The 288,358-nt window shown below is 30.3% G+C and overlaps 9 protein-coding genes and 2 long non-coding RNA genes across 31 annotated transcripts; 6 read left to right on the forward strand and 5 right to left on the reverse strand.

Annotated features, from left to right (window-relative positions):
* Positions 1-32,349: 32,349 nt before the first annotated feature.
* On the reverse strand, positions 32,350-42,424 carry LOC148235434 (lysophosphatidylserine lipase ABHD12). Of its 6 annotated transcripts, none has more exons than XM_088186985.1 (10): positions 42,261-42,384; positions 39,039-39,232; positions 37,715-37,830; positions 37,521-37,637; positions 37,303-37,449; positions 37,139-37,231; positions 36,922-37,071; positions 33,243-33,406; positions 32,894-33,183; positions 32,350-32,828 (listed from the first exon to the last, which is right to left on the reverse strand). In XM_088186985.1, exons 2-10 carry the CDS (start codon positions 39,119-39,121, stop codon positions 32,717-32,719), a joined length of 1,272 nt encoding a protein of 423 aa, XP_088043111.1. In that variant the 5' UTR covers positions 39,122-39,232; positions 42,261-42,384; the 3' UTR covers positions 32,350-32,716. The 6 variants fall into 6 exon arrangements, with proteins under 6 accessions (XP_088043111.1, XP_088043110.1, XP_088043112.1 ...); XM_088186984.1 differs by lacking the exon at positions 42,261-42,384 and adding an exon at positions 40,180-40,251; XM_088186986.1 differs by lacking the exons at positions 39,039-39,232; positions 42,261-42,384 and adding exons at positions 39,637-39,696; positions 40,180-40,227.
* LOC148235435 (uncharacterized) lies at positions 41,324-44,636 on the forward strand. Of its 2 annotated transcripts, none has more exons than XR_015809740.1 (2): positions 41,324-41,758; positions 42,295-44,636. It is a non-coding gene; the product is annotated as an uncharacterized LOC148235435 (long non-coding RNA). The 2 variants fall into 2 exon arrangements; XR_015809739.1 differs by lacking the exon at positions 41,324-41,758 and adding an exon at positions 41,766-42,223.
* A 1,508-nt stretch (positions 44,637-46,144) lies between these two features.
* Positions 46,145-120,588, reverse strand: LOC148235436 (deubiquitinase DESI2). Of its 3 annotated transcripts, none has more exons than XM_088186991.1 (7): positions 120,476-120,588; positions 48,720-48,862; positions 48,473-48,639; positions 47,759-47,848; positions 47,633-47,684; positions 47,460-47,548; positions 46,145-46,248 (listed from the first exon to the last, which is right to left on the reverse strand). In XM_088186991.1, exons 2-7 carry the CDS (start codon positions 48,810-48,812, stop codon positions 46,164-46,166), a joined length of 576 nt encoding a protein of 191 aa, XP_088043117.1. In that variant the 5' UTR covers positions 48,813-48,862; positions 120,476-120,588; the 3' UTR covers positions 46,145-46,163. The 3 variants fall into 3 exon arrangements, with proteins under 3 accessions (XP_088043117.1, XP_088043118.1, XP_088043116.1); XM_088186992.1 differs by lacking the exon at positions 120,476-120,588 and adding an exon at positions 98,744-98,842; XM_088186990.1 differs by lacking the exon at positions 120,476-120,588 and adding an exon at positions 55,873-55,961.
* Positions 63,730-79,495, forward strand: LOC148235437 (calpain-B-like). 4 transcript variants are annotated; one of them, XM_088186981.1, is made up of 17 exons: positions 63,730-63,891; positions 64,407-64,525; positions 64,601-64,669; positions 64,739-64,873; positions 64,937-65,105; positions 65,167-65,348; positions 65,407-65,520; positions 66,234-66,340; positions 66,407-66,695; positions 66,761-66,868; positions 67,342-67,384; positions 67,461-67,593; positions 76,159-76,286; positions 76,365-76,486; positions 76,784-76,857; positions 77,091-77,187; positions 77,571-79,495. In XM_088186981.1, the coding sequence occupies exons 1-16, from the start codon at positions 63,787-63,789 to the stop codon at positions 77,144-77,146; spliced, it is 1,953 nt and encodes a 650-aa protein (XP_088043107.1). In that variant the 5' UTR covers positions 63,730-63,786; the 3' UTR covers positions 77,147-77,187; positions 77,571-79,495. The 4 variants fall into 4 exon arrangements, with proteins under 4 accessions (XP_088043107.1, XP_088043106.1, XP_088043105.1 ...); XM_088186980.1 differs by having other exon boundaries at positions 77,091-79,495; XM_088186979.1 differs by lacking the exon at positions 77,091-77,187.
* On the forward strand, positions 80,354-96,336 carry LOC148235438 (calpain-B-like). 2 transcript variants are annotated; one of them, XM_088186975.1, is made up of 18 exons: positions 83,177-83,450; positions 83,992-84,123; positions 86,746-86,922; positions 87,732-87,850; positions 87,922-87,990; positions 88,060-88,194; positions 88,258-88,426; positions 88,487-88,668; positions 88,726-88,839; positions 89,867-89,973; positions 90,040-90,340; positions 90,406-90,513; positions 90,906-90,948; positions 91,025-91,157; positions 93,261-93,388; positions 93,467-93,588; positions 96,053-96,126; positions 96,242-96,336. In XM_088186975.1, the coding sequence occupies exons 2-18, from the start codon at positions 84,010-84,012 to the stop codon at positions 96,319-96,321; spliced, it is 2,175 nt and encodes a 724-aa protein (XP_088043101.1). In that variant the 5' UTR covers positions 83,177-83,450; positions 83,992-84,009; the 3' UTR covers positions 96,322-96,336. The 2 variants fall into 2 exon arrangements, with proteins under 2 accessions (XP_088043104.1, XP_088043101.1); XM_088186978.1 differs by lacking the exons at positions 83,177-83,450; positions 96,053-96,126; positions 96,242-96,336 and adding an exon at positions 80,354-81,027 and having other exon boundaries at positions 93,467-93,918.
* LOC148235439 (calpain-B-like) lies at positions 106,844-115,023 on the forward strand. Its single transcript, XM_088186078.1, has 17 exons — positions 106,844-106,939; positions 107,014-107,190; positions 108,067-108,185; positions 108,257-108,325; positions 108,395-108,529; positions 108,593-108,761; positions 108,826-109,007; positions 109,065-109,178; positions 110,949-111,055; positions 111,122-111,419; positions 111,484-111,591; positions 112,016-112,058; positions 112,135-112,267; positions 114,080-114,207; positions 114,286-114,407; positions 114,757-114,830; positions 114,944-115,023. Exons 1-17 carry the CDS (start codon positions 106,844-106,846, stop codon positions 115,021-115,023), a joined length of 2,154 nt encoding a protein of 717 aa, XP_088042204.1.
* Positions 120,589-122,748: 2,160 nt separating the features above from the next.
* On the forward strand, positions 122,749-163,822 carry CalpA (calpain A). Of its 9 annotated transcripts, none has more exons than XM_088186969.1 (19): positions 122,749-122,959; positions 125,754-126,089; positions 152,407-152,583; positions 153,461-153,579; positions 153,655-153,723; positions 153,793-153,927; positions 153,991-154,159; positions 154,221-154,402; positions 154,460-154,573; positions 155,059-155,165; positions 155,232-155,532; positions 155,598-155,705; positions 156,146-156,188; positions 156,265-156,400; positions 159,606-159,806; positions 161,331-161,458; positions 161,537-161,658; positions 162,286-162,359; positions 163,084-163,822. In XM_088186969.1, exons 2-19 carry the CDS (start codon positions 125,844-125,846, stop codon positions 163,170-163,172), a joined length of 2,520 nt encoding a protein of 839 aa, XP_088043095.1. In that variant the 5' UTR covers positions 122,749-122,959; positions 125,754-125,843; the 3' UTR covers positions 163,173-163,822. The 9 variants fall into 9 exon arrangements, with proteins under 9 accessions (XP_088043095.1, XP_088043097.1, XP_088043098.1 ...); XM_088186970.1 differs by lacking the exons at positions 122,749-122,959; positions 125,754-126,089 and adding exons at positions 130,069-130,221; positions 136,346-136,561; XM_088186974.1 differs by lacking the exons at positions 122,749-122,959; positions 125,754-126,089; positions 159,606-159,806 and adding exons at positions 130,070-130,221; positions 136,346-136,561; positions 162,619-162,715.
* An 887-nt stretch (positions 163,823-164,709) lies between these two features.
* On the reverse strand, positions 164,710-165,376 carry LOC148235441 (transcription and mRNA export factor ENY2-like). Its single transcript, XM_088186993.1, has 2 exons — positions 165,232-165,376; positions 164,710-165,105 (listed from the first exon to the last, which is right to left on the reverse strand). Exons 1-2 carry the CDS (start codon positions 165,285-165,287, stop codon positions 164,886-164,888), a joined length of 276 nt encoding a protein of 91 aa, XP_088043119.1. The 5' UTR covers positions 165,288-165,376; the 3' UTR covers positions 164,710-164,885.
* A 679-nt stretch (positions 165,377-166,055) lies between these two features.
* On the forward strand, positions 166,056-168,063 carry LOC148235442 (uncharacterized). Its single transcript, XM_088185679.1, has 2 exons — positions 166,056-166,155; positions 166,313-168,063. Exons 1-2 carry the CDS (start codon positions 166,140-166,142, stop codon positions 167,749-167,751), a joined length of 1,455 nt encoding a protein of 484 aa, XP_088041805.1. The 5' UTR covers positions 166,056-166,139; the 3' UTR covers positions 167,752-168,063.
* LOC148235443 (uncharacterized) lies at positions 166,388-170,581 on the reverse strand. Its single transcript, XR_015809528.1, has 2 exons — positions 170,211-170,581; positions 166,388-166,564 (listed from the first exon to the last, which is right to left on the reverse strand). It is a non-coding gene; the product is annotated as an uncharacterized LOC148235443 (long non-coding RNA).
* A 104,057-nt stretch (positions 170,582-274,638) lies between these two features.
* On the reverse strand, positions 274,639-276,115 carry LOC148235444 (uncharacterized). The gene has a single exon (XM_088185958.1). The coding sequence runs from the start codon at positions 275,732-275,734 to the stop codon at positions 274,823-274,825; it is 912 nt and encodes a 303-aa protein (XP_088042084.1). The 5' UTR covers positions 275,735-276,115; the 3' UTR covers positions 274,639-274,822.
* Positions 276,116-288,358: the final 12,243 nt, after the last annotated feature.

Here is a 288,358-nt window from a genome sequence, read left to right on the forward strand (position 1 = left end):
CGATATTATTAAGGGTAAATTGACTAAATCTATAAGTGTTAATTTTACAGAAAGAACAAATAACTGTACTATTAATATGTAGTTAAATAAGCTTAGTTACTCTTATACATATTAAAGTCTTGCTTATAGTAACAATATTACATAAACAATAAATATCTAATTTAATACTTGAATTTCACTAAAATATTCATAATGCTATGCTAATATATTTTAAGGAAGCATCCGTAAAATATAATGACAATATTATTTTATATATTTATAATTGTAAAACGTTTCAGATCGTTAAGAGTATTATTATTCAAGAAACTGTAGCTATTAAATAAGTTAAATTTACTCTATTTACATTAACACAGTCAGCTAGAGGAGCTATCCATTTCATCATTATTCATAACTGAGAATGAGCTGGCAAGTTCAGATAAACTGTTTTTTGAATAATCGCTGACGTACAGACAGAAGAGAAGCTATATTTAAATTACATAATATTTCATTATTAGTTGTATGTGAAAATAGTAGATAACCTATTTTTCTATATATATTTTATTGTAATGCGTTATATGTTAGCCCAATATGTTACAGTGAGGTTAAAACAATTAACATTGAAATCTGTTACATAAAATAGCACAGCTAAATTAGAAATGACAATCAGAATGACACGTGCAAATGTCACGTTTGAGAGTTCTTGTGACAGAAAGACACGTGTATTTTCGGTTTTATAGTATATATTACAGCTTATGATCAATAGACGCACCACTAACTTAATTTTATTTTAAATGTTTATTCGTTTGAATTAGAAAATTTAATCTGTAATGATTAATTAAAATTATAATTTTTAATAACCCCTAATTTTGATTAGGCCGAGATCCTTTAGGTATTATCTATCGATATAATCCATTGTTGAATGTTTTTATAAAATATAAAACACATGATTTTTTTATGTTATACATTAATATTTTTGAGCATTTAGTATGATACTTTATAAGTAATACTTTTAAAATAAATAAATGTGTTTTAAATATGTTTTAATGCTGAATAAAGTTGTTGTTTTTATATAAACGTTACATTAGAGAAATGCTCCTGGAGATGCTTAAAAAAATATTTAGCGAAACTGCAATTTAACGCAGAAAAAAATTTGTTATTATAAAAATAAACAATTTATGTTTTATAAATATATTAAAATTTGGGTTGAATTATATTATTTGTTAATAATAGAAATTAAATAAAGAAATAAACAAAAATATACAAAAATGTAAGAAATATTTTTGCTCAATATACAATATTATAGCAAAGGTCGTCTAATAATAAATATTTTCTTTAAAAAAAATATTTTCTTCCCACCTGACTCATTAATTATGGTAAATACAATTTATATGAATTTCCATTTTGATACACATCTTAAGAGACAGTCGTCCAAGATGTTTAATGATCTTCATTCAGGTGATTATTGCCGTGACACTTGTAAATCGCTATAGAAAGTGCAAGCGCCAAATATTAGATCTACGAAACTCGTTTTTAAAACTCTATAATATTGTATATGCAAGCTACTCAAATCAAGTACATAACTACTGTTCAAGGTTTTTTTTTAATAAATCGCATGAAATTATTGTGGAAAAAAAAATGTAAAACACTTTAAAATTCAATTTTCTAAAATAAATCAATAAAAATATCAAATTTACTAAATGTTTTCTTATAAATAAAAATCATTAACATTTAACTATATATCATTACTATATATTAAGATAATAAATTAGAGTACAAACTTATGTTAGATACTTATATATATATATATATATATATATATATATATATATATATATATATATATATATATTTCATCAACTTGCTAATTTAAATTATGAATAGTAAATAAATATTATTTTTAATAAATAATAAATATAGAAAATTAATATACATAAAAATATAAAATTTCCCTGTCTCTACTTTGTGTTAACTGTAGATTAGAACTCTGAATGAAACGGAACATAGTTCCAGTTTGTAATACAAGAAACATGATTTATGAAAGTCAGTTTTTAATATTTCTATTTTTGCCAAACGAATGGTAATGAAAGGTAATTAAATATATTATTAAGCCGCTGCAGTGGTGGTTTTTGAAATAATTTACGTAGCTATTTATATGTTATTGCTACAAATTATAAGAGGCTGGCAGACGAGGTCCTACCGGCCGTCGTACTCTTGTCGTAGTAGCCATAGAAATCGTGTAGTGCCCCCTAATTTCTGGCTAAATAAATAGCCCCTACACGATTATGGATTAAAATAAAACTTGTTCACAACCAGACTAAAGAATATCTAACACTGATAAATAATATATGGTAATAGAAAGTGGAAAGGTCTGTAAATATAGTATCAATCTTTTGTTGCAAACTGACTAATAATAGACCAATGCATTATGATAAAGTAAGCACAATCAACAACTACAAAATAATTTGTGAGGCGTTAGACTGAAATCGGCGGCATATATTATTTTAATTAAAAAATATTATTACAACTTATGATCAAAATCAGTCTAGAAAATGCAACTGTCAAAGTGAGTTGCATAAACATTTTAGAACAACATATAATTTTAAGGACTTGCCACACCATCGATCAAGCAATGAATAAGCGAGTTTATATAAGCACATCTCATTGCTTCTAGGAGGTAAAATATGCTAGCGATCATTTGTAGCATTTAAATTGTTTATGCGATCAATTGACGCGTCGGTCTGTAGCGATTAATTGCTGGCGGTGAATTGCTGTAGATAAATTAAAACCCAGCTCAATTTTAATTATTCATTATTATATTAAAAAATCTGGAAAAACCTAATCTGTGATGATCGATCGGAATTATAGTTATAAAATAATTACTAATTCTGATATACCAGATTTTATATGGGATTGGTCCATTACGCTGGTCATATAGTTATAATTGATTCTCTCTAATTAGGCATAACACATTTTGTTCGTGTGGAATACGAGATACAAAATTACACCGCCTCTTCCGAAGAGGATAGTGACATTCACTCTCGAATCAACGCGCGCATAATTTGCATAATCTCACGTCGCTTACGGCGTTTTGAATAACGACGAATAAAAATGTCGGTAATTTAGAACGCATTGTTGTCGGTCGGCCAAAGAAAAATGTGGAAGCCGCCGCTTAATTTGGTTATTCTGGTATAAATATCGTTTGAATAGCACATGAATATAAAAACATACAGTGGCACAGTGGCAAAAGCGAAATCTAACGAATCGAATTCTACAGGTTTTTTCTCCGTCGCTATAGTCTACAATCATATAAATAATAAATAAATTTGTATGTATATTTTTTCTGAAGGCACGCGTCGGCATATATCACTGATTAGAGTTAGAGATTCTGTAATGCAAAATGTTGAAATTTATTAACCTTTTGCACTCGCTTGGTTTTTAAATAAAAAATTGTAATATATATATATATATATATATATATATATATATATATATATATATATATATATATATATATATATATATATATATATATATATATATATAATTCAGGTTCTTAAATATAAGTAGCAAAAAAATGTAAACAAGTTCATTCTAGTAGAAACCTTATTGTAAAAAATAACTAGTATAAGCGATTTTATTATCAATTTTTTTACTGTAAAAATTATTTTTATAATCTAGAACCCAAAACAAAGCTTTAAATTAATTTTTAAGAATAACATGTAATAATGTATCTGCAATACTTTTTTCATTCATCAAAATTTCTCGAGAACACATGAAAAATTTGAGAAATCGGAATGTCTAATTATAGCATATATAAAATAGTATATTACTGCCGAATTTCCTGATTTAGATAATTAAAATAAAATTGAATTTAATACATTATTCACTTTTCCGCGAAAGAGTGTAGATAATATATCATTGAAAGAAAAGTTACTTGAGTTATTTTGATTTACGTTTTAAGAATCCTAATCTGTTTTTCGTATTTTATATTTGATGATATCCTTTTATATTATTGATCATTTCATTTTATGGTATCACTTTTGGAATGTCTAATAAAATTAAAAACATGATTCACAATTTCAATAACTTTCTAAAAAATTTGGGAAGCACTGATTCTACAGCTAGCATTTATATGCGATCGTCATCGAACGTATCGAAATTGTTTCCAAATTGTTGTCAAGCAGTGAATGAAAAGGCGTAATCACATAAATTATTCAAAGCGACACCTAAAAATACCAATCTAAAATAACCCTTATTCTTATTTCAGATAAAGATCAATATTTCATATCAACATTCAACATTGCACATCGGAATATGACACTTAAATCCGAATTACATAAAGCCCAAAATTGAACTGGGCGGTAAAAGATATTTAAAGTTTATCGCCACTTAATTTTGTCGTACTAATTTGAATACCTAATATTTTGATAGCGCCTTTACGGTCGTCGAATATGATCTTTATACAATGGGTATTCAAGGGTCAATTCTCGGCTAGGCCGAGGTGAGATTTCGGACCTTTGGGCTCCGCGGGTCTGACCCTTAATTTGTGCCGGCAATATTTCAAATTTTCATCCATGGCGTAAAGCTCTTTTGACTTCGGCCCGGATAAAGCTACTGTTTTTATTATTTTTCGGGTGCGTTTCGGCGACCCTTTATCGTCCACTTTCAAAGGTCGTTGCTACACTCGGGGTCCAATGTGACTCGAAGATCTCTCTGAGATGGGAGACCCCCTGCGCCCATATAATACGGTAGCGCGGTTTTCCTCTTTAAGATCATGGCACGGTGCCTAAAAATTAATAGCTCGTTAAATCATTCAGTGTCGCGGCTACCAGACACGCATTTGTAATGAGGCTAAAACCCGAAAATGATGTTAGGTTTTAACTGTTGTTCAAAAAGTTTTAGGACATGGAAGCATGAATAACTCATTCAAAGTGTTTTACATTTTTTTTTCTTAATACTACTTCCTATATTATTTCATTTTATTACTAAAATTTCATAGCTCAGATTGTCTCTACTTTACCTGAAAATACACCATAAAATGAGTTGGGTTTATAAGGTATATTTTATTACGGTACGACCTCGTAATATTGATTGATTAAAAAAGGTAAATATTGCACCATCAATACCATTATACTTAAAGAACGACTCTTGTTATATTTTTCACCTGACAAAGTAACATTCTGCATAAAATCAATGCTCCTGTATTGCTTTATCCAAACAGCTGATGAAAACATAACATTACTTAAACTATCGTGAGACTAAATCATATATTCAACGCTGTCTTTAGACTGAAATGTGTGCCTAAAATAGATAACAGCTAAATGAATTATGACACTAAAACAGACAGAAAAAATGGCATTTCATATTGGCTAATGCTGAATTTTTAAGTTATTAACAAAGTAGTTGAATACACTGCTTCTTAAGCAAGTCTTTAAAAAGAACACTCGACTATACAGAAATATTACTTGACGTCTCTTAATGTCTGATACATATGGCTTGATTTAAAAATTATAAAACGTCTAACTAGAGCTTATATAATAAAAAGATACTTTAAGAGGTAGACAATAATTAAAGATTTGATAAAAATTTGGCCGCTGACCACATTAAGAAAATCCTATTTTGAGTGTTTTTTAAGTTAGAAGGGTTATTTCATAAATTTAAAAAAAAATTGTAACATCAGATATTTGCATATAATATGAAGGTATATCAACTGAAACTTTTATTGAACCATTTTTCAGTCGATCAAAATATTTTTTTTAAATATCATACTAATTTAAAAAATATGCTTTAACTACCTGATTTCACGCTTAATAATTAAAGAGAAAAAAAACATCAAAACTTGCTTATAAAAATGCCAAATATTATATTCAACATCATAAAAAAACATGTTTGATACATTTCGATCTTGAGGTGTCAATTTTAACACTTGCGATAACAAGGTCGACCCAACACATCATATATTATATTTAAACGTATAACTAAAAAATGTTACGCATCACCGTAAAGGGTTAACTTCCAATTCCGGAAACAAACGTCTCATTAGCATTCATCCCGACCCAAATTATAATTAGGGTACGATGATGTCTATCTCCCCTTATCTTATCAAAACATCTTTCTTTAGATCATATTAAATAAAATATGTAAATATATTATATATCATATTTAATCTTTTGCACCCGTTTTTTTTCATTGAAAGTGTGTGGTTGTATGGGTACGATTTGGCAAGTGCGCTCTCGAGATCAAAGGGATGCTGTTGGAGCCCTTACAGGTGCGTAATTGAAGGTAGGCGGAATGACGTCATCTAGGACCCGTTGGTGACAACATTCAGAGGTTGAATATTTATAAGTGTCTCCCGGACCGGATTCCCTTTATGAATGCATTTCATTTTTTTATGGAAGGGATGTTCAGAAATTATGCCTCAAAATTTATCTAATAAATATTCGTTTCTATAGTACAAATAAATATTATCTAAATTGTGAACACTTTTAATCAACAAGTATTAAGCAATTCTACCAAAACTTTTACCAGTTTTTTTATAATATATACCTACATAAAAAATATTGATTAAAATGGTTCACTTTCCTTGTTTTTTTTGTGACTAAAGAAAACATGTACAAAGGTTTATTTTATATAATTGAATATGAATTTATTTTAAATAAATATAAAATACTTTTGCTTAAAATGTTTTAAAGTACAAGTATTATTAATTACAGTTGCTATAAAAAAGTAATTGCCGAAAGTGCCATAAAAACAGATATCTTTTTACAAATGAATGATAAAAAAATATATTTTATCTTTTTATTTTATTTTGTTGTACTACTGTATAATAAAAATAATGCTGTTGCATAATTTACAGACGATACCAGAGAGAGAGACGTTGTCCTGCGTTGACTTGGCAGGACTCATCCGTAAGCGTCGGCGTTTCAATACGCTCTTTGCTTGAAAATCTCATATTCGTTTTACGTCAACATTGGTGGAATAAATCTGTACATACGCAACATGCGACCGTATGTGGAATAAAGCAATTGGCGACCAACCAGTTGTGAGATCACAATTTGTGTTCCAAAGATTGTGTGCACTTGGGTCAGTCTCGCGATCAAATGAACTTATTAAACTATTGAAAAAAAGGTTTTTTTTTAACCGGGTAAATCGAGGGATAAGTGTAGTTTAAAAATGGTGTTTTTTATTTTATTTTTTAAATAAAATAAAATAAAAAAAACACGTATAGCAAGGCGGGTATTAAATAATAATAATTAAAACATAAATAGCCATAAATATAATTTTAGTAAAACGTTTCAATCAATTTTTCGTCAATGTTTTCATGATGATAGCACATACTTTTTAAAAGCAAAAGCTCACTTAATTCCTTTAGACAGTGAAAGCTAAAACTCATTATCGGTGTTTTTAAAAGACATTTTTATGGTACAAAAATAAACTGAAAGTTTTCAATATGATAACAATATTGACAATTGCACCTTAAAGGCAACAAAACAATACTGCCCTTTGATCTTACACGTACCGGTGTATCTCTCCAGACCTGCTGAGAGAGAAGGGGATAGAGGAGACAAGAAATTAGCATTTTGTAGTAAAAAGTACAAGGAAATCTCAAAAGCACAATAATCTCAAAATCCAGGAAATATTTAAAAATATAAAATGCTCTTAAAATAAAAATAAAATAACGTAAAAATCACTTCTGCTATTATTTTTTCCTAGAAGTAAATAGGGTGAAAAACTGATGCTACAACCTTTTTATTAAAATAAAGATTCGTTTATTGACTCAGACTTTGATTAATTAATAACTAATGAATATTGTAATAAGAAAGAAATTACATAACACAATCTTTAATCCAATGATAATTGAAAAATAATAAAAATGTTTGAGGAATGAATCTTAGGTAGATAAATTGTATAAAATCTTTATTTATAAATATAAATAAAAAAATTAACGCAACATTTTTTTTTCACTGATATTATACAAAAAATGGTTAAATATTCACGAATCAAAATCTCTAGTAAAATATAAATTGATGATAATTTATAATAGATATTTAATACTGTTTTTATAGTGTCATGTTCTCAATCATTTAATACATTTTCAATGGGAGAAATTAATATTGTAATCTAGTATAAAAATATTTTCATGTCTATATTTTTTTTATATTACATTGAACTACCCCCTAATATAAAAGGACCCGGTCTTATCCAGGTGGACCGGGGCCACATTTGTGTATGTGTATATTATTATATAGTTATTTATGCTTCTGTAGGAATTTCTAAGTTTTTTTATTCGATTCCGCCGCGTACGAGTCGAGGCGGTAAAAAAAGAAGTCGCGTATATGAATATGACGAAGAAGAAGAAGCAGATGAATAAAAAAAACTATAAAAAACAAATTTATTGGGTGCTGGTCGGACAGAGCACGGCTTCTGATTGTGGAAGGTAGCCGGCTCGGCGGCCAACAAAAGAAATACCAACTGCTCGCCGGTCGGTGAGCTTCTACTACGTGGACGTGCGGTAGTGTGTTGTGCGTGTGGGTGATATATGTGGATGGGTGATCCGGAAAAACGCGCTTTTTTTCATCTCGACAATGGACCGGAGAGGCTGGGCGGAAATTGAACCCGAGAGCTGTCTCGTAAAGGTCGACCGTGACCCTTCTTAAGGTCTGGACGTCGATTATTATGGATAGGCCCTTTGTAATTGATACAAATTCTGTTTATGTTGTTATTTATTGGTCTGAGAGAGGTGCTTATAATTCTGTTGAATGGTATAAGTCAAGAATTAGACTAATACCAAAAAATTGGCCTTGAGCATGAAACAATAATTTATGAAATTATACAGGTTAGCAAAAACGTGCATAATTAAAAAATCAATATATTTAGCACTACTTATTTTAAATTAATTTTATTTACACCGACATTTGTAAAATATTCACCTTATTAAAATACAAAAACTATTTACTTTAAATGTCAACTATGTTGTACTTTTAGCTAGAATATTATTATGAAAATATATACACCTAATATGTGAGATACTTTACTCTTTAGTAACATAATTTTATACTTTGAATTAAAAAGCACCCTAAACATAAGAAAACATTTAAAATATAAAACACCCTAATTAACCTAAGAATGTATTATTAACCGCTTATAATATAAGCATATTAAATTAAAGGTAATTGTGGTTCTTTAACTCGCAATCCTGTTCCCATTCTGAATACCACTTTCACTTAAACTTTCACCCATCTCCCTCCATTTTTAACCCAGCTTCTACGTTTGCAAAAAAAATATTAGTACATTATATATTTTTCTCCATTCCATTTACTTTATTTAATAAGCATATATCAACGACGTTCATTAATATGAAATAATATTAGATTACCTACCAACTGATTTACAGTTTTCAAGGTTTTAATAATCTAAACTATTATCTTGTCTTTTGATATACTTACACACCCTTAATTATATTGATAAAAAATTCTACCATAACCATTTTATTATTTTTTTACTGGCAAAAGTTCAACTCAATTGCATATGAATGGTATACATTATATTTCACTATATTAAATAGCCAAATATATTAAAAAATCAATTAAATGTATTTTTAACCCAGCTCTGATTATTTGAAAAACGCGATTCAGTTCTAAAAAACCGTGCGCTAACGAACAATTCAGACATATATAAAGAAAACTTGATTATTTTTTTAAGTAATGATCTTAGATGATTCCATTTTTACCCCCCAAAAGCAAGAGCAAAAATACATTTTCGCTCTCCCTTCTCTAATTTTTCAATATTCAGTTGTGATTGTAATTATAAAAATACCGTGCGCTAACGGTTAAAAATATTTAATAGGACTGCATTTTTTGCCCCATAAAATAATTCATTTTTAAAGATAAATTTTAGCTCACATGCCTAATAATAATTTTAAGATTAGATTATAAGTACAGTTGTAAAAATACCGTGCCCTAACGGTCAATTTAAATATATACTAGAAAAGGTTCACTAACTTTTTACAACAATTTTATAAGATTTATGCTTTATTAAATAATGCACTTTAGCTCCTATTCCTCCACCCAAGAACTATTTTAAATCTGGCTATGATTTTAGCTATGAAAAGACCGTACACTAACGGTCAATTTATAGAGCTATTTTGTATGAATCGATCTTATAAGACTACAGACCCTATAAAAGAATATAAATTTATATAAGGCTATAATTACAACTATAAAAATACCGTAGCATCGATTTTAGAAGATTGTATTTTTGTCTCATTATTTTGATTTCTAATTTTTGAAAATTAGATCCTAAGTTCTGTTGTAAAAAAAACGTGCACTAACGGTTAATTCAGACTAATATTAAAAAAATGTTGATCAACTTTTTAGCATCGATTATATAATATAAGACTGAATTTCTGATCCATAAATAATTAATTTTCCTTACATGCATTTTATTCCCTTCCTCTTTCATTCCACATCATTCAAAGATTAGAGCATAATTGCAGTAATGAAAATACCGTGCGCTAACAGTCAATTTTGACAGATAATAAAAATAAAATGTTTTTTAATAACAAAAAACTGTTTTTTGCTCCATATGAAAATGTATTTTTTAGCCCCCCTTCTTCATTTTTTGAATTACTTTAAAAAAAGATTATTATTTTAGTAACAAAAATACCGTGCACTAACGGTCAATTTCAACAGATATTTTACAATGTTGACAATTTTTTTAACAATCGAATTTATAATGAATTTTGTCCCCTAATAAAATGCATTTTTACTAAATGTATTTAGGCTTATACTAATATTACTATTATGAAAATACCGTGCACAAATGGTTAATTTAAACAGATAATGTTGGCTATTTTGTATGCATCGATTTTAGAAAACTATTTTCCCCCACATAAAAATACGTTTTTGATTTGCCCCTCCCCCCACTATTTTTTAACTATGATGGCAGTTATAAAAATATCATGCGCTAATGATCAATTCAGACAATTTCTAAAAAAGGTTGAATATTATCAAGCATCGATTTTATAAAATTGTTTTCTTTTCTCTTATCTTTAATTACTTGAAGATTAAATTGCGATTGAAATTGTGAAAAGACCGTACGCTAACGGTAAATTTAGATATATATTGGAAGAAGTTGACTTAGTTTTTAGTATCGATTTTAGAAGACTCTGCTACATAGAAAAATGCATTTTAATCAAATTTAAAGATCATGGCATGATTGCACTTATTAAAAGACCGTGCACAAACGGGCAATATAAAAAGGTAATAAAAAGTGATTTTAGAACACTGTATATTTGACATCCCTCCCGCTAAATTACTTTAATATTAAGCTATTATTGCAGTTATAAAAATACCGCACACTAACGGACAACCCATGTTGACGATTTTTTTAAATATGTATTTTATTAGTGAAATTTAGCTCATGATTTATGTTATGAATAAACCGTTGAAAAATATTTTTGCCATCGATTTAAAAAAAATGAATATCTGCTTTCTAGAAGAGAGTGTTTTTGTTTAATGCAATTAGGCTCACATCCCCTATAATTATTAAAAAATTAGGCAAGTATTGCAGTTGTGAAAAGATCGTGCGCTAAAGATCAATTCAAGCAGATATTTATGAACGTTGTTTGTTTTTAGCATCAATTTAAAATTAAAATTAATTTTGCTTTATAGATGAACAGCTTTTAAGAATTATATATAATTGCAGTTGTGTGTTAATTCAGTCAGATATTTAAAAAAAAATTTTACATGACCTCATTTTTGCTTCATAAAAGAACGCATTTTGGTTAAATACAATTTAATCCCCCCATCCATATAATCATTTGAAGATTCAGGCGTGATTACAGTTATTGAAAGATTGTGCGCTAACAGTCAATTTAGACAGAGAGTAAAATATTTTGGCTATTTTATATTTTTGTCCCATAGATGAATGAATTTTCGCCATTACATTTCAACATTACGGTTAAAAAAGGTTCACTATTTTTTTGCATCAATTTTATAGGAATGCATTTATTCATTTTTCTCCCAATTCCTTGAAGATTTTGTGTAATTTCAGTTATGAAAAGACTAGGAAGGTAGATAGAAATCCTTAAAAACATGGTGTTCATGAATCAATCAAAACTATAATATTCAATTGAAGCAAAATTGAGATGATTTCATGGATTATGCATTGCCATATTTACTAAATATTGAGTAATTGGTTAATTAATTTTTTAATTTGCTCTTTTGTATGATTTTATTTTTAAGAGCAACTTATTTGAAAGATATCTCCATAAAAATTATTGACCCATCATCCCCCAGGAGATTATACACCAATAAGTTTATAATCTTATTCAAGAATAAAACTTTTAAAAGAACTTCTAATCAATAAAACTTATGTTTCGATTTCATGGTTTCAATCACATAGAAAGAATATGATGTTTTACGAGATATCACAATATAAATAAGATCTAAATATCAAACACATCATAAACACGATTCCACATAATTCCAAGTTATATAACCACACACAAAGCAGCCATCAATCATCGATCGTGTGGCATTAAGAGATTAGTGTAGATTATATAGTAGCAAGGTCGCGCATTATCTCCATTGTTGAAGTCTTATAATACAATAAAAATAACTGTACACCTATAAAAATAACAAATTTCGCGAGCACTATCGACATTCAGTTGGATCGATATCTTCTATATAATTTTACAGATAGACTGTAGATAAGATCTTTGGAGCAGTGCACAGCTTCTCGGTCCAAGGCTCAGTCACGACTGGCGATTGACATATGAGAGGGCGTGCCGGTCGGAGGTCCGGCCTCCGATCCAATTTGATTGGTGGAAATGACCACTAAGCGATAGTGGGGGGGAAAATGCTGTTCAATGTTTCATTGTCAGTTTCTTCAGTTCAGTACTCTGAAGAAAATACATTTGTAGAATTCTGGAATTCATATTATTTTAATGTATAGCTTATATTATAAATATAATAAAAAAGCACGATTTTAAATTATTAACTCAATATCCATGAGATAAAGAAAGACGTATAATTTAAGATGATAAATCACAATTCACAGTAAAATTAATATTGCTTTAATCAATAATTTTGATCTTCAGACAAAATAAATAATATACATACGTTGGGATTCGTGTAAATTAAAATTTATTTAGAAATTCGATAGCTTTGCTTTCGATGTCTGGACTACAGTGAACGTTTACTAAAAGGAGATAATGCCGTTTCTTGGAGCCAAATTAAAATGCTTTACGAGAAAGATAAAAGCGTGCCTTATTCATTTTTAAGAGAAATTTCCTATATTCCCCAGTGGTATTGAGCCACGTCTCGGATCGTAGATATTAAGTCTGCAATTAGAGTGTACCGAGTACTTTTTTGGACATTTTTCAAAGCTGCACCCACAGAGTGAGGCCCTCGTTAAAGTCAGTCAGGACGTCAGGAGAGTCTAGGAGACGACGACACTCGCCGATAATAATCCTAGATAGCGTGTCGCCAAGAGTCTGTGGGAACGCTCGTTACCGGACGTTCCCACTGCGACGGCGCCGACACGATTTTATTGCTTTTGACGTGAATTTTTGACTTCTGAGAAGTGATAATTATTTTTGCTCCCACTTATTGATCAAAATTTTATTTGAAAATTTTCTCATATCAGTCCGTAATATAATAATATCGGCAAGGATAGTAATTATATTTTTTAAAATAGTGTAACATCGAAGTGCATACTATGGAGCAATACGCGAGATGCAGCATCTGTATGTACTTTATTTTGGACTTGACCTAATAAGCGTTTTTAAATATAATTAAAAAATATAACTTCACTGAGAAATAGACATTCACTGTAACATTTGTATTATACATCGCATGTAAATAAATAATGGTAAGTATATAAATACGTATGTAAAAGTACTCATATGATTTTACTAGCACCTGCCAAATAAATCATATTTTTACCGGTAAAAATAGATATCTACCGATGAAAATATATTTCGATATTATTTCACTGAAAAGACATTTTTTAAATAATTTCGGGATAGACTGTTTTATTTGTGGGATAATAAAAAAATATAGCTCTTTTCGCTAGTTAAAATATATATCTACTGGTTAAAATGTATTTGGACTACACTCAAAAATATATATTTACTGTAACATTTATATTTACATTTGCATGTAAATAAAAAATGATAAGAGTGTTAATGTAAATATTACTACATATGGAAAAGTTAAAATCATATAATTTTACTTGCATTCAAAAATACTTACATAAACATGTATTTTACTAGTCTAATATAATTTCACTGAAATGACATATTTTAGAAAATATTTTCGGGATAAATTCGGGACTGTTTTTTTAGATTTTCTCTAAAGGATAACCTGAGTATTTCTGGTTTAGAATCGGCTATTTTTAATGCATTTTTTAGCCAAATTCAAGGTGGGGCAAATGCCCCTTCCCTAAATGACGTCCCTGTACAAATAGTAAACATATGAGTTGCTTATTGGTTTGGACTGTCGCTATTTATATTAGAGTTGTGCAAATTATTCATTGCAAAATATTTTATTAATTGTTTCTTTAATGATTATATCGAAACATTATTATTTTAAGTGTTAAGTTAATAACTTTATTAGCGCTTTATATAATATATTTAATTTCTCACATTTAGTATGTGATTAATAAATTATTAATATATCTGTATGTCTTATAATAAATTGAGCAATTTTGACAATAACTGCTTTTCTAAATAATATTCACTACTTATATGATATATATTTTTATGAATTTAAAATACTATTGACACTGATATATTGTACTAAATATCAAAGATTTTCAAACTATGTATTGCAATAATTTGACAGAATACCCTAATGGTTATAATATCGAGCTTATGTTACATGAAACCTTTATATACCAATCCTGTTTCAACGGAAAATGATTTTCTACTATAAAAATTCTCATCCCTCCTCTGTCATCACTGATAAGGCAATTGACAGGTGAGTATAAATACATTGGATATCTTTGAGATTTATGCTTATATAAATGCTATTACTATATGGCAATTAATATCAAGATCGACGTGGAGGTCGGAGACCCATTTCAAAGCTGTTATATAAATGAATGGAACGAAATCTGTGTGATGTCTGATATTTTATACACAAAAAATATATATGTAGCAAAGCAACCCTTATCACTCGTACGTCACTCTGTCACCGCACAAACGGCTCGACCTTTGGCTTGTCAACCTACCCAAATGGATTTTTAAGATCATTCACAAGTTCCATTAATACTTGTGCAACGCCTTCGTGGGACGAATTTCACTCACTAATCCTAAAGTGTCACCTCAGATTTTTTACATTAGATTTAAAAAAATATATTTATTGAAATAAAAAATATATATTTAGCTACTGTTAGTTCAAATTTCTTGTTTAATATATATAAAAGGTTAGTTCTTGATTAAAAACCGGTTGTAAATCCTGGAGATAAAATCTAACGTTGGCGCTGATGATTAATGCGAAATTATTACTAATAAATCTGAATAGTCTAGAATTAGATCTATTATATTCAGATAAATACTAAAATTTTGCTCTAATATTAATAATATTAAATCAACTAACTTACATATGTATATATAAACATACATTTTAAATATATATGTATGTGTAGTATATCAAAATACAAATTATGAAAAGATTATGCGTTTCGAGGTCGTTTTTTTTTCACCCCAACCAAAAATTAATCCTCTTTCGAATGACTCAATTCTTTCATACTACACATATGTATAAAAAACTTTCATATTATACCCATTTTATATTATACTATGTATTTACATTAAATCTATTCATATTTCAATAAATCGTACTTTATTAGAATATCAATTATTTATCATAATTCAACCATTAAATTATTGGCGAAATTTGATCCATATAATTAATATGTAAAGTATATTTATTAAATGTGTAATGATAAATTATGATGACTTATGAAAGTATTTCACCGTTTAACGATTGGTATAATGGGTGAATCGCTTCGCAGAAATATATTTCGATTTTATTACTTCTCGGCTATGAAATTAGATTCGGTCGTAAATTAAGCAAAAGTATCGCTAAAAAAATAATAAATTAGAATCTATTTTTTTTAATAAATACGGTGTGTTTTTCATAACATATGTATCTTAGTGAATTAAACTTACTATTATATATTTTGTAATACCATACATCGAAACTACATTAATTGCAAATAAAACATAAAAATTTTAATTGAATTCTGGAACAAAAATAGGCCCAAATCAATTCGGCGATAGCTATGAGGAGCTGGAAAAAATATGTGGGATGGTGCTCATTTTTAAATATTGTATGGTATATCTTTACTAATATGTATATTAAAGAGTGTATATATATTTGAGTTGATGTATTGTAGATATACGTATGAATGTATATAAAATGTTATTTTTACATAACGGCCATAGGGACGCATTGGGGAAAGCTATAATGTCATGTCAGTCGGATTTGTAATAAAAAATGAATTAAATAAATACACTTTGTATGAACAACGGCATAACAGCTAATTCGAGATTGTGTACATTTTGGCAAAGAATGTGCAAATTGAGAATTCTGTATTTGAGCTATTAAAGTAAGGTCTAACGCTTTTAGGGCAAATTATTTTAGAATTAATATTGAATATCGAGGCTATGCATAACTTTTTTTTGTTTTTTACGCCGACAAAAACTTAGTTGAATGAACTATTATGTATATGTAACTTACGCAACTAATTTCAACGCAACAATTATGGGTGGTCCTGACAATTTTTAAACTAATTTTTTATTTAAAGTTTTAATGTCAAACGCTCGCTTAATACAATATTTATTTTAATACAATGTACAAATATTTTAAAATAGCATAGCGCCATATTTTTTGAGAATAAATTTAATTAAAACTTTAATTTCAATTTGCTCGCGCAGCGTTATAATTGTGGGGACCACACTTATATGAAGATGCTTTTGTTTGTGGAGGTTCTTATTCTTGATTACTCTGACCAAAATTAAGTATTTATTAATAAAGATAAACTAGGCAATAGTGCAATCACACAAAGGCTCTCGTTATGAGCATTGAACGAACATTCCTTTATTACGAAACAGTCATGGGAAACAATATATTACCGAAAGACAAATAGCACTGTAAGGTCAAAATATTCCCGTTACACAATCGTTGTTCTAAGAAGCAAGTGCAACGATTGTGGTGAGCAAGTGCTAGCGATCATTTGTAGGCTAGTAATTGTCAATAAACCAACTATTTGCTGGTGACTAATTGCTGGCGATAAATATTTTTAAACGAATGGATCATCACCCAAACCGCAGATAGTTCATAGCGATAACAATTATTTTATGTCGTGTCGATAAGTTTAATAATAATACTGGGAGCTACAATTACCGAGCGTTTTTAAAATAATTTAAACTACAAACTTTGAACTTGAAAGCTGAGAAAATACACGGAGTTTCATCAGTGACTTTGGCATCCATAGGATTTATCAAGGACAAGCAAAATAATAACATAAAATTGATCATCAAGATATTTATGGATGATACATAAAATGGAAATAGAAAAAACAATGTAAAATACAGACAGTATATTAAAATGTATATTTAATACAAATATTAATAATAATAATGTGATTATGTTTAATGAAATTAATTAGGAAAACGGTAATTGGGTTTTGACTTTGATTCAATTATAAATTCAAGCGAAATGGCATTACGAAATATTTTTTAGCTCATGACAAACAGCCAGTTCATAGGAGTTGATGATTAATGAACAGTGTTTTCTAATCACATTCTTGCGATAGATATCGTATTTTATATGAATGTATTATATGCTATGTATGATTTACAGATAAACAATATGAAGACATGTTTTTTGGAAGTTAAATGAATATTTTAAAACTCTATAATTATTGATAAAAAATACTGTAGTGTTGCCAAATCTTTTTAAGATTTATCAAAAGGTGTAATTTCAAGACGCCAGAATACACTGTACGAGAGTTTTTGGCTGTTTTAATCAATAAATATATTTAATAGTTTAATAATTTTATTTAATGTATTGCTTTAAATACATAAGATCAAGCTAGTTACTGTTTGACCAACGTAAGTTGATAGTAATTGCTGAAAAATCAGAGGCTTATTGGTAATGACATTTAAAACTCAAATAAAAAAATATTTCTAGCACTAATGTTTATTTTATTTCCAGTATCCAACTGATACCGAAACCATATATTTTTCACACAGGTTCTTATTTATTTCATTCGTAGTAGATTTTCGAACGTCACCCGCGAACAGGTGTCGGTCGAAAGGAAAAGGACGACATTTTATAATAATGACACATAATAAAAGTATTATTTATGCCGCTTATAAATTACGAATATGTGTGTGTATAAATCGATCCGATGCCGAAGCAAAAGGACCGGCCGGCGAGGGTGAATAAAAAAGGACCGGCATCGAATTAGTTATGTTGTATATTTTTTATTATTACATATCTATAATATTACGACTCTCTCAGCGCTTGACAATGACGCGACGCGCGTTTGAAAACGAGACCGAAAATATTTGGCCGGGGTATTTCCGTCGGCGACAATGGAGACTTCCGGCCGATTGTTGCCAGATGAGATAATTTATCGATTGCCACCCCCACGCGTGGTTCACACGGGGGAGGATTTTTTTTATTAGCGAGATAAATTATAATATTGGATTACTTATTACTTACATACAAAAATAGTATTTGAAAATATATCAGGTACATTAACTAAATGTTAGTAATGTTAATAAAAACATTTCTATGTAAAGAAGTCGACGAATCATTTTAAATTATACAATCGCATTAATTTATGGTAATTGAGCGGTGTCGCGTTTGACAAACGCTGATTGTGCGAAACAAATTTATAATAAAGCGAAGGGTCTTTGCTAAAAGTCGAGATACATTTACTATTTTTATATCACACGCGACTGTGAAATATATGCACTATAATGGACGTCAATGTCACGTGCGTGCCAACCCAGTCACGACTGGTCATCCTGGCCAACCACCATGACCGGTTTTGATAAAAAGTAGACATAATTTCAATATGATAAAAATGTATCGATGTAAATTGTAAACTTAAATCGCAATCTACAGTAAAAATTACAATACTCTGTTGGGCTTGTTATTTTAAAAATGCAAAATTTCAGAAGTGAAGTTTGCCATTTTCGTTATTCTGACTTTATTATATTCCTAGCTGCTGCAGACATCATCTTTTAAATATTTTATATTGGTTACCGAAAATATAAATACTTTTTTAAAAAACAATAATGTTTTAATACTTGCTTAAATAACGATTTGAAAAATATATTTAATAAAAAAGTATATTTTTGCAATTTAAATATATTTTTGATACCTACTTTTTTTTAAATAAGTTGATCTAGAAATTTGTGATCGACATTCCGTAAAATATCATGATAATTAGAAAATAGTGTAGTAGGTCTTTTTATCTTTTAATGTATTAATGTAAATAATCTACTGATGTTTTTCAATTTTTTGCTAGTATGCTTTGCTTTTTTCTACAGTGATTTTTTATATTTTTTATGGCTACTAGTGACGCGTAATTTATGTATAACATTTTTATAGAATTACAAAAATTATTTAAAATTCAATAAACTGTAAAATCACGCGTTAAGCATGTATTATAATATACGATTTTATTTTAGTCATGTTTTTATTAAATTAACATTAGTGTGAACTTCTATTATTTTTTTGATTGAATGACAAAAAATACATATAACTATTTTTTGTGGTTAAAATAGTCTTATTTTCCGATTTCGGAAAACTTATTTAGCGTTAATTTAGCCAATCTCAATTACTGCTTTTATGTTTATATTCACTCATATAATAAATATATGTGTATATAATACATATATATAGAATTGAAGGTTGCAGAGCGGTGCCGTAATTTATTCATTATGGTAATTCGATGTCACTGTTGGCTCCGTGACTAATATGCGGCAGCCTCTCTGGGTCAAGCACCTTACCAAACTGTGTGTTGCAACCAAAATCATGATTGCCCAATGTTTGATTTTTTTGAAAATGTACAACCATAGCTGAAAACGGACAGTCTCCTTTCGCTATGTACAATTTTGAAATCGTTAATTAAAAGCTGCTTTGATTTCAAGATTTAATTGATCGATAACTATAGAACGATATCAATACAATTTCTTTATAAAAATAATTTCAGTAAAGACATGCTAAAATGTCTGATTTTATATTTTTTTTAAAATACAGTTTGATAACCACTGCTTTAGCATATATATTACCAATTGATGTGTGAATTAATATTTAGCCGATTGCATTCGAATTGTCCATAATTCGATGTTCAGCGGTAGCCGTTTGTGAACATTTATTATTAATAGTTTAAAGGCCGCTCAACAACAAAAAATAGCATAAAATTTATTTTTAGTTTTTTGGAAATAACTTTAGCACAACATGTAAATAAAAAAAATGCTATATCCAATAAAACGATACGTATTTATCTTATCTAGAGAAGATTCTAAAAATATATATACTATATCGTTATATGTACCAGGGGGAAGAGATGGACGCAATCCAGGGCATTAGGGCCAAATAGCGGAAGGCAAACGAGTCGCACGTTGCAGCAGGACCACTGGTGCGGTTGGTAAACATGGACGTCATTTGGAGGGGAAGCAGGTGGGAGCATTTGCACCCCTCTTGAAATTGGGCAGAAAAATGTATGTCATTTAATTAAATACTATGAATTTTATTGAAATATAAATATTAAAAAAGCTGAAATGACGTCCCTGGGTCTAAACCAGAAATACTTGGGTTATACATCAAAGAAAATATAAAAAAAAAAACAGTATCGAATCAATCCCGAATATATACAAAAGTACACTTTTATTTTAGCTTTTATTTCTGTTTCAAAAACGTTTTTATTACTTTATTGAAAATAGTTTTAAATAACATTATGATTATTTTTTATTTGTTATAAGATCAAAAATTAAAAAAAAAATTAGTTCAATATGTTAATTAATGTTCTGAACATACTATTATATGTAATAAATGTTACTGATTTCATTATTTTACAAAACACAAAAAAAAATAACAAATACCACGAAGACTTTCAAAAGCTATCAATCACCACAACAACTCTTTAAACCATTTTTCATAAACTTTGAAACACTCTGAACCAATACGTTAATAATTTTGTAGGTTAATTTTGTAATTAATGGTTGGTCGTCCACTACTGGCCACCTGGAAGTTACGCTTTATCTAAGAGATGTACCGAAGGCGGAGCTAAAAGTACTTGACACTTGGTTACAGCACAACTTACAAACGAGCATCACTTAAGGTACGAACTCATTCTCTACAAACATACAGTGAGGACAGGTGTCTTACGGATTTTCAAGACTCAACTGAAAAATCAGAGACCAGAAAGACTCGATTTTCACAACTGCAAGGTCCTACGATGCTTCTAATACTGACAACTTCATATTTTTTATATATAATCTTACATTCGTACAATAAACTGTATATCAAACGGCTTTTTCGATGTTTAGCTGACATAACTCGTTCATAAATCCCGAAATAAAATATTTTGTACATCGAAAATGAAAAAAAAATCTAAATTTTGTTAAAATCAAGTATGTATTGCAACATATAGTGATACAATCTAGCTTAAAACGGCTTTTCGGCGAAATATATCATGGAATCCGTATTCGAAACAATTTACCGACATACAGACAGAACCTAACCTTTTATATAATATATAGAAAATATGATACAAGATATATAAATTGATCAGACTCAGTGAAAAGAATATATTTTGAATGGATTTCTTTCCAGTAGCCCACATTTTTTCTATCAATTGATAGCGTCATACTTTATTAGCCAAAAGAATGTCATTCCTTCTGTGGTCGGACATTATGGAATGCGACTAGACCAAAATATAATAATAACACAAGAGCGGCATCGCCTTTTCTCGAAAATGAACTCTTTAAAAACGTAAAACGGTCACATAAAACGGCCATAACTTATATTTTAACGACAAATTAAAATTTTATGACAATCATGACATTGAATTTGTGCGGTAGTGGTTTTCTCGTTTTTTACGTTTATTTAATATTTTAAAACAAAACCTTGTACTTCAGGTTCAGGGATTTACGCGTATTAATAATATTATTTTATCATAAATTATATAGTTGTATTCATATAAATTGTATTCCTACGTGAAAATAAACGCATTTTTTATATCATTTTTAATTAATTGCTTTTGATTGTCAAAAAAGAGAAGAAACTTTGAACGCGATGTTGCGTATTCGACAGTTGATTGACGCGTTGATGTATTGCCTAACATGCTCAAGTATAAAAAGGAGGGGGGAATAAAAAACTACACAAAAAATTCAACGCGAAATTATTTTTGTAAATAAATTATGTATTGTATGAAAATTGGCAAAAAAGTGCATTATTTAATTTCGTAAAATTTACGTACAAAGTGAAACCGATAACCTTTGATTTGGTCATGGTCGCAAAATTACTTGTCATGTCACGATGTGTGAAAAAATGCGGATGTTTGCGTTTGACGTTTTATGACGGAAGGAACTAAATTTAAACATAATTAGCTTTTTTGTGAAAAAGTACATGGCCGTATTTTTTTCTGTTATGTGTAGTTAAAAAAGGTGTGTTCTTAAATGCATGCACACTAATGAAATGTCAAAATGTCGAATGTGATGTATTTTTTCAATACATGTGACCATAACACCTAAAATTTCGTCCTGCTTTTATTTACATAAATTAATCGATTATAAAAAATGTTCTGTTTATAATATTGCTAGCTAGATTACATAATATACGCCTACAGCTATACATATATGTATTATATATTGAAAATATGAATTTTAAACATAGCATTGTACAACTAGATTTTTGCCACAAAGATAAGATCATTTTATTCACATTTGACTTTCTACCCTTTTAAAACTTTTACTTTAATAAAACACTAAAATTCATCTTTAATCGCATATTTTGGATCTACCTTTAAATTATGAATTTCGGTATTATAGTAGGTACTAATAATCCTTTGTATTATTTACACATTTTTTTTATTACAGTGATGTATAGAGTTCACCGTTACTATTTGTTATAGTAGTTTTATTCTTTTTTATGCTAATTGTGACACGCGGCGTAGCTACTTTATATTATATTTGACTAGGAATAAACATAATTATATTTTGCCACAAAGATTCAACAACCTAATTTATATATCGGAAATGTTAAAGCCACGCAAAGCGATTTTGTTTTTCCCTTAGAGAAATTTCTAGATATTTGACATATTATTTATTCAGATAACTTTTTTTAATTTTAGAAAATCAAACAATTTGTCATTGACAAATATTTTTTTTAAATAACAGTTTTCACCAATCACTGCGACGAATATTTTTCTAATTAATAACGGTTAGAATATTGGTATAAGTGTTAATAAAAAAAGTAACACACAAAATGTTCGATTAATTAAAACAGAAAATAATAATAAAAAAATGAGTAAAATCAAATGCAAAATCACGACTCTGACTCCGACTTCACTGCCCTGAAAAAAGTAATAAATAGAAACACTACTAAATAATATAGTGGTATTAAAAAAGTACAATTTAAACAGGTCTAGTGTGTGATTTTTTTTCTTGTGTTTATCCTTTAAAAAATATGCTAACAGGAAATGAAATATAGATGAGAATCACTTTATAATATGATCTACCTTACAATTTGTGTTACATTATTGAGTAACTGCTTAAAGACAATATATAAAGACAATATATTTATGCTAAAATAAAAAAAATATTCCCACTATGTCTGACTATATATTTTTTAACTCATGCTGCATTTACATCAATGTAAATCAATTTAGTAATACTACAATATTTTCCAACACACAAACTTATTTCCGACTTGACACTAGTACTAAAATTAGTTTTAAAACTTTCATTAGGTAAGGTTTGGGATTGAAAAACAAATGAACGTTTCGCAACTATCATATTGAGTTTCATAGACATATAAGAGCAGTTAAATTATATTTTTGACTTCACTAGCAAAAATATAACTTCACTGAAAAATACACATTCACGGTATTTATACATCGCATGTAAATAAATAATAATAAGTATGTAAATGTATATACTACTACGTATGGTAAAGTTTTAATCATATAATTTTACTAGCACCTGTCAGATTAATATATTTTCATTGGTAAAAATATATATCTACCAGTGAAAATGTACTCTGATATGATTTCACTGAAATTACATATTTTAAAAAATATTTTCGGAATAAATTCGAGACTGTTTTTTTTTAATTTTCTTTGAAGGATAACACAAAAATTTTTGGTTTAGAATCAGGGACGTCATTTTAGTTTCTTCAAGGGAGAGTGAGGGGGCAAATATTTGACAGTCAGTGGTTATTTTTTTCGATTTTATCATGATTTTATTAAATGACATGCATTTTTCTGACCAAATTCAGGGAGGCAAATGCCTTCCTTACCCCCCCCCCCTCTAAATAACGTGCCTGCAAGTGGCTCTCACAACTATCAATTGACGACCACCACCATTTACGTTGCTTTTTACACGTTTCACGCCAAGCAAATAAGCAGCATAAATTTGCTTCTGTTAAATAAATTATATTTTTGCTAATATCAACGAGGCAACACCGACCGTCGTTCTTCCGTCGAAGCCCTCTAAAAGAATCTCCTGCCCTACGCCGCCGTTAAATCAGTGTTACAAGAGTGCCAAGTGGCAAGTTTTGGCCATAATAAAATCAATACATATATAAATAGACTCCTACATATCAACCGGTGCATTCAATATAAATTCACTAAAATGCTAGTCAAAATATAATTTCATTGGAAATACATATTCACTGTGACACATACTCTATTCAGAAATCTCAGTCAGTAGAGCATTATCGCTTTCATTAAGCGTTATCTTTTAAATAAGAAAAAATTTATATATACAATACAATCGATGAAAAAACACGTATATATAATACAATCGATGTAGTCCTCACAACATTTTTTGAACAATTTTATGTGTAATGCGAAATTCAGTTTAAGGATTCTGAGACTTAAATTGTATCATTTTCGCCTCATCATAGATTTTTCATTTATTCAATTTAAAGGTCAACATGTAATAAATATGATGGATGGTATATTTTTTACGTGTGACTTATTGTTGTTAACTGATGTTGGTGTTTATTGCACCTCGTTAGAATGATTATAATATCTATTAAAAAAGCGTTATCTAACTCGGAATTTACTATTGATTTTAGAAATTATAGCATTTCACTTTATAGAACAACGGAATGCTATGTAATTTAAAAAACGTTAGAAACAGTTTTATCACACGGCAATCGTTCCAAAGATTAAATTTGTCGAACTCGTCCTTCTCGGAAGTAGTTAGACCTGCGACCCACTGCTTAGAAATCAGAGTCACTCGTTTTAAGTACGCAGTTGTTATCAAAATTATTGAAGAGTCCTACGCCCTAAGGACGAACAATCGATCCACTCCAACGGTGCCATTATTATTCATTATAACAAGTGTTCGATCGGACAGAAATAAAATAAAAATCATATTATTACACTACGACCATGAATAAGAAAGTAGCTTAAGTATTTAATAATGATACAGAAAGAAAAAAATGCAAGTGGATAAAATAAAATACTATCTTTATTGGTTGTAAATTTCAGTGTTTAATTATTTTTTACGACTCGGAAGCGATGCGTTAGGTTTTTTTTATACATAATATAATATAATGAAAACACATAAATTTAACGGCGTTTATATTAATACGTACGTCTGCTTACAAATGTCGGCTCAACAACGTTAATGAATACCGTTAATTAAATGATCATTGTTCGATGGTTCAATGTGAAGTGGTGTACAGCAGACATATTCAATATTTCCATTAATTGATGCTTCAACAAACTCATTAAAAGTATTGTTTTTTGAAGAGACTACATACTATTTTATACACGATAATATAACCAAACTCGCACCAAAGTAAGCTACGCGGAATAGCAAGATCTAGGAAGGACATGTCTTCCATTTCACGCCAAGAACAACACGTATTAATTGCACGAATTGTAATTTAAATTATTTAAATCAGTATCTTTAGAATAAATTCACAATATAATTTGTAAATTTTAAAAGGAAGAAAATATTTGCGTTTTGAAATTACAGACACAAAAACGAAACAGGAACTTCACAAAAATTTGCGACGCACACCTGTTTTTGAGATAAGCGTTAAACAATAATAAAGGGTGAGCCTTCTTACAACATTTTGTTTTGTTCAGCGAACGATTCTGCGCATTTCATTCATAGTATATATTTTTAATTAACGGGTTAAAATGATTTTTATTACTTTCACGGTATTTACTTTTGCTAATCGGATGGTTACTTGTGACAATTAAACACGGATTGAAAACTGTTTGCTTAGATCGTCAAATTAAGCATAACTATGCCATCATATTAAGTCGCCAACGACTTTTTCAAAAAAAAAATTTTTTTGTGAGAAATGTGATTATAATAAGTATATTATTTTTGGCGTAGTATTTTAAGATATTTACATTTTTTAATGTGTTTTGATGCAAATCAAGCAATGTGAATATATTACTGCATTCATAAATATTTATCGGGAATAATAAACTTAAAATTTCTACTGTTTTTAGAAATTCAAACAATTTAAAACTGCCCCTTTATGTTTTAGCCACATTTAATTATAATGTATAATAAAAGAAAAATTATTGATAAATTCAAGTATGTTATTTACTTTAACTAAAATGCTACTTTTTATAGATTATTGTAATTAAATAATATATAATTATATATTTACTAATTCACTAATTTGTTTTAATCACTAACACATATTTTTTAAATTCTGTTTTTCATATACTATTTTTGAAAAAATAAAGCTAAATATAAATTAGTATGAATTTTCGACTTTTTTATCTTTTATCTCGAGTTCGGGTTGGGCAAAATACACAATATTTATTATTTTGTAAAATTTTCACTAACTTTTTTTGGAGGAGGGCTCTGCACCTGATTCTTGCCTCGGATCCCGCGTTTCTTAGCGCCAGCTCTGGTTATATTTCATTTCTTTTAAGCAGGCTGCTAAAACGCTGATTATTTGAAAATGAAAAAGATATCATTAGTTTGTGAAAACTAATTCAAACGCGACGATTATGATATCTATTATACATAGCTTTTGCAGTATTCTTTTTATTCTACAGATCTCAAGCAATAGAAATCAATTGAATAGGCTAGGGCTCGGCAACCTATGACCCGCGGGTCACCAAGTGACCCATTTGATGATTTGAAGTGACCCATTTCAGTTCTGCAAATATAAATTTTTTAACGTGTTACGATGTCACGACTAGACCACATATATGGTTGTTAAGACCAAAAATATTCACCGACCCGAATAGTCTTTTTAATAGTCATATTTTAATTATTTTGACCCGCAGTCAAAAAAGGTTACCGAGGCCTGGACTAGGCAATTGTATCGTATAATAATACCATTTCGTAGGTTTTCAAAATAGCTAGCTTATGTTTACTTACTGGTTTCAATTTTCTATAAAATATAAGTCATCTTTCGGTGTGCTTAGTATGACTAGAGTTCTCAATTATTTATAGATTTCAACTGTTCGAATATTGAATAACAAATGATGAAATATTCGAATATATTCGTAATTTTAAAAGATAGTTATTGCTCAATAATATTTTTTTTAATTAATCATCAATTACATTTATAATCGTTAAGCACAATGTTGTGCGAATTACGTCAAAAGGAAAATGCTTAAATTATTATTATTTACTTTTTGATCAGGGAAGTCATTTAAGCTTTTTTGTACCAGTTTTGCACAATTTTTTCAACCTCGTCTGTTCTGTATCATAATGATTTTTAATCGAATTTCTTTTGCCATCATGAACGATTGGTCAGAACGAAGTTCGTTCTTAACATTTTTACGATCTTCTTTGAATATTTTTTGCTATCTAAATAATTATAAGCTTTGATTTAATTTATAAATATCTAGGTGGTAGATTTCTTGAATTGCAATATTTTTCTCTATAGCAAAGGGAACCGTACACAAACAGAGATAGCGCAGCACTGACTCAACCGATGGCATTGAAAAAGTCTGGATATTCAACAACGCACTCTATCCATATTCTCTCTATTTTCCTGAAATAAACACTGTTGTCAGAATCTGATTATTTTTATTATTTTATTAAAATAATATAAACTTAAAATTAACCATCAAACTTTAAGCCTCTGATCCCAATTATAAAGCCCATCCATACGGTCCTATCCATTGTTTAGATGTTTAGAATGAACGTTGCGGTCGTTTAGATTGAACGTACCGCTTACACACGAGACCGCAGCTTTTCCAAAACGGTAGTTGTAGTACATAGTCACCCCTACTGCGACAGATCGAACCGATAACCGACTTCCCCTTCGCTCCCTTTGTGCGATTACGTCTGTCGCTCGCTCTAATTAAATCAATTAACCCTACAAAATAATAATTAACGTCGCTGAATATTAATCTGATGACGATTGTCGCTCGCAATTAACCGTACCAATGAAAACTGTGCAGAGATTCAAAGGAAAAAGATTTTATCTTGGGTAGGAATTATTTAGACAGATTTTTATAATGAACCTATATAGTGAATTTAAGCTGTGATAAGTAATACTTTAACTAGAGTTTAAATTAAGCCATGTAGTTCAATATGTCAGTAATGATATAGAATCAGCTCCTGGAAGACCACGACGAGCATAATAAATTGAATCGAATGAAGCAAATATAAAACAAATTTTCCCAATAGGAGAGCGCAAAAAATAATTATCAATTCTCAGAAGTCAAAAATCCACGTCAAAAGAAATAAAATCGTGTCGGCACTACCGCACTTCGACGGCGCCGACACGATTTTATTGCTTTTGACGTGAATTTTTTACTTCGGTTGTAAGTTGTAATATTGTTATAAAAGTTTTAATATGAAAGCTAAATAACAGCATTTCCACTGCGGCACGATTTTATTGCTTTTGACGTGGATTCTAAACAGAGTACTTTGGTAATGTATGTCATATAAAGAAATAATGTGAAGCTTAATGAAATGTAAATATCAAAAAAACGACCACTGCCTGGCCAACTTTTGCCTCCCCCCCCCCCCTCGGCGTGAAGCAATGAAATGTGAAATGTTCCTCACTAAGACTTTTGAACTGGTCAAGTACTGAAACTTACTAGTAATTGTGTAGTGTAGAACATAAACCTTTTGGACGCCAATGTATGAACATGGTACTTAAAACATAATTATTAAATATAGAGTAAAATTAACTATTGGTCATCAAATTCAGTTTTAATGTTTAAAAAAAGAAAGTAATGTATCTGAAATTGCTTTTCTGAACTAGTTTAGACTACCACTTAAATTACATGCATTTTTCTGGTAAAATTCAAGGGGGGCAAATTCTCCCTCCCCCCAATAACGTCTTTGTGTACCTTTAAATAAATTAAAGTGCTTCGAAAACTGGCACAAAAATACTGGCACAATAAGACAAAATACCTATCATACGAACGAAATAAATTCCATATAGATTAAATCCATAATTGAAGATAAAGCATATGCGTAATGAGCACGCATAATACAATATGTGACGATACTAACAGAACTTTTTTATTTATGAAAAACAATGTCTCTTGATAAAACAGGAACATATATAATATAATCATCAAAATATGTGTTGTGTCAATCAAAATTGCGTATTTATATAGAGTATGCATCCATACAGGAGCTGATGTGTATATATTATATAAATGAATTTATAAAAAATTTACTTACAATTTATCCAATTCGAACTACTGCTGTGTAGAATGTGTAACCTTCACCCATTGTACATTTTAAATTTAAGCATTGATGAAAACTCAACAAAATATTATTCTGTATAATATTAAAGAATATTTGTTGATGGTGTTTAATATTTGTAATAGAAAAAAATATCATGAATATTTTATTGCATAATCTTAGTATTATAAACAATAACATATATAAATTTACATAATTATTTCTCCTTCAATTTATTTTCAGGCAATTCGATTTGATAGGATATATAATATATGTATATATCAATTTCATGACTTCCAAAGAATGAAAATGAACGGATCTAAAGATATTAAAAGGTTTTGAAACACACCTTATAATACTTCATTGAGTACTCTTCCTGAAACTTTTTTGTCTTAATTTTTTGCTCCATCTGAAGTCTTTTTTTTTTATTAGACATCATATATTTTAATCGTTTTTTTAATACCTTTGCTATGAGAAGATAAACAAAAAATATGTATTATATAATAATATTCAGTAATGCGTAATACATTTTTAACTTATTTTTGGAATAAAAAAGTTATATTTTTGGTATGACAACAGTTACAAAAAATTATATTTTTAATTTAGAGCGCAAAATTAAATTTAAAAACATAAATTAAATAATTTGCCATAGCAAAAGTATGGAAAATTAACTTCAATAAATAAAATCTACTATATTTAAAATTAGCCAAGTTGCAAACAAAGATTTATATGTCAAGTTAAATTTATTTCATATATGTTACAGTGAATGCGTATTATCAATGAAGTTATATTTTCACTAGTATAAATATAATTTCACTAACTCAGCCAGTTAAAATGTATTAAACAATTGATTTACAATTTAGCTGCTCAGTACAGTCAGTTCTCGAGTTACGACGGGGTTCCGTTCCACCACCTTGGTCATAACTCGAAAAGGTCGTAAGTCGAAAATCATACAAAAAATAATTAAAAACAATGCATACATGCGAAATACAAAAACCACTTTTATTGCTGACTTCAAGTTGTTAACTAAATACTTTTTAGCAAATATCTACGTAAATAATTTATTTATAAGAATTGATCTAGAGAATTTTTATCATCTGTGCTACTGATATCCATTGTTAATTCTTGAGATTTTTCAGCAAGTGCAGTGACAGTGCTTGTTTTTCTTAAAAAAACGTCCATGTTTGTTTGTACGGTTTGTTGTTTCTTTTCTCTATAAATTTCATAATAACACGCAAGTGCTTGCTGAATAAGGCCGTGTACCCTCGAAGATCTATCGATGTCTTTGTCCATATTTTCAATTTTTTTAATAGCATCATTGATTTGGCTAAAAGCTGCAGCCATGTCTTTTAACACAAATTTTTTTGGTGGTTCTTCGAGTTCATCTAATTCTTTTAGCTCCATTACATTTTTTTCTGCAACTCGTTGTTCCTCAATCTCAATCAAATCTTGGTTTGTGAGTTCCTCAACATCATTTTCCAAAAGATGAATTACATCTTCATTATGAACTTCCAGATTAAGTTGCTGAGCACATTTTACAATAATATTTGCTATCTCATCTATTTCCCCTTCTTTATTAAAATACATATTGTCATTATATCTTTTTAAGAGTTTGTTACGTATGCCGTTCATACAATTCGTCGTTACTTTGGACCATCCTTTTGAGATATTGTTTATTGCATGAAAGATGTTGTAATTTTTCCAAAATTCTCTCAATGTCTGATGTTTGTCTGTTCCTGCAATTGCTTGAGCAAAAGTGATTCTTAAATAATGGGCTTTGAAGTTAGCAATACCCCCTTGATCCATCGGCTGTAGAATTCTGGTGGTGTTTGGAGGTAAATAAACCACTTTTATATTTGGATGTGATTCCCCTAAGTGTGGAGGATGGCCTGGAGCATTGTCAAGAATCAATAAAATTTTAAAGGCTATGTCGTTTTCATCACAGTTCTTCTTTACTTCTGGAATGAAACAGTTATCAAACCAGTCTTGAAATTATGTATGACATAAAAAAAAAAATTTTTTTACAACTTTTTTTTTCGTCGTAACTCCGAATGGTCGTAAGTCGAGGTGGTCGTAACTCGAGAACTGCCTGTATCAGTAAGCGTTCACAAACGGATGATCTGGACATTGTAAGAAAAAAAAAATACTACAATATTTTAAATAAATTAAACCAAACCATAAAGTTAGTTTTGAAACTTTCATTAGAGCAAATGGATTTGGTTAATTTATTTGGGCTAGGTTTTGGTTTAAACTGCAACCGTCAAATTGAGTTTCAGACATTTACGAGCAGCATATAATTCACCAACGCCTTTCATCAGTTAAATTATATTTTCGCTAGTAGAAATGTATTCAGATATGATTTCACTGAAATGCCAATGAAAATATAACTTCACTGGTAATACACGTTCACTGTAACATATATAATATCATTTCATTACATTGGGGATTAAAATTAAATAAAAATAAAATAACAATTCATTTACTATATTTTCTAAATAATATATCTGTACATAAAAAAATTGAGCAACCATAACATTCTATCTAAACTAATATACTATCACAACTCAACACGCAATGAGTAAAGGCAATGTCAACAGCCACATTATTTTTATAAAAATTGCGTCAAAATGCTTGAAAAACATCGGATTATAAATACTATTAAAGCAAATACCCACTAACAAAATAACCCTATCCTATTTTTAAAATAACATAATAATAATATTTATAATGAGTTATTTTAGGCTTAAAGATCACATATTTTCACTCAAATTGTAGCTAAAACTTTAAAACAATATAATTTTAGCAAAAAGCCGTATTATAAAGGCATGTTCTAATTTATAGGAACTTGTTATTTAATACAATTTTCCTCTCTTCATTACTGATGAGCATCTCGTTTGTCTTTCTTAGATGTGGCGGCTTAAATGAACGATGGTTATCAACAAATTCACTGTAATAAATTAATAATATATGTAAATAAAATATTAATTAATTTAATAATTACTATGTAAATACCTTATAAGTTCTGATATAATCTTCGCTCTACAAATGTATTTATGACCCAAGCCTTCCGAAGAATTGAACGAAATCATCTCAACTTTTCCATATCCGGTAGGACGGAATTCATTAGCTGTTTCATATAATTTGACGCCGAGTTCGTAAGGTACAATTATATCGTCTTTAGCGTGCAAAATGAGAACAGGAGAAGATATATGAGTTATGTATTCGTCGGATTTGAACAACAGATTGCTGTCTTCTACTGCTCGAATCACCATCCAATCGAACCATGGCAACCAGCTATAAAACTGAAAATTGAATATGATATAAGTTGTGTTATTATTTTGTATATATTATATTAAATTACCTTTCCAAGAATGTGTAAGCTTAGTTCATCAGACATGTTGTTGAACGGACTCTCGAGTACGATTCCATTGGGCTGTCTCAAGTGTGCGCCTTTTATACTGTCGTAAAACGGAGACGAGATTTCCGTACCTAAGATGGCAAAGGCATGCATCGATATCCCAGTACCTACATACAAAATTATATATATGAATACTGTAAATAAAATCATAAAATAAGAAGACTATTAAGTCAAGTTCATGGATTTCTATCAAAACTATATATTCTTTATTAGTGAGTGTTCCTTATGAGAATAAGAATTGAGTCTTTTTTATTGTTGATTGATTTCAATACTTAATATATCCCTCAAGGATTAGTCAGTATTTATTTAATTTATTCAGCTAATATAGCTAATTTTTTATACAAGAAACAAATATAATTAAAATATTATTCCATTAAGGAAACCCGCTACATTGTTATTTTTGTGGATTGTCCTAGGAATATTATTATACAAATTCACACATCCGTACAATATTCTCCTGGTGGTACTCGTTTTTTTATACTTAACAATCCTTAAATTATCTCTATTTCTAGAATTAAATCTGACAACATTTTTTTATTGAATACTAATTAAAATACTCTGGTAACATATTATTTTCTAACTTATATATAAATACAAAAACATTCATCTTCAATCATACTTCTACAAGTAGTAAATCTATTTTTATTTAAAACTACTCTCATTGCCCTATTTTGTAATTTTTGCAACATCGTCTTATCTAATTTATTAAGAATATATATTATTGTTGCACAATAATTGAAGTGGAGCAATATAATAGTATTGTAGATTGTTTTTTTGTATTTATACTTTAAATATTTCTCATCCTATATAATATAACTATTATAATTACAATATTTTTTTAAATTAATTTTGTATCTACAATTACTCCTAAATATTTTATATTATCAACTATTTCTATAATAGAGTTATCTATAATTATTTTTATATTATTATCTAACACATCTTACTAATCATACATTTAATGTTATTTTTCTATTATACGTAATTCATTATTTAAATTATCTACGACCTCTTTAACATTATCACCTATGCAATAAATTAAAGTGTCGTCCATATGAACAAGATATGTATCATCAATAAGTCAAGTTGGGTTTGATTAATTTGTGTACGTTAGGTTTGGGTTTGAACATCATATGGACCTTTCGCAACTGTCAAATTGAGTTTCATAAACATTTTCAAGTAGCATTTAATTTCACTATCAGTTAAATTATATTTTCGCTAGTAAAAATATATATCTACTAGTGAAAATGTATTCGGACTTTACTAGTGAAAATATAAATTTACCAAAAAATACACAATCCCTGTAACATTTATACGTCGCATGTAAATAAATAATGATAAGTAGTTAAAAACATATATATCTACCGTGTAAATGTATTCCAATATGATTTCACTGAAATGATACATTTAAAAAAATATTTTTGGGATAGATTCAAGACTATTTTTTTTAAGGATAGCCCCAAAATTTCAGGTTTAGAATCATATGAAGTTTTTCCAGAAGGGGGGGGGGGGGGCAAAAGTTGGCCATTCAGTGGTTGTTTATTTTAATATGAATCAGAAAATTTCGCAAGAAAATTATGTCTTTTTTTCTTTAAAAATAAATTTGTATATTTTAAAATGTTTTATAACGGCTGCATAGGAAAGAGTGGGTCAGTGCAAAATGTTTTTGGGTAATTAAATAAAATACTGTGACCGGGAAGTAGTTAAATGACATGCATTTTTCTAGCCAAATTCAAGGAGGTAATATCCTTTAACTGGCGATAAATTCAGCACAACCACTAATACCCTACAGGAAAGAACGACAGAATTTTATTTTTACCAACAAAAAAAAAACTGGAGAGAAACTATGGAGTAGTATTAAAAATCTACATTCATTGTCCGACAAGGAATCCTTAAAGGAAGAACTAAAAGATAAAAGACATATTGTAAAAAAATATCTCCCAACCAAATAATAAAGATATATAAAAATAAAATTATTAATGAATACGGTTGTAAAAATTAAAGCTCCACACGTTAAAAAATAAATATCGCAATGTATGAAATGCCAAACATACAGTCGCACCAAATATTGTTGTAATCAATCACCAAGGTATGTCAAATGTGCAGAGATGCATTTAACTAGCAAATGTCAAAGGAAAGACAAAACTAACGAAACGAAACCACCCAGCAAATTATTGAGGTTGTCTTGTATATAAGCAACTCCAACAAAAATAGCATCCAAAACTTCGAACAAAACAAATACAATTAGAATCACTGACGCAAATACAACAGAGTCAACCGAGAATAAACCAATGTATGCACCGAATAACACAAGCGATCGAAATTTTAGAAAATAAAACAATGACTTATCCTAAGTAAAAAAAATTATGAAAGAGCTAATGCAACAACTGAGTAGTATGAGTAATGTTTTTAAAATTGAAAAATGGCCATCTTACTACATATTGCCATATGGAATGCCAACGGTTTATCGCAACACACACAAGAAATAATTATTTTTCTCGGACAACACAATATATACGTCTTTGTTACAGAAAAAACTTACGTCGAAATACCGGTATAATGCGTTTATTCCACGATACACTCAGACAGAACTGCACACGAAGGCACAGCAGTAATATTTAAAAAAATATTCAACATTACGAACATGAAATATTTCAAGAAGAATACCTTCAAGCGACTAACGTTAAAATTCAAGATCGTTACTCAGCATTAACGCTTTCCGCCGTGTATTGTCCCCCAAAATACAATATTAAAAAAGAAAACTATAAACCCTTTTTCAGCAAACTGGGAAATAAATTTATTGCTATAAGGGATTATAATGCCAAAAATTCTCTATGGAGAAATTAAGACTAATAAACAATAAAAGAATTGTACAAAGCAGCGGTGGAAAATAACTTGAGATGGATCTACACAGGACAACCAACATACTGGCCAACTCATCAGAAAAACTACCTGACTTAATTGACTTTTGCATTGTCAAAAGAATAGATTCAAAACGAATTCTATTTAAATTATGATTCGAGCTGTCATCAGATCCGATATTTGTAAAATTACAAACGAGTTTAATCCACAAACAACAAACTAAGACCTTACATAATCATAAAACTGATTGAGATTAGTTCAGAGAAAACTTTAACCAAATTATCGAATAGAATATTTCTTTGAAAAGCAATGATGAAGTAGAATAAGCAGTCAAACACTTAACAAAGACATTCCAAAGGCGTTGTCTTCCGACAAAACAATTGCAGTGCATGTAATATAATTAAAAAGAAGCTTCTGAGAATTTATGTTTAATTTTTTGTTTATATCACCTATATTATACACAATTATTATTATTTTATTTAAATACAATAAACAAAATACTTTTAGCGAAGTGTACCAAATATCCATTCTGAGAGTACGGTCATGCAAATGGCAAAGAAACATCTAACTAAAATTTTTATTTTTAAATTTAAAAAATATTATCAGGTACTTCATACAAATCTATTGATGATTCTCGCTTACTTTATCAATATATATTTTTTTTATATTATTATTTTATCACAAATTTTAATCATAGTAGCTGATTGGTTTTGAAAAAAAAAGTCAGAGGGCTAAAGGTTAATATGTTACTTTTTACTACCTAAAGAATGTCCCCATATGTAGATAGGAGTTGGCTCTTTAGCCAAAAAGTTGGGACCTTGAAATTTATCCAAGATCCACCGATAAACCATAAGTGTATCTTCGACAACGCCCAATTCAGTGATCTCACATTTTGATGAATCGCCATAACCTATAATGATAAAATTTATAAATAATTAAAATATATAATACACATAAAAACAATTGTATATAATTACTTCTATAGTCAAATGCAATGACGTGATAATCTAATTTTTGCAGTACTTCATACAATTCCCTTCTATGACTGATAGATCGGCTATTACTATTTCCTAAAATAAATATTAATAAATCATAACTATGATCGTATTCGAGTAATGAATGTATACGAAGAAAATCAAACCGTGGGCATAAAGTATCACCGGTCGATCGCCTTTCGACAGTATCGCATCGAAAATATCATCTTTGGACAGTTCTTTATTTTCATCGTCATACTTTTCGGAAAATGTGGTCCAATTCTGATATTTTTCGGGCAATATATGCCAAACTCCTAGAACGTAAGTTAAATTAATTAATTTATAAAGCATATAAATAAGTAACGTATCAATATAATAAACTTACCTAATTTTATGTCACGATTTGTTATATTTGATTTATAGTTGATGTATAAATTTCTAGCACCTTTCAATCCAAAATATTCCGGTTGACTCAAATATAAGATGTTAGTCGGAGTTTGAACTATAAATAGATAAATTTTACATATTATGATTATTTATTTACAACAAAGCTTCAATTATTGAAAAATAAATTCTTACCATAGTTCAAAAATATTATATTTTTTTGTATAAATGTAGAGTATTTGAAAAAAAGTGGAGAAATCACAAATATTATAAAGAAGATGATGAGTAGTATTAACGTGTTTAATAATATTCTGAAAAATTAATCATAACATTACAAAAACAAATACTTAAATTAAATATAAAAAAATAATCATAAAAAAGTGCAAATTAAAATCAAGCACAAATCAAAATTTAAAACAGTCAATCACGATTGAGGCGAGCCATATCAAATTTCGCATTATCCACTCATAGGAGAACATTAGTTTTGATCATCATATCGCATTCTATTAAACTAGCTTTGTTTTTTTTTTTTTTTAAATATAATTATTATTAACTATAAGTTATTAGGTATATCAGAGAGGAGATATTATCTTTTTAAAAATCATTTAAAATTTGTAAGACAATCGAACAATCAATCAAAGGCCTATGTAAAACAAGAAAAGTTAGTTTTATTCATATGCTAACTTAGGTTAACATCAAATTAGGTTATCAAAAATATGTTTAGAGTACTAAAGTTCTAAGTTCATACCATTAATGTACATTTTTATGGTAAATGTGATAAAATTATACTGATTTTTAAAATCAAATTTGCAGTAAGCTTTAAGTTTTAAGCTTTTACTTGCCAAGCCTTTTGAGATCACCATCTAAATATCGACGTATTACATAATAATAAAAATATATGATGGAAAAAATATAATTATCACCAAAAGCAATTACCCTATAGCCATTAAAAATAAATATGATTATTTATTCAATGATTGCGTCAGATCCGGCAATTCTCGCCAAAGTATCTAAAGCCGATGTATCGAATTTCGGTAATGTAAAGTGTTTAATACCTAATACATGCAGTTTTTTAGATTATTATAGGTACGGTCTTTATTAGGAGCGTACCGTGAGATACTTTCCCTTTCACTCACTCGCGTGTTACGTGACGAGAGTGAGAGATAATGGCGTGCGGAACGCATGTGACGCACATCCTTATCTCTCACTCACTCTCGCCACTTAACACACGAGCGAGCGAAAAGTACGCACCTGGTTTTTATATGAATATGGCAAGTTTTAATATGATTCACCTTAATCACTTAAGTAAGTACAATCGGGACTACTTTTAAATACACAATTGTGTACATTCTATTAAAATGAAGTGTTGTAATCATAAATAAAAATATAAATACTGATTTTTAATAAGCATTTAGTCCAATTTTACTTGATATATTTACTTGAAAGTCTTTTTTATAAAAAAAATCAGTATTTAAAACTAATATTAATACAATTGTGTTAGTGAATGTTGGATACTCACACATCAAACATCCATAACAAGATAAAAATGCTCGGCAAAAATGACAATTTCAGGATGAAATCAAAGCTCAACCAATTGGGCATCTTAATATATATGTTTTATATATATGCAAGCGTTAATTTTGATCGAAATCACACCACACAAGTCTCGAAACGCACTAAAGCTGACAACTCATTGCCAACGGAACAAAGCTGCTATATGAACAGAAAAATAAAACCCAAATTACAAAACAAAACTGGTTTTAGGTCAAATATTTACACAAACAAAACTCTAAGTGAAACTAGCTATTAGGCAACTATGAATGTGTTAGTCAATATTTAATTTATTAAAAAACAAACTGTTTAGTATTGTTAAAAAATACGTACTAAAACTAAATCTCAATGTATCTCATTGACGATATCTTATCATAAAAAAATAAAAAATATCTCAACAATGGGATACATATGAACTGATAATGGTTAGTATTATTTTTGTTACTACAGTGCGGCTTAAAAATATCAGATTAAAAAAAATACTATTGGATCGCAAAATATGAATTATCATTCTCTTCTAAAACAGCAATCAAAGCAAAAATTATTAGTTGCAATGCGACTGTCACCTTTTAATAATTCTTTTCTTAGAAAAGCGATTCATTGTTGGGTTAAAATAGTTGCTGAAACTAGAATTAATCCATAATTTAATATAAATACATATTCTGGTAAAAAAAAAATAGAATCAAGAAGTGTCTTAAAATAAAACATCAATTAAAGCAAGGTTAAGTATGAGTTTTTTTAGGTCAGCGAGTTATGAAACGTGCATACATATTTATAGAAGTATTTTTGAAATTTTTACACATTATACGTCCAACAATACCATACAAAAAATGTAATTTAATAATATTAATGCATAAAAAGAATTCAATCTATAAAAAATAAAATAATTTGTAATTAAATTACAGCTATTTAAATAATATGAAAAAATGTCTTTTTAATGTAAAATTTGTATAGAAATATTTTTTTTAATAGCACCAAAATGTACCACGTGTTCATCAAAGTAAAAATTATGATGTCAGGGTTTATTTAAAATGAGTAAAGTTTTATTATGCGTAAAATTAAGTACTTTAAGCAATGTAATGATAAAAAAAATCGACATTGACACTCACCAGCCAAAGGGCTAAACGTCACACAAGAACGAACATTTTTTATTTGGCCATAACGATTTATTTCTTGTTCATTTAAAAAAAATATTACATAATTTTAAAAGCTTTATAATGTGGTAAAACATTGATAAATAAATTACATATTGCTACTAAAATAGCACAATCTATTTTATGATATTTTTTTTGGTAAAATTACTTAAGAAAATATAATAATGAAATTTCCCCCTTAATAATATAGTCATTAACGCTTTCACCGTGGCTTATAGTTTTGCACGCCATTACATAATTTGTTAACATGTGGGGGGCAACTATTCATACTGTATATTTTTAAATATTATGGTTCAATAAATTCAAGTAATTTACAGCCTTAAATTATACTTAATAACCATATTATTAGGGTCAAAGGCTTATAAGCCTTTAGATGCCCAATGAGTACTGGCGATTTTATCGATGACTTTGATTATGAAAAAAATAAAAATTCGAACATTTCAATAATAACGTTTTGAAAAAAAAATATTTATATATGTAATATAAAGCTGCAAGTGACAAAGAGTGAATGCGAATGACCAATAGCTTAAAAAATATAATCTATTCGTAAATTGCGTCATTGGCACAGACAAAAATTTTATAAATGTTAGAAATGATAATAATAACAATAAAAAAGTTCTCAATAACATCTCGTAAGGCAAAGACGTGTCATACATTTCTAATGATGAAAGTCATATTTTTCCTGTCCGTCATAAACGTGCATGTATATTACCAAGTATCGATAAATATTATGTAATATTTTTTTCAAATTAAAATACATATCTATGAATAATATTTTGTAAAATTAATATACATTCATTTATGCTTAATATAATCAAGCAAAACGTCTTTTTTCCTATTATCTTATTTTTTTCATATATAATTATCAGACTTCTCCAATATAATAATTACATTATTAATGCGATAGCAAAATTTACTTTTCTCACCATTTGGTTGGAAGGGGAGGTGGGCGTATGCGAAATTATAATTTTGCAAATTATTTATATTATTTATATTTATCATAATCTACGTAATATCTTGTAAATGTTGAGAAACAACCATTTAGTTTACTAAAAATATTTAGACTTTTTCCTATCATCTTTAAAAAAATTAAAGAGTAAATTTAAATTTGAGTAGCGAGAAAAAAAATTATCTGCGTAAATAGAAAAAGTTATTTACGCAGATAATGTTATCAAAGTGCAATAATTTTGTAGGCAATTGTGAACTATAGCGAAAGATATTTACCTGGTCCGGTTTTATTTAAATTATTTATCACTATATTCATCCATGAGATTTAGAAAATAAAATCTGAGATGATGGATTGAAACTATAATTATATATTTGACAGAAATTAAAAAAACACTAGGGTCCATATGGAATTTGAACCCAGGTATTAGTCACCGAGTATATTGAAAGTAAACACAAGATTACGAGCGACAAGTGCAATGTTACTAATACGAGAATATAAGTAGGAAGCGCAAATTAGCCGTAAATTTAGTACAATATAAGCGCTACCTAGTTATAAATATTTCTAAAGAAAAAAATCTTCATATGGGTATTTTTCTCAACCCCTTCTTTCACTAAAACAGATATATTAATGTCTGTTTTTATTATGTATTTAGTATTTTATAGTAACCAGAGAATCTACTTTAATGTCTTCAAATTTAGACTATTCTAATAATATTGTAATTTTTAGACAGTATCCCCGAAGACAAAATAACTTGCTTCTTAAATAAATTTAACAATCTAAAAATCTATTTGTATCATATTGTATTATAACCAACAATACAAACGTTTTATTACTAATTCTTATGAAACAAAGAAAAAACATTGACTATATCTAAAACGAGATCCAAGATCTAAGAATAAAAATAAAATTATAAAAATTACTCAAAATCTTTAAAAATGTAATAAAAAAAATTTAGATTTTGTCAAATGCTTCTTAAGTAATACATTGCATAAATTTTACTGACTGCTATAACATGACCTCGTTGAAAGAGATTATACGGAATGTGATTATGTAGTCATAAGAATTAAATGCGTATTATCATACTTACATGTTTTTCCGCTTCATTCTAATTTTGCTCACAGCAGATCGTGCTACAACATCGTTGACAGAATAACTACGACTGCAAGAGGATACTCGTGCAATTAATCAAATTGTTATTTTACATGAAGATAACCTTTGAACGCGTTTTTTGCACGTACAAATACAACACAACAGATCTTACTATAATAGCACAATGACATAGCGAAATGAAACTAAAGTTTTCGAAAATTGTAACTGTATTAAATTCAGATAATAAATGTTAACACGTTAGACAAACATTGTATGTATACTATTATTATTCATATATATATTTATAATATTTTATCAATTATTGTTTCTATGAGAGTTACTATAAAAAACATGGGAAGAATAATTTGTACAAAAAACAATTTTTGTTTTCGTTATTTGGCTATATCCTTCGTTTTTAAATATATAAAAAATCTTACAGTAATACAAACTAAAAGTGATGCGCGATTAAAAAATAACTAAAATTAAAACAAAATTAAAATCAGTCGTAAAATTCAGTTTTGTGAACCTTTTCATTTTAAAATAAATCAAAACGCATCTCAATTGCGATTGTAACCGTATCGCTGCAAAATTACAACTAAAACGCACTTTAGCTGCCGAAGAAATAAACGTCACAAATGTTACAAGCACAATTTTAATTATAAAATAAGTTTACCCTTTTATAATAACAATAAAAATACGTTGACAATAACATTCAATAGTGTAACAATAAAACTTTTTTTCATGAAACAACTGACGAAATTGTAATTAATTTAATATCACCCTTCTTCCTCTAGCTTATAAATGATTTCGTTTTTAAATTACAATATATTAATAATTTACAATGATTTTTTTGGTGATGGTATATGGATGTCGCCTTAGTCGCTATCAACATTTTAAAATTACGTTATAAGTAAATATTTATTAAGACACGTTGAATTTTAGTTACAAAATACATGTATAAATATAAAACAATTTTTATTTATTTCACTTTTTTTATCATCGTAATTATAACGTTTAAACGAGTGCCAATCTTTACGTTACATATTTTACACAAGGAATATACAATATATTACAGGATTTATCGAGTCACGTAAAAACACAAAACACAAAAAATAATGGCACTCCGTAAATTTCAAAATCGATGAGCGTCTTTTACTTTATGAACAATGACTAGTTAACAATGCGGCAGGATACCATTTATTAATTTTCTTCCTTTTTTAAAACGTACGGTGACACACTTTGGAGTACAACTTACAAAAAAAAAGTATCGTACCAATTTTTTTACAACCTGCGTATCTTATAAATCGTTCCAAGTGAAACTATTTACAAAAAAATGATTTAAACTACTCGTATGGAAGTACTGGACGGTCAAGTTAAAGAAATCCTTATTTACAGTAATAGTATTACATATAAAATATATAAAAGGTTCACAAAAAATACTATAAGGCAACACATAACTTATTGAATTACTAGCGAATCATATTTATAAAAAAAAGTGATTATATAAATTGGCCTTATGTGCTTCGAAATAATCAATATTAAGACTATTAAGAAACTGATATCTTTCCAATGTCGTCATTATATTTACTAAGATAGCAATAGTTATTGATAATTTAGTTATACGTCCAAAAGTGCCATCTCATACATATTGCACTTCCTCTTCAAAAGTGACACAACTCATTTTTTAAATACAAAAAACAAAAAGTTGAGAAATATTTTAAAAACTATTAAAACGACATCTTAGAATGATATAATACGTCTTATTGAGATCTATGTGTTAAATTAACAAGCATATTTTGCCTTAGCGCGTTAATGGCAAAGTTAAATATTTTGGTCTTTTTAATTTAAAATTATAACATATTAAAAATGGTAACTTAAATTGATCTTTTTATACCTGAAAATAAATTAAAAAAGGGTAAACTCCAATGTCGGCTCTCAAAGTTGAACTGCAAGTTAAATTCTTTAAAATGTTTCATATTACATATACCATCTATAACTGTGTAACTTAAAAACTTTTTCTACAAATAGTTTTGATCACTCAATGAGAATGACCGATGACCGTGCAGCGAGAAATTTAGATTATTCCTTAAAAACTGACATTTCTCCTGAAGAAAATGACACAATTAATTTGGCCTCAAGTTTAGTATTAGTGTATATAATGTATACAAGAGCATAAATCTATAAGTCAAGACTTTTTTATAAATAAAATAAGTGATCATATTCACATTTTAGTTAAACTCGGCAGCTATTTTTGACTCGCAGCCAGAAATTTGAATATATTTTTGTAAGAAAAATAGATTTTTTACTTGAATCTAATTGGCCATGCAGTGAGAAATTTTACATTATTTTTAATTGTCTGTATTTGGAAGAATATATTTCTCACAAAAATCACCACAGTTTATTTGGTCGCACAGCGAATTTTTCCTCAAAAAAACTGTGATATCAGGAAGTTTATTTGGCTGAATATCAATTTATACAACTTTTTCTTTCCATTAAAACAAAATGATTTATTTGGCCGCACAGCGGGCAAAATACAACTTAACTTGAAAAAAATAATAAATATTTGGCCACGCAAGCAAAAAAAGTACGTATCTCTACAATGAAACGAGGTTTTAATGTAAAAAGTTGTGTCATTTTTGAAGAGAGATAGTGCAATACTATAATCACATTAATAAATATTAATAAAGCCCTTAAATTGCTATAAACCCTGGACATAAACGACTGCGAAAAATCCAGATAATAGTTACAAATCCATAGGATGTACGACACGGGTAGTGGCCGTTTTGTGTGTGTGAAATGAGAATGTTAAGTAACAAATAAATAATTGCATTCGAGACAATTCTGCACTACCCGCACAGTGCTTATTTGTTATGTGCGCTTATGACACCCACATAACAACAACAGTGTTTGTACAATTTATACATTTTACAATAGGGGATTCCAGAGGGGACACACGTGGACGTAACATCATAGGCCCATTTTTTTATACAGTTTTAAAAAAATATTCCAAAATGACGTAAACGATATCAGTCTGATTATCAACAGATACACACACGCACAAATACACACATACACACATTTCTGTACATGAATCAATTTTTAATTATGCGGTTATTTTAGTATATAATTTTAATTTACAATACCCTACATTTGGTACGTCCCGTGAACAAATCAACGCTCGGTTTCTAGAGACGAAAATTAAAAATAAACTCCTAAAAGCACCACCGTAAACTCTAATGGTGTTATAATATATAAACAAACATGAAAACTACTGACTCTCACTCTATATATATAAATACTAAATCAGAAAAATATTTAATTTTTTCAATATATAATATATAAACACAGCGGAACACTTCTATTCTAAAATTCCATCAATCTCAAATGTCAACATTGCGCAATTCCAATAGAAGTCCACTGCATTATTTATACGATATAATAAGTTATACTATAATATATTAAAAATGGTTAGAGGTATGATCGTAGTTTCAACATAATAAATGCCACAATTAAAATATGTACTACAAAGTGCACAAAACCAGGAACCTTGCATAGCTAATTACGTATTAAAATATATTTAAAAACTTATATCCGGCAAAACAATAAATTCTCTTTGGCTTATACGTGCGGTTCTCTAATTACGGATTCACATGTTATCTTTGATGCTCTAAGAGAAAATGAACACATTTAACAAATCCACAAGAACCGCCAGATCGAACGCGAGAATGTGAATGCCAAATGAAACAAGATACAAATTAAACTAAAGACTAATTAGGAAAATTAATAGGACAGCAAGCAAACCAGCAGTTCTACATATAGTAAACATATGTATGTAAAGCGTAAATTAATAAGAACTAAAGGTGCGAGTATTAAAAGAAATAATGTGGTGCAAATTTTATTTTCATTGCGACGAGTTTTCAGTGTTTTCGTCTGAGTTCCCCTGTGCTGCCAACGATTGCTGAAGGGCTACAGGCGTCAACCATTCCCTGGAATAAAAAAAATATAATATGTGATTAGAAAATAAAAGTAGCACATATATACATATTTTTTAACAACACTCCCTAAAATTGAACATCCACAAAAATACTAAAACTAGTTTTTACTTGCTGCTTTTATCGACATTGTGTTTTATTTTATTTTTTTATCTACCAGCAAATATTATTTTTTATGCTCCACTTGTGACATTACTACATAACATTACTACATAAAAATTATCATGGGAGAAGCATTTATTTTTCAATTAAATTCTCATGACTTATTTATTGCCACGGCGAAGACAAGGCAAATTAGAAATAGAAGTCACTTTAATGGCTATTTCGATCCTATGAGGCAGTCAAAATAAAAATATATTCAACATCTTCACAACCTTTCAACCACTTAAACGCCAGTGACTCACCGGTGACTCACTTGATTATTTTTTTAAGAAAATATTTATTTTAAACAAGTTAATTAATTATTTACAAATATTTACTTTTAATTAGTCAAGATTATTGTAATAGCTTTATTTATTTTTAGAAAAATATACTGACGTGTGAAGAGAAACAACAGGTGACAGGTGAAGGGTTAATTGATCTATATTTCTCAGCATCATAATAAGGCACCAACTGTGAGGATTAATTTGCGATGAATTAATCCGTTCAGTTTTGGAAAATTTAAAAACACAATTAAATAACTGGTAGCCTTTTCTACGTCACAATAATAAATATGCTACAACTGACATCATCCGTTAAATCGATGAATTGATTTCATTGACTTTTAAATTTATTGTCGCAAGTATTGCTTTTTTTGTAAGTTTTGGATATTTAAATAATTGATAAAAAAACATAAGGTATTAAAATTTCAAAAATATTAAAATTAGGTTTATTTCGAAACTACATTACCGATGAGAAGGTAAATAATTAGCTTCAATTAGATTAACAGCAACTTTTCTCAATATTCGTAAGGTAAAATTCAAGTGTCAATAATAAAAATTGCCTCATGAGAAATTGTGCGAAATTTGCTCGCCTTTAGTCGAATGATAATGTGCAAATATTTACTTCATACGGATAAATTATTCTAAAATATTTCGTATTAAACCAAAAATTCACAGAACATTTAAATTTAATTTTACCTAATTTTTGTGAATTAATTCATAGCTTTGTTTTAAGAAATTGAACTTTAAATATTTTAAAATACCTTGAAACATTTTGATATTTACCTTGGAAGACAGCGCTGTAGGAACGGCACACAGGAACTGAAGTAAGCTAAACGGTTAACCCACGGAGGTATATCATTGCCGCATAGTAACTATAAACAAAAATTTATTTATAAATAAATCAACATGATTTTGGAGGATAAGGTATATAATCGATTTAATAATAAATGCAATACCTGACACAAAGCACCTGAGAAGTGATTACAGTTGTTGTTCATAAGATGATATCTACACATAAAAAATAAGTATAACTACAATCGTCAAAACCAATAATTGAGTTTTGATAAAATCGTAAAACTGACTTGTCTCCTTTGAATTGTTTTCCGAGTTCAATGATAGCTGATCTGACTTCTTCTGTCGTGAAATCCGTCCATCCGACATTGATACTTTGTCTATCAATAATAAAATAAACATTATTTAGCAACCATCCATAAAACTAAGTTTATTTTTTATATACGTATATTTCAGTGAAATTATATTTTCACTAATATAAATTTAATTTCATTAACTGTTTCAGTAAAATCATATCCGAATACATTTTCACCAGTAGATACATATTTCTACTTGCAAAAATATATTCCAACTGATAGGCACTAGTGAAATTATATGCTGCTCAAATTGAGTTTGCTGTTCAAATGAAAGTTGAAAAATTATACTTAGATTTAGAACTTACAAGTTGAGTTTGGGTTTGAACAGCAATTGGACGTTTCGCAACTGTTACAATAAATGTGTATTTTCTGTGAAATTATTTTTTCACTAGCATAAATATAATTTCACTAACTAGACCAGTTAAAATGTATCAAACACTTAATTTAAAATTTCACTGGTCAATATCAGTGAACTTGTATTTAGAAAATTGTGAAAATGTATTCCGATATGATTTCACTGAAATGCCAGTGAAAATATAATTTCACCTGTAATACACATTCACTGTAACATGCATATATAAAATGCTTTGGCACGTTGCTATTTTTATGTTACAATTTACCGATACAATTTAAAGAAAACATTATAACCTGTATCGAAATTGATCGCCCAAGTCGGTCGGATCGCGGGGCGATATCGGAAATATTCCCGTGAAGGAAAACGGATGACCTCCATAGACAAACTCCTCGCCGTGCACCTCAACTCCACTGTGAAACACTCCTAGTCCTAAATTGGCCGTATACGAGTTCACCCAATACTGCAAATAGAATCATCAAAAATTCATCACCTTTTATTGATAGCATAAGTATAGAGGCACGGTAAATAATTAATCAATACCATATCGTAGACATTAAGTATTACTGGTTCGCGGCCTTCTTGTCTCTCATGCCTCCGATTGGCTGCTGACGTAGGCAAGCACGATGGAAACATAGTAATCGAGTGTCACCGTTCCTCGTTGTATTGGCAGCAGATTAAAAATACTGTAAAAATACAAATAGAACAGTGATAAGAAAATTAACAGTTAAAGATAAATTATTATTAAATGGGGTGAATCATCTGTTTTTTAATAGCACGGCTACTAAAAAATCGTTTGTTTTCGCAATCGCGTACGATTGTAAAAAAAGCTGCAAATCAAATATATGTTTTTGTATGATCATCGCCGGAACTGATAAAACGAAATTAACTCTATGATAAGAATGATAAGATAAATTTTAATTTAACTGGATAATACCCTATATTCGTATGAAAAATATTAATAAGTGTTCTTTAAATTTAATGATGCATTAGTAAAAAAAAATGTATTTTATATAACGTAAATTAAAAAACCGAAAAAAAATGTTTACAATGAATGAAAATTGATAATTTAACTGTGCAAATTAATCAAATAAACACGATAGTGGCATTCTTTTATATAATTATTTGCTGCCAATTAAAAATAATGACAAATTTGGACACTGGTTGTGTATAAAAGATGAGATTATTTAATGAAAAAGTTTACTAAAATGGGCCCTTTTTGTTATAGTATTTAAACCATCCATTACAATTTTACACGTTTTGTCTAAATTTTTAAGTAAAAAAAGATCATTAGATGCTATTAAATTTTGCCCTGCATTAGGTCGGTCGCCCTGAGGGGCGGTACCAGTATGTAAAGTATACAAGAAAGTATTAATTTGTAGTTCGTAGACGAGATTATTACCGTATCGCCTCTTTATATATATTATTATAATCCTTGGCTTGCTCTATGTATATTTTTAAAAATAGAGTGAAAACAAATATTAATCAGTATTTTTTTACAAAATAATCATTATTATTTTTATCAATATCATAAAGTGACGCAGCAATTTTATTGCATATGCAATATTTCGCCCAGATTACATTTGATTTTTTTATCACAAAGATTCACATGTAAAAATATACGCCAGTTTAAAATTAAGGATTCAACAATAAAAATACATATTATGAAAAACTAATGGAATATTGTAGCAAACCATAAAATAGACTATGACATTTTTAGAAACAATACTTTGGATGAAAGCTATAAATAGAAAAAAATAACAGAATTGTCGAGATCGCCCGTAATCATTCCATCGAAATTAGTTGTTAGATTCTTTCAAAGGGTCATAAAAGTAATAGATTTGTTTCCTTTGGTTTTACTAAAAATGAGATTTTTTCACATCTAAAAACTGCACTGAAACTGTTGGACCTCACTTTAACAAAAAAAAAGGTCAGTGCCAAATATCTACATTTCAGAGAATGACGACATCGGCAAATGTACCGATTTTGAATCTGTATTAGCAAAACAATTCCGAATCATCATCAAGCAATAGAAGAGACGTTTGACTTCCACTCATTTCTGAATGGTATATTATTCAATCATTACCGAACTATTGAAATCACTTTCATCAGAAGTCAGAACTGACCACAGAACCACTAGTTTAAATCCGTCTTGTAAATGAAAAGCAACTGCTTTTTATTCACAATATGAAATTGATTCATAAGAAGCCCAAATCAATCCACACTAAAGACGTTTTATCTTGACCCATTATTAATCTAACCAAAATAAAAAATTAAATCTAAATAATGATTTTTAATACTATGCTAACCGTAAATCAACTGACACTATCGAACGATGACAAAGTACTGTTTTGGTAACACTCAATACCTGACTTTAATATTATACATTATTAAATTTATTGAATTATCACCTTGAACATGATATAATACATGTATACATTTAGATACTAATACAATATATATACATTCATAAACCGTTCAAATTTAGTCATACAATACACAAATAGAAATAATCAATATACAGCACTAGATAAATAATTAAAATGCTCCAATACTATACAAAACGCTCTTTGATATAAACATCCTCAAATATAAATAGATTGGTATCCCAAACAAAATATGTATGAAATCATTGTTTTGATCATCTATTTCTGGACAACCTCATACATATTAAAATATTAAATTTGTAACTTGATATTTGATTCGAACTTAAATATTACCATATAGAAAAAATGAGATTATTGATCATACATATATATATAGGCAGAATAGATTTGTCTAAAGATTAGTGTTACTATTTTGTTTATAATTACAATATAATTTGTAATAATCGTTTAAAATCCTAGGTACAAATGAACATAAATTTCAAGGATATTCGTTTAAACGATAAATATGTTCTAAGGTACAGATCGAATACATACGAGCAATTATCAAGAATTTTGGAAGGCTTGTAACGCTCACACTAAATGTGTATACTTTACACAATGTTACACGATTTTATGTTTACTGAAATACTACCATATCATATGAAGGCACACTGTAAATGCAGCTAAGATAGATTTGTTCTCATAAAACCTACATATGTAATTGAAATATAACAATATAAATTCCTTCACTTTTCATTTATAGAAAAAATAATATTATAAGCAAAATTAATACTATTCATATTACCTATAATATTCAGTCACTGAATGAACTTGAGAAAATATTATGTAAATTATACAAATAGTATTTTACTATTCATAATCTAAATTGTAACTCTTGTAAGTCTACTTTTAAAACATTCGAAACTACTAAAATGATTTAATACATTGTTTTAAGTCGTCTTTTCAAACAAATTTTATACCTAAATTTTTAATTAGCAAACTTTTTGTATACTATATAATATTATAAGGAATCAACATACATATATTAATGGCAACTATATAAAATTGTATATGTTTAATAAAACATATATAAAGTAATAAACCACATTTTTGATTATACATTTTCTGTTTATCTTTTTGGTTGAATAGGAATTACAAATCTTGAAAGAACTCTGATAATATTTCTAACAATAGCAAAAGCAATAAGTTTTAGTCAATAATATTTAGAACTCTTGTGGTTAAAAAAAAAACAGAAATAAATTGATAAATATAATGTTTATTATTTTTAATGAAATATTTTATTATAATAATAAATAATAATAGTAATTCCTATTAAAAAGTTATTACGTTTTTTACTCTATATACTTTACTATATGTATGTATATGTTACTAACAAAAACATAACTTAGGGCAGCGATAGCCAACATTTTGAGTTCAATATGCCATAAAATAAATCTAAACCTTCTTTACTGTGGTGTAAATTGAGTGTACATATCATCATATAGTCTATTAATAAAATCAGGTGCTTTGTGTTTTGTGGTTTTCAACATAATTTTTTCATTATTATTTTTGTAAATAAATATTTGGTATGTTAATTTTTTGCATTTATATAAAATAATATTTAATACTTTGGTACTTACATTACAATAATTGATTCGACCTTGACCATTATTTTAATGATTAATTGGTAATAATATTTTTTTTCTAATTCACTAATTTTAATGCTTTTATAAATGTACACTGAGTGTACATCATGGGAACGCACATTTTGCACTGTTACAGAAAAGTTAAACAATAAATTGTATATGATCAAGTTTAACTATTAATTAAAAGCTGGAAATTGACAAAACAAAATTAATTAAAAAATTAAAATTGAATATACAAAAATGAAATCAGCAAAAATTTTACTTTGCGGCAATAAAATACAAAATCAACATTTTAGTTGTAATTTGTTTTTAAATTAGTTAAGATTAACAAGAAGTAAATAGTTAAAAATGCACTTCTTAATGAACAAAATTAATGTACAAAATTAAATGTCCAAAAAACTGGACTTTCTAAAAAAATATAGACATTCAGCTGGCTAATTTAGGAAGTACAAAAATTCTTAGATGTGAATATTAGTGCATTTTTATTTTTTCCAAGCTGAAAGCGAAGTAGTGGTTTCAGGTGAAGTGATTTGGCTCGGCCGTGTTTGTACTTATATACTCCTTGAGGATTAAGGTAAATTCATATCTCTTTTCCAATTTAGATGATTCGAGGCGGAAACAGACCGTTTGTTAGTGTCAGATAAAAATCTTGTTAGACGTAACGGCGATACGAAAATCGGTTAGATCTGCAACGATGTAATTCTGTGGAACATGGAGATCTAAGCATTTAGTGCCCAAATAGGAATGTGTTTGATATCATACCTGCGGCGGATATATCAAACACATTCCTATGTATTTGGCACTGACCATTCGGCTTGCTCAAGTGTTTATAAAACACCAACGAGAAAAAAATCCATGTAAATTATTTTATCGCAACTACCATGGGTGGTCCTGGCAAAAATTTGATCGTTTTTATAATGATGACGAAAAAAATCTTCGTTCTTAGATAATCTCAAAAAATAAAACAATTATTTCTATAAACTTTTAGTAAATCCTTGCGAATAATTTCATTGCAACTGTTACGGGTGGTCATAACAGTTATTAACCTAGATTTGAGTATACCAAGTTTTTTAATTTGTTTAATTGTGTATGTATTACACATTTATTTGTTTATTACCCCTGATAATAAACGAACATTCGAATAAAAATGAGCTCTATTATCAACTTCCACAGGCAATTGTAAATTATAATAAAGTGACGTCCTCTTCAAACATTTTATCTTCCTCGAACAAAAATTTCCAAAATGGCCTTTTTATTTTTAGTGTCCTACTTTGATATTTTCAAAATCTATTTACCTTAACTAAATATAATCGTAAAAGTGACACGTCGTTATGTATTAAAAGCATACATCGTGAAATTATACGGCTATTTTGATGATGATGAAAAAGTTGAGTGGCACTAAAATTTATAATGATAAAATTAATGTTGTCTGAAAATTTCTACTCTGTTCTGATTTCTAAATGTGCAATTAAACCGATGTGTAAGGAATGTAAATTATTAATATTACAGATAAAAATTAGCACTTTTTTCTATTAGGTTCTTTTATAACATATTGTTTTATTTTGTACATAGGTTCTATTTTGAACAGTGAACGGACTATTTCACTCAGGACGATCATGCCCACGAACATTGCTCTCCTGAAATATTACAACGGAACATTGCTCTCATTTTTTTTTAATTTGTTGCATATTCATCACGAGTATAAATTTTAAACTAAATTAGCATGTCAGAATTCAAACAAACGGCAATAAGGATCTATGGATTCAGAAAAAATATTTTAAATCGATGTTTCGCGTATTATATTGCAAAAACAATAAAAGTGGTGCTTTTTTACTGTGAGAATTTCTGGCACGATGCACATAACAAATGAGTGAAAAAATCGCGTTAGTATGAAGATGTTTACAATGATGAGTAAACATTATATTTGAAAATAATTATTAGTAAATTCTAAGGGATCAAAATGATATTTGGATTTTAAGAATAATACTAATATCATGAAAATGAGAGCTAATTTTTTTTGTTTTTTGTAATTTGTATAAATATAGATCGTATTTTTTAAAAATATTTTTAATAAATAAGTGCATTAAACTGTTTATCTAATATATTTTTTCATATATACATACATTGAAATATGTTTTATTAAGAACATAAAGTTCTTTATTTTTTATTTGTTTGCCGTCTGACTTGTAAAAGTTATAAGAACCATTAGTCTACCAAAACCGTAGTATATAATTAACATGCGTAAACATTAATAATTGTTAAAATAGATGTATTGATATAATATTAACATGTCTTGAAAAATCATTAAAATATTTATATTGTATCAAAAGATACATACATTTAAGTAAGAAATGTTAAATTCGCGCATATTTGAGATAAAGTGCCCATATTTGGCATACAGACGACACACAAATCTTCCGCCAATAAAGTGTTTACATCATAGCAGTCTTTTGAATGTATATTTTGATGAAATTCTGGCAAACAAACATTTATTCGAGACTAGCTTAGAAATTCCCTCAAGTTAAAAATATGCATCTAGGTTAATATTCAGTGAGAGCAATGTTCGTGGTCGCAATCGTCACCGAACATTTTGAACATATTGTGCAGAAACACACTGGTTTATCCACTTCATGCCTGAAATATTTATCAATTGTTGTTCAAAAAGCGATATTATTTTCTTCTCTCTTTTTAGGTAAATGACAAATATTTAAAAAAAAATTTTTTTTGAACATTTCATCAAAAAAACAAGTTTTTTTATATAATAATAATAAAATAAAACAATAGAAATAACGATTAATAATACATAATTGCATCTTTGCAAATCGCGCACATGTGCAGGACCCGTCCTTAAGCGGTTAAGAAAAACAATATGTTAATACTAAAATAAATAAAACGAGCAATCAAAGTTATCTATTTTACTAACAATGTTTTTGGCATTGATAATTTTTATACCTATATTGTATTAAATAGCAAGGTAATACTCTCATTTATATCGTGTGAGAGATTATTATATAATTATAGCTGATTTAAGCATCACAAAATAGGTTTTCTTAGATTTTCCTAATATCACGAATGAATATTGTGAAAAATAATCAAAATAAAATAGAGCTGGGTCATGTATAGTGACATTTATTGATTGTCAGCAGTAATAATAGTTTAAAATTAATAAAATAGATTTGAGTCAGGTGTCTGTCATATTGCAACAAAATGTTGACAATAGATAAATAATCGAACACAACAAAAATATCTTTTCACATAACAAAATAGAAGTATTTCATACTTAAATCATAAAAAAGTAAGAAAATGTGATCAAAACATTTGGATAATATAAAAAAATTAAAAATAGAATCCATACATAAATAATTGGAAGGATAGCAACACTCAAATTCCATTGTTTATTATATGAAAGAAAAACGGATTATTGTTCAACATTCCACTAGTACACCTTTGACATTTAACAAATTAGCCAAATTTGCCATCCGTTATAGTCGTCGGATACAACGAACGACTTTAGAAGTGATATTTGATCGTAGGTATCATAAATATAAGATAACCAAAGCTGAACAACATCCATCTCCGTTGTGGATTTTGGTCGAGGGCGGTTCGACGCGGGTCGACCGAAGATAAAAACGGCTCTGATAAGTTACGTTCGAAAGCTCCGCTAGGATAACCAGCAGCCGGTACCTGATAGCGGCAGCAGAGGAGGACAGAAGGTCGCCACGACGAGGCCGGCCGCCCTGGCTGTCGCCGCTCGAAGCGCACTGGCAACACTCAAACGTCAACATTCTTTGCAGCGGTTAACTTGCCCTTTATTATTTTTAGTAAATTCAATTAATCGCTTATAACACTGATTGATAAATTGTAATGATAATACATTTACTTCAATTCGATACATTTTAAATGAATAGTATTCAAAAAAATTATTCCCCTTTTAACACGTTATCTCTTTTATTTAAAAAAATCAATAAGCAAAATATTTATTTAAAAATATTAGCATTTTTATTAAAAAAAATTAGCAGCCTGTTTTTAAATTAAATATACTGATGACATATTACCATTGAGCATATAGATGGATTTGTTTATGTGTACGCATTTTAAGCATGATTTATGTGGCGTTTTTTTAAACATAAAAACAATATTTTGAGACAAACTGAGAAAAAAATTATCATTATCTCAAAAATATTAGTTTGTATTTGTGTTGAAAATAACAGTTTAAAGTACAATTTTGCATTGTTAATGCTATTTTTCACAAATGAATTGCATGTTTTAAATAAATATATAAGTCACACTCACAAATGTTTTAAGTCTTATAATTAGTACTTTGAAAAATTTCAGTCAAGCAAAAAGTATTTTATCTACATTATAAAAACAGTCGTTTTCCAGATTTATTACGACAAATGATAGGTGTAGAATATCTGAATGCGCGGACTAGTCATATGTAGCATTAATCGATGAATATGTGACAGTGTATGATTTTTAAAATCAGCGTAATACCCAAAGGGCAGCGACGTTATCTTGTGGGGAAAGAGGCATGTGGAGGGATTTTTCTCTCTTGAATTTGACTACAAAAATACAATATCACTTAATGAAATACTATAATTCTTGAACGACCACTGACTGGCCAGCGTTTGCCCCTCCTCCTGTAAAAATCTGAAATAACGTCCCTGTCAAAGGGTTAACTCGCTGAGGGCTAAACAACGACATATCGTTGTTTGGCTCAAGATTCTAATAAAAAAATGTTTTTAATAGAGTTCGGAACATTACCCACTCCATCCAAATGGTTGCTACAGACTGACAAAAACTCGCCAAACCTCAAATTTTACTGCCTGCAGCGTTAGCTACTACAAAAGGCATGCGAATATAGCGTCAACAATAGGCAAAGCGATATCCTCAACACAAACTGTAGGGGCGCATTTATATAGATGTAGGTTTTATTATAACCAAAACTTGGCGACACTCTGGTAACATCGACGACGGTGGCACGTTCTCTTGGTGGGTTTTGACGCAGAGACAACGGCGGTGATGTCTTGTTTGCCGTACATTCTAACATGTAACATTATATAGTTTTTAATAATTTTGGCTATAATTAATAAACATATAGACCCCACACAATAATATATAGACCACAATGCCTTCATATGCTGCGAGTACCTGGAAGAGAACAAAAAAATACTATACTACTGTAGCGGCTCAATCTGTGTCTAATTGCCACCCGTCACCATCTATCCGCATATTTTTAAAAGACTCTTTAAAAATTTTTTTAAACTTTTTATCCGACTTTTTAACCATGTTCCATAGTATTTATTTGTTCTCATTTAGATACTCGCAGTTTATGGACGCATTGTGGTCTATATATTATTGTGGGGGTATATTTATTTATTCATTATAGCCAAAACTAGGCCGCACTCTGGTAACACCTAGGGCCGCCGAGAACGAACCCGGGCCCTGGTAAAACAATACTTCCAGGCCCCACGGTAAAAATGGCAAATGGCATTACGTCCTGCCCATTATGACTATTTGTTTTTGTGAGATGTAAAAATACGTCATACCCGGTTAACAGCTTAAAAGATCGGTATACTGGCGCAAGGTGAGTAGCGCTTTTTCGCAACAATAATTCTATCACTTGCTGGCACTGTGTAAACGGTAAGGCGCCAGTGGACTGGAATGCCAGTCGTCGTGTGCCAGTGAACCACCAGTCAATTTCCAGCTGGCATGTCAGCAACTGGCAGCGTGTAAATCAGCCCATAGTGTGGTGGAAGAGGGAGTTGGCGCTGCCAGCTGCTGGCATGCCAGTGGCGCACTGGCTTCTCCAGTGACTGGCGTTAAGCGTTTACACGGTGCTAGTTGCTGGCATCCAGTGACTGGCAGCCTCGACTGGCGCGCCGACTGGCATCGTGTAAATCAGCCCTTAATGAAAAATACAAATGAGTTATTTTTTAGTACAAAATACATTTTACCCAAATATTCCATATTTTATTTGTTTTATAAGCATTTAGACTTAATTTGATAATTCAAATTAACTGACCTTCGCCAATGGAAAAGCGCTGTGTGGGGTGACCATAAATAAATTTGCTAACCGCAAACCGCTCCCTACTTTTTCACCACTTTATTTATATGAATAGAGTGAGAGACTAATTAATAAATTTTCTATGTGGTTTCATTACCAATTTAAGCGCTAGCTTAAATCAGTAATGTTCTTCTCATTCTCTTTAACATTTGAACTGCGAGGACAAACGGTCGGCGTGAACTTGTGTCCATAACCAGGTGTATTCAACCGTTAATATTATAATAATTTATTATCGTTTATTATTTTTTATTGGTATTTGTAATTTACAATTGTATCGTAAACAATTTACATAGTCGTAAATTTATTTACGTTTCTGCATTCATAGATTTTACCAGGGCTGTGGAATCATTTCAAAATTTACCGAATCTTGACTCCGATTTTTCCTTTTGTTCCTACTCCAATTCCGACAGAAAAGTTTTAAATTTATAGTAATAGAAATAATAGCAACGATTTTTAAATTAAGTTTAAAACAAATAAAGCTTTTAAGAATTGTCACGCTTACTATTTTGCTGCTATGATTTTTTAAATTAAAATAAGTATTATAAATAAAAACATAATATATTATTTTAACATTATTTATTAAAACAAAAGAGTTGGATTCAGTTGATTTTATGAATTGACATTCCACAGTCCAGGATTTTATAAATGAGCAGAAACATTTGTGTATTAACTAATTATCCGTGTAAAAGTGATAATTAGTTAATACAGAAATGATAAATTAATGAAATAATTTATTTGATTTTTTCCTTAATTTCATTCTAAGCTCTTAATCATAAATTATTTTCAAAATCGTATTATCTTAGCAATAAACATGGCAACGGTTATCAACACGAGGTATGGACATTTTATTATCTATTATCGTTATATGTAGATATTTTAAAATAGATTTTGACCTGAAAAATACGAACCTTAAATTTTTGCTTAAATTTGTAAAACTCAAAACTGGCTAAGCTACGTTGTTTAGGAATACATAAATATATTTAAAAAATAATGTCTGTATATATAACATATGTTAATATGATTTTAATATAAATATATTATGTTTTAAAAATAGTTTACAATTATATTAGTAATTTACATTGGTATAATATACTTACATTTTATATAATTAAACAAATTTTTACTTCATAATACAGAATTAAATGTAAAATATATTTGATAATCAAACAATAACCTATGTTCAGAATTTTCGGTGCGTGGAAATATCGTGTTCGCAATTTTTGTTTGTGCAATAATCCTGTCACCGAAAAATTTTTATTAATTCGATTTTAAATGTATGGTCACCCTACCCTTAACCCTTTGGATGCCGGGCATTTTTGGAAAAATGTTCCAGAACTGCCGGGACTTTTTATTAAATAATTAAAAAGTCAAAATGTGTATTTTAGTTTGTAAACATACGGTCGCACGTGCGACGCTGTCTGCAGCGAACTTGACCTAATTAATGATGAATATGCGATTGTGTGTTATTTTAGTTCGTATTTACGCTGTAATAAGAGTCATTATCGCATGACGTATTAAAAATTACGAGATGTGAGCGGCGGCGCTCCGACAGGAATCGATAACAATGGTATAAAACTTTTCGTAAATTAATAAAATATGATATTTTTAAATAATGGTTCAAGTAAAAATACCCTACAGACGGTTAAATTTATATATTTATATATATATATATATATATATATATATATATATATATATATATATATATATATATATATATATATATATATATATACATATATATATATATATATATATATATATATATATATATATATATATATATATATACATACAAATATACATATATATATAAATATATATATATATATATATATATATATATATATATATATATATATATATACATACATACACATATACATATATATATAAATATATATATATATATATATATATATATATATATATATATATATATATATATATATATATATATATATATATATATATATATATATATATATATATATATATATATATATATATATATATATATATATATAAATAAAAATAATAATGAAATTAAAAAAAAATAATGATTATAATATATTTATAACATATATTTGAAAAAATGTTATATACCCCTGAAGCAATTACCCTACAGACGGTTGAAAATGTATTGGATACTTCGATTTCGGAGCCGTCGGATCCGGCAGTTCTCGCTAGTGTAGCCAAAGCCGATATATCGGATTTCGGTAGCCAAAGGGTTAAAACAGCCCTAATTTAGTATTGGTAACGTTCTCCTATCGGTGTTGACAAATTCGCGGAAAACTGTATATGTATGAATGCATGCGTACACGCAACCTTATTTCCAACACAACGATGATGAGCGTTAACATCTTAGATGGACTATACATATGTATCAGGCGCGGGCGGTGAGCTACTTTCTCTCTCGATCGCTCGCATACTAAGTGACGAGAGTGAGTAAGAGATAAGAGCGTGCAGTCCGCATGCCCTTATCTCTCATTCACTCTCATCACTTAACACGCGAGCGATCGAAAGAAAAGTTTGTCACCGCCCGCCCCTTATATGTATGTATTTATATAACAACTCTTTTTATATTTATATTTTTCTTTAATGTAATACTAAATCAGAATATTTCGGGTAATTTTAAATTTATACTTATCTCGATGGTTGCTAGTAGCAATATAATATAGCCTGTAATATTCCAACTCAATTGTTAATAGCAACTAATTCAGTGATTTTAATAACGGTTTTCAATGCAGGTGATGCCAACCATGTTGCAAATATATATACTTTTTTATTTAAACAACTTATCGTATAAAAATATTCAATTGTTACCGCAGAGGGTATAAGTTATTGCTTATCGTATCATGCGCTGTTTTTTAATGGAACAAAACATTCTCCCATTTCTTGACCTTGGTGTTTTTCTCTTTCCAAAGTGGTTGTGTCGGTCTGAAGCAGCAATGGCCGAAGCCGCGACCGTGGCAGGTAACGGGTTCAACTTTAGGGGTCTGCTGCGGAGACTGGTGATGCGGTTCTCAGGCATCATTATCCAGGAGAGTGTCCAGTTAATCGGGGAAACTATACATGAGGTGACGTTCGTCAAGAATGAAGCGCCGCCGAGAGTTTTGCATAACATCAGCTCCTACAAAGTGGTATGCATGTCAATTGAAGAAAAGCACTTTTTACATTTAGTTAAGGTGACCAGACGTTCTTCTTGATGATTAATTGCCCTTCTTTAAATTTCGTGCCTTTTTTGCTCTTTATTGTCATTAATAAAAAAATTCTGAGCTCGTCTAGTAATTTCTCCTCTTTTATCACCATGAAAAATATAAAAATCGGAGATGACCTTTTAACTGAAATTTTAAAAATAAACTTTTTTTGACTCTAGCAACAATTGGACCGCAAACAAAAATTTTCGAGATATCTTTTCTTTAGTTAGTAATTTAATTTTGGTTAGTAATCTCCCGCAGTAATTTACCCTCATCGAACAAACATTTTCTAAATAGTATAGCATGATGGATTAATATATAAACTTTTAACCAATTGTAAACAATGGAAATGGTTATGAACTAGTATTGTGCATTTAATGTGTCTATTGCTAATGTACCTATGTACATTTTTATATAAAAAAAATGTTGCGGTTCCAGGGAGGACAGCGCCTAATAAGATAGTGCCTAGTGTTATGCCTGCACTTCACTCTCCGAAAGTAGGCGATGGTTGGCCAAGGACGGAGAATATAATGTGTTAATTCGGAGTTTCTTCGGTCGAGCTCGGTTCTCCCCGCTCTAAAATCTCTCGGAAGTTCTCCGAGGTTACCGCGAACGGGAGGTAAAGTGGGGGTAATTTAGGTCGACGTGGCCAGCCTCGAGCGCCTCCGAAAATTTTCGGCGAACGGATCGAAATCAAGAGATTGAAGGCGGAGCTGATTTTCGAGCGCGAGCGGTGAGATACTTCCCCTTTCGCTCTCTCGCGTGTTAAGTGACGAGAGTGAGAGAGATAATGATATGGTTTTTCGCAAACTGAGATAGAACGAGTATCTCGGTTCAATTTCAATATGGGCGTAGGCGTTCTTCACGATCGCTGCACTGTGTGGTATTTGCCCGATCTGGACGGCCAAAATGATTTCTCCACTTTAGATTCCATAAGTGCTCTTAGTCAAATATATGATTTTATAAGTGTTAAAAAACACATTATAGAAAAAAAACTTTTTTAAAAAAAAAACTAAAAAATTACCTTTTTTTTTATTTTTCATGAAATAATTCATGCAATTTTATTTTTAAAAGTATTTCTTTAATTGTAGGCCCGAGGAAGAGGAATTCCGTGTTGAACGGCCGTGCGTAGCGTAAAAAAAAATTTCGCCGCGTAGCGTAAAAAAAAATTGTATATGTCACAAATTTGCTGTTTTTTATTAAGAAAAAGTATTTGACTAGCATTTTATCATACTCGGTATCGTTTTTTTAAATATGTGTATATTTGGTGATTCTAAACAAATTTTTATTTTATTTTATTAGTACGCGATCCACAATTTGACGTTTACTGATTTTACCACGGTAACCATATTATTAAAAAATTACAATCATTACAAAACTGTATTTTAAATTTGACGTTAACACGTTACTTATTTAAAAAGTTATAATGGTTTAAAAGGTTTAGGTCCTAACTTTCGCGACTAAGCCCCGTCCCATTTTTAGGAATAATGCATTTTTAAGGTATGCAATGTGTTAAAAACCGCAAAAATCCGCAGTCAATTTTACATGTATCATAAAGAGAAAGACCTAAGCTATATATTGTATATAAAATCTCAATTCAGCAAATTGATTTTCCATACTTTTCCTTAAAAAATAATAGAAATTATTCATTAGTTGCACACTTGAACGTTTCCTGTTTATTATTTATTAGTGACAGTGAAGCCTCGATTCAACATAAAATGTCTTATTTACTAACATTGATCTATTCCGGTGCATTTCAATCATCCACCATCTCTTTTTTCTCCATTTGGTTTTAATTTTTTTTGTGCTTAAAACACGCACATAGTTATAATACGCGAGAGCACATAGAGCAGTGACAGCTGCCGCCTGTACGTCCTCCATGTCGGGAAGCGCGCACGCGTATGAAATTCCTGGTTGTGCGGACGCTATTCCGAAGACGGCAACCTTGGCCGACTTCAGTCGAACTTCGAAATTCCCGGCTGTGTGGACGCTATTCGGAAGTCGGCAACCTTGAGCGACTTCGGTCGAACTTCGGTTAGGACAACTTCCAGAAAGTGAAGTGCAGGCATTAAAACGGTAACATCGCCAATGAGCAGGTTTAAGCAAGCTACTGTTAGTGCAACATTGGGTCAAGTAGTCCGTTAAAACCATTGTTTAAAAGGGATGGTGAGAGGGTTTGCACAAGATTCGTTTGATAGTTCTGCTCCCTGTGGTTAGATCAAATTGATTGGAATGTAATATCTTTCGTGCTTTTTTCAGGTACAAGAGTGCGGATCTAATTATAAGAGCACGAAGGAAATTCAAGATTTTCAAGAACTGCGTTCACAGTGCATGGCCGATAAAAGGCTGTTTGAAGATCACGAATTTCCACCAGAGAACAGGAGCTTGTATTTCAGCAAAAAGCCCAACAAGAACTTTAAATGGCTCAGACCATCGGTAAGCCTATTTATATAATATATGTTTGTAAATTTAATTGCTTTGAAAATAAATATATTTTGGGTATTGCATCAATATTATTATTTTGTATAAAATACTAGAAATGATAAGATTTTTTTATACTTTTAAATATTGCAATCTTTTCATAAGCGATTCTGACTCATGGAATTTCATAAATCAATACATATTATATAATCGGTATTTAGATATTAATCCTAAAAGACTCCGAAACGAAAGGGTCAATCCATGTTTGAACTCCGATATATGTAGAAAATAAAAATCCACCTTAATCATTGAACTTTAAGCCATCCCGAATCCAATATGGATAAAATCATTCATTACTTTTAAATCTGGAAGATATTTTCTGTGAGTTCTGAGTTGAGAACTTCAATGAAAGATATTTTTAATATAGTGTTGATCCAATTATACAAATCTTCATTGTATGTTGATACTTCAATATTATTTCCATTGAAATTTTATCTATTGTAATGTCTTAAATAAAATAATGTTCATAGGAAATTGCTAGTAATCCTCAACTGTTCGTCGAAGGCTTTAGCAGATTTGACATCCAACAAGGAGAACTCGGTGATTGTTGGCTTTTAGCAGCCGCCGCCAATCTAACTCTCCATCAAAAGTAATTATTAATCCTCTTATAAATAATTAACTTCTATATATAATATGTAATAACAACTAAATTTTTTTTTTGTAGATTGTTTTTCCAGATCGTCCCCGATGATCAAAGTTTCGATGAAGATTACGCCGGCATCTTCCATTTCCGGTGATTAATCAAATCCAATTTATATACGTAATTTTGAGGCATGCCATAATAACAATGATCTTACCACAGATTCTGGCAGTATGGAAAGTGGGTTGATATCGTTATCGACGATCGTCTTCCGACGTACCGTGGAAAGCTCGTCTTCTTGCACTCGACCGAACAAAACGAATTCTGGAGTGCCTTATTAGAGAAAGCTTATGCTAAGTAAGCTTCTTCATATAAATGTATTAATTTTAATGAAAATGTAATACTATTAAATCTATTTAGACTTCACGGATCTTATGAGGCGCTCAAAGGTGGATCTACCTGTGAAGCTATGGAGGATTTTACTGGCGGAGTCACCGAGATGTACGAGATAAGAAAAGCACCTCCAAATCTTTTTGCTATATTATTGCAAGGATATCAACGTGGCTCCCTAATGGGATGCAGTATTAAGGTATTTTTTAAATTATTTACATTATTTATGATTGAAATTTTAATACATTGTTATTTCATAGCCTGATCGGAGTGTCTTGAAAGCTGAAACACCAGAAGGTTTGGTTAAAGGACATTCTTATAGTATCACTCGTGTGTGCTATGTCGATATTGAAACACCCGGATGCAGGTTAAAGACTCCGTTGTTGAGAGTGAGAAATCCGTGGGGTAATAAAGTCGAGTGGAACGGACCTTGGAGTGATAAGTAAGTTTTTTGCGAACTAATTGCTCTTTTACATTTTTTGAACTTAGGTTTATTATAGATCATCCGATTGGAGCTTCATATCTGAATCTAAAAAGAAAGAGCTTAGCTTGACTTTCGAAGAAGACGGTGAATTTTGGATGTCTCATAAAGATTTCATGAATCATTTCACAAGGTGAATATAAATATAAAATGAATATGATTTAGACTTAATGCTTAGCGCTTCCCGCTCTCCGCGCTATATCTCAAAACGGTCCATCATACGTAGTAATAAAGGTCACCGAACTTGTAGAAGATGTTATGCTCAACAAGTATTGTGAAACAATTTACAACCAAATTACGTTCAATGTATAGGAAGCGAGATATTTGAAGAAAAAGAAACGATTTTTCTGCCCTTTGACATCTAGCTGACGCTCGATCTTATGAAACTTTTCAGCCCGTCTTTAAAACCTTGAAACAAAGGCTTTCTATCTTTGATTCCAAGAATTATCCTTTATTTCGCCTTATTTGACTACACTAACGTACTGTTAACACAACTTCCAAACGCTAAATGAAATTTGCGACCAATTTTGAATGAAGTAACATTGTATAAATGTATTTTTAAATATTTATTATTCAGTATTTCTGATCTCCAATATAATTAGAAGATACTTGACGGTCGTAGTATATTGGTTTTACCTCAACCAGTTGCAAACAAAGATGCTCTAAAATTATTTTTGGAACGGTCTTATCGCTTCCGCTTCACTTCGATTTTGTGCGTTATTTATAATTTTTGAGAATTTTTTTTTCTAAAGCCGCTTTTCAAACCACTTCAAACATATATTATAGAAAGTAAACTTATATAATAAAATTTGGTATTTGAAAGTATATAATTTTATAAAAATATAGGGTTGAAATCTGCAACTTGATCCCTGGCTATTTGGATCCCGATGAGACTCCATCCGGCTACAGAAAGAAATGGGAGATGAACATTTTTGAAGGAGAATGGGTCAAAGGTAAGACTGAAAAGCATATAAAATATTTTACTTATATTGCATAAATAATAATTTCATTTATTTTAGGTGTAACTGCTGGAGGTTGCAGGAATAACTTGAACACGTTTTGGCAGAATCCACAATACACTCTCATTCTAACCGATCCTGATGAAGACGACGATCAAAAAGAGTGCACAGTTATTGTGGCTTTGATGCAGAAGAACAGAGGCTCCGTCGGTTTGAAGTGTGCGACTATCGGTTTCGTTTTATACAAGCAGAATCCAAACGGACCTAAGCCGATGCCAATGGATTTCTTCAAGGATAACGTTTCAGTAGCTAGAAGCCCGTTCAACAACTTGCGAGAAGTCAGCGGCCGGTAAGTTTATAGGTCTTATCTCAATAAACATCAAAGATCTTATGATAATTGATACATTATTTCAGTTTTAAACTACCTCCTGGCCAGTACTGCATTATTCCGAGTACATATAACTCTAACGAAGAACGCGAATTCGTGATGCGTGTGTTCACGGTGAAAATGTGCACTGTTGAGTAAGTGTTTAAAACTATTTTTTCTCAAAAACTACTAGTAACTTAACACAATTTTCTTTAACATGTAAATTTGTCTGGAGTATTCTCTTTAGATATTATTGATAGAATATTCTCGATTTTGAGCTCTATAAAAATTGATAGATCGGTCCTCTTTATATCCAAGAGTATTCTTCGCCAAAACCACGTCTCAAAGACTCGTTTTAATCACGAGTATTAAAAAAATAAAATATGATACAGTGATCACTTACGTGATTCTGATTAACATAATTTAAAGTTAATATATGTTGATCTATGTGCTTTTTTTATGCTAATTTCTAGTTGTAATATATTTTTTTCACACAGTGAAGTATTGCGGTTATAATATTACAATGAGAGTATTAAAAAAGTTGGAGATTTCAATTCAGTCGATAGATAATAAATAGATTTCGTTATATATTACATAGATCAACGTTAATAATCATTCTTTATTGCAGAGAGAACGACGAAAATATCGGAATGAGAGATATTGACGATAGGGTTCGTATATTTAACCATTCAAACCATGATACTATTGTACTTTTAAATTACTTACATTTATAACACATTGATTTAGGTTAAGAATGATAATCTTCAACTCCCAACAGAGTCTGAAGATCCAGTTAGGCAATTCTTCCTGAAGTTGGCCGGCGACGACGAAGAAATCGATATGAGGGAGCTAAAGGAAATCCTCGATCATTCGATTTGTGGTTAGTATTAACTTTTTTCTGTAATGTTATCTGTTTTTTTGTATCGTTTGTCTTACTCTCATGTCTGTCTGACTGAAGTTGTTTTTTGTTGTTTTGTTACTCGTTATCACATATAACTACTTAGTTTAAGTTTTAGAAAATAGTCTCACTTGGATGAAAGACTAGTTGCGATTTTCAATAAGTTGCATAGCTTCAATCTGTCGCTTACAAACCACACTTCTAATGAAAATCTTAAATCTTGATAATAAATACTACTTTGATTGAAGTAATATGACCACATGAAACTCAAACCATTACATTTTTGCTTGGTTGCAGTTTGCCATTACATAACTGTATTATTAATTATCTTATATATTTAGACATGCTTTAGGATTATTTTCAAGTCGTAATTAATTTAATGCACTAATGAATTAACGTTATTATTATATGTCTAATTATACTATAATTTAAAATGTAAAATATAATTTTGATTAATTTATAATTTTTGTTCAATCTATGATGCATCGTTGTATTTTTTTTAATTTTATTCAAATTGATTTAATGTTTTAGTTTCATGGTCACATTGCTAGGATTTTGTTGTATCAGAATTTTTATGTTTTCGCAAAATTGGCATAATTTCAAGATTTATTCATCGCTCATTTATTGCAAAGTATACAAGTATAACTTTATAGCGTCGTAAAATATGTAGTTTTTGTTAAATATATTAATAAATTAAAAGAATACTATCATCACTAAACGAGTCTATTAATAGATATATATAAGGATAAAAAGATAAATAAAGAAAAACCAGTATAAATTAGCAAAAGATGAGGACGCTAGCATATATTCACTTTTTTAACTTTTACACTACTTTTAGTACAACCGTTTACCATTTATTTATATTGGTTTTACTATAGCAGACGAGCATAACGTTGTAAGAATAATAAAAAAATAAAATCAAATACTATAGGGCAACTAGTTGATTATATGAATTAGCAAATAGTAGGAGAATTAGCATAAGTACATATTATATATCATATTATATATATATATATACATTAAAAAAAACATCACGCTTGGTTTGCAAATGGATTGCTTAATAAATTCTACTGGTAATTCTAAAGGAGACAATTAGTAACCCTTTAGCTGCCATGCTATGATATTTATACTGCGTTAAGATGGTCATTGTCACGTAATAGAGTGATAAACAGTTCAATGCATAAAATGGGAGAAATCTTAATTCTTTAGTAGCCGAAATCTGATAGATTGTATTTTGTTACTTCGACAAAAATAGCCGTATTTGAGGTTATCATAGAAAGAATAGTGAGAATACATTTTTTAATGGATGGATTAGGTCAACGCCGGCCCTTGGTTATTTAGCGCCCAAGGCAAGAACTAAGTTTTTGCCCCCTCCCCCTATTAATACTTTAATAAGTCATTCAGGGCCGGCCCGAGGGGCAGGCAGTACAGGCGATCGCCTGGGGCGCTAGATCTTGTGGGGCGCCGTGATACCAAATAAAGGCGCAATATTCACTTAAAATTATCAAACAATATTGTTAAAGAATATAATCTGATATTATTTTTTTGTATACACTACTGTGCATTCTTTAGATTATTTTATGCGTAAAAAATCACGTCGAAAATAAAACTACAAATTTTTAAATACCCACAATCGCAAAAAAGAGTATGGTGTCAAATTTAATATTAAATTACTTTAATTTGAATTATATTTTTGCGCTCATGTAATGAGTTATTAAAGTATTAATAGGGGGGGAGGGCGCAAATTTAGGTTTTGCCTGGGGCGCCAAATAACCTAGGGCCGGCCCTGAGTCATTACATGAGCTCAAAATTAATATTCAAATTAAAGTAATATAATATTATATTTGACACGATACTCTTTTTTGCAATTGTGGGTATTTAAGAATTTGTAGTTTTATTTTCGCCGCAATTTTTTACGCATGGAATAATCTAAAAAGTACACAGTAGGGTGTACCAAAAAAACTTATCTCCTTTATGAAACTCACAATGGGAAATGTCAAATGCCAAGTGAGAGTACAAAATGATATATTTGTGAATACTCAACAGCCTACGAAAGGGCGATGCTTTAGACGTCTAGACTTTCAATCAGACTAACAACTTGTAAAGAGCTACACACCATTTTAAGGGATGCCCCATTATTAAAGCAAGGCACACAGGCCCCCATATTATAAAAGGCGTCACAATTTTGATTTGAAAAATGTAAAAAAACTAACATGCCTAATAAACTGAGCAAATATAAATACTAAATTTATTTTTAGAAAAAATTTAAAATGTTAAAACCTACGGCAGTGATCGTGTCTTAAAAACAAATAATTGACAAAAATGTAACAAAAAATTTTTTTTTTTAATTTTTATTTTACTTTCATTTTTAATATAAAACATTTTTACTTTCTTTACTTTTTTCTCTAAAATATTTTTTACCAAAGATACAATTTTTTTTAATTTTTGAATAGCCACTATTTTGAAACAAAATGGTGGATATAGCTGGCTAATAAATATATTTGAGATGTTGACAAGGTCTATTTTTTGGCAAAAAAATTATGCTGATATAATAAAAGCAGTGGAAGTTATCGAGTCTTTAATTTTGAGTAAATTCCATATATAAACCTATTATTTTCAGGCAAAATGCATTTTTGTAAGGAATGGAGTTAGGTTGAGTTAGGTTATGCTACGATTTATCGTAGCATAACCCAACTATTGTAGCATAACCTAACATAGCCTAACTCAAAAGATTTTTGTTTAAGGGAAAATATAAATTTATGAACACGTGTTCTCAATTTTATACCTTTAGGTTCACAAGGAAGCGATCACCATTGCAGTGTAACGGGTGCAAGGTCCCGAGGCTGCATATTATGAGGGGATCAAATTTTAAAAGAAATTAAGCATTTATAAAAATTAATATTTAAAATTGTTTTTTTTAAATTGACCCATCTTTCTATGAATTTATTTACATATAGGGGCAGTAACAAGGGCGGTGCAACAAGGTGCAAAGTACCAAGGTTCCACAGTATAAGAAGCTGCAATTTAAATAGAAAACAATTCAAATTATTGATTTTTTTAAAGGTTCAAAAAATTTTTTTTTTATTTTTTTAATAAATTTTTTTTTAAATTTTTTCAATAAAAATTTTTTTTTAATTTTTTTAATAAAAAAAATATTTTATTTTTTTAATTTTTTTTAATACAATAATAATAAAAAAATATTGTAATAAATTTTTTTTTTGCATTTTTCATAAAAATTGATATTTTTTTTAATTGCAAATTCTTATACTGTATAACCTTGTTAACTTGCACTTGTTGCACCGCCCTTGTAACTGCCCTTATATGTAGATAAATTCATAGAAAGAAGTTGTAATTTAAAAAAAAAACAATTCAAATTAGGTTCAAAATTTTTTTTTAATTGGAGACCCTTATAATATGCAGCTTGGGTACCTTGTACCTGTTGCGCCGCCTCTATGTGTACCTGAAGGTATAAAATTGAGAACATGTGTACATACATTTTTATTTTCCCTTGAACAAAAATCTTTTGAGTTAAGCTATGTTAGGTTATGCTTCGATAGTTAGGTTTTTTTTTTTTCCGGAGGGGAGAAACCTTCAAAAGGCACCTCCGGCGTATTTTTCAGCCTTTGGTAGTGTGGGATTTTTACCCACTAAAACTCCCCCCCCCCTCTGCACCCGCCACCTTCCAGGTATATTGCTTTTACACATTAACTTCTGGAAGGCGACTGTTCTGAAGCCTTTTTTTTTTTGTGCTCCTATCTTTCAAGATTTAGGATTTTGTTTCATTATTCAATGAGCCCTTGTTCTTCGGTGGGGATAGCTCTTCGGCTTCTCTCATCTTCCTCTTTGGCGGTCATAACGCACGATATAAAGTATTGATAAGCTGACCACGCCTTTTTGTCACTCAGCGTGGAAGGGACCATGTTCTCTGGCGATATTTGTGTATCTATTGCTTCTTCCAGATCACGCCTCTTCTCGTTCCATGCTGAACAGCTAAAGATCGTGTGGGCAGCGTCGTCGATTTCAGTCGCGTCGCAATGGTGACACTCTGGTGTTGCTTCCTTACCTATCCTATGTAGGTAAGAACCGAAGCATCCGTGTCCCGTGAGTGTCTGTGTGAGGTGGTAGCTCAGCTCACCGTGATTTCTGTGGCTCCATGCCTTCAAATTCACGATGAGCATGCGCGTCCAGCGCCCTTTTTCTGATGCGTCCCACCGTTCCTGCCACTTGGCCATGGTCAGCTCTCTGGCTACTGCTTTTTCCCGCCCATTGTAGATTGCCTGTCGCTCAAAAGCAAGCAGGTCGATGGGCGGAATGCCGGATATCACCAGAATCGCATCCTCTGATACCGTGCGATATGCCGAAGCGACTCTCAACGCGCTTCTCCGTTGAACTCTGGCCAGCTTGAGCCTCGTTCTTTCCACCCTCATAGAGTTAGCCCATACGGGAGCTCCGTATAGAAGGGTGGAGTGGACCACTTCGTTATACAGTCGTCTTCTCTTCGACTTGGGTCCACCGACGTTCGGCATCAATCTGGCCAGTTCTCCGGCGACGCGTGCCGCCTTCGCCGCTGCCATTTCTACATGCGCCGTAAATCGCAACTTGTCGTCTATTTCTATTCCGAGATACCGCATAGTCCTAGTGAACGGTATTTCGAAGTCGTCGACGACGATTTTCGGGGGCGCCAGGTTCCTGCGCCTCGTGAAAAAGACGGCCTCCGTTTTGTGGACGGCAGGTTGTAGTCCCGCGCCGTCCATCCATCTTTTTACGTTTCGGAGAGCTTCCTCTCCTGCTAGGCGCATGTACTGGTCGGACTTTGCCGTGACCACGATGGCGACATAGGCATCCTCAGCAGCCCGTCGTACATGACGTTCCACAGCGCCGGTCTTAGTACGGACCCTTGTGGAACGCCTGCTGTGATTTTTCGCTGTGATTTTTTGCCCATGCAATCATACTCCAGTACCCTGTCGGAGAAATAGCTTTTTATCATTCGAACGAGGTAGGCTGGAATTCCGATCGTACTCGCTGCGTCAAGAGTCGTGCGCCAGCGTGCGGTATTAAACGCGTTTCGCACGTCTAGCGCAATGAGGACTACATTTTCACTCCTTTTGACGCTTCCTTGCCACGCTCTGCGTACGATGCTGACGATTTCTTTCGCAGCGTCGATGGTGGAACGTCCGGGGCGGAAGCCGAACTGATGCGGAGACAGACCTTTCTCCTCATCTTCAAGGCAGTGGTGTAGCCGCTGCAGGATCATCCTTTCCAGCAGCTTGCCTAGGCCGTCGAGCATGCAGAGTGGTCTGTACGCTGAAGGGCCCGGCGTCGTGGTGCTGCCTTTCGGGATGAGCACGAGCCGCTGTCGCTTCCAGGGCGATGCGAAGATGCCTTCAACCAGACATGCGTTGAAAGTTGTCAACAGCAACGCGGGATCTTTTTCTGCAATGTGCTTTATCACCGCATTGGGGACACAGTCTGGTCCAGGTGCTCTTACGCAATTGATGCGCTTAGCGGCTTTTTGTAGTTCTTCTTTCGAAAATGGGAGAAAATCTTCTTCAGATTCTGTCAGGCTGCTGCGTCTTTCGGTCGCTTGGTGTTGGGGGAAGAGCCCATCAACCACTGCCTTCGTGTTTTTTATGGTTGTTAAGGTAGTAGTCTACATATCGGTTTTTCAATTTTTTCCTTACAATTCTGTAAGGGGTTCCCCACGGGTCGGCGTCGACCGATTTGCACAGTTCAACCCAGCAGCGTGTCTTGCTCTGTTTGATGGCATGGCGCAGTGCTTTTTTGGCCTCTTTGTGGGCTTGCTGTTTTTCTACGTCTTCATGGTGCCTTTGTGCTTGCCGTCGGGAGGCTAAGCACGCGCGTCGTAGGTCGGCTATGGATTCGTTCCACCAGTAGGCCGGCCTTCTGTGCGCGGCGCCTCCGCGCCTTGTCGCAGCCTTCACGCAGAAGATGGTTCAGCGAGCGTATGACCGCTTCCGCTCCCACCCCGCTGCTGGCGGTCTGTAGCACTGTTTCGCGTCTGGCTTCGATTACCTGTTCCAAGGCAGTGCGGTCGAGCTTTCGCGAGCTCCAGCCTTCGGCCGCGCGCTGCGGTGTTTTATGGGCTCGTCGGCTATTTCAAAGCTCACGTACCGGTGGTCGCTGTGCGAGTAGATGTCCTCCACTTTCCAATTTAGGACTCTACCCGCCGTCGTTTCGTCAACGAAAGTAACGTCGATGACCGATCAACAATATTGAAATCAGAGGTTGTAAAGCCCGACACAAACCGTTTCTTTTAGAAATAAAGAAAACTCGAAGGTTAGAGTGCATTAAATGATACGAACTGGACCAGCTCAGTAGCTAACATTAAATAGGTCGAAGTGTAATTGGAAGACTCCAGGAAGGAAGTTGGAAAAAAATATGATTATGATTGTATGATGTTTAAAAACCTAACCTAACCGGTGAACGGTTGACGATGCTCGATTTATATAAAGTTGAAAAATATGAAACAGTGTACCTAGCCAGTTAATGACCGGTATATATAAAGCTTAGTCGTTTAATAGCGAACTTAATCTATGTAGAATCACCGTCGGTGTCTCCTCTCCATACTGTTGATCTTTCAACAGCCCGACTCCACTTCTTCCACCCTCTTGAATTCGCATTAAATATAAATAATATATACATGTTTTAATAGCTTTAAAGTGAATAGCTTAGGTCAGCGCTTCAGCGCGGTAAATAATATCAGATTATATTCTTTAACAATATATTTTGATAATTTTAAGTAAATATTGCGTCTTTATTTGGTATCACGGCGCCCCACAAAGTCTAGCGCTCCAGGCGATTACCTGTACTGCCTGCGCTTCGGGCCAGCCCTGGATTAGGTACATATTTTCATTATTTTTATTAATTTGGGTTTAATCTAGACTTAGACTTGCGACGCCAGGTTCGTGTAAAAATATTTGTCCTATAAGAGTGTCTTAGTCATCAGCAAATACTGCTATATATGAAGAACAATATTAAATGTCTAATATTTTATTTTACACACTAGATACGAATTGATCTAAAGTGTTAAAACCATTTACTCATTTAACCTCTTAATGATATTTCATACATAATGGGCGTGACGTAAAAAGTCGTCATTGAATTTTAAAAAGTGTTTTCAATAAGAGGAAGAATTTTGTCATTCCTTTTATTATATTATTACAACAGCCAGTGCGTGGCCATTTTGCGACATAAATCAGTACCTTATGTGTTATTTTTCTTAAGTTTAATCATAGCTAATTATTTGTTGACCATGCCTTAAAATTGAGAAAATAACCAAGAAAATATTCAAATTTTGTAAAATTCAGGTTTGCTTTTCGGTAGTAAATTTTCTCTAAATTCTGAGAAATTACTCTTAGATTTAAATTTTAACTAGACCACTTTTCAGCTGACGATTGCCATAAATAGTAAAAATACTAATTAAGTAATCTATGTATAAATTATTTTTGAAGTTTTAGATTTATCTCTATTTGATTCATATTTTTGATATTGTTGTATCCATGAATATTCTCAGAATTTAGGACAAATTATTAATTATTGTATGGTCATCAAATCGCTCATTTCGCATTTCCTCACTATCCTGTTGTCTCCTGCAATAGAACTTGAACCGCAAGCGGCCGATGGAGGAAGAGGAGGGCCGGGCCCCGGTGCACCGCAACAAGAGAGAGGGTTCCTAGACCAAATAGTTTGTGCCATATGCACGCCCATCTGCAAAGAGATCGGCATCAACTTGGACTCTCAGGATCAAACTGGACCCGAAGCCGTCCAACTGAACCAACCAGGTAGAAAGAGGAGACAAAGGTTCTGCGCTTCATCTCGGTCCTCATACTTTATATCATACACTACTTTCAGATGAAAAATTATCACACCAATAGATTGAGATTGTCAAAATGTTTTTGTAATAAATAATCTTAATACAAACAAATATATCTGTTACAGTAAATGCGTACTTTCCAGTGAAGTTATATTTTCACTAGCATAAATATTATTTCACTGTTTTAGTAAAATCATATCCGAATACATTTTCACTGCTTGATATATATTTCTACTAGTGAAAATAAAATTTTACTGATAGGCACTAGTGAAATCATATGCTGCTCTATAATGTCCACAAAACGCAATTTTGTATGTGTATATACAATGCATATATATTTTTTTAGATCCTTTATTGATCAATGTATACTTTAATTAAATGTTTCGGAAAGGTAATAATCGTTTTTTGGTGTACTTTTTTAAATAATTTATGAGACGACTATTACTCTGACACGTCTCCGAATCATTTATTTATAATCTATATATTTATGTATATTATATACAGATGGATCAAAAGATCATTTCACATTATTATATATTATACCATCAATAATTATATTTTTTGCTTTATTTTATGTATTATACAAATTGCATGCTAACCATTTATTCACATAGATATAAAGCATATTGACGATCTCTCATTGACATGTATGTCGCTTTTGCAATGTTGTCTACAGTATAATTAATGATTCCATCATATTCATTTTGTACTAGAAACTCACGCTCAAGAATTCTCTAAAGACGTGTGCTGTACAATGGTCGAAATGTTAGATAAAGACGGCTCAAGCATGCTTGGATTCGAAGAGTTCAAATCTCTCTGGCTGGACATTCGTAAATGGAAGGTTTGTGTAGTTTTTCAACAGCGCTATGACGTATTTTAATGAACTATGTTGCAATGCATGTTTTATATCAACTTTTAGGCAGTCTTCAAACTGTATGATCCAACCGGTACTGGTAGCATACCAGCCTCTAGCCTCCGCGGTGCTCTTAATTCATCAGGATATACACTCAATAGTCATATTCTGAATTTTTTGGCTCAAAGGTATGTGTGTTATATCTTATTTTATTTTATATTACAAGTGCACTTTCAAACAAAGTCAGAATGATACTTTATAAACTCTTAGCACTATATTTTTTAACTCTGTCAAAAAAACAAAGCCATATGTCACACGTGTTTACATATGATTAAACATTGGTCTAAGTCTTGAGGTCAAACAAAAAATGGCTCATAGTTTTCTAAATATTAAAAAAAATAAAAAATAAATATACATGTAAAAAAGAATATATAATAAGAGTTACACCAGTAAATATTCAACCTAATTAAAACTTTTTATTTCAGATATTGTTCTCGTGATGGTTTTATAGCTGTCGATGAATTTATCATGTGTGCTGTTTGCTTGAAGATTATAATCGGTAAATTAATATAAAACTTATTTTTAGTTATAGTATAGTTTTTCATATTGCTTAATTTTCGTTAGAGAAATATTTTCTATATTTTTATTGAATATAGCTTAAATGATATAATATAATAGATAAGTTAGATTTGGCTTTAACGTTAATATAACATGGCTTAATTTTGTACGTACGTTTTATAATTATTATTTCTTTCTATCCCACCTCAACAAACCCTCTTATCCAAATTGTAGAGAAGAAAGAACCACTGGAGAATCTCAAAAGAGGTTTGCAATACATGGATTCTTGAAGTGACGATGGAAACGACAAGTCATGAAATCACCATTACAAGTATTGAAACAATAGACAATCGATCACCGTCACTAATTGTTTAAATATGGCTAGCTTTCCACAATTAATATGAACGCTTGGCTTAATTCAATATTACAATTTGATGTCTATTGCAGCTTTCATCAAATTGAGAGAGATAATCCAATGTTCACGCCATCGTTGGATTATTTCACTAGATGAGAAAAAAGGGAACCTCATTTGTATAGCACCAATAAAATGTGTACTAATAAACTAATTCGAGTAACATATACCAAGCCAATAAATTCAATCATGCTCGATATATTAATTATGTGAAATTGATTGAATTTATATGATCGGGTATATTATTGTTCTGAAATAGATATTAATTTTATTATGTAATTTTCACTCATTTCATGACAAAGCGAATTCGCCCCGCTCTACAACTGCTGCATTCACCCTAGAAGATTGGTTGAAGAGAACTATCTATTCTTAATTTAAGTCGTATTAAAAATATTTTAAGATCTCAACAGTTTTTATTTTATGTTTAAATTTTCATGAATGCCTTAAAAATATTATCCTTGTATTGTATGTTGTTGTTAAGTGGTACGAATCGTTATTCTCAATGTATTGCAAATTGTGAGTTGAGGAGAAAAATATATATATATATATATATATATATAGTATATATGTATTACTCATTAATATATATAATTTAATAAATGTTATATTACAATTACTAATATATTAATTTTGAAAGTATTTGTATAAAAAAATATTTACAATGTCACTTTTTTTAAGCTTGTGTACTAAACATAGTGCCTATAGTCGTAGATTAATTGTGTTCATTTCACACAAACCTAATTTTCGTGATATATATAAATAATAATTAAAATGTTGTTATTTTTTTTACATATATCAATATTTTACAATGTTATTTTTATTGCATTTTTTTTACTATAATCGTATTTTACCGACCACAAAATTATAAATTGAATCTTTGTATGAATGTTAAAAAAATCTAACTGTTGGTTAAGATTACAATGTGGCTATTTGTGATGTGTATATTATTTTTATATTGAATAAGATGTACTTTAAAAGTTGAAAAAATATTTATATTTTCAATCCAAAATGCTTTTTTATTTATTACTAAATAAAGGGTTAATGATCGACATGATTAAGTCGATCGTTTGTAGATGTATCCCTGCTACTACCACAATAACAGTCGGGATTCTCGGTCGTTTGCTGCTTATCACCTCCGGAAGCTTCTCGAACCGGTTCTGGCTCAAAGTAGCAATGCTTTTCACTTCGGTTGATGGCCGAGCTGTTTTTTCGACAACTGCAAGTACCGATCCAACAGGATTGGTGACGTCGCCGGAGCGTTAAGGAACGCCTTCATTGTTCCAAAGGTCATGGCGCCAATATTGTCCAGTTGCAATGGCCATGGTTGAAATAATGATGGGAGTCGTGGCTTTGTACGGCAGCGGAGCGACGTGCAGAAGTGTGCATCCGCGGCAACGGCACAGAGCGGAGTAAACATATAATGTTGATTTAGGAGTAATACATCACAAATTAAGAAAGTATATTATATATGAGTGTAGTGTTTAAAATTAAGTCAATCGCATCAGCAATCCTTATGTGCATGTAGGTGGTTTTTGATCTTTTGCATTAGTTCTTTTTCACCGGATCCGGCACTAACGTTCTCGCGCTCGGTGTCACAGTATTCACTAAAATGTCGATGCTGACAGTGCCTCCCTCGTTCTCTTTGATGACTTCTCGGAACATCAGCTGCACTTGGTCCCTCCATCCGCAATCTACCAGTCTTCTGTGTAGCAGCTCTTTAAATCTAATAATGATAAAAATAAATAATTAAATCATCTGAAATAATTTAACATCTAATTATTAAATTCAAAATTATTTTTAGATTATGCAAAAACATATTCTTTAAATCAATTGAAAAATTCACAATGCCGCTTATTTGAACAAATTTGATAAAATTTAAGTTTCTCTATCTCCGGTAAGTATCAAGCGTTGATTGGCGACAGTATTGAGTGTCATTTTGACAAACTTTCAAAGCTGATGGTCGCAACACAGCAAACATCGACCACTAACCAGTTCCTTGTTTGTTAACATCAGATAAACTATACATAATTTTTGTTAATGTCAGTAAAAATCTTGTTTGAAGTAACGGCGATACGAAAATCGGTTAAATCTGCATTGATGTAATTCTGTGGAACGTGGAGATCTAAGCATTCAATACCTGTGGCGGAGATGTCAAACACGTTTTTATATATTTGGCACTAACCATTCAGCTTTGGTCAGGTCCTTTTTGCGAGTGCTTATAAAATACAGACAAGAAAAGAAAAATCCATGTGAATATTTTTATTGCAACTACCATGGGAAGTCTTGTCAGAAATTTGATCGTAAAAAAATTTTCGTTCTTAGATATTTTCAAAAAATAAAACAATTAATTATATAGGCTTTTAGCAAATTCTTGCTAATAATTTTATTACAACTGTCACGGGTGATCCTGACAGTTATACCAAGCTTTTAATCTGTTTAATTGTGTATGTATTACACATTTATTTGTTTATTGCCCCTGATAATAAACGAACACGCGAATAAAAATGAGCTTTATTATCAACTTTCACAGTCAATAGTGAATTACAATAAAGTGACGTCCTCCACAAAAAGTATGTATCTTTTTATTTTTAGTGTCCTCTTTTGATATTTTCAAAATTTGGTCACCTTATCGTAAAAGTGACACGTAATTATTATCGTAAAAGTGACACGTCGTTATGTATTGAGCATTCGACATGAAATTATATGCCCATTTTAATGATGATGAAAAAGTTGAGTGGTTAATTGAGATAGGTTAATTTAATTTTTAAGTTTTTTAAAATGCAGCTGAATTTGAATTGTTGTACAGTGCTATTTAGGTTATATTTTAATGGTAGTGTGCATAAACACATTGATTTAACCACTTCATGCCCGAAATATTTTCAAAAATTTTTCAAAAAACCGATATTATTTTCTTCTTTTTTTATGAAAATAACAAATATTTAGCAAAAAATATTATTTTAGAATATCTAATTGAAAAAACGCGTTTTTTTTATAATATAATAAAATTAAACAATTGGAATAATGTTAAACGTCATCTATAAAAATTAAAAATCCTGCACATGTGCAGGATCCGTCCTTAAGCGGTAAAAGAAACAATATGTTAATATTAAAATAACTAGTCAGTAAATAAATAAAACGAGTTAAAAAAAGTTATCTATTTTACCAACAATGTTTTTGGTATTGATAATTGTTATACCTATATTATATTAAATAGCACGATAATACTCTCAATTATATCATGTAAGAGATTATTATCAAAATAAAATAAAGCTAGATCATGCCTAGTGACATTTATTGATTGTAAGCAGTAATAATAGTTGAAAATGAATAAAATAGATTTGAGTCAGGTGTCTGTCATATTGCAACAAAAGGTTGGCAATAGATAAATAATCTAACACCTCAAAAATATCTTTTCATGTAACAAAATAAAAGTATTTCATACTTAATCATAAAATTTATGAAAATGTGATCAAAACATTTGGATAATATAAAATAATTTAAAAATAAAATCCATACATAAATTGGAAGGATAGCAACACCCAAATTCCATTGTTTAGTATTGGAACTGAAATATGACGAGGAGAGCAAAAATATATATAATGCAATAAAAATTTACGAGCGGAAAGGGTTATATGAAAGAAAAACCGATTTTTATTCAATATTCCACTAGTACACCTTTGATGTTTAACAAATTAGCCAAATTTGCCATCCGTTATAGTCGTCGGATACAACGAACGACTTTAGAAGTGATATTTGATCGTAGGTATAATAAATATAAGATAACCAAAGCTGAACAACATCCATCTCCGTTGTGGATTTTGGTCGAGGGCGGTTCGACGCGGGTCGGCCGAAGATAAAAACGGCTCTGATAGGTTACGTTCGAAAGCTTCGTCGCCACGACGAGGCCGGCCACCCTGGCTGCATCAGACTGTCGCCGCTGACGCAGAAGCGCACTGGCAACATTCAAACGTCAACATTCCTTGCAGCGATTTACAATTTCACGATCAATCGCAATCGATCAATCGTCACATGATTGACGGTTTCAAATGATGTGCGCTTGATGCTGCGTCAATCGCTATGACTCATTCGGTTTGTTGCGCCGTCGAAGGAAGTCAAATTTTTCTGATACATTCCCAGACTGATTTTAGTACCTGCCGATCCTTCAAGATGATTTTGGACGCATATATGACATTTCATGCAATTACTCTTGCAGTTTTACTCAGAAAAAATGAAAAAAATCAGACGTTATGTATTTGTATTTCATACGTCATATTTATGATAAATTAAATTTTCCCCGAAATATTATATAACGAAACATATCTTGTCATTTATTATCTAGATAAAGTTATTTTGCGAGTAGTTTATCTATATAGTTTTTAAAACTAGTCACGTTGTTTCTATTATATAATATTATTATATAATAGAAACTATTATATAATATTATTATATAATTTATCAATAAAAAATAAAGATTACTTTATATTAACAAATATTTGTATTTGATTATTTAATATTTATTTTATCTAATAAACTAACTAAGATTCTAAACATTTGAAACAAGAAATATAAACGAGATTTAATTCAAAGTGGTTTCATATAAGTATTATATTTACAAAAAATATTTATCGTCCGGCGGCAATAAAACCTTCGTATTTTATTTAAAACATTAAATGGTCATTATTTTAATAAAATAGTGTTTTATACGAATAGGCCGTATCAATAATAACTTATTCCACTCAGCAAAATACAGAATCTACAAAATATAAATAAAACTAACACATTTCCGAAAGAGAGAGAGAATAATTATTATATATATATATATATATATATATATATATATATATATATATATATATATTTATATATATATATATATATATATATAATATATATATATATATATATATATATATATATATATATATATATATATATATATATATAAATTGTAATTTACGCTAGAAAGAAAGATTGTGTACTATTCCACGTGGGTAATATAAAACTGTCAATGAATCGCTTGGGTTCAGAATTGAATGTTTAGTTCCTTGTCTTCTGAGAGTATTTATTAGCTATTATGTATTTGATTTCTTTGTATTTTTTAACGAAGGATATGACTTATCTATTGCCATTCAGAAGAAGAATAGTAAATATTATGTAAGCAAAAGACACTTCATGTTGTCTTAGTATAATAAAATTTGGAGAAAAGATACTTATTGTGTATTTGGTACCAGTGACCGGCGCGAGCAAAATTGTTATAGAGTTTAAAAAAAATAAAAAATATTATTTGGCTCTCATACATAAGTACAATGCAGCTAAACTTCGGTAATTACGTTATTATATGTTTTATTAAGTTTAATAGAGCGTCTCGAAATGTGTTAAGTAATATCTGTATTATCTTTACACGTGGCGGGGGTTAATTGTCAGGGGGGTTATTTGTCAAGGGGTTATTTGTTCGGGGGGGTTAATGTCCAGGAGGGTTTTAACGAGGGGTTATTGTCCAGGGGGTATATGTCCAGGAGATAGTATCCTAGAACCAGTTGACAGTATGCCAAAACGGGTTGCAGCTATAATTAAAGCTGGGCGCCAGTCAACCACACGCTGGAGTTTTTCTTTTTGGAGAGCGGGGGGACTACGCTTGAGGTTAAAACCCAAACCCTTAAAGGGATTGATCTCTCGGGCGGCCATCTGAGGTAGCAGCGCGAGGCACTACCTATGACGAACAAAGCATAGCAGAGTAACGCAAGCAAAGCCAAAGGGCTCAAAGGCCGAGGCTACAACTGAGGCAGCATATACACAGCACCCGTAAGATAGTGCTTAGTGTTGAACTACATAATTTCATCCGGAAAAAAACAAAGGATAAATCTAGAAAATCTTACTCACTTAATTTTAACGAAAGGAAGTATGCCTCATCCTTCTCTTTCATGTCAAATAGTTAAATTAAGGTGTTAAATAATTAACAGTTAATACTGTAGATATGTTAAGTAATAAGGTGTTTGATATTGAAAAAGATAATCAAAAGATAAATTTCTGATATTGAAAAAAATAATCTAAAAAAAATTATATATAAATGATAAGATGAAAAAATTTTATATTACTTTTTATACAAGTCTTAAACAGAGCACATCGCTAGCTACTCAAAAACTATTTTGTGACTGATCTTACTGAAACTACAGTCGAGTGGTGTAAGTTCATGATTGTTTTTGTACATCACATTACATATTTTCACAACCATTTCCTACAATATTTATTCCTCATTATTTTTCTTAGTCTTGCTTCATATCGTAGTATATTATCTTCAGTTTTACTATCATTATTATAGAAATATGATATCTTGATACATACGAGGTGTTGAGAATATCAGGGGCCAACTCTTCAAGTTTCAACACAAAACTATTAATGGCTTATAAAATGAGAAATAATCATATATTGCAAATACAATATAATTAATAGATATCAAATATTGGACACAGTTCAAAAGGTAAAAACATTTTTTCATCATTTTCGACATCACATCCACCTTAGTAATCACCATGAGAAAGATTTTATAAATAATATTGTGTATCTTCTGTTAAATTATTTAGTTCCTTTAGTTTCTGAAATTTTCGTTTTAATTGTTGTGCTTTATTATTTAGAATATTTTTATCTTTAGGGTCTATGGTGTAATATATATACACACCCATATGTACATATATTCTTGACCTTGGTTTTTGTCTCTTTTCAAAGTTGAAGTAAGCCGCGACCATGTCAGAAGGCTCAGAGAGTGCCCAGTTCGACGAGGAAACCATACACGAGGCGTTGGCTGTCAAGAATGAAATGCCGCCGAGGGTTTTAAATGACATCAGCTCCTACAAAGTGGTATGCATGTTAATTGAAGAAAAGCACTTTTTACATTTAGTTAAGGTGACCAGACGTCCTCCTTTGAGATGGATTGTCTTTCTCAAAATTTGTGTCCTTCTTATATCTTCCTCTTGCTCTTTGTTATCCTTGAACCAAAAATTCTGACCATCTGTAGTAATTTCTCCTCTTTTATCCTCATGAAAAATGTAAAAATCGGAGATGGCCTTTGAACTGAAATTTAAAAAATTACATTTTTTTAGCTCTATGCAACAATTTGACTTTAAACAAAAATTTTCGAGATATCTTTTCTTTAGTTTCTGCATCAATATCTTTATTTATCCTTCATGAAAAAATCCGAAATGATCTTATTTATTAGCTCCCTCAGTAGTTTATCATCTATATATATGCTTTTATTATTTTTAGCGTTATGCTATGATATTTTTAAAATCTGGTCACCTTAATTAGTCCATGTATCAAATCGGGAAATAATATACTTTGTCCAGAATTACGAGTTGGCTATATGGCAAGAAAAGGTGTTGGTACAATGCAGCGTCTGCAGTTTTGTAGTGTCTTAAAACGAATTAAATTAAAATATTTTCTGAGAATTGCTTCCCTTCACCATATACCAACCAATATGTTTGCCTTATAAAATAACGCTTATGACAATATCGAACAAATTTATTGCCAAGTAACCCAAAATATATCTTATCTTTCTTATGGACGGAGTATAATAATTGATGATAATATTTTCCTATGCATATTAATTTGAATTTTTATTTTAGTGTATAATCGTACAGCCATCAGTCTCCATTTTTACGAATGTGAATGTAGTGTGATCACTTTTTCATAGACCGATACTAAAATATTATCATAATTTATTAACAAAAACAGAACTCAGCAAATAATTGGTGCAAATTGTGCTTCTGGTATTCGAGGCGAAGTAGAAGATATTTATTTGACGAAAATATCACAAAACTCACTTACGTAAAAAAATACTCGAAGTCGTACGTGTGTATTTTATTTATTTGGTTTAGTGAAATCTAAATTTCGGAACGACCAAGAATATTATACAATAGCACAAAATGAAAAACTTAAAATATCTTTTTTCGTAAGTTTCGGGTCACATGTCTAGAATAATTACTTATTGAATAAACATTTTTGTACATATATTTCGTAATTATCCACTTTGGAAGTAAGGCTTTCACTAAACGATATATCGTAGATAGGGCTAAACAATAACGCGATTGGTTATAAATTAGCTTTATCTCCCATTCATCCAAACATTCTCGAAAGACCAATATAAAGGACGCGACACTTGGGTCACATTACCAATCACTCTTGCATTTATGACACGTACTCGTTTGGCAAATCGCTATTCGCTGACTTTGCCCGATAAGTTTACTGCCGTCATTTAGCAAATTATTTTTAAAAAGCATATTGGCCGGTTAAAGGAATCTCTTAATAGCAAGCTTATTCACGAACAATTTGGTTCCCGCGAACATCGTTCGACTACGCACCAACTTAAGAGACTAACAGAGCACATATCTGCCGATTTTAATATGAAAAAAGTTCTGGTCTTTTATTGCTAGACATGACCCATGAAGAGTGAACAAGGGCATAACATTGAATAGAAAGCGAACGTTAAATACCTAGTTATACACCTGGACTCTAGACTTAAATTCAACAAACATATAACAACTCCGGTCAAAAGGGCTTGGCGCCATTGCGGCTCTAAAATCAATATTTAATAGAAAAAGCGCGATTACAATAAAAAATAAAATTCTAGTCTATAGACAATTAATCAGACCTGTTTTAACTTACACATGTCCAGCGTGGAGTAACGCAAGTAATACTAATTTTAATAAACTTCGAGCTATCCAAAATAAAGCCATAAAAATAATTGGTAATACACCGTTTTACACTAACCATAAAAAACTCCAAACCAGATTTTTAACTCCTACCATTAAAGATTATTGTTATTACTAAACTGAAAAATACTATAAAAGTATCTCGCGAGATCATGCAAACCCAATAATAACAAGAATCAGTGATTAAAAAAAAAACTTAAATTTAAATACAAACATAAATTGCACATATTGCTTTTATGCAGTTAAGCCTACTGCTATGTCATTAGTTTTATGCTTACAGGATTATGTTTATTTAATTTTGTATGTATTATATTTTATATATTGTATATTTATGTAATTTTTTTCATTTCTCTTTTCTTTTTTAAATTTGTAAAAGGTTATATGTATTTTTCCTTAAATTTAATATACTTACGGATAGTTTATTATTTTATTGTATAACTTAACCAATTGTATACAATGGAAATGGTTATGAACCAGAATTGTGCATTTAATGTCTATTGCTATTGTACCTATGTAAATTTTTATATAAAAAAAATGTTGCGGGTCCAGGGAGGACAGCGCCTAGTAAGATAGTGCTTAGTGTTAAAACGGTAACGTTGCCAATGAGCAGATTTAAGCAAGCTACTGTTAATTACAACATTGGGTCAAGTAATAAGTGGAAACCATTGTTTAAAAGATATGGTGAGAAGGTTTATAGGGTTCGTTTGATAGTTTTGCTCCCTGTGGTTTGATCAAATTGATTAGGATGTAATATTTTTTGTGATTTTTTTAGCTCGGAGAGTGCGAATCTGGTTATAAGAGCACGGAGAATATTCAAGATTTTCAAGAGCTGCGTTCACAGTGCTTGGCCGAAGAAAGGCTGTTTGAAGATCCTGACTTCCCCTCAAATAACAGAAGCTTGTATTTCAGCAAAACGCCCGACAAGCACTTTGAATGGCTCAGACCATCGGTAAGCCTATTTATATAAGTATGTATGTAAATTTAATTGCTTTAAAAATAAATATATTTCGGATATTGGGTCAATATTATCTTGTATAGAATACTTAAAATGATAAGATAGTAATATTTTTTATAAATTTCAATATTGCAATCTTTTCATAAGCGAATTTGACTCATGGAATTACAAAATCAATACATATTATATATTCGTAGTTATCAAGAATTAAAAAATACGGTTCATGCATATATTTTTATGTTAACAATAAAAGGTATCAAGATTGTTTATTTTAATTTTAAAATAGTACAGCATTAAATATTGAAACTTTAAATATGTACGAATTTGTTTTTCAACACCATATCACAAATACATTGTTCCATAACATCTGTATTTTTAACCCTTTGTTTGACGAAATCCGATATATCGATCTAGAATTTTATTATTGAACAAAGTCACATATATTTTTAATGGACAGTCGAGTATTTACTTCAATTGAAAATAATAATTTTTTCTGAACATGAATATATATATTTTTATTATGTATCGGTATTTAGATAATAATCCTAAAAGGTTCGACTTGTAAATCGGTATTTAGATATTAATCCTAAAAGGCTCGGCAACCAAAGGGTTAAACCATGTTTCCATTGAATTTAAGCCATCCCGAATCTATCTTGAAGACATTTTCTGAGAACTTCAATGAAGGATATTTTTAATATAGTGTTGATCCAACTATACTAATCTTCATTATATGTTGATACTTCAATATTATTTCCATTGAAATTTTATCTATTCTAATGTCTTAAATAAAATAATGTTCATAGGAAATTGCTAGTAATCCTCAACTGTTCGTCGAAGGCTTCAGCAGATTTGATATCCAACAAGGAGAACTCGGTGACTGTTGGCTTTTAGCAGCCACCGCCAATCTAACTCTCCATCGAGAGTAATTATTAACTCCTTATAAATAATTAACTTCTACATAATATATAATAACAATCAAAACTTTTTTTGTAGATTGTTCAACCAGATCGTCCCCGATGATCAAAGTTTCGATGAAGATTACGCCGGCATTTTCCATTTCCGGTGATTATTCAAATCTAATTTATATACTTAATTTGGAGGCATGCCATAATAACGGTTATCTTACCACAGATTCTGGCAGTATGGAAAGTGGGTTGATGTCGTTATCGACGATCGTCTTCCGACGTACAGTGGAAGGCTCGTCTTCTTGCACTCGTCCAATAAAAACGAGTTCTGGAGTGCCTTATTCGAAAAAGCCTATGCCAAGTGAGCTTCTTCATATAAATGTATTAATTATTATCAACATGTATTAATATTGAATCTGTTTAGACTTCACGGATCTTATGAGGCGCTCGTAGGCGGAAATACCTGTGAAGCTATGGAGGATTTTACTGGCGGAGTCACCGAGATGTACGAGATGAGCAAAGCATCTCCAAATCTTTTTGCTATATTATTGCAAGGATATCAACGTGGCTCCCTAATGGGATGCAGTATTGATGTATTTTAAAAATAATTTACATTATTTAAATTGAAATTTTAATACATTATTATTTCACAGACTTGTCAGAGAAGCATGGAATCTCAAACACAACAAGGTTTGGTTAGAGGACACGCTTATAGTATCACTCGTGTGTGCTATGTCGATATTGAAACATCCGAATGCAGGGTAAAGACTCCGTTGTTGAGAGTGAGAAATCCGTGGGGTAATAAAGTCGAGTGGAACGGATCTTGGAGTGATCAGTAAGTTTTTTGCGAACTAATTGCTCTTATATATTTTTTAACTTATGTTTATTACAGATCATCCGAGTGGGGCTTAATACCTGAATCTGAAATGGAAGAGATTGGCTTGAATTTCGACGCAGATGGTGAATTTTGGATGTCTCATAATGATTTTCTGAAATATTTCTCAAGGTAAATATAAATATAAAATTAATATGATTTAGATTTAACCAAAAAAATCCATGGTTAGTCAAAAGAGTATAATTTCACCTAAAATTAACGGAAAATAAAAATATCACTTTTGAATTAAAAAAAAACCTTTTAAGCACTATGCTCCCTTCTTAATGAAGGCGTTTTAGTTTTGCTTAGTGAACAAGAAGTGAACGTCACACTTCCATTTTTACGCATATATATTCGCGCGTGCTAGAGCCGAGTCACAAGAATAAAGCAGTAGACGTCGCACGAAATACGATTGTGTGTTGTTTTTGTTTCTACCTTCTTAATGAATGAAAGATAGAAAGCTGAAATTTTGCACAGAACTTTATTTTGACGTTCTTAATACGGGCTGAAACGTCTTACGACTGTCCGCTAGCCAAGATATCAGAGGTCAAAGGTCACAAAAAAATCCGTTTTGTTTTTTTGCAAATATCTCGCTTCCTATGCATTACACGTCATTAAATGTTTTACAAAACTTGTAGAGAATAAAATTTTAAATATAGGTTCTTCTTATTAAAATAACCAGCAGTTATTTTAAACATTTATTATTCAGAATTTCTAATCCCTAACATACTTAAAGGGTACTCGATGGTCGTAGAATATTGGTTTTACCTCAACCAGGTGCAAACAAAGATGCCCTGAATTTTTTTTGGAACAGTCTTATCACTTTCGCTTCGCTTAGGAATTTATTCATCAATTTTGTGAGTTATTTATAATTCTTGAGAATTAATTCTCTTTATTAAATTTAAAATTAAATTTAATAATAACCATAATATTTTTAAACATGTGACATAAATAGGTGCCCTCTACATATTAACAAATCTTGAAGTGGCGCACAAAAATATTTTTCTTTTTTTAATTTAAATATAATCATAAAAAAAATGGTTAACCGAATCAAAAAAGCTACTTTTCAAACCCATTGGATCATATATTATAGAAAATAATATTATATAATATAAATTTGGTATGTGAAACTATAATATATAATTTTATTAAAATATAGGGTTGAAATCTGCAACTTAAACCCTGATTCATTGGATCTCGATGAGACTCCATCCGACTGTGACAAGAAATGGGAGACGAGCGTTTATGAAGGAAAATGGGTCAGAGGTAAGACTGAAAAGCCTATAAAATATTTTACTTACATTGCATAAATAATAATTTCATTTGTTTTAGGTGTAACTGCTGGAGGTTGCATTAATAACATGAACACGTTCTGGCAGAATCCACAATACACTCTCATTCTAACCGATCCTGATGAAGACGACGATGAAGATCTGTGCACAGTTATTGTGGCGTTAATGCAGAAGAACAGACGTGCGCAGCGCTCCGTCGGTTTGGAGTGCTTGACTATTGGTTACGCTTTATATAAGCAGAATCCAGAGGATCCTAAACCGCTGCCAATGGATTTCTTTAGGAATAACCCTTCAGTAGCTATGTGCCCGACATTCATCAACTCGCGACAAATCAGCTGTCGGTAAGTTTATAGATCTTATCTCGGTAAACCACAAAGATCTTATGATAATTGATACATTGTTTCAGTTTTAAACTACCTCCTGGCCAGTACTGCATTATTCCGAGTACATTTTACTCTAACGAAGAAGGCGAATTCTTGCTGCGTGTGTTCACAGAGAAAATGAGCACTGTTGAGTAAGTGTTTTAAAATTAATTTTGCTCAAAAACTAATAACTTAAAACATCCTCCATATCCTCCATTTTGAGCTCTTTAAAAATTGACAGATCGGTTCTCTTTGATATCCAAGAGTATCCCTCGCCAAAACCATGTCTCAAAGACTCGTTTTAATCACGAGTATTAAAGAAATAAAATGATACTGTGATCACTTATGTGATTCTGATTAATATAATTTGGAGTTAATTCAATATATGTTGATCTATGTGCTTTTTTTAATGCTAATTTCTAGTTGCAATATTTATATTTTTAGAGCATTAAAAAATTTAGATATTTCAATTCAGCTGAGAGATAATAAATAGATTTCGTTATATATTATATAGATCAAAATTAATAATCATTTTTTATTGTAGAGAGAACGACGAAGATATCGGAATGGGAGATATTGACGATAGGGTTCGTATATTTAACTATTCAAACCTTGGATATATTGTACTTTTAAATTATTTACAATTATATTACAATGATTTAGATCAAGGATGAGCTTCCTGAAATGCCATCAGAGCTTGAAGATCCAGTTAGGCAATTCTTCCTGAGCTTGGCCGGCGACGACGAAGAAGTCGATTTGTCGGAGCTAAATGAGATCCTTGATTATTCGACGCATGGTTATTATTAACTTTTTTTTATAATGTTACCTGTTTTTTTGCATCGTTTGACATACTTTCATGTCTGTCTCCTGACTGAAGTTGTTTTTTGTTGTTTTGTTGCTCGTTATATAGTTTCCATTTTAGATAATAATTCGGGTGAAAGACTGGTTGCGGATTTCAATAAGTTGCATAGCTTCAATCTGTCCTTTACATATCGCACTTCTATTGAAATTCTTGTCTTGATCACAAACACTAATTCGATTGAAATAATGTGACCACATGAAACTCAAACCATTAACAATTTTGCTTGGTTGTAGTTTGCCATTAAATAATTTTATTATAAATTATCTAATATATTTAGACATGCTTTAGGATTAGTTTCAAGTTGTAATTAATTTAATGCACTAATGAATTAACGTTATTATTATATTTCTAATTATACTATATTATAAAATGTAATACATAGTGTTGATTAATTTATAATTTTTGTTCAATCTAATTTGCATCATTATATTTTTTTTAATTTTAATTAAATTGATTTAATGTTTTAGTTTTATGGTCACGTTGCTAGGATTTTGTTGTACCAGAATTTTATGTTTTCGCAAAATTGGCATAATATCAAGATTTATGATGATTAGATTTTCTTTTACGCCTGGTTCATATGAGAATATTTGTTCCATAAGAGTGTCTCAGTCATCAGCAAATGCTGCTATCTATGAAGATCAATTTTAAATATCTAATATCTTATATTACACACTAGATACGAGTTGATCAAAAGTGTTTACTTAATTGAACTCTTAACTAATGATATTTAAATTTATTTTAAAGTGTTTTCACTTATATTATATCATCACAACAGCCAGTGCATGGCCGTTTTCTGACAAAACTAAAACTAATTAATTGGCTTTCCACCGATAATATGTTATTATATTTTATTCATTTTTTTTAACTATCATGTAACACTGACTAAATTAATGCCAATTTGCACAAAATAGTACCTTATAAGTGTTAATTATTATTCTTAAATTTGATCATAGTTAATTATGTGTTGACTATCCTTTAAAATTGAGAACATAACTAGACTGACTCCCATAACTGACCCTTAGGATCAAACTGGACTGAAGCTGTCCAACTGAACCAACCAGGTAGAAAGAGGAGACGAAGGTTCTGCGCATCATCTGGGTCCTCATACTTTATACATTACTTTCAGATGAATAATTATCACATCAATAGATGTTCAAATTTCCTTAATAATTAAAACTTCTCAAGTGTGAATCGTTAATAATGATCTATATCTATAATTTTGCTAAGTTACCATAATGTGAATTGTAATCGTTGTATATGCAGCACCGAGAGATTGTCAAAATATTTTGTTTTTTTTTAAAGCACAATGTTTAGTTACATAAATTAATGTACTAATGCACTACTAACAATATAAATTCACATAGTTCACTTTAGACATGAACTTGATTCCTACCCTTGCTATTGCCATGTAAGTTTAGACGATTACTCTTCCACACCTCATGTTTAATACAAACAAATATATCTGTTACAGTAAATGTGTGTTTTCCAGTAAACTTATATTTTCACTATTATAAATATAATTTTCACTGTTTCAGTGAAATCATATCTGAATACATTTTCACCGGTTGATATATATTTCTACTAGTGAAAATATAATTTTCAATTTTCTTTAAATGTCTATTGAAGCGTGTGTGTGTGGGTGTGTATATACATACATATATATTTTATTAGATCCTTTATTGTTTATTTAATGAAATATTTCGGAACGGTAATAATCGTCTATTGACACACATTTTTAAATAATTTATGAGATGACTATTACCGTGAGACATCTCCGAATCATTTATTTATAATTATATATATATGTATGTATAATATATACAGATAGACCAAAAGATACTTTCACATAAATATTTATTATACCATCAATAATTTTATTGTTTGATCTATTTTATATATTATACGAATTACATGCAAACCATTTAGTTTTATTCACATAGATTAAAAGCATATTGACGATCTCTCATTGACATGAATGTCGCTTTTGCAATGTTGTCTGCATAATTAATGATTTCATCCTAATTAATTTTGTACTAGAAACTCACGCTCAAGGATTCTCTGAAGATGCGTGCTCTATAATGGTCGCAATGTTAGATAAGGACGGCTCAGGCAAGCTTGGATTCGAAGAGTTCAAATCTCTTTGGTTGGACATTCATAAATGGATGGTTTGTATAGTTTTTCAACAGTGCTATGATGTATTTTAATGAACTGTGTTTCAATGTATGTTTTATATTAACTTTTAGGCCGTCTTCAATCTGTATGATCCAAGCGGTACTGGTAGCATACCAGCTTCTAGCCTCCGCGTTACTCTTAATTCATCAGGATATACACTCAATAATCATATTCTGAATTTTTTGGTTCAAAGGTATGTGTGTTATATATTATTTTATATTACATGTGCCTATTCAAACAAAGTCGGAATAATACTTAATAAACTCTTAAAGTTTTTTAACATTCTATCAGTGCTGAGCAACCTTTAATATAATAGCATATGTCAAATAATGACATGGGGAGAATAACCCCACATAAACCGATCTTTTACATCAAGAATATCTTGAAGAAAACTCCTTTGCGTGTCTAATAAAATGTATAAAAACTCTTGTCAAAAATTTTTTTATTTAGCACAGTCGAATTGAGCAGCAACTATGCCCCTAATTTTTTTGCTGTTCCCAAGAAATTTAAAAAATTTAAAAAATGTTTTTTATTTATAAAGGGAGAAGTACCGAAAAAGCGTTAAATTTTTCAATTCTGTAAAAAAAACAAAGCCATATGTTACACACGTTAACATATAAAATATGATTAAAACTTGGTCTAAGTCTTGAGGTCAAACAAAAAAATATCTCCAATTTTCCAAAAAAATACTAAAAATATATTAACATGATAACAGAAAATTATTATAAAATAATACAATAACAATTTTATAAATGTACATCATTAATCTACATCACTCAAGACACTTCACCATCCATTTCAATGTATTCCACCGTTATAGTCTGATTTTAAATATTTATAAAATAATGAATTGGCAGGATCTTGAAGGTATTTTGTTAACCTTAATAAATCAGAAGCTTTCAAAGGTGTAATTCCATCATATTCTTACAAAAAGTATATTGTAGTGAGAAGGTCAATATTTTTCGTAATTTTAAATCGATTCCAAGGCCCAGAAAAATTGTAATGCCATAGTTCCTCTCCTTTTAATGAATGATCAATTTTGTAAATCTGAATTTGCCTAAATTTGAAATGTATACCCATAGAAGCTATAAAATATGGTTTCAAAGTATTTTCATAGAATAAAAATGTTCAATATCTGTTTTTTCTAGAATGAAAGTTGTTGATGTTTTTCAAATAATTTTGTCCCAATTTTTGGTATAATATTTTGTTCCTTCAGGCAGGTAATGATTTAAAATCAAATGATAACTATTATTGTATAAATACTAAAGTAATGCTGATTTTTTCTAAAAAGGTATTAAAAATCACAACTGAATCATTCAGATGACGATCTGCAACTGATGTACTTTTTAAATTTAAAATTCAACTGGTCAGTTATTATTTGTACATATTGCACACTTTTTATTGAGTAATGTAATATATTAGTATCCCCTCGACATTTAAAAAAACGAAATTATGTTTATGAAAAAAAAAACATAGTATGCACACACAGACTAGAGAAAATCTGTTTTGTGTATGCACGTGATGCGTTTGCTCTTGTGTTTTTGAGGCGTTTTTGTAATATAAGCTGCTCAATTCTCCTGTGTAATAAATGGGTCGTTAAGGGTCTACATTTTCTAGAATTATACATACATATATCATCACATTTTATTTTCTTCTTAAAGTTAGGTAGAATTTTCAGAACTACCAATGTCCTGAACATTCTACAAATGTTCAAGACATTGGTAGTTCTTCATACAAAAGTGATATTTTTGCCTTCATTTTTTTTGGTGAGAATGGTGGTTTTGCAATTTTGTTTGTAACGCAACCTGTAGAGCAGGTCTCGGCAACCTTTTTTGGCTTCGGGTCAAAATAATTCAAAATGAGACTATTAAAAAGAATATTCGGGTCAGTGAATATTATTGGTCCTAACAACCATATATGTGGTCTAGTCGTGACATCGTAACACGTTAAAAAAAACGATATTTGCAGAACTGAAATAGGTCACTTCAAATCACCAAACGGGTCACTTGGTGACCCGCGGGTCATAGGTTGCCGAGCCCTGCTGTAGAGAATGCCTAGCTCTATCTATTTCGACAATAAAACAAATTTCGAAAAAAGTAGACGTTGCCACTTTTCATGCAAGGTCTTCGATTCTATTCTGATCCAAAGTTGATTTAAATTCTGACCATTTAATTTGTTGTCTAAAAAAATACACAGTAACGCAAGAAGCGCCTCATATGAGCTATTATATTTATGTTTGTAACAGAGGCGGTCGGTGAAATACTTTCCCTCTCGATCGCTCGCGTGTTAGTAACTAGAGTGAATGAAAGGTAAAGGCATGCACTGCATGCCTTTATCTCTCATTCACTTTAGTTACTTAGCACGCAAGCTATCAAGAGGGAAAGTATTTCACCGACCGCCTCTGGTATATATATACGAGCTATTTCGTCTCTGGAGAAATTCATTACAATAATTTTTCAATCGCGAAATCATAACTAGTATATAAACACGTCCGGGGGAAAATTGGTTCACACATGTAATAAACAAATCTTTTTTTTCAAAAATTAAAAAAAAAATTGTGTAATTTTAATTTTTAATTAATAACCTAACAATAACGTCAACATATATTAAGATTTACACTTGTAAATATGCAACATAATTAATCATTTTTATTTCAGATATGGTTTACAGGATAGATTTATAGCTTTCGATGATTTTATAATGTGTGCTGTTCGCTTGAAGATTATAATCGGTAAATGAATATAAAATTTATTTTTAGTTACAGTTTTATAGCTTTTCTTAAAATTAATTTAAAATTATTATTTCTTTCTATTCCACCTCAACAAATCCTCTTATCCAAATTGTAGAGAAGAACGAATCGCTTGAGAACCTCGAGAGAGATTTGGAAAACTGGGATTCTCGAAGTGATGACAGAGACGACGAGTGATGAAATCACCATTACAGGTATTGAAACAATAGATAATCAATCACCGTCACTAATTGTCTAAATAGGGCTAGCTTTCCTCGATTAATACGAACGATTAGCGCAATTCACTATTGCAATATGATGTCTATTGCAGCTTTCATCAAATTGAGAGAGATAATCCAATGTTCACGCCATCGTTGGATCATTTCACTAGATGAGAAAAAAGGGAACCTCATTTGCAAAACACAAATAAAATGTGTACTAATAAACTAATTCAAGTAACATATACCAAGCCATTAAATTCAATCATGATCGATATATTAATTAAGTGAAATTGATTGAATTTGTATGATCGGGTATATTGTTGTATTGAAATAAATATTAATTTTATCGTATAATTTTCAGACTCATTTCATGACTATACGAATTCGCCTCGCTCTACAAATGTTACATTCACTCTGGAAGATTGGCTGAGGAGAATTGTCTATTCCTAATTTAAAATCGTATTAAAAATATTATAAGGTCACAACAGTATTTAACTTTATGTTTAAATTTTCTTGAATTCCTTAAAAATGTTATCGTTGTATTGTATAATATTGTAAAGTGAAGTGAATCGTTATCGTCGATGTATTGTGAATTGAGGAGAAAAATACATACATGTATTATTCATTCATATAAATAAATTAATAAATGTTACATTACAATTACTAATTTATTAATTTTGAAAATATTTGTATAAAAAATTATTAACAATGTCACTCTTTTGAAGCTTATGTTCTAAAAGCTCAATTTGTTCAAATTTTTGGGGGAAAATGTTTCAAATAAACATAGTGCCTATATATTTATAGATTGTGTTCATTTCACACAAGCTTAATTTTTGTTATATGTATAAATATTAATTATAATGCCGTTATTTTTTTACATACATACAGTAGCGGCTACTTAAATAAGACACTTTTTACAAAATCATTTTTTGGCTCGTTAATGTATAATTACTGCATAACAAAATATGGGGTTCGAAAAAAATGGTCTAAAGCTCTAAGGCCAACGCAAATGATCTTGCGGGCCACTTTGGAAATGCATTATAGCTTCGCAGGCCACGTATAAAATTATATATCCCCATATTAGATTTAGATACACTATAGACATTATTTGGAGTGAAAAATTGTCTATAGTGTATTGGCCATTATAAAATAAATATATTTTGTAGTGAAGTGGGGGTAATTCTGTCGACTTGGCCAGCTTCGAGCACTTCCGAACCTTGTCAGCATTTGTTCCGAGTCAAAGGGACCAAAGTCGGAGCTACTCTTTCAAATGCGAGCGGTGAGATACTTCCCCTTTCGCTCTCTCGCGTGTTAAGTGACGAGAGTGAGAGAGATAATGGCATGGTGGTTTGCATACTGAGATAGAACTAGTAACTAAGTTCTATTTCATTTGTGGTCAATGTGGTCACAAGTGTAAACAATCTGTTTTTTAGAACTACTTCAGTCGGAGCCATGTATTTGGGACCCAAATAATAGAGGGCACAAAGACAAAAAAAGTTCCACGATGCCTGGGTGCAAATCCAATTAATAAATAAAATTCTGGTGGAGGAATTAAAGAATACGAAAGATTCCCCTTTTACCACTTACAGGAGCTATAATCGGAAAATAGCATCGTCGCTAAAATCTGGATCATATAGTTTTGATTTTTTAATGTTCAAAACACGCACATAGTTATAATACGCAAGAGCGCACAGCTGCCGCCTGTACGTCATCCATGCCAAGAAGCGCATGGATGACGTACACAAAACAAACCTGCAGCTTCAAGGTGCCACTAAAACACTAATTAGATGTAAAAATACTTTGTCCTTATTTATCGAAAAACTTGATCTTCTCCATTGTAACCTTCTGATGAGAGAATTTTATCAATTTCCCGAACTATTATCTATAAAGGAAGATATAATATCAGAAGAAATCGAAAGGTTTAGTTGCCATATCTGTGAACTTAAAATTGATATGAAAATAAGATTCAAAGACATATAATTGGATAATAATTCTATTCACCGCAAATTTGGATGAGGTCGATATAATTTATCGAGAAGAGTTATTGGAACTGAAATATGACGAGGAGAGCAAAAATATATATAATATAATAAAAAGTTACGAGCGGAAAGAGTTATATGAAAGAAAAACCGATTTTTGTTCAATATTCCACTAGTACAGCTTTGACATTTAACAAATTAGCCAAATTTGCCATCCGTTATAGTCGTCGGATACAACGAACGACTTTAGAAGTGATATTTGATCGTGGGTATAATAAATATAAGACAACCAAAGCTGAACAACATTCATCTCTGTTGTGGATTTTGGTCGAGGGCGGTTCGACGCGGGTCGGCCGAAGATAAAAACGGCTCTGATAGTTTACGTTCGAAAGCTCCGCCAGGATAACCAGCAGCCGGTACCTGATAGCGGCAGCAGAGGAGGACAGAAGATCACCACGACGAGGCCGGCCGCCCTGGCTGCACCAGACTGTCGCCGCTCGAAGCGCACTGGCAACACTCAAACGTCAACATTCTTTGCAGCGGATAACTTACCCTTTGTTATTTTTAGCAAATTCAATTACTCGCTTATAACACTGATTGGTAAATTGTAATGACAATACATTTACTTTAATTCGATACATTTTAAATAATTAGTATTCAAAAAAACTTATTCCCCTTTTAACATGTTAGCTCTTTTATTAGAAAAAATCAATAAGCAAAATATTTATTTAAAAATATTAGGATTTTTATTAAAAATATTAGCAGCCTGTTTTTAAATTAAATATACTGATGACATGTTACCATTGAGCATATAGATGGATTTGCTTATGTGTATGCATTTTAAGCATGATTTATGTGGCGTTTTTTTAAACATGAAAACAATATTTTGAGATAAGCTGAGAAAAAATTATCATTATCTCAAAAATATCAGTTTGTATTTGTGTTAAAAATAACAGCTTAAAATACAATTTTGCATTGTTAGTGCTATTTTTCACAAATGAATTGCATGTTTTAAATAAATATATAAGTCACAATCACAAATTTTTCAAGTCTTATAATTAGTACTTTGAAAAATTTCAGTCAAGCAAAAGTATTTTATCTACATTTTAAAAACACTTGTTTTCCAGATTTATTACGATAAATGATAGGTGTAGAGTATCGGATCGCGCGGACTAGTTATGTTTAGCATAAAACGATAAATATGTAATAGTGTATGATTTTTAAAATCAGCGTAATACTCAAAGGGCAGCAACGTTATCTTGTGGGGGAAGAGGCATGTGAAGGGATTATTCTCTCTTGAATTTGGCTACAAAATACATATCATTTAATGAAATACTATAATTATTGAACGACCACTGACTGGCCAGTGTATGCCCCTCCTCCTGTAAAAAAGTTGAAATGACTTCCCTGTCAAAGGGTTAACTCCTTGAGTGCTAAACAGCGACATATCTTTGTTTGGCTCAAGATCCTAATATAAAAATGTTTTTGATAGAGTTCGGAATATTACCCACTCCATCCAAATGGTTGCTACAAACTGACAAAAACCCGCCAAACCTCAAATTGTACTGCCTGCAGCGTTAGCTACTACAAAAGGCATGAGAATATAGCGTCAACAATAGGGAAAGCGATATCCTCAATACGAACTGTGGGGACTTACACGCACGCACGCACGCACGCACACACACACACACACACACACACACACACACACACACACACACACACACACACACACATATTATGTAGTTTTTAAAACTAGTCATGTTGTTTCTATTATATAATAGAAACTATTATATAATATTATTATATAATAGAAACTATTATATAATATTATTATATAATAGAAACTATTATATAATATTATTATATAATAGAAACTATTATATAATATTATTATATAATTTATGTAGTATAATATACATATATATAAAATATTATATAACGAAACATATCTTGTCAATTATTATCTAGATAAAGTTATTTTGCGAGAATTTTATCTATATAGTTTTTAAAACTAGTCATGTTGTTTCTATTATATAATATTATTATATAATAGAAACTATTATATAATATTATTATATAATTTATCAATAAAAAATAAAGATTACTTTATATTAACAAATATTTGTATTTGATTATTTAATATTTATTTTATCTAATAAACTAGCTAAGATTCTAAACATTTGAAACAAAAAATAGAAACGGGAGTAAATTCAAAGTGGTTTTATATAATTATTTGTAAAAAATATTTATCGTCCGGCGGCACACAGTAGCTGGACAAAAATCAGAATCAGACGTCTAGGATTTAAAATGGTCTCAAATTACAATTTAGAGATGTGGCAACAAATAAAACACAATTTTGTTAATCCTACTAAATTTATATGGATTTTAAGAAAGTTTTTATGTGAGCAAAATGTTTTATGCTGCTTTTCTTAGGCAGTTTTCGCAACAAAGAAATGTAGGGATCAGACGACATTAATAAATATTTAAATAAATCATAATTTGTGCGAACACGAGAAGTTTTTAATGTGTGACCTAATCTGACCTTCCTAAGTACTTTATTTTTGCCCTCTGAAGCCTCTTCAGACATTTGTCCTATTGGTATGACAGAATGTCTTATTATTTCTGCTCCGTGTATCAGGATCTTATGCAATGTAACTGGCATGTTATACCACGGGTATAGGATGAGATATAAGTCTCGTATTTCCAAACAATATTGCTTAAATTTGTCCGGGTCCATTTCATAGCCAGACGCTATTTCTGTAAGAATAGTACCGAGGCGATAAATTAAATTTTCTTTGATACCGGTGATACGAGCCGTTGCTTTAAAATCGTGAAAAACGCCATTGCGGTGTTCCTATCGTTGCTCGTACCAAAACCTGGCTAAACTTTGTCTACTATGAGACTGAATTCTTTGAAGTTACCCTTTATTTCATACTTATTCTTCTTAAAAATGTCTTTATTTTTCTCTGATCTGACTTGCCACTCAGCTATTTCCATTCGGTAAGTAATATGCAATAAGCATTCCATTGTGCGGATATAAGCATGCAGGCTAGATATTCCAAACCGGTACATATTTTCGTCAGGCTCTCTCACGGTTGTGGTCGAATTCATCTCCATGTGTGAATATTTTTGTACATCTGCGCAGTGAAATTGTTTGCAATAAATAAAGCGAACGCTTCTTCCGGGGTGTAAGGCCGTTGTTCTTTTTTCACGTTAATTCGTCATACCAATAATGAAACTTGGTTTCGGTGACTATTCGTGGAACATATTAAACACTAAATCTTAATTTAACTATTTTTCATGGGCACTTAAAAATAAGTCTAATCGTATCTGTTTACGAAGCCATTTCACACGAATCTTCTCACATTATTTTTTCAGAAAGGTCCATAAGGGCTTCTCCTGATCTTGTGTAAGGAGCAAATCAACAAATCTTGACTTTACAAACATAATAACTTTGTTTAATCTGCCTTTGGACGGGATAGAACGCCAAAAGTAAAATAATGACTTTCGTGAAATTTGGGCCCTTATAAAGAAACAAATTAAAAATCTTTAGAATCGCACATAATCGCACAATATAATAATGTTTTTAAAAAACTATAATGATGCGAGAATACGTTTAGAGCTTTGTCATGCCTTGACTCAACTTGACTACATACCTTAAGACCATCCAAAGTTAATTTTTTTTTTTTTTTTTTTGTTTTGAAAATGGTATATTTTAAGACAGTATTCCTACGTATTCACGAATATTTTGGTGGATTAAAATGCAATGATAGATTGATAATTACCTCTAGTTGAAGAATCCATCACTCAAAAGTACTTAAATCATACAAAACACAGTAAGACATGCACAAACGTCAATGTTCACTGCTGCACTGAGCGGCCAATCGCGGCTACCTAAATTCAAAACGGTAACTTTGCTAATTGTTATTGAAGGTATCGCGGCTCAAAAACTGTTTTGGGGTACGTTACCGGTTGTAGGGAACATTCAAGGGTATAGTAATATTAAAAAAAAAGCAATATCTGAACATTATAATTTTAGACTTTTTTCCGCCTAGATTAGTAAAATCGTATGCTGTGCGGCAATAAGAACTTCATATTTTATTTAAAACATTAAATGGTCATTATTTTAATAAAATAGTGTTTTATACGAATGGGCCGTGTCAATACTAATTTATTTCACTCAGCAAAAAACATAATCTTTAAAATATAAATAAAGCTAACACATTTACGAAAGAGAGAGAGAATAATTAATTAAATATATAAATCGTAATTTACGCTAGAAAGAAAAATTGTGTGTTATTCCACGTAGGTAATCTTAAACTGTGAATGAATCGCTTGGGTTCAGAATTGATTGTTTACTTCCTTGTCTCCTGAGAGTATTTATTAGCTATTATGTTTATGATTCATTTGTCTTTTTTAACGAAGGATATGACTTATCTATTGCCATTCAGAAGAAGAATAGTAAATATTATGTAAACAAAAGACATTTCATGTTGCTTTAGTAAAATAAAATTTGTAGAAAAGATACTTATTGTGTTGTACCAGTGAACAGCGTTAGCAAAATTGTTATAAGACTCTCTGTGGAGATAGACTTCCGTTAACTGTCTGCCCTTTAGTGTCGGAAAGTGCCTTACTATGTCATTTTCTCGATCCCGTTTGCCATTAGTTTATTTATACGATCTCGGTGGTAACATTATGACTAGAGAACTTCCACTAAAGATCTCGGAATCACTTTTGAGAGCAAGTGGAGGTTCTCTCTACACATACACGACGTCTGTGATAAATCTTCCAAAATGGTCGGCTTTGTTATTAAGAACGCCTTTCACTTTGACGTTCGTCAATTCGCGTTCTCTATGACACCTTAGTTCGTAGCATTCTTGAATCGGGATCTATAATTTAGCCGACTTGTCGACTCGCCTATGGCTGTGGCCATCTGACTCCTTAATACGCTGACATTACACATTGACATGTTTAATGTTAGCTTTTAGGAGTTGGTCTAGTTCGTATCATTTCATTTTAATATTTTATGATTTTTTGTTTTGTTTTATTATTTCTTTGGATATTATTTTAATTGTGTATATATACATTTTTTGTGTATTAGATAACACAATTATTGTTTTCGAGCATCGTGACGAATTGGGGTAACCTGTTAGGTCACGATGGTCTTAATTTTATCTAAATAAATAAATAAACCAGCTACTGACCGAAAAATAAAACAATACGAGATTCAATAAAATTAAACGAAATCCCTTTAATAATGAGTCACAACTACACTATTTATTTATCCTACTAAAAAAACATATATACCTTCAAGTGGATGATATTATAAATAATCTATAGCGTTTTCTTGAGGATGAATTTAAATTATGAAGCACGTTTAAAATCACTCAATCTTTCACTCACTTCGACTCTAGCATTGTGGTGTACATCCAATATTGACTTTACGGTTTGTAGCCTGTCAAGTAATCTTATAAAAAAGAATCGCAAAAAAATTGTTTTAATTCACTACATATTATATAATAAAGATAAATATAGAAAATATTATCATCGCTTAATTTTAACGAAAGAAATTAAATAATTTACAGTTAATACTATAGATATATGTTATGTAATAATGTTTTTGATATTGAAAAAGATAATCAAAAGATAAATTTCTGATATTGAAAAAAATAATCTATAAAAATTTATATATAAATGATAAAATGAGAATTTTTTATATCAGTTTGTATAAGTCTTAAACAGAGCACATCGCTAGCTACTCAAAAACTATTTTGTGACTGTTCTTATTGAAACTACGATAGAGTGGTGTAAGTTCATGATTGTTTTTGTATATCATATTACATATTACACAATCATTTCCTACAAAATTTATTCCTCATACATTTTTTAATCTTGCTTCATATCGTGATATATTAACTTCAGTTTTACTATAATAAATATAAAAATATGATAATCTGATACATACGAGGTGTTGAGAATATCAGGGGCCAACTCTTCAAGTTTTAACACAAAATTATTAATGGCTTATAAAATAAGAAATAATCATATATTGCAAATACAATATAATTAATAGATTTCAAATATTGGACACAGTTCAAAAAGTAAAAACATTTTTTTATCATTTTCGACATCACATCCACCTTAGTAATCACCATGAGAAAGATTCTATAAATAATATTGTGTATATTCTGTTAAATTATTTAGTCCTTTAGTTTCTGAATTCTTCGTTTTAATTGTTGTGCTTTATTATTTAGAATAATTTTATCTTTAGGGTCTCTGGTGTAATATATATACACACACATATGTACACATATTCTTGACCTTCGTGTTTGTCTTTTTCCAAAGTTGTAGTAAGCCGGAACCATGTCAGATAGCTCAGAGAGTGCCCAGTTCGACGAGGAAACCATACATGAGGCGTTGGTTGTCAAGAATGAAATGCCGCCGAGGGTTTTAAATGACATCAGCTCCTACAAAGTGGTATGCATGTCAATTGAAAAAAAGCACTTTTTACATTTAGTTAAGGTGACCAGACGTCCTCCTTTGAGATGGATTATCCTTCTCAAAATTTGTGTCCTCCTTTTATGTTCCTCTTGTTCTTTGAACCAAAAATTCTGACCATCTGTAGTAATTTCTCCTCTTTTATCCTCATGAAAAATATAAAAATCGGAGATGGCCTTTAATTTGAAATTTAAAAAATTACATTTTTTTAGCTCTACGCAACAATTTGACTTTAAACAAAAATTTTCGAGATATCTTTTCTTTAGTTTCTGCATGAATATCTTTATTTATCCTCCATAAAAAATCCAAAATGTTCTTGTTTTTTAGCTCCCTCAGTAGTTTATCATCCTCAAACAAAAATTTTCAATATGTCTTTTTTTATTTTTAGCCTTTTTCTATATTTTAAAAATCTGGTTACCTTAATTTATTCCATGTATCAAATCGGGAAATAATAAACTTTGTTCAGAATTACCAGTTGGCTACATGGCAAGAAAAGGTGTTGGTACAATGCAGCGTCTGCAGTTTTGTAGTGTCTTAGAACGAATTAAATTAAAATATTTTCTGAGAATTGCTTCCCTTCACCATATACCAACCAATATGTTTGCCTTATAAAATAACGCTTATGAGAATATCGAACAAATTTATTGCCAAGTAACCCAAAATATGTCTTATCTTTCTTATGAACGGAGTACAATAATTGATGATAATATTTTCCTATGCATATTAATTTGAATTTTTATTTTAGTGTATAATCGTACAGCCATCAATCTCCATTTTTATGAATGTGAATGTAGTGTGATCACTTTTTCATAGACCGATACTAAAATATTATCATCAATTAATAACAAAAACAGAACTCAGCAAATAATTGGTGCAAATTGTGTTTCTGGTATTCGAGGCGAAGTAGAAGATATTTATTTGACGAAAATATCACAAAACTCACTTACGTAAAAAAATACTCGAAGTCGTACGTGTGTATTTTATTTATTTATTTAGATTAAATTAAGACCATCGTACAGGTTACGATAAGATAACATTTCGGTATTATTGTAATCCTTAGTATTTATATCGAAGTCTACTTTTAAAAAAGGTGAAAATAGAAAATATTATAATTGAACAATTATTCTACGCGACACTTGGGTCACATTACTAATCACTCTTGCATTTATGACACGTACTCGTTTGGCAAACCGCTATTTGCTTAGCCGACTATGACCTGACAATGCAGATAACATACCAATTCACTTTTGCCCGATAAGTTTACTGCCGTCATTCAGCAAATTATTTTTAAAAAGCATATTAGCCGATTAAAGGAATCTCTTAATAGCAAGCTTATTCACGAACAATTTGGTTTCCGCGAACATCGTTCAACTACGCACCAAATTAAAAGACTAACAGAGCCCATATCTGCCGATTTTAATATGAAAAAAGTTCTGGTCTTTTGTTGCTAGACATGACCCATGAAGACCCATGAACAAGGGAATAACATTGAATAGAAAGCGAACGTTAAGTACCTGGTTATACACCTGGACTCTAGACTTAAAATTCAACAAACATATAACAACTCCGGTCAAAAGGGCTTGGAGCCATTGCGGCTCTAAAATCAATATTTAATAGAAAAAGCACGCTTACAATAAAAAATAAAATTCTAGTCTATAGACAATTAATCAGACCTGTTTTAACTTACACATGTCCAGTGTGGAAAAACGCGAGTAATACTATTTTAAATGAACTTCGAGTTATCACAAATAAAGGCATAAAAATAATTGATAATACACTATTTTATACTAACGTATATGTATTTTTCCTTAAATTTAGTATACTTACGGATAATTTATTATTTTATTGTATAACTTAACCAATTGTATACAATGGAAATGGTTATGAACCAAAATTGTGCATTTAATGTTTCTATTGCTAATGTACCTATGTAAATTTTTATATAAAAAAAATGTCGCGGGTCTAGGGAGGACAGCGCCCAGTAAGATAGTGCTTAGTGTTAAAACGGTAACATCGCTAATGAGCAGGTTTAAGCAAGCTACTGTTAATTACAATATCGTTTCAAGTAATACGTGGAAACCATTGTTTAAAAGATATGGTGAGAGGGTTTACAGAGTTCGCTTAATAGTTTTGCTCCCCGTGGTTTGATCAAATTGATTGGGATGTAATATCTTTTGTGCTTTTTTCAGCTCGGAGAGTGCGAATCTGGTTATAAAAGCACGAAGGAAATTCAAGATTTTCAAGAACTGCGTTCACAGTGCTTGGCCGAAGGAAAGCTGTTTGAAGATCACAACTTCCCACCAAACAACAGGAGCTTGTATTTCAACCAAAGTTCCAACAGGCACTTTGAATGGCTCAGACCATCGGTAAGCCTATTTATATATAATATTAATGTAAACTTAATTGCTTTTAAAATAAATATATTTTGGATATTGTATCAATATTAATATCTTCTGTAGAATACTTGAAATGATAAGATAGTAATATTTTTTATTGATTGCAATCTTATCATAAGCGAATTTGACTTATGGGATTACATAAATTAATACGTATTATATATTCGTAGTTATCAAGAATTAAAAAAATATGGTTCATACATATACATATATTTTTATGTTAACAATAAAAGGTGTCAAGATTGTTTATTTTAATTTTAAAATAGTACAGCATTAAATATTTAAACTTTAAATAGGTCGAATTTGTTTCAACACCATATCACAAATACATTGTTCCATAACATCTCTATTTTTAACCCTTTGTTTGACGAAATCCGATATATCGATCCGGATCCAACGTTATTATTGAACAAAGAATCACATATATTTTTAATGGACAGTAGAGTATTAGCTTCAAGTGAAAATAACATTTTTTTTTGAACATGAATATATATTTTTATTATGTATTGGTATTTAGATATTAATCCTAAAAGGCTCGGCAACCAAACGGTTAATTCATGTTCGAACTCCGATATATGTAGAAAATAAAAAATCCAATTATATAAATCTTGATTACCTTTATCATTGAACTTTAAGTTATCCCGAATCTAATTTAGATAAAATCATTTATAAGCTTTAAATCTGGAAGACATTTTCTGTGAGTTCTGAGTTGAGAACTTCAATGAAGGATATTTTTAATATAGTGTTGATCCAACTATACAAATCTTTATTGTATGTTGATACTTCAATATTATTTCCATTGACATTTTATCTATTTTAATGTTTTAAATAAAATAATGTTCATAGGAAATTGCTAGTAATCCTCAACTGTTCGTCGAAGACTTCAGCAGATTTGACATCCAACAAGGAGAACTCGGGGATTGTTGGCTTTTAGCAGCCATCGCCAATCTAACTCTCCATCGAGAGTAATTATTAATCCCCTTATAAATAATTAACTTCTACACAATATATATTAACAATTAAAACTTTTTTGTAGATTGTTCAACCAGATCATCCCCGATGATCAAAGTTTCGATGAAGATTACGCCGGCATTTTCCATTTCCGGTGATTATTAAAATCTAATTTATATACTTAATTTGGAGGCATGTCATAATAACGGTGATCTTACCACAGATTCTGGCAGTATGGAAAGTGGGTTGATGTCGTTATCGACGATCGTCTTCCGACGCACAGTGGAAGGCTCGTCTTCTTGCACTCGTCCAATAAAAACGAGTTCTGGAGTGCCTTACTAGAAAAAGCCTATGCCAAGTAAGCTTCTTCATATAAATGTATTAATTATTGTAAACATGTATTAATATTTAATCTGTTTAGACTTCACGGATCTTATGAGGCACTCGTAGGCGGATATATCTCTGAAGCTATGGAGGATTTTACTAGCGGAATCAGCGAGGTGTACGAGATGAAGAAAGCATCTCCAAATCTTTTTGCTATATTTTTGCAAGGATATCAACGTGGCTCCCTATTGGGAGGCACTATTGATGTATTTTAAAATTATTTACGTTATTTAAATTGAAATTTTAATAATGTAAATAATTATTTCACAGGCTTCTCACAGAAGCTCGGAAATTCAAACACGACAAGGTTTGGTTGGAGGACACGCTTATAGTATCACTCGTGTGTGCTATGTCGATATTGAAACATCCGAATGCAGGGTAAAGACTCCGTTGTTGAGAGTGAGAAATCCGTGGGGTAATAAAGTCGAGTGGAACGGATCTTGGAGTGATCAGTAAGTTTTTTGCGAACTAATTGCTCTTATATATTTTTTAACTTATGTTTATTACAGATCACCCAAGTGGGGCTTAATACCTGAATCTGAAAAGGAAGAGATTGGCTTGAATGTCGACGCAGATGGTGAATTTTGGATGTCTTATAACGATTTCCTGAAATATTTCTCAAGGTAAATATAAATATAAAATTAATATGATTTAGATTTAACCAAAAAAATCCATGGTTAGTCAAAAGAGTATAATTTCACCTAAAATTAACGGAAAATAAGAATATCACTTTTGAATTAAAAAAAACGTTTTAAGCAATATGCTTCCTTCTTAATGAAGGTGTTTTAGTTTTGCTTAGTGAACAAGAAGTGAACGTTACACTTCTACTTTTTACGCATATACATTCGCGCGTGCTAGAGCCAAGTCACAAGAAAAAAGCCGTATACGTCGCACGAAATACGATTGTGCGTTGTTTTTGTCAGGGAAAATGGCATACTTTGAAGAGTTTAGCAGAAGTCGATAACAATTTTACACATATAATATATTATTTAAAAAATGCAATTAAAAACATTTCAAAATCGAAGGAATCCGTTCAGCAAAGATGTTCTTGGAGTGAAGAGGTAGTCCAAGCTCGAAGGTGACTTCATTTACAGCACTTAGCGGAGACCCAAACACTATTTCCCTCAAACACAAACGCCCACAAGTTATTCTAACCCGCCTACTACCAATCACATCCCCACCCATTACCTCAAATCCACTCCAATCACAACTTTAATTTAACGATCATTAATAATCAAATAGCCAAAAAAACTAGGAACACCAATAAACATCATATTCAAGGACCTCAGATTCGTATGTGATGCATATGAGTCGCTACACAATTAACTTTATTTTGTACAGAATCAATCAATATCTTCTTTTCACCTCAGATGCAAATGGCAAATGCCCTCACATGCCCCCTCCCCCAAATGACGTTACTTTTTTAAATGCTGTGAATTTTTTACAGCATTTAAGCAAATAATATAAAAAATCATGATATAAACATTATGAACTTTTATGAGATCGTTAATAATATATTAATAAATATTATAAACAATACATATAATTTAAATTATACATATATTATTTAATAGACGTTTTTATTTAATGAGGTCTTGTACTTTTTTATTATCCACTTTTTACGTACGTCCTCCGGTCAAATAAGGAGTTAACCTCGGAATGAAAAATAGAAAGCTGAAATTTTGCAGACCTATATTTTGACGTTCTTAAGACGGGCTGAAACGTCTTATAAGATCGAGTGTCTACTAGTCAAGATAGAAGTCAAATGTCACAAAAATCCTTTCGTTTTTTTGCAAATATCTCGCTTCTATGCGCTACACGTCATTAAATGTTATACAAAACTTTTAGAAAATAAAATTTTCTACAAGTTTGTTGAACTTGATTTCTTTGTATGATTAACCGTTGTCGAAATATAGATTCGTCTTATTAAAATAACCAGCAGTATTTTTAAACATTTATTATTCAGTATTTCTAATCTCCAACATACTTAAAAGGTACTCGATGGTCGTAGAATATTGGTTTTACCTCAACCAGCTGCAAACAAAGATGCCCTGAAATTATTTTTGGAACAGTATCGCTTTTGCTTCGCTTAGGAATTTATTCATCGATTTTGTGCGTTATTTATAATTCTTGAGAATTAATTATCTTTATTAAATTTAATAATAACCATAATATTTTTTAAAATGTGACATAAATAGTTGCCCTCTACATATTAACAAATCTTGAAGTGGCGCGCAAAAATATTTTTCTTTATTTAATTTAAATATAATCATAAAAAAACGGTTAGCCGAATCAAAAAAGCCATTCAAACCCACTGGATCATATATTATAGAAAACAAACTTATTTAATATAAATTTTGAATGTGAAACTATATAAATTTATTAAAATATAGGGTTGAAATCTGCAACTTAAACCCTGAATCATTGGATCCCGATAAGACTCCATCCGGCTGCAACAAGAAATGGGAGACGAGCGTTTTTGAAGGAAAATGGGTCAGAGGTAAGACTGAAAAGCCTATAAAATATTTTACTTACATTGCATAAATAATAATTTCATTTGTTTTAGGTGTAACTGCTGGAGGTTGCGCTTATAACATGAACACGTTCTGGCAGAATCCACAATACTCTCTCATTCTAACCGATCCTGATGAAGACGACGATGAAGATCTGTGTACAGTTATTGTGGCTTTGATGCAGAAGAGATGTGTGCGGCGCTCCGCCAGTTTGAACTGCTCGCCTATTGGTTTCGATTTATACAAGCAGAATCCAGACGATCCTAAACCGCTGAAAATGAATTTCTTCAAGAATAACACTTCAGTAGCTACATGCCCGGCATATTCGTACTCGCGACAAGTCAGCTGCCGGTAAGTTTATAGTCTTATCCCGGTAAACTACAAAGATCTTATGATAATTGATACATTATTTCAGTTTTAAACTACCTCCTGGCCAGTACTACATTATTCCGAGTACATTTTACCCTAACCAAGAAAGCGAATTCTTGCTGCGTGTGTTCACGGAGAAAATAAGCACTGTTGAGTAAGTGTTTTAAAATTAATTTTTCTCAAAAACTAGTAACTTAAAACATGTGTCTGGAATATTTTCTTTAAATGTTTTTGATAGAATATCCTCGATTTTGAGCTCTTTAAAAATTGACAGATCGGTTCTCTTTGATATCCAAGAGTATTCCTCGCCAAAACCACATCTCAAAGACTCGTTTTAATCACGAGTATTAAAGAAATAAAATATGATACTTTGATCACTTGTGATTCTGATTAACATAATTTGGAGTTAATTCAATATATGTTGATCTATGTTCTTTTTTTTAATACTAATTTCTAGTTGTAATATTTATATTTTTAGAGCATTAAAACAATTAGATATTTCAATTCAGCCGAGAGATAATAAATAGATTTCGTTATATATTATATAGATCAACATTAATAATCATTCTTTATTGCAGAGAGAATGACGAAGATAACGGAATGGGTGATATTGACGATAGGGTTCGTATATTTAACCATTCAAACCTTGGATATATTGTACTTTTAAATTATTTATAATTATATTACAATGATTTAGATCAAGGATGAGCTTCCTGACATGCCATCAGAGCTTGAAGATCCAGTTAGGCAATTCTTCCTGAACTTGGCCGGCGACGACGAAGAAGTCGATTTGTCGGAGCTAAAGGAGATTCTCGATTATTCGACGCGTGGTTAGTATTAACTTTTTTTTGTAATGTTATCTGTTTTTTGTATCGTTTGACTTACTTTCATGTCTGTCTCCTGACCGAAGTTGCTTTTTGTTGTTTTGTTGCTCGTTATCACATTTAACTACATAGTTTAAATTTTAGATAATAGTCTCATTTGGGTGAAAGACTGGTTGCGATTTTCAAAAAGTTGCATAGCTTCAATCTGTCGTTTACATACCGCACTTCTATTGAAAATCTGAAGTCTTGATCACTAACGCTAATTCGATTGAAATAATGTAACTACATGAAACTCAAACCATTAACAATTTTACTTGGTTGTAGTTTGCCATTAAATAATTTTATTATTATTTATCTTATATATTTAGATGATATAGGATTAGTTTCAAATTGTAATTAATTTAATGCACTGATGAATTAACGTTATTATTATATTCTTCATACTTTATACATTACTTTCAGATGAATAATTATCACATCAATAGATGTTCAAATATACTTAATAATTTAAACTTCTCAAGTGTGAATCGTTAATAATGAGCTATTTCTAAAATTTTGCTAAATTACACAAATGTGACCATACACGTTTTGTGAATTGTAATCGTTGTATATGCAACACCGAGAGATTGTCAAAATGTTTTTGTTTTTTTTAAAGCACAATGTTTAGTTATATAAATTAATGTACTAATGCACTACTAGCATTATAAATCATGTAATATCGTTGTTTATATCATCTACAGTGGATCAAAAAGAATGTATACATACTTCGATAAAATATTTGTTTGTGTGAGAGTTATTAGTTCTTAAGTTAGATCTTTAATAGTTTGAAAGTCATTTTAGGGGAATTAAAACTTTATCACTATGGCTTCATACAATTAGTTTATATTTAGTGAATCACCTCCGCCGGATACTGATTATTCCTTCTCATGTGTCAAAACAAGTATTTCTATATTATGGCTTTTCTTTCGTGACATATGTCCAAGAACTGAATAATTTTCTCACACCGCCTTAGCCTTAGTTAAAATAGTGGGGCACCCTTAAAACACTAGTGACATATTTATAATTCGAGAAAACATAAATTAAAAACAAATTAGATTCAGATATGTGCAGGACAATCCAACCCTAATTTGAGCCCACAATGTGTGGTAATTTCTTGTTGGTATTAAAAGATCAAATGTACCATGTTTTAAAATATTTTTTGTAAGGAATTTATTAGAATGAATTATAACAATAAGTTTTAGATAGTTCACTTTACATGGGAACATGATTCCTACCCTTTCTATTGCCATGTAAGTTTAGACGATTACTCTTCCACACCTCATTTTTAATACAAACAAATATATCTGTTACAGTAAATGTGTGTTTTCCAGGGAAGTAATATTTTCACTAGTATGAATATAATTTCACTGTTTCAGTGAAATCATATCCGAATACATTTTCACTGGTTGATATATATTTCTACTAGTGAAAATATAATTTTACTGCTAGGCGCTAGTAAAATTATATGTTGCACTATAATATCTAAGAAGCTCAATTTTTCTTTAAAGTCGTCTATTGTAGTGTGTGTGTGTGTGTGTATGTGTATAATATATATTATAATCTATATATTTATGTATAATATATACAGATGGACCAAAAGATACTTTCACATAAATATTTATTATACCATCAATAATTTTATTATTTGATCTATTTTATATATTATACGAATTACATGCAAACCATTTAGTATATTGACGATCTCTCATTGACATGAATGTCGCTTTTGCAATGTTGTCTGCATAATTAATGATTTCATCCTAATTAATTTTGTACTAGAAACTCACGCTCAAGGATTCTCTGAAGATGCGTGCTCTATAATGGTCGCAATGTTAGATAACGACGGCTCAGGCAAGCTTGGATTCGAAGAGTTCAAATCTCTTTGGTTGGACATTCATAAATGGATGGTTTGTATAGTTTTTCAACAGTGCTATGATGTATTCTAATGAACTGTGTTTCAATGTATGTTTTATATTAACTTTTAGGCCGTCTTCAAGCTGTACGATCCAAGCGGTACTGGTAGCATACCAGCTTCTAGCCTCCGCGTTACACTTAATTCATCAGGATATACACTCAATAATCATATTCTGAATTTTTTGGTTGAAAGGTATGTGTGTTATATAATATATTATTTAATTTTATATTACATGTACCCTTTCAAACAAAGTCAGAATAATACTTTATAAACTCTTAAAGTTTTTCCACATTCTATCAGTGCTGAGCAACTTTTAATATAATAGCATATGTCAAACAATGACATGGGGAGAATAATACCACATAAACCGATCATTTACATAAAATCTATAAAAACTCTTGTCAAAAATGTTTTCATTTAGCACAGTTTTTCAAAAAATCTGTGTATTTTAAATGTTTAATTAATAACCTAACAATAACGTCAACATATTTTAAGATTTACACTGGTAAATATGCAACATAATTTATCATTTTCATTTCAGATATGGTTTACAGGATAGATTTATAGCTTTCGATGATTTTATCATGTGTGCTGTTCGCTTGAAGATTATAATCGGTAAATGAATATAAAATTTATTTTTAGTTAGTTTTATAGTTTTTTTATTGTTTAATTTAAAATTATTATTTTTGTCTATTCCACCTCAACAAATCCTCTTATCCAAATTGTAGAGAAGAACGAATCGCTTGAGAACCTAGAGAGAGATTTGCAATACTGGGATTCTCAAAGGGATGACAGAGACGATGAGTGATGAAATCACCATTACAGGTATTGAAACAATACAATCAATCACCGTCACTAATTATTTAAATAGGGCTAGCTTTCCTCGATTAATACGAACGATTAGCTCAATTCACTATTGCAATATGATGTCTATTGTGACTTTCCTCAAATTGAGAGAGATAATCTAAAGTTTACACCATCGTTAGATCATTTCACTCGATCGAAAAAAAGGGAACCTCATTTACATAACACCAATAAATGTGTACTAATAAACTAATTCATGTAACATATACCAAGCCATTAAATTCAATCATGATCGATATATTAATTATGTGAAATTGATTGAATTTGTATGATCGGGTATATTGTTGTATTGAAATAAATATTAATTTTATCGTATAATTTTCAGACTCTTTTCATGACTATACGAATTCGCCTCGCTCTACAACTGTTACATTCACTCTAGAAGATTGGCTGAGGAGAATTGTCTATTCCTAATTTAAAATCGTATTAAAAATATTATAAGGTTACAACAGTATTTAACTTCGTCTAAATTTTCATGACTGACTTAAAAATGTTATCGTTGTATTGTATATTATTGTAAAGTGGAGTGAATCGTTATCGTGGATGTATTGCAAATTATGAGTTGAGGAGAAAAATACATATATGTATTATTCATTCATATAAATAAATTAATAAATATTATATTACAATTACTAATTTATTAATTTTGAAAATATTTGTATAAAAAATTATTAACAATGTCACTCTTTTGAAGCATGTGTTCTAAAACCTCAATTTGTTCAAATTTTTGGTGAAAAATGTTTCAAGTGAACATAGTGCCTATATTCATAGATTGTGTTCATTTCTCACAAGCTTAATTTTCGTTATATGTATAAATATTAATTAAAATGCTGTTATTTTTTTAAATACACACAGTAGTGGCTACCTAAATAAGGCACTTTTTTCAAAATCATTTTTTGGCTCCATATTGTTTAATTACAACGTAACAAAATATGGGGTTCGAAAAAAATGGTCTAAACTTTTAAGGCAGGGGTGGCCAATACAAATGATCTTGCGGGCCACATATAAAATTATATATCTCCATATTAAATTTAGATACACTATAGACATTATTTGGAATGAAAAATTGTCTATAGTGTATTGGCCATTATAAAATAAATATATTTTGTAAAAGTGTGATGAATCTCGCAGGCCGGAAAAATCTTTAAGGCCTTATCTAATGCCTGCACTACACTTTCTCAAAGGTTGGCCAAGGACGGAGAATGTAGTAGGTTACTTCGGTCGATTTCGGTTCTGTCTGCTCTAAAATCTCTCGGAAGTTGTCTGAGGTTTACCAAGAATGGGTAGTGAAGTGGGGGTAATTCAGTCGACTTGGCCAGCTTCGAGCACTTCCGAACCTTGTCGGCATTTGTTCCGAGTCAAAGGGACCGAAATCGGAGCTACTCTTTCAAGTGCGAGCGGTGAGATACTTCCCTTTTCGCTCTCTCGCGTGTTAAGTGACGAGAGTGAGAGAGATAATGGCATGGTGGTTTACATAATGAGATAGAACTAGTAGCTCGGTTCTATTTCATTTGTGGTCAATGTGGTCACAAGTGTAAACGATCTGTTTTTTAGAACTACTTCAGTCGGAGCCATGTATTTGGGACCCAAATAATAGAGGGCACAAAGACAAAAAAAGTTCCACGATGCCTGGGTGCAAATCCAATTAACAAATAAAATTCCGGTGGAGGAATTAAATCCCCGAGAGTGTAGGCACTACTCGAAGTCGGCGATCTCGGCCTACTTCAGTTGTAACTTCAGTTTGGACAACTTCGAGAGTGTAGTGCAGGCATAAAAAGACAGGGAGGTGTTCCTTAATTTCAACCGGCAAATTAAAATTTCGATTAAAATTGAGGCGACTACATGCGAAAGCACCCGTATGAAATCATGTAAAGTACATCGTCAGCGACTTTTGCGAAAAGTGATAAGATAATACTCACAGATGTACAGCTGTTTTGGATCAGGTAATATATGTTGTACTCTTCCTTTATTCAACACGACGATAATCTTTGTAATTTCTGAGAAGTCAAAATCATCAAGTCAAGTCGGTTGAGAGATTATCTTACTACAAAGCATACAGAACACAAAAATAAATCAATTGAATATTTTCAAGAATTGTTTAAAAGATTTCAAATTCGTCCTACAATGAAGACTTTAATTGAGAAACAAAATGCAAAAAATGAAGATGGATTTATAGCATCATATCACATGTCAAATTTAATTGCAAAAACTGGCAAAAGCCACAACATTGGAGAAACCTTGATAATACCCGGCATAAAAGAATTCATAATAGAAGAATTGATGAATTGGGGACACTTTTCACATTTTCCATACAACTTGACGAGTCTACTATTGCGGATAATAATTCTCCACTGATGGTCTATGTACGATACTTGGATGATATTAATGAACTGCAAGAAGAAATGTTATTCACTGTGAATCTAATTATGGACACAAAGGGATTATCAATATTTAATGCTATGAAATTATACTTTAAAAAAAATAATATACCACTAACCAATATTGTTGCATGTGCTATTGATGGAGCACCATCAATGATTGGATGCTATCGTGGATTCACTGCTTATTTGAAGAAAGAACTGACAAATATTTTATGTGTTCATTGTGTGGTACACAGACAAGTCTACACTCATCGTTAAATATAATAATGAAGGCGGTTAATAAGATTAAATCTCATCATAAAAATGATGGAATATTTCGACTTTTGTGCAAGGACAATGATGAACAATTTATCAGGCTACTTTTACACACAGAAGTTCGTTGGCTCTCTAAAGGTGCATGCCTGTCTCGCTTTGTAGCATATGACAGTATTATGCAGTTTTTAGAGGAAAATCACGAGGGAGATATCTAGCAACAATTGAAAACAGTTGAGTATGATGCTTTTTATTTAGCAGATATTTTCAAACGATTTAATGAAATTAGCCTGCAGCTTCAAGGTGCCACTAAAACATTTATTAGTTGCAAAAATACTGTGTCCCTATTTATCGAAAAACTTGATCTTCTCCATTGTAACCTTCTGATGAGAGAATTTTATCAATTTCCCGAACTATAATCTATAAAGGACGATATAACATCAGAAGAAATCGAAAGGTTTAGTTGCCATATCAGTGAACTTAAAATTAATATGAAAATAAGATTCAAAGACATTTTAAATTTTAAGTCATATAATTAGATATTAATTCCATTCACCGTAAATTTGGATGAGGTCGATATAATTTATCAAGAAAAGTTATTGGAACTGAAATATGACGAGGAGAGCAAAATTTTTTTCAATATTTCCGGAAGCCAAATAATTTAAACTGGACAATATTAGGCTTAGGATTAGTGATGCATCTAAGTTCAATAGAATAGGTTATGATGGAAGGCAATATGTTAGAAGATATGTAAACGAAGAGTCCAACTCCAGAAATACTGAAAGGAGCTGGTGGAAACATTATGGTATGGGGTTGTATGTCTTGGCATGGGGTCGGTCCTATCCATTTAATTGAAAGAATTATGAAACAAGAAGTATATGTTAATATTATGGAACCCGTAATATTACCTTATGCTGAAGGTTTTGCATTGACTATTATTCTGTTCCTTGTTTGTTAATGTCAGATAAACTGTTCATACTGTTTGTTAATGTCAGATAAAAACATTGTTAGAAGTAACGGCGATACGAAAATCGGTTAGATCTGCAATGATGTAATTCTGTGGAACGTGGAGATCTAAGCATTCATTACTTGGGGTGGAGATATCAAACACATTTTTATGTATTTGGTACTGACCATTCGGCTTTGCTCAGGTCCTTTTCGTGGGTGCTTATAAAATGCCGACGAGAAAAGAAAAATCCATGTGAATATTTTTATTGCAACTACCATGGGTAGCCCTGTCAGAAATTCAATCGTTTTTATAAAGCCGACAAAAAAATATTTGTTCTTGGATAGTCTCAAAAATAAAACAATTAATTTCATAGGCTTTTAGCAAATTATTGTGAATAATTTCATTACAACTGTCACGGGTGATCCTAACAGTTATACCAAGCTTTTTAGTTTGTTTAATTGTGTATGTATTACACATTTATTTGTTTATTGACCCTGATAATAAGCGAACATGCAAATAAAAATGAGCTTTATTATCAACTTTCACAGTCAATAGTGAATTACAATAAAGTTACGTCCTCTTTTGATATTTTCAAAATTTGGTCACCTTAATTATTATCGTAAAAGTGACACGTCGTTATGTATTGAGCATTCGTCATGAAATTATATGCCCATTTTAATGATGATGAAAAAGTTGAGTGGTTAATTGAGATAGGTTAATTTAATTTTTGAGTTTTTTAAAATGCAGCTGAATTTGAATTGTTGTACAGTGCTATTTAGGTAATATTTTGATTGTAGTGTGCAGAAACACAATGAAAATAATAAATATTTAACAAAAACTATTTTTTTTAGTATATCTATTCGAAAAAACGCGTTTTTTTATATAATAAAATTAAACAATTGGAATAATGTTAAACGTCATCTATGAAAATAAAAAATCCTGCACATTTGCAGGATCCGTCGTCAAGCGGTTAAAAAAACAATATGTTAATATTAAAATAACTAGTCAGTAAATAATTAAAACTAGTAATCAAAGTTATCTATTTTACCAACAACGTTTTTGGCATTGGTAATTGTTATACCTATATTATATTAAATAGCACGATAATACTCTCATTTATATCATGTAAGAGATTATTATATAATTATAGTACTGGTTTGAGCATCACAAAATGGGTTTTCTTAGATTTTCCTAACATCACGGATGAATATTGTGAAAAATAATCAAAATAAAATAAAGCTAGATCATGCATAGTGACATTTATTGATTGTAAACAGTAATAATAGTTGAAAATTAATAAAATAGATTTGAGTCAGGTGTCTGTTATATTGCAACAAAAGGTTGGCAATAGATAAATAATCTAACACCTCAAAAATATCTTTTCACGTAACAAAATAAAAGTATTTCATACTTAATCATAAAATTTATGAAAATGTGATCAAAACATTCGGATAATATAAAATAATTTAAAAATAAAATCCATACATAAATAATTGGAAGGATAGCAACACCCAAGTTCCATTGTTTATTATATGAAAGAAAAACAGATTATTGTTCAATATTCCACTAGTACACCTATGACATTTAACAAATTAGCCAAATTTGCCATCCGTTATAGTCATCGGATACAACGAACGACTTTAGAAGGGATATTTGATCGTAGGTATAATAAATATAAGATAACCAAAGCTGAACAACATTCATCTCCGTTGTGGATTTTGATCGAGGGTGGTTCGACGCGGGTCGGCCGAAGATAAAAACGCCTCTGATAGGTTACGTTCGAAAGCTCCGCCAGAATAACCAGCAGCCGGTACCTGATAGCGGCAGCAGAGGAGGACAGAAGGTCGCCACGACGAGGCCGGCCGCCCTAGCTACATCAGACTCTATCGCCGCTCGAAGCGCACTGGCAACACTCTCAAACGTCAACATTCTTTGCAGCGGTTAACTTGCCCTGTGTTATTTTAACAAATTCAATTAATCGCTTATAACACTGATAAATTGTAACGATAATACATTTACTTCAATTCGATACATTTTAAATGAATAGTATTAAAAAAAACTTATTCCCCTTTTAATATGTTAGCTCTTTTATTAAAAAAAATCAATAAGCGTTATTTAAAACACGTAAACAATATTTTGCGATAAGCTGAGAAAAAAATTATTATTATCTCAATATTATCAGTTTGAATTTGTGTTGAAAATAACAGTTTAAAGTGCAATATTGGATTGTTAATGCTATTTTTTACAAGTAAATTATATGTTTTAATTAAATATATAAGTCACAGTCACAAATGTTTACACAGTCTTATAATTAGTATTTTGAAAAATTTCAATCAAGATAAAAGTATTTTATGTACATTTTAAAAACAGTCGTTTTTCAGATTTTTCACGACAAAGTATAGGTGTAGAGTATCGGAATGCGCAGACTAGCAGACAGAAATACTATAATTCTTGAACGACCACCGACTGGCAAACATTTGTCCCCCCCCTGTAAAAATCTGAAATGACGTCCCTGTCAAAGGGTTAACCCGTTGGGTGCTAAACAACGATGTATAATTGTTTGGCTCAAGATAGTAATAAAAAAATGTGTTTGATAGATTTCGGACCATTACCCACGCTATCCAAATGGTTTCCGCAGACTAACAAAAACCCGCCAAACCTCAAATTTTGCTGCCTGCACTAAAGCAGCATTAACTACTATTTGCTACAAAAGGCATTCGAATATGGTGTCAACAATAGGCAAAGCGATATCCTCGATACAAACTATGGAGGTTAATTTATATGTGTATATGTTTTATTATGGCCAAAACTTGGCGGTACTCTGATAGCACTAACGATGGCGGCACATTTTCTTGGTGGGCTTTGACGCACAGACAACGGCATTATTCCAATGTTCATATTCCAATGTGTAACATTATATACTTTTCAATCATTTTGACTATAATGAATAAGAAGATAGATCCCACACAATTATATATAGGCCACAATGCCTTCGTAAACTGCGAGTACCTTGATGAAAATAAATAAATACTATAATACGGCAGCAAGTAAATCTATGTCTAATTGCCACCCATCACCATCTGTCCACTAAAGGACCTTTTAAAACCTTTCCTTAATTAGCATTCGGAACGAAAGTTAAGTAAAAAAAGCGTGTTACGACACATTTAAAATTTTTTGTAACTTTTTATCCCACTTTTCAACTATATTCTATAGTATATATGTATTTGTTCTCATCCTGGTACTCGCAGTTTATGGAAGCACTGTAATCTTTATATTATTGTAAGGGTCTATTTATTTATTCATTATAGCTAAATTTAGGTAACACTCTGGTAGCACTGACGTGACGGTGGTGTATGCCAGGATATTCACTGTCAGACGTTGACAGTGAATATCTGTCAGACGTAAATATTTTTTTTTTATATATTTCGTTAACAAATAAAACAGGGCCTGCATGTGAGTTTAGCTCATTTTTTATTATTTAATAATATTACTTATAATACATTAAAATAAAACTTTCTGGGTAATAAACAAATAATGTCACTGAATTATTTTAGACATAATTATTTTTTTGTTGTTAAATACATACAATATATTCTATACGAGTTGAAGAAGCTAAACAACGACACCAGTTCTTTAGAGTAAACTTCCTTTCACTATGACACGGTTTAATACATACAATAGAAGTGATTAATAACGGTAGTTAAACCTATTTTAATCGTCGGTTCATGTGTTAAGCTATACTTTTTGCAATAAAAATAATACACAATCAGATTTTAAATTGAATCTCACTAGGATTAAATCAGTTAATTGACGTGAAGCGTACTAATTAACATTTAAAACATTTTTTGTTTAAAAATTTAATTTTCATGAACTTACATATGGCAACATTTTTTCGCACAGAAATCGCAGGCTCTATGTTTATGTTGACAAGTGAAGGCTCTACGTCAGTATCACGTTTCGTATACAAACCAATGAAATTGATGCCATTTCGTTTTAGTTTATTAGCACAATTTAGGCATTTTTAACGATGATTCAAACCGGCGACAATCTGGTAAACACGCCTGACACCTTTTACTACCGACAGTCAGTTTCGCAAGTATTTGCGTCGAGAGTGCACGGAAAATCCCATCGGATATTACCGGTTTGCCATTTCGGTTGATTTCTATTTTTCCCTTCGATTGAGAATTAGTACACCGATCGCCGCTTACGAATCGCGTCGCGTTCTGTAAAACGTTCTTATAGTGAAACTGAGCTTCCGATCAACAGTTTGACTTGACCTTGGTACAATACTGATAACGGTGAGTAGAAATATTGGTCAAAGTCAACTGCACGCATCAATTATTAACCGAAATTATAAATTAAGCACACATTACATTTGAAGAATGATATAATGATGTTATTAACTACAAGGAAATTAATACTGTATACTATAAATACAATTGTTTTAATACATAAAATATTTTTTTACAAATCAATTAACAGACGTCAAACTATGAGTTTTGACATTAGATAATTGGCCTTAATACTTCAATTTTTGATTACTTAATTTGGTCTTAACTAAAAAAAAATCGGCTCTAATATTTTTTTACATACTTTAACAATAACAAAATTACCTCTTAAATAAACAGAAAATTATGAACAACTCTTAGACAAAGTTTTATAATGAAAAAATAAATTGAATTATAAATAAATTAGTAATATTATTAAAATATTCACTTATATTAATTACGATAAATTTATCATAATATTAACTATTTTATATTTAAATTCAATTAACATTAACACGTTTTCATAATGTAAGGTATATACTGCATATCATATTAACTAATACACTTTAGCATTAACTTGTATTATTTGTTATTATTTCATAAATTATCTTCCTCTTTATAGTAAAAATGCTGATATGTTTGTGTCCGTATCATTTTAATTTTCATCGCCTCAAGTAAATTGCTACAATAAGGAAATTAGTCACTTATCTCGCTGGGTTCCATGAAAATCAAACGCATGGAAAAACCGTCACATGCGTCACTAAACAATTTGTGCACGCACAAAACGTGATCGCTCCAAAATCGTACATAATTTATTGATTTTTCTTATACTGGTAGAACGTGTGGGAATAAGGAAATTTTTCAATTCGAACTGTATTATCTTACTGTTATACTCAGAAATTTCAATTTAAACTCTATACGTGGGAGTACGGAGTTCAGAGAAACTTAAAAATAAATCTCGTGATTATAAACACATGGCCTCGGATACTTGTCATTAATTTAAACTGCTTTTTGCAATTTTATCGAGTGCGAGAAGAGCTGATGTGTTAATTTAAACATTTATTTATTTTCATGAAGTCGTTACATTGATCATGTGACTAACAAGATCAAATGAAGGCTGAAGCAATATAAATTTACAATGCGAATTGAAACGACAGAGGCATAAAGTAATATTTTATTCGAAAACGCTCAATAGTCTCTACAAAGAGGGTTCCTGGAAACTGGAGGTGACTAATCCATAATGTCTACCAGTTTGGAGCATCGCCAAAATTAATTTTTACTGGCGAGACGGTATGCGTTGTTTTGTATATCGTATATAGATTGTTTTTTAGAGGAACCCCTCGGCGATCACGCAAATGTCGGACGTTATATTATAAAAATACACATATAAAAACCACACCTTTTTTTATCAAACACAAAGGGAGTGTTTCTTGATGGCACTCCACTTAATGGCCGTTTGTGGGTTAAACTGTAATTTTCGCAATGTCCGTTTTTAATTTGTTAAGATAATAGCCGGGTTTAGATAAAATGTTTTCATAATATAAAAGCATATTATGATTACATTATATAATTTGACAATGGAAGGGACAAGGGGAATAACATGTAACATATGTATGTACGTAGTTTTAAAATATTCAGACATTTCTGCAAAAATACAAAAATTTGTGGTAAAAGATTTTTATGGAAATGATAAAAAAATATACAGTTACGTGTCGTTTTAATATACATTTTTTTGGAACTCCAAAAGCAGTTTTTCTTCTTTACGTCTTTTTAATTTTTATCACATATCCAATTACTCTTTTATCTCCTGACTTCTACAATATATGCACTATAATACTATATGTGTATACATTATGTATATTAATAATATATATTTATATACATTATAATAACTATTCTTGCATTTACTAATGTTTAACATTCGTTATATCTCATTATGGTGCGTTTTAATTCAATTCTCCATATTTGTTTATACATTTTACGACAGTTGATATTGTACAATATTAAAGGTCGATTGAAATAATGAAAGTAGGACAAGTACGCTACAATATTCTTTTTCACAAATTATTGTTAGGATATAATATTTTTATTAGGTTTTAGTGCTATTATTATAGACAATAGATGTTTTACGTTTATGACAATGTAAATATGCTTACGTTTTTCATATGACGGTCGTTGACGCATGCGTAAGTCATTACCGTTAAATGTTTTTTTAAGAAAGACACGTGATGGAAACTACTAAATATTTACAAATTGTGTTGTGTTTAAATTCCTTGAAAGGCACTTATTTATATTTATTTAGTCTACATAGCACAAATAATCTTTTTCGCAAATATACTTTTTTTTTTATTTTTATACCAAATAAGGAGACTTTTTCAGTGAGTTAGGCGCTGGAAGAACTGTTTAATATACTGTTTATTGTTTCGGGTTTTGAGGCCCAAGGGGTGTGACTTTGTAGCCAGAAATAGACATCGAAGCGCTGGTAGAAAAGCTGGCGGAGGAATGATGTTCTCAGGATGGTCCTCTGAGGTCTCTTGTTGCTCGTCTAAACTAGTATGGTTGTATCTAGTCGCAAGACTGTCTCTGGGCTGTCTATGGAGAGAATGAACATACTTAACTCCATTTGAAACAAGACCACTTATTATGGTCCGTAGCATAGTTTATGTAAAATGTATATATGTATGTATGTATATATTTTGGTATTTCATGCATTATACACGTCTTACAAATGTACTCCAAACGCTTAAGCAAATTGTTATTATAATTTAAAACCGTGATGCATCACGTTCCGTCAATTTATTAATGTTCATTGTCTGTCTTTCAGCTCGCTGCTGTCATCGTTCCGATCGATAGGGCTCTAAGGTCGCTGCATCAACAATTTGTATAGGTGACCTAATTTCGACGAACTTGAGCCATGACTTCGCTAACAAGGTTTGCCCGTAATTACGGCCAACATGGTTTCGGCTGGCATCGCGTCGTGGAAGCTGCCAGGAAGAAAGGCCCCAGCATCTATCCAAGTTTGTCATTTGGAGAGTCTACTGAGGAAGAGCCAATATATCCCACCTTGCCCGATGAAGACGATTCTGAGGTGACTTATCCGGAGCAGAGGGGAGAGGTCATAGAAGACGTTTGCCAAGCTGTAGTTGTGGGGAAAGATGAGGTAAGAAATTCTCATAGCTTACGTTGAACGGTTGTGCGTACACAGAATGCGTATATGTAATTCATTAATAGGGCAGAAATAGAACAGTTGTTTACACATTCGATGAATGACGGGTTTATGAGCAACTGTTGATCCTATGAGTTAATATTTTACAAATTTTATACACCTGATTAAAATATGTCTATAAAAATGTCAATTGTTAATGTTGTAGTGGTAAGAAATTATAATATTCAATAACTATAGGATGATTACAATAGAAACGTTACTAAAAGAGTCAAGACACTACTTATATTTAATTTTGTAGGTTAATGTTTGGTGTTTTTTATCTTACCTAAAGGTTGACCCAACTTCAGTTTCTGAACTTTTAAAATAAACTCACAAATTTAAGGATATCTTCGGATTTTTTTATTAATCAAACATTTGATATATTTCATTAATTATGAAAAATAATATTAATTAAATGGCCGCCTTTGGACCTTTTGCGCCAACCGATCCTCTCGATGTAATCTTCGATAACTTTTTTGTACATTTCGAGCGGTATCTCGGCTATAACTTATCTTAGCGATTGTTGGTTTTTAGGTGTTTAAATGTTTCGGGTTTGTCGGCGTAGACACGATATTAGCCTAACCCCACAAAAAATCTAACGGCGTTAAATCGCATGATCTTGGCGGCCAGTTGTCTTTCACATCAATATCTTCCATTTCGTGCTAGCCTTCGCGTAAATTTCGATACACAGTTCATACAGAATTGTTATTTATGTATAACAATTAAACAATTTTAACCTGTTAAGAGGTAGTTAAGCTATTCATTTCGTAAATGTGTTGTTGCAAACTAGCATTTGACACTGAATACGCATGATTATTGACAGCTGTCTGATTTCGGTGGTCTGCTCCTGGCTATGTTCCTCCATAAACAATTTTGCCCTCATTCACCTCTAGTCCCATCTTCTTCCACAGGGATACAATTTTATGTTATATATTTTGGTGGTTCTCGATAAATCCCACCGGGGCCACCAATTCGATGTTGTTTTGTATCCATCGCGAACGGTTTCGAGGAGGGTTTGAGGTCTTCTAGTAAAAGTCTGCTGCTCAAACAAAAACTTAACCTAAACGAATTAAACAAACTCCAAAAAATATATTTTAATAATTAAAGTTTAGGTTTTACCAAGTTCAAAGTATTAAATTAGTAGTGCAAATTATTAAATATTAAAAATAAAAATATATATGTATTCAGTTTTTATAAAAGTCATTTCACGTCAAAGAGCATTAACCACATTTTTATAATCACGGCTACTGACCAAATTTATAATAAATACTGACCCTTCTATGTTGATACTGACCAAACATAATATTTACACTGACCAAATATAAGATTTGTACTGACCAATAAAGCTGACCGAAAATCTATTTATACTGATCTATTCATTATTTATACTGATAATTACTGTAAAATAATGTTATATATTAGCGTGTACTCGATGAAAATCGGTATTTAGGGGGGTCGTCGTCAGACGGACGACCGACCGTATGGTTTGAAGTTATTAATAAGAATGCTGACGAACAAAGGACATTCCCCTATTTATATAATTATGCTAATTAGATGTTAAAAAGGGGTGTCGGCATCGTCTTAGTCCATAAACAGAATTTCTGGATCAAAACTCGTATGAGAGTTCGTTGATCCCACAAAAACAGAGTTGTAATATATCAATATATAACAATAATACTGACCATTCGCTTAATTAAATACTGACCATTGAACTATTTAAATACTGATAAATTAAAAGTAAGTCTTTTTAATTTATGGAAGATTATTAGTAAAACATGGTCTATAAAATTGACAAAATAACGTTAACGAATAATACTTTTTTTCGAAAACTACAAATATGTTCTTTTATGGCATAAAATTCATTCTGCCCAAATATTCTATATTTTATTTGTTTTATAAGTATTTCGAATTCATTTGATTAATAAAAATAACTGACCGCCGTCAATGGAAAAGCGCTGTGTAGGGTGACCTTAAATAAATTTGTTAACCGCTTGATAATTTCCGCAAACGCAATCCCGACTTTTTTCCCACTCTACTTATATGAATAGAGCGAGAGAGTAACATAAGGAAATTTTGTATGTGGTGTCATTGCCGATTCAAGCGCTAGCGCATTTATTCTGTTCTTCTCTTTTCTTCTTTAACATTTGAACTGCGAGGACAGAAGGTTGGCGTGAACTCGTGTCCATAACCAGGTGTAATCAACCGCTAATAATTTAATCGTTTAAAACGTTCATTACTTTTTATTGGTATTTGCAATTTGCAGATGTGTCGTAAACTCTGCATTCATAGATTTTACCAAGGCTTTAGAGTTGTTTAAAAATTTATCGAATCTTGACTCCGACTTTTCCTTGTGCTCCTACTCCGACTCCGAATTTTAATAAAATCAACCTTTTAAGTATTAAATTTATAGAAATAAAAAAAATAATAAAGTCTAAGATTTGTCACGCTTACTAACTATAATATTTTGCTGCTATGATTTTTTAAAAATTTAAATATTTTTTATAAATAAAAACATAATATATTTTTTTCAACATTATCTATTAAAACAGAAGAGTTGGATTCAGTTGATATTTTATGACTTGACATTTTACAAATGAGCAGAAACATGTGTGTATTAATTAATTATTTATGTAAAAGTGCTTAAAAATGATTGTAATAATTTATTTGATTTTTTTCTTAATTTCATTCCAAGTTCTTAATCATAAATTATTTTCAAAATCGTATCGTTTTAGCAATAAACACGGCAACTGTTATCATTATATTTACATAATTTAAAAATAAATTTTGACTTGAAAAATACGAACCGTGCCGTGGCTTAAAAATATATCATTTTATAAAGTAAGAACTATATTTTTATTGCAAAATTAAATAAGGCACATTTAAATATTTTTAATTTAACACATATTTTTTATACTACCGACGGGGATAAGATAAACCTTCATAAATACAAACCTTTGAAATTGTCACTAATATTCTTAACGCCTTTAATATTATTTATCTGTAACAGTAACGGCTTAAGAGGCAATTCATCCAATATGTTGGTATTTTATTCAAATGGTACTGTTGGAATACATCGATAAACATAGCTTTATGACGTTTTTATACTATTTTTATGTGTTTATTTAAATACATTTACTCAAAAGTTAATAGCGTGATAACTGCACTTCTTTGGATGGCAAATAGTAAAATATAATTTACGACAAAAAATTGTAACCTCGTGTTATTCACTTTTGTATTTATTTTTGCTGAACGATTTGCTTCTAACTTCTAATGAGAACCACTGTTTTAAAGTAATTAGTCAAAAACAGTGCAAGTTTACATGTATTATAAAATGTCTCTGTATGTTCATGCATTTTTATTATAAAAAATGTTGTTTCGTTTAAATAATATATGCAACAATCAGGCAAGACAAATGTTTTTTACGATAATGATGATGATTTGATTCGATAATGAATATGATTTGAATTTAAAAATATCATGTTTTGAAAATATTTTACAATTATAATAGTAATTTACATTCGTGTACTAAACATACATTTCCTCTATTTGCACGAGTTTTCTCCTTGAGTTTTCTCAAGTATTTGGAATAAAAAAAATATATTCACATTTATTCAGAACTTTTGCTATATGGAATTATCGTGTGCGCAATAATACGGTTACCGAAAAATTATTGTTAAAGTTAAAGAAAATGTGCAAATGTCTTTACATACTATCAAATAAAAAGCATTTTATACTCATTCAGCTGTACTTTTCAGTATACAAAATATAGATTTAATATATCCAAAATTAATATTTATAGAAATGGTCCCCGATAACAAAAAAGCACTAAAAACAGATTTATTTAATGGCTTGCTTTGAAATATTTGTTTTTAAAAAAGATTTGAATCCCCTTCACGCGTTTCATGGGAACAAAATACAACGTATGTATAGATAGAAATGTATTTTGCGGCCCCGTCGCGCCCTAGATTCGACAGCCCTGGCGGCGCCTCGGTTCCGCAGTTGCGTGCAAACATGGCGTCCGTGCCGGCGGCCGTCTCCTCTCCTACGAACGGCTGACGTTTAATTCCGTCCTATCTCCCTAAATATCGTGAGTACCTATCCGAAACGGCCCTCCGCGCTTATAAGCGAGGGCGCGCGCTTGCGCCTCCGCCCCCATAGCGTCCCGCGATCATATGGGCGACGGCCGTGTTTACGTCCGACGTATGGAATTCGACATAACCTTAAAATTTAACAAAAATAATTCGCGTTTATAATTAGATATGATGTCACCGCGCCCAGTGATCGCTTCCATTTTACCTTTTCTACCATACCGAAACTATAAATATGTTCATATATAAAAAAAAACAGCGCATGATACGAATGACAGATTGAGCGACATTTTGTTTGATTGTTCTGTCTTGTAGGTCAGTGTTGCAAACGTCAAAAACTATAATGGGCGTTGCGCTTTATTAAGGCCAAAAATTTAAATGAAGTCACCATGGCTATATGATAACGTCATGATTTAATTATCACGACCGTCATCAAATCATCATATTGTATAAATATAGTTAAAATGTGTTGCATTGGACGACTTTTGTCAATTTGAGATTCACCGCGTGATCCTATTTGTAATCGCTAACTTGTTAACAGGTTTTGGAGGTCGCTTGAATTTTTGGTTCGATTCTGTACGATTTGCACTACAAGGTCGCGGTTTAGCTATTATATTGAGTGAACGAGATGATAGACTCTGATCTCGAATGAATCTCGTCGCTTGATTTGTAATGTAAATTTAGGCCCAGGGCTGCCACCATCAGCGCGTAAATTTTAACTGGGGAGAGTTTGTTTAGTGATACAAATTAACTTTAGTTATTTGAGCTGCTTTTTGAATACTGTAATGATGTTTAAAATTGTATAAAATTAATTTCTCATTTAAGTTAGGTTTTACACATTGTAGAATGCGTCATATCACATTCTCGACAAAATTTCAATGCAGGTTTTTTCCATCGCAATCTACATCAAATGAGATGTATCATACAAGTAGTCTTGCTTTTGAATTAATATGAATGAATGCAAGGTTCTGAAGTTACAGGCATACCTCGTTTGTTACGTCAACAAATCACAGCCAGGGCACGTCAAGTTTCGCCATGATACCCAACTTGGTAGTTAGTTAGTATTTCCATCAAAATCTAGCATTTATATTTAGTATTTCTATAAAACAAGCTCAGTTTCCGGTTGTTAAAATAAAATTACAAAAATATTTGTCACGAAGATTTCAGTTATGTCATAAGTTGTTTTAACATCGTTGATTTTATTTTTTTTAATTTTCTGTAAAATTATTGTTTTGCTTGACAAAATATCAAAATATATTTAAATATTTACTAGGTTTTTATGATTATATTATAATATAATGCGTTTTAAAGTAATTTAAAACATAATTTAGGGCTCTACTTAGACGTACTATTCAAGATTTTGCTGACAATATAGCCCAAATCAAAAGCAACCGTATGAGTGCTTTCGGCAGTAGGAATAATCAAAATTAACATTCGTACTTATTTAAAGTTTGAAACATGCTCTATTATCTTTAAAATAAAAAAAAATAATATTGATATTTTTTATTGTTAACGTAGAAATTTGTATGTATGAACCTGTATCCATTATTCAAACTATATTTTTCAATCACTTAATAACTTATTGAATATATTTTAATATTTTATCGTTTGCTATTCGATATTCGGATAGTTGAAAATAACGAATATTTGGATAGTAAAATTTAGGTTTTTTATCAGTGATTTAATCTAAAATTTTAGCAGCAGAGAAGTCTTTAATGTTATATGCGGCTTTTATATTTAATCAGCTGATTACTCATGTGTTGCCCGTGTTTTATTTACCCCAATTTTTTATTAGACAGGAAAAGGAATAAAAAAAGTTGGGCTTAAATCTGGACTGTCAACTATTGATTCGTCATTTTTGACAGTTAATTTTTGTCCCGATGGGGTGATAACTTAAACGGCTTTAGGAGTGTCACTATTCATCTCGGCAACCCTGAAAATTATGGATTCGACACCAATATCGGTCATTTTTGACAGTTTATTTTTCTCCACTTGTTCCGATGAGGGGTTAACTTGTACTTTAACGGCTTTTAGAGTGTCACTGCTCATCTCAGTTACCACGAAAACTATAGATTCGAAAGCAATATCGGTTTTTACATGTCCCCCCCTCCGCTCCTAGGGGCTTAGGGATTTTAAACTCCACGGTATTTTATTCCAAATAATAAGTAATATGTATACCAAGTTTGGTTCAAATTGTTCCAGGCGATTCATAGTTAAACCTAGATATTCTGATTTCTCGAGAAATGAAAATTCTCGACTTCACTTCTCAATTTTCTCGAGAATTCTCGAGAAATTTTAATGAATGAAAAAATGTATGTAGTACAGTAAAATATTGCAAACTGCAAATAATTTCTTTCCCCATTTTACATATTTCTGCTTTTGAAGAATAACTAAATAAGTCATTATTTTTTTGACTAGCGAAAGAATCTGGACTAGAAAATATAATTTAACTGACAGGTGCTAGTGAAATTATATGCTGCTCTAAACTTTCGTCTGACAGTTGTGAAACAGTCATCAATTTTCGTCTTTTTTATTTTTAAAAATACGTTTATTTCGATTAAAATATTGAAAAAGTAAACAATCAGATTTATTATTATTATTCTTCTATTTTTCCGAACCAATACACGAACAAAACAATTTTATTAATGTGCTTTGAAATTAAAATGATTAAACTAATTATAGATCACTACAACCCTGATTAATTTTATTTTAAATAATAGTTATTTAAATCCAAACTTAACCTAAACGAATTTACCAAACCCAATCTGACCTAAAAAACTTCTAAAACTATCTATCAAGTTGATTTTGGTTTATAGGTTAAGGTAAGGTTTGGATTTGAACATAAAATAGTCGTTTCGCAACCATCAAATTGAGTTTTACCGACAGTAGGGCGACAAATCAACAGTTTCGCTGATCAATGAAATTATATAATAAATCAATTGTTTAGTAAATGTCAATGAAATTATAAATCACTGGCCTAATTAGTGAATGTATATTTCTACTAGTGAAAATATATTTTCACTGAAAATATCTACTGGTCATTATTTAATAGTAATATTGGCAAGTTCTAAATATTAAAAACGTCATTGATACAAACATTTGTAAATGTTGCAGAATTAAAGAATATTACAGAACAGATTTAAAGTAGATGTAGGTATATATTATATTGATATTCAATTAAATTTTAAATGTAGCATTTTAAAAATGATCTCTGTATTACTCTGAATTTCCGTAATGCACTAAAATAGTTTTGACGACTTTTAACAACTGAACCACAACTAAAAATGATCACTGCAATGGAGGTCATGTTTTTAATTATTTGCGAGGAAGTTGCGGTTTCAATACGAGATATGGATTTTTTAAACTAAATTTAAATCTGGTGCAAAGCTAGCTACAAAAACAATAATGTTTTCAATCTCATAAAGCCATTTAACGGATATAATATCATGTACATATAGTTTCCGATTGCAATTATCTTTATTGTTACGTTGCATCGTCACACCTGTTGCAATTATTCCACCTGTGACTTATTTCACAATGAGGCGTTTACCTCATAAGACCTTCGATTTTTTCACAGCGTTAAAACCAAAACATAATCTAATCGCTATAGATTAAAAACAATGGTTTTAAAAGGCCTTACAACTTCATCGAGTTTTTAAAATGAATTGAACATTATTAAGGAGTGACAGTTTGACCTTAAAGTCATGTCCTAGCCTAGCGTGTTACACACAGTTCCCTTTAAATTAAATTAGTTAATACTACGGTAACACCTAGTCCTTGGGAATTGGAATATTAATATAATAATTAACGAAAAACGTGCCAGAAGGCGTGTGGTCGTTAACAAAACACACCCAGAAGTAATATTTGAATTGTTTATACATAAAAATACAATTATTTGTTTATATCGTTGATGGCTGATATAAACATTTACACTACTTTGACTTGATTTTGCTTTTAGTTTATTCTGCATATGCTACGTGTTCAGCGTTAGGAATTGCGATGGATAATGGAGTCGTTGGATCATATTAAGTCCTTGAGTCTTCCCGGTAAACGTGTTGATTAAGCCCTGCGCCAAAAACTGTCAATCCCGAGACATTAGCCACATTCCCTTGGGTGTCGTGTTTCATATGCGCTTGCCAATTTTATAATTGAAAGGTATTTATGGATTTTGATGTAATGATGAACAAATTAATTATTTTCTTCCACTATTGGATACAGTTTGTAGATTAAGTCTTAGATATTCTCTAAGCTAGATTTACGTGGCTCTCCAGAACTCCAATCGCTGATGTGGAAGTTATCACATTTTTTTGAGCTTTATTATACAAGTAATGCGATTTTTTGTTAAATTTTAATTTTAAGTAAAATTATTTGTACTCCAAATAGTAATGGTGTCTGCGGACCCTATAATTCCGGATAGCAAAAATTTCGGACAAATGACTGCGGTCACGAAAATTCCGCAAATATTTTTTTTAATAGGAATAAATATCAATACACATGTATAAGTATATGTAGATTGTTATGTATTGGGTCGGCCAATATGTAAAGCAGTGGTTTTCTTTACAGTTGTGTTTGAGAATACTGGAAATTCATACTTTACAATTGCATGTATAAAATGATAAAATATAATATGGCCACCGTTCCCTTCTATTTTTTTAGTTAATTCATATTTTATGTTGTGAGTATGTATTGGTATATTTTGGTAAAATATGCGACCTATGGTAACGTAACGAATTAAAAAAAGTATGAAAGAACACATGTCTGATTAATTAAAATATCTGCGGATTTTAGTTCGATACAGTTTTTATTTTATATATTTTTGTGCTTCCATGTTTATAATCTGATTCTAAACATAGACATTGTCATATATTATTAATTGTTTTTATATTATATTTTTTGTATTAATATAATATTTCGTTGATGTTATTTGTTTATCTCATAAGGTGCGGAATGTGGAATTTTCGGGTCCGCAGTTTAATGACAGCACTAGATAATAATATAGAATACATCACTACGAATACAAATGATGAATTTGTCTTGGCAATTTTTATTTATAACTTTTTTTGACTGTATATCAGCGCTTTCCAACTGCGAACCAATTCATGTTTTTAAAATTAAATTAAAAAAAATAAGCCTAAAAAAGTGTTACATCAGAAATTTTTGTACGTTTACACAGGCATGGGATATTCATGAGACAGTTTTTTTAGCTTTCAACAGCAAAATATTTTTTAGCCCCCGAAATGTTTGCAAAAGAAAAAAATGATCCGTGGACTAAGAAAAGTTGGGCCCAGGTACGTCATTTGAGAGGGTAGTTGAATTTGGTCAAAAAACATGTCATTTAGTAAAATACTATAAATCTTAATGAAATTGAAATATTGAAAAAACGACACTGGCTGGCCAACTTTTGCCCCTCCCTCCTCTGGAATAAGGTGAAATGACGTCCTTGATTTTAAATAAAAAATTATCGAAGTCGTTAATAAAAGTCTTGAATCTATCTCGAAAATGATTTTTTAAATATGTCATTTCCGTGAAATCATATCGGAGTACATTTTCACCGGTAGATATATATTTTTACCAGTAAAAATATAATTTATCTGGCAGATGCTAGTAAAATTATATGCTTTTATCTTTTCCATACATTATAGTAAATAAATGTTACAGTGTATGTGAATTTTTCAAATACATTTTCACCAGTAGATATATGTTTCTACTAGCGAAAATATAATTTGATTTTATATTACGATTTGTATTATTATATATACATTTGTTTTATATAATAAATCTTTAATGTATTACTAAATATTTTTTAATGTAAGGAATATATTTCTTTATGTTTTTAAATTGATACTTATCTCGATTGTTGTTAGTAGCAATACAATACAGCCGGTAATATTCCAACTCAATTGATAATAGCAACCAATTTAGTGATTTTAATAATGGTTTTCAATGCAGGTGATGTCAACCATGTCGCAAATATTTAAATTTTATTTAAACAACTTATCGTATAAAAATAATCGAGTGTTACCGCAGAGGGTATAGGTTATTGTGTATCGTATCATGCGCTGTTTTTTAATGGACCAAAACATTCTCCCATATCTTGACCTTGGTGTTTGTGTCTTTCCAAAGTGGTAGTGTCGGTCTGCAGCGGCAGTAGCCGCAGCCGCGACCATGGCAGGTAACGGGTTCGACTTTGGGGGCATGATGCAAGGCCTGCTGAAGCAAGGCGGAGACGCCATTATCCAGGCGGGTACCCAGTACATCAAGGACGCCATCCAAGAGGCGCTGTTCGTCAAGAAGGAAGCGCCGCCGAGGGTTTTGCCTAACATCAGCTCCTACAAAGTGGTATGCATGCCAATTAAGAAAAGCACATTTTACATTTATATAAGGTGACCAGACGTCCTCATTTCTAGAGGATTATCCTTCTCAAAATGTGTGTTCTCCTTTTTGTCTATCTTTAGTCTTCCTTTTGCCCTTAATCCTCATGAAAAATAAAAAAATCAGAAATGACCTTTGAACTGATTTTTTTTAAATAAACTGTTTTAGCTCGACGCAACAATTTGTCCTCGAACAAAAATTTTCGAGATGTCTTTATTTTAGTTCCTGCAGCAATCTGTCTTCCTTGAATAAAAAATTCCGAAATGATCTTGTTTCTTAGCTCCCGCAGCAATTTATCCTCCTCGAACAAAAGGATTATTTAAAGGGTCCTCCTTTGATATTTAAAAAATCTGGTCACCTTAATTTAGTCCATGTGTCAAATCTGGAAATAATATACTCTGTCCAGAATTAGGTGTCGGATATATAGTAATAAAAGGTGTTGGTACAGCGCAGCTCTATAGTTTTATAGTGTCTCAGTTATAACGAATTAAATTTAAATATTTTCTGAGAATTGTTTCCCTTCACCATATACCAACGAATATATTTGTTTAATAAAAAAACGCTGATGACAATATCGAACAAATTTTTTGCCAAATAACCCAAAATACGTCATATCTTTCTTATGGACCGAGTATATTTTACATTTTACAAGTATTTTCCTATGCACGTTACTTTAGTGTATAATCGTAAAGCCACCATTATCCATTTTTACGAATGTGAATGTAGAGTGATCACTTTTTCATAGACCGATACTAAAATATTATCATCAATTAATATCAAAAACAGCACTCAACAAATAATTGTTGCAAATTGTGCTTCTGGTACTCAAGGCGAAGTTTTATGTGAAAGAAATTTATTTAACATAAATATCACAAAACTCACTTACTTAAGAAAATAGTCGAAGTCGTACGTACTATACGTAAATAATAAATAGTATTAATTAGGTTAATGCAAAACCAGTAATACCGGTATTGGGGCAAAAATTGACCTTCGGTACTACCGGTATTACAAAATGAAATCATATTTGATGAAAACGTCCATGGCTATGAAGTACGAAAACGACGATGCCCATATTGCTTGAAAGCAAAAACGTAGAATAAAATTATACTCATTGTGGGGGATTAAGTAGTTTTATCGGGATAGCATATATAAATAAAATAACATTATCCCTTTTAGTCTTTAAGATTTACTAACCCTAAGGGGTGTTATTTCGCAGTCGAAAAGACGTAGGTGGAAACTGATTATAATTTAATAGTTAAATTTAGTGGTGGAGAAACTGGCGGGGGGGGGGGGATGATGTCAGTGGAAGATCCTCAGAGGTCTTCTGGTTGTGGCAGTCCATCTCTGGTGATCGCTATCCATGACCGTGTGGTTCTCGTCTACGGGCCGTATCTCCTGTCGGGCCGTGTCTCTGTCCTCTCCTTCATTGGAGACCAGCCTTAATCATTAAGGGTTGCAAAGCTCAACCAGTCAATTGTTACACTCGTTTCTTAAAACAACGAAATATTTATACGCCTCTAGAAAGTGACATCTTTTCGAGGTCGAATTGTGCAACGGGAATATTGCGGCCTTACGGTGCCTTTCGTCTTCTGGTGATTGTTTCGCAACAAAGAGATATTTTTTCAATGCATCGGAGAACATTTGCGTGTTATGTAAACTATTTTTTTCTAGACGTAACAAAGTAATTTATCCATATTATACGTTATTATACGTTCGCGTTCATTAATGTGAGTTTTAAGAATAAGACCCCACAAGTCCAAGAAAGCTGAAATATCGGACCACCCTACAAATGCGAAAATTTCTTCGGCCGATATTTCAGCGCAAATTAAAAAAAATTTAACATGTTCGATATTTTTGTATATGTGCAATGTGTCAACATAAAAGAAATACATTTGCTTTATCTCAGACAAATCAAACGGTACCCAGCAGTTCCCAGTAATTCTGTTATGTAATAAAAATGACCGCGCTTTTTAATGGTAAGGATGGCTGGCGATGTCAAAACAAAAGCAGGTACGATATTCTTTGTACTATTTGTACATTTTTATCTCCATTCAGACATATCCACGGAATATGCTTAACTAAACATTGGTGTTAAATATTAGCAATAATAAGTCTCAATAATTTTATTTAAATAAAAAAAATATTTAAAAAAATTGCGCAAAATCCTGTTTTAAAAAAAAAACACTTTTCATTGGAAAATAATGCAATGTTATTTTTTTTCTGTTACCAACTAATGATAGTTGTACTAGACCAGTGGTCGGCAAACATATTGGCCAAAGAGCCAAATATTTAAATTACAATGATTAAAAAAAATTGAGAGGCAAATCTGTTTATTAATTTAGCAAACCTCTATTATAATTTTAGCACTTCATTAAATTACAGGTATATTGAATAAAACTTGAAAGTTTAAGTAAGTCAGGTTTGTATGTTGTTATTCTTAATTTTAGGCACGATTCCAGGTTCTCGTCAATAAGACGACTTCTCAGTTTACTCTTGATAAAGTGCATGCTTGAAAACGATTGTTCACATGAATATGTAAAACCGAAAAGAGAAAGAACAGCAAACGCGTGATTTTTCAATTGATCATAAGAGTCAGGAATATTATTCCAGGCGTTGAAGATGTATGTAAAGAAGCAAACAAAAAAAATCATAAAATATCAAAATTAAATTATACGAACCGGACTAGCTCCTCGCAACTGACATTAAACAGGTCATTGTGCAATGCCAGCGTATTAGGGAGCCGGATGACAACAGCCATAGGCGAGTCGGCAAGTGCAGACGTCCTAGCCCCAACGTCCATCAAAAGAGGACGCGATCGTGATTCTCGAAGACGTTCTGGAACTCAAGACTGGAATTCCTTGAGAATATATGGATTGTCGATAGCACCCTTTAGTAGTTTAAATAAATGCTTAACGATATATAACTTTCTGCAAAAACTCAGCGAATCGTATCCCAACGCTCATAAAAGAAAGGCGCTGGGATATAAGAACAATATTATAACACTACATTTTCATAATACACTAGATTACACTGTAGATTACACTGCTCTTCTGGCCTCTGGCTGCAATAGTCGCACCAATCGGCCTTTAATCTTGAAAATATTATAAGTAAAAGACTAAGTAATACTTATTGACTATGCCCAATGTATGCATTGCTTCTGTATAAGTGGTAATGTAAATAATATGAATACATTAAACGAAAGCTTGAGTAACTTTGAAAAGTGCTCAATGAATTACTGTTAATGATAATAAATTATTTCGTATTCAAATTGAGTTTTTGAATTCAAGAAAATAACCACATGAGAAAAAAAAATTATGAGTTCATAACGAGCGGTAAAGCAGCAAAAACTGCATGTAAACTAAACAATGCTATGAAGATTGAGAAAATCATGGGCATCCTTTAGTTGATAACGACTAAATGAAGGCGTTAGTTAGATAAGAACCACAAATGTTTGGCGTTCAAAATTCGATACTTTAAAACATTCAAACAGTTTTAAAAAAATGGGTACCGCACGAACTGAATGAAATAGAAAATTGCTTCTTCGAAGTTTATTCTGCGCTTCAATAGTTGGACAAACAAAGCCCCATAAAGCATTTGTGCAACTGAATTATATAAAAATAAAATTATAAAATCCGCGCTCCACTACAATTTTTTTGAATTATCAACGAAATGCACCATTAACTGCGACATCTGGTTCCCTATTGGTTCAATTCTCTTGCACGAAAATGCGTGCCCATTTTTCTGAAGTATATTTTTCCACTTTCTCTTAAAAAATACAAATTATAAATGCAAAATTTAATTTTAAAAGGAAATTTGTTTTGGTTTAACCTTCCTCTATTTTTCCTCAAAAATTTCCCCTTAATTAAGTTGCATAGGTTAGGTGCTCATTAGTCATGTTTACTTTGTTCAAGGTTAATCGGAGGCTATATCGCCCTTGTCATGGACCACTTGGGGTTAACTGTCGCGACGAAAAGGCGCCAGCTTTTCCGACCCCTTATTATACTCTCCCTTCTATATTAAACAGTATTGTAAAGGAAACCTTTGGCTGTTTTTAGGTCAAATATCAACAGCGTTAGTAATCTTATATGCACTTTACATTAAACCACTATAAACCCCCGATGATATTTAACCGAGATTTTCTGGAAAACCACGTTTATTTATACACTCAATTAAAATAAATAAATAGTAACTTCACATTAAATCTCTTAATAATTTAATTTAAAGCGCATTGATTTAGTTATTGTTTTATTTTATTTAACTTTCAATAAGACTTGTTATAATAACAAACTATACCATCGATGAGACATTTGTTAAATTTTTGACAAATGATGCACTTTTTAGCACTATGTAAAATATGCGTAACGATACATAACACGTGTTTTGTTTTAATACATTATCATTAAGACATGATCTAAAAGGCCGCCGCTCAACTTATATTTCATGTTTTTTTTAAATTGCTTTATAACGTTACTTTTAGAATACAAAGACGTGCGGGGTAAAACTATGTTTTTTTTTTATTAATAAATGAATGCAATAATATGTTAAATAACATAAGCTGAGTTTAACCCAAGAGCAAGTGATTATACAGGCGCGTATGGTGAGATACTTTCTCTTTCGCTCGCTCGCGTGTTGAGAGTTATTGACAAGAGTGAGTTAAGAGATATGGGCGTGGATTCCGCACGTCCTTATCTGTGCCTGGTTAATAATACCCATCTTTAAGGGGTGATTTACAGGCATGCCAGTTGAAAGTTGACTGGCGGGTCACTGGTACGTGGCGACTGGCATTCCAGTCTCACCTTGCGCCTGTACGGTAGTGTGGTAGAAGGGGGAGCTGGCGTGCCAGTAAAACAAAAATATTTGTTCTGCTGGCGCTGCCAGCTGCCAGTGGCGCATTGGCTTCTCCAGTGACTGGCAACCTCGATTGTAAATCAGCCTTAAGGCCTTAAGGCTGATTTACACATTGCGATTTTTTATTACCTTGCGTTGTGTTATAGAACTCAAAAAGTTAACTATGTATAATATTAGAATCAATGTCTTATATTTGAAAACCTCAGGTCAAGAGCATGCCAACTGTCTAGCGTAGTAACTCGAAATAGTTTCAATATATTTAAACATTTGTAAATAATGTTAATGTGTACGTAGTTTCAAGATATTAGATAATTAATTAAATAAATTAAATTAAATTAAATTAAAATTAAATAAATAAATAACATTTTCAAATAATGATAATGTTAAAAAATTGTTATTTTATGCATATTCAACTTAAATTTTCCCCATAATGCAAAAAAATTTGCGTGTTCCTGTGATGTACACTTAGTGTACGTATAAAAATTAGTGAATTAAAATTAAAAAACACGAATGTTATTAAAATTATAGTCGAAACAATTCAATGACAAGTAACAATTATAATATAAGTACTGAAAACGAGCAATGTATTGGAAATCGCAATTATTATGTATAAATACAGAAAAATAACTATTTATTTACAAAAATATTATTAAAAAAATTTAAGTCTCTGTTTGCGAATATAACTCTCGCGTGAGCAATCAATATAGATATTCGTACGTTTGCCTGTATTGATGAATTGACAACCGGCTTTATTGAAAAAATGTTTATTTTTGTCACTTTTGATAATTACTTACGTATATATTATAATTATCCAATTTTATATTGAAGCGTATCTAGGAGTAATACCTAAAATATGTACATTTTATTCGATATATTTGTAGATATTCATATTATATGATGACGTGTACACTCAGTGTACATCACAGTAAAGAAAAGATGAATGTATATAGTAAATACTTTTTTTAATGTAATTACAGAACTAAAGCTGATTATTTTTTTAATGTTTTTCTTTTATGTTTAATTGTTGACGCATTGTCAGATTTGTAATACAAATAATTTTGCACACATTTTTGCCTTAATAAGAAGCTTCTTTTACACCTTCTTAATTTAATCTTATATATATTATGATTTATTTTAGCCAAAATTACATTTAATATATTCTTATCTTTGAGTCTTCACATACTCACATTTTAATAAACACATAAACCGTTGGAATAAATAATATATCATACTACAAACAATAATAGTATTTGTGTTTCGTATTTTTTTTACAGTCGTTTAATAAAATAATCGATTGTTCCAATAATAAATATTATCGACTGCTCTGACTAATTCCCCTAATTTATTTATTCGCTAATTAAAGTTAACGTGTCAGGCGTCGAAAACAACTATCATAATATCAGATAATTTTTTATCGTGTTATTTTCCCTTATGAATACACAGTCGTATATCCAAATCGCTTAATGTTTCAGTTTAAAAATATGCTCGTCATTGGCACAGAAACGATGGTTAAACGTTATATAATTTTAGTTTTCACCTGTATTGTGTTTTGTCGGTTGAGATGTCACAAACATTTTTCAGATATTTGCATTTGTTGTTAATTGGTGATTTGTTTATATATAATAAAATATAAGTTTGACCACTAATGGCTGCATGGCATTTGCTAACATGCACAGATAACTTTCTTGTAGATTTTTTATCCGATCTATACGAGTTTTAGTAATAAATTGACTTAATTGGCACTTGCACGGTTTTCAAGGATGTTCACTTATGAAATAATTGCTTTGATGTTTGTGCTTTGCGGTATTTTTTCATATAATAGTTACAGTATGGTCTCATAGATAAGAATATAATAATTGTGGAAAGCACACTAGGTACCATAATACAACTTTTATTTATTGTGCATTGTACTTGCCATGTAAAAATATAATTTAGGTGTGAATGAGAAAATAATATTATGGCGCAATCGAGCAAAATAATAATGTTAATGTTAAAAACATATATTTTTATGTTAATGTATACATAGTTTCAAGATATTTAGTCATTTTAAAATAATAATAATGTTAAAAAAACATTATATGCTATTTTATATATATTCGTCTTTAACTTTCCCCACAACGCAACAAAAAAATCTGTGCATTCCTGTTATGTACACTTAGTGTACATGCAAAATTAGCGATTTAAAATTGGAAAAACTATTCAATGCTACGTAACAATCGTTATAATAAAAATGTATAAATAAATAAGAGTTTAATTTACCAAGTAATAATACAGATATAGAACGATATGTATGATTATTAAAATAATGTACGAAACACGATGCCTAACATTGATCCGTTTCTGATATTATCAATATGCTTATCTTGTAATACTAATACATGATGATTTGTGAGTTACAATAAAAAAACAATAAAGTTTCGAGCGCAAGGTGCAAATTTATAGGCATATTGCGCGAAATAGTCGCTAGCTGGAAATTTTTATAATTATTATCAATATATTAATGGGATATTTCTGACACCGTTTTTTTCGACCAAATGGTTGTCAATCCCTTATCTACGAGGAGGAGTTACATCTGCTGATAAACCGCCCGTACTTATTTCAGTGTAGTTCCTGAAACCGGGAAAGTCGGTTCTGTGGTTGCATTTTTTGTCGGTTATTTTGTTATAGTGTTTGTGCATTTTTATGTATGTTTATCGCATCAAATTAAATAAAATACGAATGATATATAATATTAAAATAAATTAAATAGTGATAATATATGCTCCGTTTAATTTTTATCATATTTTTCTTAAAAACTAAAAATTAAAAAATCAGAATTATTCTTATTATCATAATTTTAAATAATTTAAAATAATTCCATATTCTGCCAAAAATTATAAAAATACATATAAACCCTTGTACTTCTAATTTAAATATACAAAAATATTTTTCTGTATCAAAATTAAATAATTAATCGTTTATTGAACCTTTCACATAAATTAATCGAGGTCTATCGCGGTATAAATGATTCTGTTACTTAATGTCAATTGCTTCCAATAAGCAAAATCATTTTACATATTGTTATTGCTTCGTGGACTCCTGAACGTTATCAATTATTTGGCATTTCTCTTTATACACGTGACAAGAAAGCAATTAGATATAGAAATCACAAGACGATAACCTCGCGTCCACCTCTGCCGTCGAAATCCTTGAACATATCCATTACGATATGATTTGCTATTGATTTTCTTTTATTAGAATTCTTCCAGTGTTCTTCATACTATCGTAGTACTCTTTAGCTTTTTAAATGTCATCGACTTTGCCGATTATTCCCTAAAGTTCAGCGTGTCAAGGCCCCAAGGTCCGATTTTAGGGACGGGCCCCCGTTTTTGCTCACTTTTATTTTCTCTACCGGCAATAAAACGCCCAACCCATCATCGTCGCCTTTCAGTTTTAGTCAAGTTCCAAAATTTAAAGGTCTCGGTTTTTGACCGCCGGAAAAGCTTGCCAAGAGGTCTGTGGTGCCAAATCTGGACGGTGTGTTTTCATTGTTTTCAAGCGTGGTAAACGTGCGAAAGCTCAGATGTTTATTTGTTGTTTTATTTTAATTAGATGTTTATTTCTATCGCAGTGCTTCTTATTTATGTAGCAGATTTATTGTAATCAAAATCTGTTTTATTTGTATAAAATATTTTTTCAATAATAAAAAAAGCTCAGTTATGATCTTGAATTTCTGCACCCTTATATTCCGTAAAATACATAGCGTTTTTATGTCTAACTACCATCATATTTTTGCACAGAATTAAATAATTCGCATACTAAATGGTTTAGTGTTCATGTGATTTATCAACGTAACCTTAAAAATAAGTATTTTAGATAAAATATAATGTACAATATATGAAAAGACGTATACTTTATCTATTGAAAAATATCCTTATCTTTATTTGATTAAAGGTATTATGTTACACTATATTATATAATATAATATTTTATCGGCAAGTTTTGTTAGACCAACAGCACGGGTTTAGTCCTGCCCGTTCCTCTGTTACTAACCTTCTGTCGTTCACCAAAATGGTGACAACTTCTCTCGATGCGGGAATTCAAGTAGACGTCGTGTATACAGATTTTGAGAAAGCCTTCGACAAAGTTTGTCATAGGTTATTATTAAAAAAATTGTCGAACCTCGGTTGCTCAGATAATTTAACTCGGTTATTCTCGAGTTATTTAAGCAATCGTAGACAGCTTGTAACCTATGGTGGACGATTGTCAAAAGAATATTTTACCCCTTCGGGGGTTCCTCAAGGATCCAATATGGGACCTCTGCTTTTTGTGTTATTTATTAATGACATAAATACAGCAATTAAAAATTCAAGTTTTCTTCTGTACGCAGATGATTTAAAATTATATAAATGCATTCGATCTGTTGTGGACTCCTTCTCTCTACAAAGGGATTTAGACTCTGTGGAGATGGGCTTCCATTAACCGTCTGCCCTTTAGTGTCGGAAAGTGCCATACTGTGTCATTTTCTCGATCTCGTTCGCCATCAGCTTATTTTACCATCTCGGTGGTAACATTTTGACTAAATAAACTTCCACTAAAGATCTCGGAATCACTTTCGAGAGCAAATGGAGGTTCTCTCTACACATACACGACGTCTGTGATAAATCTTCCAAGATGCTCGGATTTGTTATGAGGAATGCCTTTCACTTTGACGATCCGTCAGTTATTCGAATCCTCTACGACACCTTAGGTCGTAGCATTCTTGAATCGGGATCTATAATTTGGAATCCCCGAATAGCCAAATATTCCCTTTTAGTGGAAAAAATTCAAAAAAGGTATTTAAGATACCTTTACAAAAGGACATTTGGTTATTATCCGTACTTATATCCCAGCGCCTTTCTTTTAGGAGCGTTGGGATATGATTCGCTGAATTCTCGCAGAAAGCTGTATGTCGCTAAGCATTTTTTCAAAGTACTAAAAGGTGCTGTCGACAATCCAGCTATTCTCGAGGAATTCCAGTTTTGGGTTCCGGAACATTTTCGAGAATCACGATCGAGACCTCTTTTGATGGCCGTTAAGGCTAGGACATTCGTACTTGCCGACTCGCCTATAGCTGTGGCCATCCGGCTCCTTAATACGCTGGCATTACGTCATATTGACTTATTTAATGTTAGCTACGAGGATCTGATCCAGTTTGTATCATTTAATTTTAATATTTTATAATTTTTTGTTATGTTTAAGTATTGTTATATTTATGTATATATACGTTTTTTGTTTTATAAATTTAAAATTTGTTTTCGACCATCGTGGCGCATTGGGGTAACCTGTTAGGCCACGATGGTCTTAATTTAATCTAAAAAATAAATAAATAATTAATTCACATTCATTTAAATTATATTAGTTCTAGATCCGAATCTAATTCTAAAATAATTTGCCCTATTAATTAAAGTTCGCTATTCTGTTTTATATATATTTATAAAAGAGAGTACAGCTTATTTTTTATGCAAGTCTGAAATCAGCTTTCTCCGTTGTATAACACATCTCTCCCAGAAGGTTCATAATTACAGTAATCATTAGCTAGGCCCGGCCACATATAAAGCACCACAAAAATGAAAGTATAAAAAAAAAATATTTTTGCGCTTGGAGAATGGCGAATTAAGTAATTAAAAAATAATATTGGCCGATTAATTCTCATGTATGAGTCGATAAAAATGTTTATTTATACGCCAATACGCCAAGATTAGGGATTGCAATAATACCGGTATTACCGAGAGAAAAACAGTGAATACCGGTATTGTCATTATTATTATTATTTTAATTAATTGACTGAAAAATAATGTTTTATGATGATATTCCATGTTTATTGATTAGCAAAACCAAAAAATTCGAATTATTTCGATAAATTCAATATTTTAATTACAAATTATATTAACACTTTATCGACCGGCAGTTTCACTACCAGACTTACGCTAAATACCGGCACCTTTTCGCAAAACTTCGCGAATTTTACCTTTTTTATTTAAATTTATGTATCTTTTGATACGGTCCGAATATTTCGTTGAATTTTTCTAGACATGTTATAAATGTATCAATGCATCAATTCAAGTTATTATCAGATGGTTCTCAACATGTGGTTCGCCGGAAATAAAAAATAATTATTACTTTTCCTTATTATTAGATTTTTAAAATGATTATCTTGATTTTAAAATTATAAAAACGAAATACCTAGAAATTTTAATAAAAATAATTTAAATTGAGTTACCCAGCGGTTCTCAAACTTTTTTAAATTTGTAAAAACTTTTTGCAAGCAAACTTTTCTTTTGTATTGTGACATTTTTACTAATACGAGTTTACTGATATATAATTCATTTGCAATAAAATATTCACTAACCGTTGTAATTTACTCCATCGTAATGTGAAATTTTCCAAGCACAAACACAAATAATTTACATTGTCTTTCACGTGTAAATCACTTTTCACAATAACTAGTTATATAATGAAAGTTTAAAGTGTCTCGATTTTTTACTGTTTTTCGCAATTGCAACAATATTACCCCATATCGTTTATATTTGGTTTCAAATATTCGTAATTTTGCATTTTTCAGATATTCTGGTAAAACCCGATTCTTCTTTATGGTACCACAGATTCTATTTTTTTTCATATATATTTTTTTTTTGCTATTTCAACACTGTTATAAAAATCGTCCATATAAAGATGATGCCATTTGTATTTATTGTCTGATGTTAGATGTGATATTGAATCTTGTAACAAAATTCCAGGTCCTGAATATATTTTTAATTTCGATATGTATCCTGACACTAATTCACATACCATTCTTATCACTATACCGTACTTTGTGAGCTTACTGGGGTTGTATACGTGAAAATTTAATCTTCCACACCATGGGATCATACCCTCATCCAGAGATATGTTTTGGCTTGGTTTGTACATATTTTTTAATCCTTCGGAGAAATAATCAATTATTTTTTGTACTTTGAACAGTAATCCTACATTATCAGGAACATTTTTATTATTGGAAAAACGCAGGTAACGTAATATTTGATAAACCCTATTTCTACTCATGGTTTTTGTAAATATCAAGGTTCCTATTAGTGGATGTATTGTCTAATACAGGTGTAATGAGCCTTTTTTTACCAGGCCCATTAGCAATATCAACTCAAACCAATTTTTTAATTCTGGTACCGTTACATCCACCCATTTTTTAGATTTTATTTGCAGTTTGTATCTGTTGATGTGTTGATTATGGTGTCTATTCGTTTCTTCTGCAATAACGGGAAACAAGTCATCTTCAATAAAGTTTTGTGTCTTGTAAAGTGTCTTCTAAATATTTTTCTTGTTCATCTTCCTCATTGCTCATGAGCATCATAGCATGTGGACGATTTCTTTCATGAACAGAGGAGTCTGAATCACTATCACTATAATTTTCATTGTCACTTGGAATATCTATATATATTTAACACTATATTAAATAACATAAACTGTAATTATTTTCACGTAGATTCTACACTCGTATCTAACTAAAAAAAAAAAGTTTTATAAACAGTTCGTAATATTTTTCGAATATTCACTCGAGCACACGAAAACCAGATGCACTTCACACGATAGTATAACTTAAACTTAATTCTTATCCATAAGTTGTTATGTGTATCGTGCTAATAATTCAAAAATAATAACTCGAAAAAATTCCCACTTTCTAAAATAATGTGTCACTGAGATTCGGTATTTCCAGTAAGCCAGTATTATCTGACGGGAGATAATATTTACTCACAAAAAATATGTTGGAATTTCCTTATAACAGGATAGAAAAAAATACAATAGAATCTTACTAATCTGACAATCTTGAGATTCTCAGTAATCCAATACTATCTAATGGTTAATGATATGATAAATTTTTAGTGTCTTGTACTTTTTATATATATTATGTACATCGTATTTTTAAATTTTATGTAATTTGACTTTATTTCTAAATAAACCCATTTACCCCATAAATTATTTTTAAATATACATATTTATATGTTTGTGTATAAAATATCATATTTTTTCTTTTTTTACACCGTCCGAAAAAAAAGTGTGCTGGATAAAAGATTTTAGAAATTTAAAAAAGTTTGAGAACCGCTGGTTAACTCAATTTAAATTATTTTTATTTAAATTCTTAGATTACTTGCTTTTATAATTTTAAAATCATCAATCAATTTTAAAATCTAATAATAAGGAAATGTAATAATTAATTTCTATTTCCGGCGAACCACATGTTGAGAACCACTTAATAATGGCTTGAATTGATGCATTGTTACATTTATAACATGTCTAGAAAAATTGGTTAAAATATTCGGACCACATCAAAAGATACATAAGTTTGTCTGGTAGTGAAACTGCCTGATGAAAGAAATATAAAATATATTTATAAAACCTTCGCATTTGTCTAAATATAATTAAAAAAAAAAAAAATTAAAATAAAATGAAAATTCATACATTTATTTAGTCATCCCTTAAAAAAAAAGCAAATAAAACACTAAACATATATTTTTAATTTGACATGGAAACGAAAACATACACAGGACGCCAATTGGCGTCTGCGGTGTTTAACTTTCGGCACACTCAGGACGCCAATTGGCGTGAGCGGTAGGTAAAGTGTTAATTAAAACACTCTCATTAATTATAAAAAAAAATATTATCGAAAATACGGGCGCCAAATCTTTTTCTTTTTGAACAATAAATCTAGGAGACCATCGTCTTTGATTGACCGCTTCTGGGTGCCTCATAAATATTTAAATCAGGGGCCAGAGCACCACTTGCCAATTTATTCCTATAAAATATATTACTCATTATTTGATGTCAGTAACGATTATCCGAAAGTACATTATAAGAAACGAAATCTGTTTGTTCGAAATGCGATATATATTTTTAAAAACAGACTTATATAATTGACGATTGTGATATTTGTGATTGAGGTGATACTTATTTATTTTTACTCATGTTAAAAGTAATGACACCGATTCCCAAACTTTCAGTCTATATATATATCAGATTGACTTACTCAGGTTGTTAAAATTTACCCCGTTGTAACGCATTAGGCTTACGCCTGTTGGGTTACAACGGAAGATTTAATAAAATAAATAAATAAATATATAAAAATACGAAAAATATCAAACATAAAATATCGGTCGATGGGATTTTTCGCATAGGTAGGGTGGATCGCTATTTCAGTTATCTTGGAGTAAAAGATGTAATATTATTCTACTTTGATTTGCTACCCTGATAAAACTACTTAGGTTATTCCCCCACAATGAGTATAATTTTATTCTGCGATAATTTTTTATTTAAATACCATTATTGAGGCTTAATAATTGCTAATATTCTACACCTAATATTTGCCTAAAAATATGTCAAAATGGAGATAAAAATGTATAAATAGTAGAAATAATTTCGTGTATGAAATACCTGCTTTTGTTTTCACTTCGCCAGCCATCCCTACCATAAAAAAGATGACCATGTTTAATTGTAATTTTCAATACATTTACGATTTCTTAAATTGTCTATTTACTTTGACTAATGTAACGATTATTTCGTAGTAATGTTCGTGTTTATTCAATTTTAATTATTATTCTTAACATGTGTACACTGAGTGTACATCACCGGAGTGCGCCAATTTTTTTGCAAGTTTTAAAAAAATATTCGTATAGGGGTTTAATTGCTATACATTAAAATAATATAAAAAACTGATTTCTTACATATTTTAAAATAAAAATGTATTATTTAATATTGAGGTTTAGAATCAGAGGGGTGACGGAATACGAATTTTATGAGAATACGTTGGCGTCCATTCTACATTTGAGACTATTTTTTCGATAAAATATCAAAAATGTATCAATTAGCAATCTTGTAATGTAAAACATTAACTTAGTATCAATAATTATAACATTTTAATTTAATTTTAATTATTATGTTTGCTGAAAAAATACGGTTAGTTTTCTTATAAATTTGTTCAATATAAAAATGCAGGTTGATTAATATTTTTGTTTGGTTTGTTTTGTTGAAAAATTTATAAGTATCGCTTTGATAATTTTTTAGCATTATCATTAAATAAACATTATTTCTAAAAATAGTATAAATGCTATTTTTTAATACTTTATCTATATACATAATATTGAATAATAAATTTTTATAATTTACGCAAATTGTGTTATTATACCGGAAAGCAATTTATAATTCTACTTTATTTTTAGAGATCTCTGTGTATCTCTGCCAGACTCTTTTATTTTTTCTGTCCTACGGGGATTTAATTTACAACGTTCAGTATTAGTCAGACAGCCGATGCTTGATACGTTTTTTGTACAACCGGAGCATATATTATAACACAAGATGTCCGATAACAAACATAACATATGTTTAACTATAAAAAAGTTCATATTTCCTGGCAGTTTCGCAAAGATGCAATCGATAGAAGAACCTTGTGTAAAAACGGACAGGAAGACGTACAACAGAGTGGCTTTCATGGGTCACCCGAAAGAGACTAGATCAATCATGAACTTTACGTTCAATTCGTTGTACATAGACGAACCATACAATGCCAAAAATGCTGCGAATTTAAAAAAGAGCGGAATTGCTCTCTTGGATAGAAATGACAGCTTTGGTTATATAGACGGGGATAGTAAAGGTGTGAACGAAGTGAGCAAAACTTCCAACTATCAAACGTGGTTCACTTACATGAGGGATAAGATACGAAACGGTGCGGGTCCGGGAAGGACAGCACCCCATAAGGTAGTGCCTAGTGTTAAAACGGTAACATCGCCAATGTGCAGGTTTAAGCAAGCTACTGTTAATTACAACGTTGGATCAAGTAGTCCGTTGAAACCTTTGTTTAAAAGTGATGGTGAGAGGGTTTACAGGGTTCGTTTGATAGTTTTGCTCCCCGTGGTTTGATCAAATTGATTGGGATGTAATTTCTTTTGTGCTTTTTTCAGCTCGGAGAGCGCGGATCTGGTTATAAGAGCACGAAGGAAATTCAAGATTTTCAAGAGCTGCGTTCACAGTGCTTAGCCGAAGGAAGGCTGTTTGAAGACCACGACTTTCCACCAAACGACAGGAGCTTGTATTTCAGCCAAAGGCCCGACAGGCACTTTGAATGGCTCAGACCATCGGTAAGCCTATTTATATATCTATGTAAGTTTAATTGCTTTTAAAATAAATATATTTTGAGTATTGCATCAATATTATCTTGTATATACTTGAAATGATAAGATAGTTAGATTTTTTATTGATTTAAATATTGTAATCTTATCATAAGCTATTCTGACTCATGGAATTACATAAATCAATGCATATATATCCATAGTTATCAAGAATTAAAAAATACGGTTCATACATATACATATATTTTTATGTTAACAATAAAAGTTATCAAGACTATTTACTTTAATTTTAAAATAATACGGCATTAAATATTTCAAACTTGAAATAAGTCCGAATTTGTTTTTCAACACCACATCACAAATACATTGTTCCATTACATCTCTATTTTTAACCCTTTGTTTGACAAAATCCGATATATTGATCCAGATCCAACGTTATCATTGCACAAAGAATTACATATATTTTTAATAGACTGTAGGATATGTGCTTCTGGTGAGAAGAACATTTTTTCTGAACATGAATATATATTTTTACTATGTATTAAATCGGTATTTAGATATTAATCCTAAAAGGCTCGGCAACCAAAGGGTTAATCCATGTTTCAACTCCGATATATGTAGAAAATAAAAAATCTAACTATATAAATCTTGATTACCTTTATCATTGAACTTTAAGCCATCCCGAATCTAATTTGGGTAAAATCATTCATAAGCTTTAAATCTGGAAGACATTTTCTGTGAGTTCTGAGTTGAGAACTTCAATGAAGGATATTTTTAATATAGTGTTGATCCAACTATACAAATCTTCATTGTATGTTGATACTTCAATATTATTTCCATTGAAATTTTATCTATTCTAATGTCTTAAATAAAATAATGTTCATAGGAAATTGCTAGTAATCCTCAACTGTTCGTCGAAGGCTTCAGCAGATTTGACATCCAACAAGGAGAACTCGGTGATTGTTGGCTTTTAGCAGCCGCTGCCAATCTAACTCTCCATCGAAAGTAATTATTAATCCTCTTATAAATAATTAACTTCTATATATAAATATGTAATAACAACTAAATTTTTTTTTGTAGATTGTTCTTCCAGATCGTCCCCGATGATCAAAGTTTCGATGAAGATTACGCCGGCATCTTCCATTTCCGGTGATTAATCAAATCTAATTTATATACTTAATTTTGAGGCATGCCATAATAACAATGCTCTTACCACAGATTCTGGCAGTATGGAAAGTGGGTTGATGTCGTTATCGACGATCGTCTTCCGACGTACCGTGGAAAGCTCGTCTTCTTGCACTCGACCGAACAAAACGAATTCTGGAGTGCCTTATTCGAAAAAGCCTATGCCAAGTGAGCTTCTTCATATAAGTGCATTAATTATTATAAACATGTATTAATGTTGAATCTGTTTAGACTTCACGGATCTTATGAGGCGCTCAAAGGCGGATCTACCTGTGAAGCTATGGAGGATTTTACTGGCGGAGTCACCGAGATGTACGAGATGAGCGAAGCACCTCCAAATCTTTTTGCTATATTATCGCAAGGATATCAACGTAGCTCCCTAATGGGATGCAGTATTGAGGTATTTTCAAAATTATTTACATTATTTATAACTGAAATTTTAATACATTGTTATTTCACAGCCTGATCCGGGTGTTTTGGAAGCTGAAACACCACAAGGTTTGATTAGAGGACATGCTTATAGTATTACTCGTGTGTGCCATGTCGATATTGAAACACCCGGACGTAGGGGAAAGATTCCATTGTTGAGATTGAGGAATCCATGGGGTAACGAAGCCGAGTGGAACGGACCTTGGAGTGATAAGTAAGTTTTTTGCGAACTAATTGCTCTTATATATATTTTAACTTATGTTTATTACAGATCACCCGAATGGCGCTTTATACCTGAATCTGAAAAGGAAGAGATTGGCTTGAATTTCGACGAAGACGGTGAATTTTGGATGTCTCATAAAGATTTCCTGAATCATTTCACAAGGTAAATATAAATATAAAATTAATCTGATTAAGAAAAGTTACTCAAAAATCTGTTCTTCAGAAAGAGTATAACCTTACCTAAAATTAATGATACATAATATTATTAATTTTGAATTAAAAAAAAATCGATTTAAGTAATGTGCCTCTTTTTCAATGAGGGTGTCTTAGTTTTGATTATGCCCTAAAGTGTAGTAATATATGCAAAAATTAGTCCGGGCCATTGGATATGTGACTATATTTCTCAGGGTCCTAAAGTGCAACTGAGAAAATTAGTAACAATACTCATTAGATACCTTAAGGTGCCATAACCTTTGAGCCTAATAATATGGTTATTTAGTATAATTTAAGGCTGTAAATCACTTGAATTTATTGAATCATAATATTTTTTAAAATATGGCATAAATAGGTGCCCTCTACATATTAACAAATCTTGAAATGGCGCGCAAAATTTGGTATGTGAAACTATATCATTTTATTAAAATATAGGGTTGAAATCTGTAACTTGAACCCTGATTCATTGGATCCCGATGAGACTCCATCCGGCTGCAACAAGAAATGGGAGATGAGCGTTTTTGAAGGAGAATGGGTCAGAGGTAAGACTGAAAAGCTTATAAAATATTTTATTTACATTGCATAAATAATAATTTCATTTCTTTTAGGTGTAACTGCTGGAGGTTGCAGGAATAACTTGAACACGTTCTGGCAGAATCCTCAATACACTCTCATTCTGACCGATCCTGATGAAGACGACGATCAAAATCTATGCACAGTTATTGTGGCGTTGATGCAGAAGAACAGACGTTCGCAGCGCTCCGTCGGTTTGGACTGCTTGACTATCGGTTTCGCTTTATATAAGCAGAATCCAAACGGTCCTAAACCGCTGCCAATGGATTTCTTCAAGTACAACGCTTCAGTAGCTAGAAGCCCGTCATTCATCAACTTGCGAGAAGTCAGCTGCCGGTAAGTTTATAGGTCTTATCTCGGTAAACCACAAAGATCTTATGATAATTGATATATTATTTCAGTTTTAAACTTCCTCCTGGCCAGTACTGCATTATTCCGAGTACATTTGACTCTAACGAAGAAGGCGAATTCTTGCTGCGTGTGTTCACGGAGAAAATGAGCACTGTTGAGTAAGTGTTTGCTCAAAAACTAGTGACTAAACAATTTTATTTAACTTGTAATAGTGTCTGGAGTATTCTCTATAAATATTTTTGATGGAATATCCTCGATTTTGAGCTCCTTAAAAATTGACAGATCGGTTCTTTTTGATGTCCAAGATAATCGGAGTATTCTTCGCCAAAATCACATCTTAAAGACTCATTTTAATCACGAGTACTAAAGAAATACAAGACGATACTGTAATCTCTTATGTGATTCTGATTCACAGAATTTGGAGGCTTCTTTTTTAATGTTTATTTCTAGTTGTAATGTTTTATTTTCAATACAGTAAAGTATTGGGGCAATCTATGTTACATTGACAGCATTAAAAAAATTAGAGATTTTGTTTCAGCCGAAATAGATTTTGTTATATATTATATAGATCAACGTTAATAATCATTCTTTATTGCAGAGAGAACGATGAAGATATCGGAATGGGAGCTATTGACGATAGGGTTCGTATATTTAACCCTTCAAACCTTGATACTATTGTACTTTTAAATTATTTACAATTATATTTCATTGATTTAGGTCAAGGATGAGCTTCCTACACTGCCATCAGAGCCTGAAGATCCAGTTAGACAATTCTTCCTGAAGTTGGCTGGCGACGACGAAGAAGTCGATTGGTTGGAGCTAAAGGAGATCCTCGATTATTCGATGCGTGGTGGTTAGTATTAACTTTTTTCTGTTTATTGTTATCTGTTTTTTTGTATCGTTTGGCTTACTTTCATGTCTGTCTCTTGACCGAAGTTGTATTTTGTTGTTTTGTTGCTCGTTATCACATTAAACTACATAGTTTAAATTTTAGATAATAGTCTCATTTGGGTGAAAGACTGGTTGCGATTTTCAATAAGTTGCATAGCTTCAATCTGTCATTTACAAACCACACTTCTATTGAAAATCTTGAATCATAAATACTACTTCGATTGAAGTAATGTGACCACATGAAACTCAAACCATTAACATTTTACTAATTATTGTCGACATTAACATTTTTGCTTGGTTGTAGTTTGCCATTAAACAATTTTATCATTAGTTATCTTATAGATTTAGACATGCTTTATGATTAGTTTCAAGTCATAATTAATTTAATGCACTAATGAATTAACGTTATTTTCATATGTCTAATTATACTATATTTTAAAATGTAAAACATTGTGTTATTAATTTACAATTTTTGTTCAATCTAAGTTGCATCGTTGTTATTTTTTTAATTTTAATTAAATTGATTTAATGTTTTAGTTTCATGGTCACATTGCTAGGATTTTGTTGTATCAGAACTTTTATTTTTCGCAAAAATTGGCATAATTTCAAGAATTATTCATCGCTCATTTATTGTAAAGTTTACAAGTATAACTTTATAGCGTCGTAAAATATTTTGTTTTTATTTAATATATTAATGTATTGAAAGAATACTGTCATCACTAAATGAGTCTATTAAAAATATATATATAAGGAGAAAAAGGTAAACAAATAAAAACCAGTATAAATTAGCAAAAGATGAGGACGCAAGCATATATTCATTTTTTTAAAACTTTTGCACTACTTTTAGTACAACCGCTTACCACTTATTTATACTGGTTTGACTATAGAAAACAAGCATAATATTGTAAAAACAATAAAATAATAAAATCAAATACCATAGGGTTAACGGTATAAATTAGCAAAGGGTGGGAGCACTAGCATAAGTGCATATTATGTATCATATATATATTTAAAAAATATCACGCTTGGTTAGCAAATGGATTGCTTAATAAATTCTACTCTTAATCCTAAAGGAGGCAATTAGTAACCCTTTAGCTGCCATGCTATGATATTTATACTGTGTAAAGATGGTAATTGTCACGTAATGGAGTTATTAATAACATTTCAAAGCATAAAATGGGAGAAATATTAATTCATTGGTAGCCAAAATCTGATAGATTGTTTTTTGTTACTTTGACAAAAATAGCCGGATTTGTGGTTATCATAGTAAGAATAGGAAGAACACATTTTTTTGTTAAGCTTAAGGAGAAAATAGCATATTTTTATTATGTAATACATTGATATTTAGATATCTTAAAAGGCTCGGCAATTAAAGGGTTAAAATTTATGTCTTATGATCTTCAAACTATTATATTATGAAATAAATTATTTTTTAACTGTTATTAAAAACATACTTTTGTCCTACTAGTGGGGTGAAAATTTGTACATACTATTGATTATTTAGGGCTTAATGTAATATAAAATAAATTTAAGTTGATTTTCATAAAGCTTAATTTTAAGAATTAGCTGAATTTATAGATATATGAGATTAGTTTTTCCTTTTTTTTTTTTTTTATTTGATATATGAGATTAGGTTAATATTTTCATTATTTTTAATAATTTTTAATACCGGTATTGGAACAAAAATTTACCTTCACTATTAGTAGAACTGAAAATATTTTTTTTTAATTTTATTTGTTGAAAAATCGATATCTCCATGGCTTAGAACTATGAAAACGACGATATTGCTTGAAAGCAGAAGCGGAGAATAAAATGATGCTCATTATAGGGAATTAAGGCGACTAGTTGCGCTTTTGTGCTAGCTTCTGTATCATTTATCTTGGACCTGCTTTGATGGCAGCCTTAATATCCTCACTAACAACCTCTAAGGAGATATTCAATGTCATATTTCCCGAAACGAAATTTTTAGAACTACATTTGAAATTTTCTAAATTTAATGGCATCCCTAACCATTGCATTACAGATGGTTTTAACTGCTATTGTCGAATTATGACAGTTGAAACTCATAAAGTATAATATAACTTAACTGCAAATTTTTTTATCTCCACTGCCATTGTTGATTTAGGGTTGAAAATATCGAAACAAAGAATATACCGTTACTAAATAGCATCATTGATACAACTATTATTAACAAACACCGAAAGAATAGCGAAATTATCGTTGATTTATTAAAAGTAATACGTTTTTGCAGATGTAAGAAAAAAAAAATGCAAAGACTGATGGGGAAACCTGATACACATATTTTATAGAAAATATCATTGTTAGTATTCTTATTATATATTATATCGTTGCATGGCAGTCAAGTGGTTAAAAATAGTTAAAATTAGAATTTATAATATTTAAATACTTTTTTTATTTGCTATATAATTAACACATTACTGATGGGTCCGCCACTACTGGCTATTGCTCAAAGAGGGGACGATTTTTGCCTGAATTTATAATTGCGCTGTTTTACAAGTAACAATATTTAAAAAAAAATTTCAGCTAAATAACAAATTTTTTATTTGACAATGTAAAGCAGTTGTTAAAAAATAAATGCATTAAATACAACACACTTTAAAATAAATTTAGACGTAAAGCCAAAAAATTGGCTTAACCAACTAAAGCCAATTAATTGGCTTTCCACCGGTAATGTGTTAATTTATTTTATTAATTGTTTTTAAACTATTTGTATCACATTATTATGACTAAATTAATAACGACAATTTGCACAAAACAGTACCTCATAAGTGTTATTTATTATTCTTAAGTTTGAACATAGTTAATTATGTGTTAATTATCCCTTAAAATTGAGAATATAACTAGGATAATATTCAGGTTTGCTTTTCGGTAGAAATTTGCTCTAAATTCTGAGAAATTACTCTTAGATTAAAATTGTTACTAAACCACTTTTTAGCTAATGATTACCATAAATGGTAAAAATACTAATCAAGTAATCTATGTCTATATTATATTTGAAGTATTAGATTAAGCTCTATTTGATTTATATTTTTGATATTGTTGTATCCATGAATTTTCTCAGAATTCAGGACAGATTATTAATTATTGTATGGTCATCAAATCGCTCATATCGCATTTCCTCAATATCCTGTTGTCTCCTGCAATAGAACTTGGACCGCAAGCGGCCGACGGAGGAAGAGGAGGGCCGGGCCCCGGTGGGACTGTCGCGCCCGGTGCACCGCAACAAGAGAGAGGGTTCCTAGAACAAATAGTTTGTGCCATATGCACGCCCATCTGCAAAGAGATCGGCATCAACTTGGACCCTCAGGATCAAACTGGACCCGAAGCCGTCCAACTGAACCAACCAGGTAGAAAGAGGAGACGAGGGTTCTGCGCTTCATCTCGGACCTCATACTTTATACATTACTTTCAGATGAATAATTATCATATCAATAGATGTTCAAATTTGCTTAATAATTTGAACGTCTCGAGTGTGAATCGTTAATCATGAGCTATATACATAATTTTGCTAAATTGTCAAAATGTGACCATACACGTTTTGTGAATTGTAATTGTTCTATATGTAACACTGAGAGATTGTCAAAATGTTTTTGTTTAAAGCACAATGTTTAGTTATATAAGTTAATGTACTAATGCACTACTAACACTATAAATCATGTAATATCATTGTTTATATCATCTACAGTGGATCTAAAAGAATGTATACACACTTCAATATCTTATTTGTTTATGTGAAAGTTATTAGTTCTTAACTTGAAACTTTAATAGTTTGAAAGTCATTTTAGCAGAATTAAAACTTCATCACTATGGATTCATACAATTGGTTTCTATTTAGTGAATCAGCTCCGCCGGATACTGATTATTCCTGCTCATGTGTCAAAACAAGTCTTTCTATATTATCGCTTTTCCTTCTTGACATATGTCCAAAGAACTTAATAATTTTCTCACACCTTAGTTAAAATAGTGAGAGACCCTAATACACATGTGACATATTTATAATTCGAGAAAATTAAATTAAAAACAAATTGATTCAGATATGTGCAGGACAATCTAACCCTAATTTCACACAGTGTGGTAATTTCTTGTTGGTATTAGATCAGATGTACCATATTTTAAAATATTTTTTGTAATGAATTTATTAGAATGAATTACAACAGTAAGTTTTAGATAGTTCACTTTAGACGTGAACATGATTCCTACCCTTGCTATTGCCATGTAAGTTTAGACGATTACTCTTCCACACCTCATGTTTGATACAAACAAATATATAAGTTATATTTTCACTAGTATAAATATAATTTCACTGTTTCAGTGAAATCATATCAGAATAGATTTTCACCGGTTGATATATATTTCCACTAGTGAACATATAATTTTACTGATAGGCGCTAGTGAAATTATATGCTACTCTATAATGCCTATGAAACTGAATTTTTCTTCAAATATCTATTGAAGTGTGTGTGTATATACACAAATATATATTTTTTAGATCCTTTATTGATTAATATATACTTTAATGAAATATTTCGGAACGGTAATAGTCGTCTATTGGCGTACATTTAAATAATTTATGAGACGACTATTGCCGTAAGACATCTCCGAATCATTTATTTATATTCTATATATTTATTTATTTGTGTATAATATATACAAATAGATCAAGAGATACTTTCACATGAATATTTATTATACAATCAATAATTTTATTTTTTGATCTATTTTATATATTATACAAATTGCATGTAAACCATTTAGTTTTATTCACATAAAAAGCATATTGACGATCTCTCATTGACGTGAATGTCGCTTTTGCAATGTTGTCTGCAGCATAAATAATGATTCCATCCTAATTCATATTGTACTTTTTTTAGAAACTCGCGGTCAAGGATTCTCTAAAGACGTGTGCCGTTCAATGGTCGCAATGTTAGATAACGACGGCTCAGGCAAGCTTGGATTCGATGAGTTCAAATCTCTCTGGTTGGACATTCGTAAATGGAGGGTTTGTATAGTTTTTCAACAGTGTTATGATATATTCTAATGAACGGTGTTTCAATGTATGTTTTATATCAACTTTTAGGCCGTCTTCAAACTATACGATCCAAGCGGTACTGGTAAAATACCAGCTTCTAGCCTCCGTGATGCTCTTCATTCATCAGGATATACACTCAACAACCATATTCTGAATATTTTGGCTCATAGGTATGTGTGTTTTATCTTATTTTATTTTATATTACATGTACCCGATACAAATGTTTTGCTTTTTTTTTTGTTTGTTTTAAGTCTTGAGATCAAACAAAAAAAATTAGCCGTATTTTTCTAAAAAATACTATAAAAATAAAAAAAACATGTAAAATAAGTTTTTTTTTAAATTAACAGAAAATTATTAAAAAATAATAAAAGAACAATTTTATTAATTTAGCATTAATTTATATCCATATACTATTTTTATTCTAAACGAGATTTGATTTTATTCTAACCCAAAGTTGATTTAAGTTCTGACCGACTAATTTGTTGCCTAAAAAAATACATCGTGACGTAGGAAGTGCTTTACAACTTAGTTTTATATGACCTATTATATATACAAGCAATTTCGTCTCTGGAAAATTTCGTTATTATAATTTTTCAATCGCGAGATCATAACTAGCGTATATATACGTCCGCGGGAAAATTAGTTCACACATGTAACAAACAAAAACATTTTTTGGAAAATTTAAAAAAAATTTTTGGATTTTTAATTTTTAATTAACAACTTAAAAATAATAATGTAAATATATATTAAAAGTTACAGTGGTAAATATTCAACCTAATATATCATTTTTATTTCAGATATGGTTCTCGTGATGGATTTATAGCTTTCGATGATTTTATCATGTGTGCTGTTCGCTTGAAGACTATGATCGGTAAATGAATATAAAATTTATTTTAAGTTACAGTTTTATAGCTTTTTTTATTGCTTAATTTAAAAGAAATGCAGTTTTTACTTTTCGTTAGAGAAACATTTTATATATTTTTTTTGACTATAGCTTAAATGATATAATATAATAGATAAGTTAGATTTGGCTTTAACGTTAATATAGCATGGCTTAATTTTGTACGTACGTTTTATAATTATTATTTCTTTCTATCCCACCTCAACAAATCCTCTTATCCAAATTGTAGAGAAGAACGAACCGCTGGAGAACCTCGAGAGAGATTTGCAATACTGGGATTCTTGAAGTGACGACAGAAACGACGAGTGATGAAATCACCATTACAAGTATTGAAACAATAGACAATCGATCACCGTCACTAATTGTTTAAATAGGGCTAGCTTTCCTCGATTAATACGAACGCTTGGCTCAATTCACTATTGCAATATGATGTCTATTGCGGCTTTCCTCAAATTGAGAGAGATAATCCAACGTTTACGCCATCGTTGGATCATTTCACTCGATCGAAAAAAAGGGAACCTCATTTGTATAACACCAATAAAATGTGTACTAACAAACTAATTCGAGTAACATATACCAAGCCATTAAATTCAATCATGATCGATATATTAATTATATGAAATTGATTAAATTTATATGCTAGAGTATATTGTTGTAAAGAAAAAAAATATTAATTTTATCATGTAATTTTCAGACTCATTTCATGACAAAGCGAATTCGCCCCGCTCTACAACTGCTACATTCACTCTGGAAGATTGGCTGAGGAGAACCGTCTATTCTTAATTTAAAATCGTTTTAAAAATATTTTAAGGTCACAACAGTATTTTATTTTATGTCCAAATTTTCATGAATGCCTTAAAAATGTTATCGTTGTATTGTATATTATTGTAAAGTTGAGCGAATCGTTATCGTCGATGTATTGCAAATTGTGAGTTGAGGAGAAATATATATATGTATTACTCATTAATATAAATAATTTAATAAATGTTATATTACAATTACTAATTTATTAATTTTGGAAGTATTTGTAAAAAAAATATTAACAATGTCACTCTTTTGAAGCTTGTGTTATAAAAGCTTAATTTGTTCAAATTTTTGGGGGAAAATGTTTAAAATTAACATAGTGCCTATATTCATAGATTAATTGTGTTCATTTCACACAAGCCTAATTTTCGTGATATATATAAATAATAATTAAAATGCAGTTATTTTTTTTACATATATAAATTTTATATATGTTATATTTGTTGCATTTTATGCTATAATCGTATTTTACCGAGCACAAATTATATACTGAATCTCTGTATGAATGTGAAAAAAATATAACTGTTCGTTATGCTTACAATGTGGCTATTTGTGTTGTGAATATTCTTTTTATATTGAATAAGATGTACTTTAAAAATTAAAAAAATATTTATATTTACAATCCGAAATGTTTTTTGATTTATTATTAATTATGTAACTACAAGAGCTTTCTCTGTATACTAGAATGGGTGAAGATAGAGCAATTTTGCGTTTGCTTTTATTTTTCAATATTACAACTATCGTTTCTCAATTTTATCAGATAAACATAACGATTTTAATATATTAAAAACATTGAATTTTTATATAAAATAGCAAAGGAAAGTAATTTCGATATGACAATAATTATAAATAGCAACTATGCTGTTAAAAATTTGTCATTTTTGTGGGATGTTATGGTACTTTTTCTGTAGATAAATTATCTATTCTTGAATTATTTTCAAACAGAAGATATATGTAAATCACATTGATCCTTTTTGGGCTGAAATCAAATATTGGGGGACACTATAGCAGTTTAGTTATTACCAGTATAACAATATTATCATCATGGATCAGTTACAGAATATTAAATTTGATACCCTCTATATTGAACTAGCCGCAAAATAGACGTTGAGTGGCCTAAATGCAATCATCATTTCAAGGTTATTAAATGCAATGATGCTAACAAGGTAATCGAATTATTGTGGAGTAATTCAAACAATTAGCAAAATCAGTTTAGTATTTTATTTTTTATTATACTAAAATTTTCCACTATATTTGTTACATACTAAGTTGTAACATACTGTTTTCTCAAGTGAATATCTTGAATTTAGACATTCTTTAGAAAAATAATCCCATATATTTTTTATCCTATTTGGTGAATTTACACTTTGGTGGTTTATTATAGCATTGAAGTAGCGATTTATTTATAAACCACTAAATGCTACTTAGCATACTAAAAATGTCAAAAAATATTTCAAAGCTGCGATAGTCATTGTTTTCTGTTATTCCATATTAACGACATAAAATAAATACACTGTTTCAAATTAATTAAAGTTATATTAAATTTTGCTCAAAATTGTAAAATATACACTAAAAATACACAGTTAAAATTAATCTTATAAACATATAATGTTAATTTATGAGATATACATCACAAGTGAAGAAAGTAAATTATATACGAGTGTAGTGTTTAAAATGAAGTCATTCGCGTTATTAATCTTTATGTGCAAGTAGGTGGTTTTTGATCTTTTGTAATAGTTCTTTTTTCACCGGATCCGGCACTAACGTTCTCGCCCTCGGTGTCACACTATTCACTAAAGTGTCGATGCTGACGGTGCCTCCCTCGTTCTCTTTGACGACTTCCCGGCACATCAGCTGCACTTGGTCTCTCCATCCGCATTCTACCAGTCTTCTGCGTAGCAGCTCTTTAAATCTATTAGCGGTAAAAGTAAATAATTAATAAATTCAAAATTATTTTTAGGTTATGCAAAAATATATTCTTTAAATCAATTGAATATTTTACAATGGCGGTTATTTGCTCAAATTTCATCAAATTTACCTTTCTCTATCTCCGGTAAGTATCAAACGTTGATTGGCAACAGTATTGAGTGTCATTTTGACAAGCGTTCAAAGCTATTGGTCGCAACAAAGCAAACATCGGCCAATAACATATTCTTTGTTTCGGTTCTAACAAACCTACTAAAAAATTAGCTATTATGAAAATTTTAAATACATTTCAATTTTTTTTCTTATTTTACTTTTTATATTAATCAAATTAAACATGTAGAAACAATAAACAACAGTTTACCAAATGGGGATTTTATGTGCGACCCGGTCGTTCATAAAATGCCGTTTCTATAAATTAAAGTATTTTGCCTTATTTAGTATTATAAGTTACGAATCGTGAAAAAAATTCGTTATCCGAACCGAGTGCTGATTTATTTTTTAATTTTTATAAATGATGATCACTTAATGACTTTTGACTAAAATTCTTCTGGCCCGGTAAAGGATACATGAGAACAGATATTGTCATCTCCTTGTCCGCAAACGCAGAGCCGGCCCAAAAATGTTTAGCATCCCGGATTTTTTTCATAAGAGAACTGAAAAAAGGCAGCTACGAAAAATTTTGCTTAAAAACCATTTTGAAATTTTTGTTTGGGTAATTTAGAAAATATTGTTCAAATACCATCTCTGAAAACTTTTTTGAAGAATCGAGGAGATATCGATCCAGTGTTAAATATTAAATATAATTAAATGGCGCTCCCATTTAGCATAATTGCCGGCACTTTTGGGACTGTTGCCCTGTGTGAAATTGTAGATTTTGCAGTTACAATTGAGCTGTCAAACCTTTTTTCTTATTATTTTCTTGTAAGATATTTTTTTATAGTAGCAACACTAAAAAGAAAAATCACAGTGGGTTAGCTGTCAAATGAACCGCGAACGAAGTATATAGCTGTCAATGCAAAAATGGATCATACAAATAGTAATAAATATTATAAATAATACTTCATAATGAATTGTTTATATTGTTATGTAATATGAATAATTTAACACACTAAATTTTTATATATTATGATCATTACAATATGTACTATGTTTAAGTAAAATATTTATATTTATTGTGATATTTTTTATTTCAGTCGTTGCGGAAGTGTCGGAATTTCAACCGTTCATTGAGAACATACCGATTGAAGATCACGGCGATATATTTCACTGTGGCAGATGTAAATTAAATTTCAATTCATTCGTCGAGTTTGTGTCTCATAAAAAAGACCACGCCACTCAGCAATTCGCGCGTCCTCCTCAAATAGTCTTGAAGAATGAAGTCAACATGGTCACTCTGGATGAGCCTCATAATCAGATTTGGGTCTGGAACTCGGATAATACTAGCGCTGAAACCAACGAAATATATGTATCATCCAATGTGAATGAGAGTTTAATAAATTATAAAACGATTGTCGATCCTAATGTAGTTCAGAGCTATCGCGTCGAGGTTGCTCAAGCTCCCGTTGAGTACGTGGCTCCTGAAGTGGAACAAAGTTCATTCACTTGTTCGGTGTGTCAACGACAGTTTAAGAAAAAGTTTAATTTTTATCTCCATCTTAAATCGCACGTAGAAAGACCGTTTCAATGTTTAATATGCGGTAAAACGTTTGCTCAAAATTCTAACGCTAAAAAGCATATGTTGTCGCATAAAGTATGGCCTGACGGTTTCAGTAAAACTCTTCCTGAAAAAGCAGTCGGACGAGATTTAGGTTTTAAATGTATATTTTGCAATTTAATCTTGCCGGATTACTATAAGTTGAAAGTGCATCGTAAAGAGCACGGTCACGAGAAAGTTTATAAATGCATCCAAAAAAAATGCTCGGCTACTTATCCAGATTTAGATTCGCTGATAGCTCACATTAAAAACGATCACGAAACAGTCGAGTATCACTGTCATATTTGCTCGACAGTCTTGACTTCGTTGCAAGACATGTCGGCCCATCAACAGGATCACATTCAAAAGAAAACGCAAAAGTCTAAAACGTCCGGAAAGTATTCTTGTATATACTGTGGATCTGTTTTTAAGAAACACTTCCATTTGACTTATCATCTGTCGACGGCCAATCATTCTAATTCGTGTCCCCAATGCGAAAAGTCATTCACGACTGAGAAATCGTTACGTAGACATCTATCTTTACACGATAACAAATCTTATAAGTGCGACGTTTGCAACTCTTCTTTTAGAACTAAGCATTATTTAAAATCACATCTTTCGACACACTCGGATGAAAAATCGTTCGTTTGCTCCGTTTGCGATTATAAATTCAAAAGAAGAGATATGCTGATGCGTCATATTAAGATACATCAGCCCAATAAGAGGATACAATGTCCGTTTAGATTGCTCTTGGGCTGTACGATGGAATTCACTAGGAGCGACAAGTTAAACTTGCATATTAAATCACATAAAAAGCTCATAGACAAGAAGAAGCGCGTCACTAGCAAGAGAGTTAAAAAAAGCGTGGAAGAAACATCAACTATGGAAGTTATCATCGCATCTCAACTGAAAGAATCTAACGTTAAAAATGAAAAATAAAATGTTATACCGTGATGGTGTTCAGAAGTAGCTCAAGTTATATAGATTGTGTGTATATATAGGCTAACCAAAAATTATGATTTTTTTATCGTTTATATGTAATTATAAATGTGCCATATTGTGCTCGAAATAATTAATTGAAATGTTATATAATTAAATATATTATTATAGTTTCTTTTCAATAAAGCTAGCACATCGAAACGCAACAAAATTTGTGAATGTGTAAAGTATTTGTATTGATTTGGTATAAGATTTTTTATTATATTGTAGTGACTATTATCTTATTTTAAAATAAATTGAAATTAAAAGTTTGATTTAGTTATATACATTATCATCATTTTTATATATCATACTTATTTTCATCTACTATAATAATGATTAATAAAATAATTAGAAAGGTTTCCAAGAAAATATTTTTATGTGATATCAGTTGTGCATTATAACTTTATAAGTGATATGTTTGCTTTTAAGAAAATTTATCAAGTAATATAACTATTAAAGAAAGCCTTTAAAAAATTTAAGTATCATATATTTACTTTCACCAGAAAATTTCCTTTTCTAATTATTCAATCGACAAAACTTAAAACTTTACCTTAATCAGCTTGATCCGTTATCTTGTTTAAAAATGGTTGTTTTTATTAAAAGTAAAAAATTCGTAACTCCTTTAAAAAAATTATTGAGAAATTTTTTTTTTTGAGAAGATAATTGCTGCAGTTTAAATTATATCGACACATCACTTTTTTAAAAATAAATCTTGTAAGAATCTACTAAGTTCGTTAAGAAGCTTGATCCGCCATCGTGTTTTCTTGTCTTGACTAGTAAATATTTTAGATAAAAAAGAAAAATATGATAAAGATTGAGTACACGGTAACTCTATTGTTTTAATTATATCGACATAATAATTGTTTTTTTAATAGATCTTGTAAAAATCTGCACTAAGTTTGTTAAATAACTTAATCCACAATCACGTTTCAAAATCTACGAAAACCATTATAATACAAATTCATTGTATTACAAATTTTAAAATATTTTTTAAATTCATATAGGATTAAACGGTTTTTGGGGACACAGTTATAAAAATAGTAGTAGTAGTAAAAATAGCTACTTTTAATATTTTAGTCAAGTTTGTAAGTCAGCCTGAACCGCCATCTAGTTTCAAAATGGAAACTTATCAAAATTAAAGAAAAACGTAGCTCTAGTTAAGAATTCTAGAGAAAGGTAACGAATGATTAATAATATAAATTAAAATTGAATAAGATTTAAAAAATAATGTTTTTTTATATAAAAAATGGATACATAAAAATCATAACTTTGTTTAAAAAAGGCAACAAATTTAATGGTCAGAATTTAAATCAATTTTGAGTCAGAATAAAAATCAAATCTCTGTTAGAATTTTATTAACTATCAGTATAAATATCAAATAGTTTCGTTATCATTTCGTTCATAATAAAACTGTTGGACAGGTTAGGTGTGAGCGTTGGTTAGAATAGTAAACACCCCACGAATAACTCCCAACGCATCTATTTAATTATATGTCGAACGCAAAGGTATTCAAAGTGACGAACGAAGCGGGAATAATGACAGAACGGCGGCGGAAAGCACGCTTAGCTTGATGTGTTGATATTTGACAATGTTGCGAGCCCAACCCTAAAATACCTCGATAATGTCCATGTATTATTATGCTAATCATCTGTCAATATAAAACTGACCTTGAGTTTAAAATACAGCTCATAGTATATAAATACTGGGTATTCATTATAAATACTGTCCAATGAATCGTAATAAATACTGATTTAAAAAAAATATTCCGACCATCTGTCAAAATAATTCTTATCATTTAATATACATTCTAACCTTTGTAATATAAATTTTGACCACAACCATACTAAAATTCTGACCCGAAAAATACGAGTCTTTAAAAATCTCAGTGAAAATAGTAAAACGGTCAAAAAGGCTTTAATTTTTTTTCTACACAGTTATACTTATTTTTTGCGGATTGTACATACGATTTTTTTGTAATAAGTGTGAATTCGATACACTAAAACAGAGATATTCAAACTTCCACAGCCTTTGGAACCCTTCTAGTTTATAATATTCTTAAAAGAACCATAACTTTAGATACAAATTTAATACAGTGTTTCTCAAGCTTTGGTTATCTACTTAAGTTCCACCTAAACATTCTTTCACTTATTACGAGCTGCGAAGGTAGACTACCCTCTATTCTTTTAGAAACATTGGTTTAGAAAATGAAAAAAGAAGTACGAAATAAAACTTCATTTTTTATGAAACACGTTAATTCAAAACAAATTAATACACAAATATTTACAAGCACAAAATAATACAAAGTATCACAAATTAAAATAAAAAAATATCATTAATGCAATTTTATATCACAAAGCATATTTATATTCGAAGTAATTGTTGAGATTTGTAAACGAATGTTATCTTCTGCATCTAACCTGTTTTTGTATTTAGTCTTTGTTACTGCGTACAGAGAGTAAGATCTTTTATTACATAATCTAATCGTAAATATTTATGAACTGCTTCAAAATTAGCATATTTTATAGAATTAAATATATTTTTAAATCGACATCTATGAACAAAAATAGATACTAAAATATAATAAATTAATTTAGCCAATCATAGAACCACTAATCAAATTATATCAAAGCATGTTATTTTGGTTTCTAGATAAAATATTATCGACAAACGCTTTTAAATTGTATAATACTATTTGTTACAATAATAAAACATTTTTATATAAAATAAAATACTAATTTAAATTCACAACAACAGGTGTCTCTAATTAACTGTAAATTATATTTTCTTCCTGCACTTGAGGTAACCTTTGAATTTACCTATAAAGCGAGTAAAACGTGTTCTAATTGCCTTTATATATCTATTTTAATTATATTATTATAATAATATTTAAATTTGCCAAACTAAGATATAAAAAATGTTTCTTATTTTAAGAGATATAATTACATTTACTAGAATTTATACGCGGGATAAATATGTATTTTACACACATAACGATCCAAAAAATCTGATTCAATTCATTTTTATTGATATACATATTATTTCATAGTTTTATTGGTCAAAGCTTTCTCTCGGAGGGGGCAAAAGTTGGCCACTCAATTAAATGATATGCATTATTCTGGCTGAATAAAGTGACAAATTCACCACCTGCCTCCTCTTTAAATGACGTCCCTGCTAAGAATCCACGTTAAAAACAATAAAATCGTGCCGTCGCCGTCGCAGTGGGAACGCTCGGTAACGGCGCCGACACGATTATTGCTTTTGACATGGATTTTTGACTTCTCAGATGTGATAATTGTTTTTTGTGTTCTTCTATTAGTCAAAATTCGGTTTAGATATGCTTTATTCGATTTTCACTTATTGTATTATTTAATAATATATTTTATATGTATGTACACATAATAACATACTCTCTGATGAAATGTAAAATATAGCAATGTACTTACACATGATAATCGACTGTTTATATTTTTTATTTCAAAATATTGTATGATCAATGCTAAATTGTAGGTTTGTAATTAACGAGTTCAACGTGCATATTTTAAAACATCCAGATAATTCTCTGGCGCTCCTTGCTCCTTAAATAATAATAAAACTAGTAACTGAATCTTCTCCCAAGCATTTCACTCTAGTGGTATTCAAAAGTTTATGACAGATGGTAGAATGTTATAAGTAGTAATTGAATTAATGTAGGTAAATAAATTAATCTAAATTTTATACTATTCCTTTTGATTATTTATGTTTTTACCTAGAATCGACATCGAAAACTGCATTTGTATTGAGTGTTGTAAATAAGTCCCCACTTCTGATTCTGACCGACTCATCAAAGATCAAAGAAACTATTTATATAAATTTGTTAATGGTATGTTTGGACGTTGCGCTTTTTAGTCGATCAGATGGTTGCAGCATCGATCGTTCATTGGGAACAATGGCACCGTGGAGGTGCCCCTCAAGTGGCGCCCAGGGCAGAGACTCTCGAGGTGCGAGAGGCGGCGGCTGATAGGTCACGTTTTTGCAATTTCGCCTCCGAGGGCTGCTTTACAAATTGCCAAACATCGGACGGCCCACCTCAAACCAGAAGATGGAAACGTCACGTTATCTGTCAACGTATTGTGGAGAGAACTTCGGTATGCAAAGTGACGAATGAAGATCGAAACGAAGAGATAAAATGCGAAATCGATTTGGATCACAAGAAAAACTAGCAAATTTGTCAGAAAATATTAGCTACCTAATATTACAAACGCTGTGCTGTCTGAATCGTTGCATTAAGTCACCATAAAGTAGTGGACCAATACGCAACGAGCGTATATAATTAAGCATGCTTCAAAAGTTACGATTGTATATTGACCACCATTTCGCCGCCAGTTCATAAAATCAACAGTAATAATTTAGTGCCATTTTTATAAATACATACAATAACTAATAATAATTGAAACAAATTTTATATAATTTTTAAGAGATAAATTAGCCATGATTGAATTATTAATTTGATTGAAATATTTTTTTACATATTGAAATGACGAATATGAAAACGTAACACGAACTTCACAAAAATTTGCGACGCATACCTATTATTGAGATAAGCATTAAACGATAATAAAGGGTGGGCCTTACCAACATTTCAAACAAAATTCTGCGAATTTCGGTCATAGTAGACATGCAGATAAACATTCTATTCCCAAATTTCGAAGGCGTAACAGTACTTTTTTGTTAAGAAGAAGCGTTTCAGTGTCTCGTATTTCAAAACAAAACAAAGGCGCACAATGGACCATGGATTTTAGAGCGGCATTAGTCACTGGGTTGTGTTAAAAGAAAAAACAACTACATGTATTGCTCAGGTATACAAATTGTTTCATCCTAAGAATTTTTCAAATTTCATTCGAGGTGGTATAAACGAATATTCGATCAATTATTACTATTTATATTTATTTAGATTTCATTATGGCCAAAACTTGGCGACACTCTGTTAACATTGGCGTAACGGATTTCTCTCGACTGGCAACTTCCGGTGCGCTTGCACAGTTGCGGGCTCGCGCCCCGTTATTTTTATAAACAAATATGATATCATCCTCAAAAATAGTTTTATTTCTACTACATTTTAAGATGATATGTTATAATTTATTAAATAAGTTATATCACTTTTATAATCATTCATGACTTTGCCACTTTATATTAATCTAAGTTAAATTACGCTAAATAGGCTAAAAATAAAATTCGAAAGATAATAATTGCCATTGGTTTAAAAATATTGAACATAATTTCTTCAAAACCTTAGGCGAAAATGTTTTAAATTAAATTCTCAGGTAAATTATAATATTTTTGAATTTTTTTCTAGTATCTCTTTTATTTTTATTCTTAGTTTACTTTTCATTCAATTATTATGTATATTTTAAAAAATAGCAACTTATTATAAAAAAAAACACTTCTAGATATTGCATATATGGAAAATTATTCTTCCACACTTCAAAATTATTTTTACCATTACTACCTCAGAGTGTTGCTAGGTATCATTTAGCTTGTAGAAAATTAAACTAATCGACCCCTAGAAATTTAGTATTGCGTAATTAGCTAGAAAAAGAGGTGGAAATATTGGCATTGTTGAACGTGTTAATGTTGCTCTAGCACGCAATAAGGTTGGTGCGAGCGAGTGTAAATAATGCAATGGCTAGTTTTACACAAAAAGTAATACCAATATTCTAGTCAGGGGCTTATTGTTATAAAAACACAGTTTGTCATTTGTTGCGCAACAATCGTTTCCGAAGCTCTGAATTCCGAAAGTCGAGCTGGACCAGGGTATGCGAGGAGAGAAGCGGTGGTTTTTGCGATCTTCGATGATCTAAATTTAGGTCGGCCTTCTCTTGGTTGTTGTCTAAATTAATTTTTTTAAAGCAAAGAAGAATAGGAACGCGGCTGCTTCACTCTTTACGTCAACCTTAGCCCGGCTAAACATCCGGAATCGACGATTGGATTTTTCAAACTCTGATAAAAGCCTAACGTATATATAACAATAACTATACAAACTCAAAAACTGTTGCATAATACTAACAATGTATGATAAATTATCTCGGAATTAAATAAACATAATGACATTTAACTGATTCTTTCTTACAAAATTATCTTAAAATTATTTTAAAATAAAAACTAAAAACATAGCATAGCTAAAAACCTAGCTAAACACCATATAATCAACATCAATACAGAAAAATTGAGGCGCTAAGTGCTTTTTTGACATCTGACAAAAAATAAACTTATAAGAAGTCATATGTTTGAATTTTTTTTAAATTAATAAATCAGTGCCAGATAATCAAGAAATTGACGCAGTGAGCTCGCTTATGTAACAAAAAACAGATAATAAAAAAAACCCTAAGTGAGATAGATTAGATAGCATCTTGATAAAAAAAAACCTTATCTAAAATATGTATTGCACGCTTATCATACGGGTATTTCCCTACTATCTGAAAATCTGATGTGAAGTCGATAAAAATAATATTATATTTAACTTTTAAGTAGATTTTTAATACCATGAATTAAAGAACACTGCCATAATTATATCAAAAAATACTATAATATCATATTAATTTCCAGAATCAGGGACAACGACATGGCTAAATATAAATTAAAATTTTAATATAAAATGCCTTAACATATCTTATTTTAGAATCATAAATTTCCTATAAATAGTTTTATTCGTATCAATTTAAAATACTTGATTTTTATTTTATTATTCTTATTATGTTATTACTATTAATCTTATTTTATCTTACTGAAGTGATTGTATTCCTGCAAATTAATTTTAATTTTTTTTTGAAAAGCACTGGAGACACCAAAAGAAATATTTTACTTGTGTGCTTAAGAATTATTACAAATTTAGTGACGAGAATCGTGAACCATGATCACGATTATGATGTACGAATCTCATCACTGAGAGAAAATATATTTGCTTTAATAAAAAAATTGAGTTTTAAATAAATTAATATTTATAATATCAACAATAAGGTTATGTTATTTTATATATAAAATATATAGTATGGGTCTATACACGGCGAAAGCGAAGGCTCTGGTTTTTTATCGATTCGGCACACAGGGAGAGGAAAATATGCTGAGTCCACGTGTTTCTGTTTGGTTAGGGTGTATGGAGAATGGAAATGTGTAACGGGGCCAGGGATCGGGAAAATGCTGGGAAATGTTTATAACGAACACTCGCATGTATTGCTTATATAAATATATTTATTTATTATAGAATAATGTTGAAGCAAAAAGAAAGAGCATTTTATTGTAGTATTTATATTGTATTATATTTAAAAAGCGATTAAATTAGTTATGGAAAGGTAATCTTAACATTGGCCATTAGGTCAGTGTGACACGAGTGACCCAATCATCACGATCCATTGCAGATCTAGAGACGAATCATAGAGTTCATCCACCCTACTACCCCATGGTCGCTTTTCCACAGACTCAGCAGAATAAGACATTCCCCCTGTTTTTCTCCCTTTCGCTCCTTTCCCGCAGTTCTACCCAGCGCTAGCGAAAGGGCAATTTAATAATTCATACTGCACCTTGTTGAACAACACAAAAAACTACTATGGCCTTCCGGAGGTTTTCGAATCGTCGCCTCTGAAGACTCATAGAGAGTCTGTGCCACTTGAAAGTGATTCATTAATCAACTTATTAACAACGGAAGGGTTCCGCGCTTAGCATTTCACGTGTTTATGGGACCGATGCGATAAAATCAGTGGCGTAGTAATTCAATAATTTTAGGATAGGGTCCTGACCTACAATAGTCGTAGTTACTCCTATTATAAATGCATATTATATAGAGATTGATATAGTAAATGAATATTAATGTTACATGTATGTTCCGCAAAAATATTTTTTAATATAATTTTTATAATTGCTTATGATAAACATTAAACTATAATACGTAATACATGTAAAAATGATAAAATCAACTATAAACAGTAACACTAATGCTCATATTAAAATCAGCGTGTAAGTCTATGCAATAAAAGCTATTGAATTTTTAAGGAAAAAAAATATCGACAAATCTTAGTAAAATAATTTTAATTCCCTACACGCAAAAAAAACAATTTTATGTTATTTCAATAATTTTCCAAAATAAAAAATAATGTTTATTGGTATTGGTATATGATATATAAGTAGATGTATCTTATCCTTGTGGCATCAGATATTTATTGTAGCATTTTAAAGACTTTTTTTATTTGAATAAGAACTGATGTTTTCTTCTAATATTTTTTTTTAACTTTAAATTTAAATTTTCCATTAAATCTTAAATTTTAAGCGACCTTTTTTAATATTTCCCAGGATTGAAAATCAAAGTTTTTTGATGTTTCACGGGAAATCTCGGGAGACGATCTAAAAATTTAATTTCAATATCATTTTATTTTCGTGAAAAATACCGAACAATATTTTGTAGCGCTTTTTACCTTTAAAATCACAATTACATATATAGAGTGTGAAGAAATTATGTATAAATTAATTAAAATATATCACGAATCATCTTATATTATTATTATACCTAATAATACGAATTAAAAAGAAAATCAATGAATTTTGTGATTAAAAATAGTTCATATAAAAAATGAGACCCAACTATACAGCAGATATAAGCTTTTAATGATAGTATATATGAGTCGATTCATCTTATCTTTTTGGTATTACACGTTTATCGTAGCATCGCTAAAACTTTATGCTTAAACTGCAATATATTTTAATAGATAAGAACAAATATTAGCTTTTTCTAATTAATTTATATTATTTTAACTAAAAATTAAAATTAGCCATTACTTCTCAATCATTTTAATATTTTTAGGATTAAAGATTACTATTTTTTAGGGATTTTACGACAAATCTCAACATAAAAATCTCTTAAGAGATTTTAAAAATATAAATATAATAATATATATTATTACAATAGATTGAAATATTATTTTTGCAAGAAATACTAAGCTATTAAAAACCATTTTTTTAAAACTTAAATGTAGAGTGAAACAATTTGCTATAAATCAATTAAAATATATGTTGTAATATAAAACATTTTATATTACAACAATTCATAAAAATGTACATTTAATTTATAAATCGATTAATTTTGCTCATTAAAAAAATTTAAACCCTAACCATACAGTTGAAATAAGCGTTTAATAGTTTATAGGAATCGATGTATCTTATCTTTGTGGCATCAAATACTCATCCTAATATCTCTAAAACTTTGTGCTTAAGCAACAATATTTTTTAATAGATAAAAACGATTATTAGATTTTTTAAATTAATTTATATTATTTTAACTATAAATAAAAATTTGTCATTAATTCTCAAATATTATGTGTTTTTTTTTAATATTTTTGGGATTAAAAATTTTTTTTTTGTGCAATTTTACGGAAAATCTCAATATAAAAATCTCTGTAAATACAGCATTTTATATTACCACAATAACATAAAATAATATTTTTGTAAGAAACGCAGAGCAAAATTTTGTAGCGCCCTAAAACCATTGTTTTAAAATTAAATATCACGACTTGAATGTAGTGAAACAATTTGTTATAAATCAATTAAAATATATTATATATTAGCTGTAAAACAACTTAAATAACAATAAATTATAAAAATGTATATTTAATCCAAAAATGAATGAATTTTGCCACAGAAAAAAAAATTGTTGACATAAAAAAGTCAATAAATCTTGAATATTAAAGGACTTTGTTAAATATTTCACGGGAGTGAAGGAATTTTTTTTTTAATTTTGCGAGAAGTCTCTCGAGAGAAAATCTTAAAATATAACTACAACATAATCACTACAATAACATAAAATACAATTTTAAACATTAAAAAAATACTTAGAAATATTTTGTAGCGCCTTAAAATCTTTTTTTTTTAAATACAAGTAAATGTAGCGTAAAGAATTCAGCTATCAAAAAAAATTTAATACGAATTAATAATAAAAAATAAATAAAAAAAGAAAACGAGGATTTTTTCAGATTAAAAACATGAGACTAGTATGAAACTATGCAGCTGAAATTAGCGTTTATTAGTGTGTATAAATCAATTGATCTTATCCTTGTGACAAAATCGTGTATGTCTATATTATTTATGTAGATTTTTTTGTTAATATAATTTTACTTTTATAAAAGAAAAGCTCTCGTGTCGCCGCTGCCATTTTCCGAATCAATTATATATGCTAAAGAGGCCGAGATAAGGAAACTTGAATCTATTAACCTCGCTCTTGTGAACGCTTCATTTTACAGGCGATCATCCATCAATCATTAGAGGGGCAAAGTCTTCGTATAAATTCACTTAGTCACCAGCGTCAATGAGCAGACTCGCGAAGATAACGAGTTAGTTCGGAAAACTTGCGGTAGATACTAAAGCGGGCCGCAGCTCAAAATTCATTACGAAAAATATACTTATACTATAAATAATGCCGTCAGATCTCATATCAAATCACTTATGAGAAAATACACAAAAAAATACTTTTACTAGTTTTGCGACAGCCCAAGTAGGAGGTCAGTTATATAATCGGTTTTCAAAAAAACAGTCGTATTTGATTGCACAATATTATTAATATTAATGTAATAAATATTATTTGTACACATATAAAATAAAAAGACATAAACATCAATCATATAAATTAATTTTGCTTTTTTCAAAGAAGGCGAAATCCAAAAGCCACCCTCTCCACTCACAGGATAGCTGGTGGAGATAAGGCGGAAAACTCGTTATGGCCTTTAGCTTCGGACACGGATCCGCCATCATCCCCGGTGCGCGACCGGGAAATTCATAATGGGCTTATTATTAATAAATCTTTGGCGGCGGTAATTGACCGGTTCTGCTCCGGTGGACGCAAATTGTGCGCCATCCGTCATAGGGGGAGGCGACAGACCGGGGGGCGAAGGCGCCCCCGCGGGGCGGAACCCCGCAGGACGAGTAATTATCCGCGTGTAATTCGCTCTAAACCGGCACTAATTCCACTGCGATGTGTGCGTGTGTATATTGAACAATAAACAACAACCATGAACAATTTCTATCTCTTAATATTGTAGAGAGTAGACCCATAATAGCAATGTCGTAATGATATAAATTATCAGAAAAAGCGATGAAAAAATTAGAAGATAAAAATAATATAATAAAATAACAAGAATAAAACTAATTGGATAAACTGCCAGCAATTAATTGCTAGCAGTTTAATACCGTGTCAATTGATCCCATAAACAATTTATCGCTAGGCAATACATATAATTTATTGGTCATTTTAAATTTAAAATACGGTGTTATTTTTACCATCAGCACAGTGAATTGATGAGTCGTTGTTTTTAAAAGAGGTTTAAGTCCATTTAGTCATACATTGAGATATTAAATATGTTTAGGTTGATTAGTTTGAATCAACCTAAAATTATTGACAAGCTTTAATCAATTCGAGTAATGTTTTTAAAACTATAAACTTATTGAATTTTATTATGCAATAATAATTATTAAAAATGGTGAAGAAAATAAATGATTTTTAGCTTTAAATGGACTTATACCACTTTCAATATTAATAAATAATGAAAAATATAAATTAATATTTTAATAAGAGTTGGCTTTTCTAAAATGTATTTTTTAATATAAGAAATAATAATTAAAATAAAGACAAACGAATAATCGAGTTTATTTAGTAACAATTATCTGTTTACCATTAACTCGTTTTTTTTCAAAAATGGACTTATACTACTTTAAAAAAAAAGGGCCCAAATACAATTTCACTGATATTGACCAGTGGAAATATAAATCAATTGTGTGATACACTTTAACTGACCTAGTTAGTAAAATTACATTCATACTGTTGAAAATAAACATATATTGATATTCAAACACAAACCAAACCTAACGAAAGTTTTTGAACTTCCATTAGCTTAATTCGTTTAGGTTAGGTTTTGATTTGAACAGCAAATAGACGTTTCTCAACTGTCAAATTGAGTTTTTTCATAGACATTTAAAAACAGCATATAATTTAAACCTCTTAAGATACGCCTTTAATAAAAAAAATAGACTTGTCACACCGTTTATAACTAATAAATAAGCTAGTTTGTATAAACACATCTCATTGATCTAGACGGTAATATATGCTAGCGATTATTTGTAGGCTTTAAATAATTTATGCGATCAATTGTCGTGGTGGTAAACGGCTAGCGATTAATTGCTGGCGATAAATTTTCCTAGACCCATTTTTTCAACTGATTGTCGCGAGCGGTAAATGTAAAAAATATATGTTTTTACGACAAGGGTTCTAATTTTAATGTATAAGCCAAGGACTACAGTTTACAGGTACACGTAGAAGATATGAGCACCACAATATTTTTGTCATTTTTGACTTCATTTTTGACTTAACACCTCTGAAATTTGATTTGCTATATGAGCAATTACGTTTAAAGTTTTGTTCAAGCATATAAGAATATCGTCCTAGATTTTATACTATATGTAACAATTTATATAAAAAGGTATCGAGATCTCATCCTAGCAATATATCTGTATCATTAAAGATATATCTTTTATATCCAAGGTGGAAAACAATCTTCGTCGTCTGCCCCGCCAACAGAGAGTCACATCGGTAATATATCGGCCAAACTTTCCCTGGGAAAAGAAAGTGTGTAAATCTCGGCTACCCAAGAAGGGGGGCGCGCGCCTATCCATCTTCGGACCCCCAGGCCAGCGCCCCGTCGACCCCTGCGCCCCTTTGGCCGTTTCCCATGGCGCTATTTAACGGACAAATGGTCATTAGAGACAATACTCGCACAACACACCAGCCAAATGAACGAGCTACTAACAAGCAGTGGCTGTTAAGTAATGGCACGTGTTCTTTGGTTATATACATTCACATAAAATCAAAAAAAAATTCTATAGGTAAAATATAGTAAAAACTAGGAATATGATGATGACCTAAAAGTGTTCCGCACAAATGCGGATTCGCTGTCTTTACAAATAGACACGGAGTCGCTATGACAGCATTGTCATGTGTCACATTTTTTTATTTTACAGGTCCCCTTTACCGATGGAATTCTTATATGGTTTAAGCCAAAGTGTTTCAAACAAAAATACACCGAAGATTCAGTACGCTTAAGTTTGCGATAAGGCGGAAAAGATACTCATCTTTGTTATGCGGAGCGCGTGTCACTTTAACAATTTATTGCCAATATACATTATATGGAATTAAAAGACTCCTTGTTGTTGAAAAGAATGCAAAGAAAATTGAGATACTAGGCATTCCGTAAAATTACGGGTATTCGGAATTTCTGTAATATTGTTTAAACCAATAATCATTTTTCTATATTTAATCACTAAACTGTAAAAAAACTGTGTTACGTTATTTCCAATGTATTTTTTTGCAAATTTATAACCAATTTATCAGAGATGATTTTTTTTATAAATGTAATCTTTGTGATGTGGCTTTAATTTTGCTAATTTAAAAAAAACAGATTGATATTCGAGTTTACTTATTTTTATTTTAAGATCTAATAAAATCTTTTTAAATGTATTTTTTTTATTTCTTTTATAGTTGATCCTTTACATTAAATGTATTTTAAGAAATAATTACACTTCCTTCTTGATACATTTTTAAAGCTTCCAGACTTATGATTGATAATTAAAGGTAATTTTTTTAAATATTTGATTAATTAAAGTATTTTAAGTAACTTATAAATGCTGTCTATAATATCACAACAATTTTTGTCGCATATACTAACAAAACTTATAATATAATTTTTAATATTTTTAAATAGATGAAAACCTACGGTTATAAAAATAGGTAGTGGTAAAAACCACTAAATTCACAGCTGAATTCTAAGCAGGTAGTGAGGAAAGGGACAAGGATTACTGATAAGTTTTATTACAGACTCTAAGAATTACGATTATCAGGACACATATCGTTAGGGCTTTTGAAAAATTCTAAACAATGCTCTTGAATAATTTTAATGTTTCTAGAAAATAAAATTTGATTAAGAAAGTAAATTTTTAGTTAAAAAAATATCGCAATGTGTGTAAAACTTTTGTATTTTTTTAACCCTATCCACCTTAAAAGCATACACACGCCATGCAAACATACACACATTTTTAATTCTATTAAAATCGTTACACACGTTGGATCTGCCGTTTTGTGGTATGAGGGTGCTAATCGGGTCACCCCAGATTGTATACCGATCGTAATGCTATACAACCTTCATATATTTGTGAAGAGTGTCCGACGGAGATGGGCAAACAGGAGTGTGCACCAATTTGTTTGCCAAAGGACCGCAATTCCGATTTCAACACATTGCGGTCCAAGCACGCAAACACCTCGATACAACTGATAACCTGTCAGTATTGTTACCTTTGTAGAAAGGCTTTGAGATTATCACAAGGTAACTCTACAAATATTTTCTGAAATAATCGATTTAAAAATCGTTGAGTGTTTAGCACAGTCGATTGGTGAGAGTAGCAGGCAATATAACTTTTAATTTAGCGGAATTTTTATTTACACAATTTTTGCGTCGATTTAATTCCGTTTCAATGTTGCAGCTGCGCTTCGAAAATCTGTAATTTAGAGTGAACTATATTGTTATGTTTCATAAAAATGCAATTAATGTTTTCTTCAGCGTGCTTTAAAAACGATATTTATATTTGATTGCCACAATACATTATTTTTATATTTTTTATTAAATCTTTCGTTGTAACCTAACAGGCGTAAGCTCAATGCGTTACAACGGGGTAAATCTATACCAACTGAGTAATTCAACCAGATTCAATGAATACCTACAACTAAGTATTAACCACCAGACTGAAAGTCTGAGAATCGGTGACTATATTAATAATTACAATTATTATGTGCAATATAATTTATAACCAATAGATGTCACTGCAGCTAGAGCCGTTTTTTTTATAATAGCGCATTTTTAAAAAATAAAAATTTGAATGCCACTGCTGGGGCTCGAACCCGCAACTTCATAGTTACTAATCTGAGACGTTACGGACTACGCTATTTCGTTCTTATGTATAAATATTTTCAGTAATATATATATATATATATATATATATATATATATATATATATATATATATATATTACTGAAAACGCAATAATATATTCTGAGATTTTTTAATTAATATTAATTGGACCCCTAATGGAGAAAATAAACCAACAGATCTAAAAACAGTATAAAATGCATTTAGTAGAATTTGAAGGCGTGAGAACCAAAATAAATTATAAACTCCGGTGAATGTGTAATATAAAGACGTATTTTAAACGTCTAAGGCAAAAAATAGTATTTTTTCAAAAAATAGGACACAGCCGTGAGAAAATCTTTTAGAATAAAAAAGTCAAAGTACCTGTCATATATCAGTAAGAATTAAAGCATACATTGCAAATGCCTCGAGAAAGGATAACACATGCATCCTAACAATCGTTTGTAATCTGTTATAGTGGTCAATGGCAATCTACTTAAAAATACCTACATAACGGCCATCTTTTGTAATTGGCCGTCCCACCGAAAGGGGTGGAAAATAAAATCTCATATGTAGGGAGTAATGGGTATAAATAAGATTTCTTTGACACTTCTTTATCACTTCAATATCTACTTTAAGAGCTTCAAAAGCTCTCTAAATTTGACTCAATTGTTATAATTGTATGCATTTTTATATCTGAAAAACGTCCTACATGAGAACAACTGGGCAAAACGGAAAACCTATAAGGGAAAAAAATGGGATTTAATAAATGATTTTCTGCCTTGAACTATTTTTAAATGAAAGTCTTGCTATCAGATTAACAAATTGACTCTGAATAATTTATTTAAAGTCCACCCCAGTCACCTAAGACGATGAGACCAAAATAATTGAATTGAATGTTGTATTTAAAATATTAATAAATAAATTAATAAAAGCATATCAGCAACAAATTTTTATATATATAAATAAAATTATTGAATCATTGTGATAAAAATATTATATCAGAATTATGTCCTGCGAAATAATATATATGAGTAATATTTAATAAATAACTATATTGTAAATGAGTATTAAATAGATGATTTATAAAAAAAAAGCTAATGATTATTGTACTGTGTAAATTAAAATTAATACTGTACTAAATAAATCAATAATGCTATTTTTGTAGCAATAGAACCAGTGGCGTAGCTTTAGGGGGCGGCCCCGGGCGGCACTTGCTTGGGGGCGGCATATTCGTGATGGGATCGTCTAGTGTGGTTCTTAACTTGTGGTTCAAATATAAATCTACGAATAACAAGAGCTTAGTAATAACCAATTTATTATTTTAAGAAATGTTGATGTTATGACCCTGCAAAATATGTATGGGGGGGGGGGGCACATACCCTAGCTACGCCACTGAATAGAACTATTATTATTTTTGCTATCAAACTGTGAATCGATGTCACAGTTATTGACTATGCTATTGCTGTTTTTTTCACTACTAATTTTCCCCAATTTTTCCTTCTGAATATATAAAAAAAATCGCCTCGCTAATTTTAGAATCTGCAAGACCCCTTATCGCCCGCCTAACTTCAAAGGTGTGCCCTCACAAGGATACCGATGAATTATATTTACGACGTGTTTACCATCGGACACAGTGGACACTTGCCCCCGGTTTTAGGAAATGTGGCGAGAGCGTGACGACCCATCCTAAGTGGACGTTTAAAATGCTAATGGTGGGGCGCTGGACCCACACACACGACGGCGTTAAAATGGCAATTTTTTCCGCACAAATATTGACCGAATTTTTTGTAACGGCCGTTAAAAATTTACACACGATCGCGAAGCGATAAGACACAGAAACGGACTGCCCGATCCAGCCCTGTCTCTCCACAAACAGCGCCGTATTTATCGCGCCGTTGCTGGAGCTATTAAGCTCCCTATTTTTTCGCTTATTATATAAACAAAAAATGATCACACGTTTATAGAAAAAGTGTTACTGCTTACAAGGAAAGTTAATTATTAAGAATATTAAACTAAAAAATACGCGATTCTCGGTTATTTATTTGTATGTAATACTGTGTTATTTATTTGTATGTAATACTTTGTGCACCCTACTAGATGTCGTCGAAAAATAATAGCATGACAACACCTGAAGAAAGCGCCAATAATCAAATGAAAGCTATCGATCTTGAGATGAAAATGAAGACCATAAACGACTATGAAGGTAGCTCATTTGACCGTTTTGTACATTGCATTTTAATTTATTTATTAAATTTTTTTTTATTAGAAATGTTTGTGTTGTATTTAGTATATTTTTTTCATATATTTTGGTTAAGAATTTGGTTTTTAAAATAAGGATATATATATTTTGTAATTATATATTTTACTTCCTATAACTATTATAATTCGGAAAAATCCGAGATTTTGTAACATTGTGTGCGAAAAAAATATTCTGTTTTCTACTTCTTATAGCTATTATAATAAATCAAAGATTTTTGAGAAAAAAGTTAGTCATTAAGAGGTTAATTGCACGGAAACAACTTATTACAATATCTTCTTCATTAGACACAATATATTAATAGACCTTATCCCACGATTGGGTCAACTCATATTATGATCGATCAAGCTTTATCGGGCCCTTTATCATTGGAATAGGTATGTTTATAGTTTCACATTATTTAAATGTCCATTAAAGAGCGTTTATTTAGCAAATTATTAAGGTAAGTATATGCTCTATTTAGGCTTCCAAAGTAATTTGTGTAATTTGATTTTAGAATAATCATATAAAATTACAATAATTTGTGGTAACAAAAAAATAGAAAACTACTTAGGGTTTTCTCTAATTGGTATTTGTTTTGTATTAAGGTAAGCACTTACAATTTATTTATTAAAAATGTACATTTTTTAAAGATTTTAAATAACAAAATTTCCGTACGTAAAAACGTAACAGTAAACACTAAACCTAATTCTTGGTAAATATATATTCTAAGTAATATAAGTTTGCTAGCAATGTATTAAACATAATCATTCGTAAGTGATTTTTTCAGTCATTATTTTAATAGTATCGAAGTTTTATTTTTTATTTTGCTTTAATTTTAGCTATTGAATTATATATGAAAATTAAGTAGATATAAGCATTTTTGTATGTATTTGAAACGGTTGGTAAATAATATCAAATATTTGCTATTTTCAACTATTAAAATAATTCGTAAATATTCGTCAAGCTATAAAGAAGCAAAAAATATAGTTCGACCTATAAATACATTTTAATACTCCCATATTAATGTCATAAATAAAACAATAAAATGTATTAAGACATATTTTATTTAAGAAAATATTAAATGTGTTTAAAACTGTAAATCGGTACAAAGTTTCCTGTTGCCAAAATCACTTGATATGCAAAAATATTAATACAATAAATTATTTTAGACAAACTTAAAATGAAGCAGATTTAAAAAATGAAAAAAAAATAAAAGCCAACAAAAAGTCCACAGCTGTAAAATATTAGCTCAGAAATATGAATAATTTCTGTAACTACAAAGTGTTTTTTTCTACATTATTTTCTTTGGTTGTTATAAATAAAATTAATATAATTTTCACCAAAAAAATAGCGTACAATTTAGCTGTAGATTATGTAGTGATACTTTGGGGAGAGAAATGACTACCTGCGTTGGCATAATACACAACGACATAAGAATTAATTCACTACCGGTTTTTAATGTAATAGAAAATATTTATTTTAAAAAATATTTCATTAAAAATAAAAACGAATATTAGAATAATATATAAGTAGTAAAGCAGCAGAAACTTTTCGTAAATTAAACAATGCTTTTAGTGTGAATAATGTTGAAGAATGTGCGATGCAATTGTGCTGGGGAAAAAGAAAATTGAGAAAGGGGGTAGGAGTTTTTCTTTACTTTATAACAGACAACAACTGAAGATAGTTGCATCAAAACTACATTTAACAATTTGAAAACTTGTACAAAAGTTAACGGTTCTGGACTATTTAATTTAAAATAAAAAAACTTGACAAATGGGTGCCGCATGAATTAAATAAAAAATCGTCATTAGGAATTTTGCGCTACATTTTTTTACGTAACTAAAACGATTCATTTCTCAATCGTATTGTATTATGTATGTAACAAAAAGTGAATCATTTACAGCTTTATGCGCAACTATTGAACAAAAATGGAATTCTGAGCATTTTTAAAAACCAAATTAAATTATGGCCATTACCTGATATATTCTAGTACATTTTTTTTAAATCTAGCGAAAACATTACGCTGATATTTATTGTCAAAAAATTAAATGCACCAGTAAATGTAACCACTGGTTCAATTCTTTTGCACAGCAATGTGCAAACTCACATTAAAATTGACTTTACAAAAGTAAAATTAATCTATGTTTTTTCTCCCTATTTACCATACATTTTGTGAACAGAGTTTTACTTAAATATATACTTGGTTAAGATGTGTCGATTAATGCTTATTTTTAATAATAAAGAAAATTATTAATAAAAAAAATATTCGCACTTGAAGGTTATGAACACAAATTATTTTTATAGCAACTATATGGGAATCTGTTTCTTTTCACAATTATTGCTAGTTTTCAGTATCCGACACAGCTTTATAATTAAGCTGGTCATATTTTTAACGATCTATTAAATTTTTCTGAGATTAATTGAATAGTCACTGACGGAAAAATTTTAAACAGTACACTGCACGTTACAAACAAAATAGCTATAGTAATCGTTTCCATGTTCACATATTCTGAAATGTCATTTATCACTCTAAAGTTACGGTACTTCTGCCTTCACAGAAACGGTGATCTTTCAAGTTGCCTTAGCAGATCATATTAGGCGCATCGTTAAGGGTCTGTGCCCCCGGATAATATGCTCCGTAAACTGTATAAAATCTACTAATAACTCAACTTTAAAAGTGTACACTATATATTTATTTCACGCTCACCCATTTAAAATAAAATACTATATGCTTTATGACCGATTGCACAATAACATTGTTGTAATCCAAAACAGATCGGTTTTATACAGTTTGTGTACGTATTACAACGAGCAATCGTCCGCTCCAGATAATGTGAGATCGTAAATATTCGCAATAACGCGCAATCGCTCGATTATCCGCGATTCGCCGTAAAGTCGAACATAAAACGTCAATTTGTGTCCCGCTTCGCCAGTTTCCCGATATAAAGTTTGTCGACATGCCGAGGAACGTATTAAAAGTTCATTATGTGCAATTTGAATTCAGTGAATGATTATATGACTTATAAATAATCATACTTTGATTGTTAACGTTACTTAACGTTACTGGTTCATTGACGCTATGCTAGTTAATTAAAATAATATCATACACAAAGGTGTTGAAAGTGTTTATTTTATCTATTTTTTTTTATACAGAACGTTAAACGAATCGGGCACATCGCCACTCCAGGGAAATAATAAAAATCCTCCAGAGTTTCCAGGGGGTCTGGGCGTATTCCCGCAGCCATTGAACCATGGGAATAGAGACGGAACGTCCGCAGACTACACAATGACGGGGGAAGATTCCTAACGCTCCAGTGCCTACATTCAACGACCATAACTCGTTTATTCGCCACACTTCTGCACCAAGGAAAGGAAATATGGACTTCGACCTCACTAATTTTCAAAACACTTTTAAGGTACATATATATTTTGAGAGCAAGTGACGATTCTCTCTACACGTAAATGACGTCTGTGATTTTTTCAAGATTCTAGGCTTGTTTATGAGATGCGCGTTTCACTTTGACATTCCATCAGTTATTCGCATCCTATGACACCTTAGTTAGCGGCATTTTTTAATCTAAATCTACAATCTAAAATCCATGCGAAATCAAATACTGCCTCTTAATCTAAAAAGCTTAAAAATGGTTCTTGAAATACCGTTATATGTGTTTTTTTTGTAATGTCATATTATTTATATTGTAGCCATACTAAAAATCTGACTATATATAAAACACATAAGATTTTGTATGGGTGCCTAGTCCCCCCTATAACGTATTTCTATAACGAAGTTCCAATCTCTACGTAAAACCATAATATTAGTGACAGTGGATCGAGATTGACGGCAACCATGTTGCGGCTCAAGAAACATACACCTGCAGTGATGTATGGCAATCTAAATTATGTTTTAGGTATCAGCTACATATTGATTCTAAAACGGCAATTCAAACATACCTTTCCCACCCTTCATGTATTATTATATCAATAATGATCCATGATGCACTAAGGTATTCATAACCGGTAGCCTTTCCTTCTTTCATCGTTTCTGTACACTATAATTGATTCATTAGCACGTGATGGACGGATTCAAAGCGAGGATTGACAAGCCCTTCGTCACCCTTTTTTGTTTCATAATCCGGCGTCGGTATGGGGTGCGTTTGATAGGCGAGTCACGCGCCTTCAATTCTTGGGTCGCCATCTTAGGGAATTTCCATCCTGGCTGAGTGCGCAGAGGATGTCAAAATCACTCAAGCAACCGGCTGAGAAAAAATAACAATGAAAAGTAAAGTCTATTAGGAACGTCTGAATAAGTGACATTGAGTACCGCTCGATTGGGTAGAGAAATGTGATTTACTTAATATATTTATATTTTTAAGTATGTATATCATAAACTAGTGTATATATTTTTTCAATTTTAATCTTATAATAAATATTATATATATATAAAAAGTAGCTCAGCCCCTATAATATATATCTTCCGGGTGATATTTTATAAACGAAACCATTGTAGTTGTTTTCCTAAAGCCACACGGAAGATAATGAGTAACAATAACCAAATTTTGACCAATAGGAGAGCGCAAAAAACAATTATCACTTCTCAGAAGTCAAAAATCCACGTCAAAAGCAATAAAATCGTGTCGGCACCGTCGCAGTGGGAACGCTCGTTACCGAGCGTTCCCACTACGACGGCGCCGACACGATTTTATTGCTTTTGACGTGAATTTTTGCCTTCTGAGAAGTGATAATTGTTTTTGCGCTCACCTATTGACCAAAATTCGGTTTGAATATACTTTGATCAGCCCTCTTATATTAGAAGTGCATAGTAATATCGGTAAGGATAGCTGTCATATTTAAAAAAATAGTTTAATATCGAAAATCAGACAAACTATGGTGCAATATGTGAGATGTGATGTCTGTCTGTACCTATTTTTGACTTGACTTAATAAAAGTTTTAAAACTGTAACTAGTTTTAAAAATTTCATTAGATTAGATTTGGGTTTGAACATCAAATGGACGTTTCGAAATTGTCAAATTGAGTTTCGTAGATATTTTAGAGCAGCATATTAGCATCTATCAGTTAAATTATATTTTCGCTAGTAGAAATATATATATCGACTGGTAAAATTGAATTTGGAAATATAACTTTACTAAAAAATACACATTCACTGTAAAATTTATACATCAATGATAAGTATGTAAATAAATATATTACTATACATAGAAAACTTGAAATCATATAATTTAGAGCAGAATTTAAGCGCCTATTAGTTAAATTATATTTTCACTAGTAAAAATATAACTTTACCAAAAAATTCACATTCACAGTAATATTAATACATCGGATGTAAATAAATAATGATAAGTATCATATAATTTTACTTGCACCTGCCAGATAATTTATATTTTCACTAGTAAAAATATATATCTACTGGTGAAAATGTATTCCGATATGATTTTACTGAAATGAGATTTTTTTAAATATTTTCGAGATAGATTCAAGACTGTTTTATCTAGATTTTTTTTAGAAATAACCACATGAAACTGAATGTATTATTTATTTATTTTGCTGCATTAAATCCAGTTGTCAAATTACCGATAATACAATATGTTAAAATATTATATGCATTGCTTCTTCCTTATTCAATTAGAATTTTCAGACTTTTTTCAGAATCTCGTCAAAAAACTACAATCTGTCTCTTTGAATAATAATGTTTATCGTGAAAGTCCTATCTAAAGAGTAGGTGCTTTTGAAGGCAATGTTCCAGTTCTTTTATATATTGTAGAGTACGCTCGGGATAAGGATTCCGGTTTGTTATTGTGTGCGTGAACTGTGTGGCTCAAAACAATTTCGCTCAGAATATTTTTATTTTTATTTTAAAAGAAAATATATGTTTATTTAACATACATACATCTGAGCTAAGTTGGAAATTTCAACGGACAATTAAAAATATATTATATAATCGAAGAAACCAGACATTGATGTCATTAATTAAATATTTGCAAAATTCAAAATCTTTCCCTAGTCAAAAAAATAATGAAGTCTTTAGCTATTCTTCAAAAGCAAAAAGATATAAAATGGGGAAAGAAATTATTCGCAGATTGTTTAATGGCTCGACGACTCTATTAAATCATTAGAATCCATTGAATAAATTAAAAAATTATCATTGGCGCAACGATAAGAAAAATAACTTTTTTAAGCCTTACAGAGAATAGTGTAAAAAACCAACAACGTACGGATTAATGGAAAAAGAATTAAAATATTTTAATCCACGGGTAAGAGAACGAATAACTTACAGTGTATATTTGAAGCCTTGATATCAATTAACCCAGATATGCCCAAGAAATTTTGTTCTCTTAAAATTTCATTTGTAAATAAAAAATAGTGGCACGAGTTTAGTGACCTACCCATGGGACAGTGGGCATATCTGGGTTAAACCAATATTAACACAAACTTATTTAAAATAAATCACTAGAGGAGATCGAACTTCTGTGCCACACTGCACTTTAATGACGAATACCAGCGTTGACGAATCAGCGACTGTCCTTAAAACGAAGTACACGCTACATCACTTCTCCCTTTCATATACATGTACACGCACACAATAACAAACCGGCATCTTTATCCCGACCGTACTCTATAATATGTATAAAAAAGAGATAAAGGGACTTATACCTGAAATACATCAGTATATATGTACATCAGATTCATTATTTTAGGTCGGTTTTTTTTTATAAATATATGCTTGCTATGATTTTTTTAGAGTAGGCCCCTCAAGGAGAATTTGTGCCCTCTCGGTAGGCCTGCTGACAATAACTATACAAATATGACGAATTCTCTTTCGTTTTATTTGTAAAGCACATTTACTGATGCTTTTTTTACTGGGAAATATTAATTAAGCATGACAATATAATATATGACAGTAAAAATAACAATACATTGAATAGTGTTTGCAGGTTGGTTTGCCGATTGGTGATTATAATTTTATCCAAATCAAAGACATTTTATATGGGTATTTAATTTAAACTCTACCGAAATCGACTTTACCAGTAAAACAATCATAAACCATAAAAACGTACGTATAGCCAATATCGCAGCAGACCGGAAGCTTTATGTCTGAAACGGAACAAGTGTGCGATCACATATAAAATTTATTACTGTGTGATTGGAATTTTTGATTTACCACCCTTCATCGGCCGTATAGGACATATTTTTATGGCTGTGATCGAGAACGTGACGTCGATGCGTACCGTACGCCGATTTGATTAATTTATTCGGCGTCTGACGACAATGGCCGAGCATAAAACGTAAGATTTTTATAGCGTCCGCATATGAGATAATGGGTGCGGTGTGCAAATCGGCCCGTGGAAAGGGACTCTGATACGTGGGGTTCGCTTCGGCCAAAGGGCCGAGTAAAGCTATAAAATCGGGCCGCCAAACAAACAAACGTTAGAGGGACAAGATAAGGCGAGTCGGTGCTATAAATCAGTTGATATGTCGATGGGCTAGGGGAGGAGGTTTGGTAACTACTCCTTCGATGACTACTGGCGACGCACTGCTGGCCGTTTGTGTTCGGAGGAAAAAATAATATTATTACAAATATACTTGCAATCAAGTTAAATACTTTCTAAACTATAATTATTATAAATCTAAGCATAATGAAGTTGCTCCAATCCTTAACAAATACATATGTATTTTTATGCGTATATTTTTTAGCGAAGTATAGTTAAGCACACACGTACGGATTTGCCCGTCGGACATCTGACGGATTTGTCCGGGCTTGGCCACAGACGCAATTTGTACGAGCTTGGACAAATTCTTATCGGACACCAGATTTACGTGTTTTTATGTGAAATTTTGTTTACAATATATGATGTTTTACTGTCTTTGATAAAAAAAAATGGCAAAAAATACATTTTCAACAGTAACAATATTAAGTGACCGATGGGTCATAAAGTAATAAAACATCGCCAAAATCTTATTTTAGACGTTGGCGGCAACTTAACCATTATGGTAAACCATCGGGTGAGGATAACACCATTGCGATACATTTTAATTACCTTTCAATTGACAAGAGCAAGAGTCGAGTGCTGCCTAAAAAACATGCATATTTTCATCGATATTATAAACCATATTTCACATCGATACTGTTAACCATATTTAACTCTCTATCGAAGAATGTCAGAAAAAAATCAATTTTATCTGATTGGCTTTTAATTTTATTGAAGCTGAGATGCCATATGAGTTCTACTTGGAGTATTGTAGAAGAAAAGTTAAATTTATATAGTGCTTAAAGTAAATTCTAAATTTAAATGACATTTATTAATAATAAGAATATATACATACATATATTTATATATCTTGATCTTTTCATACATTTTCAATATTGATAATAACTTTAATTTTAGTATAATTAAAATTTTATTTTTTATTATGTATTTATATATGTAATATTTACGTATTCAGAGTCTAAGTGCATCTTAAATTTATATACTTTTTTCTATTGTATAGTCATAAAGTAATAAAACTTTGAAACAATTTAGACGTTGGCGACAACTTTGGCGCAAATTAATAAAGGCCCGGGTCATAAAATTATTTAAGGGACTAATTTTAACAAAAAACACTGTAAACGGTCGTTTACGCGAGCGTGATCTCTGCTCAGATCTGCTTGTCCGTGTCCGATCCGTTCGTTTTGAGCACGGACAACAGACGGATCTGTCCGAGAGTTTTAACCCCACACACTGGCGGATTTGTCCGTCGGACATCCATTTCGGACAAATCCGACGGGCAGATCCGCCCGTGTGTGGCCAGCTTATGGCATGGAGCGTTTTCTTGCTGGAATCAGATGATGCTTAGAAATATTTTCCAGTAGGAATCCTTTAAAATTGATACATTGAAATATAAATGTCACTATTCATACTACCCTCGCAAGTGTACAAATTTTCTACCCCTGCTGATGCCATGCAACCACAGAACATAACCCTTCCGCCACGATATTTGACTTTGGGTACTAGACAATCAATAAGATATTCTTCTCCTCCTTTATCAGGGGTCACAATTAGAATTTTCTGGGTCCAGGTATCCGGACTCGGGCTCGTCAGGTTTTAGGTAAAAATACCCGGTCTAAGACCCGACGGGTCCGATTCTTTTTTTCATACAATAATTTTATAATACGAATGTCGCCCATTGACTTGTTTCACAGACTTGAGAATATATGTGTATTGCAGTAAGTAAGAACTTATTATTAATTAACCTAAATGTACTTTTTTGTATAAACACGCAAATCTCGCAGATTTTAGTATAAAATCTGTAAACAATGATAATTTGCTAAACTTGTGATTACTCGTCTATTTTGAAGACATTTTTACACATGCAGAAAAGTGTACACTTTATTCAATTTCACAGCCAAAATTCTCAACCCTACACGAGTGCTACTAAAACAAAGCGTTGGGTAAAAATTACTTAAATATAAAAAAATTGTTATTAAAATGAACCCAAATGATAAAAGTGTTGGATTATTTCACGCAACGCACGGATTCAGAAAATTGCTGTAAATGTAATTTATACTCATCAATATTAATCAAGAAGTATGAAAATACATCATCAATGATTAAACATTTAAAAAGTGAGCATAGAATAACTTTACAAACTCAAGAAGACAAAACTGAAGGAAAAACGAGTTGTTAATGACAATGGAGACTCAAATAAATGGTCGCAAAATATATAGAATTATTATATTTATTAGACTGCCTCGTAAATGGTATTATTCCTTTAAAGAAAGCACTTAAGTTTGCAAAGTTTTTATTAAAAAAAATATTTCGATAAGAAAATGTTAAAACTAGTACGGCTGCAGATTCATTTGAAAATGATTTAGATGATATAGAAGATTATATCCAGACAGAACAGTTATTGACAATAGAAGAAGTACTCAATCAAATATTAAAAAAACCCAGACAATATCATGCCAAATTCAGAAGATTAGTTTGCATACATTAAAAAATAATTCATTTTCAGAATATTTACAAAAATTTTATCTTTAACGACAATAAAACTATGAATAAAAATAAATAATAAACTAAATGTATATTTGCTTCATTAATCAGATACTATAAGGAATTAAAGCCGGACCCGTCTGGTCCAAAAAACTCGGATTTTCCCAAACCCTAGTCACAATAACTTTAATTTTTTTTTAAATTATGATTATTTAAAAAATATATTTCTTAATTTAGATGATTAATAAGTGTCTATGTATATATGTGTAAAATTTATTTTTTTAATATTACATATAAATATATATATATATATTGAACAGCTTAATATTTTATTCATTAATGTATTTTTATTATTATTTATTTAATATGCATATAAGAACTGAACCTATATAAAAAGTTACAAATAGCAAAAATAAATCTATACAACTAGTCGATGGACGAGTGGTTATTTTTCTCGTTGACCGACCTAAAAGTCAGCTAAATTTAGTCCTGATAACGCTGCTCATCGATCTCATAGTGAGCTATGGTATAGCACAATAGAAAATTGAACAATATCGAGCTCAGGTCTATCGTGAATTATGTTATGTATTATATCGTCAATGAACAGGACAAATTGGATCTTTGCGGTACTCCCAAATGAACGAGGGGTACCATATATATTTTTATCTTTCCTCGCTCCAGAAAGTTATTCAAATCGGGTAGGTCGCCGGGCAAACAAGACATGATTCGTTTAATGCGATTGATAGAGATTTATGTGGCAGATTGATAAAGTGCCCGGGCAACAGGGAAGAAGCATAGGGAAGGCAGTTACATTATTGCGTAAATTTGTCGAGCCAAGCTAACTTGTTATAGCATCTTTTTACGTGACGTCTTCCCGGAAGGGACGCACGACTATCCCCCACATATTGGCAATACCATTGCCAAGAATAAAATATGTCAAAACACAATCGAACTAGACGCACACGACTGACCCCGTGACGCGTAGTTTCAAGGAAATCCTATTTAATAAAGCTACCGTTATATCCCATACTTATAGTCCTCTTTCTAAACGTTTATTGTTTTAGAGCAGGAGGTACTCAGACGTTTTACTGTCACTCGTAAATATCAACTTATTAGGTAAAACATATGTTTTTTCCTATTTTATTATGTGACATATAATAAAACATAGTTGGAAAATATTTAACCCACAAAAACTGACAATTTTTTATAAACACTTATTTGTATTAATAATTTAATTGCGAGATTTATATTTTTTCATGTGCAGGATGCATTTCTCTGTGAATCCTGTGATTGAATATATATTTTTAATTTAATAGTTGGGATTACGTGGTTAATGCTATCGGATGATTACGTCGCATCCCAAATCGCTGAGATGAAAGACATTACTGCTTATGCTTTCGAATGGGGTGTAACAAAAGCTTGTAAATATCTATTTATATTAATCAGGACTCTCATAAAAAAATCAACTGACTCCTACTCCTTTTTTTTCTTTAATGAATAATATTCATTAGTGTCAAGGAATGACTATAGTTCAGAAACCGAATTTTGACCAATAGGAGAGCGCAAAAAACAATTATCCCTTCTCAGAAGTCAAAAATCCACGTCAAAAGCAATAAAATCGTGTCGGCGCCGTCGCAGTAGGAACGCTCGTTACCGAGCGTTCCCACTGCGACGGCGCCGACACGATTTTATTGCTTTTGACGTGAATTTTTGCCTTCTGAGAAGTGATAATTGTTTTTGCGCTCTTCTATTGACCAAAATTCGGTTTGAATATACTTTGATCAGCCAACAGTCTATAGTAATATCGGTAAAGATAGCTATCATATTTTTAAAACATAACAAAACAAAATATTCCGTCGCCGTCGCAGTGGGAACGCTCGGTAACGAGCGTATCCAATGAACATTTTTATAGAAATATTTAATTAAATGAATGCTTTTGACCTCCATTAATTATATTTTGCCCAAAAGTACTCGCATATTTTTGCGATCTAAAGTCGATGACTAGATAAAAAAAAAAATGAACATGTTTGATATTATTTTACAGCACCTACTACACAATCAGTTGCTCTTAAAAAAATTACGATGACTGTAATCCATAACGAAACATGTAATAGTAAATTCCCTCTTAATAGAAACTTGGTAAAATAACTGATTCAATGATATGCGCTGAAAGAAAAGAAGACACATGTCTGGTAATCCAAGTACATGGAAAAATAATAAATAATTCAACTTATATTATTTAATTATATTTTAGGGTGATAGTGGAGGTCCCCTAGTCGTTAAAAAGCCCGACTTATATTTAATAGGTGCGACTTCTTTTGGTTATCGATGTGAATTGAGATCTTCATGCATGGTTTCCTAAACTATGTTCCGCGGAGCCTAAATAGATATTTCACAAAAATTTGGAGTAGATTAAAAAAATTGTTAGTCTTGCTAATCCATAAAAATTGTTCATAAATCTGATAAAAAAGCTTAAAAATATGTGCTAAATATTGATGTGTATAAACTTTGGAGGGAAAAGTTCCATAAGTCTGTGTTGTTTTTTTTTTAACTTTTTTAATTTGATCGAATTAAAACAATATTTTTTGTTAATTATTCACACGATATTAGTGCTTGTTATGCGAATTTTATTTATGTGATTTCACTTTTACGCAAATTTTTTGGTGCCACGAATGCCACTTTTTACACAATTAATTCACGCAAATTCACTTATACGTGATTTTTCAATCTTGGGATCCAATCTGTCAAACTTACAAAAGGTTATTGTGGATAAGTTTTCACGCGTTTTTATTCTGTGTTAATTCCTGATACTAATTTATTGCGTTAAAACAGGATTATGTATATACTTTTGGAAATGTAAATGATTTAAATAAAATTTTCATAAAAATTAATCAATTTTCTTGTACATTAATTTAGTCTGATTGCTTACAATACAGTTTTTTTTTCATTTTGACAAAAAAAAATATTACAGAATTTACATATTATTCAAAACTACCCATGAATGTTTGGTTGAAAACAGGAAATTTGATGAAAGAAAGGCCAAATACTTTTACTGATACGTTTAGAGTACACTCGGGATAAGGATTCCGGTTTGTTATTGTGTGCGTGAACTGTGTGGCTCAAAACAATTTCGCTCAGAATATTCAATTTTTTTATTTTAAAAGAAAATATATGTTTATTTAACATACATACATCTGAGCTAAGTTAGAAATTTCAACGGACAATTAAAAATATATTATATAATCGAAGAAACCAGACATTGATGTCATTAATTAAATATTTGCAAAATTCAAAATCATTCACTAGTCAAAAAAATAATGAAGTCTTTAGCTATTCTTCAAAAGCAAAAAGATATAAAGTAGGGGAAAAAATTATTCGCAGATTGCTTAATGGCTTGACGACTCTATTAAATAATTAGAATCCATTGAATAAATTAAAAAATTATCATTGGCGCAACGATAAGAATAATAACTTTTTTAAGCCTTACAGAGAATAGTGTAAAAAACCAACAACTTACGGATTAATGGAAAAATAATTTAAATATATTAATCCACGGGTAAGAGAACGAATAACTGATAGTGTATATTTGAAGCCTTGATATCAATTAACCCAGATATGCCCAAGAAATTTTGTTCTCTTAAAATTTCATTTATAAATAAAAAAAACAGTGGCACGAGTTTAGTGACCTACCCATGGGACAGTGGGCATATGTATCTGGGTTAAACCAATATCAACACAAAATTATTTAAAATAAATCACTAGAGAAGATCGAACTTCTGTGCCACACTGCACTTTAATGACGAATACCAGCGTTGACGAATCAGCGACTGTCCTTAAAAGAGAAAGCGAGACAACGAAGTACACGCTACATCGCTTCTCCTTCTCATATACAGTTCTTTGGCTCTAGCTAAACTTCGCAGGCACTTCGAAACGATACACTCTGATTACAAAGGAAAAGACATGTAATTTTTTGAGAGACAACGTGACTCACTAGAAAAGTCCAAATTTTAAATGATTACAATGGCTAAAACTGAAAATGAAAATGCAACAGAGTTATCGTATTGCACTTAATGGTGAAGCTCATACAATTGGAGAGATACTCATTAAGCCATTAAAAAAATTGATGCAATACAATTATCAAATAATGCTGTTTCACGATGCATTAAAGATATTTCTTTTAGCATAGAGAAAGAGTTAATTCATCGACTTGGACTTTGCAGTGAATATGCATTGCAAATGGATGAATCTACAGATGTGGCCGGACTAGCTGTGCTATTGGTATTTGTTCGTTACACATATGATAAAAGTATTGAAGAAGATTTACTCACGTGTGCATATCTACATAGAAAAACTACAGGAGAAGATATATTCAACTGTATTAATGATTACATTACAAAACAAGAAAAGTGTATAGATATTTGTACAGATGGTGCTCGTGCAATGGTATGAAAAATGAAAGGTGTTGTATCACGTATCCTGAAAGTAGCTACAAGAGCTACTAGCAGTCACTGTATTTTACATAGGCATGCACTGTTGAGTAAAAAAATTTCCACAAATTTAAAAAAAATTATGGATAAAGCCGTGAAAATGATAAACTATGTAAAAATCTAGACCACTTCAATCCAGATTATTTAAAGTTTTGAGCGATGAAATGCGTAGTGAACATAAAGCACTTTTATTACATACTGAAGTGAGATAGCTATCCAGAGAAAAAGCGCTATTAAAACTTTATGAACTTCGAAATTAATTATTAGTCTTCTTGAAGGCACAAAATAATTTGCAACATCACTTTATCAAAATTTTAACAAATTCTTCCTGGTTGATACATCTTGCATATCTGGCGGATATTTTTACAAAGTGCATTGATTTTAACTTATCATTACAAGGAAAAAGTATTACAATTTTTAATATAATATGAGAGATAGAATTGAATCTTTTGATAAAAAAATACAATTTTGGATTTTATCCGTTGAATCTATTTTGATTGTTTTTCTGTCTTAGATGAATGCTTAAATGAATTGAATTTTCAAGTTGATAAAGAACTTTCACAAATATTTTTAGAACACCTATATAACTTGAAAACAACTCTTTCGGAATATTTTTCGAAAACTAGTAAGGACGATTCCTGGGTTCGGAATCAATTTTCCGTGGCAGTTAAACCAGTGGACTTAAGCGCAAGGAATTATGAGATTTTATTTAATTTAATTAATGACTCTGATTTGAAACAAAAATATAAAGATCAGCCATTAAATGATTTCTGGGCGAGTCTGACTGAAGAGCTCTCCAATGTGTCAAGACAAGTTCTGGTTTGTTTACTTCCGTTTTCCACGACATATTTATGCGAAGTGGGATTTTCTAAATATATTGCAACAAAAACATAATACAGAAATATACTCGACGCCACGGCAGTTATGAGAATACAACTGACCAATATTGTGCCTGATATAAAAAAATGTAATTTAAGAACCCAAAATTATTTTATAAAATAAATTTAATAACATTTTTTATTTTTCTTTATAGTATTATGAATTAAGTAACCTGAAAATAAGCTAAGTGTTCCGCCAAAATTTTCGGATATGCTAAGTGTTCCGTCGCTGAAAAAGTTTGGGAAACCCTGAACTAGTGTATTTACCAAAGATTAATAGTAATTACATATACAAAAGATAGTAATTAATAAAAACATTAAACACGATGTAATATATAAAAAAATATACATGTAATTTTATGTATTATATAAATCGAATTACTAAATTGTCGCAGATTATTATTTTACAATTTATGTTATATTAATGTACTACGTATTTTATATAAATATTTTTTTAATACACGTTATATCGTAATGGTTCGATCTTTTTATTCCATGGCGGACCTTTAATTAACACGATACCCTCTTTTCGAATGCGGGTTTTGAGCTCAACCCCTAGTCCCCAGGGTCTGACCGTAAGTGCGCATTACTATTATGAGATCGAGATAGAGCGGCCGACTATAAAGTGGTCACATCCGCCTGTGCGGCTTTATCCGCTGCAAATAAACTGCGACATGCAAATAAATCTGCGGAAATGATGTGTGGAAAATGACCCCAGGCCCGGATCCCCAATCCCTTTTTATTATTTTATATATATTTTTTTACACAAATCCAAGTATTTTTTGAGTAGATTTTAATGTAAATATGTGTATGTTGAATGCATCTTGTTGAAATAAAAATATGAAGGAATTGCAAGTAACCGGAAGTGATTTGCATGATATTCCGGAAGGCGCAGCTCGCGCGGCGCCCCCTGGCCTTTCGAGAGATAAACATATCATTCGGCGGGGATTTGCCCTAATCATAACTGCTTCTGTCTGGATGAACACGGAGCTCTGGTCATCCATCGTCGGATGCTCGGACCCTTGCTAACTTGCTCCCTCAGATTTTATTAAAAAAAAATAGTATATTACCCGTTGAAAAAACAACGATGATTATTTAAATTACCCGATTTTTATATATATATATATATATATATATACATACATATATAGTATATAGAATTGACAGAAACACATATTGAAAACCATGAATTAAATGAGCCGATGATTTTGAAAGTGGGGCAAGTTCATTCTGTTTAAAAAAAAAGAGTTGCAACTATTGATTAAAATTTCCTATATTTATATTGAATTCAATTACTGAATAGTGTCCACAATCTATAAAAAAATATATAAATAATTACAATATTCAACTCACTTCGTTTAATTTATGTATTAAAAAACAGGTAAGAATAATATGAAACTGTTAATTGAATAACCATTAATGAACCCATCCAAGTTGATTCGGTCGTCGCAGTTTTTATCATTAGTTTTTTTATGCCGTTGTTGTGGTGATTGGGTGCAATTTCGGATTTCTGTATAAAACATGCCAGCGTCAATAAGTATTCCAATAAGCATTTCCACCCTAGGATGAACAATGCAGTCTATCTGCGGCGGACATCGTTTTTATGTGCTCCTTATGCGCGAGGGGACACTGGGGACCATCCGACGACGTTTACCTAAATAACTCGCCAGCTATTTGTATTGTCCGTTTTATTTTTTAGGAACAGACAGGAATCGATCTCGGGATTGATAGGGGGCGGGGGCCGGCGGAATTAAACCGTTTTATTGCCGATCGGAACTTGGGGGACCATGGTCAGGGTGGGACGCGTTGCTACTCCTTACACTTTTTTATCATACGCACAGATATGTATGTATGTATAATATTTCAGCAAACGATAATTCAGAGTATTGCAAATGAATAAGAGTTATATCTCCTACATATTTTATATATCATATTTCAATATTAAGGCAGCGTTGAACAGATAAGTTTAACTATAGTAAAAAAAAACGGATGCCTTTTAAAAATTGTCTAGTGATAAAATTAAGTGCCTTTTTAAGTAAGTTTTAATTATATTTTTAATCAGTATTCAATATGTTTTCCTTGGATTATGCTAAAATTATGATATTATTTCAAAAAGGGTTTATTAATAAATAAAATAGATATGTCTAATTAGACATTTCTTTAGGTATCTATTAGTGTAAATATGTTGCTCTTTAGTTCCGAAGTCGTGTTTGAATATACATATAGTATACTATAAAACAGAAAATATATGTGTCTGCCTATCTGTCTGTCACAAAAACTCCCTCCAAATGATGTACAGTAACGACGCGACATTTGCACATGCCATTATGCCATTTATGTGTTATTTTCAACTTTCACAAGTTGAAAGTTGAGCTGAACAGCGACGTACTGGCGACTGATTACGTGCTACTACAATACGTAAAAGTAAAATTCTAATAATATTGTATAATATATAGCCGAGTATTAAAATACATTTGTATTAACAGAATAAATGAAATTAAATATAATGAATTAATAATCAGTTTAAATATATCCCAGGCGAAGCCAGGTAAGTAAGAAATAAATTGTCAGTAATGGATTATTTAACGGTCAGTCAATTATCAAATGGGATAAATCACAGAATAATTTACAATTATTTTTTTACAATAAAAGCAAAGCGAATTATCCGTAAAATATTAAGTCCTAAATCTGAGTTAAAATATATAATAAAAAATAATATACAATATTTGTGTACTAAAATCATATAAAATCTTTTGAATAATATTATGAATTTGTGTATAAATGTCTACAACAACCATTAATTAAACATAGCAATTCTAAATACCTTCATCAGTTCACAACAACTATCAGCAATTATAAAATAATACAGATATAAAAGCATACCGTACATACAATGAATAAGTCTACTGTAAATGCCTTTCTTATACTGCGCAATATGGAACAGAGTATAAAATTAAAATCATCCGTCCAAAATGCCGTAGCAAACGACAAAATTGTGATCTCGTAATTATAATAAAAACTTAAAACAAAAAAATACAATCACACCCACAATAGTCGTAATTAGTTGTGGCAGAAAAAAAGTGGGCGAGCACTAAACCTCTCTCAGTCTGTCCATCTGTTTAAAAACAAAAACACAGCGCCTAAATCAATTATATACTTCCGTTCGAAAATATGCAGTATAGATTTGAAATTTAATATTAAATTTAGACTTTGGTATTTGATAATCATTAAATAAATATAGTGCACATGTCACGTGATGATTAAAAATAGGTTTAAAAAGTTTAATCACAATGTGTATCTACGAAAAATGCGATTAAAATAATAAAATCGATTGACATAATCTGGTTTTAAAAAAACTGAACCATTACAACAACTTGGCGTTTATAAACGTCAAAATTTCGAGATTGACTCGAGAATAAATATTCATTAGATCACCTGGCAGGTACTAAACAGTATAAAAGCTTTATATTGAAATTGACGCATTGAGTATTAGAAACAAAACTTTTTATTACTACACATTGGCCCTTGATATGTCAACAAATGCACCTTAAAGTGTCTGCCATAAATGTTTCGGTGCAGACCGTACGTGACAATAGACAACTTAAAACTAAATGCATCGCAATCATTTCAATTGGCAATCGTTTTTGTATTATACAACACGGTGCTAGGTTGCTAAATCTCATTTATTTAAAATATTTAACAAACATATTATTCAAACGCAATATTAATAATAAGAACTAATCCAAATACAAGAGTGAGTGAGCACAATTTTATTCAGTAAATCTATGCGTATAAAAGCAGATACACAGGGCCCAAATGATAAATTCTGTTCAAAAGTACCATCTCGACAACATCATATATTTTTAATTTGGATAGACGGAGAAGATCAAGAAAACAAACGCTTCTCGCTTCAAGTTATATTTGGTTCAGATAGATGTCTCAAATTCAGTTCATTTTTGATACGCAATTAATTATACAATTTATAAAGTTAACGAGACGCAAATTGTTGTACAGCATTAATTATAATTACGTTCTGCTACTACCCTTTATACATAGATTAGGACAGTATTTTATTGCTTTGTTCCATTTAAAATTACTGATACTTCTCGAAATACTAATTAACTTTTTTTTTTCATTAAAAGCACTTATCCGAAAATAATTAGTAAGCAAAAAATTCTGCTAGCAAATGAGAAAATAATTTTTTACAGTTAATATTTTATTTTTACTTTTTATATGTCTGATTTTTTTCTTTTTGTTTCAAGTTTTTATTCTATTTTAGATGTTATTTTTTTTATTTAAATATGAGTTAAATACATATTTTTTGTATATATTCTATAATAAGTAAATAATGTAGGTAGTCATAACTAGAGTTTGCTATTTTTTACTATTCAAAAAACAAATTTAACAGTTGCACAATTTTAATTAGGAAATATGAGTAATTTCTAGAATTTCCGCAACTACTAAGTGTTTTTTTTTCTTGAATATTTTGTTTGATGGGTATTATTTGTGATGGCCATGGCTATTATGAATAACATAAAGATAAGAATATATATTTTTCAAAATAAAAAGGGCTCAATTAGGCTGTAAATATTGTAAAAGTGCATCGAAGAAGAAAATGACTACCTCAGTTGTTGTACATAATACACAAAGACTTTTGTTATAATTTTTAAATTAAAAATTTGATAATTTTTTACTACAAATATCAACAAATAGTTGCACAAATTTTGGAGATGAACGAATATATTTGGTATTAGAATATTTTAATAAAAGAATTTAAGTCTCTCTTTATGTCATAAAGATCAGATGAGGTTCACAAATTCTAGTAAACTTAAATCATATGTTATCATTTTGATGCAAATAATATAAAAAAATAATTATTTCTGATATTTTTCAGTCAAAAGCTCTAATCAAATCTTCGTCATTCTTCTTCATCAAAAAATACTGTTTATATTTATTTACTTGCAAAATATTTATTATATGAAAAAAATTCGATTTACGAACATTTTTTTTAAATTGCTTTGCCATACGAGCAAAAACAGTATTGCCTAACTTAAAAATATACTATATTATTCATTTATGTGGTATGTATTTACTTTTCAATTGCCAGTAATAATTTTTAATTAAAATGAATTGCATTGCAATTCATTTCAATGGCGAAAATTGATTTTAGATACAAGGTCCGTCACGGAAAAAATTATACTCGTAAATCAAGGCATTACTATAATTATCTAATGTTGGAAAAAAATTATGTAAGCTGTAATTACATTTTATCAAACTTGATGTTTGCGAAACTTTTTAGGAATTCAGTTTGATGCCTCGATACATAATACTAGCTATGTTTTACGTCTGAATGTACTTGATACGTATTTACAGAAACACTCGTAGATGGCGCGAGATCTCTTTTATTTTATTGCTTTTTGAATTGCCACTCTTGAGAAACATCCAGTCATTTTGGATTTCGCAGTGGGAATAAGGGGCGCATATTTTTCAGGCGTTAAGATCGCGACGATAGCACGCCATATACCATTTACCATGAAGTACATTTGTCATTTTATACGATTCGCGCATTCGCGATATGCCTTCCTTAGAAGAATATATAAATTTACTATGTTTGTATTAGTATGGAATAAATAAAATGTGTTTGGTTTATTACTGATCTTTAATATTTAACGCCTAGAATATAATGAGAAAATTTATTGTAATGCTTTATTTTATTTCAAAATATAATTTGGAGTCAAAAAATTGAAGTATGTTTAATTAAAAATATGATATAATTACTTATTAAGCTAAACATATTTTTAAAATCTTCTCCATCTATAGAAATTTAGATGAATAAGTGTAAAGTTTGGTACTTAAACTTATTTTGTTCCATATGATGTTTTTATGCAACATTATATTTCCAAAAATTAAATCTTAGTGAGTCAATGCAAACAGTAAAATTCGCTAGCAATGTGTGCCGGGATCACATTTTTTTCTGTGTGCTGTAAAGTAATTTTTTCACTGACTCACTGTGTGCTATAAAAACAATCGCTCCACCGACCTTACCGCATGCAGAGTAACATTCACACATTCGCCTAAGCCAAGGTATCCGTCCCACTTTCTAGTTTAATTTCGCGATTATATATTAGTAATTAATCACTCTTAAAACACAGAAGTGGTGGCGGCTAAAAGCATAACTGAAGTACGACGACCAGTGAAGCCTCGCCCACCGATTTTATTTATAATATTTAATAACTATTTAAATATTATATAAATTTAAATATCTGTGTCTAATTGCCACCTGTCACAATCTATCCACCAAACAACTGGAATACATTTTCAAAAAAAAAAAAAATGAAAGATTTTTTAAATCATCACAAATTATCTCTTGCCTCTTGTAATAATACTATAACATAATCCTCGCATACTCCCGATAAAGCCCGACTAATCGCAAAAGCAACGCACGAGCGGCCGAATTAACGGCACAAATTGACAACCCCGCAATTCCCCGATCGCAAATTTGTCCGCCGCCGTGACACTTGGGCGAAAAACACCCGTCCCACGAGGGTAGGGTATGAGGTGCCTTATTCACCCCCTTCTTTCTCATAGTATCAAGAAAAAGTATCCTTGTCTATTTGTCGCCGGCGGTCATTAAGGTCCCCCGTGTCATCGCCGGTAGCTCCTCGGGGGCTCGTCACCGCGATTACCTTCGCCTTCTAACCCAGCCCAGCCCGTGGGGGTGAGGAGGACCCCACGGATGTAATCCAATCACGAAAAACGAGTGTGCGGCCTGTTTCCTCCACCGCCGGTCACCGGTCCGATTTGATCAAGCCGGGCACGTCTGTCGTACGTACCGGTTACACGGCTCAAAGGACTGCTTTCGACAACGTGTAATGATATATTATTTGGAAGAGGTGATCTTTCATCGCCTTGTCATAAGCATAGTAGGATAGAGTACACGCAATGTTGTGTTTAAAATGGCCATGTAAATTATCACATTGTCTCGAAAAGATAAGCTGTTACTGAAATTCATTACAAAATTATGAATGAGTATAGTTTATGATGAAAAAATCATCAGCCATCAATGATGAACCTATTCAGTAAAAGGGTCAATCCTTGCCGCTTGGATAGTCCGTTATGGCTTGCCTTCTCTGGCGATAGATTTAGACGATTTTCACTGATGAGTCACCCCTTATCTCATCATTAATTAAATTCCATTATATTTCCCTAATATAGAATTCCGTTCAGTTCTATTTGAAATGTTCCATGATTGGTTTTTAGTATCTACTGATATATATTTGTACAGAACTTGACGTTGCGTCTATTTTTAAAATTATAAGGTCAGTTTTTAAATTAGAATACATTCAATATATTTTCTATGAGCTATTATTACTCATTATTAAAAAACTTTTATTACCTAGCATGTACGACTTAACTCGATTTTAATTAATCATTGCAATATTCATCCGTGACATTAGGAAAACCTATGAGAACCTAATAATCTGTGATGATCGATCGGAATTATAATTAATTTCGATCTTTCAGACACGACAAAAATTAAAACATGTCTTTCAGGTCAATTGGACTTACTATATTTTGAGAAATAAGTGTCGACTTAATCAATTTATTAATAAATTAAATTAAATACATAATATTTCAATATTATTTTAATATAAAACCCAGTCTACAATTAGTGTTGATGGTTTTTCTAGTAAATAAATTTTACACTAAAAATAATTGTTAATTTTATATTTTTTTAATACAATAAAAATAAATACCTTGAAATAATATTTAGAATGTGTAAATATACAGATATGTATTTTTACACGTACATTAAATTAAATTAAATTAAAATTACACGAATAACTAAATCTACAAAATATTTTTAAGTTATTAAATCAGTTATTAGCTTATTGTATAAAACTATAAAAAATATGCATATAAAATATAACACATGATTGTTTCTTTAATGAAACTAAAAAAATCAATTATAAATGTTTTTATTTTATTTTAATGATTAAAATTATAATTTCCTAGTAAATATATAACCTTCTCCTACTTTTTGGATATTTTTTTAATTCATTTGCAAAAAATGTTGGAAGTTTTGATTCACATCTTTTAAATTTTGGATTTTTCCATATAAGAAGTGTTGCATCGATTAAAATAAGTAGTGGTAGTTGGAATGAGCAAGGTATGGATAATGAGGTGGATGAAATCTTCCAGCCTAGTTTCTTGATTTTATCAAGAGTCAATTTCGCCACATGGGGATGCTCATTGTCATATTGTTATATTACAACCAGAAAAATATAGCACAAATAGAATAAAGAAGATGTATTAAATATTAAGGTTTTTTATGTATGAATGTGTTCATTTAATTGATTAATTAAACATGTTTAATATTGATATACTTGGATTGCCTTAAGAATATTAATATATAAATTCTCATCTCTGTACAATATTTCCTTAACCGTATTGATCTATCTACCCTTATGTTATCTATATTTTTAGAATACTCTAAATATTATTTTCTAATTTATATATAAATACTAAAACATTCATCTTGAATATTTCTGGAACGTTCAACCATTTCCATTTTTCAATCATACTTCTACAACTAGTATAATATTTTTTTTTAATTAATTTTATTGCTATATATTGTAATTTTTATCATATGCAACATAATTAACATAGTCTTACCTAATTCACTAAGCATAAATAAAATAAAGTGAGACAATACATTCGTACATTATTTTTTTATATTTGCACTTAACAAATTCATTTTTTTATGTTATCGTTTTACAGTCTATTTAAATTCTAATTTTTGTATCGCAATTAATCATATCACTAGCAAAAAATTATGTTTATATATTATATAATACATATTTTTATACATGTACATACATTTATTATAATATAATATACACACGTACGTATTCGGTACCTGCATAGGTTTCCCTATTCTGTTAGCAAACGAACCCGCACTGTTCATCCAGCGGGTAAATAGGTGGGTAGATAACAATCTATTTGGATTGGCTCTATATTTCATTTTTCCTCTTTCTTGTGCGAATGTAGTCACCTACGTTACCGACTAACTACGGGACACGCGTCTAAATCATATAAAAGAACGAGAAAAGGAAATACGGGTCGGTTTTCTTTTCTGCCTATGGGGGCGAAATCGGGGGTGAGATACGCACTTAGAATACTTTCTATATAACACTTTTTCAATATTAGTAACTAAAAATATAGATATTTTTATATTATTTAAGTCGAGTTTATTTCACTTGGCAAACTTGAGTGAGACTAGGGGTGGGAAAAGCGCATTGGTATTCACCGTGAGTTTGGCTAACAGTATTGCCGAACCGGTAACTAGCGTTCGTTGACCACTGATGTCATTATCGCTTGTCCACCGCAAAGAATTCTTTATTTACTACTACCCCAATATATCTGATCACCCCACTGTCGAGTAGAAATAACCATTATTGACACCAATTATGATTAAATGAACTATAGTCTAAAAAATAGAGACAGGATGTAAGAAATTCAACTTTCATTTACAATAATTACATCTAAAAAAAAATGGTTGTACTAGTACTAAAAAAATTCTCCTCCACAATTTTTCACAACTTGGTAGTTGGAGTAACATTTTATTTAAATCAGCAAATGACTTTTTAGTCACTTAAAATCTACAATCCTTTTGATTAAAATCAATTCCTGATAACTCAGGGGTTCATACTCAAATATTCCAATACCGAATATAATAATATATAAACTTATTCGTTAAGTTAGAATAGATTCACTGAACTAATAACTGACGTAAAGTCCTATTATTTACTTTATCGATGGAAGTAGAACAAAACTATACCTATTTGTATGGAATTAAAATAATACAGTATATAATTGTAGATACATAGAGAAGAATCAACTTCAATAGGATGATGATTTGTTATAGTGGACAGATCAATCTACTTCGATTGATTACAGAGCGTAATTTTATGAAGAGCCCACATACATTTTTGCAATCTGCGGATTGCCACGCAGGGGCGGCTTTTTATGTATTATAATACATTTTTCTGCCTTTCAAATACTTTTGACCCCAATAAAAGCATGCATATTTTCAAACATTTTCAACAGACCCTTCCTTATTGTAAAACTATTACAAATACTAATACAAATTTAGTTCTTAACAAAAAATATTGGAGAAATGAGAATTCCAGATTTGACATTTTTCTCGAGAAATTCTCGAAAAGAAATATTAGTCATACCCATCAAGAGCGAAGCTAGGCCCTGGAAAAACAATGATTCCGGGCCACATGACAAAAATGGCACTTTATATATGTTTTAACATTGTAATTTAATTTCTTGAATAAATAATAATAAGTACGAGTTAACACTATCTATGCTACAAATAAATATAAAAGTTAGCCACCGTTGCGACATATTTTCTAAGATCATATTTCATGCGAAATATTTTAATTAGCATTAAAAATTAATACAAATATCTACTCATAATATTTATCTGATAATAAAGTCGTGTTTTCTGAATTGCTCAGTGTTGCCATATAGTAAATTTCCAGTCCAAGTCAATAGCAATATCAAGCTTTTATATTAAGATTTTTATCATAATATTATGAGTAACAATCAAATAAAGAACATCTAAACCGAATTTTGCCCAATAGAAGAGCGCAAAAAACAATTATCCCTTCTCAGAAGTCAAAAATTCACGTCAAAAGCAATAAAATCATGCCGTCGCAGTGGGAACGCTCGTTACCGAGCGTTCCCACTGCGACGGCACGATTTTATTGCTTTTGACGTAAATTTTTGCCTTCTGAGAAGTGATAATTGTTTTTGCGCTCTCCTATTGACCAAAATTCGGTTTGAAAAAACTTTGATCAGCCAAAAGTCTATAGTAATATCGGTAAGGATAGCTATCATATTTTTAAAACATAATTTATTATCGAAATGCAGACAAACTATGGAGCAATATGTGAGATACGATGTCTGTCTGCCCTTATTCTTCCACTTATTTTCTCATGAGAGATGAATTGAAAAACTATAACTAATCTTAGAACTTTCATTAGGTTAGGTTTGGGTTTGAACAGCAAATGGACGTTTCGCAACTGCCAAATTGAGTTTTATAGGTATTTTAGAGCAGCATATTAGCGCCTATCAGTTAAATTATATTTTTGCTATTAGAAATATATATCTATTGATGAAAATTTATTTGGATTTAAATAGTGAAAATATAACTTTACAAAAAAAATATACATTCACTATAACATTTATAGATCGAATTTAAATACATTATCTCAAGTGTCAATTATTATTTATATGTCGCTATTGTAATGAAATAGAAATAATTGACTTTGCGTTGTCTAGCTTTGTTTACATAAAATATATCGACGGGATTTTTAGTCGCACAAGATTGCGCTTCGTAAATCTTAACAGTGTACTAATGTAATAAATCTTATTTCAAACTCATTGAAAATATGTTTTACGTTATTTTTAAAACAGCGAATCGAGACAAATTGTTTCCGAAGATGTTTCGGTAAATCTGGATCAATATATCCTGTGACAGAATCCCTTATCGGAATGATGTTTCATATACAAATTCAATCCAATTCAATTATGTTTTTAGTTTAATGTGGGATGTTTGATTTATATAACGCGCGTTAGAGTATTTTATTCGAAAGCAAGCAACCCTCTTTGACACACACCCTTCCAAGGCAAGAAGTCGACCGAGTGTGTCCGATGTATCAAACGGGCGGTCAGTGATAGTCGGTAGATAGAAAAGGTGAATCAGAACCCGAGGGCTGTGCCCTGCGGGGGGCCATTCTTCTCGTGGCTAATTGAGCGGAGGCGTAGCACCCCCCGTAGACTTTTTCCTTTTGTTGATCAAACGACACAATTTCTCAGATACGTTTCAATTTCCACGATACCCAATATTTTCGCAAACAGCTACATTTAAACTATTTTGCCTCATTTCTGATTAATTAAAGTGTAGAATGGGATACAAAAGTATTAGCATTAATTTCGCATGCGTCTCAAGAACGAATAAGACGACGTTGATCGCTTGTAGAAAATTAGCATTTCTTAAATTATGAGTATTTCAGGCAATTGTCGCCTCTGCTTTGTGCCATTTAAGGGTTGATAAAGGCGAGAGTTGTGTTGTTTGTCGAGGGGTTTAAGACGTTTGAGCATTCGAGGAGTTTATTCAGTTGTTTTGTTGTGATACGCGTCCTAAGTGGCTTATGCATTGGCAATTAATTAACCCTTAAGTTGGCGAGTGGGGTGAGAAACGCATTAGCGATTAGGGGGTCGACAATAAGAGTAGAATCGTCGTTTTTATTCGCATCGTAAATCGTATCGAATCAAATTATGATTAAATTAATATGCGCACATAAACGTATTTTTTATATTTTAACATACAGGCAGTTCTCGAGTTACGACCACCTCGACTTACGACCATTCGGAGTTACGACGAAAAAAAAATTGTAAAAAATATTTTTTTTTTATGTCATATACATAATTTCAAGACTGGTTTGATAAATGTTTTATTCCAGAAGTAAAGAAGAACTGTGATGAAAACGACATAGCCTTTAAAATTTTATTGATTCTTGACAATGCTCCAGGCCATCCTCCACACTTAGGGGAATCACATCCAAATATAAAAGTGGTTTATTTACCTCCAAACACCACCAGCATTCTACAGCCGATGGATCAAGGGGGTATTGCTAACTTCAAAGCCCATTATTTAAGAATCACTTTTGCCCAAGCAATTGCAGAAACAGACAAACATCAGACATTGAGAGAATTTTGGAAAAATTACAACATCTTTCATGCAATAAACAATATCTCAAAAGGATGGTCCAAAGTAACGACGAATTGTATGAACGGCATATGGAACAAACTCTTAAAAAGATATAATGACAATATGTATTTTAATAAAGAAGGGGAAATAGATGAGATAGCAAATATTATTGTAAAATGTGCTCAACAACTTAATCTGGAAGTTGATAATGAAGATGTAATTCATATTTTGTAAAATGATGTTGAGGAACTCACAAACCAAGATTTAATTGAGATTGAGGAACAACGAGTTGCAGAAAAAAATTTAATGGAGCTAAAAGAATTAGATGAACTCGATGAACCACCAAAAAAAATGTGTTAAAAGACATGGCTGCAGCTTTTGGCCTGCTATTAAAAAAATTGAAAATATGGACAAAGACATCGATAGATTTTCGAAAGTACACGGCCTTATTCAGCAAGCACTTGCGTGTTATTATGAAATTTATAGAAAAAAGAAACAACAAACTGTACCAACAAAACTGGACGCTTCTTTAAGAAAAACAAGCACTATCACTGCACTCGCTGAAAAATCTCAAGAATTAACAGTGGATATCAGTAGCACAGATGATAAAAATACTTTAGATCAATTCTTATAAATAAATTATTAATGTAGATATTTGATACTTGAAGTCAGCAATAAAAGTGGTTTTTGTATTTCGCATGTATGCATTGTTTTTAATTATTTTTTGTATGATTTTCGACTTACTACCTTTTCGAGTTACGACCAAGGTGGTGGAACGGAACCCCGTCGTAACTCGAGAACTGACTGTATATTATAAATCAACATAGAACACATATGTTTCTAAATCTACTTTTTTAAATGATTCGTAAGTATTCATAGTATTATTTTTAATTACTTTCAGCAAGTTTTGTTAGATAAACAGCATGTCTTCCAACAAATCACTACAGGAACCTAAGTAAACGTCGTATATACTTATTTAAAAAAGCTTTTATAGTAAAAAAACTGTCAGAATTTGTCAAACTTAAGTTATTTGAGTGATCGTTAACAATTTGTAACCAATCGCGGTCGACTAGGAAAATATTATTTCACTCTTATGAGAATTCCTCAAGGGTATAAAAATATGTATATATTATTTTTTGACTTGCAATTCAAAAAATAGTATTACTAAAATTACTCCACACCCAGCAAAAAATGTTAAAATGGGTCTAATTAATTATTTGTATAATAATATTTTTTTGTCGTAAATGTGCACATTAAAATTTATCATTTCTAATTAAAAAATTAAAGCTTATCATGTAAATCTACAGAAAATGCATAGGTATAGTTACTCTGCATTTTTATATTTGGAAAAGTGTTGCTATTTTATTAATGTAGCTTAAGCAGAAATCAATTATATAGTGTCACAACTTAATAAAACATTTTAATGAAAATGGTTTTATTCGAAAAGAAAATAAAAGTAACATTTGCAGCTAAAAGTATCAATTAAAAGTTTTTTTTATTGTTTTAGTATGACGTTTCTTTAAATAAGGGATGTTCAAATTTTTTTCAGATCGAGTTATTCAATTAGGTGGCTTTTAATAGAACATATTTTTATACAATATTTCGTAAATTAAAGTGCATATTATTACTAAATATGTAATTGATTTAATTTATAGTTCAAAGATTGAATACTCAACTAACATAGTAAAAATATTTTTTCATAAAATTCAATAAGACTGATAAATTTATTATATATAAAAACTTAATCTATGAAATTGGTAATGTTTAGTTATTTAATCATTTGCAAGATACGGAATTTAAATTTAGTTTAATAGTAGATATCCCACAAATATTATTGATTAAAGTCCTTTAACTAGTCATTTGGAATACATTAAACCTCTTTTATTAAAGTATTTCATTTTTATTTGAAGCTTTGTATTTTCTATTGTAGTTATCGAGAGATAGATCACTGAGATGAAGTAATAATTATTCTCGGATATTCTAGATATTTAAATGCATGTATTTCAATCTGAATATATTGCTAATTGATAAACTAAGGGTAGATATATAATTTTTAATATTTAACCTTTTATTATTAAAAAAGAGAGGAACTTCTTTTAAAATCATCCAATTTTTATTTTAATAATATTTCATTTTATGTACTACGATGCAAAACTGCCTCAAAAAATAAAGCTACTTCTGTTTTATAAATACATAATAAAAGATGTAATGTATTGTATGTATATGCGATACAATAAAATACTAGTTTGGAGAGTTTGCTTTCCTTTTACGCAAATTTATTCCAATTAATAATCTTATTAAATATTTTTGATAACATTGTTACAAAAACGTTTTCTACACGCGCATTTTTATGCTCAATTTATTGCCTGATACGCAGCGCGGCAAAGAGACGTTTATACGCGATATATTTTATATATGTTAAGTGGATAGATAAGTAAAGAAGAAAAAGAGGCCCACTCGGCGTGTATCGGTAGGAAAATAAAATAAGAAAGTAAAAAAACGGAGACATCACTGTTCGTAGGTGAAGGAAAATGAAGGCTGTTAGAGATTTTTCTCTCTCTTTCTCCTCTTGGCGTGCATTTAAAGGGGTTCCATCCCCGGACTCGTTTGACTGCGAATGGGCCACTTAACCACGGATTTCTATACGTGCTCTCTTCCCCTGGCCGAGATTATGCCGGAGCTTTCGGGGTCGGTGTTGTGTCGTGCTTGATTACGTGTACCAGAAAAATCCGGGGAAGACGCAAGCCACAAGGGCTAATCTCGGCTCGTGTGCACGTGGGTGTGGCGCCTTTATCGTTTATGGGCTACTGTTTCAAGAGGTCACCAATACAATCGCGAAATGCTAGCAATACATCCGAAGCTCTGATTGAAGTGTTGAGAGTTGAGGAGAGAGTCGAATACTAAAAGAAAATATTCCACGAGTATACCTTGGATTAAATAATTTAGTATAATTAAATATTTAGTTATCAGGATATACTATTTATATATTGGGGCATTGTATATTAATAATTTTATAAATAATTTCAGTCAAGTATGAGATTCATTACAAAAATGTTATGTTGAGAAAAATAGGTATAAATACGAATAATATTTTTTACGTTATTTTGTTAAATATATGTTATTTATATTTTATTAAACTATAACCGAATAAACACCTAATTCAAAGTTCGAGACTTTATCTAATGTCTAAAGGATCCCGGAGACGATCAATCGCGATTGATCAATCGTTACGTGATTAACGGTTTCGATTGATGTTGCGTCAATCGCTATGACTCATTCTACGTGATTGACAAGAATGATCCAAAGAGTCTAAATTAGGACCATTGCTGTTTATAATATACATTAATGATGTAATTAATAAAAGTTTGCAGACGACAATTTAATTTATTTTGTGTTTAGTGTATTAACAATTAGCTATATTAGCTAAATTAATTAATAAAATAAATGTTCTCTTTTAATTTTTGGAATATAGCCTCACACGTTTCCGAAAAAAATCATACCAATTACTAAATTATTATTTATTTATTATTGTGCAACAATAGTATTTTTATAATCATCGGGCTCAATTTGTGCCAATTTTTCAATTTCTTTCTGAGAAGAAACCGCAAGAGTAATTGCAAGAAATGGCATATCTGCACTCGAAATCATCTTGACAGATCGGCAGGTACTAGGACCATGGATCAACGGTTCCAGATTTCCCAAGATTGTATCAGAAAAATTTGACAGATTCGATACGACTTCCTTCGACGGCGCAACAAACCGAATGAGTCATAGCGATTGACGCAGCATCAATCGAAACCGTCAATCACGTAACGATTGATCAATCGCGATTGATTGTCTCCGAGATCCTTAATGTCTAAAACTTCTTTCTGATTTACAGAAATCGATGGTATAGGCATGACTAACATTTTTTCTCGAGAAAAAAATATTTTAGTATTTTTTTGTTAAATGTTTTTTTTTAAATGTTTTACAATCGCTACACAAGATACCCGTGAAATATGTTTGAAAATATGCATGTTTTCTTGAAACTTTTAATGGTAAAAAATTGTTTCTATAATCGGCCTTATCTCCATTTTGATAATGTAATAACTACAATAATAATCAGATAAAAAGAAGCCGCCATGCGTGGGAATCCGCAGATTGCAAAAAGGTATGTGGGATATCCACAGAGTTACACTATTAAATTTGCCTATTGGCGAACTTAAATCTCGTTTTTTCAATAATCCAAAGAGGATTTTTTTATCTTTATCTGGTTTGAAAAATGTAAAAATGTAAAGAAGTAACAAATGTGTATAAATTAACTCAACACTGTAATATGTATAAATTAATTCACTACAAATTAACAAATGTGTATAAATTAACTCACTACTCAAAGATTTAAATGATGCAAATTTTCTTCTATTTTAAGATTTCTGTTTTAGACAATTTTAGTTGATCTTTAAGATACAGTTTTACACCTACTACATGAACTAAAATTTAGCATTTATTTCGTCATAGACTTTTTTGATTGCACTGTGTTAAAAAATATAAAGAAAAATCTTTTGAAAACAATTCAACATAAATATATAGATTAATACAGTATCTTATATTCTGATATTCTAAAATGCCTTAAATCTAATTTCATTAAATGTAAATTCAGGGGTAAGCAACTTGTGCTTAGAAATGTAAAGTACATCGATGGCTTAAAGTTAAACATTGCCAACTCTATATTTGACAACATTACAGGAGAAACAAAATACTAAATAGAAAAATAAAACAATACCTCAATTTTATTGATATGAAATTTTAGTGTTTAATTGGAAATTTTAAAGACAGAAATTTTTTGAGCATGTGTATTTCGATTAAAGGTACAAGATGACATTGGTAAATCATTTACACACAATAGTGGAGTACGCAAATTTACACTTTAAGCTTCAGCAATTAATATGCTAAAATAAAGTTTTAACAAAAAATATTAAAAATCAACAGCAGGGGAATAACTAGAAGATGTCGAATAACAAGATGACCAGGTTTTGAAAACATTAAAAAAGGTCACCTCGGACACTTTTATCATAGGAAGACAAGGAAAGACAATTTTTTAAGAAAGACTATCCTTCATAAAATCTTTACCTTATAATTTATTTAAATCATTATTATTATATATAAACTATTTAACCCATTTTAACTTATTCTTTCTTTAATCAAACATAAGCAACAAATAAAATATTGTACATAAACAGTCAATTACTTAACTCAAAGTTCTTAAAAATAAAGTGATAAAAATAATATATGTCAAACACTTTTATACACACATTAAAAAACATAGTAGGTTTATAATATACTAACAATCAAAGAACATTATCATGGTTATACTGAAAAATACTATAAAAATAACATGCGAAACCATATTAACTATTGTAATGTCTCTAGAATCGGTAACTATTAAACTTAAATTTCAGTATAAAAATAAAATGCTTAAACACATCTTGATTTAAAGATATAAATTTAATTTTTAGTCCAGGTCCCCAGTTAAGTAAATAGTTATAGTCTTAGAATTAATAATTTTAATAATAAACTATTGTAGTTTTCTTGAATTTATTTTACAATTTAATTTAATATTTATTATTTCATATTTTAATTAGAACATATAAATTTCACAATATTTTAATTTGATAAAAAAAGTTGTTTCTGGTTTATAAACATTTTCTAGTTTATATCATCATGTAAACTAGAAAATGGTTATAAACCAGAAACTTGTATTTAAATGTATTCTCAACCTTTGAAAAGGTTTTATATTATATAAAAAATAAGCAAAGGTCAATAACTATCTGCTTTTCTAAGTCATTGAAAACTACATAGTTCGATAAAATAAAGAACAATATTAAATCACTTTAGTAAAAATGTAGCATTTATAATACTCATTTTGATTTAATCAATTTTAAATAATAACTTAATGGTGTTTAAACTGTCGTTAAAAATGACTGCAAATCTTAATTTACAGCCAACCACCCTCAAATAGCTCCCCAGTGCGAAATAATTTGGATTTAAATAACTTCATCCCCTACAGAATAAAAATTAAGTGTCCAACTGTCAATATAAAGAATACTGCTATGCTACCCACCCTTTACAGGGTTGAAATATTTACGATTAAATTATGAAAAAAATATCTCTGGCTTCCTTTTGACATAGTCCTCAAGGACGTTTCTGATTCTTGACGAGTCAATTATAATCGTCCTTATATTACATCGATTCTCTTTTGATATAGTATAAGATTATATTGTTTTAAGTTGATTCATCATTATATTCACATTTATTAAGGCATTAAAATATTGTTTAAAGTATCTATATGACACATCACCCTCGTTCATATTATAAATCCTTGTAAAATCAAAACGATCCACTTTAGAGGAAAGAAAGCGTCGACAACCCTGACCCTTTTTTGTTCTGAATCACCTTGCCCTCGACATTCGTTCCGCCCACCCGCGCGAATAAGTCTCATAGAAAAACAGGATGATATCAATTTAATAAAAAAAATAACACCGTATCGGTTATAATATATCGGAGAGGGGCGGCGAGAGTCCTCGGGGAGCACGATCCTCGGGGACTTTAAACTTTAACTTTATATAGGAGTAATTGTCGGGACCCTCTCTCTGCCTGTCATGCCCTACCCGCCTCCACTTGTCTCACGCAACTCAGACATTCCCTATCTCGTTATTTTAAAATATGTCATGTATTTATGTATAATATGGTACACGGTGTACGTGATAAATCAACGCTATAAAGTTCTAATGATACTAGTTGTATGAAATTACAACATTTTTGTTGGTGGGTAAATGGTTAATAATCGATTATATTTAAAGGGTCTCTAATTTGTCTACAGATCATATATGTATCTGGAAGTATGTCTTACATACATATATACTATATAATTAAGATATTCATATACATAAAACTTTTTTCAATATATTACTTGTTTATTACTTTCAAATAGTTTTTGCGACAATTCAAAACATCTTAAGTTAATTTGATTGTTGGATTTTGATTACTAGTAATAAATTATCTTCTACGTAAAATGCAAAAACAAATTAATAAATTTTTGTACGAAAAATTAAAGTTCGGGTTCGAAGACGTTAAATAAAAATTAAATTCCATTGTTGCAAAATGTATGCAACCCAGGAGAAAAAAAGCTTAGAGAAATATTTTGCTTTAAATTTTCCATATTGTTTGAGAACTTGGGGATAGGAAGATCACTAATCTCCTCCCTTTTTCTGATTGTGTATATGTCGTAACGCTTTTAAAAACACATAGACACACAAATGCACATTGAGATAAAGAAGCGTCTTACCCAAAATTATTCAATGACAAAAGATCAGTGAAGTAGCTTATAGCTAAATATAATAATAGCAAATAAACCGGATCTATTGTAAATGACACAAATACCAAAAGAGTGTGCGTCTATTTAAATTGTACTGATTGCTGTTTAATATAAAATAAAAATGGGCAAGAAAAACGATTTTTAGAGTAGGTAATGAAACTTCATAGTATATTGTTGCTGAATTTATGCAACTAAAATAAAGTGATCCACCGCAAATTATCCAGAAGGATCGTTGATCACTTTCCATTTCTCTAATTTTGTTTTTCGTAATTCTATATAAACTGTTATGCACGTATAGATAAGGGAGTGTTTTAGCATCAAATCCAAAATTTATAAACGATCCGATTTTTAATGATCTATTGTGAACAGCATAAATAAAGAAAAAATGTGCGTGCCTTTAAGTTGTACTGACTGCTACTTATATTTTTTTATTTATTTCTGTAGGCAGTGAAATCGAAAATTCCATTGTTGCCAAGCTTATGCAACCCAGGAGAAAAATAGCTAAGAAATGTAAAAGTTTCGCTCCAAATAATTCAGATTGTTTAACAAGTCTAGGGAGAGCAGAATCATTTATCTCATTTTAAACCTTCGATTTTATATAAACTGTTGTCTTACTTAAAATAAGATTAATACAGCTAAAAATATTAAAGTTCCGTCCAGAAATATCCAGGCTGTTTTAGAAGTCGAAGAAAGAAAGATCATTGCTCTCCTCCCATTTCTCCAATTATATATATATATATATATAAACCGTAACGCCATAATAAACTTTTACTTGTCCCACGTACAGATAAAACATTGTTTTAGCTTTCAACCAAAAAATATTGTACGACAAAAGAACAGTGAAGTATTTCGTGGCCAAAATCATACAAAAACCGTGATATATTGTGAATGGCATAAATAAAGAAATAATGAGCGCGTTTTTAGGTTACATTCACTTTTAATCAGAATATAGAAAAAAATATTTGAAGAGGTAGTGAAATTAAGAAATCCATTGTTGCCAAATTCATGCAACCCAGGATTAAAATAACTAGAAAAGGAGTTGCAGAGAAGAGATCTTCTTCTATTTCTCCAATTGTATATTGACTGTAACGCTGCTTGGAATTACATGTTAGTCTAAATCCTAAACTTGCATCCAATGGAGTTTTATGGCGAATTGAAAAATACGATACCTTTGAAGTCCAGACAAAAATTATTGCTTTCACTTGAATTGACAAGAGTTAAATTTGCGACTTGAAGACACATCGCAATACTTATTATCACAATTTTTTTTAGAAAAATATTTATCAACGACCATTAAAAAAAATGTTACATATTGTCGGCATATAAATCTACTAATTTCCAAATGTATCTATACTTAGATGATAATGATTATTCTCTTTGTTACGCTATGTCACATGGATAGATTTATATATATATAATATTATTAAATAAAATTTCTTACATATGCTACTTTGATTTTTTTATACAGTGAGCACACGCATTTTCTTTTCCATTGCAACATGAATAAAAATTGAAAAGTTAATGGGATATATCACCTAGAGCGGTCCCCGTTCGGCAGGGGGTTAGGGCGCCATAACAAACTGCCTCTATAATACAATAACGGCCGGAACAAACTAGGCCATAAAATATCGGCAGTGCATAAATCAGTTATGTGGCCGTTACTCCGCTGCGTAAAATCGCGGTGGGAACAGTCAGAAATTTCCTATGGAATTTCCATCCCTGTTCATCGTACGAGGCTTTTTTGCTCTCGAAAGAGACAAAAGCCTCAGAAGAGTTTCTACTTTCGAATCGTTCAGGGTTTTTCATTTTAAATTTAATTTAACATTTTTAAGTATATTTTATAGTTATTTATATATTAATATGACAATACTATATAACTGTTTCAAGTATGTGTAAATAGCAACGGCTTTAAAAATATATATTAAACACCTTGTGAAATTTGTTACTGTCATGCAATAGATATTTTCTTATAAATGACAAGAACAAGATGGCAATAAGAAAAATAACTGAAGAAATAGGAAATTAAGAGCATTATTTTTATATTTTTTTCTTGGATTTAATGTAAATGATTTTTATAGAAAATAATAGCAATAAATTAAAGAGTACGAAATAAGTGAACATAATAAAAATATTTTATAAAATCAATTGAGAGCCTGAGAGACGCGCCCATACATGAACATAATCATGGCAGCAAGAGGAACTGCCTCTAGACACTGTCACTGTCCCATAACAATCTTCCACGGACATCATCCCTGCGCCAGTTTCTCAACCACTACTCGGAAAAAGCGATACTCGCGCATCATATTAGCCGCAATATATGTAATATAATCTAATAAAATTCGCACTAATTTTTACCTGCGCCTTACTGGCTATAAAGTCACATCCCTTAAGGTTAGCAAACCTATCTACTATATCTAGGTGAAGTCAGTGTATATAAACATCGTATGTTATTTAAATTATATATTCATAATACAGAAATTATTTTCAATGTTCTTCCACCAGTTTTTCTCCTCAATGGTTTTGGACGGCAATACCATATTGTCTCACAATTTTATTTATATGAGAACTGCTTTTTGATATTATTATTGACTAAACAAATTGTGAAATTAATATTTTTTTAAATTTTCTTATTGTATCAAAAAATATTGAGCACCCCTGTGCCGTTTTCCAAACGGCGTTGCAGGTTCGAATATTGAAAGTTATTATGAGGCAGTCACACTAAATGCCACCTATAGCTACTCGCACGACAAACTCATAGAAGCAGAAGTATTACGGTCTCGTCTCGTATTATCCGACGTAATGTCGGACATATTTCAAGCGGGAAAAGGCAAATATTGCCAAGGATCAAACTTTACACCTGCTAAATCAAATTTGAACCGATTTTATTCATGCGATTTAGCGGGGGTTTTGGGAGAGTCGGGGGTGGTGATGATATATTGTAAAATGGCATTGGTTCAAAGTGTAATCGTATCGGTGGCTTTATGCGTATATGATCGCCATTTCAGGCATTTTCGACATTTTCAACTAGGTGAAAGAGAAATTCAGCTATTTTGAGTTGCGATGGGTGCATATTAAATTTATTATCAATAACTTTTTGACAATTTTAAAGCATATTACATCAAATCCCATGCTACACAATTTCATATGTGGTTTTGTTTGTTCGGTTGAGAAAAAACCAACAATTTTATACATACAATATAACATTTTAAGAGCTTTATGATCTGCGCATTACTAGTAAAAATGTATCACTTGGTCATGCAGTGTTTTAAAATGCTTGATATAATAAATTAATTTATGATTTCGCTTAAAGATTTACAACGATAACTGCTGAAGTTTTTATCCTATCAGCATAGAAGTTTTGTTTACAAAAATTTCGACTGAGATCGTTGTTAGACAGTCTGATCCGCCATCTTAAATAAAATTGCGGTTACTTAAAAATTTACAAAAGTCGTAACTCCATTAAAAAGTTGGAGAAAAATGTAAAGTCGTGAAAAATGATTTTTTTACATGTTTTTGGTATTTTTGTGAGTTTTTGAGAACATTATAAATATATATATTGATATAAAACTCGTTTTAAAAATAACCCCCAGAAATATCTCGGCTGTTTCTTAGTCATATTCTGCATCTTGTTTTTAAACAGCGAATATTCAGAACAATAAAAAATTCGCTACTCATTTAAAAATATAATAAAATTTGAAGCGATTGAAAATGTTGTAAAAAATTAATTTAAATACAACAAATGTTTTTTTACATTTTTTAGATATGTATGTGTGTGTTCTTTTTTACGGACACGATTTGTTATAAAGCTACAATAAATCTCGATAAAATATCGGTTATGTTTCTAAGCTACTTTTATTCTCTATCTTTAAAAATTTGTAACTCTTTTAACCCTTAAATGCACGGTGTTGCAAATCTGCAACAGTTTATTTAAGCGCTATATGTGTAACAAACGACGAGCCATTGTGTTTTCAAATTATTCCGATAGATGTCTCTGTACGCGTAATAATGCCATTTTAAAAAATTCGTTTTGCTGCTAGTGGATATAAAACGAAATAAAATTAATTTATATACTCTAAAAAGGTTAGTCTACCATTGTTTATTTATTTTTGATTTATATTTTTTGTAATAGTTGCATAAAATAAATATCACATGCAGTTGTAGACACTGGCCCATATTGACCAAAAGGAGAAGATGCAAAATGCCGAAATGCAATGGAATTTCACAAACAATGTGTGAAAAATGTGGTGTGGTCTTATGTTTTAATAAGGAGAAAAATTGTCTTAAGAATTTCCACTTATAAATATTTTTTATATGTTTTTAATTATAATATATTTTTAGTAGCATTCTGAATTATGTTGCATATTTATCACAAGTATTTTTTTTTATAAATTTAATCCACAAATAAGCCTAAATATTTTTGAAACTATTTTTGTCGTCATTTTCAGCCTAATTTTAGTATAAAATATTTTTTTTCTTGAATTTGGAAAAATCATGCATTTTAAGGGTTAAAAAAGAACAGAAATAAAAATAGCTTTGTTTAAAAAAGTTGCTATTTTAAAAAAAATCGTAGAGAAAACTGAAATGAGATTTTTATAATATAAATACAAAATATTGAAAATTATAAAAAATAAAATATTCAATATATACATATGTATATAATATGTAAAAGGTGCAAAATTGTTTAATATTATAAATAAAATAAAAAAATGTTTTTTTTAAATAGATAATAAAAATTAAACTATGTTAATAATTCCTAGAAAAATAAGTCGAAAAATATGATATTTTATTTTAGATAATAAAATTAAATTAAAATGAAAATAAAACCGTTTTTAGTATACACATATTCCGTTGTAACCTAACAGGTAGACGCCCAATGCGTTACAACTGCGTAAGGAAATTAGACATTATGAATTCCTACAAGTATTAACCACCAGACTAAAAATCTGAAATCAGTGACATATATTAATAATTATAAATTATTATTTGTAATATTATTTATAAGCAATCTAAGTCTGGTTTTTATTATTAGCATATTTTTAAAAAATAAAAATTTGAGTGCAGCTGCCGGGGCTCAAACCTGCAACCTCAATTACTAGTCTGAGACATTACAGATTGCGCTATTTTGTACTACATACATAAATCTACCTAATTTTGCCGGACGGAATTTTTTAAATTTATTAATGTTAATACAGAATTAATATATTAATTCAGAATCACTTTATTATGTTTCATTTAATGTCTAATATTTATAAAAAAATAAGAATTAAGAAACACCTATTTAAAAAATAGCTAAACTCCTGAATAAGATGCAAAAGTAAAACTACTAAGATTAAAAAGCACAGCTTACAGAAAAGTGAAAAAATTGTAGCTCATATTGGTTTAATTAAATTTAGAATACAATATATTCTAATTTAGATTTTTATTTATTTTATTCAATATATATTCCAAATAGACTTATGTTAGAAGTAACACAAAATGTATGTTTATGGGGAATTACATTTTAGAAAGAAATATTTGCAATTTTATGGCAAATAAAAATATGTGTTATTGTAGAGAAATGCCAAATAATTAGGTAAATAATAAATTAATATTTGTTTCGAGCAACTAGATATGAAAAATATTTTATAATACTACAAGGTTTACTTCCATACATCTTTTATTGATTCGCGCTGTATTTTGTGTCTTTATTTTATTTTTAGAATATAAATCTGAGACAACCGTATTACGCAATAAAACTACAAATATGTACGTTCACGTTATACATACTGTACGTAATACAATTTACCAGTTTGGACACGGAGTAAAATTCAACGTCTTGATAAACGACCATCTGTTTCGTTCAATATGTCGGAAAATGTCTCAATATAAATTTTGCACGCTTGGAAAGCGGCCAACTTGTGTTATTATTGTTATTCTAGCAGCTACTCTTATTTCATTCGACGTTTACTACGTCTAGCTATGGCCAATCAAATTCATGAAGAGAATCAAAGAGATGAACTTTAAATTATCATCTATTGGTCAAAATATTTAATTATTCTTACATCGTTATTCACACGCTAATCATAAAAACTGACAATAAAAAGCGGCTTTTTTAAAATTAAAATTAATTGTATCTATCTGAATACCATTCTCGATGACGTCACGCGTCAAAACAAAAACAACCCCGGACGGAAGAAAAAGTGCATAGCGTCGCAGAAAAAATCGGCGGGTGCTTCATCGCGGGGTACAGCCGGTCGTAAGGTCGGGGTAGGACACCACCATATATATTTCTCCCCGTCCTGTCGCTGACGTTTATGGCGTGAAAACGTCCGGTCGCTCGCTGACCCGCCATTACGATCGTCCGGATAAAAAAACGCAAGAAACATGGCCTTCCTGATCGAGATTGTTTAGCCGCCGTATCGCATTATGCATTTTTCTACGGACAGTCAGTGGTATGCAAACTTTTTTTATAGAATTTTAAGTGGGAGTGGAAGTATTAGTGCACGTACTAGAGCATGATTTTCTATTATTTTCCTATCACCATTCCTGATTTTTTTTAGGATAGGCATATATCAACAATAAATTCAATTATTTTAATATTTTTTTTTGTTTGCATAGTAAAACTAAAATAGCTGGTCTAGCTTCACTAAAGTACTCTTCTATTAAATTTATCGTAAAAAAACGATATGACGCTAAAATTTCATTGCTGGCGCAATTGACATTTATAAAACGTTATCAAAACACGTGTTTAAATGCAAAATATCAATTAAATGCGCCCTTTTAGAACAGCAGACCTTTTTACATCAACAAAAAATCTGCATATTCATTTTTTATGCCCACAATGGATACCCAAAGCAAGTGCAAAAAGAATGTTTTTCTCTGCCTAATAGCAAAATAAATTTATCATAATGCAATTTCGCGCAGTAATTCGTTTATTTATTTATTGTAAATCATTCGCTGCAACGTGACAGTCGTTAGCCTAATGCATTACAACGGGATAAACACTATCAACACCAAAGCAAATGGTGATACACCAGTTTGAACTCAAAGTTTGTAAAGCAACGAAATAAATTAACTATAAAATATATAACTAAAGCTTACAATTAGTGTTTCTTCTCAAAAAAATGCCAAATCATGAATTATTATTTTCGGTAAATTTGCTGATTTCTCGAAAATTTTTGTTAAAACTTAAATTTATACAAATAACAGCTATTTGGTAATACCGCTACCTAAAAAAAGATAGGTCTGCGCCAGATGTTTAAAAATATGCACTTGTTCATGATCTTTTTTAATCAGATGTAATTGAATAGCAAAAAAACTATATTCTCAAAAATCTAATAAACCTTATATTTGCTTAAGAACTGAATTATATTCAGATTAGAAAAAACCGCTTTGCGCTAGAAACGGCAGATTTCAAAAATGTTTGGGGGCTTTTCACATATATTTTTTTATATATTATGTGCTTTTTAAGAAGCTATTTTAATAATAATGGGTGATACTGTACCTATTAACATGTTTAAATGATATTTTTATTATATTTCAATTTTTTATATTTTGATTACAATAAATAATTTGATTTATATGCTTAAATAGTAGCAATTAAAATTGTTTCATAAATAAAATCCGTGAATGTATTTTACATATATGCACATAAAATAAATCGTCAATAATATATTGAATTATTATATTCAATTATATTACATATATTTTTTATTTATCAATATTTCTCAAAAATTAACGAAAAAATCGAAAAGTGAAAATGAGAATTCTCCTACTTACATTCGAGTTTAGGATTAGGAAAATCTAGGAAAACTTAATCTGCGATGATCGAACGATATTAATAATTTTAAAATAGTTATTGATTTCGATCTCTCAGACACAATTTGAATTGAATAGTACATGATTCAGTACACAATAATATATGAAAATAACAATGTGTTACTGTCACTTATCGTTTTTTAATTACATTTACTTCCGAATTGAAACTACACTTCAGTCCAAACTTATCCACTAGTAAAGTTCGTGTTAAATAAACGTCATATAAAGTAGCCTTTTCACTTCAAATATAAGATTTAGTCCACTCCAGCAGTTAATTTAAACTTAAAGGCAACCAAAAACCTATATCTAAATAATTATTTATTGCACAGATTTATACAGCAAAAATATTAACTGTTGTAACTAAAATTAAATAATATTTTTTTTTGTTGAACTATTGACCTAAATTATCCAATAAATACTGTCATTTTTATTATTTTAGGTATAAATATAATGTAAATAAAAATAAAAATGCAAAATGACGATTTCTCACTTCTCGAGAATTCTCATAAAATATGTTTTGTTAAATAATATTTTTAACATGTAAATGTAAAATAGAAATTAAAAAACTGGATTTAAAACAATTACTTGTTTTAAATTCATAAAGTTCACAGCTGCATTCATAGTAAGTAGTAAGAAAAGAGACAAGGATTTCCGATAACAACTGTCTGAAAATTTAAGTTTTATGACTGACTCTAGGAATCACGATTAGTAAGCATTTCATTCCGAATTCTAGGATTTTTTGTGTCAAAAAAATAGGAATGTAAGTATCATTGAATTCATAATGATTCTATTATTGGAACTTTGCCAATGTAATTTATCTTATAATCAATCTGTGAACTATGTGAAACAAGAGTCAATTGTTTCGAGTAAATTCAATAAAAATCATACGATAAGATGTTTTATTTTTTGCAAAATATGAAGGAAAATATTATGTCTTTGAAAGTATTCATTAAATATTATTGTAAGAATTTGTATAATATTTCATATTGAAATAAATTATTAATGTTATAATTAAAATATGTACATATTTAATATCAATCCAAATTTTTCATTTCTTAAAAAATAGTAATCATCAAGAAATGAAAAACATTTATTGAACATAGTTTGTTACTATTTTGAACTGCTTTGTAAAGATCAGTACATTTAATATTTGCATAGGTTTTTGATTGATAGTAAAAGCCTCCTGAATAGTTCGAATACAAAATTTGACATAATATTTAATTGATCAATGTTTTTAACCAGACACAAAAAAATGTATTTTCATTTTGCTATTGCGCTACACAGCTTTTATGAAACGTATTGCCCTATGTGATTTAATAAGATAATGCTACTGTTTCAAACTGATTATCTAGTAATTAAATACATAATAATAATATTCAGAGTTATTTACTGTTATCGTTTCTATTATTTTGTATTAGAGAAGTTTTAGAAAAATAAAAGTATTTATTTTATAACATGGATAACATCCTACAAAAATGATTATTCAATTTTTCTTTCATTTTGCTTGAATATATAATTAAACGTATTATGATATTTTGGACCTACAAATTAAAATTTATTCATCATTAATGCTGTCATTCGTAATTAGATCTACTATTATATATATAAAAAAACTTTAATAACACCGCAATTCATTGATACATTTTCTCATCAAAATATAATAATGAATCGACTGTATTCCACGAGCGGAAAAATATGAATAGAACTTAGAAATACAATTCTCTAGTATCCGTAACTCGACACTTTCAGGTGGCTTCAAAGAAAATACACCTATGTAAAAAAACGCGCTAGTGTAAAAAAATCACAAATTGGCCAATTTTGACAGCAAAGTCATAAAACCTATACGATATGTCAAAAGTATCTGGAGCTGAACTCCAGGTTATGGGGCATAACTCGGTATCCTATTGTCCAATATCAGTTAATTAATCGGGCATTCCGCATGGGTCATTGGTGACCCTCCATTTCTATCTCAGTAATGGTTTCTTATACCTCGCGTCTTACATATATTTATGTATGTAATTCCATATCCCGATTAGGTACGTACATATAAATCGTATTGTGTGCGGGCTTTTTTACGACTTTGAACACCGCGATGCATCGTGCAGAAGCGCATTGTGTTTGTAATTGGAAAAATTTAGATAATATTATAATATTAATATTGTATATTTTAATAGCGATTTATTTAAATATTTACGTATGTGTTTTTATATACATTTATATGTATATAATATTAAGAATGTATTAACTATAAAGATATTTTTTTATAAACGTTTTCTAAATGCGACCCTGTTCAATGCCCGCAGCTTTTCCGGTCGGTACATATTTTATAGCCGATGTCCAACCAATAAATATAGCCAGCCTTTTTCTTGCCTCTCATCCCCCGTTTCCAAATTTGGCCCTAACACGCTGCGATAACATCCGCGGGCCGCAAGGGCAAAATTAATTGAAGATCTCATACGAAAAAGAAAGAAAAATGATATACAAGATGGACCAAAAAATCTATCAATAATTTCAAGACTAGCTAATAATTTACAGTTTATTCCTAACCCTTTCACCGTGGCCGATTTTTTTGTGTGCCATTCGAAATTTGCTTATATGTGGGGGAGCACCTATTTATGCCATAAGTTATTTATATATTATTTTAATAAATTAAAGTGTTTTTCAAGCTTAAATTATACAAAAAAAATAAATGTTACAAATCTCAAAGTTTCATGACACTTTTAAGAGCCCAATTAGTAGCGATTTTCTTAATGATTTCTCTATGTGTCATCCGCGGTCAAAGAGTTAATGATATCCGAATTACGTATTTTGTTATATCTGTGTTGGTGTACGTCTGGAATACACGTTCCAACACTAAAAAAATATAAGTAAAAACGGATACTTGTTAACAAGTTGAATAGTTCTACAATACAATAATGCTATGCATTGCTCAATGCACTTGACTGGAGGTTTTACCTAATACACCTTATTCTCCAAACCATGCTCCTATCGATTGCTATACATTTTGATCAATGCAGCATTTTTCAGACACAATAAATATCAGACTATTTTATATTTAATATAAAAATAATGTGATTCATCGTGCTACAAATATGCAATTCATATATTAAATAAAAGTTAACCTCAATACTATATTTACAAGATTTTTTTCCACAAAGATAATATCACTTGATTCATATAAAAACAAAAATTTCAGCTTTAATTTGCTTGACATTTTGAATCAATGTAATATTAGTATTCTTATATACACAGTAGAAATGTAACTGTTTTGTTCTTAAATTGCTATTGAAAGATTGCTTTTCAAATCTACTACTTTAGAAAAACTTTCACTCTCTTTGTTATTTATTTAAATAAATAAAAAAACATACAGGTTACCCCAATGCGTCACAATGGTCAAAAAACAATATATAGTATTATTACGATACACAAAAAAAAATATTATAGGTAAATAAATATTACTGCTCGAGTTTTTAAAGTAAGCGTTTGTGTAAATCGGCGTATGCCTCAGTGCCCAAACGTTCGAAGTGTGCGTGGCGAAGCCATGAAGAGTTGACAATCAGTTCTCAACCTCATTATAAATAAAGTTGTGCTACGTACATCGCTTGAATAAGCATTCATACAATGGAGCTTATTGTATGTGGGTTGGAAATTATAGTGCGATCAAAGATGGTTTTGTTTGTTTTTTAATTTTCTGCATAATTTAAAAAAAATATCGAATACATTTTTAAGATTATACACGCAAATGACACATCTGAAAGGATTTTTAGTCAAATGATGTTGATTAAAAAAAACAGGAGGCCGAGTTGAAGATAAAACAAAATTTTGGAATGAATTGTTTGAAATTCAATTTTTTTTTAAATCGAGATTTGTCATTTTTAACCCTTTCACCGCGGCTAATATTTTTGCGCGCCATTTTTAAATATGCTCATATGTGGGAGAGCACCTATTTATGCCATAAGTTATTTTAATATTATTTTATTAAATTAAAGTGTTTTTAAAAATTAAATTACACAAAAAAAAAATGTTACAAATCTCAAAGTTTCATGACACTTTTTGGTGCCCAATGCATAGCAGCTATTTTCTTAATGATTTCTCTATGGGTTATCTGCGGTCAAAGGGTAAATAATATCCTAATTACGTATTTTGTTATATCTGTGTTGGTGTACATCTGGAATACACGTTCCAACACTAAAAAAATATAAGTAAAAACAAATAGCCCTAAATAGTTCTACAATACAACAATGTTATGCATTGGTCAATGAACTTGAATGGAGGTTTAACCTCATACACCTTATTTTCCAAACCATGCTCCTTTCGATTGGCATAAATTTTGATCAATGCAGCATTTTGCAGACACAAAAAATATCAGACTATTTTATATTGAAGCCACCAACATTTTGTTAATGAAATTAAAAAATTGAGCGATAGGTGTAAAAAAGCTATATTTTTATATGTAAATTATAATTTAAATCATTAAAATAAACATATACGTTTAAAAACATTTTTTGGGTATCATAAATAACAATATTTGATATTTTTTATTACTGCATTTAAAATCTTTTATTTAGATTGATTTTTCATGTGTATTTTCTTTGATTTCCTGGCTTACCAAACTTAACGATTGTTTTTGTCAAATCAAAAAAAATATGTAATAATAATAATATCAGCTTTACACATTAATAAAAGTTTTGAAATTAGATCCAATTTTTTAATTTTCAAAAATAAATTATTTGAGAAATAGTGTTTTTTTTATGTAAAATATAGTGTTGTTATTTTTTATTACTAATTAAAATATATTATATTTTATAATAAACACGAATAAGATTTTATGTATCTAAATAATACAGTATGATAATTTAAATGACTTAAAAATTAACACGAAGCATCTGACATAAACCTAAAGCAATACATTTTATTATAAAATTTATGAATTTTTGACAATAAAATAAAAATTCACAAGTGTACATTTAATTTATTTAATAAAAATGAGAAGAGAAAATAAATGTTTTAATTCTAAATAATACATAATTTTTTTGTTTAATTTATTTAATAAAAATGAGAAGAGAAAATAAATGTTTTAATTCTAAATAATACATAAGTTATTTATTAGTACTTTAAAAATGTATTTAAGACAAAAAAAAGACTGAAGAAATACAAAAACTATGTTTTTTATATATTAAATATATTATATTTTTATATATTATATTATTGGTTGATTTTAATGTAGCACAGTTACTAACAAGTAGTTTATATATATAAGCTGTATTATTTATTACAAATTTGTATTTAATATAATTACTAATAAAACATATAGGAAAATTATCTGACGCCATTTTTTATATATAAATAATCATTATTTCCTTAAAAACTGTTTCTTTATTACAAATTTATATTAAATATGCTTCACTAAGTAATCACAAAAGATCTGACACAATCTAAAAGCTAATAATATATAAATAAATGCACAAACTTTTTATACAAAACTATAAAATCATTAATACTCATCTGATTACCCCAAGGCTACTTTTAAACGCACCACTTTTACTAATAAACATAAAAATTAAATTTCACGTATTATTTTTATATATAGCAATTGCATATCTAACATATTTATAAATAAAATACAAAGAAAAATAATCTAAAGCAACCCAAAATCCATACACAATATTTTAGCTTTTCCAAAAATAACAGAAAATGCAAATTTTTTAACAAATAATAAACGTTCTGAATTTAAAATTGCTATTATTATTTAGAATAATAATTATACATATACTATATTTATTAATAAACACAAAATAATATATTCTGACTACCCATCAATAATACACAATAATACTCTAGGCTATTTTACTAATAATACTTAAAATTATAATATTAACTATTATTTAACTTAAGCAAGGATTAAAAATTTTATGTAAAATTTTGCTTTATTAAAATTGCATATTTTACATTATCTATATATATTTTTATATATAAATAATATCATACACTAATTAAAATGTACAATATTTTAGCTTTACTATAAAATACAGAAAATGCTAATTATATATATTTTTTTATTAAATAATAAAAACGGGGACCCGACAAAGCCGCCCCAACATAGCCGCGCAAGACAATCCCGCGCAATACAACCCCGACATTGCCGCGACGATAAAGCCGCGACGACATTGCCGTGCAAATCAAAATTATAAAATTGAATAAAATGAAAGAAAATGATTTTTTTAATTCTAATTATTTTGTTTTGTGGACAGCTCTATCATTAGTGATTCGCTTTTTGAACAGTTAGTCATAGATTGGATGATGCTGGACAATTACAAAATATACCGAAATCAAAATAAATCAATACAATATCATTAAAAAAAGGTTAGGTTGTTTGGTTCTACAGTGAAAGTCGGCGCGAGCGGTAGCGAGACGTCTCCCTTTTCCTATATATATTTATAATTATTAATAAATAAAAACCATGTTATAAAATGAATTTTGTTTTGACTTTGCGCGGCTATGACGGCGCGGCTTAGTCGAGTGCCTATAAAAACCACTAAATTTTAAAATTAATTTTTCGAATTACGTAAATATATGTATTATAATTATTATTAAACACAAAAAAATATTCCGACAACCCATAAATAAAACACCCTGATAATGCACCAAGCTATTTTTAAATGCCTTAAGTTTACTAATAATACATTAAATTATAATATCAGCTTTTATATATGAAAACGAAATTTTATGTATTATTTTACTTTATTGTAATTGCATATCTATCATATTTATTATTAGAATACGGAGAAAAAATCCCATTAGCAATATGAAATAAGTCTACTATTGCTCATTAATATTTTTAAATCAGTTCAAGCGCAAATCATATAATACGGATTTGCCCCACTTTCATAATCAACGGTTCATATAACAGTTTGTTTACAAAAATATATAAATAATATTTTGTAATTTTCTTTTCCAGCCTTTAACATACCACTATTAATTTCATAATATGTTTTAAACAAAAAAGTTTGACGATCGCTTAATTCACATAATCGAATCTACGAAATAATATCGTCGTATTATGAGTGCACATATCCGGGTGAATCCTCTCGGAGATCTCATAAGAGCCAAATCTATGTACCCTCAAACGAACGGGGAGAGCTTCCGCGGATTCGAACCGAGACCGGCGAAGATGGAAACTTGGGATTGAGGGCAGAGTCAATCCGATGGCATTATGATAGGATCTGACGTCGATGAACCGTGCCGTTTTACCTTTTTCGTTCGGGGCAGATCAGATGGGGTATAATAGAAAATAAGGTAACTGATGCACCCGTATGCCCTAAACGCGATTGCCAGCATGAAAAATATGATTAAAGTTATAAAATTGCTACTATTTTATATGATATTAAATTCATATCTTATGCAATAATGGCACATGACGATTAACCCATTCGACACAATTCGACCCGATAATACCATAAAGGGCCCCTCAGTCGCGATGGCCTTCCGCTTCGTCTGCCACGAATCTTCGGAAATCTTATCAATCTTATTTGTGTCTTGCATTTGCGAAGAAGACTTCCTAAATTATATTTCTCAGATGTTTATTCATAAGCCGCCGTCAAAGTCAACGCGACCCTCTTGGTCAATTTAATAAGGGGTGGGAAATCGAGATGACCAAAGGGGTTGGCTACATGAAAGATTCGGCTTCGATATATTTGTATTAAATTTAATACATTTAATATTAATTCAGTATGAAAAGGAAAAGCTTATTTTATTTTTGATTAATAATAAATAAAGCTATATATTAAATAGTATTATTACGCTCTTTTATTGATCTGATTTTCAGACAAACGGAAGCGGACTGTAATTTTATTTTTTTTTAAATGTTTTTTATCATGATGTGTACAAAGCACAAAAAAATATATTACAATGTATCATTGCTATTGCTTCATTGTTATAATATACTGATAGCTGGAACAGATTTCAGACGAATCATAGTCGATTTTTGATACATAAAAAAAACATTATAGTTTAAGATAAGTTTGTCGCACATTTTCACCTATGCGGATTATTATAAAACGAAACTTATTTTTCACAATCCTAAGAGTCTAAGGAACCGCATTGGGGGTGGATAAAAAAGAAAGCCGAAATAGCCGCAGATGAAGGCAATAACGGCCGCGGCTATGGGGTGCTAGCGGCCGCGCGGCCCAAGAGGCGGCAGCTGCTTTTTTAGTGTTTCCGCATTATAATAAAAATGGCAAAAAAGGCCATGGTCCAGGGCAGTTTCGCACAAATGTCACCCCCCTGCCGAACGCCAGAAATGGACATTCGTTATTATCTTACATGATCGGCACCCGGGGGCAGGCCCTACTCCCTTGGGGTATAAAACGCGTTGTCCTCGGGCCGCATGCACTCCTAACATGGTGACCATGGATTGAAATTAAAAAAAAAATAAACTTTAAAAAACGCGCATTTATATTTATAACCCCTATATTTTTTAAGTATATCTCATTTCTATATTTATTTTCGCCGCTAAACCCGGGCTCTAGGAAAACAATGATTCCGGACCTCATGACAAAAATGGCATTTTATATATTTTTTAACAACGTAATATAATGTGTTAAATATATAATAATAGGTACGAGTTAGCCCTTTCTATGCTACAAATAAATATAAAAATTTAATAAAATCATATTTAAATTAGGCATTAAAAATTATTAAAAATATCTACTTAATGTGTTTTCTATGCTGCTCAGTGTTGCCATATAGTGAATTTACAGTCCAAGTCAAAAGACTTTTATAGAAATTTAGATAATCAAATAAAACACATTAAAATCGAATTTTACTCAATAGGAGAGCGCAAAAAGCAATTATCGCTTCTCAGAAGGCAAAAATTTATGTCAAAAGCAATAAAATCGTGTCGGCGCCGGTGCAATATGAACATTTAGTAATCTAGTGTTCATACTACGGCTCTTACAATGCTATTACAAATTTAATGAGGAACATATAAACCAAATTTTGACCAATAGGTGAGCGCAAATAACAATTATCCCTTCTCAGAAGTCAAAAATCCACGTCAAAAGCAATAAAATCATGCCAACGCCGTCGCAGTGGAAACGCTCGTTACCGAGCGTTCCCACTGCGACGACGCCGACACGATTTTACTGCTTTTGACGTGAATTTTTGACTTCTGAGAAGGGATAATTGTTATTTGCGCTCTCCTATTGACCAAAATTCAGTTTGAAAATACTTTGATCAGCCATCTTATATTAAAAGTCCATAATAATATCGGTAATGATAGCTATTATATTTTTAAAACATAATAAACATGTAATATCGAAATGCAGACAAACTATGGATCAATATGTGAAATGAGTTGGCTTAGTTTGTATTTTAGACTTGAGTAAATAAAAGTTATAAAACAATAATTAGTTTTAGAATTTTCATTAGGTTAGGTTTGGGTTTGAGCAGATGGACGTTTCGCAACTGGCAAATTAAGCTTCATATACATTTTAGGGCAGAATATTAACGCCTATCAGTTAAAAAAAGCAATAAAGTCAGCAATAATTTGTAATCAATTTTTAGCACAAAAAGAGTCACGTCAAAAAAATACAATCTGTCGCTTTTTGGGGGCACATGATTTTTTTATGAAATGTATGAATCATAAATATTTATTTCATATAAAAAATAATATTTTATGTTACACTTTTTGGACAGAAATACATTTCAGGGGCAAACTGTCTGGTTAGGTAAACATACAACCAATCCAATCAAAAGAAATCGAAACATCCAGGTTGATAGTACATCAATTAAAAAACTTTTTTAACCTAAGCTTCTGTATGTTATTGCAGAATTAAAAAGTAAAATCGCTACGGTATATGTAGATAAATTAGATAACACAGTAATCAAAGTACTTCAAAAAAATATCATCCATTAACATACGAACTTTTTACCGGGTGTTCGTTATTTTAAAATTTTCTCACCATTTGGAAAACCACAATGATTCACAGATTAAGAAACCAGGATAAAAAAGTTTCAATTCGGATAAATTATAGCCGTATTAGTTTATTGCCGTCATTAAATAAAATAATTGAATAAAAATAATATTATTGCGTTTAAAAAAATCTATGAGGAATAAAATTCTGAATTAATAAATATGCATTTTTCATTCCTAATATTTTGTGTAAATTGAAAATGGTGGCAATGGTTATAAACAATAATTTAATAATATGTATGTGTAAATGCTTCTACATATTTTTGTATAAACGATTTATACAAAATATCCGTTTATAATATAATATAATTGGCACTCACCAAATTTTTCGGCGTCCTTTTTCTGCTTACAACTGTCACAGACACATTTATTTATCACTACACTTTCAAACCACACTATATCACTATTTATATTTATTTTTATTATTTACACTTTTTTATTTATTTTAATATTTTTCGATACGTAAAAAAACACTTGTCAATATGAAGAAGAATTTCACAATTTCTGCACATGTATGCTGTATCTTTCCTTATTCCATGTGCAGAACACACACGACACTTTCTTCTCACATATTTTTCCCTACTTTTTATTTTTATTAGCTGATGATTTTTCAGTTTATCCGAAAGCCTTTCTAGTGGATCGACAACACAGGCAAGGCAAGATGTGGTACAAAATGGTGAAATGTCTTTAGAATCGATAGATTACACTGGATGCTGCATCCATTCTTTAGCCTTACTCAAAATAAAATCCTTAAATTTAATTTTGCTGTTACGATTCAAATGTTGATAGACACTAAACGAATAAAACAATGCGCATTGAAATAAATGAAAAATATTTTTCTTTTTGTTTATTCCATTGTTTTTTTTTTGAAATATTAACACCTCATATATTTATTACAATCCGTTATACATTGAGGCTTTTATATATATATTGTATGGCCGATTTTTCTGGGCTTTTTGTCATGTCTATCATCTGAGTGTTATGAAAAGTAGATATCATTCTAAAATCTTTTTTCTTATTTGTTTTCCAAATTTGGATAAGCGTTTTAAATTTTCTGCAATGCTTTATCTGTAGAGGTCTTAATTTTATATTTTTGCGGATTCCAGATTGTTCCACAAAGTTCTGTTTTCCGTAAAAATAAATATTTTGCGAAACTCTTTTAACAAAGAAATGTTTTAATTTACGTCAAATATTATGTTTATTCAGATAGATTAATATCATATAATACTAAAATCGGATACTTTTCATTATAAATATTAGTCAATCACGATGTTTTGCGAAAAGTTTATAAAAAATAAAATAAATACAGTTCCAATGATTTTTTATTATTAAATAATAAACAAACTAAATATTTTTTAATAATCTGAATTAAATATTGGGTTGATAAAGTTGAGGTTGCATCATTTTCAATGTTAAATATTATTTATATATAAAATATAATAAGTGCAGTTCTATTCAGTACAAAATTATGGTCACCTCATCTCGAGTACGTTCATAAAAACGTCACTCCCATTCCACTGGCAATTTGGTGTCCGAGCGAGAAAATGAAAACAGGGCCACTTCCGGAGATGCGATGGCAACACTGAGAGATTACCAATCCTCCGGGACAATCTGATCCGCGCAACTTTTATCTGCGATATTTATGGCAAACTTGCTTAACCTACATACATACTTTGAGGGGGAACCAGAAACAAATCGACATAACAGCTATTCAACTTTTGTGTAATTGCACATTAAACTTGTTACATCTCCCCTAATAATCGTACGATTTAGATTATTGGAAGTCTATTTCAATAGATAACTAATCTATAATGATATTGATTTTTACTAGGCAGTTTACAAAAAATTAAAAATAGTTTTAATAAAGAAAAAAATAATAATAATTTCCGTATAATTTATATGAATTTAAAGCGCATATAAATAAACCAAACAAGTTTTATTAATTATAAATATACCAAGAAATACCATAATTAATATAATTAAATAGAGTAAATAAAGACCTTTTTCAAGTCATCTTAATACTAAAATAAAAAATATATATTTATATATAGCTAAAGTGATGGGACTAAACATGTCATCTCTTGTGGCAAAAGTACAAATTTTCCCATCTATGTATATTATTTTATTTTCAATAAGTATAATATTAAACGATAATAAGATATCATTCAAATTTAGAAGTAAACTAGATTTATTGATAATTATATTTATTAATATATTTAGCTTAATAGCTAATTTTTACACCAAACAAATTTCAACTAAACATATATATAATATACAAAATAAACAAAAAAAAACTTAATATTATAATTTATTTCATAATGCACGAAATTTTAATAAGAGATTTCAATATTGGTCAAAGTGTATTCAAACCGAATTTTGGTCAATAGGAGGGCGCAAAAACAATTATCACTTCTCAGAAGTCAAAAATTCACGGCAAAAGCAGTAAAACCGTGTCGATGCCGTCGCAGTGGGAACGCTCGGTAACGAGCGTTCCCACTGCGACGGCGAAGACACGATTTTATTGCTTTTGCCGTGAATTTTTGACTTCTGAGAAGTGATAATTGTTTTTTCGCTCTCCTATTGGTCAAAATTTGGTTTATGTGTTCCTCGTTTAATTTATTAAACTTATAAATACTAGTTTTTACATATTTATTTTAATATTAATTATGTATTATTACCTACCCTACCACATGAACAAAGTATTAGGTTCCTAATCCTCAACAAACCAGTTAATGCATATTAAAAGTCATGTAAATATAATAAATATTTATAATAATATTAAATAATAAGTTTTATTCCCATACATTCCTCCAAATTGGTCAGAAAATTAAGCACTATAAATCACACAATATATATTAATTTGTAGACATGGTGTATTACTTAATTCGTCCACGATTCAATTCCATATGATACATGGGAGATATATCTTTCATGTTGCATCCAAAGATAAAATGGATTATTTACGATCCGGCTTTAAATTTTCCTCCTATAGGGAGAAGATCCATGTCTCGATTAGGAAAGTCGCGGTCTTGTCTCTGCGCTCAGAGGTCAATAAATTGAAAAAATATGTAGGTGGATAGGTGAGGTTGGGGTGCATTCGCCCCTATGTTGGCACCCCTGGTTTTCGAATTTGCTGACGTGCACCGATTGCATCTCCCCTACGGTGAAGGTCTCGGGCGCAACGTGACACACTGACGCCAGACACCCATTGAATTTTCCACGTGGAAAATCAATTTTTCCTCACTCGGGATACGGAAGAGTGAAACTAAAGGGAAATTATCTATTTGCTTATGTTGAATATAAAAATAATGTGATTCATCGTACAACAAAGATGCAATTCATATATTAAATAAAAGTTAATCTCAATGCTATATGTACAAAAAAATTTCAACAAAGATAAGATCACTTGATTCATATAAAAACAAACATTTCAGCGTTAAGTTGCTAGACATTTTTAATCATTATAATATTATTTTTCTTATATATACAGTAGAAATGTAACTGTTTTGTTCTTAAATCGATTGCTTTTCAAATCTACTACTATAAAAAATTATTAATTTAAATAAAAAAACATACAAGTTACCCCAATGCGTCAAAATGTTCAAAAAACAATACATAGTATTATTACGATACGCAAAAAAATATTATATCTCGGGTTTTTAACGAAAGCGTTTGTGTAAATCGGCGTATGCCTCAGTGCCCAAACGTTCGAAGTGTGCGCGGCGAAGCCATGAGGAGTTAATAATCAATTCACAGCCTCCGTAAAAATAAAGTTGTGTTGCATACATCGCTTAAATACGCATACATACAATGGAGCTCATTGTATGTGGGTCGAAAATTACAGTGCGATCAAAGATGGGTTTGTTTTTTAATTTTCTGCACAATTAAAAAAAAAATATCGAATACATTTTTAAGATTCCACACGCAAATTAAAACATCTGAAAGGATTTTTAGTCAAATAATGTTGATTAAAAAAAACAGGAGGCCGAGTTAAAGATAAAACAAAGTTTTAAAGTGAATTGTTCGAAATTCATTTTTTTTTAAATCGAGATTTGTCATTTTTAACCCTTTAACCGCGGCTGATATTTTTGCGCGGCATTTTGAAATTTGCTCATATGTGGGAGAGCACCTATTTAAATATTATTTTAATAAATTAAAGTGTTTTTCAACCTTAAATTATACAAAAAAAAAAATATTACAAAGCTCAAAGGTACATGACACATTTAGATGCGCAATACAAACTGGCAATTTTCTTGATGACTTCTATAAGTGTCATCCGCGATCAAAAGGTTAATTAAGTGTAATCAAGAGCTCCAAAAAAATGAGTAAATTTACACGTTGACTTTTTCGTAGACCGCAATTTATAACAAACATTTTTAATAAAGAAATTTGTTTCAAATCGAGTCTAATTGATATATAAAACTTGAGTGAATCAGAGCGCGACTTAACGCTACCTTCTCAGTCTCTAAATATTATTATTCAGTAGCAATACATTCAATAGCTTCACAACGGTCACTCAAGACCGAGCCTACGTCTATCCGCGCAGCGTACCGACGCAAAAACCCGATCCAATAAAAAACAGATATAGAAATAGTTTAAAAATGCGTGGATGAAAGTTAATTGAAATATTAATCAACTTTAAAACAAACTCATCCGTTAAATAAACTCTACTATCATCCAAATTTACCATGCCATCCAGTGTTACCATAAGCAAACGTTACGTAATCGCATCACTGCGCCGGACTATCCCGCACGGTTTTGTCACCCCGAGGGTGACAATGCGTACTCCCCCGGTCATTGGTGCTTAACTGGATTATCGCCAGAAAAGAAAACACGTTGACAAAATCAGGGATAATATTTCAACTAAAATAGTGTCGCTACATGTTATTGACCCCATTAAAAAGACAGTATATAAAATCCCATGATTGATTACAGTTTACGAGAGTTATCATATATAACAACAATATTCTTTCTATACCCTTTCATTATGTTATTAATACAGTTAGATACTGGTTCAAAATTGAGTCGGTTATGGGGGCCCGTAAATGGCATTGTCGCGTATCAGGACTCTCTCGTATAAGGGTCCGCTAGGGCGGCGCCTCCGCCCATTTCGCCGTTGCCCAAACGAAACCAATTTGTCCGTCAAAGGGGAAAAGTACACCTCGACACGTATCGCAGCCTAGGTGTAATTACGGCTACCTTTGAAATGTCAAAAATCTTTTAAAAGCACAATTGGAAAAGAGGTACATTCAATAAAGCACGATTATGTAACTTACCTTTAAATAAATTGCCATTTTCACAAAATACTGTCAAAAAAAAGTGGCGCTATCTGTACATAATAGCATCAATATTTTATTAAGTAAATTAAAAATTTAAATTAAAAAAACTCTACATAGCTAATTAACTTCCTTGAGTATATAATATAATTAATATTGCATATATTGTAAAAATATACACATACGATTTAATCATTAAAACATATATATTCTATGGAATTTAATAATGGCTGTCAATACTGAAAATTTTATAAATATGATTTAAATTAAATTCTATTAAATACTTTTTTCTTTCAATAATAAATTTAGAAGTTAAAAGATTGAAGATATATGGGTGTATAATTATTTACTGTAATATAAATCAGAAGGAATTGTTTACAATACATAATAGAAATAAATATGTATAATTTTATTGTATTATTAAGTGTTTTCTTTTACAGAATACAGATAATTTTAGAATTGCATTGGGGAAACAAAAAGCAGAGGTTCAATAAAAAATATAAGTAAGAAAAGGGAGATGGGTTCCTAAACTTTTAAAATTATGATTAAAATTAGTACTTCATAAATAATTACAATAGTGGTTAAAAATGTTGTAAGTAGTGATGTATTAGTCATAATATACTTATATATTTCTATAGACAAGATTTCAATTTTGTCATAAAACCAAAGTAAGATGGAAAAAAACTACAAAAAAATATTTCAGAACCACTCTTGTTTTGCTTTTGTCTGTGAGAAAAAAATAATTTTAATATATGAATATGCTTATCGTAAAAACACGTGAAAGGGCTCACCCGTCCCAATACATTGTTGACAGCAAAATGTATTTCTGCTGTGAGTCAAAATTTAAACGGAAACATTATAAAGTGCCGATCATTCACAACTCTCGCGGATTATAAACTTGAAAGCATCATAAAATTTTGAATGAAATTGTACATGCAAAATTTGAACTTTTCATAAAGTAAAGAATAAGTATTCTTTGTTACTTCTAAATCGATTATCAATATTAATTACCTAATCAAATAATTTATTCTGTGTAATGAATCTAGTCAGTGACGTAACCATGGGGGGGGGGCGAGGTAGGCGGTCCGCCCCGGGCGGCACTTGCTTGGAGGCGGCATATTTTATAAATTATATATAATTTTTTTTGTAAAATTAATTAATTGTGAAATATTTTAATTTATTATTGGACAGATGGTAGAAATACATTATTATTATTATTATACACGTGTATTTGTAATTTCTAGTTTCGTTTATTTAAATATAAATTACAAATACTTAAGTATATTTTTATTATAATACATAATTTGTTAGCTAATTCTATAATTAATATTTTTTGTGTATTTTTTTATACTCTGTAATGATTTGGATTTTTTAGGTTATAGATTTTTAGAAAGGTCAGATTTTCTTTTTAAAAATATATGGGGGGGGCGGCAATTTTAAGGATCGCCCCGGGCAGCACATACTAAAATCTAATCAAAATTGCATCGAAGTATTAAACAAAATCTGTTTATATCGCTTACTATAGAGCTAAATAAATATATTATAAATCACTGACGGTAAATAATAGCAATAGACTTAAATACTGTTTTTTGTGTACTACCGTCTCCCGAGCATGCAGTGTGTATTTATATGACAGCATTTTATTACATCTACCACATTCACCTAATCAATATAAGCTGAATATGATTGTTAAAAAAATATAGTAGATGTCGTAGAGTCTCTTAGCTATATTTTTTAATAAAAAATACATAGAAGAGGAATTTAAAAATTACAAAAAAATAAAATAATTAGATGTTGAAGAAAAGCAACTATTGTACTTTTTTTTTTAAATTACATTCAAGATTTTTTTATAATGATCCTCATTTTTTCTAATAATAATTATGTCATAAATAAATATTTATTGTTTTTTTAAATGTGAACTGCTTTTGTAGAACACGCATTACATAATTATAAGATAATATATGTAACACCATCGTAATTCGAATGTGAAAAGCTTAAAAATTCGATACCTTATGAAACATATCTACACATTTTAATTAAATTATTCGATTTAGTTATAAAACGTAAAATGAACTAATACTTAATACAATTGTTTGACGATTGATGTTTGATCCGATTCTAAACGAATAAGCTCGCGGTCGCGACCCAGCGTGCAGTGTTCGATGCAAATCCGATATTAAAACGAAAAACCACTAAAAATTATATCGAATGCTGCCCTGAGGGGTGTTGTTGTGGAGTATTGTGACGCCGGGGCTTCTTTTCGATAAGGCTTCCGGCTTCTGGGGATGATCGCGGATGGCTTTAAGGCTCACATGCACATATGTAGGTATCCACGTAGTGTGTAGTACATTTAACAATTGTACACTAATAGCTAGGGGTTAGTTGGTAAGCCCGTTAAAACCCCGCCGGGGGACCTATTGACCCCTCTTTTGCCGCGTTTGAACCCGCCGTTATTAATAGCCACACTTTAGGTCAAAGTTTTACGCTTTAGTGTTACGTAACGGTGGATGAAGTAACGTGATATACCGTTTGTTTTTATATAAAATTAACTAACTTCGTAGCCGTTGAAAAATCAACGGGTAAAATAGCAGAATAAATTAGATTAATACAGTACAAACATATAGTCACGATCACCTTTCAAGAATTCCTAAATATTTATACAAAATAAAAATGGTAGAGAATTTCAAGATTTGATAATTTCCCGAATATGCGTGGTGTTAATTTTAGAATTTTAATATAGAACAAAATTTACCTATTCTCTCTTTTCGGTACACCTTCCAAAAATGAACCAATACCCCAAAAATTTACCAAGATTGAATAACATTTTTTTAACATATAGAAAGCTTCTATTTTTTGCTCTCTCACAGTCCTGCTCTTTACAGTGCTGGAAAAATATATACCAACATCACTTCAAAGGTTATCAAATACAAGATGGAGTGGATTTATTTAAGTGGATGGATTATCAGGGAGCACTTGTAGTATTAGACGTTTTTTCTTAGAGAGATTACTATAAAATCTACTCCCATCAGCTCTAAAAACAATGAAAACTCTTAAATTTCAAGTCAAACAAAGATATGTTAATGACAGTGTTTTGTTGTTTTTATACAAAATGAAAGAATACCCCTTAATGTCGAAATCGTTCTTATTAAAAAATTAATGCAAGGGATGCAGCATTTACGCGACTCTTGGAAAATTATTTTTATTATTTTTCAAGAGGCGACAATTTGTTTTCGATATTTTAGTAGAGCAGTCACAGAAAATACAAGAAATTTTAGAATATCTATATTTTTTCCTGTTTTACGTTTTATTATTAACGATTTAAAGTACAGAAATAAATTAATTATTATCACCAATTCTCGATAATCATAATTTAGTCGATAACTAAATTTCATGAATGAAATTAGAAACAAATCTTTTCTTTTGGCAAAGAATTATTGAATTATTTAATAGAAGAGCTACTAAATATAAAAAAAATATTTTTGACGCTGAAAAAATCCGTTAAAACTTTTAAATTCAATTTAAAAAAAAAAGTAGTATAGTATAATTTTAAATATATGTATGTATTGCCTTAGAGTTACTTTGCATAATTTCAGTCAATTTTGACGGAAAAAAATCTTTCAGTAGATTAGGGAATTTGCTGAAAACTCGGGAGAGAAATTCAATGACACAAAAAAGGCTAAATAATATAGCCAAAAATTAGATTTTAGCGAAATATTTGAGAGGTTGCGTCAAAGAAATCAAGAAAATGTATTTTAAAATTATTTACATACACATATTTTTTTTATTTTTATTTTTTTTCGATTAAATTAAGACCATCGTGGCCTAACAGGTTACCCCAATGCGCCACGATGGTCGAAAGCAAATTATAAATTTATAAAACATAAAAAAACGTATATATATAAATAAATATAACAATACTTAAACATAACAAAAAAAATTATAAAATATTAAAATTAAAAGATATAAACCGGATCAGATCCTCGTAGCTAACATTAAATAAATCAATTTTCAATGCCAGCGTATTAAGGAGCCGTATGGCCACAGCTATAGGCGAGTCGGCAAGTGCGGATGTCCTAGCCCTAACTGCCATCAAAAGAGGTCTCGATCGTGATTCTCAAAAATGTTCCGGAACCCAAAACTGGAATTCCTCGAGAATAGCTGGATTGTCGACAGCACCTTTTAGTAGTTTGAAAAAATGCTTAGCGACATGTATAAATAATTGTTTAAATAAATAAGCAAATGAAAATGTAAATAGCTGTGGGAATAACAATGTAAATAAAAATGAAAATAATTGTGTTAATAGAAATGCAAGTAATTAGGTAAATAAAATGTAAATAAATATTAAACCTTTTATTTTATGTAAATTTAATTGTTTTTTATAAAATAAACCAAATTTTTTTTGCTTTTATTTAAATTGACAAATAAATTTAAAACTTACTCCCATTACTGCCTAATAATTATTTAAGAAAAATATTAAATAAATGATTTTTTAATAGTGTTGTATATATAACTTATTTTTTAATTACATAATTTATTTTAATTAAACGGAAAAAGTATAAATATTAAGTTTAAAAAATCGGTATTTCGGATAGAAGTGGAGGCCATGTTAAACATGTTGGCCTGGGGGTATTCAGGATGTGGGGGCTAGGATATTAAAACTAAAAACTTATCTAGGGGCACATTGTGGCTCGCACCACAAAAATAATAAGTCGATAAGAATTAATGTTGGGCATCGTCTTTTGTACATTTTAGAATACTATTTAAATATAAACATCTGTACTATATTTGCGTTAACACAGGCAGTTTAAGAGCTATCCATTTCATCATTATTCATAATTTAGAAAAATATGAAAAATTTGGGTTTACGCCCCTATTATAATATTAGCTCTAAAAATATACTTACGATATACTTATCATAACACTGGATTATTTTTTGAACACAATTATAAAAAAAAAAAATATAAACTTATTAAAAAAATAAACCGAAGTAATAATATATATTGAACGTATATCCGTATTGTGTGATTTAGGGCTAATAGTAGGGGCGTAAACCCAAACTTGCCATCCATTTAAATTATGAATAATGATGAAATGAATAGCTCTGACTGACTGTGTTAACGCAAATAGCTTGCAGTTTTTCCTCTCGAATTTTTTTTTATTATTATTTTTAATATTTTGTTTTTAATTGGGATTCGTTAATTATCAAAAATAAAAGCGTTAAACTATTTGAAGTACGAAATTTCAGAAAATAAAAATACATATGTTGCACAAAAATGTTACTGTTATAAATTTCAATGTCAGTTTATTTTTATTATCATCGAAATAAAATTAAATAAAAATATGTTATTATCGAATGGATCATAAATAATCTTCGCATTCTTTCAGCTACTTTTTTCTCTTTGCTAATGCAATTTCTTGTACTATTATTTTTAGAACAAGAAATTACAAGCATTGGCTTTTTATTTGAAATGAAATTCTCATCATCATCATCATCATCATCATCACTAGAATTAATACAGGATTTCTTTAAGAACTTCTACGGAAGATTTTTTTAGAATCTGTTAATATAATAATATATAAAATATATAATTGAGCTTTTAATGTACTTTATAATATTATTATATAACACATTTAAACTAGTTTTACATTGAAATTATTATCGTAAATTAATATTTAATAAAATATGTAATAAAATCACAATTGAAACCTTTGATGCATTAAAAGATAGCGTAGATTCATATTCGTTTACTGTGGATTGATATTTTGATGAATATAATTCGGGTAACTACTTTTTACTTATGCATTAAAAATAAATCATAATAGCACCAAAACAGTTATTTGAATGAGTATAAGGCGTGATTTAAATTAAGACGCCGGCGAAGGGTGGTTTTCGGGGGTGGCGGAACCCGTTTAAGCACCCTCAAATGCCTTCGTAATAGAGTTGTGGCTTCCACCCTCGACCCCACGCGGGGCATGGCATTCCCCCAAACGGTTTTATCTTTTTGAAGAAAGAGCAGCAAACCGTTTAAAATTTAATTGTAATCCCGTTCTATATTTTTATTTTGCACTTTGCTTTCAATTTGCGGTTAGATAGGGAGGTGGAAAAAAAAGCGCCCGAGAAAAGGGCGGTAGAATGTTTTGCGAAGATAGGACGGACCGATTCTTCGGTTTTGTCCTTGGGTTGATTATATTATATTCGAGGACGTTTTCCTAATTGAACGACGGCTGTGATTTCGTTAATGTTGCTAATGTGATATAATAAATTGTTCCATTAAAGATCTACTTTCAGAGAACTAAAATTTAATTTGATGCAAAATCTAACTCTTTACCGTTTCTGAAAAGATCTTTTAAAAAACAGACAAACACATCTGTTTTTTTATTTTATAGTATATATTAATAACATTTTGATACTAGAAAATGTTAAAAATAAATTGTAATAAAAACTTAAACTAATTTTAAATATTACTTAATAATAATAATTAACATCATTGCTTTTAACATTCAATTATATAACGTTCTTAACATAGTTGTACTTTTTAACATAATTTCATATAAAATGTAAATTAAAATCAAAAAATAAATAATAAGCAACCATTTAATAATTAGGTGCAAATGAATAGCAACGCCCCAAAGTAATCCCATTTGACTTTAAAGCCACTTGTGTCATAATAAACTACATATTTTATTCTCAAAAGTGCAACGTCAGCTACACAAAATAATGAATCCGCTTGTATTTTATTTCATGGAGATAAAGCAACCCCTGAACGTTCCATACATCTCGCTAAACGCACTTATGCATATTATGTTGTATAAAAATGTGTGAATTATGTTTTTTTCTCATAAATATGGTGTTTTATTTTTGTTATAAAATTACCACAATATGTTTGACGAACTTTTCAGTTAAATTATATTTTCATTAGTATATATATATATTTACCGCTGAAAATGCTTTTAAATATACTTTCACTGGTAACACATATTCACAGTAACAAATTTACAAATGCGCTATAATTAATTAGTTGTGTTTTGATATCAGAGTAAATATAATTTTATTTGATACTGAAACTAAAATACTATGAATCAAAAAGAGCAACATTGTTGTTCAAATTGATGTGTTGTGGGAAGCAAGTCTCAAACGATTTTGCTTTGGGCGCTGTGTATCCGATTTTATACACAGGAAGATTTAGTGCTCATTCACTTTTTGCTGTCACAACTAATTATGGTGAGTTAGGAGTGATTGTAAATTAACATAGGTTTCATCCGTTGTGTTGAAGTTTAAACAGGTTGAAACTTGTCATTTAAACAAATTTGGAACAGACGTTAAATATTTTCAACAAATGTGAGATCTGGCAGCTTTGTGACTAATCGATATGAATCTTAAAGTATATTTGATATATTATAATATATCTAATAACACTTTCAGAAAGTCCCGTATTGTTATGTTCCGTCTATTGTCACGTACGGTCCGCACTATCTGGATTTATATGAGATTTTTCTCTTACATTTAGTGCGTCGATTTGAATAAAAGTTTTTACAATTTTATTTTAAAATAATTAGCAATGAATATAAGTATATAACCAATCTGTAATCATCGTCGGAAAAGAGATCTTGAAACTAATAATTATTTTATAAGTGGAAAAAAAATTGATTAAATAATTACACCGAACATGCTAAGGCGAAAATTGAAAAATAGTTGAATAATAGTAAATATATTATAAATATTCCGCGAACCTAACGATTTTTAATAAATAAATAAACTAATCTATCAACTACATTTCTTTAACATTTACAAATTAAGCCCTGCTCCTGAATAAATACATTACTAGTAAAATTTAGTGAGAATTATTTTTGTATTACTGATACATGTAAATTGATGACAGACTATGATATAAATTCTTGATCCAATTCTACTATGATATAAAGATGTGAATTGGACTTTATATCAGACTATGATATAAAGTCCAATTCACACAATGATACATATTAAGCCGATTTTAATCGGAAAAACTTCTTCACAAAATCTTTGTAGACATACAGACACAAAAGACATTTATAAGTCTGAGGGAAATAAACGCATTTGTGTGGATTATTCCCAGAACGGCGTCGTTAGTTAACGCGTTTAGCGTCAGCGTGGTGCGCTAAATCCGATTGCAGTCAAACGAAGCTGTCGCTAATGCGACAAAGTCACCAATACACCCCTGGAGTGGCGAGGGTCGGCCGCAGAAATTCGGTTTTTCGACTTCACGCACGTCCGAGCACGATTCGATTCAGGTAGCACACGCTTTTAAGTTTTTTATACTAGAAATATTCGAAAAGTAAATATATAATGTCCAAAAAATATTTCTAAAACATTTAGAATACATTAAGAGTACTACTTTAATTAATAAACATTAAAATAAGATTGTGAAGTACTAGTTTCCTGATTTCAATGACATCAAGTATTTTTAATTTTAACTTAAATTGATTATTAGTTATTTGTTATTTTTTTAGAACAAGTTAATCAGTAACCACAGATGGCTTTTCACTCGGGCATGGGTCGCTTTGCTATATCATTCAAATATACTGCTGGGTGTAATTCGTTGTATAAAGCACTCTCAAAATGGTTCTCGTGATCAATAGCGGTTCTAAGAGGCGTGCTAAATTTACTTAAAAAGGATCCTACAATTCCCATTAGCTATTACCCTATCAGTTTATCATCGTAATTTGCAAAAAATAATTAAAAAAAAATACTTTTGCGTTCTGAATATTTGCTAGAAAATAAAATTATTAATCAACAGTCGGCTTCCGCGAAAATCACTGAACAAATCAACTTAATAATTTGATGAAGCATATACGCATTAATATGTAAAGAAACGGGCCTTTTAATGTTGGATATAAAAAAACTTATGACGGTTTGATTCACAACATGCACAATTAAAAATACACTCATATGCGTGAAGTAGAAGCTATGTTGTCTTACTAAATAATAAACACTCGAAGCCGCGTAAAATTCCAGCTGAAAATCCTCAGGGACGTTTGCTCTAGCTGTTTCTCTTTATTTATTATATACATTAATACACATTTATCTATGTAAGCTGACGAAACAGCTATTGCAAAGAGTGATTACGGTCTTAAATAAATCGCTAATAAATATTATAAATATTTCGAGATGTGGAAAATAAAAATCACCCGGAATAAAACTGAGTCAATTGTATTTTCATGATGTAAACAAATCATCGCATCTCCAAAACGAACAGTGCAGTAACGTTTAATAAAAATTTAGCGTTAAATGCCTGGGCTTTCACATGAATTTCAAGCTAAAAGTTAACAAACACGTCTTTGCTCTAAAACAGTGAACGCCAGAGCGTACAATTTTTATACACATATGTGCTAGAGCCGAGTCACAAGAAGAAAGTCATAGACGTTGCACGAAAATACGATTGTGTGTTGTTTTTGTTTTTACCTGTGGTGCAATAACGGTTATTATCGAGAAATTCGATAATAATTTTACACGTATGATATATTATTTGAAAAATGTAATAAAAAAATTTAAAAAATGATTTTTTATATAGTGCTACACATTACACATATATATAATAGATCTAAATTTACTTACATTTTTTCTTGGGTTTTGCCTATATTAATTTATTTAATCAATTAGTGCAAAAAAAATTTTGTCTGTAAAATATTATTTAATTAAAAAAATATGTATGGCTATTTTCTTTGCAATACTTATGAATAAACATTCTATTTTTTTAGTTCTACTATGTTTGCAAAAAAAGTTTAGATACTTTTTAGAGATTCTTCTTCTTTCTAAGTTTGTATTAAAATGCGCAATAATTCTAAACTCAGTAATTTAAAACGTCAAAAGATCATTCGTTCTACAACCCCTCGTGATTATTGAACATCTTTTACAAGTGGCGTCGAAATGAACCGTGTGTATTTACAAAACCCTCTACACGCAAACTGCATAGTTAAATTGTATACACGGTAAACTTTGATCGAACATTGGCGGCACGTGCCGAAGATTGTTTAATTGGAACACGAAAAAATAAATTATAAACTCAATGAACATTGTATTGCATTGGGTTTACTATGAATGTATTTTGCAATGCGCTATTGTTTGTTGTAAAAATAAATTAAAATTCAGTTACAAGTTAAAAAAAACAACCGATATATACTATTGTCAGAAAGTGGCATATTGTGTCATTTTATCGATTTCGATCACAATCAAATTAATCCTACCATCATAGAAACTTTCACTAAAGATCTTGAATCACTTTTGAGAGCGTGGAGATTCTCTCTACACATATAATTTTATAAGATAATTTTTCATTGTTCGTTAAACATTTTTTCGAACTGCTTGCAATGAAACTATTCTCAAAGAATTAAAGTTTTGAATTCCGGAACGATTTTATAATCACGATTGTGTCCTGTTAAATGCCTGTTAGAGCCAGGATTCGGTTCCTAAATACGCTCGCATTGCTAGCTGGTTCGATTCGTATCATTATGTATTATTTTTTATCATCATGACGCGTAGGGTAAACCTATAATTAGATCACGATGATCTTAATTTAATTAAAATAAAAAATATTAAATTTTCAGAATTTTTAAATAAAAACTTATTCATTATACAAATCCCAAATGTAAGTATCGAAATATATATTCGTTAGACGCCCCTGATTTTCGCGACATTTTTACGCATGAAACCTGTCGTCTCAAACCGCGAGGGTTGTACACATAATTGAGACGAGATGATACGTGAAAATCACCCCCGGATGATTTGAATAAAAGGATGTCGGTGAGCAAATTTACTGCCTTTGGGGATGCAAAAGAGTCTAGGGGTGTTCAAGGATCACAAGGGCTGCCGGGGCGATCTTGTGTGTGCATCACGCATAAATTAAAATATTAAAAATCCCTTTGAAAAGCACAGCTAGGATGTTGTTAATTATGTGATTACATTAATTTAAACATATTATTAAATTAAAAATTAAATCATGCTAAATAAATTAATAATAAAAAACATTACTAGATGTATAATACATACATCAAAGTATCGAATTACAATCCTATGTAAGTCGTAGAGTAGCTTATAGTATCTATAAATGGACGTTAAATGCGGACTTGGCAATATTCATTCATTTTCCATAATAGTATTCATGTCGTGATATTCAAGACCACTTTACGATAAATACGTACAAATCCTTCCATTTCCTCTTTGCTTAAATATAAGCAATAAGATAAATAATAAAACAACAGACATAATAACTGATTAAGATTGCCAAAGGTGTTTATTGAAATAGATACGCTTGTTTGACTTTGACCCTAATATGTATAAACTTATGTGATATTTATATAATTTAACAGGTAAAAAACTTAATCTTTACCTATATAAAAAAATTATTAACATATTTTTTATCGGAAAATTGATACTATTGTAACAAATAAAAATAATTACAAATGCTAATTTTGATCCTTTGATTGCTTTTTGTTACATTGTGATAAACACAATCAACATTTAGAGTCTGTAAATCAGTGATATATGTATGTATATAATATCTTTTAACTATTACCACAGCTTACGATCACGCTTAGCTCAAACAAAATAAAGAAATTAGTTGGAAAAATCGAAAAATATTTTTTCACTCTAATCATAAAAAATTGACAATAACAGCTGTTGCTAATTTACACGTTTTGTATTTCGTATAAGATAAAAAAAAACATCTGGATTATTGAAAAATTGAGATTTAAAATCGCCGATAGGCAAATTCTATTTCGTAAGGCCCCCATACATTTACGCAATCTGTTAATTTTCATGCGGATCGGTTTCTTTTTATCTGATTATTAATGTAGTTTTTATAATACCAAGCAATAATAAAATCAAGAAAAAATTTAAACAATTTTTTGCCATTCAAATACTTTCGACCACTATTAAAAGTTTCCAAAAAAGTATTCAAGCATCTGGCACGGACCCACTTTTTCTTATGCAACAGTTGATAAACATTTAAAAATGTTCAAATTAAATATTTTTTTTTAAAATGCCTCTATGAAAATTTTCAAAAATGAAAATGCACATATTCGAGAAATTCTTGAGAAGAAACAATAATATATTGAATATAAAATCTTTTTTTAATTAATACATATATTTCTTTTATCAAATTATTATAAATAATATTACATACGATTTTTAATAATCCTACAATGTTTAATAAGCTTATACCAAAAACACTAGCTTATCATTACATAATATAACTCAAATCTTTTAGTGATTTTAGACTTACAACATAACATAATTAAAAACTTTTATGTACAGATTTATTTTTAACAATAATAATATATTAATCTGATCATATGACTAAGAATTTCTATCTATGATATTTAGAAACTATTCAGAGACGAAATTGCTTATAAATATAAGACAAAAAGTAAGGTACGTGTCAAAAATTATGCTTAAATCCTTATTATTACATAGTTTTGATTTAATTAATACGAAAATATAATAATATTTCTTAGTAAAGCTAATAAAAAAATATCTTGTTTAATTACCATAAATTGTTTGTGTATTTTTATATAATTATCTTCGAGTACTGAACTACTTAAATAGGATTGAGGATATGATTTGGATTAAAAGTAACCCCATTCTAATAAAAGTTTATATAAACCTATTTTTATTTTTCATTTCGATATTTTTAAAGATTTTAAGAAAAATCAATTAAACGAATGGTTGGAATAGGAATGTGGCGACCACACACAAGCCCTCGTTACGACCAGAAAAAATTGCATAAATAGCACGCAATAACATACTCCGTCATTGAGAGAATATTTCTTTATTGCAAAATGGTCACAGATATAATAAATCATTGGATCCACAAGATTTCTATTGCAGTATACGACCTTGGACAATGCTCATCAAGCGAATGCTACTTTTTTAAAGGCATATACCTATTTTGCTGTTCTAAGAAATGAGTACATCTATTGGCTGGATGATCGCTACATGATTGTGATTGGTCAGCAAGCTTTGCAGCTCTGGATACTTAAGCCTGGACTCTGATGAGGAGAAGGCAGTCACAAGCATACTCGAAAAGACTAGCAGATTCACCCCACTCGGCAGACTACCTGAGACTCTCGAGCACGATCATCGCAGCAAGAGGAACTGCCTCCAGACACTCTCGCTGCAGGCACCTACAAGACCTCTGAGAATCTTCCACGGACATCATCCCTGCGCCAGCGTCTCCACCAACGTTCAGAAAAAAACATCTCGCAATTGTAATATAATATAATAAAACTAACTAGATTCACCTGCGTTTCACTGACTACGAAGTCACGCCCTTAGGGTTACAAAATCTTGAAGGAATTTTAGAATTTTGGGGTATAAATGTACCCCACTTAGGAATGAGAAGATTTAAATATTATATATTAAACAATCATGTAGTGTTTTAAGCTTATCTATGACATAGTAAATATTATATCAACGAGTCTTCCTTCTCCCGATTTCATAACCATCTTGGGTTAATCAGAGTGAATTTAAAATCTGTTTAAACCGCTAATATATTGTGCCGTGGGGTAGGAAAGTGGGGTCAAATTCCTGGGGCCCGTTCTTTTATATTACGATGTTAAATTATACATAAAATGCCATTTTCGTCATGAGGCCCAGAATCATTGTTTTCCCAGAACCCAGGTTCGCTCTCGGTGGCCTTGTGCCTTGTATTATACAATAAATCCTGTTTAAGCGTTATTTGGTCTGAAGAGAATATACATCTCTGGTTTCTTGTCCTGAACATTCCTTTAATCCATGCCGCTAAAACGTCGAAGAAACGACTTGTCTAGGGAAGTTTAGTTTTATCGACACACCTGGCGCCTGCCTAAATACTCTTTCTACGCTACTGTCCACTACATCCGCAACACCTTTTACAAAAAAAAATAGAACAAATATTTAAAATAAATATCATTTATGCCCCAGACTCTTCCTGCATCCATCGATCCTAGCAAAAGCTTACTCATCTCAATCAAGTCCTCATTGACGCGCCAAGGAGATTACGTCTGTCGGGGGCGCAGAGTAATGCGTCTGGGCGACTGGTTTCGATTTCAGTACCGGCTCTCTTACGTAACGCGCCGGGGCTATTGATTGGGGGGCGGAGGCCCCCACCGCGGGGCGGCCCCTTTGCCGGTGCGCGCTCGGTTTCCCGCTGCCCGCCGCCGCTAGCTGGCTGGCGACCTTGTCACTACAAAAATCTGCCGACGTATCATCACAAAGCCAGCAAAAGGTGGAATCGTAGTAATAGTAAACTTGTGGAACACGCCACTTACTTGACTCTGCACTTTCTATACCCCACGCACACCCCAAATTCCTACGTCGGTCGGCGAAAATATGACCTTCTATCGATCCCGTTTTGGGCTTAGGATTCAAATTGAAAATACAGGAAGATATTTTCATATCACTGTAAAACTCACTTGGATTCAACTAAAAATATTTCCATAATTTTTCAATGATGTATAATATATTGGAGATGGAGTACAAAAAGTTGATAAGAAAAGAAGGCGGTACTTGGTCAAGAACAAGATAAAAAATATAACTATTTGGAAACCATCTAGAGAATATCTTCCAACAACTTCCAAAACAGAGTTTATAGTTCACTAACTTATGCTACATAAATATAAAATTATCAGCGCAATATAATTATATATATTTCTTAAAGAACTTCCTTTTGAAACTATCGTAAAAAATACTACTTTTATGATAAAATATGTGCTTAATCAGTGAATGATATTTACTAAAATAATGATCTTCTTTTAAGGCTAAAACAAGATCATCGCAAAAATAAAAATATATATGCTTAGAAATATTTATAGACATCGCTTTAGCCTTTGATAATATATGAAACAGAGGGTTAAAAATCTAAACGGGAAAACTATTTAAAGTATTATATCATACAGAGATTCTTAAGAGCCAAGTGAAAAGACTCATTTATATAAATATAAATTAAAGTAGCGCAATAAAGAATCGAAGTTTATCAAAGATATTGATCGTAATTTATATGTTAACCAAACGTATAGATCGAAATTATGTTAAGCTAATTTTTTGCACATCTATTTATGCTTTTGAGCTAACTTCTGTATCGTTATTCTCGGACCTGTTTTTAAAGTGGTCCTAATATCCTCACTAACAACCATTAAAGAGAAATTTTTAGTACCACATTTGACATTTTATAAATTTAATCGCATCCCTGATCATTGCATTACATATGTTTTTAACTGCTACTGCCGTTTTATAACCGAGTTGAAACTCATAAATCATAATATAGCTTAACTGAGATTATTTTACCTCCACTGCCGTTATTAATATGGGGTTTAAAAATATTGCTTAAAATTCCTATTACTAATCATTGATACGAGTAATATTAATAAACACAGATAGTATAGTGAAAATATCGTTTATTTATAAAAAGTTCAAACGCAAGTAAAAAACGCAAACTTAAGTATATAAACAACATCTAACGAATTTATAATTAATAAAAAACACATTTTTAAGAATATGTGGAACGAAAACAATGGTTGCACAATCAGCAATAAATACCGTTATAGTTAAAAGTAGACCATATAAATATGAGATGTAATTTGTTTGATTGTGTGAAATTTATTTTGCTAAATCGTTATTTATATATTTTTATCTATAAATTAGAATCTAATAAGATATGATCGAGAAATCGATTATATTTATTATAGAAATATATATTCGTTAAACAAAATAATGCAACTCAATTATCAGTTTTTATGTTTAGATTCATAAATATTTTTCACAAAGTAAGCCTATAATATTATTATTATGATTATTATTTACAAATTAGTAGTTAAAAAAATGATTTTTATAGGCTATGCATTTCAACGAATTAAGTCAAATTTTGCTCGAGTCAAAATATGATTTTTTTAATTTATAAATGACTTTCTCTAGTTATAATGTGTGCATTGTATTTTAAGAAAACATAATTTTTGTGTATGTTCTATGGTTATTACAACATTTTTTAGATTACTATTTTATACAACTTTAAGATGTTATAATTTATATTTTGACATAAATATCTATACACAACACAACATAGGCGAAATAAATATTTCTAATAGTCTCATATATGTGAAATAATAATTTTGAAGCAGTAAATATATGTTTTTAGATGAAAATCGTGCTTTAGATATTATCAATTTTAAGTGAATTTTTTTATCTATATTTCGGTTATTTCTAAGATGGTTTTATTAATATTTTTTCTTAAACTAAGCTATTGAATTAAATATGTGCAATAAAAAAATATTTTTATTTGACTTTAAAACGAGTAGTAAAAATAAATGTTTTATAAAATACTCGTGTGCCATGTACTATCTTCTGCGAAAAAATTCAATCCCAAGTATAAAATAGTTTGAAATGACTGAAAATTTCTACTTAACACTATTTTATATTAACAATTATATATATTTTTGATGTCACAGAATTTTAATACTATTTAAATTTTATAAAAGATAGAAACTTCAATTATAATTGAAGAATATGTAATTACTGAAAAAATATTCTAAATCTTTGATTTACATGTCCTGATAATTTAGTTGCTCCTAATGGAATGTGTGTTTTATGTAATGAATTATTAGCAAAAAGACTTTAACTCCAACTTAACTTCGTATATATTTACTGATTACAAAAGAAGAAACCTATATTTTTAAGAGTCATTGCATTGAATAATTATGAGAGACGCTGATCAAACCTTGCTTAAAAGACATCTTAAATAAGAAGGTTGCCCAAAAACTGGTGCAATATTATAATTAAATCTTAAGATCGCACGCCGCGCAAAGAGTGATATGAGAAAAATGATTTATTTATCTTCTTCAAACGTCTGCCGCTTATGATCGGTAAAAATAACGCATTCAGTATTGGGTTACATTGAAATGTTAGTATAATATAATAAACTAAAATTTATGTAAATCTGCGAATAGCAAGAGCTTAACAATAATCAATTTATTATTTTAAGAAATGCTGCAAAAACTGTATGGAAGGGCGGCAATTTTAAGCATTGCCCCGGGCGGCACATACCCTAGCTACGCCACTGGTCTTAACCCTCTAAGTAGTGGGTTAATTTGTTAAATTGTTAGTATACATATGAGAGTAAGTTATTTTACGTATTTTTTATAATCACTTATAGTAAATTATAAAAAATCAGAATTATTATACTACCTTTTTGTATTAGCATATTTTACTAATTTATTTTACATATATTTTTTATATATGATTTGGCATTTCTGGATTTTTTTTATAATAAATCAGAGGCTCTAAATATTTTTTATAAAATTAAAATAAAATATTTATTTTGATGTTCATTTATGTTGTACTCTTTAATTTATTGCTACTATTTTCTATACAAAATATTTACATTAAGATGTAAATAATACGCCTGTTACCGAGCGTACCCACTGCAACGGCGCCGACCAGCTTTTATTGCTTTTGACGTGAATTTTTGCCTTCTGAGATGTGATAATTGTTTTTTCGCTCACCTATTGGTCAAAATTCGACTTAGATGTGTTTTATTCGATTCTCTAAATTTCTATAAGTCCTAATATAAACGCTTGATAATCTAGCGTTTTCACCGCTTTTGACCTAGACTGGAAGTGCACTATATGGCAACACTGAGCAGCAAAAAAAACACGACTAATATCTCGCATATTGATTTCAGAAAATATATCGCAACGGTGGCTTATTTTTATATTTATTAGTGGCATAGAAAAGGTCAACTCGTACCTATTATTATTTATACATATGTTAAAAAACATATAAAATGTAATTTTTATCATGAGGCCCGGAATCATTGTTTTTCCAGGGCCCGGTTTTGCTCTCGGAGGCCCAGTCTCTATGCATAGCTGTGACAGCTTTTATTCTTGTGCTTCAGCGTGTTTCCAATAGTAGAAAAAAAACATGTTTATGCTTTCAACTGTTTCAACTGAGATTCTGCCAGATTTTAACTATTGTTATCACAGTTTACAAATAATGTAATGTGATTCCTGGCAAATTAAATAAATTGTTTGAATGCGAATTGTGGCGCCAACTCAATCTGCGCCCGAGGCATATGCCTCCCTATGCTACGGCCCTGCTTCCACTACTTCTTTCTTACTCTAATCTACTTAGATTAATTTGCTATATCCACAATATAAATTACTATACATTATATAACAGAAGTGATAATAAACCCGACTGAAATCACAGTAAAACTACAATCATGTCACTGTGCACGTCGCCCAGTAATAATAATAATAAGTTCGCCGGTACACACGACTTTACACGCAACGTAGATTCGTGAGTGTGAGTATGAGTGCGTTTGTGTGAGAGAGAGTGGCCGGGTGGGCGTGGCCGGCGCGTTTCGGCCAATGAGCAATGAGTACGGTCCGCGCGGAGCCACTCGCCGTCGGGAAGAGAGGGACTAGGATCGGGACCGGGACTTGGGACGTTTGCGCCGTTCCGTGTTTTGCTCGTGTTTGGTTTTTCCGATAGCCGACTGACTTTCGCACAGGCGCTCGTCCGGCGTGGGATGTCGTATTCGCATCCAGGATTCCAATAGGAAACCTTGGGATAAATCCAAATGGATAAATATTATTATTATTTATTATCTTATTCTTCTTAATCTATGAATAAATATATTCATAGACCTATCGACAAGCTTTCTATGACGAATGTTGTTATTTTTGACACTCGGTTGATGCAAAAGTTTTGAGATTTCTTCATTAATTTTAACAATTTCATAATATTTATTTTTGCTTATTTTTTTTTCTAATTTTCTAGAAGATTATTTATGAAAATAAATATAATTTCTGTGACTAATGCAAAAAAATTTAAAAGCTTTTTACCTGTCCTTTTTTCAATCTAACTATGTTTTTAATACCATGAACAAATTATAATCAAAAGGAGCAAGATCTGGAGTAGATGGTGGGTGTACAATAACATCCAAATTCAATTATTTTAGCTTATCACCTCTGATGAGTCATCATCGCCAAATGAGGTAGCGAATTTTCATAGTGAAAAACAACCCTTTCTTCTTGCCAATTGAGGTCTAACCTTTTTAAGAGGCTGTAATTGTTTGGTTGTGTTCCTAAGGTTCATAATACATAAAACCCTCACATTACCACCAAACTTTAAATATATTTTTCGCGTCACATTGTTATGAACAACAATAAGCAATCAAAAAAAGCTCAAGTAACTTATATTAAAACACAGTATAATCGATTAGTGGCTGACAATTGGAGAGCATTTACCCCCCTCCCCCCCCCCCGCCCCACGAATTTGCCCTGAAAATGCGCGTCATTTATTGAAATATTATGAATTTTAATGAAATCGAAATCTTAAAAAAATAATTTACTGACTATCCAACTTTACCCCCCCCCCTCGGAAAAAGTGAAATGGCGTCCCAGATTTTAAATCAGAAATTTTCAGATACTTATTTCGATACTTACTTTTCCATAAAAATCATTTACATTATATTAAATAAAATAAATGATAATATAATGTTAAATGTTTTTTATTTCATATTTTTTTAGTTATATTTGTAAATATATATCTACTGAAAGATTGGCCACCGTACATATTCGGCGATACCGCTGAAATAGAAATATTAAAAAAACTGAAATTACGTCCCTGATTTTAAACCGGAAATTCAAAGAAAATCTAAGAAAACTGTCTGGAATCTATCCCAAAAATATTTTTTAAAATATGTCATTTTAGTGAAAGCATATTGAAATTAATTTTCAACAGAAGTTTTATATTTTTACTAGTAAAAATATAATTTATCTGACATGTGCTAGTAAAATTATACGATTTCAACCACTTTCATTTCGGTGAAGCTATATTTTCACTAGTGAAGTCCAAATACATTTTCACCAGTAAATATTTCTACTAGCGCAAATATAATTTAACTGATAGGCGCTAATGTCCTGCCTTAAAATGTCTATGAAGCTCAATTTGACCGTTGCGAAACGTCCATTTGTTGTTCAAACCCAAACCTAACCTAATAAGAGTTTTAAAACTAATCACAGTTTTAGAATCAGTAAAAATAAACTCAATAAAAATTAAATAATTTTAGAACTTTCATCGAATCGAGTCGAAAATACAAAAAATCCAACTCAACTCGAAAGAAGTACTTACAGAAAGACGTCGCATCTTGCATATTAATGCATCTTTAATTTGTCTGCACTATGTTCAGAAAATATTAAAAATATGCTATCCTTTCCAATATTAATACAGACTTTTTTTGTCAATGTATATTCAAACCGAATTTTGGTCAATAGAAGAGCGCAAAAATAATTATCACTTCTCAGAAGTCAAAAATTCACGTCAAAAGCAATAAGATCGTGTCGGAGCCGTTGCAGTGGGAACGCTCGGTACGATTTTATTGCTTTTGACGTGGATTTATGACTTCTGAGAAGGGATAATTGTTTATTGCGCTGTCTTATTGGGCAAAATTCGGTTTAGATATGCTTCATTTGATTCTCACTTATTGTAAGTAAAAATTGCAATACCTATAATACCGGTATTAGGGCAAAAAATCACAAACTGAAATACCGATAGTAACGGAAAAAAATTCTTGAATCAAGATTATATCAATTCAATTTATGTCATTTGTACGTGTACTTTTAATATAAGTATACGATAGATGTATCTTAGAAAATAAAAATGATTCAAGTAAAATCAATCATATTTTAATTAATTTTTGTATTTTTGAAATACCCCTAAAAAACAGTCTGGTTGTGAAAACTTTATACTAAACATATTAATTAAAAAAATAAAGTAGGAATCAATTGTAGTTTGCTAAAGAATACAATTTTTTATCTGTTAGTATAATATTATTTCAGGTTTTTATAAATTAAAATAATAGTTTTTGATTAAAGCGTTACAAGCGTTAGCCCAATGCAACAGGGTCAACACAATCAACAACTACTAAATAAGTAGTGAGGCACCAGAAATAAATTAGTGACAATTATTTGTTTAATTAATATTACATATAACGCAAATTTAAAATCAGTCTCCATAGTAGCACGAGTAGTGTAGGAAGTTCCTAAGTAAAAATAAAAAATGTCAAACCAACGGTTGGCAATCCCATCCGATCTGTCCGACATTATCCCGTAAAGACATGCACGTATACGCGTTTGATGAAACCAAACACGGAAATCGATGACTGGCGTTGTTCCTGTTCGGTCCGAATATGGCCGACGTGCCATAAAAAGATGACAGTTCATAGCTACAGTCATTTTATAGCGCCATCTTTTATTGGTATATTGATACTCGGCTCTGAATTGGCCAATAAACTCGATACGAGGTTATAAAGTTCGGAGAGTAAAACAACCGACGAAAAAAACTTAATGAAATGTTTTACTGCAAATCGAAGAGCAAATACTTTTACCCACACATATGCACATATACAGAGATAAAACGGTATCGTCTATTAACATCTTGTTTGAGTGGAGGATAATCTAAGGATCTGAGGACAGAATGTCGGACGAGATGAGTCGTTAATTTAATACGAGGAGATTCCTGCGTTAAATTGACTTGTTAGTTTGTCTTTGATAACACATATAATATACATTTTATGGAACGTGTGCTAAGTTAAATAAATACATATTCTTAAAATATATTTAACGAAAACTTTCAATGAAATTTCCTAATTATTATATTATTCTCTACTATGATAAATATACTTATATGTGTATTTAAAGTCTATTGATTCTAAATAATACATTAAATGTAATGTATATATTATTTATGATTTTATAAGTTTCTTTAATGTACCATGATTGCTATTATACAAACAAAATTATACATAAAATCCAGCATCCTTGGCAAGCTCGATGACTCATACAAGAACGTTCTCTAGCGCTGATTTCCTGACTCAAATGGTCAAGAATAAGGGACACGATCGTGACTCTCTAGAGCACTCTAAAACACGCAGCTAAAACTCGGCGACCTTTAACGGGTTGTTGACACCGCAACCTAAAAATTAAATTATGCTTCATTGAGTAGAAGCTTCCCCGAAAATGCAATGAATTGTATCCCAACGCTCCTAGCAAATGTACACTAGGATACAAATACATATAAAACCCGAACTCGCTCTTGTACAGATGTTTTAGAAATTGTCTCAAGGAGTACTTCACTTTACTCGGATTCCAGACATTAGAGCCATATTCAAGAACGATACGAACTAGCGTATCGTACAGAATGCTGATTGCTAATAAATTATTGAAGTGACACGCGCTCCGCATAAAGAAGCCGAGCATCCTCGATGCCTTGTCACAAATTTTGGCGATGTGTTTCCCTGAATTCCCTGAACATCACTTCTCAGTCATTGATTAAAGTATTCCTCCGCCTAAACTGCCACAAAACGCTCGCAAACCAAATGTCCAAAATGATTTCAAAATGTCACATATAAATATATTGATATCAAAAATATACTCAAAAAAAAAGTTGTGGAAATATTTTGGTAAATTTTATTTTGAGAGCTTAATTTTAATATTTTAACTATATATAATATGAATATACAGTAGACCCCCCAATAACACGGAAAATTGGGGAGTGCTATTTGGATGATAAAAGGAAGATATCTCACCACACGCACCTGATTCGTACGTACGTATTGCAAAAAAATTGATGAGTATTTTCTAGACCCCCAACTACACGTACCCAAATAGCACGTCCCTAATTTACCCTATTATTGGAGAGTCTACTAAAAAAAATACACCTGTTTGGTTCAACTTTTAATTTTTATATGCACATTGAAAAAGTTAATCAACATATGTATTTTATATACACATTTAGTGCAACCAGAAGTGAAATAAAAAAAAATTGCCTAAACTTAACATCCACAGATAAAGTTTTTACTATATTTTGGCATTAAATAATTATAACGCCTATTTTAATTTTAATATTTTAATAACACAACACTAATCATTACACTAGTAATTCGTAAATGGATTTTAATTTGTCTGGCTTATTTACATTTATTAATCTGCAAAATTTCCATCATCCCATTTTTTTGCTATTTAAAAAATACATTCTAGATATGTTGCACGGGCGTTATATCATATGGAACAATTGTCGGCTGGGCGTAATGTCGTATGGGGCAACTGTCGTGAGCCTTTTGTCGTTGGGCCAAGAATTCATGTGCAATTTGTCGTGGAATCTATACTAAAACATTTCAATGCGCTCGGTGTTTATTCCTAATTATTATATAGATAACAGAGCTACAGAGATTTTTTTATATATTATATTTAACCTATAAAATCTTAAATCGCAATCTATTAAAAAAAAAAAAAACAACAGTGTTGCGTAAAGAGAAATTTTACGGTTTTAAACGATAAGAATAAGCTTTAAATTATATATCTAATACTATTTTTCATAATATATTTATGAATAATTAAAAATCTTAAGGATTCTAATCTAATAAATTCAGTAAAAAATCATTAAATATCTTACAATCTACAGGGGTGACAAAATAATTGGACCAAACATAATTTTGTAATTTAAAAAAATAAAAACAGTACTTCTACACAAATCATTTTCTTCACATATTTTTAATTTAAATATATAAAATCTAGTAACACCTTCCAGTAATTTTTCAGGCATACTCTCTATTATTATTTTTAATACCGTTTCACTAGTAAAGTCTAAATACATTTTATCTAACTACTAGCGAAAATACAATTCTACTGATAGGTGCTAGTGAAATTATGTTGCTTTAAAATGTCAATGAAACACAATTTTTCAGTTGCCAAACGACCATTTGCTGTTCAAACCCAAACCTAACCTGAACGAATTAAGCAAAACCAACTTAACCTAATGAAAGTTTTAAAACTAATAATCTTAAAGTCCAAAATACAATCTAAACCAACTCATCTCTCAGGGAAAAATAAGCGGAAGAAGAAGTACAGAGAGATAAAGCATTTTGCATATTGCTCCATAGTTTGTCTGCATATTTTAAGTTTAAAAAATATGAACTTTTCCTTACTTATGATATGAGAGCATTGGTTAAAGTATATTGAAAACGAATTTTGATCAATAGGAGGGCGCAAAAACAATTATCGCTTCTCAGAAGTCAAAAATTCACGGCAAAAGCAATAAAATCGTGCCGTCGCCGTCGCAGTGGCGTGGATTTTTGACTTCTGAGAAGCGATAATTGATTTTTGCGCTCTCCTATTGGTCAAAATTCGATTTATATGTTCCTCGTTAAATTTGTAATATTATTGTAAGAGTCGTAGTATGAACACTATTACCGAGTGTTCCCACTGTACAGATACGGCACGATTTTATTGCTTTTGACGTGGATTTTTAACTTCTAAGAAAGGATAATTCCTAAATCCATTTGTACCTACTACTACAACACAAACACTAATCTTCAAAGTCAGTAGCAAATGCAATAGAACTTTTTATTGGTTTTATAGCTTTTGAACATAAATTTAAAAAATGGATTTATTCCAAATTTCTATTGCTAAATGTCATAGGATTTTATTTGAGAAATAAATGCTTTTTTATGATCTATATAATGTTACAGTGACACTATTGAACCAAATGCTAGGTAGATTATTATATTATATCTTATATTGCTTATGAGATCAATTTCAACATTAATATTAAATATCATATTTAAAAAGAGATTACTGTCAAGGGTTAAATAATAAGGTGAGCTAATAAATCAATAATATTATAAACTATTATATGATCGACAATCATAATTAAAATACATAAACACACAACGTCCACTATTACAGATTACACATTGATCTTGTTGTTAATTCAACAATCAAAACAATGAAATCGCCTTCCTTTTCCTGTTGATAATGAATAAGAAATAAATTCAATAATAGCACGTGCTACATATTTTGTGCGAAAAGCAACGGGATCTTTTATAAAAAAAATATTTTGGGTCATATTCCAAACATCGGGTTTTGTTTGTAATCGATACTATCTACTATATTTTTTTTATAAATAAAACGCCGTTCTTGGAAATTTGCAAATTAGCAACTTTTTAAAAGAGACGACACTTTCCCACAAGACGTCTGGCCTTGGACGTGTTTTATGCGCATGCAGCGTTTCTCAACTTCTGGGTCGTCGGTGAGAGAAATGACGGCGGATTGATGACCTATTTTATCTATGCTCACCTTAACATACGTCACCTGATATTAAAATATCAAAAAATATTTCTATATAGTATGATCGAAGTTTTCCAATTACATCTATATGGTAATCAAGCGGCTGTTGTTTCCATTGTAATGGTTATAAAGTTTTAAGAACATAAATCAAATGAAATAATCTAAAAAAAATATTTTTACAGTTATTACTTTTTTATGGTACATTATTTAAACACAATTATATTGTTTATGTATTTTAATTAAATACCTTTAAACTCTATATATAATAAAAATGACATAAAGAATTTGATATACAAAAATTTATGAACCATTGTCGCTATTTGTATTTTTTAAAGCTTTTTAAATATGTGCGATTAGAAAGTCATAGTATAATTTCTATAGACATAACTGCCTTTCCAGAAAAAGTTTCAGTTTAAATATATTTTTTGAACTAGTTCTCTAAAACGTAACCATTAAATAAGTATTTATTGTAAAGCTTACGTTGTAGCATAGCGTTACAACCAGGTAAACACAATCAACAACTACTAAATAAATAGTGAGAAAATAGACTCAATTCTGTTTTATTATTTATAAACTATTATTATACCTACTATAATCAAAAGATGTCATTATGCATGCTCTAGATCGATTTCTTATTTAAATCTTTAAGTCACGATATTCATCTGTGAGATTAGCAAAATCAAGAAAAACTTAATCTGTAATGATCAATTGCAATTAAAATCATATTATAATCTTACAGTCACAATAGAAATTTAAAAACGTTAAGTTCCATATAAGATTTGAACCCAGATCTTTCAGGTATCAATAGATAGCACGATGCACGACGTTTAAATTATTCATCTGTGAGATTAGGAAAATCTAGGAAACCCTAATCTATGATTATTTTATTCAATAATGCTGGAAAAAATAGTGTTATACTTTTAAGATCTAAGTATATAAAAAAAAATATTAAAAAATTATAATGATCGCTCTTTTGCTAAAAAATTATCTAGAAAACTGTATAAAAATATTTAAAACATAAAGATTTTTTTAATTTATTAAAGTTGAGCATGAAGTTCAACTACGAACCATACAAATAATTTGTAACGCAAAAGCTTATTTAAAAAAGCGCATACAAAACTTATGAATAATCCAAAACAAATAGTATAGACAAAAGTTGGTAGACCCATAGGTGCACTTCCTTGATATTTAAAAAGTCTTTTACATTCATTAAATATTATTAGTATTGTATATAAATGTAAAAAATGGGTTATACCTTAAATTATAATATTTTCAATATAAATAATAATATTTTAGACTTTAATGATCTTTATCGTAACTCGAAAATTGCAATTAGTTATTATTATATAATTATAATTCCGATCGATTATTACAGTTGATATTTTCCTAGATGTTCCTAATCTCACTGATGCATAATTGAAATAAAATTATACGTATTGTATAAAATGATAATAATAAATTGTAAGCTGTATTAATAAAATATATGTCTAATGTCTCACTACTTACCAAGTAGTTGATTGTGTTTACCCCATTGTAACACATTGGACTAACGCTTTATTATGTTGTAACGGTATCTATTGAGCAGTTATAATATTTTATAATTATTAAAAATAAATGTCACTGACTTACAGACTTGTCATGTTGCAATAAAATATTATTATTAAATAAATTATTAATATAGTTAATACAAACTATATATTAAATTATTTTTTTCTATATTATAACTAATGATATAATATTTTTTTAGCCTATTTTCTAAGATTAGTATATGCGGAATTAATCATCCATTAGTGAGATTCGGCAAAATATTTTCATTACGATCATTCGGCAAGATTATTGCATACATATCAAAACAAAACTGCAGAGATGACCTTTTGTGCTTATTTTTCAGCGATGAATAACCTTAGATAAAATATAGTAACACGTAAACGATTATAAAATGTCCACGTTGCAAATGATCCTAAGGTCATTCGTAATAAGCAATAGGGTTCAAAGAACTCTAATTGTAAACATATCTTCATAAACATATTTTTGATATTTAGCAATTTTCCATATCTTATACTTCTAATTGAATACAGTTTAAATGCAATACATGCACCAATAAATGTTAAAGTGGACTTTTAACTCTATGAAAATGCATAAATTCTTAAATTCCTCAAATCTAAATGAATTATTATTGCACAAACTAAAATTTAAGGTCAAGTGTGAAAGCATTGAAACAAGGCAAAAATATATTTATTTACAGAATCTTATTGAATCCACAGATTTAATGCTACATGCTTCTCTCAAGATAAGATTTACCTCGTAGTGATAAAAGCGAATTTTGCATTGTTTAATATATGCATTTTTAAAGTGAAGCTAGATTTATTTTTTATGAAATATATGTACATATGTTAAATAACATATGTATTTATTTCTGTTATACAATGATAATCATAGTATCGATAAAATCTTATTGATTCGCTTTAAGTGAATATTTGCAATGACAATAAATAAATCCCAGCGACAGTCATCAGAGTTAAATGCTGTTCTTATGATCAACTTTATGTCGCAAATTATCAAAAGAATTATATAAGATACGAGAGGTTTTCAAAAGGTTCGTAAAAGTGACATAGAAATTCTGATGTAGAAATTTTATTTTTTTATACAGCGTGAATAAGCTATATTTGCCTATTTAACGAAATTAATATGGTGACATTTTGTTTTTGTATCGGATTAATGCTACCTATTTTTCCACCTGTCTATGAAAAAATTAACTATTGGATTTTAAAAATGCAGAATATTCATCAAAGATGATCTACAAAAATTAGGACATGTGAAAAGTGTCGTTGAGATGGGTGCTGCATATTGACATTTTATTTCAAAAAAATATGCAGCGTTATATTAATGAATGATAATGTCTATTTTTGTTTAATATATTGATGGTATAAATCGGTGACTAATTCCTAAAGAACCTAAATTTGTATTATATATGAACTATATATTCGTATTTCATATTTTTCAATTTTATTGTGCCTAGAATAACAGAATTGCTGATTATTATATAATTGTAATTCTGATCAACGGTTTTCCTAGATTTTCCTAATCTCACATATTAATTAATTCATGAAATTGTAAGCTTGAATAATAGTTTATAATAATTTAAAAGTACGGTTTCTCACTACTTATAATAATAGTTGATTTTATTTAGTACATTATAACACATTGGGCTAACGCATATCATGTTTCTATTAAAGATGAATAATATAGCACATATTACATATCATTATAACTAGATATAATATAAAAATTTGGTAGCTTTTTATTTCATAACTTTAAACATAAAAAAATCGTTTTTTAATTCGCATATGTGGAAATCAGATTTGATAAGATTATATTTTCATTATTTAATATTGTGTCTCGCTATTTAGAAGTTGATTGTAAACTCCATTGTAACGCATTGGGCCAACGCTTATGTTAAAACGGAAGATTTATAATAAATAAATAAATAGTGTGAAAATATAGCACTCCTTAAAAATGTATTTTTCATAATTATTATGTATCGCATTGGGTTACCGTTTTCTTATGTTAAAACATAATAAATTAATTACTATTATTATCAATGATCAAAGATAAAACTTGTATTGCGTTGGATCCATTTTTTTGGTACATAAAAGACGCATATATGCGTAACCCGCCGCTAATGTGTTATTAAAAATCTAAAAAATAAACATAGCAGTGTTTTTTAAGCGCAAAGCTTTTTTAAGATGCTGGATTATTTTTTAAATGTATGATAGATTAAATCAAAAACGATAATTATTATGCCATTTTAAGTACATCACATTAAAACTCTTGATAAAAACAAATTTATTAAGTAAAATACCAAAAACAAATTGAAATTTAGTTATATACCATTTTATATATGTGAGATTAAAAGGTGTGAACTGATTTTCCAAAAAATTGCCGTTGTGGATTTATTTATGTAGCACGACAAGCGTTAACCCAATGAGATACAACCATGTAAACACAATCAACATCTACTACGTAAGTAGTGAGTAGGAATAGTCTCAGGTGTTTCAAATTCCCAGAGAAACGAGAAAAACATGTGTACATTAATATGTACATATATTTATTATTGAAACAAATCAAAAATATTTTATCAGCTATTTATTTAACAAATATTTTACATATTTAGGGCAAAATAAGATGAATCGGATAATTCCATATTTTCGTATTTAATATGTACGAAATTTTATAAAAGATTTACAACTCTTGAATTTCAGGTTAATTTTTTTTAAATTCCCTGAACTCGAGACAGCGAAAAATCTAAATAATCCAGGGAATACATTTTCGATACAGAATCCTTAGTAGTAAGACAACAGACTAAAATCCAAGTCTGTAAATCAGCGACTGTAAATCTGTTTTATTATTTATAAGCAATGAATACAGCCATGATTAAATTATTTGTCACTATATTAATCCGTGAGATTCAGAAAATCTAGAAAAATCTAATCTATGATGCTATTTTTCAGTCACTATAGTTTTCTTTAAATACTAGTGTCAATATGGGATTTGAGCTAAATTCATTTAGGTATCATAGATAGCACGATTTATATTTTAGGTATTCATCTGTGAGATTAGGAAAATCTAAGAAAACCTGATTAATACATCTTTAACCTCTTAAACGCCAGCGACCAATTAGTGAGTCGCCTGTTATTTCACTTCGCGCATCAGTATCTCTTTTTAAAAATAAATATAAAATACTTTTTACTGGTTTACTGATAAATGATAAAAAATGTAATTAATTAATTAATAAAATTGTAAATAAATATATATTTTATGATTTTATTTTAACGCAAATAAATTTTAAAAATCATGAACGATAATAATAATATATTTTCTTTTTGCTTTAAAAAGTTTTTATCTTAAAATCTCAAATCATATTTTTACTATTTTGATAAATTGATAAAGTCACTGGCGTTTAAGTGGTTAATTAAATGTCATATAATGTGCCAGACATCAGACTGAAATTTATGTACTTATATAAATAAAATAAATTAATTTTATTAATTAGAAACTAACTTACAATCAATAAATGTCACTATGCACAACCTAGCTCGATTATATTTTAAATATTAATCTGTGAGAGTAGGAAAGTGAAAGGTGAAGATAAAAGTTAATAAAATATTTTTTTTAATAATATAATAAAGTTACAATGTCATGTATTTCGTATCCTTTCTAACGATTTACTTTTTCGCTTCAATTCGTAATTATTTGATAATAACCAAGTAGCAAGCGCAGTTGCGTTATGTTAAATGAATGCTTCTCTCGTGTTCAATTTTATGTTATTAAAAAGCACATACTGTGCTGAAGTCAAAGTAAAAAAAAAAAAAAAATTTTAAATATAAGTACTTCTAAAACTCACTCACTTCACTTTCACAGGTTGTCATGCACTCAATAAACGAAAACTATATATGTAATAAAAAAAAACACTGATTTGAAACAGAAATTATTCTCGTATCGCATCGTATGACATTCATGAATTTTTCATTTTTCCCACAACCCTCTGAATAGCATCACTTTACTAAAGTTTCCCCTTCAAAAAATGTATCGAATCAATCGAAGCGTATAAAAATAAAAAATAAAATATTTTTCAATAGTTTTTTTATTAAAACACATTTTCATTATAATGATATTTACATTAAGTATATTTTCATTTTTCTTAATCGTTATTATATATATATTATATTATAATATCGTTTACAATTAAGTGTTGGGATAAAGTCTTCAGCGTTAATATATAAGTGTAAATATATATACCTATAATATATTTGTAACATAGTTATATATTAAAACACAACCATACGATTTTCGTTATATGATATAATAATAATAATAATAATAATAATAATCGACGCGATCAGAAAAGATCGGTGCTTCTCAACACATCATAATAGTAAACTCTGTGAAAAATATACTCGATTTTTAATAATAATAATATGATCGTTTTAAAAAAAATAAACAAAATAAAATAAAAACGTAACGTGAGATATGCGCGCGAACGACACTCGATAACTTTTATTTTTAACCGTTTTTAACTTAACCGAGCGTCGCTCAGTATCGCGACCAAGAGCATGAAGCTTTCTGTGGTTGCGGCGGCTGACGTCACAGGTAGTACTCGTTGTTGGGTTGTCTGCCCATGAGCCTCTGCTTGAGGGCGTCGCGCTCCAGGCAGACTCTGTTCAGCTCCATCTTGACGCGGTGGAGGTTCTCGTGAAGGTTGCGGTTCGTCACTTCCAAGTCTTGCCTCTGTTGGAGGCGCTTGCTGCGGCAGTTTTGAGCGTATCCTCTGTTCTTCAGGGTCCTGCGCTTCTGCTTCAGGCGGACGACTTCTTCGCGTGGACAGCCGTGGAGACGCTTGTTGAGCTCGCGCACAGAGAGCGACATCAGGAGATCGTCGTTGAGGAGATCGTCGCTGCTGTTCGAAAAGCTGCCCAATGAGATGTGCATCCTGTTGGAGGCGCCGCTGCCGCCGGAGCAGGCGCTCAAGGGCCGCATCATGTAGCTGTTATCCGGTTGGGTGTAATCGCGGCGCTCCCACTCGTCGGGCAGAACGTGCATGGGCCTCAAATCGAGCGGTTGAGGCTCTTGGCGCATCGTCTGCGGCAGCCACATCATGTCGTCCATCAATCCGGGCACTCTATATCCAGATCCGGGGCTGCGGCTGCAGGGAGAAGCGTCCGGACTGTTGGGACCGTCGATGCAATTGCCGAGGTTCACTAGCTCGGCTTGCTGATTCTCGAAGTAGCCAGATTCGCAGGGAGAGACGCATTGGACCCGTGGTCGAGGATCGACCCAAGGTACGGCTCTCGGAGGCAGCCTAGCGTCGTCTTCGGGCCAGGCGGCTAGGCGCAGAGGCTCCCTTTTCACGTCTTCGAGGTGGTCCAGCACGAAAGACTGCACATACTCGGCCGCCAAATGATCGTCAGCTTTCCGCTCTTCTCCGTCACCCTCGCTTCTCTGCACCGGCGCCTGCATCCCTGCTGGTTGTTGGGGCGTCGCGCCTTTTTCCACCATTGCACTAGCGTAGCCGGAACGCCGGTACGACCGCTCGTAACGAAAGCCGAAGAGCGACTGAAAACCCACGGCCGCGGCGAAGAAAGGCGGGCGGAGGCGACGGGACACGCCCAGAGACCCCCACTCCACCCGCTCCGCACACAGAGCCGCTCCGCCTCCACCGCCACGCAAAAGCTCACCTTCGTTAAAAAATATTTACGAAAATTTATAGTAGTAGTATCTAAATCCACTTTATCAATATAGAAAATGTTCATTACAAGATTAAGAACACATGAAAATAAGGTTCAGTGATTATTGCGCAAACGAAAATTGCGAGCACAAAAATTCCACACAGCAAATATTACAAACATACAGTTGATTGCTGATATGAAAACTCCGTCAATATCTGGAATATTATAGCGTATATTCTAAAAGGTTATGTAAAGAATGGAAATTTTATGCAATAATAAATTAAATAAAATGAGCCCCCCCCCCTTGAATTTGGCCAGAAAAATGCATGTCATTTATTTAAATACTATAAATCTTAATGAAATAAAAATATTAAATAAAAATCTGATATGACGACCCTGATTCTATTTATTTTAAATATTTTTTATATTATATTCAGCTTTTATAGATATTTTTTTATATCAATTCAAAGGCTCTTACATTTTTTTATAAATTCATATAAAACATTTTTTGTTATGCTATTTATTTCGTACTCTTTAAATTTTTTGTATATTTTTTATAAAAATAACAACCTAAGGTACCTCAAAACAATAAAAGGACAACCGCCGTACATGTACGGCGGTGCGATACTGTTCAAATGGAATATAAATAATAAAATAATTGAAATGCATCAAAGAAAATCGAAAAAAACAATCTCGAATCTATATCGAATTCTTAAAAAAAAATGTCATTTCAATAAAATTATATCAGAATACATTTTTTACTAGTGAAAATATAATTTATCTGGCAAGTGTTAGTAAAATTATATGAATTCATCTTTTAGGTTATTCGGAAATTAATGTCGTTCTCTACCTATCGTGTTAACACGTGTCTTGATGGTTTAGTTTCATCAACATTAATAAAACAAATAAAAACCACCGCAAAACCAGGGCCGCCGATAGCGTACCCGGGGCCTGGGAAAACAATGATTCCTAGCCTCATGACAAAAATGGCATTTTATATATTTTTTAACATCGTAATATAATTTCTTGAATAAATAATAATAGGTACGGGTTAACCCTGTCTATGTTACAAATAAATATAAAAATTAGTCACGTTGCGAAATATTTTCTGAATCATATATTATACCAAATATTTTAATGAGGAAATTAAAAATATCTATTCATAATATTTGCCTGATAATTAGTCGTGTTTTCTTTGCTGCTCAGTGTTGTCATATATTGAATTTCCAGTCGAGGTCAAAAGCAATAAAATTGAGCCATCGCGGTGAAAACGCTCGATTATCAAGCGTTGATATAAAAACTTTTATAAAAAAATTACTAGTGAAAATCAAATAAAGCACTAGATAAGGGCGTGCAAAACGCATGTTACGCACGTCCTTATCTTTCACTCATTTTTGTGACTTAACACGCGAGCGAGCGAAAGGGAAAGTATCTCACGATACGCGCCTGATGTATTATACATATGTATATTATGTGAAAAATCCTATACAAACTTGCACAAGTACTCAAAAACAGATTTGATTCATTAATAGCAACAAAACAATTAACTGCATTTAGGCAACAATCAACAGCTGAACAGTCTACCCAATTTATAGTGAACAACGCATGGAATGAATCTTGCAAATTTTGCATTGTTGTAAGACTGCATTCGGCATTTTTTGAAGGCAAAGTGTTAAGCACTAAATCGGCCATGCTTTCTTTCCAGTTATCTTTAAGTTCAAGTAAAATTAAAAATGTCCCATTAAGTAAACCGTCTTCAGGTGCTACATATCTGATAATTAAAGCTAATCAATTGAACCAGTGATTGAAATGTCAGGAGTGGAATCTATTGAAAAGCTGAAATATCTTAAATATCCTTTTCATATAAGCTATTTTCGACGTATAAAAAGGTTTTCCTGGCCCGGAATTTGCTACTAGATCTAAAAAAGCAAGGTAATTGATAATTTCTAAATCATCTTATAGTCTTTAAATGTTTTTATTTGGAATTAAATTATAAGCTAAGACTTAGCTACATATATATGTAATCAACTATAAACATTTCAATCCTAAAATAATTCATATAAACACGTTTTATTAAATGCGTGATAAACTTTGATCGAATAAAGGCTACACGTGCTGAAGATTGTTGAACTTGAACACAAAAATATATTATTAACCTGATTGTTATTGTATTGCATTTGGGCTCACAATGGATGTATTTTGAAACGCGCCATTGTTTGTTAAAATTTACAAAAAAGAACGATTTTAATTTCGCAATCAGGTAAGAATTACGTACCGTTATGTTCTCTTATCTGTAAACAAAATTATGATTCATCGAAACTTTACAAATATTTTTATCCCTATTTTATAATTAATTTTATTTATTATATATTTTTAAAAATTGAGCAAGCTTGATTTTAGAAAGCGCTTTAAGACAGTGGTTTCCAACCTATATTTAAAAAAAACAATAATAACAATAGAGTTCACTTTTAATATGTTTATGAATGCATTTGATTTTAATGTGATGTATGAACTTATCTAATATAATATAAGCACAAATTTTATAAAAGTGTGGTGTTATCGATTAAAGTAATACTGTGGGATATTTTTAACTACAAAACAGTTATTTTTTAAGGCACAATTCAATTAAAATTGAACAAGAGTTTTAGTCTCAGATGTGTTTCAATAAATTATATGAAATAATGTGAAAAGTGCATTATCAAACCTTACAAATGTTTAGTAAAAAGATTTCTGATCTTAACCCTTTGAATGGTATCGCCGTACATGTACGGCGATCGATCTTTCTCTTTTTTGTGGTACCCCATATAGTTATATATTTACATACATAATTGAAAAAATAAAAAACAGTACATTAATAAAAAAAAATTGATTTAATGTAAATGATTTTTATAGAGAATAATACCAGTGGATTAAAGAGTACGAAATAATTTTATAAAAAATTTTACAAAAGGCGAATATTATATAAAAAATATGAAAAGTTTTAAAAAGCGTTAAAATATATTTTTCAAAAATACTAATGCAAAAAAGGAGTAAAATAAATCAAAGCAATAAAGCGTTTAATATCATTGACTTTTTTTATATAATTTACTATAAATGCAATATAAAATGCAGAAATAATTATGGAAAAATACGTATAAATTAACTCACTGCTCAAAGGGTTAAAGATGTAACATGCCTAACATATTTTTTTATAATCTGAGATTTATATAGCTCTATTTCTTATGAATGCCTTCAATTTGTCTTTTAGAAACAGTGGATGCATTTCTGATTATTGTATTAAATTACCTATTTTTTTAAATTAAACTATATAAGCAAGAATAAAAATATATTTATCGTACCTAAATAAATTTGCTACTTCATTACGATTTTCATGAAAAAGAATCGCACTTTCTCCTATAAATTCAAAAGCCATTTTTATCACTATTGCATAAGATTATATCTTCACATAACTTTCCAAACAAGCTAGTTTTTAAAGGACTGTTTTTAATATAATTGATTTTGACTTTTTTGTACATATACAATTTTGTCTACTTCATTTAAAAAACGAACATTTTTGGGAATCATATAATTTAAATTACAAACATTCGGAATTGCTGGCTAAAAAATCTGTTTGATAACAGTTAATCGTTCAAAATATATAATTTTCTAAACTGTACAGAAAAATATGGTATTGGGTGGCGGTGTTGAATGCGGAAGACTCGTAGAGCTTTGCAGACATTTACTCTTTCGAGTTCAATTGGCAAAAATCCGCCTAATGGTAGTCATTCTGAGAATCTTAAACGAGCGAGTACGATTGTGATTGGAGTCCTAATGCTAATGAGTGATTATCATGGCCAACTATCCCATCTATTATAATGGTCCTTCGAGAAACGAACGCTTGAACGAATGGGAGATAAGACAAAATGATGTTTTTTTCGTTTCGGCTGCCTTTTTCCGGCGCAAAAACCCTGAAAAAGAGGGGGACGCGAAATATAATAAACAAGCACATTAAAATAGTAGAAAGGGTTGAAATATCAGAATTGGAATAATAAGAAATGTGGACTCTAGCCCTGGTTATATTCACCTACGTGTATTTTTTTCTATTTGAGAAAATTCGATATGTATCTTTATTTATAGTATATATCATCTAGCCTCTTTCGAATGTCTTAAAGAAACATTTGCATCCCTTATACCCTAAAGCTAATTCAAGTCACACATAAATATTTTAGCGATACCTACAACAGGTGGTTGAATACCAAAATCAAGAAATAAAAAAAATGCTTCATTGTATAGTGAATCGTTTTTAAATAAATAAATAATAATTTTGCATCAAATATGTTATATAATAAGAGGTCATTTACAATCGTTTATATACACATATTGTATATGATAAGTGTGTTCATACGTTGCACTATAAATTAACGCACATGTATATGTTGATAAGGAAAAATGCTCACAGGAATACCATTGAAATTTTATTATTGCAAAAAATGATAACGTGTGGCTGTCGTGTGTATCAATTCGCCGCGCTTGGTGGTATAAATAAGGGTTGTTTCTATCGAGCGATCAACAATCTTTTACCCCGAAAAATATAATCTCAATTGGTAACATGACTCAATCTTATTTTCTAATATACGACCAATTAGAAGATAATAATAATTATATTATCGACCTCACTCGTGGATCAATTGAACCGTGTTTATTGCCTCCGGATCGAAGTGTACGAGATAATTATTGAATAATTAACAATAACCTTTCAAGAGCAATATTGAAAAGAAAATTAATTCTGAAAATTGGGAATAGGTTGTATGAAATGTAATTCAGTTAATTTAAGTCAATGTGCTAACAACTAACTGTCTATGCAGCGCTGAGTAAAGATTAAAATAAAGTGCTCTAAAAGATTATATTTTTGCTTTTAATGAAATATTTTGCATACTTGTTTAATAAATGCAATAATAAGACATATGCATTTATTTAAATTATACATTAATGCATCACGATGGTCAAAAACAATACATAGTATTATTTCAATACACAAAAAAATATAATACAACTAAAATAAAAAATCAAAATATAATAAACTAAATGATACTAACCACACCTGTTTATCGTAGCTGATATTAATGAATTAATGTGCAATACTAGCGTATTAAGGATCCGGATGGCGACAGCCATAACGTCCTAGCTCTAACTGACATCAGAATAGAACACGAAAGTGATTCTCGGAAACGTTCGCAAACCAAAAAAATCCTCAAAAATAGTTTGATTGACGACAGCATTCTTCAATTTAGATTTGAAGCTTAATTTATAAATGGTATAACATTGAGATTATTTTTATATCATATTGAGATGATTTAATAATATTATAGAGCAAATCAAGACAGCACAAGGATTAATTTTTCATCAAGAACATTTTTATATATTAATTAAAAAAAAAAAAATGCTAATATTTATCATAAAATAATTTTTAATTTTTTTTCTTATTTTTAGTTAAACTCGTTCTTTTTATTTTTTGCACTCCTATCCATTATAATGTTGACTAAATATTTACAAATCCTTTTTTTATGAGTTCATACTAAAACACAATACGGCGCAGGCCACAAGAAATATTAATTTAGGATTTGGCGAAGGTACTGTTAGTCAGAGAACTGTAAGCCGAAATTGATTCGAAAAAATCTTATTAGCGGTATTAACCTTGAAAATGAACTCAATGAATATATAAGAATTGTAAGGCGTTAATTTGAAAAAATGCACTGAGGATATTAACCTAAAAAATGAGCCTAATCTGTTTAAAAAAAAATATTGAAGCTAATCCACAAACAACTGTTCGAAAATTTGCAACAGACTACAAAAAAAATGTAGAAAATTGCTATCGCACAAACTAACTAAAATGCAAAGACAGAATTTTTGTTCACAAAAACAATAGGGAGCTTTTATTGAAGAAAAACAAATCTTCGCTGAAAAAATGATTATCTGCAATTACCAAAAGAGATTAAACAACAAATAAGCTCCAAAACCAAAAATGCACTGAAAAAAAATATATAGAATTTGGTTTAAAAACAAGGCCAGATTATTATAGAGAAATTGAGACCATAAAAACACTTTGGGTGATATTATACTTTTAAATTAAACTAATTAAGATTGGAAATTTTGTTTCATCCCCCATATATTTTTTTCAGATTATCACATTTTTAATACATTTAGATTTAATTATGTTAGATTAAGTGATATTATAAAAGCCTTTGACGACTTCACAAACACTAAAAATCAGGATTTTTAAAAACAAGGTATTCGTTCATTGTTAAATTAAAATTTGAAAATATTGACATTTTACATCTCACTAAAAAACAGCTACTTCATATAATACAATGCCAGAAATCCATTTGGATGTGAACTTCTTGAGAAATATAACTATTGCAGAGGGACTCATAAATCATCCTCAAAAAAAATTGAAGCAGTAAAATTACTTATTTAAAAATAGATTTTGTAACTTTATTAAAAAAAAAATTTTTTGGAGAAAAGTAAAAATCTTTTAAATTCGAAAATCTACAAAATTCCAATAATTCCAATAGTTTTAAATATATCGACATAAAACTTTCTCTAAAAATTGAATAAATATAGATTTAAACATATCAACTAAACTGTACTACTATCCCAGTTGAAAATATGAACTATTAAAAAAAAAATTAAAAAAGTACTGTAAAAAATTGAAAAAATAACATAAAAATTCAATAAAAATGATAGTATCTATAAAATTAAAATTCCATAACTTTGTTTAAAAAATCCAAGAATAAAAAGTGATCAAAAATGTTATATAATAAATAATTTACAAAATAAAAGAAAAAAAAAATAAACACTTTTATATACAGAAAACTATTTAATTTTTATGGCCAGACAGAATTTTTGTATTATATTAAAATTGTTAGTTTTTTTACTGATACAAAGTTGACACAAAAGAACAAAATATCAAGTAGCTACGTTCACAATTATCTGAAATTTAAAAAAATGCAGTTGTAAATCAAAAATTGTGTTAAATACAAAGATAAATTGATATTACAAATTCATTAAGTAAATTCTACAATGCAAAAAACAAACAGATAAAGTACCACAATGAAAATAAGATGTCCGCATTTTCCGACTCGCCTATGGCTGTCGCCATCCGGTTCCTTAACCCTTTGAGCGGTATCGCCGTACATGTACGGTGGTCAATCTTTCACTGTTTTGAGGCACACCAGATAGTTACATATTTACATATATAACTGAAGAAATAATAAATAAAAAAACATTATAATAATATAGTATTTTTTTAATTCAAGTTAATTTTAAATGATTCATATTGAAAATAATACCAATAAATTAAAAAGTACGAAATAATTGAACATACCAAAAATATTTTATAATAATTTATAAAAAAATATTGAGAGTCTCTGAATTGATATAATTTTTTTCACAAAAGCCAAATAACACAAAAAAATACAAAAAAAACATACAAAAATTAAGAATCACTGATTTTATAAATGGAATATAAAATAATAATATTAAATAAATAACAACAGAAATATTTAAAATTATCCTACTTCTAGGTGTATACTAACAAACTAACAAATGTGTATAAATCAACTCGCTACACATTGCTTAATACACATTGCACAATTATCTGCTTAATGACAGCTACGAGGAGCTGGTCCGGTTTGCATCGTTTAATTTTAATATTTTATGATTTATTTTTGTGTGCGTATTGAAATAATGCAATGTATTGTTATCGACCTTTGTGACGCATTGGGGTAACCTGTTTGGTCACGATGGTTTTCATTTAATTTAAATAAATAAACGAAAATAATTTATGGACCATAAAAAATACGTTTCAGAAAAAAAAATCTGAAAACAAAAAATAAAACAATGAATATAGATATGAAATTGTATTGAAGCGCATACAATTTAAATAGATTAGGTTCTTTAAAAATGACGTAGATAAGAAGAATAAATAGAAGAAACAAGTTTAAGAATATTTAAATTCATGTTTCTATGATCCGAAGAAATGATAAAAATTTACATTAGAACAGATTTTCAGTAATATCTACTGAACTATCAGCTTATTATTATATACTTGGCAAGCCAACTCTCTTTCATTAGTTGCATAATGCTTAAAAGTTTGGATCCATTAGCAATTACCAACATTATCTAGTTGGGCTTTGCTTCAGTATATGCATGACTTCCTACCTAGGTTGTCGCGCCGTAATCGGGCAAACTGGAGCAAAAACTATTCATGTTCTCCATTATCACTAATCAATTTTAGAAGACAGCCATTCGTGGATGACTACTAAATAAAATAAAACATTAAAGACAGTATATAAATACAATAATTATGGCACTGGTTATTACTAGTTTAAAACAACTTTTCCATTAGATTGATGATGCTGTTTACGTAATTAAATGTTGTTTTCATTTCACTTTTCATCGACGTTTTAATAATACAATGTGAAATATAGTTTGTTATTTTATATGTAATATCAAAAGTATAATTAAAATATTTACAATTTAGTAAATCAGATTTGTTTTAAAATTATTCCTAGAAATCAAAGTATGTTACACGTGTATTATGCAACGTTTCTAATCGATTGTTTATTTTTTACCGTTACGTTTGCTGCTCTACGCAAATGCAAAACTGCTGACATAAAATAGCCATATCAATACAAATTAGAACACAAAAAACATCTTTATAAATATTATTATCTGGACGATGATGACATGAAATATGGCATTGTTAAACATAACTAACATTCAAGCCAAATTAAAAATTCGCGTTTTATTCAATGCTACGATCAATTTCCTATAGCTTTGACTGTTCACAAAATAACTCATAACATACCAACTTTTTGTGGTACTTTCAAAATGTATTAATGGCTCATGATAGTAATTATTAAATACTTAAATTTGTATAAAGATTTTTGTTCACTCTGTTCAACTATGTAGATGGACAAATATTGAAATGTCACAATCTCAAACGTCAATATTAAATACAGGAACGAACGCAATTAAATCTGGATGATCCACAGTGTCACGTGACGACAAACTCATATCCGAAGAATCTGTATAAATATCCGGCCATTGTGCACTTGTCCTCACTTATAACCGAAGGGTAGTTTATAATACATTGGTATCCGTTCTATAAGTATTAGGGTGACGCATATAATATGCAATAAATTTTAAATTGTCTATGAAACATTAAATCTTATTATCTATTAGTGTATGATGACATTCAAGGAGATCTATAGTTTAAATGGTTTGTTTGTGTTCATTCATTAATTAATTAATCAATTATACAAAAGGCACGCTATAAGTTAGTGTAAAGTATGTTAATTAAGGGTTTTTAGGGTTTTGGTATTAAATCCAATGTAAGCATTCGTCTGTGCAAATAAAACTTATCCCCAGAGATGTGATCCATTGTTTTGCGCTATTGTACAGCTCATGATATTGTGGAAACGGCTGCGAGGGTCATGCGATTGGATCGCCATTCAAAAATCTGCTTTCAGTAATATCCTCATCACTTTTACTATTTAAATATATTTTCAACAGCTTAATAATGCTTTTCCTATATCTAGATCTAAATTATTTTTTGTGTAATATAGTCCAATATTTTTGTCCTAAATATTAAATAACTATATTTATATAAAATATATGTATATTTGAACTTACTAAGAGGACAATTTAAATAAACGATTTATAAAATAATTGTCTGAGAATAAAATCCGAATATTTACTTCAAATGCAAAATGCACAAAAAATTCGATTTATAGAACAAAGTATTTATTTAAATGCACATACCTCTTAAAATAATTCCCTGCTAACACCTCAAAAACACGGATTTGAATCCCAAATAGCCCATATTATTTATTATTTTGTATCGTATCTAGAGAATCAGAATTAGTGATTATTATATTTCTATAAATCTGATCGATTAGGATTTCCTCAATTTTCCTTAACTCACAGATAAATATCTTGATTATTATTTCAAATAAAAATGAGCTAGGTCATGCCTCAATTAAAAACTGTAATGATAATTTAAAAATAATTAAAATCTTTGTAGTTGTTAATTATATTTACCCCATTGTAACGCATTGGGCTAACGCCTGTTTGGATTGTAATGCAATTAATTAAACAATTAATGCTATTCAATACAAAAGTCGAGCATAATTTTTATTCAATTGATAAATCAACGCAATTGCGCTAAAAGATAAATTTATTAGAAAAAAAAGGTTTTTATCAAAGCCATCCGATACAAAAACGAATTTTGGAAACCTATACAAACAATTTGCATTATTTGTAAATAAAAATATTTCGTCCCCTAAAATAAATTAATAAAATAGATAATTGATTTATTTCACATAATTTAACATATAGTATTAAAACTATTTATATATTATAGAGTACCTTATCTAACTTAATTTAAATTTTATTTATAAAAAAAGTGTGGCGAAAAACAGTTTCACACCAAAGATGAGTTTTAAAAAACAAACAACTAATAATATGTTAATATAATATAGTTGTAGAAAATGTACACATATTGTAGAAAAGTTGTAAAGCAAACGGGAAGTGACTCGTTGCACTCTGAAACAGATGTCACAGCAGTAATCAACTAGATGCAGATCAACAGATTAAACTTTTCAGATGGTCTTACAAATAAGATGTATTTAAATAGCTTACGTTTGTATCTAAATGGTAAGTCATACAAATTGTTTTTAAATTCCCACTTTCTAAGTGGAGCTGGTTGAATCTTGTGATTCTAAAGGTTTTCGCGAAAGGTTTTTAATAAAACGACGTTTCTCAACTTTCAGGTTTAAAATTTAGGAAGGGTTTGGAAGTATTTTAAGTAAAAACTTCGACGATTATTAATAATATTATTGACACGACATATACTCGATATTATCAGAGTCCTGACGGATCGTATTGTATGGGATAATATAATGCCCCCATAACTAGAAAACTACTACTTATTACATTATGTTGAATTTGCCATGAAATTTAGATTGAACATTCTGGTCTCAAGTCTAAAAAATACCCATGTATTATATTATAAAAGTTACAGTTAAATTTCGTTAATATACAATGACTAGGCAAAGTATACACAAACTTAAAGCTAAAGCTTATAATGCTACATTTCGTGTATACTTTCCATAGATATGATTTAACTAGCAAGTGTATAAACTCTCTGACGTGAGCTAGTTACATCAACGAACAAGATTTGCTAGACGAGTGAATTTTACAATTACCCAAGCATACATTTGCCATAATGTGGTAAGTTAATTACCTGTCCATTCAAAAAAAGGTTATACAGCCAAAGACAAATTACTGTTGAACAGGTTAGATGCGAGAGAGCGTTACTCAGAACAGTGAACACCCCATGAATAACTCTCTATGATAAATATACTTAAAAGGAGGACAATATAAACTAACAACAATATTCATCTTACATACATGGGGTAAAATACAAAATAAATATATATTATTTTAATAAAAAATATAGTTTATATTCACTAAAAATATATTTTTTTAATTATAACAAAACGATGTTTAACATTATTTTTTTGACATGACAACAGACTTTTCGACCATCGTGGCTTAACACGTTTCCCCAATGCGTCATGACTGTCATTAAATGAACAATAATTACACTACCAAATATTTAAAATAAAAAAAATATATAAAACATACAATAGATGAGCACCATCCCACAATTCACAAAAACAATTATCACTTCTCAGAAGTCAAAAATTCACGTCAAAAGCAATAAAATCGTGTCGGCGCCGTTGTAATGGGAACGTTCGGTAACGAGCGTTCCTACTGCGGTTGTGTTTTATCTCATTTTAAAGTTATATACCTCTATAAAAAAAACACACTTTATGATGTTGAGAGAGAGCAAAAAGAGCGGATTGGATCCCTGTGGTACTACAGAAATATGTTTAGCCATGTTTGTAGAAACAATACAATATTTCTAATGATTTTTATAATAAAAGAAAAGCCTTTCTCAGTTTAAAAACCATTTTAAACCGATCAAATCGCAGAAAGGCTTATTCATTTATAATTTCAAAGCAGTAAATAATAATAATATTTTAAAGATAAATAACTTTTTGCAGGTACCTCCAGCAATGGCTCATAAATCGAGATTAGGTTCTCCATTAACCATCCGAGTACTAAGCACGTGAAGTCCGCGAGTAGATAGAACCAAGCGGAAAGCAGGGCCGGCTAAAGGTCGCGGGGCCCTTCTGATCAATTCGTCGGCTCTTACCCAAATTATGAGCAAGCAAACGTCGGCCGATGCGTAGCTAATTGTACAACAACGTGATTTCACGCAAGACCTGCCGCGCTGGAAGGGTTAATATTTAACCAGAAATAATAAGGGATGTCTGCCAGGGGTGGCCAATATGCATATATGATTATACTATACAATTTGATGTACTATCATTTCATATTATCA

Source organism: Plectrocnemia conspersa, unplaced genomic scaffold, assembly GCF_051122295.1.
Source record: "Plectrocnemia conspersa isolate PC_06_02 unplaced genomic scaffold, ASM5112229v1 ptg000005l, whole genome shotgun sequence".
In the NCBI taxonomy this organism is placed as follows: Eukaryota; Metazoa; Arthropoda; class Insecta; order Trichoptera; family Polycentropodidae; genus Plectrocnemia; species Plectrocnemia conspersa.

What these genes read in the sequence shown, in the direction of transcription:
- LOC148235434 (XM_088186985.1), bottom strand. Translation starts at nt 39,121, where the DNA reads ATGCCCAATTGGTTGAGCTTTGATTTCATCCTGAAATTGTCATTTTTG. An exon ending in GGTGATACTTTATGCCCACG is followed by an intron (nt 37,232 to 37,302) that starts GTTTGATTTTCT and finishes TATTTATTTTAG; the next exon opens with GAAATAGTAATAGCCGATCT. An exon ending in CATATGGGGACATTCTTTAG is followed by an intron (nt 33,407 to 36,921) that starts GTAGTAAAAAGT and finishes TTTTGTATGTAG; the next exon opens with GTACTGGGATATCGATGCAT.
- LOC148235436 (XM_088186991.1), bottom strand. Translation starts at nt 48,812, where the DNA reads ATGTTTCCATCGTGCTTGCCTACGTCAGCAGCCAATCGGAGGCATGAG. An exon ending in AAACAATTCAAAGGAGACAA is followed by an intron (nt 47,685 to 47,758) that starts GTCAGTTTTACG and finishes TTTTATGTGTAG; the next exon opens with ATATCATCTTATGAACAACA. An exon ending in TCTCAGGTGCTTTGTGTCAG is followed by an intron (nt 47,549 to 47,632) that starts GTATTGCATTTA and finishes TTTTGTTTATAG; the next exon opens with TTACTATGCGGCAATGATAT.
- LOC148235437 (XM_088186979.1), top strand. Translation starts at nt 63,787, where the DNA reads ATGGCCGATAAAAGGCTGTTTGAAGATCACGAATTTCCACCAGAGAAC. An exon ending in GCCGGCATCTTCCATTTCCG is followed by an intron (nt 64,670 to 64,738) that starts GTGATTAATCAA and finishes ATCTTACCACAG; the next exon opens with ATTCTGGCAGTATGGAAAGT. An exon ending in AACGGACCTTGGAGTGATAA is followed by an intron (nt 65,349 to 65,406) that starts GTAAGTTTTTTG and finishes GGTTTATTATAG; the next exon opens with ATCATCCGATTGGAGCTTCA.
- LOC148235438 (XM_088186975.1), top strand. Translation starts at nt 84,010, where the DNA reads ATGTCAGAAGGCTCAGAGAGTGCCCAGTTCGACGAGGAAACCATACAC. An exon ending in GAGAAAATGAGCACTGTTGA is followed by an intron (nt 90,514 to 90,905) that starts GTAAGTGTTTTA and finishes TTTTTATTGTAG; the next exon opens with AGAGAACGACGAAGATATCG. An exon ending in TGGGAGATATTGACGATAGG is followed by an intron (nt 90,949 to 91,024) that starts GTTCGTATATTT and finishes ACAATGATTTAG; the next exon opens with ATCAAGGATGAGCTTCCTGA.
- LOC148235439 (XM_088186078.1), top strand. Translation starts at nt 106,844, where the DNA reads ATGAGCAGGTTTAAGCAAGCTACTGTTAATTACAATATCGTTTCAAGT. An exon ending in TGGGTGATATTGACGATAGG is followed by an intron (nt 112,059 to 112,134) that starts GTTCGTATATTT and finishes ACAATGATTTAG; the next exon opens with ATCAAGGATGAGCTTCCTGA. An exon ending in TCTCGATTATTCGACGCGTG is followed by an intron (nt 112,268 to 114,079) that starts GTTAGTATTAAC and finishes ATTTTGTACTAG; the next exon opens with AAACTCACGCTCAAGGATTC.
- CalpA (XM_088186966.1), top strand. Translation starts at nt 151,805, where the DNA reads ATGTCCGATAACAAACATAACATATGTTTAACTATAAAAAAGTTCATA. An exon ending in GCCGGCATCTTCCATTTCCG is followed by an intron (nt 153,724 to 153,792) that starts GTGATTAATCAA and finishes CTCTTACCACAG; the next exon opens with ATTCTGGCAGTATGGAAAGT. An exon ending in TGAAGGAGAATGGGTCAGAG is followed by an intron (nt 155,166 to 155,231) that starts GTAAGACTGAAA and finishes CATTTCTTTTAG; the next exon opens with GTGTAACTGCTGGAGGTTGC.
- LOC148235441 (XM_088186993.1), bottom strand. Translation starts at nt 165,287, where the DNA reads ATGACACTCAATACTGTTGCCAATCAACGTTTGATACTTACCGGAGAT. An exon ending in CTTACCGGAGATAGAGAAAG is followed by an intron (nt 165,106 to 165,231) that starts GTAAATTTGATG and finishes TACCGCTAATAG; the next exon opens with ATTTAAAGAGCTGCTACGCA.
- LOC148235444 (XM_088185958.1), bottom strand. Translation starts at nt 275,734, where the DNA reads ATGGTGGAAAAAGGCGCGACGCCCCAACAACCAGCAGGGATGCAGGCG.